The 268,587-nt window shown below is 42.3% G+C and overlaps 6 protein-coding genes across 6 annotated transcripts; 3 read left to right on the plus strand and 3 right to left on the minus strand.

The window, feature by feature from the left end:
• Window positions 1–92,491: 92,491 nt before the first annotated feature.
• On the minus strand, window positions 92,492–97,591 carry dusp6 (dual specificity phosphatase 6). Its single transcript, XM_083973639.1, has 3 exons — window positions 96,498–97,591; window positions 95,725–96,165; window positions 92,492–94,237 (listed from the first exon to the last, which is right to left on the minus strand). The coding sequence occupies exons 1-3, from the start codon at window positions 96,898–96,900 to the stop codon at window positions 93,924–93,926; spliced, it is 1,158 nt and encodes a 385-aa protein (XP_083829765.1). The 5' UTR covers window positions 96,901–97,591; the 3' UTR covers window positions 92,492–93,923.
• A 42,188-nt stretch (window positions 97,592–139,779) lies between these two features.
• On the minus strand, window positions 139,780–201,614 carry poc1b (POC1 centriolar protein B). The gene is given in 14 exon segments (XM_083973720.1): window positions 139,780–139,970; window positions 141,526–141,644; window positions 141,647–141,666; window positions 141,668–141,822; window positions 195,968–196,045; window positions 197,273–197,425; window positions 197,531–197,599; window positions 198,526–198,659; window positions 198,811–198,926; window positions 199,321–199,428; window positions 199,749–199,928; window positions 200,043–200,214; window positions 200,693–200,777; window positions 201,433–201,614. Coding segments are annotated over 14 exon segments (1,584 nt in total). The 5' UTR covers window positions 201,457–201,614; the 3' UTR covers window positions 139,780–139,799.
• A 562-nt stretch (window positions 201,615–202,176) lies between these two features.
• On the plus strand, window positions 202,177–208,450 carry cep41 (centrosomal protein 41). The gene is made up of 11 exons (XM_083973287.1): window positions 202,177–202,230; window positions 202,589–202,652; window positions 202,757–202,804; window positions 203,972–204,033; window positions 204,204–204,261; window positions 204,429–204,546; window positions 206,014–206,177; window positions 206,279–206,346; window positions 206,455–206,569; window positions 206,801–207,013; window positions 208,307–208,450. The coding sequence occupies exons 1-11, from the start codon at window positions 202,198–202,200 to the stop codon at window positions 208,435–208,437; spliced, it is 1,074 nt and encodes a 357-aa protein (XP_083829413.1). The 5' UTR covers window positions 202,177–202,197; the 3' UTR covers window positions 208,438–208,450.
• A 2,100-nt stretch (window positions 208,451–210,550) lies between these two features.
• Window positions 210,551–219,095, minus strand: LOC310986757 (carboxypeptidase A1-like). Its single transcript, XM_083972819.1, has 12 exons — window positions 218,994–219,095; window positions 218,048–218,248; window positions 216,445–216,526; window positions 215,760–215,894; window positions 213,505–213,609; window positions 212,526–212,627; window positions 212,303–212,404; window positions 212,085–212,195; window positions 211,707–211,797; window positions 211,242–211,441; window positions 211,029–211,113; window positions 210,551–210,788 (listed from the first exon to the last, which is right to left on the minus strand). Exons 2-12 carry the CDS (start codon window positions 218,113–218,115, stop codon window positions 210,601–210,603), a joined length of 1,269 nt encoding a protein of 422 aa, XP_083828945.1. The 5' UTR covers window positions 218,116–218,248; window positions 218,994–219,095; the 3' UTR covers window positions 210,551–210,600.
• A 1,091-nt stretch (window positions 219,096–220,186) lies between these two features.
• Window positions 220,187–234,867, plus strand: gtse1 (G-2 and S-phase expressed 1; the record flags this gene model as incomplete). The annotated part of the gene is made up of 12 exons (XM_083974375.1): window positions 220,187–220,223; window positions 220,484–220,543; window positions 220,654–220,711; window positions 222,568–223,273; window positions 225,458–225,619; window positions 227,439–227,574; window positions 228,871–229,287; window positions 231,156–231,201; window positions 231,848–232,069; window positions 232,281–232,410; window positions 233,343–233,459; window positions 234,781–234,867. Exons 2-12 carry the CDS (start codon window positions 220,522–220,524, stop codon window positions 234,865–234,867), a joined length of 2,103 nt encoding a protein of 700 aa, XP_083830501.1. The 5' UTR covers window positions 220,187–220,223; window positions 220,484–220,521.
• Window positions 234,868–254,069: 19,202 nt separating this feature from the next.
• On the plus strand, window positions 254,070–259,214 carry LOC310988005 (uncharacterized protein). Its single transcript, XM_083974485.1, has 3 exons — window positions 254,070–254,424; window positions 255,906–256,043; window positions 258,142–259,214. Exons 1-3 carry the CDS (start codon window positions 254,083–254,085, stop codon window positions 258,403–258,405), a joined length of 744 nt encoding a protein of 247 aa, XP_083830611.1. The 5' UTR covers window positions 254,070–254,082; the 3' UTR covers window positions 258,406–259,214.
• Window positions 259,215–268,587: the final 9,373 nt, after the last annotated feature.

The following is a 268,587-nucleotide window of genomic DNA, read 5'->3' on the forward strand; positions in this document are numbered from 1 at the left end:
GCAGGAGGTGAGAAACTGAAAAACAACCACAAATATGGGAGGCCCGGAAACAGAGTAGCCAAGAGGCTGGGACCAGCCTGTGCACCAATGATGGGAGAGCTAAGTCTAAACCACAGCTCCTCCCCACCTGTTTAGCCAATAGAATTAATTACACACACATAGAGCAAAAATATATCATGCGTTTGTAATGTAATTGTTTTATCATTTTTGGGCGGATGGTTACAGACTAACAGCGACGAGGACCAATAGATCCATGACGAGGGCGGAGGCTGCTAACTCCATCGGCTGACAAGAAGTTAGCCAAAACGACCGGATCGCTTACTTCTACTTTAACCGGAACATTGTTGTTTGTCCTCTCTCAAATAAACCAACACGCCTGACAGGAATTTGAACAGAATTTGCAAAAATTATGAGGCTAAATGTTATAAAGTGATGCTAAATGTGCAAGTTGATATAAAGTTCTGGTTAGAAATCAGTGAGACTTACAAATGTAGCCTGGCTAAATTGAACCAGCACAGGACACAAAAATATCTTCTGGGGTCTTTAATTCTGAACAGAAGAATATGGTGTACAAATAAAATAAATGATGCAAGTTTAAAACTCAACTGGCTGATAGTCTTCAGCTATATCTACAGTACTAGTAGAAACAAAAATCAGCGACACCACACTGTGCCTGGCACACGGGACGCTTACTGTAACTCTGTCTAGTCTGCTATAATCACTGGACAATGTCCTTAACCCTTAAGTAATTATCCTATTACAAAAGAGTACAAAAGTAAACAATGTAGACTCGCTCCAAAGAGTACAAAACGTGTCTTAAGGTTCGGTACAAAAGAATAAAAAGAATAAATCTACAGACTGCTATCAGAGTGTACAAAAATGTCCCTATAAGCAACAATAGAGTGCAAAGAATTAACTACAGTGGCTCGACCCTATAACACAAAGAGCCCACAAATTCACATTAAACACTCATACATTCACAGGTCAAAACATCACAACGAATGTGCAGTATTGTAATACATAACGTTACTGACTTGTGCATTTTTTCCGTAGGCCTAGCACCAACAGCACTGACGACGGCCTGCTACACGACAACCGTTGGGTCTCTCTCGTCGTCCGTTTGCCTGCCAACCACTAACACATACGCCCACATAAATAATAAACATTTCAGCCTGCAAACACGCATTACTCTTAAACATATCCCTTAGATACTTCATGCAAACAGACACATTTATATCATATTTACCCTCATTAACCTCGGAAAACCGTAGTGTGGTCGCACCGCTGCGGGCAAGATGGCGACCTCCGGTATCTCTTTTCCTGCTCTACAACCAGTTCACCAAACTGAGAAAGCGCCCTCTGGTGGCGTTAGTAAGCAGTTGCACTACATTTTCCCACCCGGCTACATTCTCCCCTGCTATAAAGGCAACGTCCTCGGTGACTTACTTAACACACTTAACTTTTAACATTTACAGCTTCTCTAAAGAACACAGCACCCATACTGGTTAACAACTGAGACAGTACATCAGGACTCAAAGTAATAGTATTACATGTTGACATAGGAACGTGATGCGGATTTGAATGCAACCCAGCATTTGCTCTCTGGGTCCGGCGAGGCGCTGGAATGGGTGCAGCCACCCCACTGTCCTTTGCAGATCTGCTGCGGGGAACAGGAACAGTCTGTTCAGGCTCCATCACCTGTTCAATGACAGACGGTGCAGCAACAATAGTCTCAACATTGTCCACAGGTTCTGAAACCTCACTGTCCATTTCCTGTCTTTGGTCCGAATTTGAGTACATGGTTTCCTCCAGTACCACATACTCTGGGTCTGGATCTGAGTCCTCTTCTCTCACGTCAATGGGGATTGTTGTTACAGTGGTCGGGACACCACTTTTCCTTGCCCTGGGTGGAGGAACTGGACCGACGCATGGTCTGAGGTTGGCTCTGTGGACCCTTTTAACTGGCCCACCCTCTACTGGCTCCACCGTGTGTGTACTGCCCTGAATCTCCACCACCCTGTAAAAAATAGGGCTCCAGGCATCTTGGATTTTGTTTCTACCCTGAGGCCAGTGCCGCAGGTAGACGAGCTGACCCACGTTCACAGGGGGACAGTACACTCTGTCCTTCTCCAGTTCAAGCCTCGCTGCTGCTTTTTGTTCAGCATACTGTCTTGCTCTGCTGTGTGCCTCATTTAAGCGCTCCTGATGGACCACTAACCAGTCATGTTTCTTATCCAGTACTTGTTCCTGACCCAACAAAGCATCTACAGGAAGGTGTGGATGCACCCCAAACATGAGGTAGTATGGTGAGTGACCTGTTGTGGCATGGGGAGTCACATTATATGCATAGACCAGCTCTGGTAAAAACTCAGGCCATCTGCGTTTCTTCTCTGGCGGGAGAGTGCGTAAGAGGTCATGAAGCGTACGGTTAAAACGCTCACATTGAGCATTGCCCTGGGGGTGATGTGGTGTAGTACGCGTCTTCTTAACCCCATATAACTTGCACAGTTCCTGAATGACCTCACTTTCAAAGTTTCTGCCCTGATCCGCATGTAACCTTTCAGGCACACCATACTTCATAAACCATTCCCGCAGGATGACCTTGGCAGTTGTATCCGCTTTCTGGTCTCGTGTTGGGAATGCCTGTGTGAATTTGGTGAACACGTCTGTAACTACCAACACATTTTCTCGACCATCAGAAGCGGGTTCTAACAAAGTAAAGTCGACTGCCACAACTTCAAGAGGCCTGGTGGCTAGAAAGGGTTTCATAGGAGCACGTATCTTGGGCTGTGGCAACTTGGTAAGTACACATCTCTGACACTGTTTAACCCACTGTTCCACATCTTCATACATCCCCACCCAAAAACACCTCTGTCTTAATAGGTTCTGTGTGCGCTCTATCCCCTGATGCCCCATGTGATCATGCACACTCTGAAGGACAGCCTCTTTTAAACAAGTTGGCAAAATGAGCTGCTTGCATTCAGCGACATGTCCATCATCAATGACCCGGTACAGCAATCCATCAATCTCCCTAACTCTGGGCCACTGTCTGAGTAGAGAGATGACAAGTTTGGACAAACCTCTTCTCTGCTGAGAGGTGGGTTTTTTCTTCTGGTCCCAAAAGTGTCGGAAAGACTTAAGTGTGGGGTCGTTGTCCTGAAACTGCCGTAACTCATCTTTAGAATAACCTGGCAGAGTTGGACTGTTTCCCTGAGAAACGACATCATCAGCATCTTGCTCAAGTGCTGTGACACGAGCCTGTCTGACCTGACAACACTTGACACCTGCACTGACTAAGTCTGGCTCTAAAGCTGTCCCTTTTCTGACCACATTGCAGATGGATACGCAACCATCAAACTCCTCATCTCCGTTTGGCTCAGGCTCCCCTGCTAATGGCTGCCTAGAGAGTGTGTCTGCAGCTGTGTTACACCGGCCCGGACGGTACTGGACTTCAAAGTCAAATGGAGCCAGCTGGGCTACCCAGCGCTGCTCAATAGCTCCTAGCTTTGCTGAGTTTAGGTGACACAGAGGGTTGTTGTCTGTTATTATAGTGAACTTGGACCCTAACAAAAAACCCCTATATTTTTCTGACACAGCCCATTTAAGAGCAAGTAGCTCCAGTTTCATGCTACTGTAGTTTCTGTCGTTTCTCTCTGCACCTCTCAACCTCCTACTGGCGTATGCAATGACACGTTTCTTCCCTTCCTGTAACTGATACAGAACTGCCCCTAGTCCTAAGTTACTGGCGTCAGTCTCTACGATAAAGGGAAGGGAGAAGTCTGCGTAACCAAGTAGAGGAGCACTGACAAGCTTCTCCTTCAGCTGTTCAAAAGACTCTTGACATGCCGGTGACCATATACTGTTCAACAGGTTTTTGGACCTAGCAGGGCTGTTTTCTGTGATGCACCTATTCACTACATCATGTAAGGGACCTGCCAGCTGGGAAAACCCCTGCAGAAACCTCCTGTAGTAGCTGCAGAATCCTAAGAATGATCGCAGGTCTTTAACTGTGGTGGGAACTGGCCACTGTTTCACTGCAGCCACTTTGTCTGGATCTGTACCAACGCCCTCAGCTGAGATCTGATGACCAAGAAAACGTACGCTGGACTGGAGGAAGTGACATTTTTCTACTTTGACCTTTAACCCTGTCTCCCTGAGTCTCTGTAACACAGTCTGAAGTCGTCCCAGGTGGTCTTCAAAAGTCGGTGAGTACACTAAAATGTCATCCAGGTACACAAGCATGATCTGAAACACTAAGTCACTCATGGTTGCCTGCATGAGTCTTTGGAACGTCGCTGGTCCATTACAAACACCGAAGGGAAGTCTAATGTACTCAAACAACCCAAAAGGAGTTGTAAACAAGGGGGTGGATCTGACTACACGCAGGCGTGGCTCACAGTCGGCCATATGAGGACGGGCAACTTGCTCTGACTCTGGCTGCAGTTACAGTGCAGTAGATATGTGATCCAGTCATCTGCACTAAAAAAACGATTCATAACTCTGTGTAAAATAAATCAATATGTAGCTATTACTTTAACTATTTGCATAATGTCACTAAAATGTTACTTTTACAAAAAAATATATATTATTAAAATTATCCGTGATTCTAAATATGCTGCATCATAACTGCATAAACGTTCATAAAAATCAAACCGTTTTGAAATCGGACAAAAACTGAGTACGTTGTGGTCATTATAGCAGAAGATGCACCATAGGCTTAATGCTCTGAGGGAGAGAGTTGCCCGTTCCAAGATGGCCGCCGTACTGGCTACGCCGTGTCTTTGGGAAACAGCTGGGGGTGAGTCATCTAGTTCTTATATATATCTATGGTTGTAAAGGCCGTCTTGTGTCTGTCTGTCTCTTGTACCGCCACCTGGTGGTAACCACTAGCAAGGTCAATGGTTGAGAAGAACTTGGCACCATGCAGTGCATCGAAACACTCATCAATGCGAGGTAAAGGAAATGCGTCTCGTCTGGTCTTGGAATTTAGTCGCCTATAATCTACACAGAGCCTCAAACTGTTGTCTGCCTTCCTAACAAGTACAATAGGAGACGCATAGGCACTAGTGCTCTCTGTGATGACGCCTTTTTTTAGAAGTTGAGTTATGTGATCTCTAACCTCTTTGTACTGTGTTGGAGGTATACGTCTGTAAGGCTGAGTGACCGGTACATCATCAACTAAGTGTATCTCATGTCGGACCTTATCTGTGTAGCCTAGATCCTCATCCTTGAAAGCGAACACATCTGCATACTGAGCCAAAAGTACAGCTACCTTAGCCTGCTCTTCATGTGAGCCGCCCATTTTTAAGCGCTGCAACATGAACTGCACTTCCTCATCTGATGCCCCCGCCCCTTCCCTGTCCACTGACACTTCTTCATGGTCAGCAGAGATGCGATTAAAGTGCACTTCTGCTGCCTCCCCAGCACACTCTACTGGGCTGAGCACACCAAGCCTGATTCTGGGTGGCAACCACAGATCTTCCTGTGAGAAGTTCACCACTTGGACGGGAAACACATGTTTGCCAGCCTCTACCAGAGTAGGCATGACAACGAGACCATTAGGTAAAGGAGTGCTGGTAGGCTCTAAGAGCATCAATGTCGAATCAGTGGAGAGCTTCTTGAGTCCTTTTGCATACACTGTGGCCACTGAAGCTGCTGGCACATGCACTGTTTCGCTCCCTGCTACCCTGGCTGTAGATGTTTCTTTCAAAACGTCACATGCTTGCGCTCTCTGAAAAGCTTCTCTCCAAGCTGAGTTGAGCTCTCCTCCGAGAGCTGAGTCAAAACTGGCAATAGCTAATTCCCTGCATCTTTTAATTACATTCATGCCGATGAGCACAGGGGGGGACTCTTTGGGCCTGTGGTCTTCCTCTTTGTCTTGCTGTTCTGTAACTTTCTTCCCTGCTTGATGTCTATCTGAAACTAGCTCGTTTGACCCTGTCAGCTCTGTCACTGGGTCCCTGACTACCAAAAACCCGCACTCCGGCACAGTTAATCCCAAAACCTGCACATCTAGCTCAATGTAACCTATGTAAGGGATGGGCAGTGAGTTAGCTGCGGTTAACTTGAGCCATTTAGCTGTAGGAATTACGTCTTCATTCTCGCCTAGTAAGTGCTGTCGGAAGAATGCCTCAGAGATGGTGCTAACCTGGCTCCCAGTATCCAACAGGGCCTTAGCCGTAACTCCACCCACCTCTACTTCAACTTCAGGACACACACCTACGGCTCGCTCGAAAAATCTTTCACGGGTGAGGGTCTGGGAGCCTTGAGTCTCGCCTCGGATTGCCCGGCTCTTGGCAACCGAGGAAGCTAGTTTCCCTGAGCAGACGAACCCCGGGAAGTGGACTGACTCTCCTGTGGTCGTGATCTGCACTCCCTAGCAATGTGTCCCACCCCCCTGCATTTCAAACAGATTGGCTTCCCATCCTCTGTGAACTGGAACTTTGGTCTTGGTCTTCCACTTTTGTATGACTTTTCTCTGACCGTGGCTCCTTCCTTCATCACATTGACTAATTCCACAATAGCCTTGCCTTGTTCAGAAACCACTCTAAGGATATCATCTAGGGTAGCAGAAGACTTCTCTGGCGTACTACCTGTAGCCTGACCTCCCTCACCCACGCTATCGCATAGTATCTTCTTGCTCTTTGCAACTTTAGTGTTAGTGGGTCTGTCTTCTAGAGACCAAGAGATAGCTTCCTGACGCACCTCGAAAAGTGTGGACCGTGGCCTCTCCCTTATCATCTTGCGAAGTTCCCTTCTGAGGCAGGAATCTTTGACGCCCTCTACAAATTGGTCTCTGACTGCCATTTTTACATCAGCTACGGCATCTGGGCTTTGCTTAAAGACAGAACGGAGGATCTGGGACAGGGTGTGTGAGTACTCAAAGAAATCTTCACCCTCCTGCTGGTGACGACTGTAGAAGGTCTGTAACAGTTGGGCTACACTGCGCTTTTCTCTATAAGCCTCCCTGAGGAAATGGAAAATTTCATCAGGGTCCTCTATTTCACCATCTGTGCGTAACCTGATCTCTTCCAGTGCTGAACCTCTGAGGAGCGAGAGAATGAAGTGAACCTGATCATCTTCGCCTAGGCCTCTGGCCTTTACTGCCCGCTGCACTTCATCAATAAACTCATCAATGGAGCGGCCATCAACGGTAGGGTCTCCACTAAAAGGCTGGATGGGGCGTTCGCGGGGTAAATACACATATGATCGGTTAGCCCCACTATTCAGAGCAGTTATTTTGGCCATAGCTTGGTCATGTTTATCACTCAGTTCAGCTAATTTGGCCTGAAGTTCAGCAACAGGGTTCCCCTCTTCTTCCTCTGAATTTTGTTCATTATCACTGCCTTGGTGTGACATTGTGGAGGGTCTGTGTGTAGCTTTCAGTGTAAGTTCAGTGTTTGGATACAAATGTCAGTCGCCTCCGGCCCAGCTGGGTTGTGTTGTCCCCCTCTGCGAAGAGTCTACAGCACCGTCGTCGGCTGATTTCCCGTGGTCTGGTCTCTGGTCCCGGCCCACGCCTGCACCTCCAGGAAAGCCTCACCGTCGCAGGTCTCTCTCACACCAGGCGCCGGGGATTGTTGCCACTATAGTCAATTCTGTGCACTCTAACACTCTGATGCAGCTTACTCAAAAAAACAAAATCTACTGAAACACCAATTCTGCAGAACCCCACTCCTGGTACCAAAATGTGTAGCCTGGCTAAATTGAACCAGCACAGGACACAAAAATATCTTCTGGGGTCTTTAATTCTGAACAGAAGAATATGGTGTACAAATAAAATAAATGATGCAAGTTTAAAACTCAACTGGCTGATAGTCTTCAGCTATATCTACAGTACTAGTAGAAACAAAAATCAGCGACACCACACTGTGCCTGGCACACGGGACGCTTACTGTAACTCTGTCTAGTCTGCTATAATCACTGGACAATGTCCTTAACCCTTAAGTAATTATCCTATTACAAAAGAGTACAAAAGTAAACAATGTAGACTCGCTCCAAAGAGTACAAAACATGTCTTAAGATTCGGTACAAAAGAATAAAAAGAATAAATCTACAGACTGCTATCAGAGTGTACAAAAATGTCCCTATAAGCAACAATAGAGTGCAAAGAATTAACTACAGTGGCTCGACCCTATAACACAAAGAGCCCACAAATTCACATTAAACACTCATACATTCACAGGTCAAAACATCACAACGAATGTGCAGTATTGTAATACATAACGTTACTGACTTGTGCATTTTTTCCGTAGGCCTAGCACCAACAGCACTGACGACGGCCTGCTACACGACAACCGTTGGGTCTCTCTCGTCGTCCGTTTGCCTGCCAACCACTAACACATACGCCCACATAAATAATAAACATTTCAGCCTGCAAACACGCATTACTCTTAAACATATCCCTTAGATACTTCATGCAAACAGACACATTTATATCATATTTACCCTCATTAACCTCGGAAAACCGTAGTGTGGTCGCACCGCTGCGGGCAAGATGGCGACCTCCGGTATCTCTTTTCCTGCTCTACAACCAGTTCACCAAACTGAGAAAGCGCCCTCTGGTGGCGTTAGTAAGCAGTTGCACTACATTTTCCCACCCGGCTACACAAATAAAAACAATTGGTTCCCAAAATGTTTGAGTCTCAGCATTCCCATTTGATAAACAGACTTAGCTACAGTGCAAAAATTCATAGCTTTGTATTTGTTTTCCAAGACCTTCATCCCCAGTGTTTTGCTAGCTAGCAAAATGTTTTCAGCAAGCACTTTTGAAGCAGGTTTACAGAAAACATGAGGGTCTGACTGAATCAAAAGTTTTACATCAGAAAACTGGAAAATACATTTCAGAAACTTAAACTTATAGGTTCTATCATCAAGCTATGAAGACATTGCCAGAGGTATCCATTTATTTAAATGACAAACGACTGTGACACATGTGTCTAGTCAACTGATAGAGACCCAATAGCCAATCAAAATGAAGAATACCTGCAAATTTTCATTGCAAGTATTTACCTTGTCATACTTTTATGTTGTGCTAGCTCATATTTGTATGTTTACCCTCATATTTCAAAAGTTTTATTTTGCAGTTGCACTTTTTAAAACTATAGTACACAGTAAGTATTAATATTTACCCATAAAAATATGTATTTAATTTTAATTGTGAAACATATCACAGCTCATGGTAAAAGGGGAAAAATGCAGGTTTGTGTGGATGTCATGGTTTTGTCACCAATAATAGGAGCTGAAGTAACCCGTGACTTACTGCAGGAGTCATTTGACCTAAAGCTGATTGTTCACACTGCCAACAAGAAGCCTCATGTTTTATCTACTGTAAATGGTGAATTCATCACTGCACGGCAAGAACGATAGATTTGCACAAATACAGGTAAAAATTGTATTCATCAGCCTTTTTTTTATATATATACTGTATATATAAGACATTCACACCTATGGGCAATTTAGAGTCACCAGTCGACCCATTGCACATACTATGTGTTTGGATTGTGGGACGAGGCTGGAGAACCCAGAGAGAACACATGCCGGCACAGGGAGCACAAAGAAACAGCGCTGGTCATTTACTAGAAACAAAACTCATTGAGAAGTCTTAGCACAACTGTGTAAATGTGCAGGGCTGCACCATGTAGCGTGGACTCAAAGAGGATACCGTTTGTGATTGTTCAGTATCAAGTTTCTGAGCCAACTCGGTTGAAGTTTGATTCTTCACCCTTTAACAGCCGCCCTTTGGTTTTCTAATTTATCACACTCTTTGGGTACCTTCGTCATGACTACAAAGAGGTCCCTCGGTCATGGCCCGTTTCCCAGCGTTTGTTTAACTGCAGTGTCTTTACATGACGCGATTCTGTTCACATGCATAACTGTCATGTCCAATTGGAGATATACGTCAGCAGCCACAGATTTTGTAAGAATTAAAATACCTAACTCCCTGATGAGTTTCACACCGCGGTAATTTCTCTTCCCCTGCTGACTGCTTCAAAACTTGCCTCTTTAAAGTGCAGCTAGCAAATTTTTTTTCCACAAAGTTGCTATTGAGTATCTGTAAAGCAGGTGTCTGAAAGGATTGGACATGGTACTCCTCTCGCTGAAAAGGTTCTTTGTACCTTCAGCCTCTCACAGTTCCCAGAAATGTTTCATGTGATGGAAGCAAAGAGGAAGGAACGCTGCTGTCCTGAGAAAGTTCACCTGTGTCGTTGTGTAGTTTTCATTAGCAGTGAATAAAAGAATATCATTAGGGCTAGCAATACATAAACAAACTATAATAAATCACATATTGTTGAGTCAGTTCCTGCTGAGCATGATATAAAAAGATCTTTTTGTAAACTCAACTGGTAACAAAAGTGTGTGTGCAGATGTTTCAGCATGAAACCTAACAGTGTAATATGTTAGCAACCATTCCTAACAATCAAACAGATCTGGTAGACGGTGACTAATGAAAAATGTGAGTAGATTAGCGTTGAAAAGAATTGATCAGTGCTTCATTTCCAGGCTCTGATGAACCATGGACCCTTGTGACGGTGTGACATTCAGAACAAAAATGGAGTTCACACAGTGGCTGATGAGTCATGGGCAAACAAGTGATCAGCACAGTGCTACTGTTATCTGCAGAGATGGCATACAGTAAATCAATCGAGGAAGTCAGGGTGGGCGATGTTGTGTGCACAAAGCTGACTCTGAATCTGACTTCACAATTACAGACTGGAGATGTGTTTTGTCTTCTTCCAAAAAGTTTATGTGAGGACAATGTTTCCCAAATTTTAGCAAGTAGCCTATTCATCTAAAGTCCCATATTTCATACTTTTTATTTGCGGAGTTGATTCCATCAGCAGATAGTATGCATTTGTAGCCTGACAAGCCAGACTATATCATTGAAATGTATAGTCTGGCAATGAAGGCTGTCTTTCAAACTGCCTCTGCACACAATAGGTTAGCGCTATGACTAATCAGAGCATAGAGCAGGATGACGTTAGCCTGACAAGCCAATTAAAATGTATGTCGTCATCGCGTTAAGCCCGCCCAACGACTCTCTAAACAGATAGAGCGCTGTGATTGGTGAACACAATCGTTGCTCGAGACTCAAAAAGTTCCTATGGCTCGTTTCTAGACCCACCTACGGAGCAAATATATTTGCTGCCGCTAGGGTGCGTCTAGATTTCTAGGCTAATGCATTTGTAGTTTTACAAACCAAAAACCATCTCAGTGTAGTTTTTCATCTCCTCTTTCATCTTTTCTGTGGAACTCTTACAACAGCTTGGTGCTAGCCAATCAGATAAGAGGAGGTCCTGTGCCTCTCTTCTGATTGGCTGACTGTTTTCTGAATGATCCAATAAAATAGAGCAGATTTCAGGTAAAACACAAACAAAAAATTGAATCCAGGTGGATTGGGGCATTGCTGACAGCGGTGATTAATTTGTTGTGACATGACAAAGTTACAGAAGTTCCACTGTGTCATAATTTTTATTCATTTATTATTATTATTCATTTATTTTTTTTACCAATTTTTGTTTGACTGTAGTTTTCCTCCAGAATCTTTTACGCACTTGCTGTCATGGGATCTTGCATCATAGGAACTACTGGCGTGTACTGGTTTTACAGTCGGTACAGAAACTCATATAAACGTTGGTTATTGCCTGACTTGCATATGAACCCCAGGATACAACAATATCATTGTCCAACAATGACAAACAAGCGGCAGCCATTTTCCTGCCGCTGACAGTTCACACTGTCCATCTCAGCAGAATTACAACACATGACGGAAGCCTTATCATTTGCCGACTCAGATCCACTCAGATATTTGACGTATGGAGACACTGGCCTACAGCGACGAGGGGAAGACTCATCTGACCTGTCTCATACAACGATACAAAACACACAGCTCTGGGTCACACTTGTGCACAACAGGGTCGTCCCATGACAAAAACAGTTAACACAGGATGTGAAAATGAAGTTTATGACATGACATACATACAGACATGTGCCTGTCATTGTTCATTTCTAACATCTTACCCATGTGATGCTTCCCTCTTTCTTCACAAGCCCATGAAATAAATCCATTACAATAGTTTGACCCCACAATCACTTGTAATCAAACTTCTTTTTTAACTTCTTTCTCAGCATTTTTATGGAAAATATGATGATGATACAGCATCTATAGGCAGAGAAGGGATGCAGGCCTTGGCTCAGAATAAAGAGTGTATTGTGCACTGGTCATGGTCAGGGTCAGGTGTAATGACCATCAATCACCAATGACAACCAGAGTCGACTGTCGCTCATCAGTTATTCAGGTTGATGGCCTGAGGTGTTTCCCGGCCTGTTTTTCTCTGATTCACAGCTGATTAAGATCATTTCCCCTGAGCATTGTTGAGGCATTTCAGATTAGTTAGGGGTAATGTGATCTATTACCACAGGGGTCCTCAGTCTTTACTACAGATGTAAAAGTGGAAAACAGCTAGATGAAAAGTATGTGCTCCTTGAAATTTCAGAATATCACAGTTGTCTAAATTATGAATAATATAAAACCTTTTTAAAAAAAATTTGAATTCCAATTCTTTTCTCCCCATCAATTTTGACGCCTTCCTTATCAAAGGGATAGTTCAACATTTTGGCAAATTGGCCCATTGCCATAATACCTATAGTTTTAGGAGTAGGTTCGTTACCTTTAATTGTGGATGCAAGCTCATTTTAGAACGGCGGAGCAGAGCCGTGAGCTGCTCAGAGCTACGCTTTGGAGGCTCATGGGATTTCTTCGTTTCCCTCATCAAACTCATCAAATACACAATTCAACAACTCCAAAACGCTCTGGTGGACAAGTTGTGACCTGCACATTCAACACGCTATGAAATAACGGAACGGAACGAGACGGAGTTGTTTTCAAGGTAAATTGATGTAAAACCGCTGAAAAACCGCTCTGTGGCAGTTTTTCGGCAGCCTCGTAAACCAGCCTCTCGCGGAACTGCATTTAATTTCATTCCGAGGGAGAGTCTGGCCTCATCCCCATTCTAAGCGTTTGGACTGAAACCCTCAGAAGGCCGAGCCAATCAGCGTTGCCGCTGTGACTGACACAGCACGTTGGCCAATCAGGGACCGACTGGTGCAAAGCCCCGTCACTACACCAACTTGGTGATTGGCTGAATGGGGTTGTCTGTCAACGCTACTACCAAAGATATTAAACCGTCTTTGCTACTACTCCCGCCCAGCTCCCGCCCACCCCAAACGCTTGCAGGGGGGATGAGGCCAGACTCTCCCGAGAAATTAAATGAAATGCATTTCCGCGAGCAGCTGGTTTACGAGGCTATAGTTTTTCGGCAGCAGTCTCTGAATTTACCTCTAAAACAACTCTGTCAGACAGAGCAGGTTATGACCTAGGTGAACACGTTGGCTAGTGTTAACGGAGGTGCATCCTTTGTCTTCAATGAATTCGTTTGAATTTACACTTCATCTGATTGGTACATTAAAAAAAAAAAAAATAGTTAGACCCTGTTCTACATAATCTACACTGATGGGACATCCCCCACTGTCCAATCAAAACACAACAGAGTGGAAAATCACATGCTGTCCATTATATATGAGTTTGAACAAAGACATTTGTTCTTCAACAAAGAACTGATGAATCCAACTGTATCTCCTGCCCTGACACACGATCTCTGCTTTAAACGGCCAATCAGAGCCTTTAAGATTCAACATAAATACATGAATGGGGCTGATGTAAAGTCTTAATTTAATCCACTAGGTGGCAGCATACCACAACCCAGGATATGACAAGTAAAGTTGTCCCAGAGAAGCTGAACCATATTGTCCTCCTCTCAGGCAGCACTGAGCCCCTCGACTTAGATCACCATCAGCTGTGTGACCTGTGATACTGTAGCTCCAGGTTTTCATTTCCACCTTTGGAGATAGATAACCTGATTGTTTTTTTGGTTTTTTAAACATTGTTGTGTAAGTCCTTCACTAAAGAAATCAAATATGAAGTCATACCATCATGAAACACAAAACTTGACTGAATGCTTGCAGTGGGGACGTGAAAGTTTTATTGTCAGCCCCATTTATATTTCTTTAATGATTTCAAACTTCTACTACTCTCTATTTTTTAAAGTTTTTTTTATTCAAGCAAAATTGCTAACATTGCAGACTTTGTTTGGCTGCACCTTATGATTTCTTTTACAGCCCCTCACTCTATCAAATCATAATTCCCATAACTTTGTAGTCTGACAGTACTTTGTTGTATTGGTTGTGAGAGTGAATATTTCAACTGAATTCATCTGAATTTCTCTGGACTGTTTTTCAAGGCCATAGAGAGAGATGGTAGAAATGGGAAAAGTCTCAGTTTTGGAACTTTTATCGTCTCATGTCCTCAAGGCAGCTCATGGTGTTTGTGTGTGTGTGCGGTTACAAAAGTCAGCTGTGTAAGGGTTCAAATGAGGACATTCTTGAATTTGGATTTAGGAAACCTGAAGATTCATGTTGTGCAGCACTTCTCTGTCATAATCGATGTAATGCATAATATGCATCAGTGCATTATAGCCAATGTCCTATAGTATATTATACTATATATACTATCAACGTATATTATACTATAGGACACTGGCTATAATGCTGGCTATAATGCAGTTTCACTGTAGGCCCATAGATGTCACACAGACTGATGCATTCAATGTCAATTCAACCTTATAAAGCAAAACTTACAAATGTATTATCTTTTTGGTTTGCTTTTCAAACATGTTAGTTCCTGTTCCTTTTTAATGTTGAATCTTAAAGTTGCACTTATTTGGAAATATTTTTTTGTCGTACATTGATGAAACAACTCACTGCAGTCTAATCATGAACCAGAGTCCTGGTTAGTCAGAATAACTTAAAACACCTGTGTGGGTGTATCAGCCTTTATTACCTACAACACACACACTCATACACACACACACACACACACACACACACACACACGGATGAAATCCATGCCACGTCAGCAAAAAATCATTTACTTGCCGACTTACCAACAAATTCCCTGTTTGTCTAGGTCCCTTTAATCCCCTTCATTGAGCACCATTCATTCATTCATTCATTCATTCATGCACAGGTCAAGATTTACAAAGGTGCATTCACTGCACAAACATGGTAATTCCTGATTTCCTAAAGCCATAACCCCTCAAGGTCATTACACCTCAGCGCAGTGGAAGATTATCGATGGTAATCCCGCTGTGAGACACCAGGATTTACACCACGGTGATCCACAGAGAAGTGAGCCATTCATAAAGTGTGAGAGTGTCGCTCTCTGCAGAGACACAGAGACACACGGAGAGGACAGAGGAACAACTTTTTGACAGTTTTTTAATTCATAACCGATGGATCAACAGCTTTTACCAGCAATTTTCTTTTATGAGTGAGTTGATGGGGAAATGTGATGATTGTAGACTTGGTGGTGCAACACAAACCTCCATGCAGATGGAAAATAAAGGTTTCTTTTCTTTTCTTTTCTTTTCTTTTCTTTTCAATATCACTTCCACCAAACTGGTTCTGGTTGTTTGCATCAAACTTGGTGCAGAGATGGGCCATGGGTGAACACGTTCAATTTTGATTTGGATCAAGGTTATTTTTTTCATTGACAATATATATATTTTTTTTTTTAACTTTTTTTTTTTACCTAATGTAGAAAATCTAACATTCGTGCTACTGAGTATTTATATAGTTTAGACAGTGTTGAGATGAATCTTGCAGATCACTGGATCAAAATACGACACATGGCACCTGGGGTCAACTGCTCCAGATCTGAACAGGAGATGGACAGTCAGTGTATTAACTTTCACTTCCTGCTGTGATGAGACGCTGCTAATTAATATTTCAAGTGAGACTCGTCCTCTAACGACTCAGCTGCTCTGTGAGCTCACAGGAAATGACCAGACCCCCCCACACCCCCCACCTCCACTTCCCAGAGGCCGGAGGCTGCAGCTAATTAACGCCTTGCAGCTAACGCAGGTTTGTCGGCCTGTGTGAATGTAACAAGTGTGTCTGCACTTAAATGTGACATGAAGCACGGGGATATACTGTACATGCATGTGTTGTCACTGACTTCCATCGGTCCACAGTTTATTCTCTTTCTCTCTCATTCACACACACGCACACACACACACACACACACACACACACACACAATTATGTCATGGTATTCTCAGTGTTAACAAAGTCCCCCATTAGGGGACAGAACAACTGCAGAGCCATACAGCACTAATTATGAAAGAATATAGTCATATTTTACATCAAATTAAACAACAGGAGCTGGTCTACAACGTGTAAAAACCATGTTTATATGACCCAAACACGGCCCAAACACTACTCAAATATACAACTAAACATCAAACTTCATGAAGCACCTCTGTGTGGACCCAGTCGCCATATTTCTGGCTCGTATACTACTGTACATTATGCAAAACACATCAGCTACCGCTCATATGAAAGAGCCGGCTACAAACATTGGGACGTTACCTCTTTTAGTCTATGGACGTTAGGCTACATAGCAACCGCGGCTACACAGAAGCACGGCAGAGAGAAAGGACAAAAACGAGCAAAGTTGAGCAAACACAGACACTGCTTGGCCAAAACATGGTTGTAAATTTCCTCTTACCTTTGCTGTTTTGCCGTGAAAAGTTTGTTTTATGGGTAAATTCACAATATTTCCAGTTTGAACTTTGACCGGTGTTACATCTAAATCGGTCCGGACGGGCTTTAGGAGCCGGGGGAACCTACGAGCGCCGCACACAACAGCCTGCACGTCACACATTTCAGGATTTGGCTGATTCTGATTGGCTGCCAGTACTGTCAATCACATCAAAGTGGGTTGAGCCTCATTCTATTGGCTCTAACGGCCGCTGCAGAGATAGAGCCAGGCCAGGGCAGCTTTAGGGACACAGAGGGCCTAAAGCAGTTGTTATTTACCCCCGGTTGAGTTAGTTAGTTAGTTAGTTAGTTAGTTTATGCAAATTGTGTGAAAATAAAGATTAAACAATGGTTTATGGTGGCAGGTGGTTCCAAGCTGTGCAAAAAATGGACATTTTGGAAAGCTCGCCTGAATATTTTGTAGTCCTAAAATCTCAATAATTTTGTATTGCTTCACTTTATCAGAATCAACCACTGCAGAGATAATGTTCATACATTGTACAATCATTTCATAGAGGTTTTGAGCTTTATTAGCATCATTCTGAAGGACACTCATCTCAAATATAATTTTTGGGGGGGCGAATATTAATTCTATTTACATTTTTCTGTGTGCCATCTTCATTTACTCTTCACCGGTAACACATATACTGAAATTTACACATCTCAGCAATTTCTAATTTTTTTTCCCCCTTTACTATGACACCAAAAGTATTCAAATAGACCTTGTGGTTGCAGAGATATACTCATTTTATTATGGATATGCAATTTTCGAGAAAATAGGCTTGGTTTTTAACATGTTTTAATGGGGGCAGGTCACTAGCAGACAAAGGAGAACTGTCACAAATACTCACAAAACAGACTCACTCAACAGCCCATCTAGAAAAATTCACTTTGCCCCGCTTCCTGTAATTTCTCGCTGCTTTTTTATTTGTTTTGTTTTGGGATATAGCTATATCTTCCTATATAAGCACTACTCTCCTCCCTCCATCCCTCCATCCATCACAAACACACAACTCAGCACTGATGCAAACAAACAACATGAACTGTGAGGAAAAATCAATTTGACCCCGATACTGACACACACATGGACTTCCTGACTCCTGCCCTGACCTACAGCTCCACAATGGAGATAACTGTGTGTGTGAGAGAGAGAGAAAGAGAGAGACTACTGGTCAAAACAAACGGCCTCTGGCCTCAATGCGTTTGACTGACCCAATTTACATTGATGTTTGAAGCATTTAACAAACATTAGCTTCCTCTGTGTTTAATGAATCAAGCAGGTTGGACCAAAGTTCAGCTCTTTAGACCTGATGCCATTTGAACGACGAGCACAATCAATCATTTATTGATCTGACTGATTGATACTGAGCAATTTATTTTGTCAGATCAACAATGATCTCATGAGCTTAGTTTAACAAAAAGAAGAAAAAAAACCTATACACACTACAATGTAAAGTACAGAAACAGCTGTGTCTGAACATCTGTACAGCTAATTTTATATTGAATGTTGCTGATTTACTAATATTGGCTCAATATCGGTAAATAAATAAATAAATAGATAGCTAAATAAATCAGCAGGTCTGTCCATCAGGAAGGGAAACTGTCCAAAATGCAAACCTTAGGACATCAGAGCTATAGCTGACAGCAAGGAATGAAGCTTCCTTCCTTCCTTCCTGCACCCTCCAGCCTACTTTTCATATTTACATTTGCACAGGGGTGGAAAGAGTACCAAAAAAATCTACTCAAGTAAAAGTACAGTTACCTTGATGAAATTTTACTCAAGTAAAAGTAAAAGTACTGGTGTAAAAATCTACTCAAGTAAAAGTAAAAAGTAGTTCATTTAAAATTTACTCAGAGTACAAGTTACTTAGTTACTTTTTTTTTTTTGGGGGGGGGGGGGGGTATAATGGCCAGAGATTGGCCAGAGATTGGCCTAACATTCTCTGTGCATGTCTCTGTGTTCCAAATTTGTCCCTTCTCCATCGATACACTGTCTCCATCATCTTTGACTTGATTCTGACCTTCTGACACTGCAGTTGTCCAGAGCCAATCAGATGGACAGTTACAGTTACTGGCACTAAGGTTGTCACGATCATGATCATGATACTAACATTTTCAACTCAATATCGATATTAAGGAAAATATTCGATACTCAATACCATTTTCAATACGAATAAAAAAAGAAAAGAAAAATCTCTCTCTCCCTCTTTCACTCACACACACCTGTTTTTTTTACTGTCTTTCCTGTCTGCTCTCAAGGAGGAGGAGGAGGAGGAGGGGGGGGGGGGGTTACTGTAGGTTCTCTCTCTCTTGCCTCTTTACTGTAACTGCTCTGAAGCAGGGGGCTGCTTGTCTGTTCCTTTGAGCATGGCCATGGATCTGACTGGGCTCCTACATTTAACTCAACGGACCGCCGGTCCGGCCTTCAGCCCCGGTGTGTCTGGCACGGTCACCATAAACGTAGCCGAATAGATGGACATGCCTGATAACGTTGTCTTTAATCATTAACGTCAGCTTTTAACCGCTAGCTGTGGCTAATGGCTAATATTAAGACGACAACATAGCGACGAGCCCTGTTATGCACTAACTCAGGTAGCAGGGAGGGGGAAAGAGGTGTGTAGCTACCTGCTGCTGCTGTGTGCGTCTGTGAAGGGAGAGAGAGAGAGAGAGGCGGCAGCAGCGTAGCTACTTTTGACAGCCCACACAGAGTTATATATTTTTTACTTTGTAACTTAAGCTATTTAAAATGTAACTAAGTAAATTTCTTCCAACAATATGTACTCAAGTAAAAGTAAAAGTACTGATTTTAAAAATTACTCAAAAAAGTACAAGTACACAAAAAAGCTACTTAATTACAGTAACTTGAGTAAATGTAACTCGTTACTTTCCACCCCTGCATTTGCATGCTAACCAGCTAACCAGGTTGGACTGACTGAGACTTATCAGTCTCTGTTATCACTCCGCCCTGAAGTTGTAGCTGCTCAGGATGTCTGAACCTTTTATCTTGTAAATGCAACAAAGGCTGAAGGCCACACTGATAATTAAACAGCTGTTTAATGCTAACGCTAAGCTACTGAGGAACAATAGCTGCACATACAAATAGGATATAGGATCTAGGGTAGAAACAAGTGGGATATCTACAGACTGATTACAGATTAGATTTTTCAGAGTTACTAGAACAGCAGTGTTTTTCTTCAACAAGATACGATGGAATCAGACTATCTTTGGAGGAAGGATCCTCATCTAGTCTGGCCATTACAGATGTTAATGTGTTTCTTTCCCTCAGGGCAGAAACCAGTCATTTCAGATATTTTATAAAAGACACATCTTTTATTTGGCTGATATCTGAAAATCTTTATTTTCAAGACATGTGACACTTTGAACTGAACAAACTGGCACCAATGTTTTGTCTCTATGTAAATATGTATACCTTTTCCTCTTCACTCTTCACACACTTGTCGAGTGTTTGTGGCCTGCAGCTGGAGCAGCACAACATCGCCCCTTCAACTCACCATCAGTACCGTCTCCTGTCACTTGTCATGTTCTGCCTGTTTTTTGTTTTATTTTTCATAACAAAACCAGTTTGTGAGGAGACTAACCTGTCAGCTCCCCCTGTCCCGTGTCATCGCAGCACATGTTCAGTGCAGGTGAGCTGCAGTTTTTTTTTTTTTTTTTTAGTCTCCTGCTTCACTTCACTGCGTCGAGGTGGATGTGCACTACAGTATTCCCAAAGCACAGTGGGTATAAATTCACCATATATTCGCCCAGTGTGTCGGCTGCACCCTGCAACCTTTTCATCATCTGCTACACATCTGCTGATGAAGACTCTGGGTGTTACTGTTGCAGCAGGGCTCGGGAGAAAATTGCTTTGTTTCCTCTCTTGCACCCACTCTCCTTTTTATCTTTTATCTATTCTCTCTGTTTTTTTTTAGATTGAAATCCCTCTGTCTGTCAGTTTCTCCTTTTACTCCATTTCCATCCATTGCATTCCTGAGCCTCTTCTATTACACTGCTGCTATAAACCCGTCTTTATATCCCTCTCTTCTCCTCTTCTCCCCCTGTTGAAGCCAGTTTTTTCTCAATGAGCACGTGGGTTTATGTCCTCTGATGACGGCATGCCCCTCCCCCTCCCGCTCTTTTATCTCCTCTCTCCCTCCCTCCATCTTTCATTCAGCTGCTGTTTTTCCTGAATGGACACCGAAACCATCCCATGACCTCATCTCTGGCTCAGCTGTGCCCCCCCCCCCCCCCCAAAAAAAAAAAAAAAAGAAAAAAAAAAACACAAAAGATGGAGCAGTGATGATAATGATGGCAGCGCTGATGATGATGGAGCGGCGGTGTGGGGATGGAGGGAGCGGTGGTCATAAACCGCTGCTGTTGCCATGATGTAAGGCAAACAGAAACATCCGGTCCTCTGCAGACAAACTGTGCATGTGCACACACACACAAAAAAAATGCTGGCATGCACGCGCACTGCATCCCTGCGCTTCAGGATTACAGCGCTTAATCTGCACAGCAACAGCCCCCGTGCTGCTGTAATGCCGAGCTGACGGGTGAGAGAAAGAAGGAGAGGATGGAGAAAGCAATAAAGGAGGAAAAAAAGGAGGAAATGCCAGAGGAGGTAGCACAAAACAAAAGAAAAACAAAACGTGTTACATGAATACATAAAGAGAGACGAAGGGACGGTGAAGGCATCACACACACACACAGAGGGAGAGGCAAGATTAAGAATGGCTGCATGTTCATTCATAATTTCCTCTTCATTCAGATTGTCCACCGGCTCAGCGCACAGCCGTGATCACCCTCTTACATAAGCCAGGGAGAAGGGATGAAGAAAGAGGAAGAGGGAGGGGGGAGTGGAAGGGAGGGGGGGAGGGGCAGCAGGAGGTGAGGTCAGGTGAAGGAGGAAAAAGAGAGAAAGAAAAAAGAGGCGAATGAGCTTCACAGCACTGATCCTATTCTCTCACCACCGGACCATGCAGTCACCTTAGCATCTCTGCCAGGACATGATTTATGGAGCTGGATGATGGCGGCGGCATTTTGGTGATGTCACAGTGGTTAGGGGAGTTGCATCGTGGGGGTGGGGTGAGGGGGTTTATGAGTACAGCACATTGTAATGGTGGTGCATTGCGCTTCAGTTTGAAAAAAGAAAAGAAAAGAAAAGAAAAGAAAAGGGGGAAACTGCATCTATTTCACTGAAACAACGAGCCACAGGCTGCACGTGGCTGAGCAGCTGTACGGATTCACATTAATCTGAATTGTTGTGTTTCCCTGGAACAAAACGCTCAAAAGGAATCGACCTTATCCACCGCGGCAGCAAAAAGGTGTGAAGGCATGAAAAACTTCACCTCGTGACCTGGTGAAAATGAAAACAACAGCAAAAGGTGCAAAAGGTCATGAGCCTTCATGTCAAGTGTTGTGTACAGTGCGAGTGCAGCTGCGGGAGGTGTGAAGTCGGTGGACCAGAGAACCATGTGCAAAGTGTCCATTGGACCGGTTAGCAGAGAAGGGGCCGAAACACAAGTGTATGATCTGGATCATTTTTAAAAAGTCTAATGTTTACTACAGTACTGGAAAACTTCATTGGGTCAACAAGATTTACAGATGAAGGGCTTGTTTTCTTATAATGAATAGATGTGAAAATATATTTGCTGTAATCGAAAGGAGAAAGTTTCAGATATAGGACTGTCATTATTAGTAAGTACAATCAGGAGGTGTAATGTAATATAATAGTACGGTGGACTCAACACAACCAACACAACCAGCTGGGGTAGCTCAGTTAGTAATGACTTAGGATCGGGAGGCTTGAGGTTTGAATCCCATTTGGGGCAAGTATGTTACTGTTTGGTCAAAAAGATCAGTTGTGTGTGTGTCCCCTAATTGCACCTGCAAGAACAAAATAATCCTATTGAGATTTCTGTTGCAATGGTTCGTAGCTTATGAGTGTTATTTTGTATGTCACTTACTTTACAATACAGTCAGTGAAGGTTTTATAAGGGCTGGGAGTTATTTGTACATCTTACACACTATTAAGCATTAGTTAAAGCAGAAGTGAGTGATCCGGTCGTTTTCGCTAATGCTGCGTTCCAGGCAGGCTTTTGAAATCGTAAATTACAGCTTCAAGTCACAACTTACGACTTTGTAGCGTTCCAGGCAACCCACTCGTGTTTTTCCGACCTGTTTTACCTGTGAAAGTCACTATAACGGCCACTCGTAACTTCCGACCCGTGAACTCGTACCAGATCAAACCGATACAACTTCACAGGACGGAAAAACACGAGTCTACGAGTTTCCTTGAACGCACCATAACAGTCCTCGTCCCTACGTCACCACATTCACGGCGTTCCTTGGCTGCACACACAGCCCTGCATGCCGTTCTCTCTCCTCATTGGATAAAAACTGTAGGATACGATAAATGTTTTCTCCTCGGCTCAGAGCAGAGCAGAGGGACTGACAGACCCGTGTTTCGGTCCAAACACTCTATGTAAGTGATTGCTGTCGGAAGATATAACTATTTAAGACTTATATTAACACAAATATATCACTCACTTCTGCTTTAAGCATTAAATACTGAATTCATAATTTATAACAGATGAATACTCATTAGTATTATAAACAGTTAAAAATGTTTTACTCATCATTGATAAGCACAGTATCTGTATCCATAAACCACATACAGTACTAATGAGTATTCATGCTTTATAAATGAAACATTCAGTATTTATTTATTCTTAACTAATGCTTAATAGTCTGTACTTATCATAAAGTGTTACCATAGTGGAGACACACATTTTAAAATATTCTGAAGATGATGTTTCTCTGGTTTCCAACAGCAATGATATTGCAAAGAATTGTTGGTCCAGAAACAGAATAGATTTCCATAATTTCCAATGCATAGGCTACGCATCAGCTGGATGAAAAACAAGAAAAAACATCAGTGAAATAGTGATTTTATGTGTTTTTTATTTTTTTATTTTGTTCATGTAGTGAAGACTTCATAAAATACTTCTACTGCGCCTCTCCTCCCACTGCAGATCACAGTAACTTGGTGAGACACCAGACCAGCTGAGGAAATGATCCCAGTGTCGACAAGAAAACAGAGCCAGAGACAAGAATCTGCAAAAACAACAGACCGACAGCTTTCAGATGAGCCGTCACACACAGATCCAATCATTTAGCATTAGGGACACCATGCTGGGCCTGACATGACTGCATCACATCATTTCCAGATGTTTTCTGCTGCCGACATCCAACATGATCCTTCGGAGAGTGGTTACCTGAGTTACCTGAGCCTTTGTCATCTCTCCATCATCTCCCGTCATCATCCAGAGAAATGTTGCTCATTGGATGCTTTTTTATTTTTGGCACTCCCAACCCGCACTCCCACGTGGGCTCTGATTGGCTGCGTTTTTATATTTTCTTTCTTCCAACCATGGAAAACAACCATTCATGAGAGTGAAACCTTCTTGAATCACCAGCAGAATTAGAGATGTGGGTGGTTATTCAGAGGTCTGGGAATCAGGCAACTGGCAAGATCATAGCAATTGAGAATTATGTAAGAGGAGAAATGTAACACTCTTTTTATTTAGCATTATCAAATAACACATATTCACTTGGTTAACATTCAAATTTGCTTGACCTCTGACAGTGAACAGACCCCAATGCAACTTGGGTATAACTTCTAAATGAACTCTTGGTTGACCCAGAACATTTTTTTTTCGTCTTCCACCTACAGTAAAAGGTAAAAGGGGCCAGTGTCTCATTCGGTGTCACCTCCCGCGCCCCCGCTGTTAAAAAAAAAGAGAGATTTGAGACAGAAAGGGAGCTAAAGAGTGGGGTGAGGAACGAGAGAATAAAAGAGAGAGACAAGAGAGTCGACGGAGAGATGAATCATGCCGTGGTGATGACTAATGTCTTGCATAACCCAGTCTGAGAATCCTTCCTATCGCTTGTCAGTGAGCGCCCACCACAAAAAAAAAAAAAGCGTTTTGTAAGCCTCCCACTGCGCCCTCCTCTAAAACCCAGTTCTGCTGCAGACACACTAACACCATTTGTTACCTCATGGGTAAATATTGGCCAAAACAACGGCTCAGAGTGTTGGAATCCGTTAGGTGTAGGTGACAGGAGTTTTGTTTTCTGTTTTTTTTTTTCTTCTTAACGCCAGGATCTGCAGCAGCCGAGAGGTTTGACATGTTTGGGTTGGTTCAGGGCCACGTAAACTCAAGAGTGGTCGCTGACAGGTTTGAACTCTTGTTGTGTAATGTTAAGAATAGAGTGTCCCCCGCAATGGTTTAGGTCTTTAACAGGAAATAAAAATGTTATTCTAGACATGAGAGTCTGGTTTTAAAGGTCGTGGACAGCAGCTGTTTATTTGACAAAGGTATGTGTTGGATTTGAAGTCTGAAAATATGAAGCTAGAAAGAAGCGAGCTGTATCTACTTATCTGAAACTCTGAGGGCCCTAGTTTCGTCGACCAGGTGAAGTCTAACGTCAGCGCAGCTTCGCCACGCCAACGGGGTGTGGCCCAGGTCCATTTCGCAAGTTTGGTGGGCCGCGCAGTCAGACTTACGCCAGCGCAATCCCTCCCCTCGTCCCTCCCACCGGCGCAAACGGCAAAGAGGGAGGAGAGAGGGCGGAAGGGAGACAGGAGGAGGAGAGAAAGGCGTGGAGTGGGTTTGACACAGCCGAGTCAGATCTTCACCAATCAAAGGAGCTCCTCTCCTCACCTTTAACTGCGCGGCGGGTGATGCGCGCTGCAAGTTTGTCATTTTATACTTTGACATGGACGGAGGAAACAGCGACGCCAGAGGCCGAACCTCTCCCAGGAGGAAACAGCTGTTTCCCCGGAGGTCCGAGCTCAGAGTGACCAACAATGAGTTTACTAATAATAATACAAATATCCTTAATCAGGTTTGATCTGATACACTGAGAACCCCTGCCCAATGTAAGAAACAACAACTAATAAACTAATAAAGAAACTCACATTTATTCAAACCCTGTGCAAGATGATGAGACAAAGATAAACAAACACCATGCGTAACGGATGAAATCCGCGTAAAGGACGCTCTCTCTCTCTCTCTCTCTCTCTCTCTCTCTCTGTCCGTCTCTTTTTTTCTCTTTTTTTTCTGTGATAGAGAGTATACTGTAGTAGGCTATATACTGACTATCTGATACCGAGGCAGTGGTGGTGGACTAAGAGAGATGAAGATTTGTGTTTTGTTTTTCATTACGGCTGCCTGATGCGGTCGCTGGCGTTAATGAATTAATAAGTAAATAAATAAATAAAGGATCATCACAAGGGCAGAGTGGTATCTCAACACGGCAGCGACATGCAGTCATCCACCCTCAGTCCTGCTTGGGACATCCACAGCTGCTTTTCAGTGCCAGTTCGTCCCTGCTGTGTTAATTCAGGTGGAGTTTCCATTACGCGTGCCACAGCCTTTGATCTCTGCTTTGATCTGACGTCAGATGTGACGGGACAATCTATATAGATATAAATTTACGTGTTGATTCCGTTAGTTGCATTAAATAGTGGTTATTGTGGATATTTATTGCATTGAAATGTGTCTGGAACTGTGGAGATCTGCCTGTGAGGTCTTGGTGACGTGTGTGCACTGCAGGTCAGTCAGCCAAACTTCCACTGCACCTGCTGCGCTCCGCGCTGCGCTGAGACTAGACCTGGTTGGAGGTGGCGAGCTTTCAGCGCAACTTCGGCGGGACATTTTCGGACGAAACTTCCACTGCACCAAGCTGAATCTGTGACGCCTCCCCCTGCTGCGCGGCCACGCCTATCTCAGCGCAGCGCGATCTGCCAATCTTCCAATCTGACTTTGCGCTAGGCTGCGCTGGTCGAAACTTGCATTAGACCGGCTGCGCTACCTTGCGCCACCTGCGCTGCGCCAGCAAACTAGGGCCCTGAGTGTCAGTGGTCAAGTTGCATCATGGGTGATCTTGACTGAGAGATAAGAGATTAGACTTTTTATTGATCCCACTTCCTGGGAAATTAACCAATTTATTACCCATAACCCAATTATTTAAAGGGGAACTGCAAGCCTGGTCCTTTTTCACTGTTTTAATCACTTTTTCCTCTACAGAGGTACCCCTAAGTTCTGGAGTGTAATTTACATTGTCGTAAAAACTGAAAAGCTAACCCTCCTGGCCATGTGCATTTGTTTACAACGAAGTTGGCGAGAAGTTGTAAACCATTGAATGATATAAACACGGAAGAACATCTCGCTGCAAATCTCACCCGACTACAACAAGGCTAAAAACAGAGATCACGTTCATTTTTTCTGAAAAACTTGGTGAATTATTGATTTTGGGTGAAGTATCCCTTTAACCATCTCAATTACTCTGAACCTGCAATGAGCCTTTATGATGACCCAGTTGTTCAGTTTTTCAGATGCTCTGACCCAGTCGTCCTTGTCAAACTCACTCAAAGCCCGACGCTTGAACCATTTTTCCTGCTTCTAACACATCAACTCTGAGGACAAAATGTTCACCTGCTGCCTAATATATCCCACCCACTAACAGCAGCCAACATGAAGAGTTATTCAGTGTTATTCACTTCACCTGTCAGTGCTCACAGTGTTAGGCCTGATCAGTGTTACACAGTATTGAAGAGAAATGTGTCTGTCTGCAAGTTAAGTAGCCTATGTTTTTCGTGATGTCTTTCATACAAAGGTGTTAAGAAATGGCCGTTTGTCCTGCTGCACAAGTTTACCCGAGTAAGTAAAACTAATTTCATTGGTCGTGATCGAGCGGGCGGGATATTCAATGTTTGGGGTGGGATAGAGCTCAGTGTGTGTGTGTATGTGTGCGAGTGTGTTTAGCTAACGTAGCTAACTGTTAGCTAGTAGACTTGCTACGTTATAGCTTGCTAACTTAGCTAGCGAGGCTACTGTAAGTGATGGAGCGCAGGGATCTGGAGGAGGAGAGTGGAGTAGGGACGGAGGAGAGTTTGTGTCGGTGGTGGTGGACGAGTCTCCTCGTTTTTCTCAGATGTTTTATTAACGGATGACGGATCCAATAGCATTGGCTGATGAATCGTGAGCAATGTGACGCATAGCCTAATTCGTGCGCCTGTATTATCCAATGCGGAAAAAAAACTACCCCACTTTCACCCCCAGATTTACTCAAAAATAGAATTTTGCACAAAGTTTGGGCTACATAGTGTTGAGACTGAATTACTACATTACAGAGGATAAGTGTGTGCATGTGTGCTGAAACTCTATGTCCCTAATTCCAGCCGCCCTGTCCTGCCCCACATTCACAGGATGTACAGTGTAAAGACCCATTTAGATCACACGGGAACACATGATTGCCCGGGTGGGTGGGCGTGTATGTGTGTATGTGTGCATATATGGAAACATGTTGGTGTCCTCCTGTGCGAGTACACATAACTCAACATATGACCTCATTTTTGTCCAGAAATGAAGGGGACAAGAAGTTTTCTTTTTTTTTTCTTTTTTTTTTTAAATCATTCATCTCTGCTGGTTGGATGAAAATGAGTATCCGCTGTCCGTTACAGTAAAAGCTTTAAACGTAGTTGCAGCTGCAGCACTTCCAGTAGAATAAGCAGATCTGAGGTGACGTGGTGTGTGGGCTGTGGGGTAATTCTTGGAGTTTTCTTCTGCGTAGTAATATCTTTTTTAGATTTTCAGGGAGATGCCCTACTTGTGAGAGCGACTCCACCCCCCCACCCCCACACCACCATCATCACCATCACCCCTCCTCCCACAGACATCCCCATTTACGTCATCCTGCAGAGATCATCCAAACTTCCCTCATGTCATGGATTTTCTTTTTTCTTCTTTAATGTTGCTCTATCTATCCGACTAAAATAAATAGCCTGGGAGTGGATGATTCAGACCTCACCCCTCCCCTGCCACCACTACCACCAAACTAACCCCCTTCCCCTCTCCTCCTTTCCTCCCCCATTCCCTTACATCGCTTGTGCATTATGATGCTTTCTGATGGGTGTCTCCTCCTGTTTCTCTTGTCTTCCACTTCCTGTTCTCCTTTTTGATCCTGGGCTTTTCTTCTTCCACCCATGCATTTTGTTCTGTTCCCCTCCCTCCTCATTGTTCTCTGTCACTCGCTTCACTCATGGTTTAGTACTCATAGGAAAAAAAAAAAACACATCATACAACCCGTGTGGACTTTTGTTTTGTATTGTTGTTGACGATTCTGGAAATTCCCTTAAAGATAAAGGACTTTATTCTCTAGACAATCACCATGGAGGCCATAAAAGGCGAGTGACATTAGTTTTCATTTTTGCATATCCTCAAGAGAAAAGTGATTTTTTGTGGGAAAAAAAGACAGATATATATATTTATATTAATCTATAAATAAAAAAAGTTTAACTTTTCTTTTGTAATGCTCATTCCGACCACAAGAGGATGACATGCACAATTACCCCGGTCAAAAAAGGATAATAAACTTGTAGGTTTGTCTCCTGATCTCCAGCAAAAAAATAAATAAAAAGTCTTTCCAACTGTGAAAAAGAGCCTGAGAGGCAGCTGAACAAATATTTTGCACTTTCTCAGTTTGATAAAAACACCCAAACCCACATCCAGTTTGAAGTATTTGTTCGACAGCTCTAAAAGCCGTGAAGCTGAAGACAGTGTGTCAGTCATGTGCGCCGACACGCAGCCAGGTGAAAAATCACGCGTCGACTCGACACAGTCGCTCTGATCAGTTTTCACACTGAACGTTCTCCATCATGGGAAACAGCCTCAGCTGCACTGAACCGTGCTGAATCTGAATCTGAATCTGCTCGTGGTCGTAACCTGACCGTCACCTGACCGCCGCCGTGTTGTTGCAGCCCAGTCTACGTGTTGACTGCGAGGTAAACATGGCAGCCAGGTGTGGGTAGTGTACACTTCGTGACGGCCCGGACAGGCCCTGTTTACCAGCATCAGGAAGCCGAGCTGGCAGCGCCGAGCTTTTTGATGTGGTGCGTCTCCGACCTGACGGGACGAAGTGTTTGTCTTTGGCCTTCGTGTGCTGCTGGCACAAACAGCAGGCTTTCCTGTAAATCTAAAGGAAAGATCTGCACATTTCTCCTCTTCACGACTTTCATCAGATTCACAGACGTCTCTGCAGCTTCCTGCACATTCAGTATATTCATAACCCGCTCTGAATGTATCAAGGACAGATAGATGCAGCTTTAAATGTTCATCATCTCCCTCCCTCATGTTTATGGTGGGCTGTGTTCTCCTGCTGCTCACTTTGTTGCCATGTAAGAGTTGGTTTGTTTGGAGGTCAAAAGACATTTAATCAGAATTTGCACCAGACTTGATTGAAAAGTGCAAGATTTGCAGAAGCATATAGGAAGCATCTCAGGTTGGAGCATGGTCACAATGATGGTAGCCTATTTAGCAGGCAACATGCTCACCACTTTAACTTAGTAATGCTAAGATAGCTCTTGTATCTCATACCAGGGGATGATGAAAGTTCTGAGGATTAATCCTCTGAAGAGCCTGAATGTCTGTGTTAAAGGGATAATTCAAGATTCTGTCATAGCAGTAGGTTATCTTTAATTATCGGTGCATGTTGTTTTGAGATCAGCGGGGCAGAGACGTGAGCTGCTCAGTGAACACAATGGAGGTGAACGGTACAGGTCCCCTATCCCTCATCAAATACACAATCCAACAACTCCAAAACGCTCTGGTGGACAAGTTGTGACCTGCACATTCACCACGCTATGAGATAATAACAGAACGTTATGAAACATAGTTGTTTTCAAAGGCAAATGCAGCCGGAACTACATTCAAGACACGGCTGCTGGGCGGAGTGATTTAAAAAATGAAAGTAGTCCCGTGTATTTGCTTCCTGTGTTGTAATGTTACATAATGTTGCATGATTATTTCATAGTGTGGTGAATGTGCAGGTCACAACTTGTCCACCAGAGCGTTTGGAGTTGTTTGATTGTGTATTTGATGAGTTTGATGAGGGACAGGGGACTTGGGACTTATTATTCAAAACAAAATGCACCAATAATTAAAGGTAATGGTAATGGCAGTGGGCGCATTTGCCAAAATGTTTAACTATCGCTTTAAACATCATAGGAATACATCTAAAATATTGTTAAAAAATAATCAAAAAGTCAAAAAAAAATCCTAAGAAATTTAATTTTAAACATCCATGGTTTTTGATACTACCTTCCCATAGCAACCAGAGGTTACACCACGTCTTGCCATGTGTAATACAGTCAAACAGCATGTAAACAGAGCGTTGCTATGCCCCCATCTCCATTGTGCTAATCTCTGCCATCATCAAGGACCCCCACCCACCCACCCACTCCACACCCAGCAAATGGACTGTTTGCCCCCCTCCCCCACTCCCCTCAGGTACAAGGCTGCAGAGAGTCAAAGCCAGGTTATCATGGCTGAAGTCCAGCTTCTTTCCAGAGGCCGTGGGATTGATTAACTCACTGCTTCATTAACTTAACCCTTTGATGATGCTGTGAAACTTAAGTTTTTTTTTGTTATTTTCACTTTATTGCATAACAAATTCGTTCTCTAGTACATGTGAAAGCAGGTTTAGAGTGACAATAAATGAACCTTGAGCCTTGAAATAGATGTTGAGATATTTCAGCGAGGGATCTGAACTCAATACATCCTGAGAACCATGTTTCCAGTCACTAAAGAAAAGTAACTGATTACAGACTGTTTTTTGGACCCACACTGAGCTGTCAGATCGAACCCACAGAGCTCAGAGCCTGTTGAGCAAAGCACATGAGATTATTATTCCCAAATGCAGAATATAAAGGAATAACAATCTTCAGCCAGTACATTCCCATATTTCAGTTTTGCACTTCCCTTGACACAACCAAACAACCTCAAATTTACGGTGCACAGCTGACCACAGAACACACAGTTAAGAGGCAGCACTTACACCTTTAGCCGCCTCCTCAATTTCATGACCTCTCACTAGAAATCACATATACGGGCGAAGTGACAGGCGGGCGGGCGATATCTCCGTTTCAGAGCCCTCGCCAAAAGAAAAAGTGCGACAGGAACGCTGACAAGGGAAGGGCTAAGAATAACGCATCACACCTCCAGCACCATCTCACACTTCCCCGAAGCTGTGAAAGAAGAAAGAAAATGAGAAAGAGAGACAAAGAGAGAGGGAGAGGAGCTTGGCTCTCTCCCACACACATACTGTACATACTGTGCATGTTGGATGGATGTGTGCCTCCTTCATCCACACTTTATGAGTTTTTTTTCACACATAGTCAAACTGTAATTATTATTTTCCTCCTGTTTCTGTGTCATTGTCTTCAAATGTGCAAATAAATTAACGTCTGGAACTGAATTCAGCCAAGGAAAGGTTTTCATGTAGAAATGTAACTTCAGCAACATGTTAAACTCAGTCATCCAGAGACAACACAGACTCATCCCACACTGCCACAGTTTACTCTGAGATTTGGGATTTAGAGGAAGAAGAAGACTTTATTTCAAACATGTGAAAACAATACAACAAAAGATGAGGAAAAACGGTTAAAGAAAAACTTTTTAAACTTCTGAACTGAACATGTGGTCTGAGTAATGAATCTTAAACTTTGGGAATGAGATGTGAAGCAGCAGTGACTGGGCTGTGCATCAGAGGAGAGTCAGACCTCCTGGGGACGACTGAACCACTGAGTCACTTCCATCTCCACCAAAACACTCAGGACTCATTTACAGATAATACACACTTATTACACTGAGACACACACAGACAACACGTCTCCATTTGTCAGATCATAAATCTGTCTGTATCTAGGTTGTTATGTTTGTTGGTTGCATCAGATAGCTTAATATCTGAGCTGAGTGAGTCCACGGCTACATGGGGTCAACTTAGTATGTGTAAGGCCTTGTAGACAGATATGTTTTGTATGTAATATGAATTTTTTTGTCATTAATTCACTCCATTATTCCTGAAATCGTGGAGATTTGGTTGAACTCCAGTTTCGTGTAGGTTCCTGAACATCACCATATGGTTTGTATACGACCTTTGTTTACTGTGAAATCCACTGTGTTTTTATCCAGGTTTGTGTAATAATTAATATCTTTATGAAAACAAGCTGGTGTGTACAAAATCATTATATAAAACCGACAGGAAAATGTGTTTTTATAAATACCTGGCTCTGTGCACAAGCCTTCAGCAAAGCACAATGTGTCAGTATCCATGTGAAGAAAGACTTTTGCAAATACACAGTGCAGTTCAACAGTTCTGCACAATCATGCACAGTCAATTTCTACAAGAAAATGTCAACCGCTTCCTACAGAGTTTCAAAATGCTTCATTTTCAAGCCTCATTAACTCGTCTCAAGCAGCAAATTTGGAAAAAAAAAAGTTTATAAAAAGACAGATGAAGTTTCTCACTGGACTGGAGAAAAAAAAAACTCCTAGGGAAGATTTATCTTGAGCCGGTGAATAAGAGCATATTATGCTGCCCTTCATAACAGACCTTGACAGATTAGTCTAATTAAAAAAACAATTATGACATTTAATTCTGAGAAAATTATTGAGCCACACTGAATAAATTATCAAGTGTTTGACATAACGATTCTTGGTCTGTTCATGAATCTGCCTGGTCCTGCTGTTACTCTGTGTAACTGTGACAACTGTGTGTTGCTCGGTGCCAAAACTAGACTGAGCTGCACAGTTTTGCAGAGCTAAAATCTACTCTAACTTCACAGTAGATGATCAGCTTAAAAGCCAAGAGATGCTTCAGTTCTGTACCTTCCTCTAAACATCAACAACACCACGTTGTGTGACGTTTTGTCGACTTACATTATCCAGCTTTCTTTTGTGTAACCAATGCCACAGTAAACTCGGGCAGTTACAGTCGAAACAGAAACACAATCCACCTAATAAATAAACTAACTTTCCACTTTCTGCTTTAATGAGAAATACAATGAGGCCAAATGAGACAGTGGCCCCTACACATACGCACTGAAGCCATTTAAAATATTAATGCAAAAATGAGTAATAAATAAATAAATAAATGAAACACAGTCTGCAGTGGCCGAGACAAAGTCATGTATAATTTGCACACCTTGTTTGCTCATTCTTCAATCTTACCCGTACTTTCATGAAGTCATTAGTGCAGATTTAGAGCCATGACACACTCGCTCAGCCTGAGCTCACAGCTTGGGCCGGATAGACGACACACAATATGAATTCTTCATCAGCATCCTGGCAGCAGAGGTTAAGTGACGGTAACAAGGATCACTGTCGTGGAAATCTATGTTTGACGGTATGTCAGTGGTTTTAAAGTTTTCTGTAGTTCTTTGAAAAAAGGTACTTTTTTTACTTTTTCTTTTGCACTCTCTCCTCAGCATCTAGTCTATTTGCAGCACAAAGTATTTGGTTTCAATTGGTTTAAATTCAGCCTATAAATATGGCATCAGATAAAATCCTGGTGATAACAGCAACAGATACAACACAACAGCCTGTTAGGAAGCTCCACAAGAAGTTTGAAGTATTAGTGTCTTTGGTTTTACTTTGAAACTCTGAAGAATCTGAAACCTCCAAATTAAATGTATGCAGATGATGTGATAGTAATACTCTATGATGTAGTGATTTTAACTCTATTCATCCTCCACACAAATTGTCAAATTTTCTCATGTGACCCTGAACAACCACACTGTTTGGCTGCACAACTGCAATCAGAGCGCTGAGTCGACACCAGACTGATCATCACACACATGCAGGCGTTTTCTCATAGGCTTCACTTTCTTGGCGATGAACTTTAATGTGGTACAGAGAAGGTGTTTTCCCAAAAGAAACAAACTCCGCCCGCTCCCATGCCACAGCAAAGGCCAAAGACATCTGACCTGCAGGTTCCCATCAGCAAACAGCTTCCAAACTGACAATATTTATGATTTGCACTGACGAAAAAAGATAAACACTGTTTTTGATGGGAATTTTAGTGATGGTGACAAACTATTACGTGTTTGACAGTGTAAATGTAAAAATAATAATATCATAACTGTCTCAATAACCTTTCCCATAATCTCTACCCCTTTTCATTCCTTCTTCCTTCATCCACTGCTCCGGTTTCTCTCGTCTTCTAACCATGATGCATTACTCGTTTTGGGATTCTATAGTCTCATTATATCCCAAGGAGCTAAAGAAATGAAAAATGAAAATTTTAATATTGTAAAGTACAACGTCACCTCAGGTAACAGTAACAGGTGTGACAGCTGCAGGTGAATGAACCGTCCCGCCCTGAGGGTTTTTACCTGCCACTGTCCAACTGTGAGGTTGTGTCAAAGCAGGACGAACCATGCAGCTACATGTTTTCTTAGTGACCAGAAAACTATACTAAATCCTTTAGGCTAGTAATCCTTTTGAATTTCAGTAAACACACATACGCTCACCAATTTTCCCACAAGTCTCTCGTTTGTCTTTTTATGACTAAGGCAGGGAGGGATTATGTGAAAGACGAGACGTTTGGATAATTACAGGCGTTCGCGGAGCGTTTGCTCAAATGATCTGACAAAGAAGAACAGGTAGCAGGAAGTTAGAGACCACTAATTGTCCTGGAGTTAATCCCTAAGGAAGGACGGCATGATGTCAGCGGGACACACCCAGAGTCTGAGAGTGAGCACATCACTGAGTCTGACCAGAGATTAGTCAACATCTTCATTTCCTAGTGTTACTGTCGACTTTAGGTGAATCAAAGCAGCTGGAGATGTTTCAGCCTCCGCTCTCTCTCTCCCTCTTGCTCTTGTCCTCTCTGTGTGTGTTTATGTCTCGTTTAAAGAGACACAGCATCACTTCATTTATGAATGATTTTTATGCAGTGGCCCTGACATCTCAACACGCTGCAGCAACGATGGAAATCAACAGCAAATTCAGAAAACACCTTCAAAAATGGTTTGATTTGTTGTGTGTTTCTTTATTAGCATGTATTGTGATTGTTTTTGCAGATCATATGTGGTTACATTTGCAGTAGTCTTTGCGTGCTTTCTTGTCATGCAGAGAGTTTTCAGAGTCACTGTATTTTTAAGAACAAAATAGGGGGAAAAAATAAATATATCTAATGTTTGCAGATTAGTATGTGTAGAGGTTCTGACATAACTTAGTCATGTTTGAACAAGAGTTATAATTTTTCAGACTAAATCCAGCATCATAAATATTAACTTTATCATCATGTCTGTAAAAGTGTCAGTGCTGCAGTCAAACCCTGACCCTGTGTTCCCAGTATTTGAGGTTCTGGTCTTTTCAAACAGCTGAACATCAACACTACAGGACTGTTTTTCAGGATATTTAACAATGCAAAATATGAAATTCCAATTAAAAAAAGACTTTATTTGTCATCAGAGGACAATTCAAAGGCACACACTGCATGACAAGAGAGAAAATCAACATAAGATGACATTAAAAGACAAATATTATAAATAAATGTACAGTCAAGATGAGTCTGATAATACATTTATATATTTATATGCTATATATATATGATGACAGGACTGGGTTGCAGCCACCTGAAAAATAATGTAGCATATATATACAGCAGATGGAATAATGGATGAATAAATATGTAACAGCAATATATAACTCTGAGATGCAGATAAAAATTAGACAGTTAATACGAGTGCTGATAAAAAATGTATATATATTCACAGGAACAGAATAATTATTGGGCAAATACTAAATAAATATATGTGCACCTAATACGTGGCTACAGAATATGGAGATTCCCTCTTTCATTGGACGTTGGCTCTTTATAACTTTTAAAAGAAAATTACTAAAGGTTTAGACTGACATCACAGCTACCACACACACACACACACACACACACACACACTGCAGCACTGAAGTGAAAAGCCAGCCCAGCAGGTTACCTCAGCACCTTGGCTTTCACCAAAGCACCAGATCATTAAAAACCCATGAGCTATATATTTTTTCTTTCTTTTTCTTACAAATGGTTGTTCGACCTGACCTCACTGGGGTTAAATAATGTATGGGCACCTTCAGATGACATCATCTAAAAGAGTGGTCTGGAGGGAGATCCACGTCACTGGTGTTTCCTGCTCCGCGCTGACGCTGGTTGTCGGTAATAGCAGCTTCATCTCGTACAAATTATGTTGCAGGTTTGATTAATTTAGAAAAAAAAAGCTTTGGGTTCAGAGTTTCTTATTTTCAAAGGTGATTAAACTAAAGCTGATTAAATTTGTCTTCTGCTCTCTGACAGAGCCAATCATCTGCATCTACATCCGTCATATCCAGGGCCGTAGCATAGGGGAGAAGGGTGATCATTATTCTGGGGGACCACAGCCCAGTATGACTGACAAACACTCCCAGTGGCCTAATCTTCTTCTATGACTAAATTATTCTGCGGTGCGGTGCTAACAAGTTAGCCTTGCTAGCTCACTGAAGACAATGGGCCAAGCTTGATAGATGAAACTTTTGCTGTAGCCGGTCGGCAAACAAGCCAGAACGTCCTTCTTGGATAACAAATGGCGTAAATATACGCTTTGAATCTCTCTACAGTCATATTGAAATATCCATGGTTCCTGTTGATGTTTCCTCTCTCCGAGTAGTTTAGTGTGAAAACTGCAGCAGTAAGGCGGGCTACTGATAATAATACTAAATAGCTACTGATAATAATACTGGATCATCAAAATCATCCTGGATTGAAAGATAAAAAGCTATTCTAATTCTGAAACTGACGTGCCTTTTGGAGCCAGACTCTAGTGGTGATTGGAGGAACTGCTGGTTTTGGCACGTCAGCGTTGGCTTCATGACTTTAGACCTGAAAGTTGGTGCTAGTGACCATACATGGCATGGCATGTGTGCATCTGTCTTGGAATTTGGTTTTGGAAACATTTGCAACAATCATGTGCTTAAAACTAATTGCTTGTGAATGTATAACAGTCTTGTTTATTGATTCAGCTATAATTTCGGAGGGAATAGTAAATCTCTCACGTCTAGTCCTTCACTGCTCCAAGTTGGTATTTGATTCTGAGTGAAAGCATATTATTTTAATGTTTTTATTTAATAAAACAATCCATTGTAGCTGTGTTGGAAGCATTTCAAATTGATCTTACTCTGTTTTTATTCTCAGCATTCAGAGTCTGCGTCTGATGTTATACCAGCAAACGGGTCCAGAAAAGCTTCATCCATCCATCGCTAATGGTTTAAATACTGTTTTTTATTACAGATAAATCTTATGCATTGTGTTTCGTTTCTTGGTGTTGCCAGTGTTTTGTATCAAAAGTGACTCACAAAGATTGAGTTTTTCTAGTGACTCACCCTCATTGAGCAACGTTACGACCAGGAGGTCACAGAAGGTGTTTGCACGCCATAACTTTATAATGATGGTGATTACAGGCACGTTATTAAAGGAAATGACTCACCTGACATGTTTACAGCTGTGTGCACGCAGTGATTCAGTATTTCCATCTATAAATTGTTGTTTTTTCCATCATGCTTCTCCAAAAAAAAAAAAAAAAAACCTCTTGATATGATTCATTGTTCCAAAGTCAAATCCTCATTTACATACACTATAATTAACTGAGTGCAGGAGACGGCCGGGTGCAGTGGGTGGACCCTTGATATGAAGCCTTCACAGCCATAGCAGCCTGCTGCGGGTGTGGGTTTGTTGTTGTCATGTGCAACAACACTTCATCTGCTGTAAAAAAAAAAAAAAAAAAAAAAAGAAATAGTGACATTTCTGTGTGTGTGCTACTCACTCAAGATGTTTCAATTTACTGTCGCCACGACATCACAACTTTAAAAAAGAGAAAGAAACACGACTGATATGATAGAAAAGATACTGCAGTCCTTCAAGGCCAAAACTGAAAGATAAAATAGACATGATGAGTCAGTCCTCAAAGCTGCAGTGCACCATCATGTACACGACTCCAACACAAGACAGGTGCACAGGATCAGGAGCCACAGGCCGAAGGAAATGAATCCAGAGCAAGAGGTCGGGGACAAAAAATAAAAGATCAAATAGGACAAAGACGAAAACTGGAAAAACAAATAATGGATTTGTTCAATTCTTTTCCATATAACAAAAAAAAAATAGGGCAAGAGGCTGGAAAATGTATGCAACTAAGATAACAGTCATCTGTTCCTTCCCATATAATGTCATCACAGATAACCAAATACACAGATACATAAACCAAAACAGACAAGCACAACAGCAAACAAACAGTGTTGTCTTGGCCAATAACACAAGAACAACAACAACAATAGCAACAAGAACAACAACAGAGGATGGGTCCATGCCATTCACACATAAGAATCATAAAAAAGACACAATATACATAGATATAGGAATCTGAACTGAGACTGCTTATTCTTTAAAGGGATAGTTCAACATTTTTGCAAAATTCGCCCACTGCCATATTCCCTATAGTCATAGCTGTAGGTTCATTACTTTTAATTGCCGGTGCATGTTGTTTTGAGATCTGCGGGGCAGAGACGCGAGCTGCTCAGGTAACGGTAGATACAGTAGCCCGCTGTCCCTCATCAAACTCATAAAATACACAATCCAACAACTCCAAAACACTCTGGTGGAGAAGTTGTGACCTGCACATTCACCACGCTATGAATTAAGCATTAAAACATATGACATTAACTGGGACACAGTTTGGTGACACCCCTAAAGACAGCACCTAGCTGTATATTCATCATCATGAAATACATATAAGCTCATGTAACCCCCCATATGCTGATCCATACTATATTTCCTTGGTCGCGGTTTCACCAGACCCTTCAACATAAAGGCTGCTACAGTCTTGTACTGATATGATCAAGGAATAGGGAACCAATTATAGAGATTTTTTTTTTTTTAAAGCAGCAAAAGATGTACATACCACATCTATACCCAACCCTATACCGGGTTTATTGGCTGCAGCCTGAACAAGTTGTTGTGGATAATCCACTTCTCTCTGTGCAGTTCTTTCATATGTTTAATGATATATACATATGCTGCGGAGTGGGAGCCACATGGTGTCATGTACTATATGTAACATGGAGAAGTCACCAAGTAGGGACTGGTGATTGGCACAACTCTCCGCGAGCCAATCAGATCCTTTGGCTTCATCTACCTGTTGCATAATGTGAAGATATCTGCAGCCGTGCACACACACACGGACACACACGGGGACACGGGAACAGACGGGCGGACAGCAGCAACATGTGTGGCAGCTGCAGGAGTCGGGGCATTGCATTACTTATGAGTCATGATGTAACCTGTGAGTGAGGCGGTGCACGGACTCTCAACATGAAACCTGCAGCCTGACATGAGTTGTTTTCCGTGCACTGACCAACCTCACATGCACAAAAGGCCTCTACTCCCATCACACACACACAAAAGAAAACTAGTTTTACTTTTAGTCTTTACGCTCTCTTTCACACTGTTTCCACAACACACTCCAGCAACGTACGCACACACATCGAACTAAAGGGAGAGAAAGGCACACACTGTTTTGATTAACTCTTTCTCTGAAGCTGCTCTGACTCACTCAGCGCGTTACGCAACTTCCCATAAGCGCATGATCTTCTAGAAAGCATTAAATATAATCTTATTCCCTCTGCGCCGTGTGAATGAAGCCGTTTGTTTCATTGATACGTGCATATTCCTTTTCAAAAAAATACATCTCAAACAGAGAATATTATTCAGTGAGGAGTGAAGAAGTGCAGGGACGTGGATCTGTGTTGTGTTTTCTGAATGAGAAACACCTGTGAAACAGTTGCACCCTGCAGCCACATGGTGTCAGAAGTCGAGTGGCCAAGTGCTCAGCTCCAGCCTGTTGCCCCACTGAGGCTTTAAACACAAGCTGAACCATTAAACAGGTCGCCTACTGCAGATTCCTCCTGAAATCAGCTCCGAGATGATTATATATTTCTGTCTGTAACTCATCAAACACCATCAATGTTCCTCAGCCTCTAGATAATCCCCCTCTATTTTCCCAGGCAGGTCTGAAAGGTTTGCATGATGTGCAGCAGTTACATCACCACCCTCGCTTACCAAAGTGTCATTTTATAAAAGGTCATGTTAAATGAAAAAGATAACCTTCAAGCAGATCCAAAACTATATATAAACTCCTGCCCACTGTCGAACTTGAAACCAAGTTATTTAATTGCAGCGTCTAGGTGCTAGGCCTTCATCAGGCAAACAGTTTTCACAAACTGTCGTTATAGCTGATGGACTATGGAGTGTAGACAACATTAGTTGTGTTTTCATTACCACTAGAAATGCGCAAAACATAAATATAAAAAACCCCACATTTCAAAAAACCTCTCTTTTTACGCTCTCATGTTAAGGTGGTTTTTCAGACGTGTCGATATCAAAATGTATCGCAAAGGTGTAATAGAAACACTTTTTTTGCATTTAGACGTCACTGCAGGTCTGATAAGACCTTTGCTCTCCCTCTCTACCATCTGTTTTAAGTCCTCCCGTCACGTCGCCACAGTTGTTAAGCAGCTACAGTTGCTAAATCACTAAATGAAAAAATGTTTTGAACGTCCATCTTCTTTAAAATTGAGTCTCACCGGAATTTCGCTGTTAAAAGTCTGTTCTTCATTCAAAAGAAGAGTACACACTTTGTAGCCTATTGTTTCCACCCAAACGGGTTATTTTAATAAAACTTAGTCATGTGGGGCAGGCCTTCAATAACATGTCCATGTGCATAACCAACCAATCGCAAAACACCTTTCAATGGAAAGACCTGCAAATAGCAATTGTGCTTTTACGAATTTTTTGGAAATATCGCTTTTATTTTGTGAAAACCTGTAATGGAAACTGAGCAGGGCCGGTTTTAGCTATGGGCAATATGGGCGACCGCCCAGGGCGCAATCTTTGTGAGGGCGCACGAGCGCTCTCCAAAAAAAAAAAAAAAGACAAAACAAAACTCGCCGTCAAGTTAGTGGAGTGGTCGCTGGGGCGCCCCTATGTCACGTCAACTTGCTGCTGAGAGTCATAGGCCTACTACAGGTTGTGTGTGTGTCAGGAGAGGCGAGGGGGGAGGGGGGTCAACTTGCGACTGCTGAGGTCTCACGTCGGATGCTCCGCCGGCCCAGAGGGCTCTCATGCGGGGAAAAAAAAGGAGGGTTAAGCACTAAACTCCTCGCCCTGAAGTTGGCTTCATTTTGGTAATGTTGCTATGGGATGCCCAGCAACATTCCTCTTCCTCTTCAATGTCCGGTCTCTGGTAAACAACATGAATGAACTACGACAGGATCACGTTGTTAAAAGGATCCTAGACTGTCATGATGTTTCTAATGAGCTGGTTTAACAGCAACATCATGCTGTTTCCAAAACCACACCGACTTCAGCAGAGAAGTGAGTTTAAGCACATTTTTAGTTTAGCCTACAGATGGAACAGTGGTTCTTGTCATTACTTTATATTCAAAATATCATCATGTTGCTGGCCCTACACTCACAAACAAAAACTATTTTAAATTGTGTATTTTTTTTAGAGGTTCAGAGGCTGTAGTCAAGCTGCTCAGTTTTAATATAGCCTAAGCCTATAATTTTATGTGATTGGCTATTTTAAAAAATCATTTAAATATGGCTGGATGATCAATAACAAATTAAACTGTGGTTTGACAACACATTTATTGATGATTTAATTTAAAGGAACCACGGTAGCCTATAAGATCATGTAAGATCAAATTCAGTGTTAAAGGCGCTCAGGCAGGTGATTTTGAAATACGTTAAAAGTAGTAATCCAGAAAGTACTATTAGTATTACTTCACTTGAATAATCGAAATGCATTACAGATTACAGATTTTGGGACATGTAATCTGTAATCTGTAGGGGAATACATTTTAAAAGAAACCCCCCCCCCAATATATTCGTGTGTTTGTTCGTTGGTGAGTTTTTTTTTTTTTTTTTTTGGGGGGGGGGGGGGGGGGGCACCAAGGGATGGTTTCGCCCAGGGCGTAAAACTAGCCAGGACCGCCTCTGAAACTGAGCTATAGATATAAAAAAATCTGAATATGCAGACTGAAAACACATGAAAAAGCTAATCACATAAATCACAGCAAACCAGAAAACATGAAATAAGTGTGTGTCTTCAAATCATTAAGTCAGAATTAGCTGAGAAATTACTCACACTTTAGAAAAGCTTATGTCATCTAAACACATAGTTTTGTACTGTTAAGTTGTCCTATAGAGGAATTTAAGAGCATCATCTAATCAGGAATTCAATAAAATCTGCTCTCATGAAAGGAAAACTTTCTGCGTTCTGTGACGGAAACTTATCCCCCCCACCCCAGAAAAAAGGGGGACTTTAATTTTGAAAAGCCAACATGTTACGTAGCTGGATTGTAGAGGAAAAGAAAAAAAGACGCATCATCTCCCTGGTTGGTTGCAGAGCACAAGAGGCAAATCTGGGAACTCACGCCTCCTTTCACAGCATCAATATTTCAGTCCCTCACAAGCCTCTGCTTCCGCTCGGCAGTGATGCCGTGTTGAGTCAGATGTTTGACTCTTGCAGTCTTAGATCATCTTTTCTTTTTCTTTTTTTTTTTGCGAGGGGCTGGGAGAGGGGTTAAAATAGGTCAGTGACGGCAGCACGGAGATCCCTGTACAAAAGACACTGTTCTCTGTATGCATAACCAAAAAAAAGAAGAAAAAAAGAATTAGTCGCCTCAGTGTGGAAACAGTCTTAAATCAATCCTTGTGTTGATTTATGACGGTGCTATTTAAAGGCGGGGAGGAAGCCGGAGTTTAACATTACAGCCTTGAATGACAGTTTTCCACTGTAAGGAGAGGAGTCGCCCCACCAGGTGTTAGAAGTGAGTCAGTTGTGTCAGCCACATTCACACACGAAAGTTGAAAGTCTTGATAATTTGTTGCGAGCAAGAAATAATCATTAGAAATAACTAAACACGACTGAACTGAATGACACAAGAGGAGTGAGTGATTTTCCATCTTCATTATGAAACATCGCTCATTTGTTGCTGGGTGGTCAGCTTTAAAAAAAAAAAAAAAAAAAAAAAAGAGTTCAAAAGGTCAGCGACACCCTCCACCCTGTAATCTGCTGCTTATCAGGTGAGTGTGAGAATAAAAGGCTCCGCCCACCACCAAATCCGCCGTGACCTTTTGAACTTCCTGTTGGATGAGGTCAAACTTTTCAGTGTTTACCAGGATACACAGGATTTTTTTTTTTTTTTTTTTTTTTACAACATGAAAGGTCTGCTGGGAATTCCACAAGTGGCCCACTTCAAATGAGGCCTGTTCTGCCTTAAAAGGAGGAGGGGGTTGGATGGGGTTGGATGGGGTAGGGTGGGGGGGCAAGCATGTGACCCTTGGCTCAGAGGTCAAGTAAATAAAGCTTCTTCTTTTTTTTTTTTTTACGGCAGCTCATGAGGAACAAGAAGGTCGGCTTTTCAAGCACTTTGTGCAGACGGGTTTTACAGACCGCACCTTCCTGTTGTTGTGTTTGTTTTGTTCCGCAGCGGGTCGACTACTGTGAGGTAACGACCACTCTGCCGTCTATCTAGAAACTGCGGTCAATTAAATGAGGGCAAAAAAAATGAACATTATTTTGTTGTGGTTGTTTTTTTTGTTGTGGGTTTCTTTTTTATTTCCTGTTATTGTTTTCAACTCAAACAGGATCAGCTGAGTGGGAGGAGCTGAGACAGTTTGTAGAAACTTGTGTTCCTCCTTTAACTGAGTGTATATAACATATAACACTTATCACTTGAACATGTGACCCGTTATTTATACTAATTTGTGCCTACCCTCAATTTAAATTATGTACATATCTATATAGTATATTTGTTGTTTTTCTATTTGTATTGTGTGTTATTTACCTGCTGCTGCTGTAACATAGTCATTTCTGAGCCTGGGATCAATAAAGTTTATATTACAGGACCTGGATTAACCCTATCTTTGAACCGACCTCAGATCAAAGCGGACTCAGCTTGTTATCTGTTGCAATATGTTTTTGTTTGTGACTGGTTCAGATGAGGTTGTGGTTGTGGTTTGGGCTGATTTGAACAAGTGCCTCCAACCTGAGCAATAGCATGTTTTTGCAGACCTATAGCGCCTATACTGTACCATGGCACATCATATTCTTCATATGGACTGACACTAACTCTACATGGTTCAGTTCAGGCGCTTTGTTAGGCTTGGGAAAACATTGTAATTTAGTTTAAAGAGGAACTATGCAAGATTGTGACCTTAATTAAACAGCTTCAGAGTAATTGTGATGGTTCTATGACTTGTTACAGGTAGAACTGAAGCTCTCTGCCTTCCACCTAGCATCTCTTGGCCAAAAACCAACCTTGTAAGATCAGAGCCTCCGACCCGGTGTCACAGATCTCGTCTCGGCGGCACCACAACACAAACGCGCCCCGTAACCCGTAGTTTCTTTTGGCATATAACAGTTAAGACCACACAAATATACACATTGTACCGCGTATACGATATAAAACTTTATCCACCGCTCCATGGATTGTGGGTTAGCACAACAGCGAAAAAAGTGACCAAACTTGCATAGTTCCCCTTAAACCAGCACTAAGGAACTTTTCAAACTTCATAAAATATTTTCATAACTTTTGTGATGGTACATCGACTTACAACAAGTTGAATGACACCTCTGTCGTGGCCTGAGGGGGTCTGTATCATTATGGTCTGTATCTCTTTCTCTGGCACTAAGCAGCTTTGAGGAGCATGGTAGGAACCCTGCTCTCACTTAAGTTTCACTTTCACTTTTGCGAGTCACAACAAGGAGGGAACAGGCAAAACGGCACTTTAGCAATGGATTATGTTTGTGTTTTCACTTTGAAATGATCCACTGGAAACAGAAACTTAGTTTTGATGTCTTCTGTTAATTTTAATGCAGGATATTTACAGGGCTTCACGCTAGTGTTCATGGGAAATGGAGTCTTCCTTCAGGCAAAACACTACCGCTTTGGTCCACAGGCGCCGCCAAACTCAACCAAAACTGAAAGTTCTTGAGTACTGCTTTAAAGCTTTCATGTAGGAATTGAACACAGCTCTCCCGTGTTAAATCCCTGGAATATATTGATCCATCCATTCACCTCAACTTCCTCCTGATGCAGACGATGTTGTTGTTTATACAGAACTTAGTCAACACACTTTCCCCCATTGGCTCCTGTCATAAGTAACAATATTCTCGTCTTTGATGGCGTTTTGTTTACAAAATCCACCAAACTTTCATTATTCAAAACTCATGTGTGTTTCTTTCCTTCTTTCCTTCTTTCTTTCTTTCTTTCTTTCTTTCTTTCTTTCTTTCTTTCTTTCTTTCCTCCACTTACTGGTGTAAGAATAAACATCCTCTCTGTGGATGGATTATTTTTATAAAATGTGCATGAGACAGTTGTACACGGGAAGCACATGCACAGTGCAACATGCTTTGCTCCAGTGATATCCGTTCCTGAATGGCAGCGTTTGTTGAGCGGTCATGTGAACTGTTGCGGTTAAATTTGGCTTCCTCTCCGCGTCCCATGACATCCTTTGAGGGCAGACGATCCGGGGCTGGGAGGGAGGGAGGGAGGGAGGGAGGGAGAGAGATGGGAGCACAGTGAAGGCGTCTCTGATCCAAAGGACAAACTGACAACAACATCTCATGTCAGTGCAGAAAGAAACAGGAATCAAACATCCGCAGAGGAGATCGCCAACCTCCGAGTCAGTGTGCAAAGTGTTCTCGTAACACCATGGCAGATACAAGAGTTCTGCATGACACGCTCAACACTCACACGCACATATGCTATCACAGTAAACTAACACAGTAAACGCACCCGCTACGTTTTAGCATGCTGATCTTAGCACTTTGCTGCTGAGCTACAACACACAAAACTCACAAAGTAGCACATTGTGACGCGGTACTTTTCATCCTCTGAAGGATGCAACCTCTCCAAGATGGCCGCTGCTCCATGCAGCAACAATTATTATAATTATTGGCACGACTTCAGTGTCATTTGTGCCTCTGTGAATCAGCTGCAAGCGCACACAAGACTGTACATGTTGAACCTTTACCTACCTAAAAGTGCTTGACTTGTTTGCACAGAGCAGCACGTGACGTGTCGTTATCAGATGGTATCGCTAACGATATGATGTCATTTCCAGAAACGACGTCCAAGTTCGGAGGTGAAAACAATGCACATGGATTGGAACAGGTTGCACGCTGCCGCATGAGAAACAACACAGGGACCATTAAAACACAGACAACACAGCAACATTCATATTATCTGAGAGGAGGATTGTTTGATTGTTTTCTTGGGATATAAATCTATCTATATATTTTGGCTATGCAAACACATTATAGAGCATTTTATAATGGCTCATAAGGTCAAGTATTATAATAGAGTTGTAATGCTCTATAATGTGTTATGCTTATTGTTATAAAGTCTTATGATAATGTATGAGTGTTTATAATGATAGTTATACACATTTATAAGCCAATTATAACACATTATACCGTAACTATATTTATAATGCATGCATGATGTGGGCATTGTCAGCGAGTTACTAACAATTATAATGTATTATAATACCTGACCTTATAAGTCATGATAAAATGCTTTATAGTGTGTTATGATTATTGTTATAAAGCATTATGATCATTTATGAGTGTTCATAACTATAGTTATACAGTGCTTTAACTGCATTATAACTCATTATAAGTATGGTTATAATGATTGGTTATAGAGATAGGCGTCAAATAAAGTGTTACCAATGTGTTTCTCAACATGTTTCTAGCCCCTATTTGGGATGCGGTTTTGTAAATATACATGTCCTATAGTGTTTTATCACAAGTCATTGTAAGCTACATTTATAGACTCTATGTATTTCATTGTCTATGTTCATGTTGCTGACTGATAGCGCCATGCAGTGATTTTATGTTTCTCTTCTTAATATCATATTTTTGTGAGATCTGATTGGCCCACGTGGGTCATCCAGCCTATTTATGATGCTCTCTCTAGACTGAGGGCCGAAATGTTGTGTATTCTTAATAAGTCAATAATCTACTGCAAGTACAAGTGTGTTGGAGTATTTTCTGTTTCAGATCAAGATGTTATTTCTCTCACTTTTGTCTGAGGTGTCATTTGTTGTGCATCAGCTTGGGTTAATCGGCTGCTGTCAGGTGATTCGAAAGGTTGTTAAAGATTTGTTTTCATGTGGATCGGGGAACAACAAAGTCAAAGGGAGTAAGAGGGGAAATGTTTAGGATGTAGATGAGTCGATGAGTAGTTTTGTTGTTACACTAGCTCTTCTCCCTTTTGCAGAGAGCATGTAATCCCTCTTCAGTGCTCTGTTCATTCAGTAGTGAACCACTAACGATCCATTCACAAACTCCCTTGAAAAAAAACTAAACCCTATGAACTAAAAACCCCTCCTTTCAGTTTCCTGGTTACTAATCACAGCGGAGAAAATGTTTCAAACGCTCCATTGTTGCCGCCGTCGATGTCGAGTCCCCGGTGGGTTACGCAACCCACTTACACCCGAACTGCTGGGTCCTCCGCCCGGCATGGCGGTCGGATGTGGCGGCTCCTCTCAGCCGAGCTTTGGCATTCTCGGGTTACTGAGTGTGTGTGTGTGTGTGTGCAGGCGGACAGGTCCCGGTGTGTATCCCTTACACTTGCTCAGGCAGGCAGGAAGTTCCTGTTGACATGAATGACCCGGCCTTTCAATAATGCAGGAGGAGCTCAGGGGAGAACGGCTGCATCTCTCCGAGGACCATTACCTCAGCAACTGTCCTGCTTAGACTGGCCCGGAGGCTCTCAGTGTGTGTGTGTGTGTGTGTGTCAGGAAGAGAGAAAAAGAGGAGGAGGAAGCGGAGTGTTTGTTTTATGTTAAGTGGATGTATTAGACTTAGAGTGTGTATGCACTTTTTTCTTTTGTGTGTCCCTGTTTGAACTACATTAACTTAAAAGAGAAATCATACAAAATGTATAGTAATAAAATGTCTAAGACAGTGGTCCCCAACCTTTTTTTGGCTCGTGACCCCATTTCACAAATGGGGTCATGACCCCATTTCACAAATTTCTGGTGATCATGTGACTGCGGCCATCAATGAAGATGCACTTGATTTATATTTTAGAAAGTGAAAGTATAGAAAATAGTTGTTTAAGATTGTGTGTGGTGTTTTCAATCATAACAATAATTCGTTTTTAAAAGATGTTATCAGTAATTAATTTTTATCAATTACTAGACATTCCAGGCGACCCCACATGGGGTCCGGACCCCAAGGTTGAAAAACACTGATCTAAGAGCTTCGACCCACACTTTTTGCCCATCATAAATAATGTTTTTCTATTTTTTGAAGTTCATAAAAACCAATTAGTTCAGTTCATTTTACTTTATTGTCATTCAACGTGTTAAAAATATGAAATATCAAGTCCAAGAAAATAGACCCTGCTATAATAAATAATCAAAATAACCTAAAAGAATGAATAGATAGTTGAACCCAGCAGCAAGTGGCCACCGTAGTGTAAAGAGTAGGGGATAGCTTACATTAAAGAGACTACGAGGACTTTCGGAAAGCGGAAGTGTTTTCACACTACATTTCCCATGAGCCTCTGCGCGCACTGTGAAATTCTTGGACTTGCCAAGAATGTTTTCATTGATCAAGAATGAAAGTCGGAGGTTGGAAGACGATCAGAAACTGTCGTAGTTCCGACCATAAACGATGCCAACTAGCGATCCAGTGGCGTTATTCCCATGACCCGTCAGTCTATAAAGACAAAACAATATCGAAAATGGACCCGTTAACAAGTGGGTAATGTAGATTCATCTACATATGAGACTCTTTTATAACCTGTCCAAACTGTCTCATACCACAGTATACTATGAGCAGCCATTAGAAGATAAATTAAATTTAACTGTGGCCATAAAGGGCTGCACATGGTCAGCCACATCATTTAAAGAGGTTATTGATTAGTATCAAGTGTGCCAAGGAACCATTCTCCGCACCAGTAGCTACACCACCTGCAGCAGCAACAACAGACTCCATCATTAAACCATGGACTGTCAATGGTCCATCCACCTCGATATCTGACCTGTTGCTCGTCCTGAGAGGTTTCTCTGCTCTCCACTGTTGTAAAGAGTGGTTATCTGAGTAACCAGAGCTCCAACGTGCAGAGGCCCAACACAACACATGCACAGCTAATTCAGAAAACAATTCCCCCAATGTGTTTCCGGGGACACCTGACAATCAATGCTTCTTGATTCCAGAAGTTGTGAAGACGGCTGCATGCCTGTTAGTGAGTTTGTTTGGTTTATCATGACGTCAATATGGCATGAGAAGCAAATATGTACTGTTAACTGTCACTGTTTTGTGTCCCTGGGAAACACGTGCATTGTGTTGTGTTGTGTTGTGTTGTCACCACCACCGTACCAACCAGTCCATCCAGTCTGCTCTGAACTTTCTCCTCAACAAGATGTTCTATATGAGATAATTACAGGTACGACAGCTTGAGAAAAACAACTGTTGAAAAAAAACTTCCGCCATCACAACATCATCGAACGACTTCACTTTCCCATTCAGACGCTGGATGTGTGAACGTTAAATGACCCGACCTGCATCTGAGGAATTTTACACATTGTACTACTGCCACATAATGGGGTTGGTTGGATAATTGGATGATTGCATGAACGAGCAGGTGTGCAGCCAGGTGTTTTTGTAATGAAGTGTTGAGTGAGTGAGTGTGTACTGAGAAAAGCATCAGGCGGCAAAACACGGCAAAAATGTGAATGGGGTGTGTGAATTACTTTCTGAATGAGAAGTGTATTGCAGGACAGATGTGCATGAAAACAGAGAGTTTTATGAGTTTGTGAGTGACCAAAAAAAAAAAGAAAACCACGTCTGTTTTATTTTCACTGAACACTGACTGAACCTCCCCTCGTGGTTTCTGTGCCAGACCACACATCAAACAGACCTGGTCCCAACAGAGCCATTGTAAATGTTCCTTGTTATCTGACCAGACTAAACAAGCCCCGATTACACAAACATTCTTGTTTGGCCATAAAAGCCCACAGTGGAGCTGAGCACCACCACCACCTCCTCCTCCTCCTCCTCCTCCTCCTCCTCTCAGCACAGCCTCTACACCTCCACCACCACCACCACATCCACTCTGCAGCTCTTTTGATATCATCCCCCGCAGCTCTCCAGCCATTAGCCGGCCTCCCATCTGCTGCTGCTGCTGCGCCACGGCTACTTCAGCACCAAGCGTGCATTGCTAACCTAGCCTTGATGCTTCCTTCCTGAACACCCACCCTCCTCCTCCTCCTCCTCCTCCTCCTCCTCCTCCTCTTCCCCCCTCTTTTCCCTTTTCTTTTAATTAGCTGTTGGCTTTTATTGACCTGCAACATCCCTAAACCTTATTCCTCCTCCACTCCCCCACCCCCCCTCACTCACCAGCCTCATTAAGCCTAACAACAGGAACAGTAAAAGCACACGCAGTCCCCGGTGAAAACACCTCCCCTTTAACATCAGTATACACAGTTCACACAGAAATGTGATGGAAGCACAAACCACTTCAAAAAAATATTTCATATTCAGATGTTTTTTTGTGTGTTTCTTATCACATAGACTTGTGTCTTTCTTTCTCCCTGACTGTGCACCAGTGGTTTTATTGTTTTGTGTTGCTCTAATTACATCTTTTATGACATAGGTGGGGGGAAAAATACATAAGAATTAAGTGCAAAACATGCTGAGCATCATTTTCGATGTGTCAATTGACCTTTCCTGACCTCTAAACCCCAACCCTCCGCATTTATTTCTTGCATCTGCATCTTTGAAGAACTTTTTAAATCCTGAAAACACCACTGGTCCTGGTTTTCTTTGCAAACTGCAGGGGTTTGTTCTGCAGCTTTTTTTTCTCTCTCTCTGGAGGAGCATTAAAGCAGTCAGACATTTGGAAATGATGATGTTAATGTAGATAGTATAGCAGCCTACCCTGCCCTGTTTGTGTCGTTATTAGTCCTGAGTACCAGTGGTGCAACAAGGGTAACGAATCACAAGCTTTACTGGCCTCGTTGTCTTGGCTAGCAGCTGTTGTGCAGTTAAATTCTGCTGATTAACGCTGCAGCTGTCTGTACATGTTCCTCTTTTGAAGTCCTACTTTCTGCAACTAAACCAGCTGCAGATTAGACAATCTACTTCCTGTTTACACCAGTGCAACCATGCATATGTGATAAGTGTTTTCAAAGCATGGACAGAGATTATTTCTAGGTGTGTCAAGTGAGTGTCAAGGAGTGACAAGTGAGGACGCAGCTTATATGTACATCTACAGTGTATTGTAACTATCTGTCCTCTGCAAACTCATGAGTAGGCTACTGAGACGAATGGATCCTGTGATGCTATAATCCTGACCAGAGTGCAATAGTTTAGTTTTAGATGTTTAATAGGAAATAGAAAAACCACATCAAACAGATTAACCCATGATGCTGGTGCAAATTAAACTAGACAGTATCTACAGTGTGATGAAACAATGTAGTCATTTAGTTCAGTGGATGTGCAGATTGTTGTCCACTGCGGAGCTGCAGCGTTAAATCAAATTCATTATGATTGGTCGCCACCATCCACTCATCAACAAGGAGCTAAGTAAAAAAAAAAAGTAAAAGTCTGCAAAGAGCCTTTATAATCATACAAATTTGTAAGTGAGCCAGAGTTAGCCAACAAGGCTAATTTTCATCTGCTGTCCCTGGCCAGATGTTAAAGGCAACCTAAAAACTGAAAAAAAGTAATGTAACTAATGCATAAAAATACAAATTACATATATAAATTTACATTTAAAAAACTCTAATAACAAGTAGAACATAGAAGCAATGGCAAAACAAAACAATTACACCTTCGCTCATAATGACACATAGCAGCAATGGCATGCAAATACGCTACTTGCACATTGCAAAATTAGCTTCAAGCAGGAGCCAATACTAAGTAAAAGGTATAAATGCTCTAAAATGAAGCAGACACACCCAACCAGACAAGAATACATTAAAAAGCCTGTTAGCCTGGTTAGCAGCGTGCAGCTAAGTGTTAACAGAGAGGAGGAAGTGAATGATACAACAACAAGTCAAATCCCTTGAGTAAAATTTGTGGTTTTGGGGACATTTGAATAAATTTGACTCTGTTGGGAACAAGGCGTGTTGTTACATCTTTAACACGACATTTTTTCAGGTGTTTAGCGCACAAAACACACACAGCAGGGGACATCTGTTTCCAGATCAGAGGGCATTAGTCTACCACTCAGCTATTCTCCATCTAATATACTGCTCCTCTCTTTCTTGTTTTTATATGAGGGGTTGTAAACAGGCAGATAGCCCCTGGCTTTACTGCCCCCTCCACCCTCCACCCCTCCCTCTGCCTCATTTACTGACTTCCTCTCAGGGTGGCAGTAAAAAAAAAAGAAAAAAAAAAAGCTTTATTCCTCATTATCCCTCTGGTTTGTTGTAACTCCAGACAGCAGGATCAAGTTGAGGTCAGCCAGGTTCCTTGTTTGCATGTGAGGGGAGGGAAGTGAAGTGAACGCTGCTCCAGACCTGCAGACCAGACCTCCTCTTCATGTAGATTCTTTTTTTTTTTTTTTAACACAGATATGGGGCTGATTAGAGAGCGATCGCACGCTGAGGCGCTTTGATGTCGGTTTCAAAGGTGAAAAGTACAGCGCACACGTACACACGCAGAAACAAATGGGCGTGACCCAGTTTTTATGAAGCAGCTATAGGCTGAGATGTCAAATAGAGTTTACAGATGTCAACGGGGTCATTGGAGCTGCAGATAAAGCCTGCTGCATTCATACTAATACTGTATATTGCAGTTTTAAAACACATATATTTGTTAAACTTACACCTGTGATCTGCACAACCTCCAAAAAAACTTATTTCAATATGAGGTTTTGCATTGACCTTTGGAAACAGTGACACAAATATTCACATTTTTCTCCTGATTGGGTCTTATCAGCACATTATAATCATATATATGATACTAATCAGCCGTAACATTAAAAGCTGATTGCTGTGTATCTGTGGCCTGTTTTAAGAGTTCATTCTCAACTATCAGGACTTTGATTTCATACTTAATTTGTAGTTTAATAACAGTTTAATAAGAACAGCTTCTAGGTCAGATCTTAACAAACACAGTACAGTGTTGACGTATTCTCATCTGTCACCCTGGTGTGCTTCATCACACCTCTTCGCTGAGCTTGTGGTTTCTTTATGACGCCGTTCGTCACGTGGTCCCCGCTCTTCCTCACTTCCTCCCGGCCCGGGGTCACGGAGGGTCGATGGCATCACAGATGTGCAATAGTTTGAGTACAGATGACACCGTGGCCTGACTCCTCTCTCCAGCCTCCACTCCACAGTGCTGCGCCACTTTAACTTTTTTTCAAGTGCACTTCATGCATTCAGACCCATGCAGGTGCTGCTTCACACACTTAAGTGCACAATCAGTCTGTAAAGTGTGAATTATAACACTTACTGCATGTAATTGAATGATAAATAAATGTTCCATAAACTTTTCAATTTGAATAAGTTCACTTTTAACCATCATAATGTACCAATTGAAGTTTTTATGTATTTATTCTCCCTTTATTTCCCAGTCTGCGGAGGAGGAAGAGACCTCAGCCTCTTTATTGGCCAGGTGTCAACTGCCGTTGTCCTGAAGACTCGCTGCCGACACCTGAGTCACATTCTTGTTTTGTTCCAGAGAGGACAACAGCCTTCAAAAAGAGGCATGAAAAGACCGGAGGACACGGAAGGAGACACCGCGCACGTGACGGCGTGGGAGTCGCTCAGCCGAGCCAGAGACCATTCAGGTCGTTGTGTTTTGGCTGAGATCCAGAGATCTTCAGTATCCTGTTTCACAGTGTGTGAGTAAAGTGTGTGTGTGTGTGTGTCCGTGTGTTTGTTTGTGTACCTGCACGTGTATTTTTTTGGCATGTGTAGGTGTGAGTGTCTGTACTAGCAGTACGATCCAGGTCATTTAATGTTCATTTAATGCTCATGCTTTGTTTCACAGTTTGGCCTTGAGGAGCATGTGTGTGTGTGTGTGTGTGTGTGTGGGCATTTCTTTTTCTTTTTGAAAACGTGAACAAAATGCAGAGATGCCTTCAAAAGAAAGAAAAGGGAAAAAAAAACTTTTTCTGTTTGAGTTTACAGGAACAGGAGGTGTGATTGAGCAGGAAGTGATGTCAATGGCTGTTATTAGAGTTTTAATGGAGAAGAGAGGGTGCGATTTCAGATCTAAGGGACGATATTACAGTCCCAAACATGGATTTGAACCAGAAATCCAGCCAATAATAAACCAGGTTGTGTTAATAAGTCAGTAGGTGTCTCTTACTGATCCAGTAGAAATGAAACAACCCAGTTTGGAGGTTTGGAGCTGGGGTGAGCTTCCAGGAACACCGGGATTAATATTGTGGTTCATGGCCCGTTATGTTTCTTTTCTGGTGTTGTCTGAAGCCCAGAGCTGAATCCCTTTGCCACCTAGCACCATCCACCATTTCCACCACCTGAAAAACACCACTGACAGCTACAGTATAGACAGAAAACAGGTCCTTATTCACATAGAGCTTCCCGGGTACGATTTTTTTCTTTTATGTACCCAAAAAGTGTTCCTTAAACACGGCATCCTTTCAAGAAATGTCAGTTGAGGAAACCGGACTCTAAACCCTGCAGTAGCTACATGCACCAGGCCTGTAGAAATACACCAAAAATGGAGAGGATGACTTGGAGCATGCACATAAAACTTGCACGCTCTATACAAACTCCAAACTATGTCACAAACGTTGCATAGGCCTGTGATTATATACACAAAAATACAAGTCTGGCATTTTGAGATTTGTCCACTCTGGGACCTATTTTCCAAAAATAGCATTTTGGTTGAGCTCAAACAGAACAAGAGCACCGTCCTCACATCTTCATTCTTCCACAATATTCAATATGCAAAGATATCTGAAAACCAATCTCAGTGTCATCACTTTATCGTGCAATCAACAGTTACCTCATTACAGTGATGAGTTCCTGCTCTTTAATGTGGATGTGAGCTTGTCGTAAACTTCACGTCAGCACCTCTCACCTCCGCCGCCCGAGCCGTGAACTCCAGATCTGTGTGATACGGAGGAAGCTGCTGCCAAACCTCTCAGCGGCAACGTCACCGTCACCGTCATCATCCACCTGCACGCCAGCACCCAGAACCCGTCTTTCACCTCCTCCTCGTCCCTGCTCCTGCTCTCCTCCTCCGCCCGGATTCCACAACTTGTTTGTGCAGGAGGAGAAATAATGAACCTACATGTAAAAAAAGAAAAAAAAAAGTACACACATATTTTACTGGGTGTGGTGTGATCACAACAGGAAGCTGCTCTCTATCATTTACTGAAACATCCTGACCTGTGTTTGACTTTTGACCCCAGCAAGAAGCAATAAACTAAGCAACACCTTTAGTCTTATTTATTCAGATTGACTCTGCAGCTATCTAAGCTATCTTACAATATCACAAATTTAAAGTTAATTTTGTATGCATACATATGAATAGATACTATATCATTACATCCTCTACTAAAACAGTGGACATGAATACAAATCAGTAAACATAATAATAAAGTATTTAAGACTTCTTGTTTTGTGTTATATTTATACATATTTTGCATTCAAATCTTGTTTTATTGATTTTTAATCATGTCTCAATGGCTTGTTTAGCTCATGTTTGTTTCTATATATCTATGTACTGTGGCTCTGGTGGTAAACTATTGGGATCAATAAAGTTTACTAATCTTATCTAATCTAGGGCAGCCATCATTTTGCCCCAGCAAAACTGTGTGCAAGTTTATTTTTACAAATCCAAAGTTATTCTACCAGCCAGTAGTTCTTTATCTTAACTTATTTAAAGAAAATACAGTCTATATATTTATTAGATTTTACATGAGCAGTCTAAATGGTTAGATAAGATGATTGGTGGCGTTGTGGAGCCAATTCAAACTCATTTATTGTCCCAGGGGGGGGTTTACATATAGCTGAGCACAATAAACACAATTCACATCAGAGGGTAGAAAATAAACTGCTCTGACAGTTGAAGGTTCAACAACTCTATTTTTGTGTAAATAGCAGAAAGATGAGTTATACAATGTTCTGAGTATAGTGGATAGTGGTTCCCAGTAATGTCACTCATCATTGGTTATTATAATAGTTATCAATTGTTTCGTTCGTTATTGTGTGATTGAGGAGCATGAGCACCACAGTCGTCGTGTTATGTCACAGTGCGCACACACAGCGGAGGATGAAAACTACACTGAGTACAACCTTGCCCTTGCTTTACTGCAGGCCAGCTGTCTGTTTTGACACACTTTCCCATTAATCTTACTCTTCCGTGTGTTACACAATGGGGAGGCTACGGCCTGTGGCTAATCTGGGTAAGAACGCAGACAGATGTATTCACAGCAGGAGGCGATGTACTCGGTGCTAAAGTCTAAACAAGAACAGAGTTCGCTCACGTCACCGCGGCCTTCGACCTTCCGGCGGCTGAACTCAACTTTACTGAGTGACGTAATGTTTTTTTTGTTTTGTTTTTTTATGCTGTTGTTGTTTTGTTAATAGGACTTGGGGTGTGGTGCCACCAGGTGTATGTGAGGCATTCGCATTCAGCACACGCCGTTCATGATCAGACAGAAGTTTCAACCTGCTCAAAAGTTGCTGTCGTCATCCGCCAAGAGGTCATGTTGAAGTCAACCTGCAGTCAACATCCGTTCCTCGCTGTGCAGACATGCTCTTCCACTTTCCCTCAACTTCTTCTTTCAGTTGGCATCTCTTGCACACATACTGTCAATTTAGATTCTTTACATTTTATCACATTAACATGTTTTCAGCACAGTTGACTCAAGGAAATCACTGTGAAGTTTACACTTCCTATATGGCAGACGCTGCAGGCTGCAGGCAGCAACACTATCCTGTCTTTACTCAGTCTCCATGTGAAAAGCTTACATCACAGCCATCTCTCTCTCTCTGCCATCATGTTAAGGTATCTGCAAGACTGAAAGGAGCACAATGCATGTTTAATAGAGTTATATGATCATTGTAATCATAAAATAATTAAACAGTGACTTACTGTTTAAAATCATGGCCAAACAGTGTCATATCCAGGCCGTGTTGGATATTGTGCTGACCCATAACAGCTCTGTTGAAACAAAGTAACTTTATACACTTTAATTAAAAGGTATAATACAGTATATGGCACAACAGTGAAGATGATGGGACACAGAGACAGAGAGCAGCAGAGTGAGATGCAAGCAAACGAGTCCGAAACTTGAAAATGAAGTTTACAAAACCATGTCTTACTAGAAGTTTCTATGAGAAGAAGAATAATGTTGGTTACTCAGATCTGAGTTTTTGTTTGGCTGTTCACATTACCATCTAAAATGTGGCCTATAGTGTGAATGTTTTGCGGTTCTGAACGGACTTGCATGCGCATAAGAACAATAACAACCAGGGGCCTCATTTATCATTGTGGATACACCTTTTTTTACGCCATTTTTCCCCCGTTTTGTGCGTACGCACTTTTCTCCGCCAAATTTGGGATCTATCAAGCCAAAACCTGACGGGGAAAAGTGCGGACATTTACACCCATTTTGACCCTGGCGTACGCCTTTTTTGAGGAACAGGAGGAATTGGCGACACCGTTGCTGAGTCAGAGAACTGCAGTGTGAGAGGGAGAGAGGAGCGGAGTACATTTAGAAGAGCACAGTAGGATTTTATGAAGTAATTGTGATAGTGGTGGACCGTTGATGCTGGCAATCCAACCCGCTCTATAATAACACTAGGCTCTATGTTAATTAATAAACAGAGCGGATTGAGGATTTTGCTTTTTTGAATATGTGATGTCCGACAAGGATCAAACCATCCAAGTTTAAAAACACACCGGCAGCAGCGCACACTGATCTGCAGCTACTGAGACTGTTATTAATCTGTCACCTGAGTTAACGAGGTGCACGTGTGTTTGGAGCTGACGAGAGGAGAGAAGAGCGAGACAACGCGGCTCTGAGGAGGAACTGTGAAGGACTCAGCTGTAATGGAAAATGACCTAAACCAAGTCCAGTAGAGCTGTAACTGTGTAGTGGGAAGGCGTGCAAAGTAATGGTAACTATCGTCCTGCTTCCTACATTGTTTTAACATCTAGGTAAAAAAAAAAAAAAAAAAAAAAAAGATTTTCTGCGATAAACGGGCAGATTACATAAGATTCTTCTTCTTTCTGCTCCCTTTTGTTGAGATTTGGGAGGTTTTTGTTTTTATTGTAGCTTATTAAAATGCAAGATCATTTTTCTGACTGATTTATTGTCCGTGTATCTGCTTTCGGAGAAGCGGAGAAGTTCCGCTTCTTTCCCCCGTCCTCCGCCGGTTGTCTCCATTGTCACTTTGTTGTCACAAAAGTTGCTGCGCCACAGAGAGCACATGGCTAATTAAATATGCACGTGCTGACCATATATAGTTGTATATAGGCGTTCCGGGGGCGGAGTAAGAGGTGTGTTCACGTGTGCACCATTCTTGAGTCCTGTGTGAATTATTGCAGAGAGTTGTGCGTACGCACAGTTTGATTGATCTGAAAAAGGTGTAAATATTTAGGGTGTACGCCATTTTCGTCTTTTCGCCGTACGCAAATATTTAGTAGCAGTTTTACACCCTCTTTGATAAATGAGGCCCCAGGGCCGGCCCCTGGCATAAACACTCTGTGGTTGTTTAGGGCCACAGCCGTTAGGTGGGGGGCCACATGATCAGAAAGGTACCGGGGTTCATCAAGTCATTTAAACATCCTGAGGTGGACACGCACGCTATGATCTTTATATGTAATTTGAAGTCAATATTCAGCTTCTTTTATCTCACATTTGAGACATTTGGTGAAAATAGAACGGCAGAATGACAACATTTGTGCTTAAAAAGTAATCTTACAAAATTTCATTTTAGACTTGTTTTCTACACTTATATATTACTGTATTCATATCCTATTTCAAGCACCAAAAAACAGTTCATTCTCATGACTGAAGGTGGGTTTTCACAAGGGATTTGACATTTTTCAAAAAGCAGACCTCAAATTTCCAGCATTTGGCCTAAATTATTTCTTTATAGGGCAAATTGGCCTCAGTGTGCTTACAGCAGAGGTTCTAATATTTAGACATAAAACACTTGAGTATTGATACATCTGCAAGTATCTTAAAAAGATAAATTTAAGAAAATATGTTAAATTCGAGAAAATGGCCTCAAATCTCAGAGGGCATGTCTGTATTCAGTTTTAACCAGTGATTTGGTGAGAGTGGGCCACAAACAAAAAACTTGTTTAGGGCCACCAAAATCCTAGGGCCGGCCCTGATAACAACGACACCAGGCGCAGCAGCTGTTGTACAGGAAACATAGAGGGAATGAGTATTTTTACTTTTATTTCAAAATGTCTGTGAAATGGAAGCTGGAAAATTTCTGAGCAGCTGCCGAGGAGGAAAAGAGTGAAGAAAAAGAGACAAACTCTGTGTTTTAGTTTCAGTTAGGCTACCATTACGTTATACCTACCCTATAGCAGTGGTTCCCAAACTTTTTTGTCTTGTGCCGTTTTGTACAGAAGCATATTGCATTCACTACTATTTATTTATTTTTGCATAATTTTTTCAGTTTTTCTGACTAATATTTTTCTGTTTTCCGTGGTAATTTTTTCCCTTCCTCTAAATTACTCAGAAAAACAGAAATAATTACCCCGAAAAACAAACCAAAACATCAATTACTTTTTTTTATTCAAGTGAATGCAATACGCTTCCCTAGTTTTGCATCGATACCTTTGACAACTATAAAAAGCTGTGCCACAGGTTGTTGTCTTCTGGGGGAACTAGTTGTGGCGCACATACCACTTCAGTAATGGGTATGACTGGGAATATCTACTTATCATCTTGGAAATTAATTAATAAATGTTTATACGTACCCACTGCAATGTGCTCACGTACCCCTAGGGGTTCGCGTACCTTGGGAACCACTGCTATACAGGAATAAACCTCCTAAAGTGTCTCAACCCGCTGGGCAGCGTTTGGTTTATTAAGAAACAACGTCAACAAGGTTATTACAACCTAAAGTTTTCGCCACTTTTGCCTGCAGTCTGAACGTATCCTCTGTGCATTCAGCAAATTAACTTGTGCTTTCACGTGTTACTGTAAAAAAAAAAAAAAAAAAAAAAAACTTCCTCCAGGTGGCTGATGCACTGGTGGCTGGCAAACAAAACGTGACAAAACATGTAAATGAGTAAATCTTGCAGCTGTTTGAAGGAGATTAACCATCTCCACCTGCGCCCAGTTTTTTGCGCTGAGCTTCACAACAACACCTCCTGAAATCATCTCTGTAATACTCACACAGCTTTAAAAGTGATACTGAACTTTCTGTGTCGGGCGGTTCGTTCACTGAGGAGCTATTTATTTATTTACTCAGATCTCGGTGAGATCATTTATAACCTTGTCACATAAACTCAAATAAACCAGACTCCATTCAGCTCCTCTCAGCCAAGACAGAGCGGCCACCACCCTTTATCCGCCCGTCTCGCCCCTCTAACTCTTTCTTGCTGTCAACTCAAAAGCCGACCTCTTGACCCCCCCGCTGACCCCTGCAGCCCTCGTCAGTGGTCGAGTAAATACACGACAGGAAAAACGCCTCTTCAGAGCCTGCAGGAAGCCCCTGACCCTTAACCTCCACTCACCCTGCACCCTCTCCCCCCCTCCCCTCCCCCTACCTCCCTTTGGTGTTTTTTTTCATACAGGGATGTGATGCTTTTCCACACCATTTGACCTGGTGCTCTCATCAGCACTCCTGTGTTAACTCTCTGCGAACACAAGACCTGTGGCAGGAGTGCAGCTCTCTGAGTAGACCCTTAATTGTGAATAGTTAAAGCACAGATTATCTGACAATGTTTATTTGCTAGTTTATAGCAGGACAAGTGATTACCGTAATTTCCAGACTATAAGCCGCTACTTTTTTCACACGCTTTGAATCCTGCAGCCTATACAACGATGCAGCTAATTCATAGATTTTTAACTACGCACACGCTGTAACATCGTATATGTTATGTTATCCACCGCTCCATTTGCTCTATTGTTGTTGTTGATTTATCTTCTGAATGTATATTTCTTGGGGGGGTGCTTTTTATAAGCCCATATAGGGTTTTTTAACCTCTCCCGCACTTACTATTCTTGTTTCATGTCTGTTTTTTGTAATTGTCTTTTATTATGGTGCAAATCAATAAATACAAATACAAATATTTATTGATTTTTTGCCGGCTTCATTGAAAACAAATGCACATGGGCGAGAGGAGCGTAACCAAAACGGCAGAAAAGCAAGTGGACTTGCATAGTTCCAAAAATCTTCCGTGTACTGTCTTTCAACTTGCAACTTTTAACCTCAGTCATTCCAGGGTTAGGAGTTAGGCTATTAAATGTGAAACAACTACACTTCCTCATTTGTATGGTCAATGAAAAATGAGAAGAGCCTCAAGTCTAAACTGCTTGTTTTTTTCAAACATCCCCAAAGGCCAAAGATATTTCATTTTCTAAGGAGATCTCCTAAAATGAAATAGTTGAGGGTGTTGCTATCGCCACATAGCTAGCTTTAGCTTTAGCAACAGTTTACTTGCAAGTTTTTAAATATATTTAGCCATTGTTGTGTTACAGTACAAGTGTTTCTTCTAGTCTGGTGAGTAAACAGCTGTAATGGCGAATGTACAGTGATGTAGCATTACCTAAACTTCCAAAACGGCTGGCATTTTTATTTAAAAATGTACATTATTAATGATCAGTTATGAAAAATATTTCTCTAAATTTGCTGGCTAGTGGAGATTGTGAATTCATTTTAATTTATTTATATGTTTTCTTCCAAAAAATCAGGTGATCAAGTGAAGAATATATGCACATGCATTGTTTTTAGGAGGTGATGTATCAACACATTTTTCTATTGTGTCTGAATCTACAGACTGAGTTTGATTTTGCTGTCAACATCATTAAGATGCCTTTTGATAACAATACAAATAGTGTGGTAGAAGCAGGACAAACACAATATTCTGCAGCAGCACAAACATGTATGGCCTCAGAAACTCTCCTTGACCTCTGACCTTCTCAATTATCACAAGTTCAGACTGAGATCCCTCGTGCACCTCGAGCAGTTAGTGGCTATAGAGCATTGTTTTGCTTCATGTGTTTTGTTTAAAAGTTGTAGCCTACTTGAAAAACCTACTAACGACCTACAAGCACTTGCATTTGGCGCCTACAAATGTCAATACAATCAAGAAGCTCTGGCACAACAGGGTGGGACTGTGGATTTGGTAGAGTGAACAGCCAGTGTTTCTCCTCCGTCTTTGAAACCGTCTCTGTTGACGATTTGTCTTGGTCAGAGTCTCTAACGGACGGTCACAAGGGTTGAACGGTGCCAGACACATGACAAAAACCGAAGGCGAGAGTCAGTCGGAGATTCGACAGCCTCAACAGTCGGGCTGTCGGCTCTGTAACGGCCCAACATCTTGTTATCTATTCATCTCCAAACTACCCCCCTTCCACCCAATAACCTCCTCCAATCTAAGTCAGTTTCTCCCTTATTGTGATTTAACTTTCTCTCACAGTTGTAAATGCAAACACACCAGCAGCAAAAGAAAAGGGGAGCGAGGAGGAGGAGGAGGAGGAGGAGGATGGAGGGAGAAGGAGGAAGGAATGGAAAAACAGGGATTACTGCCCTGCATTGTGTCGCTGCTAATCCCCCCTCTACTTCACACAAAAACATTTGACACCTTCCAGTGTCGCGGCACCAACACTTCCAGTTACTCCCACACACTCAGGCCTGCACAAAAAAAAAAAAAAAAACACACAACATTTGAAAAAAAAGAGGCACATTCACACACAGATTGCAGATTCAAAAGTGTTTCCTCGCTCCGTCCTCCCCTGCTTTCTCAGACAGCATGAAATCAGCTTTCCATTGGAGGCTTGGGGGGGAGAGTTGGGGGGAGTTGGGGGGTTCATCCATTCTCCATGGCCCCGCCCTCCTCGGGGGGCCCCCATGAGGCCTTTGTGCAGATCGATGGCCTGTGGCTAGCCTGGAAGTAGGGTTACTCAGAGTGCAGCGTTGGTGAAGCTTTTTATCTCTGATATGTTTTTTTTTTCTTTGCAGCTTCATTTGTTTAATGTTTAAACTCTTTTATAAACGACCATATTCTTTTCTTTTTTTTTTTTTTAGTAATGCAGCCTGGAGTAAGATGATTATTTTAAGACGTTTAAGATGTTTTGTTGTTTTTGTTGAAGTGTGAAATGCTTTGACAAAGCCCTGTCAGGTCCCTGCCCACTCTTCACACCTAATTACTGCATGTAATTACTGTTATCTTGCTTTTCTCACGTCTTCCCCCCTTTTTTTTCTCTTTTATTTTGGGTGGGTGGGGCAACTTCGCAGGTGAGGAGCGACCTCGCTGACCTTTTCACTCGCATGCTTCCCCTTCCCTCCCTCCCTCCCTCTCATTTGGAAAGAATTTATTTTCAGTTCCTTATTTCCTCTTTTCATTGCTCCCCTTTTTTCTCCGCGACAGTCCCACCCCCTCGATGCCCCCTCCTGGGGCAGTTAAAGTGCAGCTGTCGCTCTCAGCTCTCTATTATCCGGCCCGAGGGGTTGAGCGGGGCAGAGGAGGAGAGTGAGTGGAAAAAACAGAGGAAAGTATGGGATGATATTTTAGCATTTCTGGGAAGCCGTGGGTGTAGCCCCGGATTACTTGAACAGGTGTTACCCCAGTTCCTTTTCTTCCTGCCCCGTTCTCCTGCACTAAACATGCAAGAAAAGACGGAGGAGGGACGGGGGGGGGGGGGGGGGGGGGGGGCTTTAATATCCCATCCCATACCAGCAATAACTTAAATATAAGTATATTTTCCTTCTTAGAAGAAAAAGAGTTAATAATATTTCCTACCTTTTTATTATAGATTAGGCTGCATATAGAGTTATGCTAGCTGGTGCATTAGCGCTGAATAAAACTTGTACTTTAAGGATAGAAAAGGTTTTTTTGGTTTAGAAAATATCTGACAAACCAAAAGAATCTGTATTTAAGGCCAACTTTTAATTTGTGATTATTTTCTTTTACTAACAACAAATTAAGTTAGGTTTAAAAGCAAACAGGAAGTAAACAGAAAGGTCCATTATGAACATCATACATGCATTTTTATGCATCTCTGCTATATTCATTAGCCTATTACCCTTATTTTTATGATAGAAGTTAAGATAAAGTTTTACCTAATACTTGTGGTCACTTTATTTTAGTAAAAAAAATTATATTCTTTTGCAAAACACAAAGCTGCATACCATATGGATTTTTTTTTCGTGAACTCAAACAATCATGTTTGACAACTTAAAATTACAGTTTTTGAATCGTTGCGATTAAAAATTTCCATCTGTTTGCTTATGTAAACAAAAACTTATCTTATTTTTCAGTGTTTCTCTGTTTATTACAGTGTAAGTTTTGAAACTCTGCAGCGAGGATGTAAAGTACGTTTGTTCTTCCGATCACAGGTTCAACCTCATCTCAGTTTAAAAGCCTCAGTGATGATGATTGATCCACCGTCCTGCAGGACCGACTGTGTGAAGAGGAAGAACCCATGAACTGGACACTTGAACTTCCTGGATGAAGGAGCGGACCGTCGCGCTGCACCGTTTACGCCTACGACTGATCTCTCACCATCCCACTGCGATGACATCACAGCGTCGGGCCGTAAAGATGAAATTTCATGGGATCGTTTTAAGAAGCTCCATGTAAAATGTGACTACACTGCCTCCTTGTCTCGCTGTGAACCTCCGTCCGACTCTGATGGAAGCAGCAATTTTTGACCGGAACATAACAGAACAGACTTTATGAGGAGGTTTTATGACTGTTGTTTCTGCCAGTGGCCTTTTTTTTTTTAGAGAACAGAATAACTTAATTCAAGTTGAAGGGAATGAACTATAAACTTTTTCACAGCCTCTTGTTTGATCCTGAAAACATCAAAGTATCATTTAAAAGACAAACTAGAGCAAAACAGATCATATGTATCCTGGGTCATAGATTATTTTAGGATTATGTCATAATTTCTGTGTGAAGTCTTGAGTAATGAATAAAAAAGTGTTTTCTGACTTCACCGCTGTGAATTAGTTTGTGCTTAAATCCAAGTAAAAAAAATGTTTCAATGAAATTTGTAGAAACTCCCACAAGGTGTTACAGAGATGTTACATTCACAAGACTAAAATAAAAACTATAGTTTGTGACGTCACAACTCCTCGTCAGTTCATCCTCAAGTTCAAGTGAACGTTTGTGTGACAGATGTGAAGAGGACATGTGGAGATATTGGATTCACAAAACCAAAACTGTAGTTTGTGACATCACCATCACCATCACCATGCCCTTGGCCATTGACCTTTGACCTTTGACCCCCCACTTCCTCTAATTCTGATCCATTCATCCTTGAATCCAAGTGAGATCTTTTAATGTGAGTTTTTATGTTGGTGTCTGTATGTTTATGTTTAACTGAGCCCAAACGGATGACAATTTTCTGTCCCTGTGACAGACAATAAAGTTTTTTGAATTGAATTGAATTGAATTGAATGATGTTTTGTGCCACATTTGAAGAGGAGTTGGATTCACAAGGCCAAAATCATGACATTTGAGGTCCGTGTGCCCATGACCTTTGACCTTTGACTGCCAAAAATTAAAGTCCTGTTGAATATTTTACCAAATTTTGAAAAGGTCCCATCAAGGTGTTGGTGCATGCGCCCCATGAGAACAGGAAGTGACATGCGCACATGTGGACGGACGGATGGATGGACGACCTGGAAACGACTCCGGGCCTCCGACTTCAAACAGCCGGTTCACTTTCCACTCTTTTATTTCCTCCTGTTATAAAACACAGGCGGTGACAGCAGGCTAACGCGGCCGCTATTAACTCCGCTAACCAGCTCCTTTACCTTGAACCGGGAGGAAACCGCCATGTAAACTGAACCGTGTCCGTCTGTCGGCTCGCCCGCCATCCTATCCATCTCACTCCTCGGGATCAATTTGGACGGAGTTGAACGAGGGGTCAAGGCAATTTAACACTCCTCCTGCATTGTAAAACAGGAGGAGGAGGAGGAGGAGGAGGAGGAGGAGGAGGAGGTGGGGGGGGGGGGGGGGGGGGTCATGGCCGGGCAGGTGGTGGTCAATTTTGCGAGGGCCATCTGCATTCCTGTGTGTGTGTGCATGTGAGTTTTGACAGGAAGCAGACCACTGCCACTGGTGAATATCATCGTAAAATGGATTATTGTTCTTGGATTTTTATGCTTGTGTGTGTGTGTGTGTGTGTGTGTGTGTGTGTGTGTGTGTGTGTGTGTGTGTGTGTGTGTGTGTGTGTGTGTGTGTGTGTGTGTGTGTGTGTGTGTGTGTGTGTGTGTGTGTGTGTGTGTGTGTGTGTGTGTGTGTTCTCTTGTCCTTCCAACTTTGAGAGGGCTGATTTGAATTTGAGAGGATATTTTGTCTCATGTAAACCTCAATCAAAAAGGCTGAATGATCATGTGTTTGTTTTTTAACTTCGCTCTGCTATAAAGCTTCATTATTTAAAAAAAAAACACACTATGAAGCCCACAGTGTTTCATTGGGCGTCATGTTCCTGCATTAAAATGACCATTAAAATGCATTTTATTTGGGGTTAATCCTTCATACACTGTCTCAACACTCAATAGTGCACTGGATCTATATATATTCATCCTCATCATAAAATAGTCCGTTAGAGATTTAGATAATCCACCACCCCTACAACATTCCCTTCATTTTGCACAATTTTTTTCATTGTTGTACATTAATATTTGCTCTTTTTATTTATTTATTTTTACTGATGTTTTGAATGCTGTTTATTGTATGTTTCTTGTGTTTGGATGTTGTTTATTGATGATTTTATCTGATGCAATCAAGTGTCAAGTGTCCTTGAGTGGCTTTCTAGAGGCACTTTCTAAATAAAATGTATTATTATTATTATGTTATAATTATAAAACTAAACTACAAGAGCGAAGATTTATATGCTGGAAAACCACAGTGATCAGTTGCACTACAATACTATTTTGATTAACCTGTACATATAGTATCTGTGGCCCATTTAAAAGTTTAATATCACCAGTAAGAACCAGTAGGAAGTCAGTTTAAGACTTAGTTTAAGGTTTAAGTTAGAATAAGACTCAGGTTGAGGTTTAGTTCAGTAGAGTGTGAGAAAAGGTCTATGAGTTTTGGTAAATGTGAACTCCTGTATACCTCAGTACGACGTGCATGCCTGTGTCTCTGTGATAATGTGTCCACAGTGTGTTTGTGTGTGTGTTTGTGTGTGTGTGTGTGGTAATTTAGTCAGTAAATGTTAGTCATTAGTGCTGGTCTCCAGGAACAGAGAGGGAAGGAAATAACGCAGCAACCGGCCTTCTAGGGTTTCATGGTAATGACCGGTGCAATTATGATGAGCAAGTATAAACACACACACACACACACACACACACACACACACACACACACACACACACACACACACACACACACACACATTTACACACCGGACCTGCATGAAGTTAAGATTATGGTTTTCTTCAATGTCTGTTGTCATGACAGTGATTTTCCTTCTGTGTTTGCAATTTTCCTCCCACAGTGTCATGAGAGGAGAAGCTGTACTGAAGACAGAACGTACCTGAGGATGGAGGTGGAGGTGGATGAAGGAGGAGGAGGGGGGGCTAGGGGGGGCTGGGGGGGGGGGGGGGGGGGGGGTGTAGATGGCAGAGGGTTCACTTTCACCGTGTTGCAGACAAACACATGATGTCTGTCTGAGCCGTTGCTCTTTCCTGCTATAACAGATGGCTCAGCCCACTCACCTCACTCTTCCTCTTCCTATTTATTATCGTGTCATATGGCTGCTCTCTGCGACCGCGTCTCAGTCGCTCTCCTCGGTTTGCTATTAACCAGCTGTGTTTGTGGATGGATGGATGGATGGTCTGTCTCGTCTAACTGACATAAAATCAGCATGATAATCTAAAGATCCAAGACAAAGTTAAAGGGATAGTTAAACATTTTGGCAAATTGGCCCAAATACACAATCCGACAACTCCAAAACGCTCTGGTGGACAAGTTGTGACCTGCACATTCACCACGCTATGAGATGATAACACAACGTTACCAGACAGAGTTGTTTTAGAGGTAAATTCATGCAAAACCGCTGATGCGTGTTGCCTTCAGGGACAGTTTTTCAGCAAACAGTCTCTGTATTTACCTCTAAAACAACTCTGTCTGGTAACGTTCTGTTATTATCTCATAGCGTGGTGAATGTGCAGGTCACAACTTGTCCACCAGAGCGTTGTGGAGTTGTTGGATTGTGTATTTGATGAGTTTGATGAGGGAAACCAAGAAATCCTATTAGCCTCCGTAGCGTAGCTCTGAGCAGCTCGCGGCTCTGCTCCGCCGTTCTAAAAATAGCTTGCACCGACAATAAAGGTAACAAACCTACTGCTATGACTATAGGGATTATGGCAATGGGCCAATTTGCCAAATGTTAAACTATCCCATACATTTTAAAGGTCCATATTCTAGTGTTCTTCTATGTTTATTTTAGGGATCAGCTCAACATCTGTATCAGCCGATATTCGCCTCATTAACTGCCATCGGCCATTGGAAAATACTGGTGGCAGTGGCCGATGTTTATTTTAATGGCCTCTTTATTTCTCTTTTTTTTTGGGGGGGGGGGCATGACTCTGCCGAGATGCAAGAGTTTAATTTGTTTAAGTCAAGTAAGTGAAAATGTCAATTGTGTAGGAGTAATGAAGGTTTCTTGGTTTCTTTTACACAAAAGAGGAATAAATAACATAAAACATTGGTACCAGCATTGGCCATCGGCTAAATTGTTATTTTAAACACTGGTATCAACGCATACCGAGTTCAATTGTGTCAATGTTTATATTATATGTAGTTAGTATAGTTTTATATCTCCTCACTCAGCTTCTCTCTGGAGCTCCTGTAACAGCAGGTCGGTGTCGGCCAATCAGAAGAGAGGAGGCTCTTAGTCTCTTTTCTGATTGGCTGACTTTTTTTTGGTTAGTGATTGAATAAAGTGACCTCAGATTTCAGGTAAAACGCATTTAGAGAAACCAAATCTTGCAAGTTATCGGATGGTGGGTCCAGCTGGGCGGAGCTTGGTGACTTCTTCGTTGTGACATCACAAAGTTGCAGGAAGTTAGGATGGTTACAGGATGGTTTCTGAATACAGCCTGTGAGCATTTCTCATTGGACTGAGGCTTAGAAACTTTCACATTGTTAATAGAGAACCTAGACCTTGAATTAATTAAAAAAGAAAGGAAAAATAAAACTTATTTTTAATGAATTATCTTTTATTCACTATTATGAAGTTTTGCAGTCTGGGGATTTTTCACAACCTGTCAGCTAATGGGTAATTAATGACCTAAAAATCATTAGTAAAAGTTTCGCACAGTTACTCCAAACTCTTCCTAATTGAAAAATGGTCTCCTCTCTAACACGTGTTGATAAAAATCACCCCCGGCCCTGCAGCAGCAGCAGGAGCCTTGTCTCTTTTCTGCTGATCTCAGGCAAGCAGAAATCCATTGCATTCATTTCTTATAACATGTTTCCTCACGGTGTTTTTTTCTTTCCTTCTTTCTTTCTTTCTTTTTAATATTAATAACGATAACCCCATACAGCAGGAGTTTGCTAAATCTGCTTAAACCCCCTCACCGCTCTGAGGTTTAACATGTCTGGTTTCCGGCAGAAGAGGCCGCGCCGACACAAAGAGGATATTGATTTCAGGGACGTTTCCTCCTCTTACCTTTCACCTGAGTGTCAATCTGACAGGCTGAGGCCCACAGGCTCGGTGTCAGACTTCGTTTCCACACAAAAAAAAGAAAAGAAAAAGGATCAGGTCAGAGGTTGTAGAGTTTCTTCTGTGTTGAAACCGCGGAGCCAGCTTGTCTGGAGTCAGTGCAGGAATTTCTTAAGTAAATGCAGCTCTGACTGAATGTGAATGTCTTTTATCTGATACGGCGTTTCGTGACAGACTGAATCATGTGCGTCCATCGTCACTGATTGAAATTCATCATTCGGTATCAGCCAAGATATTTGTTCTCTGGATCTCAGCTACAATTCGTCTGCAGCAAATCCTGTCTGAGACATGATGCCGGAGAACGTGTATATATACCTTCCTGATGACCACTTCACTTGTCCTCGGTAAATCACATGTTACATTTAATTCAAGGTTTGTTGATGAGGATGTGGTTGTATGGCGAGAAGAAGAGGAAGAAGTTAGGCCTATTCACGTTTTTTTTCTTTTCTCCACTGTTCTAAAGCTCATGTTTTTCTCTCACGTTGCAGAGAAAAGATGAGGCCAAAGCCGAGGAGGAAGTGGAGGCAGGAGGAAGCAGGCTGGAGTATCGAGTACAGAGATCAACCTTCAGCTGAACAACTGGTGATTTAAGTCCAGCTGCAAAGAATATTAGGTGAATTCTCCGGAGACTCGTTTTCTCATTTCTGTTGCTTTCATATTCTGACTTGCTCCAAACATTAAAGGAGCTGTTTGCTATTTAGTTTTGCTTTTGTTACAGAGTCAGAGTTAGCAATTTCAGTAGTTCATAAGGTAGGGAATCACCAGAGGCCCTGCGATACAATATTATCACGATACTTGTGTCTCGACACGATATTAAAAGCATTGCAATATGGTGTGCTATATTGCGATTTATCAGCTTTTATCAACTGTAATTTTATCAACTGTCTCCAAATGAAAACTTTGTAAATATCAGTAAGTAAACTTCTAGTCTTTTCAGATCAATACTTGGTGTCTGCATATCGGTACAATATTGCCATGCAAAATATTCTGCATCAACTCCAATCAGCAGCTCTGCTCAGAGGTCGTATTATAAAATCAAGCTCTTGTCAAGGGACAGTCACCACTACCTACTCCTATTTTATCTCTTAACAAAAGCTAAATTTATTCTATAAATGATGCTACATTTGGCCGGTGAACAAAGTAGCTGCTCAATAAATACATTTCAACAATATTTAAATTCATAAACATGAACACCATACATTAACAAAACTTTATGTCTCTACAAACAGCAGGCTTTCTGGCTCTGCATTATGTTACATGCAGATGAAGTAAGCAAAGCTTATATTAATGTTGTTTTTTGATTCATTACTGACATTTTATTCTTGTGCCTCAAAAGTTTGCATTGGTCAACATCCACTAAATTGTTGATGCAGAGATTCTGATTCACATAAACAAGGATAAAAGCAATTTTTGGTTCTAATCTTAACCTTACCTGTCCTTAATCCTTCCTAATTAGAGTTTCATATGGGCCTTTCATTTAATTGCACTATATAGGCTACTGCAGCTGTTAAAGTTGTTTAAATTAGGAAAAAAGCACTTCTGTGAGCTTCTCTTGAAGATACTAACATGTGTTTCCAGGTTTTCAAAACCTGAGGAGCCGGAAGTTAGGTGCAGATGAGACATTGATAATAATAAAACCAAATGTATGTCAATAAAATAGCTTTCACTTTGAGAAAGTGTCGGGCCTTGTGGCTCTTTTGTGCATTTGACCGTGACCGCTGACCTTTGGTCCATCAGGAATCAATAATCAGACCTTGTGAAATGAAAGGAGGAGTCAAGTTCAGAGTGTTTATGTCTGTGTGTGTAGAGGAGGGGTGGGGTGAAGGTGGTGGGGGTGCAGGCAGGGAAAACATTACATTAGACTCACTAAAATATTTACAAGGCTCTGTCGGCTCCTGAGCCTCCAGCCCTCATCGAGTGCCAGGGCTCTGCCATCCGGTGTGGCCCCCGCTGTTTGTTAATGGACTTCCTCTCCTCCACTCTAACAGGAGGAGGATGGCTGCTGTGTTTACGTGCCCAAGGCCTTTTTCAAGAGTGAGTACAGGAGGGCTACGTTGAAGAATAACACATCTAGAGGTGTTTTATTTGAGGCGCCAGATTAAGGAAACGAGGACAGAAAAGTCTGCTTGATTCATTAGATCAAAATTTCTTCTTTCTCATCGTGTTGGAAATTGTGCAGTTTTCAATAACTGGAGGACAAATCTGTGCAGTAAAGGTATGAATGGACCCCGTGGAAAGAGATAAATACATAAGGGTACATTTATTTGCAGCGTGAGCAAAGTATTTAAACTTGGTTAACACTATGTATGGGATGGATATCCCTTCTTTTCTTTTCTTTTTTTTTACATGAACAGACGTTGAGAAACACAGGGGCCGTTGACACTCGCATGTTTTTCTGCAGGTGTGAAGATCGCAGGAGGAACCATGATTGGGTTGTTTTTTTTTTGTTTTTTTTTTTTTTTTTATTATAAACCCACCACCACCCCCCCTAATGGGGACATTTTTTTTTTTTCTTTCTTTCTTTCTCTCTTTTTTCTTTTTTTTTCTTTTTTTTTCCATTCTAAGAAAGATTGGGTTGTTGCCTAAAACAAAAGTTAGTGAGGAAAATATGTGTACAGTATGTGTATGCAATGATTGTGTGATATACAGTATATTTTTATCCTTTTTCCCTATTAATCCAAATTCCAGTTTTATGTAAATAACACAATCTTATAGGCTATGCACAAAATGTGACATTTTCCTGCAAAATGTGTCATCAATACACAGTACACAGAAAATCTTACAGTTCTGTAAATAAAAGTTATTAGTGTTTTAATGACAGTGGTTTTTTTTGTTATTTATATATTGTTATGTACCTACCTGTTATGTCTGTTTCTCGTGGGTCGACCACAGGAGCAGCTCAGTATCCAGGGATAAAAACCTGCACCTTTGAATACAGCTGACCTACATGCAACTCAAAAACCTTTTTCTGAAAAATCACAAGCTACTAACAGCTTCCATTTACCTCTGTCCTCCCATTCACAGGAAGCAAGCGCGGGTTCATTCAGACCAAGGACGGTCTGTTTGTCTAGTACCATGGTGTTTTTTTTTTCATCTTAAGCCTCGGCTGGCTAATGGTTGAATATAATGTGTGTTTATTTATCTTGCCCACCGTTGACCTGACAACAGTGATGAAAAAAGATTCAGAGGACGGACCAAACAAAAAAAAAGAGAGAGAGCACACAGGAGTGTCTATATTTACCTCTTTTTCTCTGAACGGACAAAATAACAAGCATGTGATATCGATGAGAGGGAAAGATAATCCCTATAATCCAAATCCAGAAGCTAAACAATTCATAAAATGTGTTTATTCTATAGAAAAATCATTTACATTTGGCAGCATCCTCGAGCTTCCCAAAGGCACAGTAGAAGAAACAAAGCCAACATTAGCATTAACATCTGTTTGCATGCTAATCTTGAAAAGAGTTTCCACCATCATTGCGTTTATGGGAAATTTGAACCAAGGCAGCCTGGACACTGCAGCGACTCGGTATCGGAAAATGTGACAATAATGGACTAAATGGGCCGAAGGCTAGCGAGTTAGCATCGGAGCTCTTACAAATAGCAGCAAAACAAGAGGATTGCTTTCTGTTGCTAGAGACAGGAGATTTGATGTTGAACTCAGAGTGTTTCCTCTAGACAGGAATGTAAACAGTTGTTAATGCTAATGTTTACAACGTAGCTATAGCAAAAGTCAAAAATAAGTTAACCTATTTAAAAAACAATGAGCTCCTTTTCCAAACCCAAAGTTTGTTTAAACCCTCTACTCTCTCATTAGTTTGTTTTTTGCCTTGTCTGGCTTGTTTTTTAACAAAGCTGATTATTGAGTTCAAAACTCTCTCTGCTTAGTTATTAGCGGCGAAGGCCAAAACAACCAGAAATGAGACCCAATAGCCGTGAAGTGATACACCAGAAATATCCCATGATCCCGCTCTCTGCAGTGTTTTGACAGCGGCACATGCACAGTATAGCATCATGTGTGAGTTACATATTGAGACTATATTTGGTGGATGTCAACAAGCCTGTGAAGTATTCTGTTTATCAGCCAATAGTTGGTGAAGTGTGCTGGGATGCTGCAGGGATGAAGTGCTGTTTCCTCCCACTGTCTCCCTTATTAGCTCTCTTTCCCCTGCTCTGTCACTGAAGTGGCACAGTTGTGTCAGCAGCATTACTCATAGCTACCTGCCTGGTGCATATATACACACTGGCCAAGCAGTGCCTGGATCTGCCTTTAATCACCCACTTCCACTTCCTGTTCCTCGACGTGCCAGCAACCCCGACGTGGGCGGACACTAATGACGGGAAACAACACAGCCGAACAAGAGGGAGGACTGGACCAGGATATTATTGCTAATAAAAGAGGTAGAAAATCACGCACACAGGCGACATCAAAACAGACAGGGAGGCGAGAGCAGATCCAATAAACTGTCCAAAAGAAACCAAAGGAAAATAAAGCAACGTTTTGATTTAACAAGATTCTGTCTGGCTTGAGAAGAAGTTTGTCATTGTAAATAAATTAACTAATCATGTGCAAAAACCAGAGGGGAATATGATATTATGAGGAGATTGAGCTGGATTATCTCTTGGCTGATTTTTTGTCACTGATCTGAGTTTTCCAAGAAACTACGAGTTTCTCCAAGGAGTCGTTGCTCTCTGCCAAAACACGTAGCCTAGTCGCTGTTGTTCCCCCTGTTTCCAAATGAGCTTCTGGCTGTAGCCGCACTTTCAGCATGAAGATAGCGGTGATCATTTACTTTTATATTCATTACTTTGTCATAATAACTTTATAGATGTTTCTCTGCCACAAGGTCAAACATCATGCCTGTAAATAATAAATAGAAGAACAATTGTGCTGAATAAGATGGTTAACAGGCTCTCAAAAGGTGATTAGCCTAGCTTAGCATAACAACAGAAGAGAAAACAGCAACTTTCATAACAAAAATATAAACTCAAATTCGTCTTGATCTTAAATCTTCGATAAAATTACTCACTATTACTTTCTGTTGATGAAAAAAACAGGCTGTTTACTGGGTACTTTAGCTTATCTCTCATTTATTTAGGCCTACTTACTGTGTAGTTGGTTTACCGTTTAGCTACTACTTAGGCTACTAGAAGTATTATTGCCAAAACTTAAATTTGAAAGAAATTATGGATTTGATATTGATGTATTGTATTAGTTATATTATTAGTTAATGGCAGAGCATTTAAAGGAAGCTGTGCAGTGAGAGTTCAGGTGTAATGTTCCTTTACAATGACGTAACTTCCTGTAAGGCATTCTGGGAAATAAACAATGTCCGAGTGAACTGCAAGCGTCCGAGTCCGTCCGTCCAAGTGTGTCTGAAAGTAACTATTAATCTATAGTGACATAACATGGTGTCAGAAGTGCTCCACAGCGAGTAACACTAACAAGCAAGACGAGCTACTCGACTGAAGAACTCACGGAGCGTCCATTTTTCCAGCCATCTGTCTGCTGGTAAGAGGCTAGGCTAACAAGCTAATCACCGTTGGCGGCAGTTAGAGCCTCGCTCGCTCAGCAAAATGGAGCAGTTCCAAGTCACCCCGCCGCCGAAATTTGATTTTACAAAGCCTGAAGAGTGGCCGAAGTGGATTCGCCGCTTTGAGAGGTACAGAATCGTCTCAGGGCTAGAATTGAAGGCGGATGAAAATCAAGTTAATACGCTGATTTATACGATGGGTGACGAGGCTGAGGATATTCTGACTGCGCTGAATCTGTCGGACGAGGAGACGGGTGATTACGAGTCGCTGAGAGACAGGCTGGATGCACATTTTGTTGTGAGAAGAAATGTGATTTTTGAACGAGCGAAGTTCAATCAAAGACAACAAGAGGTCGGAGAAACCGCAGACTGTTTCATCACAGCTTTGCATAGCTTAGCGGAGCATTGCGGCTATGGGGCGCTCCACAGTGAAATGATAAGAGACAGACTTGTTGTCGGAATAAGAGATAAAAGACTATCAGAACAACTACAACTGGACCCGGAGCTGACGTTAGAAAAAGCTGTCACGAGGATTCGCCAGAGTGAGCTTGTTAAGAAACAGCAAGACTTGCTCAAAAATAATTTCAAGTGTGATAACCATCCGGGCAACGTGGACAGCATCAAGGCTCAGGCAAGACCCTTCAGACCTGCCAAACAGCAAGGAGAAAAACGGACAAAGTGGAAAAAAGACAAAGACACTCGACAATGCAACCGATGTGGCAAAACTCCATCACACAGCAAACTCCAGTGCCCAGCCAGTGAGGTAACCTGCAATAAATGCAAAAAGAAAGGGCACTATGCCAGGGTGTGCAGGTCAGGAGTTGTGGGAGAGGTCCAGATTGCAGGTGAAGAGGAGGGTTATGTAGCATTTTTGGGGTCGGTCACAGTAGATCAGACAGATGAAGCCTGGGTTACTACAGTGCGGGTAAACAATCTGAACTGTGAATTTAAAATAGATTCGGGGGCCGATGTAACTGTGTTGCCAGACAGTGAATATCAAGCCATAGCTCAGAGACCAAAGTTATTGCCCACCCAGATTAAGCTATATGGTGCAGGTATGAGCCCTCTTACAGTTAAAGGGAAGTTTACAGCTAAACTTTGTACAGACAGCAAAGAAGTAGTAAACTCAGTGTATGTGGTTGCAGGTCTGCAAAAGGGGCTACTTAGCCGCCAGGCCAGTGTTGCGCTTGGGCTGATAGCGAGAATAGAGACAGTGTCTTTCAGCTCAGTAGAGGCAGTGAAACAGCAGTTCCCTAAACTCTTCAGTGGGCTAGGTAGAATGGAGGGAGAGTACAGAATAGAGCTAAAAGCAGACGCTACGCCATTCGCCCTGTCAACTCCCCGGCGGGTCCCACTGCCCCTTCTGCCAAAAGTCAAGAGAGAACTCACCCGCATGGAAGAACTTGGAGTAATATCCAGAGTGGAGCAACCCACAGATTGGTGTGCGGGGATGGTCCCGGTACCGAAGCCAGATGACACAGAGGTTCGCATCTGCGTGGACTTGACAAAGTTGAACAACTCTGTCAAAAGAGAGAGACATCTACTCCCTTCAGTGGAACACTCCTTGGGACAGCTAGAAGGCGCCAAAATCTTCTCAAAACTCGACGCAAATTCAGGGTTTTGGCAAATCCCCCTATCCAAAGATTCTGCTCTACTCACCACATTTATCACACCTTACGGGAGGTACTGCTTTAACAGACTTTGCTTCGGCATCTCCTCAGCCCCGGAACACTTCCAAAGACGGATGTCACAGCTGCTGGAAGGCCTGGACGGTGTGGTCTGTCAGATGGATGATATCCTGGTCCATGCGGAGACGCAGGCACAGCACGACACACGGCTGTTGGCGGTACTGAAGCGGCTAGAAGCGGCAGGTGTGACACTGAAAAGAGAGAAATGTGAGTTCGCCAAGACCTCTGTCAAGTTTCTGGGGCAAATAATTGATGGGACCGGAGTAAAAGCAGACCCAGACAAGGTGAGAGCAGTCACCAACATGGAGGAGCCCACAGATGTGAGCGGTGTAAGGAGGTTCCTCGGAATGGTCAACCATTTAGGTAAATACCTTCCTCACCTCGCGGAAAAGACACAGCCACTCAGAGAACTGCTGAAGAGAACAAACATGTGGGCCTGGGGAGACCCTCAGCAAACAGCATTTGAGAGCATCAAGCAGGAGTTAAGTCAACCACCAGGTTTGGCACTGTACAGCCCGAGAGTACAGACAACAGTCTCAGCTGACGCATCGTCTTATGGACTGGGGGCGGTCTTGCTCCAGAGACAGGAGGACGGGATAGTGAAACCAGTTGCATATGCCTCGAGGGCGCTTAATGATACAGAGCGAAGATATGCTCAGATTGAAAAAGAGGCTCTAGCCATCACCTGGGCATGTGAGCGCTTCGCAGACTTCCTGATCGGCATCGAGTTTCACATTGAAACCGACCACAAGCCCCTGGTACCACTTTTGGGCTCAAAGAACCTGGATGAGCTACCCCCACGAGTACAGAGACTGAAAATGCGACTGATGAGGTATGCATACACTATTTCACATGTCCCAGGCAAGAACATAGCAACTGCTGACGTGCTATCCCGGGCACCAGAAAGAACGCCAGGCGACAGAAATCTGGAGACAGAGATCAATCTGTATGCACATCAAGTGATGTCAAGTCTTCCTGCCACAGAGGTGAGACTGCAACAAATCAAAGACCACCAAGATAGAGACGACGTGCTGAAACAGGTGAAACAATACTGTATCAGCGGATGGCCAGACAAAAAGAGCATAGGAGGGCCATGTTATCCTTACCATCAGCATGCTGGGGATCTCACAATAGAAAATGACCTACTGCTGAAAGGTACGCGTCTGGTGATCCCAAAATCATTACAGAAAGACATCTTGGACAGGTTACACACCGGTCACCAGGGCATCGCAAAGTGCAGAGAGCGTGCAAAGCAGTCTGTGTGGTGGCCTGGGCTGAGCACACAACTTCTGCAGATGGTGGAGAAGTGCGAGATATGCGCAAAAGAAAGACTGAACAACAGAGAAACACTCATGCCAACAGAATTTCCAGCCAGACCTTGGGAATTGGTGGGTGCAGATTTATTCGACTGGAATAGCAGCCAGTATCTGGTTGTAATAGATTACTTCTCAAGGTACGTTGAAGTCGCCAAGCTGAAAATCACCACAGCAGCCGCAGTAATTGAACAGTTCAAATCAATATTTGCGCGGCACGGCATTCCTGCTGAAGTCAGGACGGATAATGGGCCTCAGTTTTCGGCAGCCGTGTTTCACCAGTTCGCCTCTGAGTGGGGTTTTGTTCATACTACCTCCAGCCCCAGATATCCTCAGAGCAACGGCGAGGCAGAACGAGCGGTGAGAACGATGAAGAGCCTCTTACAAAAGAGTAAAGACCCTTACCTGGCTCTCATGGCATATCGTGCTACGCCACTGAGCAATGGACATAGCCCGTCAGAGCTACTGATGGGAAGAAAACTCCGTACCACCGTGCCTGTCCTCCCTTCTTGCCTCAACCCGGGATGGACAGATGTCACACAACTGAGAGAGAGAGAACAAGAAGAGAGAGAGAAACAGTGGAGGAGGTTTAACACCAGACACAGAGCTCGTGACCAGGTCATACTGAACCCAGGAGACCATGTCTGGGTAAGAGACATAAAGGAGAAAGGAACAGTGACAGCGAGAGCAGGGACACCACGGTCTTACTTAGTCGAGACCCCCAGAGGGACCCTCCGCCGCAACCGTGGTCATCTTGTTACTCTACCAGAAGCTGGGGCTGAACCCATAGACTCACCAAACCCTGTCCCACCAGAGGACAGTGCACCAGCTCCTGTTCCAGCTCCACAAGGTTCTACACCTCCAAGAAGCCGGTATCCCATTAGAGAGAGACACCTCCCGAGCTACCTTAAAGACTTTGAACTGAAATAGATAGAAGGTGCTTGGGTGTCTGAGTGAACAGCACGGGGCAGAATAAATCCCCTCACTCAGCGGAAGGAATGGGTAGTCCACCCCACCTTCCTAGTTAGAAAAAAAAAAAAGAGAAAAGTTCAACTGAATATGTTAAATGTTAAGTTAAATGTTTTGACAGCGCACAGACAGACAGAGAGCTTATTTCTGTTTCATTTATTGTCTTTATTATTGTTATAGTTACAGACTAGAATAATTTCTAAGACTGAATGAACAAGATGTGATTTAACTAATGGTTACACAGATATGATTAATCCACAGAGTTCAACTGTGATGATGTTAATAATAACATTGGTAATACACTTAGAAAGGGGGATGTGCAGTGAGAGTTCAGGTGTAATGTTCCTTTACAATGACGTAACTTCCTGTAAGGCATTCTGGGAAATAAACAATGTCCGAGTGAACTGCAAGCGTCCGAGTCCGTCCGTCCAAGTGTGTCTGAAAGTAACTATTAATCTATAGTGACATAACAGAAGCCACAAAATTAATGAACTTTGGTTGAGTTATGGAGAAGGGGTGGGACTATATACATTTTCAACTTCAGCCCACTCCTTTTCAGACATGAACAAAAGTCTGCAAAGTGCAGCTACTTTCTTTCATTGTTTTATTTTCTTTGTTTACTTACTCTATTTTACATGTTCGAAATAAAGATTTAATTCATTCATTCAACCAAAGTTTGTCCTGACAACAGTAAAAAACTGCTGTTCATAAGGAAATGACATGTAACTACAAGTAAATCTAATAATAAAGGATAATACAACAAAGGAAATTAGGGCCAAACCCGACTGCAACCGAAAAAATAGATAACTTTATGAATGTTTACAGAGTTTCACGGTCTCATGCGGAAGAAACTGTGGTGTTGTTGACCTTTTACTCTGAGTTACAAAATTTAAAGCTTTCAAGCTGTAAAATGAAAGTAGTGGAGAAAAAAAAATCTTTTCAGCTCATCTCTCCTTCGACTACAAGTGGATTACGTGTTGATATCTTGATGCATCACACAGCAGACAGATGTTGGACACGACCGACATTCTGTTGACAGTGTAAATCAAAAAATAGACGCCAACGATGGAAAGTGAAAAAAAAAAAAAACAGAAGACCGAAAATCAGCATCAGTTAAGTGGGCCTGATAGCAGGTCTGTGTGTGTGGGCGGGATGTGATGTTTGCTCGCTTTGTTTGTCTCACTTTGTCGTTTTTAAAACAGCTTTTAAATGATAATGACTATTTATACTCCTCTTGAGTTGGCTGCGTGGGCTCGATGGAGACAGCGCCGATGATTCACAGCCGTTAGAGATCGCCTTTTGTAAACCACTGCCTCTCTCTGTGTCCTTTAGCGCTCTCTCTCTCTCTGTCTCTGTCTCTGTCTCTCTCTGTCTCTCTTTGTGTTTATCTCACTCTTTTTTTTATCTCACTCCCTCCATCTCTTTTCTTCTGCAGAGCGCTGATAGAAAGATCACTGTGTAGCCACTTCAGGTGGAGGCCGCGTGGGCGGACGGACACGTTGACTCAAGGTTTATGAGAGAGACAGAAATAGTTTTTTGAAGGAAAAAGGTTTCATAAGTCTCCGGTTCTTCTGACTCACGATGATTTTCATCAAAGAAGCAGGTTAAGTTGAAAGCGTTGGCGTTTTCAGCCAGGCAGAAGAACGATAACTACCACCACGACCATGACCCAGCCAATCAGGTCACTGGGATGCCTTCGCTTCACTCAGTGGCAGAAATCAGTATTATTCAGAAAAGTCGCATTTTTAACGTTGTTGTGACGTCTTTAAGTGCTGAACTGAAGGAAACTGGACTTGAAGACGTTTCGCCTTTCATCTGTCGGGGAGTCCTAGGTATTTAACCTTAGTTGGGGACTATGATGACCGAAACAGACATACTCCCAGTGATGTATTTCTTACATAATGCAATACATAAGTGTTATTTTCATTATTCTGTATAAAATGTTGAATCTTAGACTATTACTGCACTATGCATGTGTGTTAGTGTCTCTGAAGTTTCAACGTCCACCCAGTTTCCACGGACTACAGATGAAAAATTTGCTTCCAGCTAAATCTGGCACAATATATGTCTTGAGCTTTGTCCCTGTCAGATAAACTAACAGACTAAATAAATAAATAAATAAATGAGCTGTAAAGTTGTTGTGTTCATGTTTTCTCTGCTTGACTTGCTACCATGCTTCTGATGGTTTGGTCTGTGATGTAACAGGTTGATCGGAAAAAAGGTCTGATACTTCTAACAAGCTAATAAGGAGTGATATCACCTCTTATCATTATTAGAAATTGGTCAATAAATCAATCCCTGTTTGTGTACCTGTGCATATCAATGTACTGAATCAGATCAAAGTGACTGAAATCGTTGTTTACAGCTTTCTATGCTCTGATCTCTTATCATACACTTTGATCTGGGTCTTGAACTTGTATTAGCTGTGGCTACATGTAGCTACAAGCCTGTTAGGGCCATAAAACTAACATTTGATTGGTCAATCCTCTTGCTCCAAATCCCGTACGTCTTTCTGTTTGTTTCCTGAAAAAATAAGTTTTGTGTTTTTGCTGGATCCACAGTTAAAAAGTCAAAACCAACAATCTTTGCTCCTCTAAAAAAAAAAAAAAAAAAAAAAAATCCAAACAAACACCCAGACTGGTTCTACCCGGATGCCTGTAATGGTGAAAGCCTATTATAGTATAAACCATGGAAATCGGATGTTTTTCCCCCCACCATCGCTGCGCCTGTATCTGGGACAGCTCGCAGCAGCAGCGGCACGTGCGGCTCTCGACAGTCAGCGACATCAGCCCCCTGCAAATCCATCTGATTCGCACATGGATCACAGTGGGAGATGGGTGATGATGGGGGTGGAGGAGGGAGGGGAGGAGGGGAGGGAGGTGCTATTCACCAACTTATAAAGAGGCAATTCCACTGAACGTGAACAACGCCGCTCCCAACTATTTTTGTCTCTCCCGGCAGCAGAGCCGGTGTTATTGGGGGAGCGGTGAGGACACATCTGGAATACTGTTAGAATAAAAAAAGAAAAAAGACAAACCTAGCATTTTGAGCAACACTCACAAGATTCACAGCTTGTCAGCAGAAGGGTTTGATTCCACCTATTGTTGATTTTAGATGCAGGTGACAGCTCTTTGCACCTTGAAACTCTCCACCTGAGAAGCCATGTTTTTGTTTTTCTAATTAAAAAGCAAAAGTTAAACACCAACTTCTGACAATGTCAAATTAGCTCTAAAAGTCTCGAGTTCATATTAAAAAAATAAACTTAAAGGTTACATTTTTTTGTTTAAAATGTCACTGCTCCAGTGTGTTATGAACACACCGTGGAAACTGCGTAGGCGGAGAGGCTGAGATGGAGAACACTGTAATACTCCACACACACACACACACACACACACACACACACACACACACACACACACACACACACACACACAGATACATGCACATGCACACACATCATGTCCCACAACAAGGCTCTTCATTCTGGCTTTCTCCCCCCTACTCCAGACATTCTTTCCCAGCATTCCTGAGAGCGTTGGTGGTGGAGGTCAAAAGTCACGACGACACAAGTGATGATTTTAACAGTGGAGAAGTATGTTAATGAAACCCACACACACACACACACACACACACACACACATATGTTTGTACTCCCATACATACATGCTGCAGATCCTCGGTGATGAAAACCCCCCTGAACTTGAGTCTAAACTGATTTCCAGAAGAACACGAACAAACACACACAGATTTAGAAACATATAAAGGGATAGTTCAACATTTTTGGCAAATTGGCCCATTGCCATAATCCCTATAGTCATAGCAGTAGGTTCGTTACCTTTATTTGTCGGTGCAAGCTGTTTTTAGAACCGCCGAGCCGAGCGGCGAGCTGCTCAGAGCTACACTACGGAGGCTCATGGGATTTCTTGGTTTCCCTCATCAAACTCATCAAATAGACAATCCAACAACTCAAAAACGCTCTGGTGGACAAGTTGTGACCTGCACATTCACCACGCTATGAGATAATAACAGAACGTTACCAGACAGAGTTGTGATGCGTGTTGTCTTCAGGGACAGTTTTTCAGCAAGCAGTCTCTGCATTTACCTCTAAAACAACTTCTGTTATTATCTCATAGCGTGGTGAATGTGCAGGTCACAACTTGTCCACCAGAGCGTTTTGGAGTTGTTGGATTGTGTATTTGATGAGTTTGATGAGGGAAACCAAGAAAACCCATGAGCCTCCGTAGCGTAGCTCTGAGCAGCTCACGGCTCTGCTCCGTCATTCTAAAAATAGCTTGCACAGACAATTAAAGGTTACCTTTTGTTTGTTACAAACCTACTGCCATGACTATAGGGATTGTGGCAATGGGCCAATTTGCCAAAATGTTGAACTATCCCTTTAACAAGTAAATATAGATAATGAAACGTTCACACCTGTGGATTTACATCCTGGTAATTTCACCTGTGTTTGTCCTGCTGTGATGAGTCAAATTGTCAGCTGTGAGTGAATGAGCGAAGATGAGATGAGCTAAAATAAATAAATAAATTAAAAATAAAAATAAAGATCCACGGCCAATTAGCTGCTTAAAGCCTCAGCTGTGTTGATGCACAAGAAAAACACCCACTCATGACTGGCTTCCTCGTCAGTGTTGGGCAAATTATTTATGTTCGCCCGTTGGTGTCCTTCCAGACATAGAACTACAAAATTGAAATCTGAAAGACATGAATGGACGCCTCAGATTATGTGAATCTCCTCGCTCCTTTAGACAAGAAGGAAATAATCAGTTTAATCAGAGTCTGAGCTGCCACACACACACACACACACACACATTCTTAACTCTTCATGCAAATAAAGCAAAAATGTGTTTCTCATTCTGTGTGAACACGTGTTTGGCCGTGTGCTGTGAAATCCAACCAGGATCTATTATGTTTAGCTTCCTTTAAAAAAAAAAAAAAACACAAACAAAAACATCTGCTTTTAAGCCGACCAACGCGAGGAAATACTTAATCTGCTGATGAGAAGAAGAAGGAGACAGAAAAACATTTCTATCGCTGTTTAAAAATAAAGGTTTGATGAATTAAATTTAATGGGAGGCGTCTCATTCAAGTCACGAGGACACTTGTGTGCAAGTGCAGCTCTGCGAGACACAAGCTATGTTTCCATCCACATGTCAATCGAATTATCTGAAGATTGCTAAAAATCTAAAAGCTTTAAAGGGAATAAAAGTCTGTGCCTGTTTCGCTATTAGATTGGTGTATCGAATACATTTCTTTCCATTCATTTTTGCACTGAATCGCAAAACTGAATGTGCAACGAGCCAAAAGTGTGACAAGCCGCTGGAGTCATTGCCTTGGAGCGATACGAAAACCAGCCGAGTTAAGTTCGCCAAAACTGATCACATCTACCAAACAAATGGTAAATAATATTACACAAGTTGTAACAGTGCTTATGTGCCAACTAAATGCGACATACCAAAAAGACGGCGGCGTGAAAACACCGTTTTGATGAAGATGCAGATGCGTTAGCTAAATGAATGCTAATTTCCGGAGGCGACCTGTGGTTTGGGAACGGCAGCGCTCCGAATAGTTCTGGAAGATCGTGGTTGAAAGAGGGAGGGGAAGTCTGTCTATCTATCTGTCTATCTTTCCATTTGCCTTTTCTTTATTTACTCGCATTTTGTCTTTGAAAAGCGAGGAATACATTTAAGAATTGATGTATAATGTGATCGCAAAGAACTGTTTCCAACAGCATTTGTTGCATAATAAGCCTTTAATGGATCCAATGAGATCGGCAGCACAAACTTTCGGTCGATATTCAAGACGTTTCATTGAATTTTAACTGTTTCCATAAGGCATTTTTAATTCGATATAACATAATGCACATGATAAAGTGCGGATGGAAACACTATAGAGCAGGACACAGGAAGGGAGGACATCAGCTGTCACAGAGTGGAGTGTGTGTGTGTGTGTGTGTGTGTGTGTGTGTGTGTGTGTGTGTGTGTGTGTGTGTGTGTGTGTGTGTGTGTGTGTGTGTGTGTGTGTGTGTGTGTGTGTGTGTGTGTGTGTGTGTGTGTGTGTGTGTGTGTGTGTGTCTGCAGTATCTGTCCATGTGGGAGGTTTGCAGTGAAGGAGAGGTGATGATAGCCGAGTGTGACAGCCAGTCTGTCCTCTCTCTCTCTGTCTCTCTGAGCTGCAGAGAAGAGAGAGTTCAGCTGATATGATTCAGCTCCGTCTCAGTTTTGGTTTTTAGTTTTTTCTAACAGGCAACTATAGGCTGAACAGCAAATGAAGAACATGTGAGTGAAGGAGGAGGGGGAGGAGGAGGGGGTGAGGCATCAAAGAGCCTGATCTTAATCAAATGAAGTTCATACATTAGATCCTGAGCTTTTTTTAGGCTGCGTTTATCTGGATGTAGTTCAGTTTTACAGCAACAAGAATCTGCTACTGAGTCATTTAAAACAGTCATTCTCAAAGCGAAGAGGTGATTAAACTTATTTCCCAAAAAAATACAAAAGTGAAAAAGTGTGTGGATATTTTGGTCATAGGTTACAACCTGAAAGTAAAAGTCTCAATAGTCGAAGTCTGTGGTTTCATTGATGTTGAATGTTAAAGTTTAAATGACTTATCAAGTGCCTTATATGCTCTATATCACAGCCAATTATGCAAATATGATGTTGTATTTTATAGATATTCAGGTATTAGAAACAACATGAACATTTTGGACACCCCAGTTCTGCCCATTGAACAGTTTTTTCATTTGTATTTTGCACAAAAACTTACAAAAATAACTTTGAAATGTTAAAAACAGCAAAACATTTTAATGATAAATAAATATGCTTCGGTTAAAGTATTAGTATTTTTCATATCTTAACTTTAAAAACTGACTTGACCTCTAATAACATGATCAAAACCCTTTATAGGGGTGTTAAAGGCTGATAGGTGAGTATGTGTGTGTGGTGCAGGTATACAGGTATTGTGGGGACCGTACGCGTGTTTACACAGCAACAATGTGGGGACCGGTCCCCCATTAATTAAGACAAGTCCCCATAATTTAAATCTTTACCTTTTAATGCTGAGACATGTTTTAAAAGAAGGTGTCCAGGAAATTAATCTAAGTCCGTGTGTGTGTGTGTGTGTGTGTGCATGCGTGTGTGCATATGTGTGTGTCTGCCGCCAACAGGAAGTGTTTGGGGTTTTTTCGCTGTTTTGTTTTTTGTTTTTTTGTGAGCTAGTCCATCTGTTGCTTCCGACGAGGTTTTGGTCACAGCCTGTTCCCTGAGCTGGATTAATAATCTGGCGGGAGAGAGAGACAGAGAGAGAGAGACAGTGTGTGTGTGTGTTTGTGTGTCCGTGTGTGTGTGTGTGTGTGTGAAAGAGAGAGAGAGAGTATAGGAAAGTGTGATGGTGTAAGCGATGGGATTGTGAGGATTGGCAGTGGAAATGATAGCATGGCTGGCATGCAGGAGGGAGTGTGTGAGTGTTTGGTTGATTTTATGTCTATGCGTTTTCAGAATGAGCTTGTAGGCAGTGTGTGTGTGTGTGTGTGTGTGTGTGTGTGTGTGTGTGTGTGTGTGTGTGTGTGTGTGTGTGTGTGTGTGTGTGTGTGTGTGTGTGTGTGTGTGTGTGTGTGTGTGTGTAAGAGAGAGGGACAGAGGGAGTGTGTGTGTGTGTGTGTGTGTGTGTGTGTGTGTGTGTGTGTCTGCCTTTGCAATTTTGGAACTTGTAACACGATCTGTGAGGGCAACAGGAAATTACTGGAGTGGATGAGAGGGAAGCAGTGTGACATGAGACAGGTGGGTGGGTGGTGGTGGTGGAGGAGGAGAAGAGGGGGGGGTTGGGGGGTGGATGGATGGATGGATGGATGGAGGGGGTAAAGGGGTGAGGGAGGGAAGAGGGAGAGATGAAGGGGGGGTGGAGGCTGCTGTCAACACGCTGTCGCTGGAGGGTAAGAGGGACAGGAACCGTTAGCAGAGGATTAGCAGGCGCGCCAAGTTTAGCCCCACAACCTCTTGCCTTTATTGTCATGGCCAAGAAGCCAGTGGGAACTGGGGCAGCAGCGCTCCGCATGGAGTTCGCCCGCCGCCGCCGGATGTCGTGTCCATATTCAATCATGGAGCGGACGTGGCGTTCTCAACACTTCGCCGTGTCGTGTTACCTAAAGTGTTGAAGTGAATGTTGGCTAAGTGATAAATTAGCATCGCCGCAAAAAAGTCAACACTGATCGACACCAACTTTCAGATCTGTTCCAGAAACGCAACCGTTTTTCTGTTCCTCTAGGTGCTGATTTCTAAATATGTGAAGTTATTTTTTCTTCCTCTTTTTTTTCTTTTTTTTTGGCCCGTGTTTTTCTTTGGAACAAAAGCGATCCAAGTTAGTGCTGGCAACTGTGCCGCGCTAACTTGAGGATGGCGCTGTTAGCGAGCACCTGGAGTTGTTGTGAGCTATCGCCGCTTTTTGTTATTGTTGTTGCTGATATCAGGATCACACTTGTAATTAGCTATTAAAAGAAAGAAGAAAAAAAAAGGTGTGTGTGGGCGGAAGAAAAGTTGCAACAACGGAGATCAAAGTTGACTTGGAGCTGATTACGCAGCATGGTGTTTATCAGCGTGAGAGAAGTAAAGTAATTCATCACTTATTAATCACTTCAGACATTTATTTATTACCAGCTTTGCATGACTTTTTTAAATCTCCTCTCATCTTTAAAATTCAGAAGAAGACCAACACTCACTGATGATGACATTGAGTTTTTATTTCATTTTAGCTACTCCCTTGACTTCCTGCTGTTGTAGACGACCAAATCTTTCCAACTTCCTGTCAATGTAGTTGACCTCAGTCGGCCCTGTTCATCTATGTCATGATTTCCAAACAATATTCCCTAAAACAACTTCAACAATGTTGGCATTTTTTTTAAATCCTCTTCCTAACCAGCTATTTGTTTTGATTCTCCAGCGTTTTCCAGTGATTCATCTCTTAAATGTACAGATCAGATTGAGTAGCCTATGTATTGGGCTAGAGGCCTTACTATGGGTTAAAAAAAAAAACATGATAGCCGACATAGTTTTAATCTTTAGAATGATTATTTCATTTTAAAACATCTAAGACATAATATATGTTTTTATTACATGTTCATTCATGATTTGTCACAATTTTTTCTTAGTAAATGATGTAGGCCTATTAGGTTGCAGGGTTGTTAAACTTTAGCTACAGCATGCTGCACTGGCCAATGACCTGTATTATGATCTGAATGAGGCTGATATTTCTGTCAACTCTCTACAACCTAACTGCTGTCGTGATTTATAAATCCTGTCTCAAAGAAGTACAACCATCTGACACATGACTTATTACTGGACTTCCTGACTCACATCACCTGTATCTATCGCAACACATGGAACTATAGTTCAGACCCCCTTTTTTTAATGCAGTGTTATTTCTGGTCTGAACGCCTGCTCGCTCTCCTCACTAACTGTACATTTAACTCATCTGTCCACATGCCAGCAGCCCTCACCATGACCCGTGCATACGTGTCTCCCGATCCCTGTATTATGGCCTGCCCTGTGGGCCCCTGTGTGGCCCCGTGGCAGCAGCGGCAGCAGCCGTGCCGTGGTGGGTGATGCAGGTGCTGATGGCGTCTGCCAAGCCCATCTACATACCTGTCTAAAATTAGCCCTGGTAGTTTCCTGTGCCCTTTAATCCTTGGCTTTAAAGCCGCGAAAGGCCAAGCCGCAGACAGGAAGAACAGCCATGAGAGCCCCCCGGGTGCTCGGCGTTCCTCGCATACCCCCCGGTCCCTGTTCGTCAATCACAGCCTTGCCATGACATCACTTATTCTAAGAATAAGAGCTTCCCAGGCTCGGCTATAGTTGGGGTTTGGGGTTTGATGGACGACGGCCGCCGGAGAGTCCTGTCCCCTCACCCGCACCCGCAGGCTCACAGGTTTGATCCCCTGCTGCAGCCGCAGAGTCCATATCCGTCACAGTGACCTTGAGGAAGACATTGAATTTCATGCTCCAACCCCCCGACTGCACACTTGTGCTTTTACCTCTCAAACAGTCTGATCACATGCAGTGAAGAAAATGTTTCTTATCTTTGAGTTGAGAAGTAAAATTTGGAGGCCTCAGATGTCACATTTTTCAATATTTTGGTGGAACGATTCCCTGAAACTGTTGCTTTCCATTGACGAACACCGGTGCAGGTCAACACGGTGTCTGCCAAACAGCTGCTGATCACTGGACCAGAACGAAATCTCATTTGAGCCATCAGTCGTACTAAAACTGTCTGTCAAGTACATGAAATGCATTTGATTTCAAATACACAATGTTGCTATTAGTTTTTAGGATTCCCAACTTCTCTGATTTTAACCTCAGCTAAAATCCTAAAGCTCCTACAACTCATCATCAACCACCAGTGTTTTAAAGGATCACTGTGCAGGGAGTAGGTGGTGGTAATGTTAATATATTATGATGTATTTTATCAGCATATTATCACCTGAAGCTGAAGAACATTGTGTCTTTTGTCAGATTAGAATGAGTCATTTTATTGTTTTATGTGGTTTTATGGAGCCTGGCAGGTTTCCATGTTTTTACACTGGCTTCAGAGGGTTATGCAATATATCTCTAGGAATTACAGTGTTTGTCTAACATTTTGTGAGATATAATAAAGCAAGTGTGCATGTTACTTCTGCAGTTGCACATGCATTAATACTTGAAACCTCACAACACTTGTGTAAATTAGAGATTACAGTTTCCTGTTTTTCGCTCTTGCCCATGCAGATTCTCACGGGGGCGAAATGACACATCAAGAACTTTTCGGAAAACTTGAATTAAGTTGAGTTAGAGAGCAAACATTGCACTTTGCTGTGTTTACTTTGCTGTTACAGTTGGACTGTAGGAGTCGTTGATTACCCAGGAAGTGGAAAAGTATCACCTGAACTGGAAAGTGGGCAAAATGGGGGTTGAGTGAGCGAGTGAGTGAGTGCTGGCACCGAGCGAAACGCAGGAGTCTTTTTATAAATCATTTACGTCAGGACATGAGTGTGCAGGTTTGGCCCTTTGTTACACGGCCAATGATTCACTGGCTTTGTTTAGCTGTTGTATTCCCAGAGTGAGAGAGAAAGAGAGAGTGAGAGACAGAGAGACCACTTTTTCCATTCACTTTGTCCTGTAATTGCTTATCTACCACATATTATCTATAGTTGATTAATCAGTGCTTTGTGCTTTGAGATGTTTTTTCTTTGGCTTCCTGCTTCACATACACTTCTTTTTTAGTTTTTTTCCTGTGATGCAAAACAAGATTCTGCCCACTGATACTTCACCTTGTCAACTTCTGCCTTGAGTGGGACATTGAGTCACTTGTGTCAGTTTGTTTAGACACATAAGTTGTTGTGTCTGTGCTGCCTACACTGCACTCGACTATAGAAGTGACTCTTTTAGCAGCTGGTCCTGCTTTTTGTGTTCATTCATTCATGCACACTCACTAACCTTCAATGCACCAGCACAGCTTACATGATTACTGTACAGACGACCTGCATGTCCGTCAAGCTATGCATGCACATGGGATCAATTGCTCTCCTCTGCACACACTCCAGAGGATTGACACATTTCGGTTACAAGTACTCGGTCTGCTGTTGTTGTGCCAGATCAGCAGCATGTGCGAGACAGTTTGGAGCACATAGCGGTGCATCTCTGTGAAACAAGTCGCTGCTTGTGTGAGAACACAGCGATCCTCCGTCGCCCTCACCTGCACCGTGAGGAGGATCATCGTCTCCTCCTCCTCCTCCTCCTCCTCTTCTTCCTCCAGGTCTTAACAGGTACACGCAGCTATGCGTGTGCTATCAGGTGACAACACATCTAGGTACTTTCTGTTCCCTTTGTTGGAGCCGAACACAACCCCACCTTCAGGAAGTGGCCCCGGGGTGGGTGTTTTTTTGTGTGTGTGTGTGTGTGTGTGTGTGTGTGTGTGTGTGTGTGTGTGTGTGTGTGTGTGTGTGTGTGTGTGTGTGTGTGTGTGTGTGTGTGTGTGTGTGTGTGTGTGTGTGAACCCGAAGCCCTCGCCTCGGAGCGCCGCCGCACACACCTGGAAAAACCGGTCGGGCTGTTTACAGCGTGACTGGAATCACTTTGTACCTGTCGAGTGGCATTTTGCAGTTTGTGAATGACTGCTGTCGCAAGAGGACACAGTGTGCGTGACACTTTGTTACACAAGCGTCATGTGACAGGACACATTTGTGTTGATTGTGAGTGGTCGGTGCAGTGGGAGAAGTGTGGAGCGGTGTGGTTAATTAACAGCCTCATGATTCATGGCTAGTGTGTTTTTTTGTCGTGACTCGCGACAAAAACTGTCGCTCAACTGTACCGAGAGCGAGGAGGAGACGCAGACAAAACACAAAAACAGACAGAGTGTGGCAACGGGAGAAACAGGCATGAGAAGCAGGAAGTTGTAGACAAAATAGCAATTTATTAATAACTTATCTTTTCTTTACATTCGTAAGAGAGGAGTGTGGAGGGGAAGGGGTCAGGGGGGGGTTGGTGGCAGAGGTCACCAGGTTGGCTTCCTCTGGATAGAGGCCTTCTCTCTGGAGGGGCAACATGACTGAACCCTCCGAAGCTCTAGATTTTTTTGTTTTTTTCTCTCATCTTGACAAAAAAAACTGCATTTCACAGAGTTTTCCCTGAAGAGGCGAGGCCGGCGAGGCCTCCTGCTTTGTCCACATGTCAGAGACGTTTAACCCTTGTGCACAGATCAGGATGTTTCGTCACATTAACCTTCAGAGACGACACTTAACGCCGCCGTTCACCTGGTGCCAAATGAAAATACTCAGGGTTTTGGTTTGTAATAATAATAATAATAATAATTTCTGGGATGCTGAAGGCTAATGCATTAAAAACCTTCTGAGCGCAAAAGTAAGGCAAACAACCAAAGTGACTTTGATTTGTGTGAGAGGGTGGGTGCAAAAACAAGGCCGGTCGGCTGAATTCACACGTAAAGCGATTATCAAATATATTACACATGTACACATTTCTCCACAATTCTCTGAAAGCCTATTTGATTTTTGGCATAATCAACTTTTAAAACATTATGAATCAATATGCAGTTGGTTTGTTTCATATTCTACCTTTTTATATAAGCAAAGAGAATCTTCAGTACCCACTTGTTGCAAAGGGTAGATATATATATTTATATATATACTAGAGCAAGGCTTTTACTGTATTGTCTTTTATATTAAGATATATACACAATGTATAAATGTTTGAAAAGACTCCACAAATTGTAAAATCGAGTCCAGTTATATAGTGTGCCATGTAAAGCTGGGGGTGCTTCAGCCCCCACACAGGCAAGTCTTCACAGAAGACGAAGGAGACGACGCTCCCTGTAAGTCTCGGGGGCGAGGGTTGGGGGGAACCAGTGCCCAGACCCCAAAACAAACATAGAAAAAAAACAAAACAAAGGTTTTTTCATTTTTAGATCTGTCCAGTTTGAACAATCATCATCTTTGGCACACCAGCCTATAGCGTACAGCTGTCTGACTAATCACTTTGAAGGTTCCTCAGACACAAAATGACAAAAGAGATAAAAGACTTCAGGAGTCCCAACAGCGATATATAAGATTGTAGAAAGTGTCTGCAAACTCTGGTAAATGACTCGCTCTCCTCTTCCTCTTCCTCTGTCCGTCTCTTTCACCACTGTCTCTCCTCATTTAGTCAACAGCAGCTGCATCGTGGCCGGACAGCTTTTGGCCCTGCAGTGTTTCTGCTGCTCGGCAGCTGTCGCCTCAAACCAGCTGTATCAATAACGTCAAGAGCCCCAGTCGCACGGCAGACGACGGAAAAAAGAGAAACTTTTTTGCAGCTTTTCCGACAGGAGGCACGTTAAACCTCCGGCAAAAAGGAGAAGAAGGGGGGGCAGATTGGCGGCGGCGGCGCGGCAGCAGCAGCCCCCTCCTCACGTGGACTCCAGGGGGTCCAGCTGGAAGACGTTGTGGTTGGTCGGGGTGGTGAAGTAGAGCTGCTGGCTCGGCGGCGCCATGCGGTTGTCGCACGGGCTCTTGAGGCCCAGCGTGCGCTCAAAGTCCAGGAGCTGGCCCATGAAGTTGAAGTTGGGCGAGATGTTGGACTTCTTCATCTTGACGATGTCGTAGGCGTCGTTCATGGACAGGTTGAGCTTCTGCATCAGGTACGCCACCGTCACCGTCACCGAGCGGCTGATGCCGGCCAGGCAGTGGACCAGGACGCCGCACTTCTGACCTCTGGCTTCATCTGGAAGAGGAGGAAGAGGAGGAACACGTTAGATCAACACATCATCATAACATCACCTCAGATGAATTTGTTATTTGCACTTTCAGACATGCAAGTGCAGCTTCCTCCGTCTTAACAGAGACAGAGAACTAAAACCGGCGATAAACATCTGTGACATTTAAGTCAAGCTGTGCTGGAAGTTGGAGCAGGTCCAACTGGAGAGGGAGAGAGAGAGCGGCGGAAGTTATTATCCCCGACTATCTCCCAGGCGTGTCAGTCAACAAACAGGGGGCTGCAGCAGTAGCACACATAAACAGAGCCGACATTCTTTGGTTTTTTTTTTTTTTTGGCCTAGAGTAGCCGGCTGGGAAATTGACTATTACGGTCTATTAAACCATTCTTCCGCTCGCTGGGGTTACTCCGACAATGGTGCCATTTGGGCGTGTAAACGTAGGAGTCATGAGGGCACCCTGTCAAGGCGAACAGGATGTCAACAGGGCCTGTAAATGGCTCCTTTTGTAATGTGGAGAGAGAGGGGTAGGGAGGGAGGGAGAGGGAGGGGAGGGGGGGGGCAGTGCCATGTCCTAGATTACTTTCAATGCCACTTCCTTCCTGTTGCGCTCGAATTACCGCCCCCCCATCCCCCCTCCTCCTTCACTCCTACCCCCTCTCCACCCCCTCCTCCTGTTCTCCTGTTTCAACGTCGCCCTTTGTGCTGCAATTACACAAGCCCCGGGACAAGAGATGGGCCCAGGATGTCTTCCATTGAAGTCAAACCATTTGTACACACACACACACACAAAGTGCATTTTAGCCTGTGCGCCATTAGAGGCAGGCTTGTATTCATCTGCCTCAACACAATGGCCTTAATCTGCCCCACTCCATGTGTGTGTGTGTGACTGTGTGTGAGTGTTCCTCTGCCTGATTGACTGATAAGACCACAGCCAGGGACACCTCATCTAATCTCAATTGCACAATAAGAACCCTATAAGAACTTCCTGGCATTGATAACACATATCAAATTAATGAGATTATGTATTTGACTGTATCTGGTGGTGGTGACAATACTCTGCTGCACAATATTCAAAAACAACCATGATGTTGTTGTGAGGGATTAGAGGGGAAATTATTTGATTTGAGTTGTGCACATGCAGTTGCACAGACAAAAAAATAAATGTGCATGTTTTCTTTTGCTGAGCATGTCAACACCAGATCAAGTCAGTCTCTGCAGAGTTAAAGGAAGAACTATAACACATATCATAATCATAACACATTTAAACAAACAGAGATGACAGCCACCCTCTCATTCATGAACATTCACTGTTGCACTTTCCATTTCTTGCACTTTCTGTATAGATGTTGTTGCTTTTATTTATTGTTTTATTGGTTTTACTATTTTACTATTTATTGATTTTTATACCTATAGTGGAGTAGCAGCATAATTCCGTTGCACTGATGTATAATGACAATAAATAAAGGCTTTAAATTCAATTTTCAATTCAACTCACCGATGAAGCTGATTGCCTCCGGGAAGAACTGCGACAGGTTCTGGCTCCAGTGGTCCGAGATGGGGATCTGCTTGTACTTGAACTCCCCTGCGTTCTCGAAGAGATTGGGCAGGTTGGGGGTGACGTTGAGGATGTACTTGATGCCGTACTCCTCCAGCACGTCCAGGTTGGTGGAGTCCTTGGCGCAGCCCAGGTACAGGTGCGGCAGGATCTCCACGGGGAAGGATGCGGGCTGCGGGTTGGACAGCGGGCTGCCGTCCGAGTCCGTGGCGCTGCTCGGGTCCCGGTCGATGTCCGACTCGATGTCCGAGGAGGAGTCGGAGCTGATCCTCAGGCCGCCGAGGCCCAGCACCTGGGCGGTGGGGGAGCTGCTGTTCTGGGGGCCGTCCAGGTTGGTCTCGCACATAGCGGGATACTCGGCCTGGAATTTACTGAAGCCACCTGGAGAATAATAATAATAATAAAAATATAAATTAACACATGCAATGAAGGCCTGAGCTCGAGCACTGATGCAAAGATATGAAATATTCATCCTAACTTGTGATTTAGCTGCAGATTTACCCCCCCTATTTCATGCAAACAGAGCTAAATCCAATGCAACAACAAAGTATAAATTCCCATTCACAATATTATGGAGACAGAATCAGATTTGTCATTAAACAGCGTCTCCTTCCGTCTATGCGCAAAAAAAAAAAAAAAAAAAAAAAAAAACACGGTGCCAGTGTGGTGTGAATGAACGGGGCCGTGAAATGTGAATGAAGCAGCGCACTCACCCTCCAGATAATAGGCCTTGTAGCCTTCGTCCTTCATCCTCCGGAGCAGCAGCCCCAGCACCGAGCCCCCGTCCACGTTCTCGTTCCACTCGCGGCTGTACTCGTCGTACAACACGATGGTGTCCGTCTTGCAGCGGCGCACGAACCTCTCCCGGTCCTCGCCGTCGGAGAGCAGCGAGCGCACGGGCAGGTTGCCCTTCTTGAGCCGGCGCAGCATGAGGCTCGGTATGGCCACGTTGATGGCCGAGTCGACGTGCGACGACTCGTACAGCTCCTGGGCCCGGCAGTCCATGACCAGCAGCCCGTCCCTGCGCGTCTCCAGCTGCTCCCGGAGCCAGCCCACCGTCTTGCTGATCGCCATTACCGAGTCGAGCTGGACGACGGGCTTGAGCTTGTCAAGCATTTATAAGCAGGAGTAAGAAAAGTGGGGTTTGGAGGAAAAAAGAAAGAAGAAGCGGTGGTGGTTGGAGCTTCCTCGGCTCTGTCTCAGTCCGCTCCGCTGCTTGGAGAGGGGCCTCAGCGGCTCAAGCAGCGAAATAATAATAAAAAAGAAGTGAAAATGCAAAATGTAAAATCAAAACCAACAGACTGGATTCTCCCTCCAGATGTCGGTGTGTGTCCCGGTGCTGCGGATGAACCAAGACGACAACAACAGCAGCAGTAGCAGTAGCGGCGATCCGTTCACAGATTTCCCGACTGCGGGTCTGCTACACTGGCGCTCATTCATGCATCTGGTCGGAGCGCGAGCCTGTGTTATTTATCAATGAGTCACACCACCGGCCCTGTGTTGCTGCTGCTGCGGCGGCGGCGCGAGCGGCTGACGCTTCCTCTCAGCTCTTATATAATAATAATAATCGGTAGGTAATAACTCCACTGGCTCCAGAAGCGCAGCCTCTTCTTTCTCTTTTGGTCTTCTGGACGGAGGTGGAAGTAGAGCTGGTGGTGGTGGTGGTTCAGTCTCTGGATGGATGTGAACCATGCGGGGGTTTATGTCCGAGTCCGACTGTTGCTGCCTGCGGATGCCGTAGTCTCTGTGTGTCTCTGTGTGTGTGTCTCCCTGTGTGTGTCTCTGCTCTGCTCTGCTCTGCAGGCTCTCCAGCTCGTCAATGCGCTGCTCTCTGCGGCGCCAGGCTGCTGAATGGCTACAAACGGAGGGGGGAGGAGGGGAGGGGGAGGGCGTTCCGTTGGATACATTATGCCGAGCGCGGACCAATCAGAGCGAGCCCAGCGGCGGTCGCCTTGGAAACGGGGGCCGGATGGAACGGGCCCGTGTTGATGAATTGTTAATGAGTTTGTCATTCACAAAAACGGTGGAGGAATTTCCGCTCCGGATCAAGTGAGTGCAAACAAACAGAAGAACTGCAGGGAGAAGGAAGGAAGAGAGAGAGAGAGGGAGGGAGGAAGGGAGGGAGGGAGAGGGACAGAGTATAGGCCATGAAATAAGAGCGCGAGGGGTGCAAGGCCATAATAACACAAGCCTATAATAATGTGCTTTAAATTATTAAGGTGCAACTTGAACAGAATTAAAAAAAAACTTCCAACTTTTTTTTCTTTGCAAAACAATAAGAGCTGATTAAAAATAAATTAAATATCAGAGCAAACATGTGTGAAAAAAACAGTTTTTTTAATGAACAACAATCTTTTTAATGACCCAGGTTTTTGTTTTTCATTATGATGGAGAAACTCCTTATCCCCAATCCACAGAGGTCAAAGGTCAGAGAGAAACAACAACAACAACTGTGGCTCAACTTGAAAAACTGGATCTCGACAGGAAACAACTTCCTCCACCTTAATCTCTCTGTAACTTCACTGAGTGTTATGTCATCTTAACATTTGTTTAATAACCCTCCTTCTCTCTCTCTGTCGCTCTCTTTCTGTGTGTGTGTCTCTGTGTGTTTGTGTGTGTGTGTGTGTGTGTGTGTGTGTGTGTGTTCAAAGTAAAGCAGCTGAAATTAACAGCAGAATAACACTGTGACATTCACTCAGCAGCTCTGTTGCTATTTCTGTCTGTGCAGCCTTCACCAGACTGAAGAGGCTGAAGAGGCTGAACTGGTGCATCGGTGTGTCACCATCACTGCACTCACTCTCACTTTCATCTTCCTATAAACGCTTCAATAATAATAATAATATAATAATAATAGCCTAATAATATATATATCATAATAATCCATTATTTCCACCTTAAACCCTCCCAGTCCTGTCCATGCTGGTGTGTTGTTATTCTTTTGCTCCTTCTTTTAACTCTAACTTTTTTATGCTGTTCTTTTTTTTTAATGTTTTGCCTTATGTAAAGCACATTGAGTTGCCTTGGTATGAAATGCGCTATATAAATAAAGATGCCTTGCCTTGCTTTGCCTTACTTACTGTTGCTGCAGGTTTGTCTCGGTATCGTTCACACATTAACACATCCGCCATCAATCAGCCGGATCTCCGGCATCTCCGCGTCCTTCACGCCCTTTTAACGCGTCGCTCCGTGCGCGGTCACGACGATCACATCAGAGGCGCTGATCGGCTCCCATCGGCCCGTTAATGGCCTCCACACTAAGTAAACAAAAGGCGCATTTCCACCGGTTATGTGTGCGAGAGTGACTGTGTTTGCAGGCGCATGTAAACACACACACACACACACACACACACACACACACACACACACACACACACATACAAAGGCTGTTTCTTTTTAATTGATGACCTGTTGATCTAATATCACTATGTGTCCAGACTCCGGAGCTCTAATTAACTTCACACCACAGAGACAATCAAACAGGAGATGGTATCAGTTAGGAGAGAACAGACAAACCTACACAAACAGGTCGTTAATTAGTTTATTGTTGTTTTTATAAGAAAAAATATGAAATATACAGAAACTGCAACCATGAACTTCACATAAAGGCCCAGATTTCTGACTTAGAGTCCTAAATATGAAATAATTTACCTTTATTTTGATGCTTTCCTCTTCTGTTTTGCAGAGATATGAGGAAAAACAACATGCAATTGTAGGATGAGTGAACTTAAGTGACTCATTCACTTCCTGATATCATCTCCTGTGCAGTTTGTGTGTCTGTATCGACAGTATAGAGGTTTCATTTCTTCCTGTAAACAATATTCATACATCCTGTCTCACATGATGCGAGGACACTCTGTGAGCTAGATCTAGATCTGTGTGCAGGAGGAGTTCATCAAAGCAGCCGACAGCATCCTCTCTCTGTGCACATTCATCTCTCTCTGCAGGAGTTTCTATACTCTTCTTAAGCTACAGAAGACAAACAAAAACCAGAGAGAGAGAGAGCGACCACCAGGACTGAATGAGGTGGGGATGTGATTTCATGTTCCATCAGCACCAATTGGATGATGTGGGTTTCAGTCACTATAAAGACGTGTTCACACCGTCTCTTATCACGGGTTTTACAGGTTAAATATGAATAAATAAAGTGTAAAGTGCAATGTTTTCCTCTTATCTGCGCAGGAATCTTTGTAAATATTTTGTTCCAGGTCTGAAAAAGCAGCTTCTTCTTCTTTTCTTCTTCTTTTTTTTTTATATCGAGTGCACAACAATCTCAAACCACATCCTCACTGCTGCTGCCATCATCACATTACAGGTCCAGACCAGAGCACATTCAGATCACGATCATCATCACAAACAAAAACAAAGCACAAGACACATTTCTTTTTCTTTCACTTTTACAGGTTGATTAGTCTCATCTACACAAACTGAAACATTTGCTGTTCAATGATGTGCAGCATCTTAAAACCTTTACTTTGTACATTTCCATGCTCAGGAGAAATCAAGGCGCCTCCATGATAACGGACTCATTTGTGATTAAATTTCTGAGCCAGAAAATCTCTATCAGGGCGATAATGGGCCATAAAACACTTTCAACTCTTTTGTTTCTTCAGTTTACACCGCAAAAACTCAAAATCTTTCCAAGAGTATTTGTCTTATTTCTCATCAAAATGTCATTTCTAGTCAAAACAAATCCCTTTCCACTTCAAATGAGACTCATTGACTTAAAAATGAACTTGTTTTTAATTTCACTTGTTTCAAACTAATCTTCACTTGAAATAAGTAGAAAAATCTGCCAGTGAAAGCAAGTTATAATAAGAAAGAAAAACTTGCCCCTCTATCAAATTTTTCTACTTATTTCAAGTAAAAATATGCTTGAAAGAAGTAAAAACTGTCTAAAAACAAGCTACTTTTTATGTGATGAGTCTTATTTTAAGTATAATGAGATTTGTTTTGACTAGAAATGACATTTTGACTAAAAATAGGATGAATATTCTTGGTAAGATTTTGAGTTTTTGCAGTGTAGCAGCTGATGCTTTCAAATGAAATAAGTACTAATTGAACAAAACGCAGTTATTGGTTAGCAGTCGTCGTGTTTTACAGGAAGCATCAACACACACACAATCTCCTGCATGTGTGCGTGTGTGTTGTTGTATCCTTGCCAGTGTCTCTGCAGCAGCGTGTTAGCATATGAAGTGTGTGTGTGGCGGCCCTGGTGTTAACATTGGCCCTTTGGCCCCTGCGGCACGCCCCCTCCTCCCTCCTCCCTCCTCCTCCCCCCAGCGTGACAGAAGTCTCTCTGAAAGGAGCCAAGCTGTTTCTATTCACCTTCAAATGAATTCTACTCTCTTTCACCAGCAAACGCCCCGTCCTCCTCCTCCTCCTCCTCCTCCTCCTCCTCCTCCTTCTCCCTGCTGCTCACCCCATTCTTCTGCCTCTGCTTCCCCCTTTTTTTTTGCCCTTGGCCTCCTCCATCCCTCCCTCTCTCACCCTCTCTTTGTCCTCATCGTGCAAATTAGCAATAACATCAAATATGTCAGAAAACCGCTGATTTTGGACCCGACTTGCATGTTGGGACATTTTCACAGTAACATGGCCGAGGTGATTCAGCTCTGAGCTCCTCTGCAGAAACCTTCCCTCCTGCAAAGTTGATAATAAAGTGCAAATATGAACCGAATGAGGCTGTGATGATGATGGTGGACCGGTGTGTAGATCTGGTGTTTTTCTGTCGTCTCATTTACATACTTGGCCTAAAAGCAAAAAAAACACACAATTGAGGCATTTTCTATCTTAGAATAAAATCAAATTTAACCAGCAAACAGGAAGTGTTAACATCAATCAATCAATCAATCAGACTTTATTTATGGAGCACTTTTCATACCAATAAAATGTAGCACAAAGTGCTTTACACAAAGCAAAGATAAAACCCAAAGTCACGCAACACACACACACACACACACACACACACACACACATACACACACTCATAGAGCTTGAAAGAAGCGCTATCTTATTACTCTTAACAATTTGCCATGAGGAATCACCAGAGACCGGATAAAACGAAATAAATAAAATTAACTTAAAGTTAGCATAAGTGCAAGGACATGATAGAAATGACTAAAATTATACAATAAATAGGCTAAGACTAAAAAGAAACGATAAAAATCGATAAATAAATGGATAGGAAAATAGGAAAAAAGTAAAACCTATAAGTAAAATCTAATCAAAAGCCAGGCTAAAAAGGTGTGTCTTGAGTTTATTCTTAAAAATGTAAACTAACCTCCATGTTTTCTGACTCATTCCTGCAAAATGACATCAACAGTTTTCAATAGAATAGAATAAAATAGAATATGATGCAACCGGTGCAGCGGTCGGTCCAGACGGGCCTGCACCGTACGGCCTTTGTTTATATCTGGGCTCAGACACCCGATCCTGTTGTTGACGTGTTTACCATTGTATTCAACCCCTGGAAAACCCCCTGACTTCTCTTTCACTGCTCCTTTCATTTCCTCCGTCTCCATCGTGTTGTTGCTGACCTCTGTTTTATTTTGGGTTTTTTTTTTTTTTGTTCGTTTCTCTTCGCTGTATATTCACATGAATCATTTTCCCTTCGCACGGTGCCTCGATCAGTTTCTCTTCATTTTTTAGTTTCTGTCTCTCCCCGCCGGTCGTTTACATCACACTGGATTCACATTTCCACACTGATTGACTTAATGGCTGAAGATGAACGAGGAGAATTTGCTTCAATTACCAACTGAACAAAAGCAGAGAGGTTAAATGTCATTGGCACTTCTCCTCCTCCTTTTAAACCACTGGTCACTACCTGTTGGTTAACAGACTTCAGTCTACAGCCTTGTCTTTGTTTTACCACATCTCAATCCCAGTCCTTGTGGTTTCTCTGTGGAAAAAAACTACATGAATAGTCAATTATCTCTGAATTGTCTGTTGAATTACTTCACTTCTCTGACTCAGAGCCCTGTTATTGAGACACGTCCCGGGTTATCTGTTGCCCTAAGCACATCAGTTCACACCTGGAAATGTGTCTGGACGTGACCACATGAACTCGGTTCTTCTCACCTCGGTGATCTGAATGCAAATCAACACATGCGTTATTTCTGTTTAGCACGAAGAAAGTGGCACGAGACGGCAGTGAGTGAACTTCCTGTGGACGCTCTGCTGAAATTCAAAAGAAGATAAGATGGAAGAAACCAAAACTACAGAGACCGGGTCGATTTCAGGACACGGTCCAGGTAAAGCAGATCGCCCGGCCGAGTCATGACATATTCATACAGACATTTTTAAAGTTTGCAAAGCCAACTTGTGTGACTGTGTGAATGTATAGGAGTACTGCAGAGTGCATCAGGTGAGGTGGTTGGTGCTGCACATACCGTTAAAGGGATAATTCAACATTTTTGGAAAATTGGCCCATTGCCATAATCCCTATAGTCATAGCAGTAGGTTCGTTACCTTTAATTGTCGGTGCAAGCTATTTTTAGACCGGCGGAGCAGAGCCGGGAGCTGCTTAGAGCTACGCTACGGAGGCTAATGGGATTTCTTGGTTTCCCTCATCAAACTCATCAAATACACAATCCAACAACTCCAAAACGACGCAGTTGTTTTGGAGGTAAATGCAGAGACTGCTTGCCGAAAAACTGCCCCCAACGGAAACGCGCATCAGCGGTTTTTCATGAATTAACCTCTAAAACAACTCTGTCTGGTAACGTTCTGTTATTATCTCACAGCGTGGTGAATGTGCAGGTCACAACTTGTCCACCAGAGCGTTTTGGAGTTGTTGGATTGTGTATTTGATGAGTTTGATGAGGGAAACCAAGAAATCCCATTAGCCTCCGTAGCGTAGCTCTGAGCAGCTCGCGGCTCTGCCGTTCTTAAAATAGCTTGCACCGACTATTAAAGGTAACAAACCTACTGCTATGACTATAGGGATTATGGCAATGGGCTGATTTGCCAAAATGTTGAACTATCCCATAAAAGATTGTCACGATAAGAAAAGATTACAGTTCAAAACTATAGCTACTTAGCTAATACTGGCACATTTACAGAAATGTTGATCAATGTGCACTGTCCCTGCAAAAAATAAACAAGTGCAAGTCAAAGCAAAGTAAAGAAAACATGAGATAAGATGAGAGAAGATATTGCTCTATTAGTCCCACGATGGGGAAATGTTCAGTAGCCTATTGCAGCAGCAGCAAACATCAATGAAAAAGAATAAAGGACACAAAATAATAATTAGAGGCAATAAAAGACTATATTTGTAAAACTATAATAAGATAGCTGTGTAATTATGTACAGTAACAGTAAGTGACATTAGATATAATATTGGCGTTAACTCATGAATGTTTTCTGAGGGACGTCAACATGTTCAGGGCCAGACAGAAGCACCTGCTCGCTGAAGGTGAGCAGCGTCCAGAGATTCAGAGATCACAAAGCCGGAGTCGAGTCGACCCCCCCCGACCCCCCCCGACCCCACCCGCTCTTCTCATTCAACAGCTAATCTCGTCCCCCTCCTTGTTTCTTTACCACAGGCTGCTCGTCTCAGACAGGGAAATCCTTTGTCTTCAAACAAAGACTCACCACATGCACTAATCAGGTCTGGAGCTGGACCTGTGTCTGTGTGAGTGTGTGTGTGTGCATGAGTGTGTGTGTGTGTGAAGACATACGCCTATGACACATACTGAGGAAGTGAGTATGGCTTATCATGGAATTTATTGTGTGAGAACGACAGAGAGGCAGACAGACAGCAGCAGACAATGAGAGAGTGTCTATTGCGAAATACTAAAGTTAGCACATGATGCACAGGAAGTGTGTTTGTTTTTGTAACTCGATAGAGGAACGGGGCATTTAATACCACGAGTGGTGATGCATGCAATGACTACGTACTTACACACACACACACACACACAAAAAATGCAAACAATAAGATCTTAAAACCTGGTATTAAACAAAAACACACAGCTGTGGGTGTAGATCTACAGAGTGTGAATAACCACTGCAGCAATAACCTGCTGCAGATGAACCAGCTCTGCTCACAACAGGAGCAGATAACAGAAAACGAGGACTCTTACTGTACGATCACCAGGTTACGTTGCCATCTAGACAACACATACTTACCCAGATCCCCACTGACACATTGGCAGATATTTACCGACCAGTTTTAGCTCATCAAAGACGTAGCTATCTAGAGATCGAACAAGAGATGTTGACGTAGATTGCGTCACTAAAGAAACTGTTGACCTTTATGTGTCAACTATAAAATAACTAAACTGATAGGATGCAACAAAATATCAACCAAAACTCAGTCAGTCTCAAAACATCCGGGTATAGATTGTTCTTTTATCAATGTTGGGCAAAATACTCTGGAAAAGTAATGAAAGGAATAGTTCACCAAAAAATGTAATTCACCCTCATGCTGATGAATACTCCGAAATAGTTTTTTATTCCTCAAAGTGCATCTGGAGACCCAGGAGGCCGGTTCGTAGTCAAACGAAATCCTTATGAGAGTCAACATGACTTTGTTTCGAGTAAACTCTGGACTACATCCCTTTAGGACACTTGGATTGCAGCGGACGAGCAGTAAGGAGGAAGATTACAAGGTTTTTGTGAAGTTTTATGGACATTTTTGTGTTGGGCGCTATTGACTCTCATATAAAGTTTTGGTTGGACTACGAACCAGCCTCCCGGGTCTCCAGATGCACTTTGAGGAATAAAAAACTACTCATTCATCAGCATGAGGGTGAGTCACTAATGACTGAATTTCATTTTTTTGGTGAACTATTCCTTTAAATTACTGATTACTCCTTTCACTGTTCTGATTACTTTATTTCAAAAGTAATTAGTTACTTTTTTAGTAACCTGTAGCAGGTCAGTGGAGTGGAGCGACACGGCAAGTGCTTATGTGTGGGTGAGATCAGCAGAGAGACTGGCAATGAAATTATAACGCATCACATTGCACCATTTCTTAAAAAAGTAATCAAATTACAGTAATGCGTTACTGCCCAACATTGATTTCTATATCAAGTGTAAAGAGTCTACTGTATATCTGGTATGTCCAAAGTCTGGCCCGGGGGTCAATTGCGGCCCGTGTTCAAATTCCCACCGGCCCGTATAGTCTCTGTCATAAAATCAAAAATATGCGGCCCGCCAGCATGTACAAAACAAAAAACAAAAAAACACGCTATTGTATATTTCACCAGAAGACGGCAGCAGACCTGTGGCCGCACTCTAGCTGCGCGACCCTTGACCCTTTCCAACCCATTTATATAATATAATATAATATAATATAATATAATATAATATAATATAATATATGCAATGTTTCAAATGAACCTATATATGTTTAGGCTTCCTGAATTTTTTTCCAGACAGACTTTTTCTCCATTTTATGTGCTCTTCAAATATGAAAATCAGAGTAATTTTGGTTAAAAAAAAAACTTGTTTAGATTTATTTATATTGTATGTGAAGAAATGAAAAGAATTTGCAATTTAAAAAAAAATTATTAAAAATGTATTAAATATTTCATTTGCATTTAATGTTAATGGTTCAAAGGATGTCAGGCTGAATGGTCGGCCCCCACACATGTTCACCTCACCAAATCTGGCCCTCTTTGCAAAAAGTTTGGCCACCCCTGCCCTGGTCTATATCAATCAACATCACAACCATGAGAATGACAGTTTTTCTCCGTACAATCTTTGCTTGTTTTTGTTCCGGTGGTTTCATGTCTGCAAGATGTGAAAAAGTCTGAGAACTTACACTGAACTTGTGATGTGTGTTAATTCAATTTTCTGTCGCTGCATGTTGTTTCGACTGCAGAGGTTTGTTGCTTGAGATGCGTGCAGGTCAAAGCTCGTGACGCAACACGGTGCAGAAGGTGACGCAGGACACGACGTCAAAACAATGCGATGTGAAAGTGGAGGAATGCGGCGAGGAGGACGAGCAGACGCCTGCGATGGAGACGGATTCTTCGGAAGGAGCTCGGCCTCTCGGGCGAAGCTGAGATTAGCAGAGACAAGGACTCAGGTGGAGCTGAACCAGCTCCTGCTCCGAGATAACAACCACATGCTTCCTCCTCTTATCACTCTGATTGTATCTGTGCAGCACGGGGCAGGAACGCTCACCAGACACACACACACACACACACACACACACACACACACACACACACACACACACACACACACACAGAGTTGAACAGCACGCAATGGTGATGACAAATCATCATTCTGAACACACTGTTCTCTTGCAAACTTTACACCCATGTTTTGAGAGCTGCAGCAAAAATGGATGTGGTGGTTTTTTGTTTTTTTTTAGTCTGACATGATCTCAGAAACTTCACAGTGAAGCTTTTTTTTAATCAGTCGCTGAACACACATGTTTTTCTTTTTGTTAAAGCAGAAGTAAGCGAAATATTTGTGTTAATGTAAGTCTTAAATAGTTATATCTTCCGACAGCAATCACTTACATAGAGTGTTTGGACCGAAACACGGGTCTGTCAGTCACTCTGCTCTGCTCTGAGCCGAGGAGAAAACTTTTCTCGTATCCTACAGTTTTTATCCAATGAGGAGAGAGAACGGCATGCAGGGCTGTGTGTGCAGCCAAGGGATGCCGTGAATGTGGTGACTTAGGGACGAGGACTGTTATGGTGCGTTCAAGGCAACTCGTAACTCGTGTTTTTCCGACCTGTGAAGTCGTACCAGTTCGATCTGGTACGAGTTCACGGGTCGGAAGTTACGAGTGGCCATTATAGTGACTTTCACAGGTAAAACAGGTCGGAAAAACACGAGTGGGTTGCCTGGAACGCTACAAAATCGTAAGTTGTGACTTGAAGCTGTAATTTACGGTTTCAAAAGCCTGCCTGGAACGCAGCATTAGCCAAAACGACCGGATCGCTTACTTCTGCTTTAAATCTGAATGTATTGTCACATTAATGAACTCAATTTGAGTTTGTTTTTACATAAGCTGCAGAAATAACCTGGTCCTTAATTAGCATATTAGCACTTTCTGCTCCCTCACTGAGTTGATGAGTGTGTTGTTGAATGGGTTTTTGGTCAGATGTAACAACATAAACAGGAAATACGACTGACTTCATTAAAGCTTGTTTTGGTCTCAGTTGCTAACTAAGCGTCTAAATGAGACCACAGAGGTTGCCGGGGAAACGATAAACGTCATCGCGCTGCTGAACAAGAAAACTGATCTTCTCATCTGTCCAACGATGGAAACGATCATTAACTTTGTAAAAAGAAAAAGCTTTCCAGCTACTAGTTGGAAGTTTAGCAGTGGTGCAGCTGAAGAAAGTGCAGTTTTTACTTGACTTTTAAACGCTAAAAAGGGTGACACTTTATAATAAGTACACACTACACTGCAAAAACTCAAAATCTTACCAAGAATATTTGTCCTATTTCTCGTCAAAATGCAATTTCTAGTCAAAACCAATCTAATTATACCTCAAATGAGACTCGTCACATAAAAAGTAATTGTTTTTAGACACTTTTTACTTCTTTCAAGCATATTTTCACTTGAAATAAGTAGAAAAATCTGATAGTGGAGCAAGTTTTTCTTTCTTATTACAAGCACAAAAACCCTGCTTTCACTGGCAGATTTTTCTACTTATTTCAATTGAAAATTAGTTTGAAACAAGTGAAAATGATCTAAAAACAAGTTAATTTTTAGGTGGTGAGTAGGGAAAGAGATGACTTTTGACTAGAAATTAGACATTTTGATAAGAAATAAAACAAATATTCTTGGAAAGATTTTGAGTTTTTGCAGTATATTAAGCATTAGTTAAGCATTGAATACTGAATTCATCATTTATAACACATGAATACTCATTAGTATGTAGTTTATAAACACAGTTAAAAATGTTTTACTCATCATTGATAAGCACTAACTGTATTCATAAACTATGGTACATACTAATGAGTATTCATGTGTTATAAATGAAGAATTCAGCATTTATTAATGCTTAACTAATGCTTAATAGCTTTGTTATAAAGTGTTACCCTAAAAAGGCTCCAAATGACAGAAATGTGGTGTTTATTTGTGAAGATTATGTGTGATGCTAACTTCAGGGTGAATACATCACTCCTGCAGCAGACTGTGTTGCTCTAAAATTAACTAATGCGTTCATATCTTTGTAATTGTAAAGACTCAGCAGCAGCAGCAGCAGCAGCAACACAACAACACAACAACACAATACACTGTCCTGACGTTCCCTGTAAAGAATCAGGGATCAAAACCGGAAGTTCCTGAGGAATGGATGTAAACTTCCTGAGTTACCAAAAACGGTTCATGCAGAAGTTTCCCATAAACGCCTGGAGGACGACGCCACTAATACCCCCCCTCCCCACAGTTCAAAGACACACACAACCCCTCTCTGTCCAGATTAGTTGGATTAGTCCAAAACTTTGATGCCAGTGAGGAAGAGGAGGAAGAGGGGGGAAAAGGTCATGTTGCTTCTTGTGGGTGTAAATAAAGAAAACCTGCCTCGGTGGTGGTGACACATGAATCAGATGCATTTAACTTTTGTAACTGTGTTTTAACCTATGTCCTATATGTGACTTGTGCTGTGCATTGTGTTTCGCTTTGAATATTGCTGTGATCTCGGCGACATTGCAAATGAGGGTAAAACCTCAATGTCCTTTCGAGAATAAATAAAGATTTGAAATGAAATGAAATGTTGCAAAGAGGTTGGAGTCAGATCTTGTCTCTGCTGCTGCTGCTGCTGCTGCCCGCTCAGCTGCCGTCTCCACCGCCACCTATTCACTCTCTATTCACATTCAAATCAGGGCATCGCATTTACACCTACAGCACCTGGGGGGCCGACAGGACACACACACACACACACTGTGATGCAGACAAGTAGGCGCATGCTTCCTGTATTGTGCAAACCTGTCTAGTTCTTGCACACTTTTTCCTCTGCAGCTCTGTGACCACACAAGAGACGATATCTGTAATCTGTTCAGTCTCCTGAGTGATTCATACGAAATGTACAAACTTTCAAGTTATAATTATCATACTATTGTCACGTTAACTCGCTGTGCATTTGTCTAAAAATCACGTATTTCTGTTTTGGGTTTTTTTTTTTTTGTGAATGGCTTTGTCAGATACACACACACACACACTTTGATTTCCATAGAAGTTCCCCACAGCTGTTTCGTGACAGCCCCAGACACACACCCCGGTCTGAGCTCTGCGAAGACAATGGCGGCTCCAGTGTTATCAACACCTCCATCACTCTGTCTCTGCTCTGCATCGTCTCGCTGCTGCTGCTGCTGTCCTGCCTCAGTGTGTGTGTGTAGGGGTTGGGGATTGTGTAGAGGGCTTGGTCAGCTTCAATAGAGGGTTGTACTCACATACTGCTTGTGTGTGTGTGTGTAGAGAGGGAGAGAGAGACACACAGAGAGGATTTCCCCTTCACTGGGTGTCCACTTCCCTCTGCCTTTGGCCCATTTCTGTCACTCAAACACAAACTAAAACAGCTTCTGGCCCTTTTTTCTTTCTCTGCTCTGCAGCTTCATCACACGTTTAACAACTTGGCACATCATTTACACTTCGCTTCAGATTAGACATGTCGTTGTCTGAATTTACCTTCATGAAGGAAGGTGTGGGGGGGGGGGGGGGGGGGGGGGGGGGGGGGGGGGGGGGGGGGGGGGGGGGGGGGGGGGGGGGGGGGGGGGGCATCAATTTTGCAAACATGCCAGAGCTGGTTGGAGTCCAGTCAGCAACAATGACGCTGCACTTTTCTCTCAGGTTCAACCTTTTCCCATGTTTACTGCTCCTTGTGCCACAGCTAAGACACACAAAACTGAAATGTTGTGAAAGACAAAGTGGGACATGTAAGGAAATAACAACGCCATCTGCATATATAGTATTGGCAGATTAGCAAAAAACACAAACACAGTTGGAGATAGGGGTGATTCTTCAACTATAGAATTGTGTCCCTGGCAAATATAATAAAAACGAAAACACATTTGTTGCTTTTTATTTTTGGCACACTTACTTGATATCAAGAGGAACTTTGAAAAATTAAATTATAGATCTGTGATTATTATTTACTATATAAACAATGGTTTTTATGTATGATTTTGCTGTATTTGTATTTGTGACATTAGATCCCTCTTAACATTGAATTAAATTGTGTGTAACTTTATAGATAAGTGGAACATAAATCCTTATTTTAATTAAATGTATCATGTGTTGTATAAGATATATTAGTGTTTTATGTCTTTTTTTTTTTTAAAGAACACCTGTCCCTTGGGGTCTTAGTCATTTCCACCACACACTTGTAATTACAGTAACAGTCATTGTTAGCAGAGCACATGGCTGGAGAGCAGAATTAACTCCCTGGAAGGAACAGAAAGGACAGAAAATCAAGGTAAATGTTTTCAAAATGAAGAGTAGCTATAGCCTATTTATTGGTCGTCATTTCCAAACAGCTCATATTCCCTTTGAATGTAGCCTACAAATAATGTAAAAAATTATATTTGATATTGTGTATTTTATAATAATAACATCATCTGCATATATATTGCTACATTTTGGGACAAACACACCAAGTCCCACTAAAGTCATTTATCCATTAAAGCACCTACTAGATCCGTTCTTTGAAGAAGCTATTTGCATGTTTTTACTATTGCAGCGTAGCTAACGTTAGCATCAACAGTTGTTTAGCCTACCTTTCAAAGCTTCAGCTATTGTTTGGTTTAACACAAGCAAAGGTTTATAATACATCATCCTCAGGGCAGAGTGGACGCTACAGTGACCAGTGTTGCCAACTTGGCGACAATCGCTTCGCTAAATCTGGCGACTTTCCAAACCCTCTTGGCGACTTTTTTTGTCAAAAGCGACTAGCGACAAATCCAGCGACTTTTTCCAGTGATATAACAAATGTTTCTGGACCTGAAATCACGTTATCACAGCTGTTTTCAACTAGCAACGGCGCTGCCGCGAGCACTCGCCGGTAGTCAGCCTACACACAGTAGTGTCACGGAGCTGCCTCTGCTGCATTCAGAGACAACGCTACAGACGCTACAGACATAAAGAGCGCCGCTGCCCCGCCGGGCACCCCCCCCCCCCCCCCCCCCCCCCCCCGCGCTAAGGTAATGACGTCATTTAGCGACTTGTAGCAACTTTTACGACAGCCAATAGCGACTTTGCTTACTGAGGAGTTGGCAACACTGACAGTGACTCGCTATCAGACAATGTTGAGTTGGGCCGACTATAGGTTAGCTGATTAGCATGATAATTTCAGTAGAAGACAATAAGTGATATAAGGGGCAGATATCTTTCTACATCTAGTGACAGCTCTTGAAGAACCAAGGAATAAAGTTTGATACTGAACTTGTAACATTTAAAGTAAATAGTTGTTGCTAGCATTAGCTAAGTTGCAATAGAAAAAATTAGAAATGTAGCCTATAGCTCCTTTAAAAAGTAGTGAAACGGTCATATTTTAAGATATTGTGCTGTAGGAATTACTCTTTAAACAACTGTAACAGTTGGTTACTCAATGCGTCTGTTAGAGACCATGTTCAGATTACAGCAAAACAGCAAAAGTACTGCTTTTTAAATGTGTTCAGCTTTGTTCAAAACCCAATATACTCCTACCACTCATATTCCAGGTTAATGTCAATTTCATCCCACCGCATTGGCTGCTGTCCAAAAAGCAAACAAATCACCTGGCACCCTGATAGCTACAGCTTATTTTGGAAACACAAGCGTATCTACTCTTGTGGTCACTGAGCTTTATTGTAAGGGATGTTTATGGTGTGAAGAGTGATCTATCTCTCTGATTTACGTAACAACATTATAACCTTTCAAGGAGTGAGATTTCTTTGACATTTCCACTCTGTGTTGGTATAAACTGTGATGGTGCCAGGTAAGAGGCCTATCCTAGAAGTCTTAGTAATTAATCAAAATGGATCAACTTCATCTCGGCTGCAAATGCAGGTGGTGGATTTTCACAATTTTTGATGGTGATGGAAAAGTTTGGGGGGCTTTTCTTTTCTTGTTGCTGGTTCAAGTGGACAGAAAGTCCTGTTTACCTGCACTTTTGACTTCTGTGGTCCAGTGAAAACAGGAAGCGTCCGACCGAAGGGCGTCCTTCGAGAGCTGGGTCCGCAAACAAACAGACCCACTGGAAACAGACGAGTACAAGCATGAGGAAAACAGGAAACAAGGATATGGGGGATGGGTGGTGGAGGGGATAGGGGGGGGGGGGGAGAGTTTCACAATGTCGAAGCTGTAGAAATGTGTGTGTGTGTGTGTGTTGTACTGTATATTTGTGTGTGTGGCAATGATGGTGCTTCTGTTCACTTTTGTGAGTCAGTGTCAAGAGGAAACATGAAGGAGAAAGAGAGAGCGCAGAGAGGGAAAAGAGCGACGCTGCGAGACAATGAGAGGGACACAAGGGTAGAGGAGAGAGACTATTGTATAGCACCGAGTAACAATTTGTCCAAAAAAGGTCATCTCTCCTGACTCCTGCAACCGATCCACGTCGTTTCTCTCGGCAAAAAAACATCGCTGACATTCCTCGTCAGGCCACTGGGAACGGAGAGGGCGTGCTTCAATTTTCTAAACAGCTGTACAGACATGTATAGACGTCAAGCAGTGGGCTCAATATACAGGCAAGCGTCAAAACAAGACCTGCAGGACATATAACAGTCTGTGCAGCTGCTTTCTATTTACCTGTGAAAAGAGAACCAGGGCCAGTTATATCAGAGAGACAGGCTTTTATTTTGAAAAGAAGACCTTAATTTGTTGTTCTTTGAGTTGTTGTCGTTGGGCACATGTTCGTGGTACGTGGATCATTTACATCCCTGCAACTTAATTTACAATAGTACAACAACAGCATTATCATATCCGTTTACTGATTAATTGCTGCTGCTGCTGCTGCTTTTTCTGAGAGGCTTTTAATGTGAAAGATCCTCAGTTTCAGTGAGACTAAAATGTGCAAAATGGGGCTATTATTTGGGCTTGATTTGAAAATATCAGCATTTATCGTCATCGTGTCAAACATGTGGCCTGCGGGCCAAAACCGGGCTGCCAGAGGGTCCAATCCGGCCCGCATGCAGGATGAATTTACCAGATGTAAAAATTACATAAAAGACAGAAGAGACATTATGTTGTTGAAATTGCATGTATTTTTCCCAAGAAATTTCAGGTTGGTCATAATATGTTTTGTAAAAGGATAGTTCATTAATGTAAACATCTTCATAATGCGCTTCTTTGCACTAAAACAAAGAGAAAAGTTTAAAGTTCTTATTATTTATAGGATATTATGCTATTATTTTACCAGTCCGGCCCACTTGATAAAGGCTGTTAGCATTAGCAATGGATGCTGTTAATATAGAAGAAGATTTCACCATGTTTGTTTCTCTCTGGCTTCTGCAAATGTTTATCTAAAGTGTTCTCAGATAGTCAAGAGCCACTGGAGAACAGCTGTGAGTCAAACAACAACAACAGCAACAACAACATCAATCTGACATGTGCAGATTCTGATGCATTACGTCCAGACAGCGAACACAACGGGGTCATTATGTAGCTGCAATCCAAACTGCGGCATAAACAAGGCAAACGGACGGAGCAACACTCAGCATCTCCGTCCCGACCTCAACCCGCAATGTGATGTAATTAAATTTGTCTCATCCCTTCCTGACAAACATCCAGGAAAAATCATAACACAGGAACACGGCAGTTAAATGGCGCGTCGGCGCTCGCCCTCCCACCGACAGATCATCCTGCAAATTCTTTCAATCATTGTCCATGATTGTGTTTTATGACTTCCTGTTTGTGCATTGGGAGCAAACAAAAGGTAGCAATCGGATTACAGACATATCTCTACCAGATTTCCGAGTGTGCTTTTTTTTCTCCCCCCCCACATGTCTTATGGGAGCCGTAGCCGAGGAATGCTAGCAATGTAACTGCTCTTTTATCTTCGTCCAAGTGATGAGGTCTCCAGATCTCACCGTGCAGTCAGTAGGCTACATCTGTAGAAACCACTTCAGCTCTCTGAACATAAACACAAACCTCCTCCACACGCCACCGAGGAACATTTTTCTACCTTCGATGAAGCAATATACTGAGCGAAAAGGTTAATCTGCACCACTTCTACACACCCACTTCTTGTCCCCGACTATATATTAGGACAAATAGGTTCCTGTGTCGAGTCAGGACAAAAGACAACAAGCTCGCTGCGATAACGGACGATGAGGTCTGAACTTGTTGCATTCCTGCGCCACGTGGGCTCCTCTCGAGACTCTGTGCAGCGTCCCAGAGCTAACCGCACGTCAGGAAATGAGTCGAGACGCACAAGTTCAGGCAAGACGTGACCCCCTCTGCTCCTCGACAGCTGTTTCAGTCACACACACACATATACACATATATGCAGGTATCTCTGGAGCTTCCCATGCAACAAGTATAGGACTCAAGTATGGGAGGAATGCGGTAAACAGTGGGAAAGGAAGGAGGCCCTGAAGCAGCGTGTGGGTAATGACCCCCCCAGAGCCGAGGATGATGGGATGGCGAGCAGGATGAGGGCCATTATGTGGTTGTTTGTTGCTGATTTTCTGGTTGTTGTGTGACCTTAAGTGAGGAGGCCCCTTTAATTAGACTGCTGTTAGAGCTATTACCATGAGCATCTGGTCGGTGGCACAAACCAGAGGAGGAAGAAGTGCAGGAGGAGGAGGAGGAGGAGGAGGAGGAGGAGGAGGAGCTGCACCCATGTGGTATCACACTACACCAAGATTTAAAAAGGGAAATCCTACATGGATTTAATGATTTAGTTTTGCAAGTCACTGATAGTAAATAGATGTGAAGAGATAAAAAAAAAAAAAAAAAAACTGGGTTGTCATTTTTAGCAGGTCTGAGATTATGATGATGGTGTTTCTGGTAAAAACAGGAAGCTACAGAGGGATATGATGTCACAGATCTTGATTGAATTCTAAAGGAGCCAATCACATTAAGTGTGTCTCAAATCGCATACTGCACTTCTTTGCAGTACACTATAAGGAAGTGCACTTACTTGCGCAGTGCGCAAATTTTGACAGGGTAGTACTGTCTAAAATCAAACACTGCCGCTGCACACTTACCGGAAATGATTCGACAGATTGCAACCGGCCGTTAGAGCCCTAGCTATCACCGACACTTGACAGCGCTTTTTGCCGATCAAAACAAGCTATTAAGTTGTCTATGGATATTCTCATTCATCCAGGTCATCGTTCTTTTCTGAGCAAACTGAATCATAGGAAACTGGACTTGTATTTTGTCTGGGAAGACATTTTGCCTCTCATCAAAGGGGCTTCATCAGTTCATACGCGGACTAGTGAGGACCCCCCCCCCCCACAGCAATGTGAAGAAAGCCGGTGATGTGCCAAGATATACCTGCACTGCCGATATGCTCGCACTCTGGGCTCTGTTTATAGAGTCTGTTAGGTTAGCATTTTTTGCATTTTCCGTTCCCTCCCTTTTTTGAATGGGATTTTTGTAAAATACCTCAAATAAGGTCTGTGGTTTACAAAAGCGTAAGCGAGTTTAAGGTTTTGTTCTACGACATAAAACACGCCAGTAAATACCCTACTTGTGAATTTTGAAGTTTTATGTCGTAAAAAAGTTGCTCAATACTACAAACCCTGTATACGCGATAGCAACAGGTGAGGTAAAAGTGACAGCAGTGATGAGATTATACTGTAGGCCAACTATGGATTATATTGAACCCAACACACACCTGTGGACCTCTGTGATGAAACAGGGAGTAAACTATGAAAAGTGTTTTGGGCTGAGACCATGCAGACTGTCTGAGCCTGGAGCTGAAGGAAGCAGTTATGTTAGCAGGGGAGGTAGCGTTAGCACGACCTCACACACACACACACACACACACACACACACACACACACACACACAGTGTTGGCAGAAGTAGCTCGTTACAGCTCGGAGGTTGTCAAGGTGACTGGCGGGATTTTATATTTCGGGGAGGGGTGTAAAAATTCAAGAAACAATTTAAATTGGGCGCAAAATAAGGAATACCTTCGAGTGCAGGATGAAAAGAAAAAAATACATTGATTTATGATGTAAGAATACTCAGATAATAACATCTTGGCATGAATTTGGCAAATGAATGAACAATTAAAGATGTGGAAACAGGATTAAAGCTGAGAAAATATAGTTTTCATTTCATGCAGGTTTCATAGCCTCAACCTGAACCAACACCTTTGTGATAAACTGGACCACAGACTGTGTTGCCAGGTCTGATCAACCGACATTAGTGTCAGACCTCACTAATGCTCCTTGCTGCAAATCTGTGCTGCTGCAGCCAAGCTCCGAAATCTGAAAGAGAGCCTGAAAGCACCAGAGCGGTGGCTCCACTTCGATACCAGACTTCTGTTTTGATATGTTCAGAAGAGGCATGTGGATAATATTCAGGTGTCTGCAAGGTTTTTGTGTTATATCCAACCAGGAAAGTGTTGAATGTTGAAATCTAAGTTTATGACGCCGAAGCAGATAATCTAACTGTCTAATTATTATCCAAAACAATAACAGGATATTTTAATTAAATAAAAACATCCTTTGGGAACTTAGCCATGGAATATCTTGTAGGTTTTTGTTTTATTCGACACAGACATTACTGCTTCTTTTAAAGGGACAATGAGGAGTTTTGGAAAAGCGAAGCGTTTTCACACTACATTTATGAGCCTCCGTGCGCACCGTGAAATTCTTTGACCGGCGCAAGACAGACTCATGTTTTCATTCATCAATAATTAAAGTCAGAGGTTGGAAGACGATCACATACCGTCATAGTTCCGACCATAAACAGCGATTCTGCGGCGTTATTCTCATGACTCGCCACAAAACCGAAAGTAAGGAAACGCTGGTCAGCTCGACCAGCGTTTCCGCCACCACTAATAATAACAAAATAACGATAGAGACAAAACGATATATTTATTGAAAATGGGCCCATTAACAAGTGTGGTTAACGTAGATTCATCCACATTAATATGAGACTTTTTTTATTGTCGCAGAATTTTTCGTTCTGCCGATGGAGAAACTCCTCGTTGTCCCTTTAATAACTCTAATCGTTTTACTCCTTCTACTTGAAATAAAAGACATCCCTGAGAATCTCTGGTATGTGTGCGAGTCCGATGTATATTTGGCCGACGTGGGGAGAGCTCCTCGTACTCTGCCTCGGCCTCGGCCTCGCATGCCTTCCACATCTCATGTTCGGCAAAATCTGCGGCCAACACCGCCCCCCTTGCCCCCCCTGCGCCCTTGACACGGCTCTCTGGAGGGTTTTGGGGTGCTCTGCAAATGTTAGCGAAAGGTAGGGGGTCCGGTCCATACAGAAAAAACAAGAAGTGACTTTGCTTGACATGACCCCCACTATATACCATTGAATGCAGCACAGCTCTGGCGGACCACCCAGCCTGTCACTCACACACACACACAGTATATTGTTCAGATGTCTGGAGTAGGTCCAGGAGAACAGGCCTCGCTCCACTCAGTCCCTCCCTGGAACAATTAGCACAAGAGCTGACCTCTGACCCGGTGAGCAGCGGGGAAGAAATGAGTTTTTCGAGGAACTCCGGAGATCACAAAGCCAGGCGGGGAGAGTCTTGCACGCTCCTGAAGGTAAACAATAACTGAGGGGTTTTGAAGAGAGTGGTTAATTTGCTCCGACTAAGAGGATGTGGTCTGTGTTAAACTGCCCCCCCGAGTTGAGATCAAAGACATAAAAAAAAGGTAATCCAACATGTTGAGTCGGAGCAACGGAGCGGAAGTCACACTGGAAGTCAGCTGAGAGCTTTGTTGTTATTAGTCTTGCAGTGTTAGTACTTTTCTATTGATTGATTGAGTCCTTTATTGTCGTTTTAATGTGTCACTACGGAGTTTCACACATCCACCACTGGGTGATTCAGTGCCTGGGAGGATCAAACTAACGCTTTGTTTGAATTTTATTGTTGTAACACACAGTTACTATAGCGGACACAGACGCATTTATTTCCATTAAAACTCAGCTGAATTTGGTTTGCACTCTTTATTATGACAAAAACTTGAATATGAATATTATAACATGGGCTGTTGATACGGGAACACTCATCTGGGTTCATCTCAGTCTTTCAATAACATGACTCAGGGAGCAGATAACACTCATTAGTTCGAAACTTCATGTGAAAAATGACAGAAAATAAGGTTGTGTTTGAATTTGGAATTGAATCAACAATTGGCTTTTTAACTTTGAGCACTAAAATTTCATAAATGATCAACAGTATTTGTTTCAGCCTTCAGATTTTAAGTTACAGACCGGCGTGACTTCGAGGCTTTTAGGCTTGTTCTTTAGTTGCAAAACTGTGTCTACAAAGTTTTGCCACTGGTTTCATGTGACACAGGATGTTCTCATATTTCAGAATAAAGTGCTACGTCCTGTGCTAAATCAATTTAAGACACAACTTCCCCTGTATTTTTGTACACGTCACGCCAGGGAATATGAAAATGAAATCATCACCGTCTGATTCATTCACTATAAGCATCCGGAACCCAGCACTTTTTAACCTTTTACACGCACCTTTTATCCACATATTTATTGTATGTATGTATACATATATTGTGTTTTAATACACTATGTGTTTTTCATGTATTTTACTTCCATGTCTTGTGATCTGTGTTGTTTTCTTTCCATTGTCATGTATTTTCCCATTGCTGCTGCTTCTATCTATCTATCTATCTATCTATCTATCTATCTATCTATCTATCTAGGCCTATCTATCTATTACTGTAAAAACCAAACCAGGTGCTCCAGTGGTTCACCTGGTACAGTGTGTGTGTCATTAAAGCTGCAGGGAACTTGGGTTCGAGTCTGAGTTGGAGGGCCTTTGCTGCATGTTGTCCTGTCTCTCTGGCTGGTTGTTATATTTTGATATTTTTGGGTTATTAGTGAGCTAAAACTGTGTCGTGTTGGGTCAGTTTGATGAAGCACCAGTACTACTGGTAGAGTCTGAAACCACAAAACTTGAAAGGTTTACTTTATTGTGCAAAGTGACAGGTAAAACCAACACCTAACTAACTTCAACCTCAGTGTGTGTCTCATATTATCTCTATATATAATATGACTCTACAAAACCAAATCAAACTGCAATAAAATCAACTGAAGTGAAAGTCATACATTAGGCACTTGACCCTCAGACCTAAATCATCACACCACTTCCTGCACCTGCACCTGCACACCGAAAAGTCACGGTGCGTTTATTACAGTAAATCGGCTAACAGCAGATTTTTTTATTTAGTTTTTCTCTAAGCATTTCAGCTGTGACAGTGACACACAACGACAGCGAGCAGACGGCCGACGGAAGAGTTGACAGCTGTTCGCCAAATGCCCGAGATGCAGCGATTACCACTGTCACTGCTCTGCAACCTGGGCCACCAACTGTCGCCAACACTGAGCCACATTACACACACACACACAAGACAAGGTGGCACGTGGGCATAAACACACGCACATATACAGTCTTATATGTAACAAACTGTCATTATTTAGCTCATAGTGGATTTATAACCATTCATACGTCACATTCATCAATCCACGCACTGCAAAAACTCAAATATCTTACCAAGAATCCTTGTCTTATTTCTAGTCAAAATGTAATTTCTAGTCAAAACAAATCTCATTATACTTAAAATAAGACTCATCTCATTAAAAAGTAGCTTGTTTTTATACAATTTTTATTTCTTTCAAGCATATTTTCACTTGAAATAAGTAGAAAAATCTGAGAGTGGAGCAAGTTTTTCTTTCTTATTACAAGCACAAAAAACTTGCTTTCACTGGCAGATTGTTCTACTTATTTCAAGTGAAAATTTGTTTGAAACAAGTGAAATTATCTAAAAACAAGTTAATTTTTAGGTGATGAGTCTTATTGTAAGTGGGGAAAAAAAATAGTTTTGGCTAGAAATGAGACATCTTGACAAGAAAGAAGACAAATATTCTTGGAAAAGATTTTGAGTTTTTGCAGCGCTTGCGTGGCCCCCTGCTGCAGCTAAAAACCCCAACACCTATAATCCTTTGCAGCACCATGTCCCCTACATATACGATATTGGGGATTTGAACCAGGCCATGCTTGAACACCACTACTTTCCACCAGCAGCTCACTCTCCCCCCTTCCCATGTCCCCGTCTGACCTCACACCCAGCATCGCCAGCAGCAACTCCTTCCAATCCCATCAGCCCCTGCGCCTGCATGCAACGGGGGCCAGGCAGGCCAGCTGCCCACGGGTCTCGTGCGTGGCTGCCCCGACTTAAAGGATCTCCCTCGCCGCTTAATGCCACTTAAAGCACAAAGCGCTTCAGCCGAGGAAGGCTCAGGCGCTGACGGTGCCTCCCTGAAGATCAAACGTCACCATCCCACCACGGCCAGCTGCTCCCCGGCTGGCCCGCTGCCTGCTCAGCATACTGTCGTAAGCTGCCGGGGCAAGGAGCGGTAGGAGAGTAAAGGGGTGGGGTATGAGGGTAAAGGGGGTAAAGGGGGTAACTAGCCAGAGGTGACATTATTGGGGTACAGGAGGCTGCCAAGGGAAGGGAAAGCAAAGCAAAGCTAAAGGTCGATGGGATGTGACGCAGGGATTGGATCGTCCAGCTGCCTCATGTGGTTTTATTTACCTTTTTCTGTTCCACCCTCCGGAGTGGAGGCCAAAAGAAATAACTGTTGATGGATCATGGTTTCAACTTCATGTTTCTCTGAGGAGAGAAAAAAGTGGAGTGTGCGAAGGAGTTCCCTTTTCAATTTAAAAGCAGAGTTAACTGTATGATGTCTCCATCCATATATCTAATCTACTGTCCCTTAACATTTGTAAAAACATGGATAGTCAGAAAACAGCAGTGCAGATTATCAACCCCCTACGCTACGGAGGCTCATGGGATTTCTTGGTTTCCCTCATCAAATACACAATCCAACAACTCCAAAACACTCTAATAATAATAATAACAGAACGTTACCAGACAGAGTTTTTTTAGAGGTAAATGCAGAAACTGCTTGCTGAAAAACTGTCCCTGAAGGCAACACACATCAGCGGTTTTGCACGAATTTACCTCTAAAACAACTCTGTCTGGTAACGTTCTGTTATTATCTCATAGCGTGGTGAATGTGCAGGTCACAACTTGCCCACCAGAGCGTTGTGGAGTTGTTGGATTGTGTATTTGATGAGTTTGATGAGGGAAACCAAGAAATCCCATTAGCCTCAGTAGCGTAGCTCTGAGCAGCTCACGGCTCTGCTCCGCCGTTCTAAAAATAGCTTGCACCGACAATTAAAGGTAACGAACCTACTGCTATGACTATAGGGATTATGGCAATGGGCCAATTTGCCAAAATGTTGAACTATCCCTTTAAGTAAATAAGCTTAATGGCCACAGAGCCTGACCCACACTGTCAGGGACTGGACCTCGGACTCTGATGTAGTGGATGGGTGCTTTATTACTTTATCATGAATTTCATTCAATACATTTTCAACCTTTTCCTTATTTTCATCTTAATTTTTCATTCATTTAAACTCATTTAAGATATTTTTATGTATATTACATGCCTGCATGTTGTGTGTGTTTGTCTGAAATTGTGATATTTGTCCCACGCTGTGCATGAATACCGTTTAATCTCGTTATGATGCACTGCAGTACAATGACAATAAAGTTTGTTCAATTGTTCAATTACATTCACAACAGGGGGTGAGCGCCTCCACCCATGGTTTTATGGTTAAACTGGGCACAACACTGTTCAATAAATAAATGCTAGAGAAATTGTGGACCACACATAGCATCACAACCAGATCCACATATTTTGGTCTGCCCGAAATTGAAAATATTCTGGGACGATGTGTTTAAAGAAGGATTTGGTGGGTCTTTTACTGCTGGCAACAGCAATTAAATGCATCACAATGAGATGGTTCAAGCTTGATCCTCTAACTTATAACATGTGGACTGAGAAGATATAGGAAATATATCAGATGGCACAAATAACATACTCACTGTGACTCCAAAAGCATATATATATATATATTTTCTTTTTAAAAGGTTGAGTGGAGCCCACCATGGGTATACTATTACAATGAGAACACATGTATCACTGCAACCTCCTCTTCTTTCTCTCATCCCAATCATTTGCTTTTGTTCTTTCTGTTTCTTGTGATTTGTTATCACGTCCTTGTTAGTATCGCTTTCTGTTGCAAAATCTTTGGTTTATTCATGTGACTTATTTCTCTTTCTTTTTTCTCTTTCCCTTTCTTTCAGATGACATTTGTAACTGATGCAGTAGGTGTAGTAGATTGAAATGATGAGAGAGTCCTTATGTGTTGTGTTGTTGTTTGTTTTTTCCTTTTGATGTGTGTGTGTCGTTTTCACGTATTCATTTATTTCAATCTTGTCTGTTTTGTGCTTGAAAACAAGATCCCAAGGGGTTTATCCTCTGATTTGATTTTCAAGTACATAAATAACATGATGGCGATTGTATATGTTGAAACTGGACGTTTGGTATGAACCTTTACCATTAAGGATCAAAGGTTTACACATCTGCACATCTGGTTTCCTGTTATCCACAATCCAACAGATAAGAAGTGACATGAATAATAACCTTTATTATTATTTACAGCCTGTTCAGGTTTGTTGATCGACTGCATGTGTTTCTGCTTGAGAGCGAGTGATGTAACTTTTGAGATAACGTTTTCGGGACTTGCCGGGCACTCACAGTGCCTACAGCCCCCGGGGCCGTCCCAGCTGCTGTTGTGTGGTCACACCGCTCAGTGCTTATCATTATTATTTTGTCTGTTTATGCTCCACATCCGAACAAACAGTTCTGCGACTCGCTTCAAAAGTGCTGAATCTTTAGTGTTTATGTGTAAAAAAATTCACTTCCTGCCTTCCTGGCGCCTGATCATTGACTTAGCCACAACACAGGCCTCTTTCCTATTTCCCTCCTCTGTTCAGGAAGACGGGCCGCGAGGTCACGGGGTCAACGGCTGTTTAGAAAAGAGGAACTGTTGGTAGGTAGAACAAAATAAAAAAAAAAGTTTTAAAACTAGGTTTATAGACTTTGTTCACCAAACTAATCAATGGCTTTGTACCTGGAGACACACAACAACAATCTTCAACTTGTATGTGTTGTGATTGTGATGACTCATTGGGGATTGGTATTGTTTTGCATGATGACACTGAATGGAGAAAACCTCATTATATAAATGAAAATTGTTCCCTCCTGTTGTCTCATTAACAATAGAGACAGATGGTTGGTGTTATGAAACAAAGTTACCGAAGAGAAGAGTGTTTCTAGAAAAATCTGGAAACATCAGCGAGAGTCAGCGAAGGGATGAAAGAGCCCGATGAAAGAAAGAAGAAGTAAGACATCCTGGTAATGAAAACCTCCATGTGGAATACCTGTAAAAAAGTTAAAGGGTAGAACATGGCCGTCTTGGGAATCACGGAGGAAGAGACCTAATCAAATCAATCAATTCACCAAAGAGGGATTCCTTCTCCTCCTCCTCCTCCTCCTCCTCCTCCTCCTCCTCCTCCTTTAGTCACGGTATTGATGGTTTTTCCCAATGAGTGGAATCCGCTTTGCGGTATCAGTCGCTGATTGATCTTTGGTCCTTTGGGAAAACTCTTTGATGCAAAGAACAAAGGGTTCCTATTGGGTTACACAGGTCAGGATTGATGATGCGTGAAATCAAGGCCCTTGAGAGGAAGGGGAAAGCACAGGGAAGAAGACACTCATCTTCCCATGAGTAGATCAACATTTCTCCTATAAAAAACACACCTCTTTGGAAAATTTATAAAATAAAACATCTACAAGGTCTGGCGGACCTTCACATGAAAGTGAACTTCAAAGCAGGACTCAAGGACCAAGGTCTGCTGCTGCTGCTGCTGCTGCTGCTGCTGCTGCTGCTGTTGGACTGGACCCGTCGCTTCTGGCCCCGAAGTCACCTGACATGAGGGCGTTCACATGTTGGAGTTGAATAAAAATTCCCGTTGATCTAATACAGGAAGTGGATAGGAGACAGGAGGAGATCTCGTGTGAGGCCTTTGGGCTGCTCCTCTCGCTTTCTCTTGTCTGTCATCTCCTTCCTCTCGTCCTCCTCACCCTCCCTTTTCTACAGTCTGCGGTGGAAAGACGCGCTGACAGATGGACTTAGTACATCCGGACACAGTTGTGTGTGAGTTGAGTTGAGTTGAGTTGTGGAGAGGGGTGGAGGGGTAGGAGGGGTGGGGAAGCACAGAAAAAGGAGGGTGGAACCTAGAGAGGCAGGAAGCCAAAAAAAAAGAAGAAGAAGACAGGGAACAACAACAGCAGTTGCCAAATACAAAGTGTTTCTCCTCGCGGGCGAAGAAGAAGAGATGTCCGATACCAGAATGGAGGGATGATTAAGGGGTGGAAGAAGGAGGGTGAGGAGGAGAGAGGAGGAGAGGAGGGGGGGCTGGAGTTCACCAACACCTGGTGGGGATTATAGGGAAGGAGGGAGGATGGGTGGTAGCTGGGGGACTGTTTTGTTCAGGAGGAAAGAGTTTTTTCCCCCCCCTCTTCTCTTCTCTTCTCTTCTTGGCATGTTGCTAGATTAGAGGCTCAGGGAGCGGATGATTAGTGAGCGGGGCTTTTCCAAAACAGTCGCTTGTTAAACCTTATTGTTTTATTTAATTTGTTTGGTTGTCATTAAAGGGTATATACACAGCTCATATTATCCTAGATTTTCCCCTCTCAACAAAACAAGATGTAGCTACTTCCTGACTTCCCTATAGCTACTCTGCCCACCACCACCACCACCACCATTGATGTGTAAACCTCTAAAAAACAACTTACAAACCTCTACGCTGTCGCACGACACTTTAGTTTTCCCCACACAAACAGTGGAGTAAACAGTGGATTTGTTGGGGGACTTTCTTCAGTGGCCGTCGCTCTAATGGTTGTTGTCTGCAATCGCTCAACACCATGGAGCCGGTGATCCACCAGGACCACCCAGAGTGCATCTGGGTCTCATTTTTATTTGCAAAACGAGGGATGTGAGGAAGAGATGAAGTTATTTAGACTCAAACTGGGAGGATGTCTGTTGTTTTTTTGACATTCATTGGAAAGGACAAAAGAACCAGAGGCAACTTGTGGCCATGACTTGTGGCGGTGTATTGTTATGTTAGAGACGTGCAGCTTTGTTTTTGTGAGGACGGCTGCAGTGGGAGGAAAAGGCCCAGTGGTGGAGCATCACCGACGCTCCAGCTGCACCGAACGAGCCCGGTCGGACCAGAGGTCGACAGCACGTTACACATTCTGCAGCCACCGAGGATTCATGTGTTAATGACACAGGGGAAACGACAGCTGTATTCTTGTTGATGACAATGATGTGCAGTTGGGCTAAACACACAAAATGACTTCACCTTCTGTTTTAGAGTGACCAAAGGTTGTGTCAGTGAGACCATCAAACACAACCAAATGTTTTCTCAATTTTCTTAACAGTTTCTTAAAGGGATAGTTCAACATTTTGGCAAATTGGCCCATTGCCATAATCCCTATAGTCATAGCAGTAGGTTTGTTACCCTTTAATTGTCGGTGCAAGCTATTTTTAGAACGGCGGAGCAGAGCGGCGAGCTGCTCAGAGCTACGCTACGGAGGCTAATGGGATTTCTTGGTTTCCCTCATCAAACTCATCAAATACACAATCCAACAACTCCAAAACGCTCTGGTGGACAAGTACAAGTTGTGGCCTGCACATTCACCACGCTATGAGATAATAACAGAACGTTACCAGACAGAGTTGTTTTAGAGGGAAATTCATGCAAAACCGCTGATGCGTGTTCCCATCAGGGGCAGTTTTTCAGCAAGCAGTCTCTGCATTTACCTCTAAAACAACTAACGACGTTATATTATTACCTCATAGCGTGGTGAATGTGCAGGTCACAACTTGTCCACCAGAGCGTTTTGGAGTTGTTGGATTGTGTATTTGATGAGTTTGATGAAGGAAACCAAGAAATCCTATTAGCTCCTTCTGTGTTTTATTGACGTTGATCCATAAAAAGATATTTGTGGTTTTAAGAACTGAAACCAAACCTCCTCCATCAGAGGCTCTGCGTGTCTCCTCTGATTGGCTGTTTTCTGAGTGATCAATTAAAAACATAGCCTTAGACTTTAGGTAAACACTCCCGAGAAACTCCTGCAGGGCTGGGGGGTAGGTCTAAATACTGTAGGCCAGGTTGGGAGCAGGGCTGAGAGTGGAGAGAAGCCCTTACAGCACATTTAAAGCTTCTGAATGCGTGCATTTCTCTATGGGCCGATGCTTTGATGCTTTCACATTATTAACCTAAACCTAAAACTGTCAACCACCTGGAAAAACCTTCAGCTAACTGGATCCAGACAAGTATCATGACTGGCAATCAGATAATAACAAGGAAGTGGAAAGATGCTGTAGGCATGTTGTTTTAGGAATGGGTTTCAGGACTTACAGTCTGTTAAAGCTCATTTATGAACGTGTTGGGGGCCACTGCTTTGTTTTGTTGTGTTGTGTTTCTGTCAAGTCAATATATCCACTACCTCTCTGTTTACTGAATTGTAAAAGGCTTTACAAACAAAAGATACAGGGAAATCTATCAGTATCTTTTGAGTCCCAGAATTCCCTGAAACTCTGTTATACAACATGATGGGACCTTTAAAGAGAAGGAATATATCAGGCAGACATCGAGTTAAAGAGAGTGGAAACAGCAGAAGAGGGAACAGTAATGAAGGACAGTCCAGTAGTTAAAGCAGTTTACAAACAGAGTGAAAGCAGCAGGGTGGCGGAGCGTCCTGCTAATCCAATCAGTGGAGGTAAAGACGGAAGGATGGAGGGATAAGAAGGGGTGAAAAAGACAAGGGATCAGGGCGGTCTGATGGAAACGAGACTCTACCGTCACGTTACTGGGGATGTGGGCTATACAGCAAAGGTGCATTGTGGGAGCTGACCTAGAGGCCCGACGGTGCAGAATAAAGGACTTAGTGTGGTGCTGAAAGAACCAGAATAGGAAGAGTGAACTGCAACATTCATTCAGAATTATCACCAACTGCAGACAGATGTGCTTCATTTTTTATGTATGAAAAGTGCTCTATAAATAAAGTTTATTATTTTTATTATTATTATATATTGATTGTTTCACAATAAAAGCCCATAAATCGATGCATATTATCACACATTTCAACATAAAAGGCGGTTTAATCTGAATCTGATTTACCTGCTTGTTAAAGTTGTTTTATGCAGATACAGTATAGCATTAGCATCAGATGTAGTCTGCATTATCAACATGAACATTTATCAATGTTATTTGGTTTCTTAAGTCATTAAAAATATCATGTTCAATATTTTAATGGGTAACCCTTTAATTTACAGGTTGTTAATTATAATGTCAAGAAATAGCTAAGAAAGAGCAATTTATTGTGTCATAATGTCTAGAAATAGCCTAGAAATCAGAAAACAGCCAATTTCACACTAATGTCGAGAAATATCGCAAAGAAATAACGATTGATTGTGTATAGAAATAGCCCAGAAATAATTGATTGTAAATGACAATTGCAAGGACTTGATGGAGAAAAATTATGTCCTTTCCCAAATAATTAAAAGCATAAAAGCATGTTTAATCTTTTCCCTTTATGAAAAACATGACATTAGCCTACTATGAAATTGACCATAACGGCATGCACTGCTGCTTTCTTGGCCAGGTCACCATTGTAAGAAGAGATTTCAATCTCGGTGTGTTTCACTTGGCAAGATCAAGATTGAAAAAAATTAAATAATGTCTCTATTCTGACACCAATAGTCTAATACGCCAGCCTGTCTTTCATACTACAGGGCTGGAGAAGGAAGCAAAAAGCTGCAAACACGTCTCACTGTCTGCACGTGTGGATTCAAACTCCTCATCTTGCAGCTGAGGCCAAGGAGGGCGGAGACAAGAGTGGGGGAAGAAAAAAAACCAACCTGACGTGACTGGGGAGGTTTGATCTCCTCCTGCCATCCTCCTCACCTCTGAGCAGGGACCACTTAGGGACACAGGCTGTGAGAGCAGGCTTAGAGGAGAAAAACCATTAACCAGGAGAGGATCCTCGAGTCTGGAGCCAAACACATGACTGGACAGACACATGGAGGTCTGGTGAGAGAGAGAGGGAGAGGAAGCAAAGGAGTGGCAGAGGGACGAAGATGATCCAAGTGACACAGATACAGTCACTCACATGAGGAGGGAGAGAGTATTGTGCTCTCAGGATGTGTCAGACCGTCTGTCAATCACATAAGATACAAGCTGAGACCTGCTGCCCTGCTGCTCGGGTGAACAGTTTTAAATCAAGGTTAGAAATCTGCATCCTCCCTCATGTGCCATGTTGTTTAGATGGAAAGTGTTTAAGATTATCAACGGCAAGCTGGTGAGCATGATTAACTGGGTATAAGCTTCTTTATACATCTGTTAAATGAAAGAAAGCATTCTTGGAACTGTGTCAATCACTAGTTCGGAGCTGCAGCTACTGTAATCATTGGGATCATCTCATCATTACCTCATTTGTTCAACTGGTTAATTAATTATCATATCTGTTGCAGGATCTAGAGGCCACAAGGCCATATAGAGCCCAAAGTGACATCTAAGACATCTACGTTCAGTCCCAAACCCCAAGATGCTTATGGGTCTAATACAGTATAAAGGTAGATGTTTGTATTAAAGCTCCATACAGTATAAAGGTAGATGTTTGTGTTAAAGCTCCATACAGTATAAAGGTAGATGTTTGTGTTAAAGCTCCATACAGTATAAAGGTAGATGTTTGTGTTAAAGCTCCATACGGTATAAAGGTAGATGTTTGTATTAAAGCTCCATACAGTATAAAGGTAGATGTTTGTGTTAAAGCTCCATACAGTATAAAGGTAGATGTTTGTGTTAAAGCTCCATACGGTATAAAGGTAGATGTTTGTATTAAAGCTCCATACAGTATAAAGGTAGATGTCCATGTGTAGTGTGATTATAAAGCAGCTCTAGTATTCTATATTAATACTGTGAAAGTATCAAAGCCTCAGTCCACAGAGAAATGCACACAGCCTGTATTCAGAAACTGAGCCTTAAAACCAGCCGTCAGGACTTCCTGTCACTTTGTGATGTCACAACAAAGCTCCGCCCACCACCTAGGCCCAAACATCCATCCAACACTTGCAGGATTTGGTTTCTCTGAGTGTTTTATTCTGAAATCTGCTCTATTTTTTCTTGGATCTACTCAGAAAACAGTCAGCCAATCAGAAGAGAGGCTCAGAGCCCCCTCCTCTCTTTTGATTGGCTGGCACTGACTTGTTGTTACTAGAGCTCCAGAATGAAGCTGAGATGTAAAACACGGTGATGGTTCAACATAGAAGTGTAACATATAAGACATCTAAACTACAATAACAGAAAGAGAAAAACAGATTCACTTGTTAGAGGAGAGAAGAAAGAAAGAATTCATCCCGCCGTTCCTCTGCCATCCACTTACGTCAGAGGAATACATCATGGTGGAAGAACAGGGAGCTACAGAAAACACTGGCACATATTATAAACATGCCTTCCCAGTGACTAACTCAGAGAAACAACTCTGAAAAATAACAAAGTTTCCATTTATGGTAAATGCTACTTCTTTTACATCATAGTTTGACGCACTATATGTGCAGCACTGGGCCAGCTCCTAATGAAGCAAATGAGTTTTTAACAGACTCCAGACATTAGAATTAAAACAGTAATGAGTTGTACAGACTCTAAACTAAAGGAGTGTTTTCCTAACAAAGTGGATAACCAGAGAGGAGAAGGATTTAGGGCATAAATCAGTGTGTATGTGTGTGTATATGTGTGTGTGCATGTGTGTGTGTGTGTGTGTGTGTGTGTGTGTGTGTGTGTGTGTGTGTGTGTGTGTGTGTGTGTGTGTGTGTGTGTGTGTGTGTGTGTGTGTGTGTGTGTGTGTGTGTGTGTGTCTGTGTATCTGTGCATGTATGTGTGTGTAAGTGAAGAGTAAATAGGATATGCCAGTCAGAGCTGCCACCCACAACCCAGATGGCACTTCCCCGGAAAGCTGTGTTCCTCAGAATCCACTGGGGCTAAAACACACACACACACACACACACACACACACAGAGAGAGAGTTTTAGGGCAGCAGGTTGATGATGTGAGTTTATCCAAAGTCACAGCTGAAGTTGTTTGAGCTGCAGTTCTTCTAACGGCCACTAGGGGGTTTCCTGCGAGGAAACAAGTGTTTTTACTGACATGATTGAAACATAATATTCTACAAAATATATTAATAATAATCACCTATAAGTCATTTATTTTAATAATGACTGGAGCACAGTGGTTTTAAAATGTGATTGAGCCTTTAAAAAAACAATGAAGTCTTCTATTCTGTGTCCTAAACTAAGTTCTCACTGGAGTCCAACTCTGTGAACAGGTTGCGGACGGCCCCGGCCACGGCAGGAAGGATGTGTGATCCACTACGGCGACCTTCGACCCACATGGCCCTGGACCAATAACACGCCAGGATGTCAGGAAGTCCACTGCTTCCTTATCTGAGGAACGGAGACAGGCTGTTCCCACGTTTTGTTCCTTATTCCAGTAAAAAAGGAACCAGATAAAACAACTGAAAACCCGAGCCATGTCGGAAACCCGCCGCCGGCGTTTATGGGAAAGGCGGCTGGAGAGATTTGTCAGGGTTAAAATTTCAGGTCGCTCGCATGTCGACCACCAACACAACATTTTTTTGTTCCAAAAGCTGCGTAAAATATTGTCATTTAAAGCACAATGCAAAGACCAAGTCCTTCAAAAGCCTTATAAATATTCTAAGTGTGCAGCTGGTCAAGTCCCAACTGGCTCTGATTGAATACATTTTTTTATTATTGCAGTAATCTGCAGGTCACAGCGTGAGTATGTGATATGATGTGATATGTTTGCCTCAGTTCAGTCTCATGTCAGGTCTCAATTTCTTTAAAGCTTCAGTTGGTAACAATTATTGAGTCATATTTGCTGGAACCGTCACTATATTCTGATACTCGGACATTAAATGGGTAATTTAGGACAAAATCCAACTTCTCTGGCTCCACCTACAGCCTGTAATCGTATTTGCCAAAAATCCAGCGCGACTGACGATTCTCCACCATTTTGGAGTTGCTATGGATACGGTACGTCTTGGCACAGGTTCATAAAGGGACCTGACGGTGTATTGTCTTGAAATTTCTGACCACTTTCACTTTCGTCAACTTACCAACTGTAGCTTTAATCGATCACTTTTGCTCCCCGCAGCTTTCTTAATTTATGTATTAATGTCTTTTTCAAAAGATGAGTTTGGGCCTTTTCTCCACTGGTGCATTGTCAAGGCTTCAAATATATATCCTACATTATTCAAATGTACCTAGCTCTTCACAAAAATTGGTAAAGTGGCAAAAATCATTGGGTTCTGGGCTCTAATAACATTATATTCATGTTTTGATTCCACCATAATGTGCATCTAGAACCACCTGTTTTCTTACACTTGTTCCCAGGGTGCAGAACATTTCTCAGATTACCGGACGACATCAATCCAGGTTCATTCTGACAGTTTTTGACACATCTAATTGAAACAGTTGTCATTTCCAACCAAATCTAACCACAACATGTAAACGACACACCTTCAGTGTTCCTCTCTTCTGATGCAAAGCGAGCCTTCTCATGTGGTGAACATTGCTCTTTTGCGTTATGTAGTTGCACAAACGGTTTGCTGACAGAGCAGCAGAAAGCTCATGGTCAGTGTGGATGTGTTATGTAAATATCTTTAGCCAAAAGTATGCGAGTCGGAAAAGACGCCCACGGCTTAACACAGTTAATTAGTTTTTCCTGGAAAACGGTGGGCTGTAGGTAAAAAGCGCTCCATTGTTGCCTTTCCCTTTTTTTTGTGACTTATATAGGTCTGTGAGATGGTTGTGAACATTAGCGTAGTTATATGTCATGCAAAGTGAAACTATTTAGGGTTCAGCAGCGCACTGTGTGTCCAGGATACAGGAAGTCAGAGGAGAAGCAAATAACATTTTATTGGCCCACAAAGGAAGGGAAAGGGGTGAACCTGCTGTCAGAGGCCTTGTGTACATGCATCCCTCTGTTTCCTGCGAGTGAAAGAGAGGAACAGGAAGGGCCGAAAGAGTGAGATAGAAAATCAACTCGGGGATCAAATGACAACAAACAGATCACGCAGGAGCGGAGGTCCCTTTGAACCGTCCCCCGTGCGGAAGTCAGCTTTTTTTTCCTGTGCTCGCTCTTTCTTTTCCCCTCACTTTTTCTTTTTTTTTCATCCACCGCTTCCCCCCTTTCCACCGGAGATAAGCTTTCAACACACTAAGCCCTGTAAAAACAGGCCACGAGTGGTTAAGCCGAGACCAGTCTGCAAAGATGTCCCAGCATGCCATGTTGCATCAGAGTGCTGCTGCTCAGTCCTCCACGTCGGTCGGCCCTCACTTTGTAATTTGGGGGAGGGGTCGTGGGAGGGGGGGGGGGGCTAACACAGAGCCCCACATGATGGGTAAGTCCAAAAGATCACAAGTTGTTGAGGTTTTGGAATAACACCACATCAGATCAAGTGATCGTAAGGTTGAAGCACCAGAGAGGTCACAGTGATCAGAAGAATGTGTTTCGGCTTGTTGGCTTCACATCACAAAACACATCGCAAAGAACATGCAAATATAGAACGAAAGAATACGAATCAACCAATCCTGCACAAGAACTATGCAAGTCTGGTCATTTTTCTGCTGTTTTTCAAACCCTCCTCTCGGCCATGTGCATTTGTTTTTGTGTGGTCTTAACTGTCATGAACAAAAGATTGCGGGTTACAGAGCGTATTTGTGTCACGGTGCTGCAGAGACGAGAACTGGGACACCGGGGCGGCAGCCAAGTACTACACTAATGTTGCAAGGTTGGTTTTCAACCGTGAGACGCCAGGTGGAAGGCTTAGTTCCTCTTTAAAGGTGGGTTGGAAAAGTCCCTAGAACTAAAAGTTGCAGTACCAGATAGTTTTCTGTTTCCACTGTGGAGTAAAAGTTTCCATAAATGACTAACATCTCCAGTCCAGTAGGAGGCAGCAGGGAGACAACAAACTGTTAATCGTGCTTTAATGCATCGCAAATGGCCCGTACCTCGCCGTCCGGCCATGTGTCATATGGTTTCTTCTGAAACTTCAACTCAAATCACGATGATAAAAAAAATAACCCCCAATCAAAACAACAGAGTCAGCCTGCAGATGCAGCTTGCAAACATGGCGTGTGAAATAAAACACAGCGAGTACTCAACCAATTTAGAAAAGTTCGGCACAATTCTCAAAAGTTCCTGAACCTTTGGAGAATGCGACATCGACCAAGGACTTTTTTTGGGGGGGGTAAATCATTTCTATTGAAGTAAACTCAAACCCTGGTTCCTGTGGTCGAGTGTTGTCCGTTTCCTCCGTGGCCTAAAGTTTCAGAAAGATTTCCATGACTGTGTAACACCTCCAGTCCAGTAGGAGGCAGTGAGGAGACGATAAACTGTTGATCATTGCTTTAGTTTACTGCATCGCAATCCACATCCACATGTCATCTACGCTTTCTTCTGGGTCTCCAACTCAAACCACAATGAAAAAAAGTCTCCAATCAAAACAAAACATGCAAATAACCCCTTATTAGTTCCTGAACCTTTGGAGAATATTACCCCCATTGACCGACAACTTTCAAACCCTGGCTCCTGGGGTTGAAAGGCACACACTTCCTCAAAAGGTTGCTGGGTAAAATTCCCACAATGGAAACACATCTAACTGAATAACTGTATAACACCCCAAAAACTGTAAAACTGGAGGACATAAACCAAATGTTCAGACCTGTAGTTTCTATGACATCACTGTACATTTCAAGACCAGTCATGATGCCACTTTTTGTGTGTGTGTGTGTGTGTGTGTGTGTGTTGACAGCCCCCAAAGCTTCCAAAAGCCAAAACAATGTCAACTGATGCGACAGCCTCCAGGTGTGAAACGGATCATGTATGAGATCATCCTGAAGAAAAACAAAGAAAGAAGCGTGAACAACAGTTTCTCTAAGATATCTGAACGGTTCAAATGTCTCTCCGCTGCAGGAACACTTAAGCGCTTTAATTCCTCCTTTAAAAGGTGAAATCTTTCCGGCATGTTCTTCTCCTGCATCATTTTGTCCTTTTCCGAAGTCAGTTCCTCCAGATGCATGTTTATTTATTTTATTTTGAGGTGGATTTTTACCAGTAAAATGTGAAAAGCAAATTTTAATTGACTTGTGGTCGTGTGCTTGGATGCTGCACACAGGTTCACAGAGGGAAACGTCAGTCTCACATTTGTTCACAGTTTCCCTTCGTACAGTTCATTAAAAGGCCGTTTCAACCATCCTGCACGACGTCCTGTCCTGTCCTGTGCTTTTAAAACACTTAAAACAAAAAACTTGAACTGCCAATCATGTAAAAAAAAAAAAAAAAATTAAAACCTTTATTTCTGTATGTGTGTGTGTGTCTGTGTGTGAGTTTGTTTGTTTTTTATGAGCGAGGGAACGGAAGCAGGTTGTTAAACCCCTCTGGCAAACAGACGGCATTTTTCCGGCCAAGGAAAAGTCAAACAGAGACATAAAAAACAAACAGAGGAGCCAGTGGATGAACAGTGTGCAGTTCTCTCTGTTTGCCCGTCCTCCTTCTGCACCTATTTGAACAGGCATCACAGTGTGTGTTCATATACTATGTGTGTGTGTGTGTGAATAGGTGTGCACATTAGATAAACTACAATCAATTATTGTCGAAGCCGCAGTGAGACTCTCTGTAACTCAATAGGCGTGGGTGCAGAGTGCTCCTCTCATCCTGCCTCTGATTATTCTTTCTCTTTCACACTCTATCCTCCTCTATCTTCTATCCTTTGTCCCCTTGCGCTCCGTTTATCGCCTCGGCCCCTGAAGGGAGAGGGGGGGGGGGGGAGGTTGAAATGGGGAATTCCCCCCCAAAAAAAGATAATCCTCCTGTTTTCCAGAGATAGGCGAGAAGCAGCAGGAAACAGAAGGAGAGGAAGAGGAGAAGTCGGGAGCTAAAGATGACGCCGCCTCGTGCTCGTGTCGGCTCTGACTTTGTAAAATGATTAAATACACCAGAGAGGTTATTATGGAGGTAGCCAAGATGGCGGCTGGGTTACATAATAAATTTTTAAATTAACCAATTATTTGTTTTAGTTTGTTTGCATCTCAGCAGCGAAAACAGAAACCTGACGTGTCATAAAAGGTGGATATGAGCCTGATGAATCAATACAACACTAATAGGAATCAGGATATTACTTCCACAGCTAATCAACACACACATACACACTTAGACACATACACACTCCTGCACTAAACTGTGACCATGCGTTTGCCCGGTGGCAAGTCAACAGAGCTCCTTCCTCAATATCAACAGGAAACTCCTCCTCCAGGAAGCTATTAACAGGTTATAGGATCATGTTCACAGTGCACTAAAGACACACACACACATTTGAGGGTTTACACTGTGTGTGCACTGTAAAACAAGCTCTGCGTGCACTTAATGAGATCGAATTGGAAGAGAAGGTGGAAATTGGTCGTTAACTGTTTGCATCTGACTCTCTCTCTCTCTGCAGCTTTTGTTCACTTAAAGTTTCATGACTGAGTGTGTTTGTGTGTTTCCACTCAAGTCGTTGAAACGTTTCTGCAGGGGTGAGGTCATCCTGAACCAACTCTCACTTCTTCTCCCCGGGTTTAAAAAAAAACAAAAAACTCTTCAGGGTCACAAAACCAAAGCTTATAGCTCAAGATCCACTCACTTGCTTGTTCCAGAGCTCTCCATCGCATCACAAAGTCTTCATCAGTGGAAACTTCAGCACTTTAAGATCTTCTCCAACCAGTTCTTCCAGGACAAAGATTAAAAAACATCTCACTTTTCTTCCTATGAAGTATGAGGGGGGAAAAATAACAGCGTCAATGAAATGTGTTATTCAGAGGAAAATAGAAAAGAAAGACTAGAAGATGCAGAATAAATCATCAATAGTTGCCTTTTTATTTAGTGCAAAAAGTCCAATCAGAGTCATCATCATCGGAAACAGCCTACCGGAGGATCTGAGAGGAGTCAAACGTAGGCTAAAAACCATCTCTTTAATCTGGCTTTTATGTTATAGTCTCATACTTTTAATTTGATAATAATTTTATTCTATTTTACAGTTTTACATTCTTTTATTTTATGACTTCCTTCTCTCTCATTGTTATCTTTCTTTTGAGTATTTTTATATTTTGTCCTATATTTCTATCCTGCATTTTATTCTATTTAACTGTTTTGTTTTTTATAAATATTTTATCATATTTTATTGTGTTTTTATTCTATTTTATTTTTTACTATTGCTATATTTTATTGTTTTTAATCTTTGTGCATTAATCTCCATGTCATTCTTCGTGTTTCACTTCTTATATATACTACTTTTTCAGTCAAAATGTAAATCACTTTGAATGGCATTTATTTGCTTTGAAAGGTGCTATATAAATAAAATTTGATTGATTTGATCAGTTGATTGATTGATCTTTTTCTTGTCTGTTTTATAAAAGCTTAAAATGTCCAGATACAAAACATTTAAATTACATACATTAGGAGCAGATTAAAAAAAAGATATCAAAAGATTATGAACAGTTCCCAAAAGTCAATCAGGTCAATGTGAAGACGTAACTAGTAAAAAAAAAAAAAAAAAAAAAAAGAGCAATGAGGTGGAAAACAAGTGGAGGATGAGGTGAAATTATGTTTTTGTTTTTGTGCCTCAGCCATGTTCACATTTAGTCCGTCTGATCCTTCCTGAAACCTCAGGTCAGGACCGAGTTGGGATGAACTGGGTTTGATCCGCCTCTGGAGAACAAACCACTTTATGTAACTGGAAGGAAGAGATCTGGAGAAAGATGCAGGAGGAGGAAAACCAGTAAAACCATGATGGGAGGGAGGGGGGAGAAGAAGAAGAAGGAGGATGTGGTGCGGTGAGAGCAAACAGCAGCCGGCCAAGCAGCTCCCTCTTCTTTGTGTGGCTTCTTCTTTTTTTTACTGCTTCCTCCCGCATCGCATCGCTCACCACATCTCCACCGCTGGGAACAACATCCGACAGCTAAAGTCTCCACACCGGGAGAGAGAGACGGAGTGAGACAAAACATCTCAGAGCCCGATGGAGACCAGAGGCACCGTGACACGTATCATATCATATCATATCATATATATGTATAAACATGACTCAGCAGATAACAAGGAACAAGTGTCACGACAACGAACAACATTATGGACGATAAAACTTTAAATACTAAACAGAAACCAGTCAATATTATGATAAGTTAACATGAAGACTGAGATAAATCAGTCTTGTTGATACTGAGTTATAATTTTTGAGTTCTAATATTCTTACCATCATAGTATCATATAATAATAACAATAATGATAGTTATGATTAAATATACTCACATTTTTAAAGCACTGTTTTGTTTTAAGTTCAGTATGACTCCATATCCAGATTTAATCATCGTCTATCAGATCGTTCAGAATAAAGTGATGGTTTTTCAGTGCAAAAATAACAAAACAATTTCTAAAACATATTTTAAAAAAGCTGCAGACTTGAAGAATGGTCAAAACTTTAAAAAAAACTTTTAGTCAAAGTTCAGATCTGTTAGCATTACAAAATAAAAGCACTTGCCCGGGCAGAGTAACACACTGTGCTAATAACATTAAAGCAACATAGCATATTATTTATTCATATAAATTATATATATTTACATTTATATATACTTCTATGTGGGGGTGTTGAGGTGATAAACACAACCTTGTATGTTTTAAAAAACACATGGCAGAGATGGAAACAGTACAATGAACAATGATGCTGCAGAAGCAATCAACAGCTTAAACACACACCCATGTAAACACACACACACACACACACTGAGAGGTCACACAGCAGACAAGCACCGTCTGTTTTCATAGCTGCAGCTGTCCGGATTGGATTCAATATCCATATCGACACACACACACACACACACACACACACACACACTGAAAAGGAATGAGTGCTTGGCTGTACAGCTGGATATTCCTAAGAGGTGAAGACAGACGTAGAGAAAATATGTTGCAATTACACACACACACACACACATACAAATAAGTTACTTCCCCCAAATCCTGATTAACCCACTGACCCCTGAGAGAGACCACCATGGTGGACATATGATCACACACACACAGACACACATACACATGTCCAGCAGTGGTTAAAGGGATAGTTGAACATTTTGGCAAATTGGTCCATTGCCATAATCCCCACAGTCATAGCAGTAGGTTCGTTACCTTTAATTGTCGGTGCAAGCTATTTTTAGAACGGCGGAGCAGAGCCGCGAGCTGCTCAGAGCTACGGTACGGAGGCTAATGGGATTTCTTGGTTTTCCTCATCAAACTCATCAAATACACAATCCAACAACTCCAAAACGCTCTGGTGGACAAGTTGTGACCTGCACATTCACCACGCTATGAGATAATAACACAACGTTACCAGACAGAGTTGTTTTAGAGGGAAATACATGCAAAACAGCTGATGCACGTTGCCTTCAGGGACAGTCTTTCAACAAGCAGTCTCTGCATTTCCCTCTAAAACAACTCTGTCTGGTAACGTTCTGTTATTATCTCATAGCGTGGTGAATGTGCAGGTCACAACTTGTCCACCAGAGCGTTGTGGAGTTGTTGGATTGTGTATTTGATGAGTTTGATGAGGGAAACCAAGAAATCCCATGAGCCTCCGTAGCGTAGCTCTGAGCAGCTCGCGGCTCTGCTCCGCCGTTCTAAAAACAGCTTGCACCGACAATTAAAGGTAACGAACCTACTGCTATGACTCTAGGGATTATGACAATGGGCCAATTTGCCAAAATGTTCAACCATCCCTTTAAACTGTATTTTCAGTCTTTTTATTGCAGTCAGAGGGACAGAAAGCGGGGACGGTGCCGTTGGTGTAGGGACAACAGGGTTCGTCTTCTCTTCGTCACCGAGTGAAGCGGACAGGCGATCCGTCCGTCTCCTCGCTCTCCGTCCGCCGCCGCCGCTGCCTCGCTCTGGACTCGTGCACGTCCTTGAGGATCCTGGACTGGCCGGCGAGACACTCCTTGAGCTTGTCCTCGGTCAGGCTGAGACGCTCCTCCAGCACTGACACGGTCTGTGTACAGTATGTGTGTGAAGCGAGGACATCGGAGGGGCGGGGGGTGGGGGGGGACAGTGTAATAATTATAAAGCTGTCATAGATTAATTACACAGACTAGAAAAACAAGAGCTAAACAGAGACAGAAGAGGCTTTTTAGCTCCGGTTGTCACGCCACCGTGTTGTTCTAGGACACACAGAGCATGCTGGGAAAAGCTCTGTGCTCGCCGTATGTATGTATGTATGACTCTGATTGTACTGAGGGGAGATTAAAGCGTTTTTAAATACAGTATTTAAACTGTCTAGACTGTTTTATAGTTTGTTTTCATGAATAATTCCCTTTGATAAAATAAAAAAATAAAAAAGGAACCAAATAGTTGTACTGAATAGACACTTTGTCTCGTCTCACATACAACATACACGCAGCAGCAGCTGTGTTTCCTGGAGCGGATTTCCTACTAAAGATGAACAGTGAACTCGCAGTTTTCATTTCTGTGGATGCTTTTTTATGCTTAAATATAATGTTTTATTGCAAATTCAGTGTCACAGCAGCTGCTCTGCACTGTGCATCAGCAAAATACTTCATTTAATAATTAATTCAAAGAGCATAGGGCTGGGTATCAATCAAAAGTTTTCAATACCGATACCTTCACTTACCGATACCGGTTCCTGAACGATACTTCTTTCGATACCAATTTTATAATATAAATTCTAACAAAAAGAACATTACATTACACGTTACGGTACAAATCTTGAGTTGTATTTTTCTTTTCCAACCAGCGACTTTTCTAAGGGTCAACAGGTAGATCACCCAAAATAGCAATAAAGATAAAATGATATATTTATCGAAATGGACCCATTAACAAGTGGGTAATGTAGATTCATCCACATTAATATGAGACTCTTTTATAACCAAAAGCAAACTCCTCGGGGTCTCTTTAACTACCACTTTAATACATTATTTTTGTAATTCACACATTACGATTTTTAAATATATTAAATTGGATATTCTTTCAGATTTGTTGAGAAAAATGCAAAAAGTGTTACAACTGTCCCCGGTCTCCTCTAAACATGGCTGTCAGGTAGGCCTATTTAAAAAAAAAAAAAAAAAGGTCACAACTTGGTGGCCAAGCATTTCGGTTCGGTACCCAGCCCTACATAAATGATAATAGTCTTTAAAAAATAGCCATTGAATAACAAAGCGGAGGAACCGTGAGTCTGATTTTATTATTAAATTAAACACATAAATGATCAGTTGCACTCATAAATCTTAAATCCTTATAGGTTGAGCTCCTGGTGCCACCTGTTTAAACAGGTGGAGGGGGGGCAGGTAAAATATAAAATCTACCTCTGGTGGCTTCTGTGTTTGCTTTTATTATCTTTGTTTAACTTGACCTTGGGAACCTGCAGCATGTTCAACAGAGGGATCAGTGACCTGCTTCCTCGTATGTGGAGCGTGTGAGGATGAAACGATGTTGTGCTGCTTCTCACACGTTGCAACTTTGGATTTCACAACTTTGTGTGTCAAGTCGAGTTTTTGGAGCTTTGTTAAAAAAAAAAAAAAAAAACTGACCTGCGTGAGAATATCCAGCTGTTGAACAATGTGTCCCAGGGTCGAATCCAGACTGGATGGATGACCGGAGAGAACTTCCAGTGGGTGCGTCTCCCCTCTCTCCTCTTCCTCTCTCCTCCTTCCTCCTCCTCCTCCTCCTCCTCCTCCCCCAGCGGCCCCGGTCTGGCTACCGGCCGTGGATCCTCCCCTCCCGCCGCTTCTCCCCGTCCTCGATGCTTCCACTCTTGAACCGGTGGCGGCATGACTGTTGTTGGCGGCGGGCCACGTGGGCGTCAAGTGCATCTGACCGTTTAAGGCCTGCAGAAAGAACAAGAAAGAAAGAAAGAAAGATTTATGTCCTGTGCCAGTGTTTTCTTTAACGTAAGTGCTGGACTCAGGTCTGCACCATCAATTGCGCTGCATCCAAAGTGAAACCGGCATTAAATCAAATCACCTTTGTGATACCGTGACAGTTAATTGAGGTCGTGCCACTGAAAACAATGGGCTCTGTTTAATGATGACGTTCAGAGGGGAACCATTCAGAGGCGCCTTCAAGTGTCTGGCCCGCGCCAACATTTGGAGTTGGAAACGAACAGGAAGAGGGCACTAGAAAAATTAAAGTGTGTTTAACTTCAAGTGTAAAACTGCAGTTGAAACATTGGAAAGAGATTAATTGCTGTAATATTGTGGTTTTTACGAGACAAAAACCATCTCGGTGTAGTTTTCCATCTACTCTTTCAGCTTCTCTCTGGAGCTCTGGTAACAACAGGTCGGTGTCAGCCAGTTTTCTGAATGTTCCAGATAAAAATAGAGCAGATTTCAGAATAAAACATTCAAAGAAACCAAATCCTACAAGTGTTGGATGGATGGTGGGTCCAGGTCAGGGGGCGGGGCTTGTTTGAACTGCTTTGTTGTGACATCACAAAGTGACAGGAAGTCCTGACGGCTGGTTTTAAGGCTCAGTTTCTGAATACAGGCTGTGTGCATTTCTCTGTGGACTGAGGCTTTGATACTTTCACAGTATTAATATAGAACCTAGAGCTGCTTTATAATCACACTACACATGGACATCTACCTTTATACCGTATGGAGCTTTAACACAAACATCTACCTTTATACCGTATGGAGCTTTAACACAAACATCTACCTTTATACTGTATGGAGCTTTAACACAAACATCTACCTTTATACTGTATGGAGCTTTAATACAAACATCTACCTTTATACTGTATGGAGCTTTAACACAAACATCTACCTTTATACTGTATGGAGCTTTAATACAAACATCTACCTTTATACTGTATGGAGCTTTAACACAAACATCTACCTTTATACTGTATGGAGCTTTAATATAAACATCTACCTTTATACTGTATGGAGCTTTAACACAAACATCTACCTTTATACTGTATGGAGCTTTAACACAAACATCTACCTTTATACTGTATGGAGCTTTAATACAAACATCTACCTTTATACTGTATGGAGCTTTAACACAAACATCTACCTTTATACTGTATGGAGCTTTAATATAAACATCTACCTTTATACTGTATGGAGCTTTAACACAAACATCTACCTTTATACTGTATGGAGCTTTAACACAAACATCTACCTTTATACCGTATGGAGCTTTAATACTTACATCTACCTTTATACTGTATGGAGCTTTAATAAAAACATCTACCTTTATACTGTATGGAGCTTTAACACAAACATCTACCTTTATACCGTATGGAGCTTTAATACTTACATCTACCTTTATACTGTATGGAGCTTTAATAAAAACATCTGCCTTGGATTTTTAAAATGTTGATTCTTTCACCAGTAAAACGCCACAAATCAGCAGTGAATATAAAGGAGGAGTATTAATGAGAATGACTAACTTCCAGCTCTGATACACAGAGCTGGTCCGGGTCGACCAACATCCTCCCTGTGTCATTGTTGTGTCAGGGCCAGGCCTTGAGTCTGTTGTAACTTGGCAGAGTGAAGGAGCTGGATGACTCACGCTGCTGGATGAATGACAGACTCACTGACTGAATGACTGACTGACTTTCTGGCTAAAAAGACAAGTTCACAAGGTCATGTGCACTCAGAGGCGGTGGGAGCAAAACAAGAAAGATTTTATTCGTTTTATACCATTTTTATTCAACTTGATCGTTTTCCACCAAATTGATATCCTCTTTCTTCACGAGTCAAGAAAAAAACACACAAAAAAAACACATGGAACAGAGAGGAGGGAACATTATGTTCAGTTTCAGCGGGGGGACACATTTCCCTTGTTCATCATTCATCCAGACAGAGACGACAGAGCATGACTTCACATTTAAACCGTTTCACACATGCGCTGCAGTTGCTTTTACATTCACCGCAGGCCGCAAGTGTTTTAGTGTTTTAGCGGCGGCTGCTTGGAAGAAACTCTGAGTGTTAGAGTGTCTTCTTCCTCAAGGACACGTCTGAACTCTGGTATTCAAACGACCAACTTTGTGGTCACATGCTTTTGCCCTTTAACTCAGTAAAAAAAAAAGAGTCAAATCAAAAGAAACCAACCTTTTCATGAGCTGAATTACAGTATTCATTTGATACTAGTATTCATTGATTCATTGATAAAGTGAATATCAGATAAAAAAGATCCTTATAAATTCTTTAGCTGACTTGTCCTTTCACTATGAATACAGTCAAAGCAGATCAATGTATCGCTCATTATGGAACAAGAAGATCAATGTCTAGACTTGAATGGCATTGATCCATCAATCAGGACGACAATGATTCCTTCAGACTTATTGATTTTTCTGACCGACAGCACCAAAAATCCCAAATTTATTGAATTTCAAAGGAGGAGGGCAACAAATCCTTAACATTAGAGAAGCAGCACGGAGCGGATGTTTTATTAATTTTCATTTAAAATGACTTCCGGACTTGTCGTCTTTGACTTCACACACGCTCTCTCTGGCAAAACAAGCGATGACACTTTGAAAAACTGCTCTCAGATCAGCGCCTGGACTCTTCTCATAATCTGCAGCTAGTGAAATAAAAAAAATAAAAAAATAAAAAAGTCTGAAGGCTCTGGGCCAAAGTAACAGCAGTGTCTTCAGTGTGTTAAGAAGGTACAGGAACAGAAAGAAGGGGCGAAATAAATGAGGGATTTGTCAGGAGGATGGAGGAGGAGGAGGAGGAGGAAGGAAGAGAGAGAAGGGTGAAGAGGAGGAGGAGGAGGAGGGTGTCACACATTCCTGGCCTAATGCATGGAGCAATCGATTCCAGCTCGCTTCCTGAGCACTGTCCTCACTTCAAAGAGAGGATGGAGGGAGGGATGTAGGGAGGAGAGGAGGAGTGTGTGAAGACAGGAGGAGGAGGAGGGAGAGAGGGAGAGAGGGAGGAGTTAAGAGGAACTCCTGAGTGGAGGTGAACAAAGCTGTCAGTGTGTGGACGGCGAGTCTCTCCACATCTCCTCTCCTTTTCTCCTTTACTCCTTTACCCCTCCTCCTCCTCCTCTTCTTCCTCCTCCTCCTCCATGGCCACATCTGGCCAACATCTGCTCAGCTCATTTACACTCAGCAGATCCAGACCTCTCCCCTCCTCCTGCACCCCCCACCCCCACCCCACCTCCCTCCATCACCATCCCACCACCTCACGGCCAGGAAGTCAGGGTGCAATCAAACGTTTAACAGGCAGGATCCCCCCGCTGGCCTGACTGTCAATCAATCATGCACACACACACACACACACACATATACACACACACACACACACACACACACACACACACACATATACACACTTAAACACACACAAACACACAGCATCCATTATATGAAACTAATGATCCTAGCAACGGAGAACGCAGCAACTAAAGTGCAAAGTATTTGGGAGTTATGCAACAAAATACATAAAAACAAACCTATAAAAATCAGCAGCTCTCAGGTGAACAGGAGGACGAGGACGGTGAGATGAGATGAGATGAGAACATGCACTAATGATGAATCACTTCATGAAACCTACAACGCTAAACCTTGGCAGCGGCTCTGCCAGGACGCCGCCGTGCCAGTAATCGAAGTGTAATAGATTCATTATTATACTTTAAGAGCCGACACGGAGCCGAAGCGTATAACGTCTTCCTGCAAAAAAAGATCCTTTATATAATAATTACCGAGGGTGGTTTTCATCTCTGTGTGGCGTGTCAGAGGTCACGGCTCGCTGTGTGACTGCCACTCACTCAAGTGGCAGGAATGCAGCGGCAGCAGAGGCGGTGGCGCTCTGCCAGCCGGTAGGCCGGTGGGAGATGAGTGGGTGGTGTGTGTGGGCCGAGGAGAGCGGGAACCAGTGGCTGTGATAATAAGAGGGGGGCGGAGGGGGGGGGGGGGGCAGTGTTGATAGTGGGGCCACAATGTCCACTCTGTCCCCCGACGGTGGACGGTGGGGTGGATAATCACATTCAGGTGCTGGTGGGGGGCGTAAAGGATGGAGGTTTAGTGATTTGGAGTCATTATTATGGTCAGAAATATTGACACCAATGCATTTTTTTGTTTCAGATTTGTTTTTTGTGATGTTGTGGGCAAAAATCGTGTATTACGCAGCAGGTTTTCCTAAAAAATGCGATGGAATATGCGATTATTTACGCAATTTTATGTAATGAAATTGCAGGAGCTTGAAAAACAATGTGATTTAATGAAAAATAAAAATAAAAACGATTTCCCCAACACACTGTCCACAGGGTTTCATTCATCTTATATAACATTTAACATGCGTAATTACCTCACTTCTTAAAGGGATAGTTCAACATTTTGGCAAATTGGCCTATGCCATAATCCCTATAGTCATAGGTTCGTTACCTTTAATTGTAGGTGCAAGCTATTTTTAGAACGGCGGAGCAGAGCCGTGAGCTGCTCAGAGCTACGCTACGGAGGCTCATGGGATTTCTTGGTTTCCCTCATCAAACTCATCAAATACACAATCCAACAACTCCACAACGCTCTGGTGGACAAGTTGTGACCTGCACATTCACCACGCTATGAGATAATAACAGAACGTTACAAGACAGAGTTGTCCTTTAACGTTCCCAAGGAAACAGGGGGAAAATGGCTGCTCTCCTCCGTGTGAAGTAAAAATGCAACATTTTTCAACTTTCTGCGAAGATATATGCAACTTTTTTGCGAAGGAAATGCAGTAGATTATAAATTCATGCAAGGCCACACACACATACTTTGCTAATTTTGCACGGAAATCGGCGATTTATGCAGCGAAAGTGCAGCGTCTTTGAAAAAAATGCACATAACCCCATGCATAATATGCAGACTTATGCGACCACGTTTTTCAGTAGGGACTGATTTTACACCCCAAAAGTGAACAAGACAATAATTATATATATATATATAATAATTATTATTGGTTGCAAGTGTGATTCCTACACTGCCGGCACCTGTCAGTTTAAAAATATAAATTCAAGAAGCATCACATGTTGAAATCAGTTTCTGATAAGGTGCCAGTCATTTTCTCTGGTCCATTTTGGAGCTCTGCATAAAATGTCACATTTAACTTTTTTTACTTCCTCAGTTTTTTTAGTGTTGCCGATATTTTTGGCCATGAATCTATGTTTTTGTGTAGTAAAGCAAATAAACACAGCTGATAATAAGATGTAAAGAGAGCGATGACCCCCCGACACTAATCGGCGATTATTCCTCCGCTAACGCCACTGATAGCCTGTTACCCGCAAGAAGATTTAGTTCCACAACAACTACGTAGCAACGTTATTATCAGAAGAGCGGTGCCGTGTTAAAATGTTAACAGCATCTGTGATGTTTCCGATCAAACGGCGTCCTCGAGGGAGGGAGGGGCGGGGGGAGATCAGAAAATAGCCTCCTCTCTCCGTTTCTAAATCAAATCACAGATGTCTGATCAAAAACATGATTAGCATGAGCACCAGGATTAGTTACGCTCGCTCTCTTTTGGCAGGAAGCCTCAGACACTGTGACCCTTGCACGGAGGAAAAAAAAGAAAAAGCTGTTTGATCTTAATTGAAAGGCCTCTCTGATGTTGCGCCTCCCCCTCTCCAGCTCCTGCTCTACCTGAAAACTAAAAAAAAAAGGACTGATGTTTATTAGCTTCACACTCTTGATCCTCCAAAGCCACTGATTTCAAGTCCACTTCATTTTCTGTCGCTCATTCACTCACATGTCACCTGGAGATGGATGCATTTTAAAGGGATAGTTCAACATTTTGGCAAATTGGCCCATTGCCATAATCCCTATAGTCATAGCAACAGGTTCGTTACCTTTAATTATCAGTGCAAGCTATTTTTAGAACGGCGGAGCAGAGCCACGAGCTGCTCAGAGCTACGCTACGGAGGCTCATGGGATTTGTTGGTTTCCCTCATCAAACTCATCAAATACACAATCCAACAACTCCAAAACGCTCTGGTGGACAAGTTGTGACCTGCACATTCACCACGCTATGAGATAATAACACAACGTTACCAGACAGAGTTGTTTTAGAGGTAAATTCATGCAAAACCGCTGATGCGCGTTGCCTTCAGGGACAGCAAGCAGTCTCTGCATTTACCTCTAAAACAACTCTGTCTGGTAACGTTCTGTTATTATCTCATAGCGTGGTGAATGTGCAGGTCACAACTTGTCCACCAGAGCGTTTTGGAGTTGTTGGATTGTGTATTTGATGAGTTTGATGAGGGAAACCAAGAAATCCCATGAGCCTCCGTAGCGTAGCTCTGAGCAGCTCACGGCTCTGCTCCGCCGTTCTAAAAATAGCTTGCACCGACAATCAAAGGTAACGAACCTACTGCTATGACTATAGGGATTATGGCAATGGGCCAATTTGCCAAAATGTTGAACTATCCCTTTAAAGTGGTGCACATTTTATTTTGAAAGTCCATTCAACTTTATTCTGCAAATTCGCTGCTGCGACTTTATGACACACGACTAAACGTGTGTGATTTACATTGCTAATACAAGTCTGTCATGTTGATCAGAGAACACACACATGTGGGCTCTGGAGCCTCGTGATGTTTTAGTATTCGGACCAAGTTGCCGCCCGCCACCGCCGCCCGCCCTTCTGATGCCGAGGCCCTGGCTGTGTTTACATGTTTGACCACAGCACGACTAATGTTATAAGTGCTGCTTAAGACCAGAGCGTGACTGCACAGTGTATTCTAATGAAGTGCACAAGGACGACTAACACACACGTGCATGCAGAGAGAAGAGAGCCAGACTGTAACAATGGCGGTAAGTCTCAGGTGTTTGTTGTTGGCGTTGCTTTATTATCATCCTGCAGGAAGCGCTCGGGGGAGGATCGGTCGTGCTCAACAGCAAAACAGGAAGCATCTTGACGATGGAGGACGAAGGACAACACTCAAAGCAGGTTTTGCACCGAGACATTAAGAAGTTTAGCTCAGGGTGAAGTGATACTAGACGCAGAGAGAAAAGGCTTTGGCGCTCTCAATGGGATAAGTGAGAAGTCTTCAGAGGAATAAATCACCGGCGCTCTGTGTTTTTATAGGATGAACACGTGAAGTTCATTGGTAGAAACCAAATATAGCAAAGGGTTCTCCATGATAACGGCCACTCAGGTGTATTTACCATCGCGGTTTGACGTTTTAATCTGAAAGCGATCGATTGTGACTATTCTTGCTGTACTTGGTGCTTTTTTTTTTTTTACCATTTCAAAAAACACGAGGAGGAGAACGATGGCCTTGAACATGCTGCAAACTCAGAAAATCTCATCATGTACGCTGCAGAAACTCACGACACAACAGTAGCCTATGTAGTATGTAATATGTTATGATCTGACATTGACATACGTCTTTATCCCCTTTTTCCTCCATTTTTACTGTTATTGTTTTGTCTTTCTGTTTTGTTTTTGTGTGTTTTTTCTCCATACACAATGAATATCTTACTTTCTATCTACAGGTTTCAGCATTAAAGGGGACATTCATTCATTCATGTTATGGAAATATCACTTTTGAAGGCTCTTTGGGTGTTTGTCTTGCCTTACAGCCACCCAAAATGTGAGAATTGACAAAAAAATCTGTAATTTTCAGGCTCCCTAGATTGAAATCCATGTGGTTTTACGAGCTGTTCCCTCAGTTGTCTTCCAGTGATGTAACTAGGTCTCGAATTTGCATAACCCCACCCATACCTGGGACTGGTAGAAGGGGCGGGCCAAGCAGTGGTTCATTTGCATTAAAGGGACAGGCACTGAAACCAGCCGTTCTGAACAGGGCTGTTTTGAGAGGATGAAAAGAGCTGTGATGTTTGATCCTTTGGGTATTTTGACCAAAGCATGTCACAGATATGTCTTTAAGACACCTGGGAACTTTTTTAATTTGTGGAAAGGGGGCAGAATATGTCTCCTTTAATACTGGTGGTTGTTATGTACCATGACATGTACACAGTGACGAACCCGGCTAAAGGCTAATGCTAAGCGTTGCAACGCGTTCTAATAAACCAAACAAACTCAGCTTATTGTCAAACCCACTAACAGGAAGCTGTCTGTACAACTTCTAAAGTCAATAAGAACTTATGTTTTTGCAGCGTGTGTTGTCAAACTGATAAAGATAAAGTAGTTTTTTTGAATTGATAGTGCATTTATGTCTTTGCATATAAGTTGCAGTGTGTTGACCTCTGAGGGCCACCGTGGAAGACGGACAGGGTGGAGAAGACGCATGTTAATACATTAGAAGATGCAAATGAGTCAATTGTCAGTTCCAGTCGTTGGTCAGTGAAGCTCGGGGAGCGGCAACGGAGTCCCACTGGGGTCGGAGCAACATGCTGCTGCATCTGTGTAACTCAGGAATATTAAATAAATGCAAATGAGTTCACGCTGTTGTTCACATGCATTTGTTGTCGGTCACACAGCGTCAGTGTATGACCTTCACAACGGAGAAACATCTCATTTTAACAAAGGAAAATCAATAATTCTAGGATTAGTTTGTCATTTGCTTTAATATCTAAATAAACAACACGCAATAATGCAAACACGCATACACACACACAGAGTCCCATTAGTAATATTATGAGGCAGAGTGGCATGAGTGCTTCACACTATCAGCCAATCAAAGGGGTCTGCGGGTGGTTCACTTTGTCGCTCGCTGTGGTGCACACACACACACACACACACACACACACACACACACACACACACACACACACACACACACACACACACACACACACACACACACACACACACACACACACACACACACACACACACACAGGAAATGGACGATTAGCAACTGTCAAGCCCCATCTGTTAAGAGTGTGGTAAATAAACCGCCGCTTCACTTCCTCCGGAGCCTTTTATCCTGCGTGTCGTCGTGTCGCCGTCACTTTGTCTGGGAGGCCGACGGTGAAATAAAAAATCATCCTGTATGTGTGAGAGTGGGTCAGTGTACGGCAAGCGGATTTAACATTTAAAAGCTAAGTTTGACTATCCGGAATTAACATTGTAGATATCAACAACGTCTTTCTGACTAGTCGTAATTAAATTTTGAATAGTTGGATTTTTTATTCAAGATATCTGTAATTCAGTTTTGCCGAGTCAAAAAGAACATTTCAGATATCCGCAACTACATTCTTCCTATCCACAATTGTCATTTCATATATCCACAACTACGTTCTTCCTAGGACAAATGACGTCACCTTTGCCATTCATGTGTATGGGGTTTGTCATTACAGATATCTACAATTCAGTTGCGGATATCCACTATGTGAATTACGGATATCTGTAACTGAATTACGACTAGTATGAAATCCAGTTTGCGATATCTACAACGTCAGTTCGCCTAGTCAAAACTTAATGCATACCCATATTTCGATGCATATCCGAAATATCCGAAAAGGGACATGTAGATATCTTTAATTGAGGTGAATTAGAGATATCTTGAACTGGAATTATGACTAGTCAGAATCAAATTGTTGATATCTCAAACTGTAATTCGTACTAGTCGTAATTCAGTTACAGATATCCATAATTCACATTGCGGATATCTGCAACTGAATTGTAGATATCTGTAATGACAAACCCAATACACATGAATGGCAAAGGTGACGTCATTTGTCCTAGGAAGAACGTAGTTGTGGATACCTGAAATGACAATTGTGGATAGGAAGAATGTAGTTGCAGATATCTGAAATGTTCTTTTTGACTAGGCAAAACTGAATTACAGATATCTACAACACATATCCAGTCTGGCTTTTAAATGTTAAAATGGCTTGCCATAGTCAGTGGATGTAAAAACTGGGTTCTAATGACTCAGCATTTTTGTTATATACAGTCTATAATGTGAGTAAATCTGATATTGGCCACTTGTTTTTTACCTCTAACATGATGGATATGATTCATTTTGAGATTTTAAAAGACATAAGTGAGTCTAAACAAAGCCTCCAGTGTGCGCCCGTCTCCTGGATTAGACGGTTGGTGCAGCGGCGGTGCGGCGCTGAAATTGGTCCTGTGATGGGAAGGGAACGTTCGCCGGTCACAGGACGCCGCCGCCATGTAATGCCATTAATAAAGCGCCGGGCTCCGTGGAGAGAGAGAGAGAGAGGGAGGAAATCCTTGTCAAAAAATCAAAGCAGGCATTAGCCCCGACCCGCCGCCTTGCAGGTTTCACTTTTCCTTGCAAGGAGCAGCGACACACCGGTTGCAAATTCGTTGCCCTCTGGACACAGAAACACACACACACACATGCATGTATGTGCTTTGTGCACACATGTACTATTGACTGTAAAATGCACTCTAAAAGACACACACACAAACAATTATCCACTCAACAACTACCACCACAAACACACACAGCTGGAGTCGCTCTCAAGAATTCCTCCCTAGATTATTAACAGCAGTCTCCTCGGCACAGTCACACTGAGGCCACACACTCCTGAACCCAGTGAACTTCTTCAGGCTACGTTTACGTTACTTACGCACCAAAGTGGCACAATTATGACTTTTTTTCTGTCTCTAAGTGACTCAAATCAAATTTTTTGAATTTAAAAACATGCCCAGACACTAACCAGGGACAAACACACCAACACAACCTCACTGTGTTGTTGATGCCGCCGAAACATTTGCACATTTGAACATCTTGACACAAACTTTTTTAACCTTGTAACACAGGCCAAGTGTGAACTTCAGTGTTTTTTGTATTTTTAGAGAGAGAGTTGACTAGTGTGTGTGGGTGTGGGTGTGTGTGTGTGGAAGAGATTGGGAATGATTAATAAACTGTTCAGGTCACGTTATCTACACGAACAGAGCCGAAGGTGGTGGTGGATGCCACATGCTATAAGACAAGAAGAAGAAGAAGAGTCTCACTGTCTCAATTTTTTTTTTTTTTTTAAAGTTGACATGATGTGTAATGAAAGTTGCTTACTGACATTTATCTCGTGTTTACACTTAAACCCTAAAATAAAGCAGCACATTGTAATGTAATGTTGTATAGGTTGTCTATTTACAGTAATTACAGGGGTCGACAATATAAATGGCCCGGTGGCCTTGGATGTACTTTTAAAACCGTCAGAGCCACCAGAACGCTCCAAGCACTGGTCCGGTGGGGCCAGCAAAAAAATTATGCCTTGAAAAAAACAAAAACGAATAAAAAATGCAATAAATAAATCTAATTTCACATTAATTCCCTGTGAAATTGTCTCGGTAATTGCCGCTAACACATAGTGTTATGTGATCCCGATCAAAGACAGACATCTGCTGTGTGCTGTGCAGCGAGCATGAGCCTCTGTAGCGTAGCTCTGAGCAGATCACGGCTCTGCTCCACCGTTCTAAAAATAGCTTGCACCGACAATTAAAGGTAACGAACCTACTGCTATGACTATAGGGATTATGGCAATGGGCTAATTTGCCAAAATGTTGAACTATCCCTTTAATAAACATAAACATAATCACTTAATCAAAGCAGCAGTACTGTTAGTATTAGTATCAGAATCAGTGGCAGCATTAGTTTCCAATGTCAACTCATTTTTAACCATCTCCAAAACCTGGGAAAGCTTCCTGTGCTGTAATCAGCAGTTCAACGTCCCCACAATACCCTCCTTTCCCACCCCCCCTCCCCCTCCCCTCCAGCACTGACCTTTCACCCCTAACAGGAAGTCAGGTGGCGGGCCGGAGCTGGCGAGCGATCTGAGGCCTGTGTTTTCTGTCGGCGCTGCCAAGACACCACTTCAGAGGATACAGTTTCCATTCATCTCTGTCGCACCTATAATGTCATGTACCCAGGTGCAGACTCCACACACCCGCAGCCTGGCATTGTGTCTCTTCAAACAAAACACACACACACAGTCAAGGATGTTCACACCCAGATATGAACACACACACACACACACACACACAGATAATACACACTGATACAAGTTGTGTGTAGCTATAATTTATCTGGAAACACTGATTTGATCCAACAGGATCTTTGTCAGACGAGCGACGACGTTAATGTTTTTTAAAAAGCCGGAGCTGAAAGAAGAGCAGGAAGTGGTGGGGTGGGGGGGTTGGCGAGGTGGGGGATGGGGTGGGGGGGTTGATGGTGGTGCTGGGGATTCATGTGGTTTTGAGGAAGTGGATACATCCTCTGTATTTCTCACCCTTCCTTCTTCTCTCTCCTCTCTATCTGTCTGACTCTGACATCCACCCAGCAGCAGCAGCAGCAGCAGCAGCAGCAGCAGCAGCAGCAGCAGCAGCAGCAGCAGCAGCAGCAGCCACCCACACACTCAGACCAAAATATCCTCCTTGGCGGCGGATTGCCATTAAATACAGTGTGTTTTCTGACCGCATAACACACACACACACACACACACACACACACACACACACACACACACACACACACACACACACACACACACACACACACACACACACACACACACACACACACACACACACACACACACACACACACAGAGACAGACACACACACAGAGACAGACACATGAATGGGGACAGTAAACACCTCGACTGGTGGCTAATAAAGAATAATAAAGAAGAAAAAAACTGCACTGTCCTGCCTTGGTTCAAAGCCAGCTGAGCCGGATATCTCTAGTATACACACACACAAACACACACACACACACACACACAAAAAGCAAATAAAAAAAAGCAATTGTAAACAATACAAACAGCAACACACACACAGAAGTACATTGCTGTGATTTCTCCACACTCATAACAACACACTGAAGCAACGTAATCAGGCATTTTCTGATCCACTGATAAATATAATACAACCCTGCAACTGCAAAGAAACAATTAAACACGCATAAGCCTGGAATTGCATTTAAGCACAAACACACACACAGGTGACAGATCGATCCATAAATACTACACGCACACACTCTACATATCACGAGACAAACACACACACAACATGAGCTTCATAAATACAGACTCTACTGAATGAACGCAGCTTCTCACTGAGGTTTTTTTAAAACGTACTGTATAACCAGAAAAGTGTCAGCAGCATTTACTGGATAATTTATGCATTAAAAAAAGCCACTGACTGGACAGAAGGTGTGGATTCTGTCCTGATGGCAGATAAGATGTATTCCTGAAAATGTGTGAACATTGGCAGATGGCGACAGATAGAATTCAGTGGGTCGCAGATAGAAAGAAGTGAGAGCGAGGGAGGTAGACAGAGTTTTAGTGAATGGAGGATTACGTAAAAACTTGGGTTTTAGTTCATATTAATTACGTATTATTTTATGATGTTACTGTATGTAGCACCTGTGACTCATGACAATCCCTGAGGAGTTGTTTATTTCAGTCTGGATTTAAAGGGGAATTGCCGTTATTTCTAGCATAAAATACGATCATTTACTCACCCAGATAACTTTGGTGTCATTACAAGTCGTTCCGACAAAATTAGCTCCATCTGAGAGCCGCGTATATCCGTATAATGCAAGTCTACTGGGCAGCGCAATGCAGCCTCTAAATAACACATTATCTGCCGCGAAACTCGTTAATTTCACCAATATTTTGTTATGATACGCTAGTGCTATTCCCTTCTGAGCCCGGGGTTAGCTGTTATCAACATCCGGGCTCCGAGCGCTGCACGGCTCATTCTGATAATAATCATTCCGCTTCGGCATTCGGGTCCATTTTTAGCGCAACTAGCCAGAGCTTAAGTAAGTCCAGGCTGCGGAGAGGAAGCCTGTGGAAGCTGAACTTCATCCAGCTGCTCATTTTGTTCTGACAAGTCGGAAACACGCAGAAACGAACCATAGCGGTAGCAATAGGCAGCGCCGCGCCGTGCTCAGACATGACATCATCCAGGTCAGAGGTTAGTAGGTCAACCTACAGACCCCGGATGTTGATAACAGATAACCCCGGACTCAGAGGGGAATAGCACTAGCGTATCATAACAAAATATTGGTGAAATGAACGAGTTTCTCTGCAGATAATGTGTTATTTAGAGGCTGCATTCCGCTGCCCCGTGTTCTCACATTATACGGATATACGCGGCTCTCTGCTGGATCTAATTTCGTCACAACGACTTGTAATGACACCAAAGTTATCTGGGTGAGTAAATGATTGTATTTTATGCTAGAAATAAGGTCCAGACTGTAAAAAACAGCAATTACCCTTTAAGTGCTGGGCAAACCATGTGACTAATAGCAATCCAGTGGATGATTACGGATAAATAAATGTGCAGCTGATCAATACGTGGAGCCCAGTCACTGTCACTGTCACTGTGCAGATTGTAGGACTTGAACCGAACTGTAATCTCTCTGTCTGTTTGTCTGTCTAGTTTTTTTTTTTTATTGGTCGTCTGATGGGGTATATCAGATCCTGGGTCCATATGAAGTGAGAGGACAGAAGTGAGACGGCGTGAGAGGACGGAGGAATAAGACACCTCAAAGGGAGAGAGGAGGAACGCTGTATATTAGTGTGAAGATGAACCCGGCGCTCTGACCCACTTCTGCAGGATGAATGAGTGAGCATCTGTCGCCGAATCCCACTAAGAACGAAGAAGATGAGTCATCGGCCGGCTCCACTTGGCTCTTGGAGAGAGAGAGAGGGAGAGAGGTAATAAAGACAGAGAGAGAGAGAGTGGGGTGCAACATCACACTCTCAATCAATCTTATTGCTCATACCCCAGAGCAAGATATTCATAATTTCCTCTTTTTTTTCAGAGGAAATGAAGAATGCGTGGAGAGGCCCGGAAACTGGGAAAACATTTGAGAACACAAATGAGTAAAGAGTTTTCCTGCCTCTGTCTCAACAACACACAGCAAACACAGTCAATCAAAACCGGACCCGATACAGAGGCGGATTTCCCTCAGGTGGAGACCAAAACAGAGCCATGACACCTACAGCATCATTCATCCATTAGTCAGGTAGCCAGAGACATGATTCCCAATTAATGCAAGCATTTACATATTCTCAGTAAAAGAGGAACTATGCAAGTCGTCGCTTTTTCGCTGTTCTGATTGCTTCTTTCTCTCTGGAGCTCTACGTACAGTTCTGGAGTGCGTATTTTCACAGTTCTAAAAACTGAGGTGGGTAACGTTAACGAGAGATTGCAGATTAGCAGGCGTGTTTGTGTTGTAGTGCTGTAAAGCAGTTCTTCTTTCTCTCAAGACGAAATCTGGGACACCAGATTGGAAGCGCTGATCTTGCAAGGTTTGTTTTCAAAGCCCCTAGTCACCAGGAATACATATAGTCAAAGTCTTTAAAAACAACTAAAACAGCATATAATACCAATTAAAAAACAGGGTACCATTGAAAGACAAGGCTGTTTTAAGTAAGAGGATCAAACTTAACAGGACAGGGTTTATGTGGACATGTTAAGACCACAGGATCGCAGTTTTACCACTGGCTGACAAAATCCAGTGGAAAAACAAGTATTTGCTTATTTAAACTTTTTGATGTGTTTTTCTAGTCGCTAGATGTCCAAAAGGAGCTGTAGACAACTGCAAATTGCCATTAAATCATAAAAACATCACAAAAAACCCCATCACTAATCCAATTTCAGTAACTGTGGATGTCAGACAATGTTTCAGAACTTATGAATAATGTATTAATGTGAAATATGTAGGTGTTTTCAATCCTGTGAAGCTTAATGGGTAGAGTGCAGCGTTAACTTTGAGAGGGTTACAGGTCCCCACTCGTGCTAAAAATGGATGTGGTGTTAACAATAGAGGGCTTTAGATGAAAGCAACCGGCAAAAAAAAAAAAAAAAGAGGTTGCCCAGTGTTTGTTAAATATGATCAAGTACTTGCAGCGTTGGTGTGGAAACGGGCATTGGTCTGTATGAGGAGGATTATTTTGGGACGGCGACACAGCAACAGCTCCTCCAACCCTCTCTTCATCTCTAGCTTTTGGTCTGAAGATGCCTTCAATGAAGCCCCCTCCTTTTTTTAAAGAGGAATGAATCACACTGGAGCACAGAGAAGTCGTGATCTGGACCAGAGCCAGCTGAAAAACCCTCATTATCACCAGTTGTCTGGTTTAAAAACAACAGAACAATGCCCACAATGAAGAGACTACAAACCCTCTATTAGATCGATTCAAACTCAGTCTAAAGGAAAGGTTTGCTGCAGAGTTACATAACGACTGAAAACATCCAAATAAGGAGAAGACACTCATGAATTTGTGCTTTAATGGCAGTGTCATAAAATGAAAGTTAATGATTAATGAAACTACAGTAATCATATGCAGCACAGAGAGTTATTGGAATAAGATTAGAACTGACAGGCCAGAGAGTGAATCTATATAATCAGATCTGTGTTACAGCCACCCAGGTGTAAATGCAATTAGTACTTAATACTGTTTGAAGAGGACACTCCACCTGCTTATGTAATGACATCATGTCAAAGATGAGTCATCTCGATAGGACACGGAGGCTAAAGCTTCCTGCAGCGCCCGTGAAACTTCCCAGAGTTGCCACGGTAGGGATGAACGAGAAAACAGACAGATACAAGGACACAGGATGACACAACACATCCAAAACACAACAAATACGCCACACCAACCACTTAACCACACACGAAAGACCGATGGTGTTTATCACGAAAAGGAAGACGATGAGACTTGTGTAGGCGTTTCTGGCAACAACAACTAGTTGCAGGAAAGTCTTTGTCTCTCAAGGGTCAAAGTCTTTAAGGGAAAACAAAGAAGACGATTATAGAGCTTAACAAGGCAAGTTGCGAAATAAAGTTTAAAAAATTGGTTTGTAAATGTTTTATGAGGAGGAAAATATATTCATCTTATTTATTAGGCCTCGAGCAAACACAGACTGCTTCGTGGTCAGAAAAGTCCAAGAGATACCTTATGTAAGTTCAATAGAAAAGCCTCAGTTTGATGCAAGAAGTTTCCCACAAACATTTTGAGGAACTATGTGCATTTCATCACAGGAACCAGGGTTTAGATGGAGTTCCAGGGTGGTTCGTATACCCTAAAAAAAGTCCCTGATTGGGGGGTAGTACTTTCCAACTTTTAGGGTGACATTTCTGATTGGTTGCCACAGCTGCCAACCGACTGTTTTGTTTTGATTGAATACAGATTAGTTTAGTTTTTACCGGGTTTCAAGATGGATGCCCAAAAGAAGGCCTACCACAGATGGACGACAACAAGGTACAGGCCTTGCTCAGCATTTCCACGAAAGATAATTTCGAACTCGAATTGGCAAAGCACGACTGGCCTATATCGTCTTCTTAGCACCTCCTACTGGACTGAAGGTGTAGTGCATTTACCTCTGCTACTCTTCCAGATGTTTTCCGACTTGGTAAAGTAATCCTCACATGGCTTTAGACCACAATAGAAAACGTAGACAACAAAGACCGGCAGAAACCCTTTTGTTCCAGAAGAAATGTACTAAAACTTTCAGTCCTTTCTTGTACAAACGTAGCCTGGGTTTACCCATGCTGCCTTGCGCAATTTTATTTGCTCTGCAAGTCAGTCTGGAAACCATGGACCCGATTTTTCCCTCAACAAGGGAGCCAATCACAGAACGGAGAAGGGGGCAGCAAGACGATGACGACACTCCGAAGCGACTTGGTTGATAGCTTGTCGATCCAACATGGCGGCAGACGCTTTACCTTTTGATGCAGCGTTAGAAAGTGTTTTAGTAACATTGAGCGAGCGGATTTCTGTCGCTCTACATACGTCATCGGGTATGATTGATACGATTGGCTATAAGCTACGTACAGACGCATTTGATAGACATTGGCAGCGCCCAATAAACAGCTTTGGGCTTCCATAAACCACACCTCAAATACGAAAAAATGAACAGGTGGTTCCCAGACTGAATCTCAATCTACATTGAGATGAGGTCTGGTGTAAGCCAGGCTAGTACAAACGCATCCTGCTCAGGGAGGAATTAGTTCCTAATCCATTTACATGTGGGCCATTTTTTGGGATGCAACCATAAGATGAAGATACCAACATTACTGTAATCACTGCAACAACACAACTACAATAGGTACACAGGGGGATACTTGGGAAAAGTTTAGTGCAATCTTGACAACAGTTATCAAGAGAATCATATAAAACACTGCGTCTGCATCTGTGTGTGTTTGTTATAGAGTAGGTCAGCCATGTAACAGTGTGGTTACGCAGACAGGCTGTGGCGGAAACAAACAAGCATGTGTGGCAGTGTGGTTATAATGCATGAGAGCAGGAAGCTATTAACATGGCATTACCAGACCAACAAGGGGCAGGAAATTAAATCTGGCCGCCTCTGAGAAGGTTGTGTCCCGGGCCTCCCTCGTGGTGGGTAATTGATTATTACGGCTTTCCACAGCTCCCGTCCAAAATATACTTTTCACAGTATATTTTCTACTTTTGGCATTTCATGTTTACTATATCTTTTAAGGAGGCGCACTCCCACCAGTCAGATTTGACCATGGGCCAGGTATTTGTTCTCTAATTATGGAAATAATCAAACTTTATTTTTAGGTTTTAGTGTACTGAGCTGAAGAGAACAAGCCCTTGGCAAATGAGACAAATGGGATCAATGTGGAACTTTTGGTGTTTACTCTGGGCACGCCAGGGAAAAGACTGATTTTAATACAGGCATTGAGGCTACCAGTAGATTAACCTGTGTCTAAAAACAACTTGATATGTAACTGAGGAATACAACTCATTAAATTTCAAATAAGTATAATATTCTTTTGGAAGTGATTCCGCTTACATCAGCCATAATGTAATTGGTAAAATATTTAGGTCTAATATTGATTAAATCCAGTTTTATACCACATTAACATTTAAATGAGACTATCTGTTTATAAAAGGCGACTGGTCCAGAAATTCAATGGGATTAATGGTGATAAAGCCAAAAGTATTTAGCTCCTGCAAAGGTCAGACATGGTACTTACAGCAGTTCTCCCTAAGTGACAGTAAACACCACCTGACACAAACCTTGTTGATCATTAACGCCACACACCCCTCAGGTCCTGTCACGACTTTCTTTACACACAGATAAGAGGAACAAAGCAAACCCACCTGGATTAGAACGAAGACGACGGCAGCAAAAGGGCACTGAGTTTACCCCAAACAAGGTGTTGATAGTAGGAGAGATTAAATGTACCGAGTCGTGGCTATTACGAGATAAACGCAGCGGGTCAGCTTGTGGTTTTGCCAGGTCTTTGAAATCTGTGGGTAGAAAAGAAAAAAAAACCTACCTCCATCCACCTGCAGTTCTTACTTTGATCTGTCAATCAGACAGTAAGTGTGCCGTAACAACACCTTAGTTAGTGTCTCATCATCATCATGAGGGAGAGATGAAGAGATTAAAACAAAAAGGCAAGACAAAGTGAGAGCATTTTCCCGACTGGGCTTAAAACACCCACATGGCAAACACAGTCAGTATGAAGGGAACGTGTGCTTTTAGAGGCATTGACCCCATCGGATGCACACACACCTGCGACATCAGTGTACACACTGAGACGTGATCACACCCATGCAAATACACCTACGCACACATTTGTATCCCTCGTCCTGATGTCGTTAATTGTGTTTACAATGAGCTACAGAGCCACTGTTTTAATGTGTTGAACCTGAGCCTCTGTTGTTTTATTTGCATATTTCCTCTCACCTGTTACACTGAGCTGTTACCATGATTGAGATGAATTACCTCTGGATCTGATATCACTTTACTGTCAGAGTCTATAGTCACGTTTAGCCTCTGCTGTTTTGTTAGCTGTAAATTCAGTTCCAGGTAACGATCACCCATATAGTCCTATAGTAGAGCCCTGACACACTCTCAATGGCCACAAACACTTTGATTTCATACATTGATATGCTGTACACTGCAGGCTACAGGGTGCAAGTACATACAAGATGTTTTATGTCTAAAAGGTTCTCCTCTACTTTCATGATGTATGGAGTACAGATGGCATAGTTCACTGTGAGGCCTTGCTATGCTTGGTTTCATTGTTATCTAGTGGTGAAAAACATAGTTGGGAGATCTGAGGAGGGAGGGCAGCAATTGTGAAAGACAAACCAGATTCTCTCTCACAGATTCCTGCAATAGAAACGCAGGCAAGTTTCTGGACAACACCTTAAAGGGGTCTTCAGTTTCTGGAGACACCTGTGGTGGAAATGGGGCATAAGTGGGTAAACAGCCAATCAGGCATCCACTTAGCAAACAAAAAGCCACCAGTAAAGTCCCACCAGTGCTGACAGTGCTTGACCCAACACAAAATCTGCAGCAGGTGGTCAACCACGTCTGTCCCCGGCCTTGATGTGTCAGAGCCTCATGTCCCTCGCTGATTCTCTTACAAAAGGACATGACTGTAACACAAAAAAAGGAAGCACTCCTACTTCTCTTTAACTCTGACACTGTTGTAGTATTCTGCATGTAGTGATTTTGAAAGGGGAAATCCACTTTTTTTAACCGCTCCCCAGAGAAGTCAGAGGTCAGGGTGAGTACCCTGAGATTAATTAGTGTTTTTTTGATCAAGGACACTTCTCCAGGATGTTTACTGTCATGGGGACTTGACCATGAAACACAGCTCTCCGAGTTTCACTTGTTAACGGATTGAATTCATTAATACGGCACATGTGGAGCAGATTTAACTGCGTCCTTTCTGCCAAAAGTGTGAGCTAATAGCCTTGTACAGAGCAAAACAGGAGGCACGCACATTTAACAAAACTAAATGAAGACCAATGGTTTCGATTGTCGAGCCAGACGCTGGACATCATTTTCCTTTTTCCCCTACTTTGCTTTAACTTTCGGTTCCTTTGGCTCTTGTACAACCAATGAGTCAGTCAGCAACTCTGGTTCCTCTTGTTTCATCGCTCCCTCTCTCTTCTCCTATACTTCCCCTTTATACTTCCTCTTTTCTCTCTGTTCCGTGCCAAATGGCAGTGGCTCTGAGGTTATCTAATACCCTGTGTTGTTTTTTTGGGTACGCCCGACAATAACCGTTTGTTAATCATCCATGTGCGATGCCTCTGAACTAAAACTAGCTCAGACACACACACAAAAAATAGGGAAGACAATGGCTGTGGACAATGTTTGGTCACTGCCATCGCAACAAAGTGAGACAATATTTAGAAAGTTGCAACATCAGTGTGTTGTGATTCACGTTCCACTTGAAGTGTTGCATTTCATGGTAAGCGTCTTCTTGTTCTTGTTAACCCAACTCAAGAGATGGAAAGTCTGAGTAGTTAGGTAAGTAGCATACAAAAGGCCTCTCACTGGTTTCAATGGAACATCACAGCACTCCAATCTTGCTTACAATGAATCCCAGTTAGTTTTAGAAGTGATCTTTACTGATCACATTTAACGCTTGCAATGGTCTGGCTCCTCCAAGCTATATATATCTGAACTTTGGACATCCTATGAGCCATTCTGCAGCCTTATGGCCTTACCAAAATGGAAATGGATTCCTTAAACAATGTTTTGCTTGTTTGTCCTTAAAAAGTTGTCCGTAAAAACACGGCGCTGTTTCAAGAATTGTCTGTGCGCACAGGAAACCACTGAAAATGACTCCAAATGCTGTAGTGCACATGTTAGGCCTGTATGTGGCGCTGCAGATCATGTGCATAAAGCTTGTGTGCTGTGTAGCCTACACCCCCAAACACTATACTGTAAGTTGTCGAAACAACACGACAATGTTGACTGGGAGTCATGCCAGTCCAAATATGACATCATCGATTTAGATGTTTTGGTTGTCTACACAAAAACACTGGGGTGGCTTTTTGACATTTATTCGCCCTGGGACCCATTTTCAAAACATAGCGTTTTATGGCTCCCAGAACGGTTTCCATGTGGATGCTTTGTTACGACCTGCCCAAGGAGTGGTGTGTAGACTAGTCACTTCTTAAAACCAACGTTTACAGACTAGCTTTTTATGTGAGGTCATCTTCTTCTTAATTTGTTTAGTCCCCCATTCTGTTTTTATTAGTGTCAGTGTTTTAGTTTGTTTCAGATGCTCTTATCTATTCTTAAAGATTTCCTTGTATACCTTTCTTTGTACAACTCCCCTTTTATCATGTATACCCCTTTTATTTATTTTTTATCTAATTAACTGCATATTACATTTTAATTAGGCTCCTTCTGGTCTTAGGTTGTTGTTGGGTTCTCGTATTGCCATAAACCATATGAACCTATTAGATTAATCCAATGCTAAACAAGGCACTAGCTTAAAGCAAAAGGACAAACATAAGAAAACCATGTTGTATTAAACCAACCTGAACAGCGTCCCACGTTGACGATTTGCGCCTATAGCTTTAGCATAGCATTCTTTTAATTGAGCTTTGAATGGATTGACTGAGGTTCCCAAGAAAAGTCTCTTGTTAGAGAGGAAATTAGGCTTTTGCTGAGAAGTTCAGCGACTCATATCCCAACGAGAGGTTTTTCCTCTTTAGTTGCTTTCCCACCAAAGTCTCAAGTGGAGGCGAATCCTTTCACAGCGAGGAAGTGAATGAGCGTCATTGTGGCTTTGCATGGGATTAGCCCATTTTAAAGCCCCTTAGTAAGATTTACCCACATTATTCACATTTTAATGGACATTCCCACCCACACATACACATGCTGACTAAAATCAAAATCCGTGGCAATGAAATAAGGCAGCGGGAGGTTTAATGCAAGGGAAGAAATTTCAAGGTTCATTGACCTCAATCAAGTGTAAGAGTTGTGCGCATTAAATTGGAGTAATGAAATCGTTTAAACAGGGTAATATACATACAGGCAGAGTATCTGGATGAGTGAGCATGAACATTAAAGTTCAGTTTAAGCAAAATGTTATATCATTTAGGAGAGAAGATATATGTTAGCTAGGTGTGCTTGAAGAGCTCTGCGTGGCGATACTGTTAGCCTTCAACAATAATATCTCCCTCTGAACACATTTACTAATAAAGCTGGAGTCATCCTCTTTACCTAAGGGAAATAAGGGGTTTTTATCCTAGTGTGTGCAATTTAGTTTTATATTGCTTTTACTATTTGTTTACTAATTGTTATTTCTTAAGTGAGGTCTTTGATTTTAATTGCTTTTAAATAATTGTATCCTTATGGCCGTATTTATTTTTCTGTGACTACAATTGTGCAATATCTGCTGTTACAGAGGTTGGTGCAATAATATATCCTTTGTCAGTGAATGTTGTGATAAGTGGCAAGACAAATTTCCCTCAGGGGACAGTAAAGTTATTGATTTATTGATTGATTGAATGTAAAGGAAGTAAATCATGACAGTGGGAAACAAGTCCTAACTAAATGGCACAATGCAGTTTACTAAGTGAAACAGTGACTGTGTATTTCAATTTTTCAGTTTAACCTCAGACATCCAGATGCCTTTGGACAAGGACATCACAGAATATGTGTGTGCTGTCTGGATATGGGCATAAAAATCATAATGTCCTCAAGTGTGAAGCTCAAAAACATCCAGTCTGGTCTGGAGAAGTTTATTTCTGTGCTATTAAACATTTGGTTGCTGCATATTTGTGCTGAAAAACTGCACGACAACACGTGCTCGCCGCACATGTTTGTGTTTGCACTTGTAGCTTTTGTGCTCACTTTTGCCAAGGTCTGTTTGTCCACATCAGATGGAGGACGACACATCATCATCATCATCATCAATGGTCACAGCAGGAGCAAACATGATTTCAGAATTCTCCAAAGCAATGGATGCACAATCAATCAATCAATCAATCAATCAATCAACATTTATAACACAGAGAGAAACACATGTATGTATAAGTTTTGAGTTTAGATTGAAAAAGTGCTAAAATCTTGACCTTGGGACTTCTAGACGATGTTGGCCAGAGATGATCATGATGCCCTACTGTGGTTAGGATTACATTAAAACCTTAAAATCAATTCTAAAATTGACTGGAGGCCAATGGAGTGAGTAGAGTATGGGGCTTTTATGTTGCATAGTGAGCAGAAATCATCCAGTCCACAATGAATCACATGACACTGATGACCAATTACAGGTGGTGTACAAAATACATGTCGACAAATTAGGGATGCTACTGCGACCGCACAAGCTGAGGAAGTGTCCTGATTTAATTAATTAGCAGCCTGCTCCACTTCCGCTGTATGAGAGTGCAACAGTTAATGTTGCCGTGGTAATTAAGTGGAGGGTATCTTCATCCATCAACGGCTGAAAATGACACATCGGGCTCACAAACTGAAATGTCAACAACGATCCGCATGCTGCTCTAACGCTCTCCACCTCCCCCCACCCCCACCACCACCACCACTCCAAAATGCCAATAGTGATAGCAGGTGGCTAAATGAATGCACTGTAAAAACTCAAAATCTTCCCAAGAATATTTGTCTTATTTCTTGTCAAAATGTCCAATTTCTACTCAAAACTAATCTCTTTCCACTTAAAATAAGACTCATCACCTAAAAATGTGCTTGTTTTTAGAAGATTTTCAGTCAAGTTCAAGTTTTTTGAGCTTGTAATAAGAAAGAAAAACTTGCTCCACTATCAGATGTTTCTTCTGATTTCAAATATGCTTATTTATTTTTTTTATCTAATTAACTGCATCTTACATTTTAATTAGGTTCCTCCTGGTTTTAGGTTGTTGTTGGGTTTTCGTATTGACATAAACCATATGAACTCAAAACTAATCTCTTTCCACTTAAAATAAGACTCATCACCTAAAAATGTACTTGTTTTTAGAACATTTTAACTTGTTTCAAACTAATTTTCACTTGAAATAAGTAGAAAAATCTGCCAGTGAAAGCAAGTTCACTTGCTCCACTATCAGATGTTTCTTCTGATTTCAAATATGCTTGAAAGAAGTAAGAAGTGTCTAAAAATAAGCTACTATTTACTGTATGTGATGAGTCTTATTTTAAGTATAATGAGATTTGTTTTGACTAGAAATAAGACAAATATTCTTGGTAAGAGTTTGAGTTTTTGCAGTGTGACAAGAGAGGCCGGCTGATTGGGCTAGAGAGGCCCCTCCAAGAGGAAGCAGCTCACAGCGCCACCACTGAGCAGCATCGACGGGGAGGGAGCGATGGAAGGGCCACGGCTGCTTGATTGGCAGCCGGGGCGGCGGGGGGGCTGGAGGTCCTGCTGGGCCCCTGCCCTTCACGGTGCAGGCAGGAGGCAGCAGAGAGTGCCGGCCCCCAGGCCCCCGGGCCCCGGCAGGCGGGCGGCAGCCACAGGTGAGCTTTGTGGTCTGTCCTCATGGGTCCTGTGTGCGACCGAGATATCTCAGCCCTCGATCAGAGACGCTAACAACAAGCGGGCCTTTCTGTCTGTGTCCATAATGTTGGTGAGGATGTGGTGAGTGCATCCTCACAGCTGGGCCCCCGTTAATACTACAGAGGCAGGGAGAGAAAATATAAATAAACCCTTTGGGATGACCTAGTTTACAGTATCGATTGGTTATAGACTGGGATGTGATCTTCACAAATGTCATCAAACGCGGTGTCTCTACACTAAGGATATCACACAAACTATTTTATTTAACACTTACAGTGTTTCAGCTAGGACTTTTTTTCTTTTTTTTTAAAAACCTTGTCAACGTTGTTTATTGAGAAACCCAGCAGATTGAGACACTTTAGGGGGGTTATTATTTATGGCCCTTTTCCACTAGCGTGACTCGGCTCAACACTTCTCTAATCGTTTTTTTTTTTTTTTTTGCTTTTCTACTAGCACTTGAACACAATCAAACCCGCTAAGTTTAAAAACACAGCGGCAGCAGCGACCACTGATCTGTAGGCTACTGAGACTGTTGTTATTCTTTCACCTGAGTTCACTGACTACTGATGTAGTCGAGACGTAGACGAGTTTGTTTGGAGCTGACGAGAAAATTGGAAAAAAAGAGAGCGAAATGACACAACCGTAGCTGCTGTGATATGACGACCCCGCCCCCGCTGAGGAGTAACCAAAGAGTAGACACTGAGCAAGATAGTTAGTTTACCTACGTAGTCGCGAGTACCCGACCCAGGGGTGAAGGTGGAGACATGCGGCGGTGGTGTATTTGCAACAATAAAAAAATTAATTTGAAGGAGCGGCGGCTAGGATTTAGGAACGCCACTCCTAAATGAATGTAGAGGAAACACTGACTTAGCTGTCTTTATTTCTCATTTGTGGTAAGTTAATTTCAGTATTTGACAAACATTCAGCCATATTTTATAGGAGTAGTCTTATCTTATACAGTTTCTTCGCGGTCAAATCAGCATTCAAAATGATTGAAGTGATCACTACGGCATCGACAGCTCATCTATCAAGACTTGGTTGTAAGTAGCAATTCTGTAAATAACAAATTGGGGATCCTTTTTCAGAAATCCCTCTGAGGTATCAGCACATTGAGGTCAGATCAGACCCGACTGGAGCAGCTAAATCAGGCGGACACCCACTGCTAAAACCGTGCACATCAAACAATGGGATGCACAAGGAGTGTGATAGATTTTAGCGACCACATAGAGTGTGTGTGTGCAAACCTGGCCTTTACAGAGACAGCCACACCAAACCAAACGTGCATAAGTTTTGAGTGTGTAAATAGTTTTTTAAAGGAGTTCTATAAAGATGCAAATACGTTAGACAGACACAATGTGACCCGCAGTGATTTCCTGGAAACCATTAAGCTGCAATAATATTTGAATAAAGCTCCTCCTCTGAGATGTTTAACAAAAAGAACAACAAGATTTGCTCCTGATTTATTTGTCTGTAGTTTTTTTTTTTTAAATGAAGTTCTGTCTGCAAATGCGTAAGCCTGCATACTATGTGCTTTAAAGACTGCCAAAAACAAAGAGATTAGCAATTTAGTGTTGTGCCCAAAGCTGACTAATCCAAATGGCAAAAGCCACATCCGGCCCATTTTCTCATAGCAGAGCCATTGCTGCCGTCCAGACAGGGACAACACGCTGAAATATCACTGTGTATCACTTATGTACGAATCAGTCAAAAGTAGAGGCAGTGTCAGAGTTGTGTATGTAGACGACTGCATGCGTATACGCGGGCTCAGAGCCGAGCAGACCTGGAGGTGGGCGGTGGACTTGGGTGAGTCTGAGGAAGATGAAGAATTCAGTTTTTTGAATTTCTGGAGATGTGATGAGATTATCTGGCAGAAGGGGGGGGGCTTCGTATTTGGTAACCTCGGTGACACGCCTCTGCCGTCCGCCTCCTCTAATATCAAAGACAGGTTTTGATGGTAGGCGTTTGGTCCAAATAGCCAAAGCGATGGTTACATCAGATTCTGAGTGTATTTCAAGAAAAATAAAAAAAATTATCTATTTTGTTTCACTTGTAGCCTGGAGGCCCAAACACAAAGAATGCACAGGCTCTCAGGGTTCACCTGGTCCTATGCAAATATCAGCACTGTCAAAATTAAACTATATGGGAGTCTGAATTATACATTTGAGGTGTACTTTTTTTCTTTCTTTTTTTAACCAACAAACATTATTTTTGGCTAGAAAATGAGTATATTATTGAACTGGATTAATGAGAAACCTTCCATGTAACTCATGTAACATTTTTAGAGTTTTTCCTATGGAAAGACAAAGTGACAAGAGAAAGGGAAATGACAATACTTTTCTGGACATATGGTGGCCTCTGATGGATTACCTGTCTAGAGATGTACGTGAAATCATCCAGAGGGGAAAGGGCACACATGGATTAGATGGTTCAGGTCCTGACCGAGTTGACAGATGCTACGCAATGCTATTTAATGTGCAAGGACACATATATTTATTGATCTGTTGATATGTTCTGGCTTTCTTTCATTCTTTCTTTCTGTTTAATTCTTGGCTTTTGATTTTGTCTCATTTTATTTTTTTCATATCAGTTTTTCTACTCCATCTAATTTTTACTTATTTGTCTCTTTCCCCTATAGCCCAGACCACTACTTATTGGTGTATGTTGTTTACATGCATTATTGTAATGTAAGTCCTGAGAATGAAATAAAATCTAAAAATCAAACAGATACAGATGAAAACCTATCACTGATCATTAAGGCTTTGTTTCAAATAATTCAACAACTAAAAAGCGCATAGCCGTAAATGCAAAGTAGTTAGTTTTCTTTATGATTATACTGGCTTCATGTTCAGTAGGTCTGGACTGATGTTTCCATAGTGTGAGCTAAAACAACATGAATACACATATTGGAGAAAGTATTAATCAACAGAACTGAATACAAACTAGCAGTTAGTGTGGTTAGAGGTGTGTTCATCTACATATACTACAAATACATTACTCTGGTTTTACATCTTGTCCCTCATGAAGGTAAAAAAAAGAAGAAGCCTGGAAAAGTTTAGAAAGCGAAAGACAGAAGAAGATCGTGTTCACCGGAACACAAGCTGAACAAACAATGTCACACACAGATGCAGGCACATAGGCTCAACTATGATATATTGAATTCATTTGTTATTTCAAGGAGGGAGGAATGCACAGAGGACTTTGCAGAGGAGGGAGAAGAGAAGACTGCAGAGGTAGGAGAGCTCCTTCTGGGCAAAAAATGTCTGAGACCCAGCGGAAACGTTTTAGAGGCAAGGAAAACATTTCAGACTGTGGAGCTCTTCTTGTCATTTCCATTGTACCACCTCCGCAAAGGGCCGAGGGGTTAACGTCAAACAAGCCAAACCTTCAAGCCCACTCTGTCCCGAAGCAGGTGGATCAACAGACCGCGCAAGTGTTTCCTCCTGGGCACTTCCACATTCACAAGGCCATTGTGCTCTACAGTGAACGGGCAGGAACAGAAGAAGAAATGTGGTCTATTATCGAGTCCTACCGCTTCGAACCATCAGACGGTAAAAGGGAGGACAGAGGAGAACAAAGAGAAAGATGAAGAGGGAAGAAAAAAAGAATAAAAGACAGAATGTACCCATGGGAGATTATAGGTTTGGGAAGCCACAATGTACCCGGAAATTCATGAAATTCAATGTTCAGGTGTTTTCACGTAAAAACGTTGAATTTCCTCCTCGCCAATTTCATTCTAGGTGCAAATTTTAAATAAAGGCCCGCAATCAAAACACTGTCGGTGTGTGACAGGAAGAAGAAAGATGAAGTCCCACAGCTTCGCCCACATGTTTTGAACATTTAAACAGTTGAATGTTTTTTCAAATGATTTGGGCCAGGAGACAACTCACATCTGTTGATGGATGGACACTTTTATGCAAATGATTAAACACAATTGTCCTAGGCATCTTAAAGGGATAGTTCAACATTTTGGCAAATTGGCCCATTGCCATAATCCCTATAGTCATTAGCAGTAGGTTCGTTCGTTACCTTTATTTGTTGGTGCAAGCTATTTTTAGAACGGCGGAGCAGAGCCGCGAGCTGCTCAGAGCTACGCTACGGAGGCTAATGGGATTTCTTGGTTTCCCTCATCAAACTCATCAAATACACAATCCAACAACTCCAAAACGCTGAACCTCCAAAACCTGCACATTCAACACGCTATGAGATAATAACAGAACGTTACTAGACAGAGTTGTTTTAGAGGTAAATGGAGAGACTGCTTGCTGAAAAACTGTCCCTGTAGGCAACGCACATCAGCGGTTTTGCATGAATTTACCTCTAAAACAACTCTGTCTGGTAACGTTCTGTTATTATCTCATAGCGTGCTCCATCAGAGCATTTTGAAGTTGTTGGATTGTGTATTTGATGAGTTTGATGAGGGAAACCTTAGCCTCCGTAGCGTAGCTCTGAGCAGCTCACGTCTCTGCTCCGCCGTTCTAAAAATAGATTGCACCAACAATTAAAGGTAACAAACCTACGGCTATGACTATAGGGATTATGGCAATAGGCCAATTTGCCAAAATGTTGAACTTTCCCTTTAAAAACGTGCAAAATCTTCAATCAGCACGCCACTGCCACCATCTGCTTGACTTTTTATCGAGTAGGAGATAAATGTCGAGCAGATGCTGCTCTTCACGGGACAATCTGCTGAAGCAGTCAACACGCCGTCGCAATTTCAGCGTATAAGATCATACGTATAATGTGACTATTTCAAGCTACTGGATTCCTGACACCTAATCCAATTGATCCGTGCCAAATTCAGGGACATCACTGTCACTTGTTGACCAGACGTCTTGTCAATTGCCCTCACATGAGCCGTCCCAAAGATAGCCCCTGTTGCGCGTCACAAGATTCGACAAGCTCCATAGTTGTCAGCTCCGACCGGTGCCTTTAATGTGGATTCATCCAATGGATTCATCAGAGCAGCAAAAGGGGCTGCCTAAGAATAACTGACTGTGGAGAGGGAAATAAATGGGTGACTTCCTTTCATTACGCTCACTTAAGTGTCCAAATATAGCTGGTCACAAGGGGACTCGCAGCACAAAGGTGGCATGTGGACACATTCTCGTAGAGAAACATAGTGGGTCAGAGTCAGGACGTTTATGCTGATTTCACTTGATTTTATACAGTTTATTTCTGTAGAACATGCTTCATTTTATGTACGGCTCTTTGTCGTGGTTCATCCATAGTTCAGTGTTACTGATGTGAACCTGAAAGACTGAATCTGGGTACATTGCAGCACTTTGAGAGGCAAACTGAACCTTTAATTTTTGTGTATATTATATATAGCTGATGCAAATGCCAATAAATGTGATTTTGGTTGAGTTTATCTGGTCAGTATAGGGGGTGTAAAGTTTGGTAAAACTTTGGTAAAACAAGACATTGAAAACACAACATGTCTTTTTATTCATTATGAAATGAACCTGCAATCTAACATGACTAAAGCTGCTTCAAAGGGTTACCACAATGCATCAATGAGAAATAAATTATATAGATCAGGTGGGGAGAAGGGGGGTATACATCAAAGGACACTGGGTCAGACTTGAACCCGGGCCATTGACAGGACTGTGCGCTCTTAGCACACCAACCACATTCAATTTTATTATAACTGAAAAACATATTCAGTTGAGGGTGATTTTATTTCCAATGCAAATTATTTCTAATAAGTCCTGGTTCTTATGCTTTTATTATTGATATATTGATACCTTGACAGCCACCTCCCAGCAGAGGGACTGTTCTCTCCCTGGTGAATTAAACAACAGCCACATGGAACAAGACTAAAGTGTATTGAGTTTACAATGTCTGCAATCGTTCTGTAATGTATCACGTTCTTTCCCGGCAACATCCCATTCATGTGGGAACAGTCGAGCAGCCAACTGTAACACTGACCATTCACAAGTTGTACTTGTTCCTATGAATGGCGGTTATATAATGCTGAGCGGCTAGTCAGAGTTAATACTTAAACAACCGTGTGCAACCAGGGATGATAAACACAGGTGGCGTTTACAGAGATACCGGGAAGTGGAGGTAATATGCCACAAAGACGTAGATGCTCTTTTTCTCTTTTACAACCTGTGGTATTTCTGCTGCATCTCTAAAACTAATCCAATATTTTAATCTAATCCTTGAATTAGCTTGACTGTGCCAGTTTAAAGTAAAAAGCGATGAACAGGAGTTTGTAATCAAAGAAGAAATATGTCGCCATATGGAGGTCTTACACGTATGTAGGCCAGGAGGAGGTTAAGCTTTCCATGTAATCTTGACACATATCCAAGCATAAGTATGACTCATATCCTTTTACCTCTGAGAAAGCCAACCTGGAGATTACTGGACATGTAAACAACTCATAGAGAGAGACAAAGGAAAGACTGAATGAAAGGATGGACTGCAGACATTCTCAGTGTTGCAGCAAATCTAAGACTCTGAAATTCAGTCAATTCAGTAAGTAACCAAATGAAAGGTAAAGCCTAAGTGTAACAGGAGGAATGCACATAAGAAAAACGTAAAAAGTAAAGAAACTATTGCGCTCTAAATGCAATAAAGTCAGCAGCATCTTCACGTAAAAATATTAAACCCATTTCTGAGGCCGTGGTTCTCACAGGAAACTGCCAAAACAGGCGGCTGCCCATGAGAGAGATTGGATTTAGCTGCATTGCCACACAAATGCCTGCTAATCAGCTTTAGCACTTACGCTAATACCAAAAGGACTGCAAAGCACCTGTGGGAAACTCATTTGCCATTCAGAATAACCCCGCTGCTAATTGCTAATTGTCTCGTTGTGAGACAATGCGAGCTCCAGGCGAGCTCTGATCCCCCCACCCCACCTCTAAGACTCTGCTAGTGACCTAACCTTTCCCATGTTCCCACACATACCGGGCCCGCGGCCACCACAAAACACTTAAGCGTCTTTAACCAAGAACCTTACATTTGATTTGAACCTTGACAAACAATCAAACAAAAGACAAATAATCACGCGACAAAAAGCTTTAGTTCTCTGGATCTAATGATATAAAATAGTTTTTTATGGATTATCGTACGTTTTGGCGCAAAAAGAAAAACATGCATTTCTTGGCCGTTTAAGTCTATACCGGATTAAGACAAGACCTTCTCAAAAGATCAAAAAGGTATCACCGAAATCCGCAAACAAAGAGCCAAACAATCGTAAACGGGGCGATTCATAAGCCGACCTACGTGCTGGGAAAGGTTTAGAGCAGGGATGTCAAACGTGCGGTTTGTGGGCCAAAACCGGTCCAATAGAGGATCCAATCCGGCCCTCAGGATGAATTTGCCAAGTGTGAAAATTTGAAATTGCACATAGTTTTGTCAAGAAATTTCAGATTGTTCATAATATCATTGGTAAAAGGATAGTTCATTAACTGTAAACATCTTAATAATGCACTAAAACAAAGGGAGAAATTCAAAGTTCTTTTTATTTATAGGTTATCATGCTATTATTTTACTGGTCCGGCCCACTTGAGATCAAATTGCGCCGTTTGTGGCCCCTGAACTAAAATGAGTTTGACACCCATGGTTTAGAGGGTCAAAACACTTTTTGATGGGTAAACAGATTTCTACAACGGATATCCAATCGTCAACCATTTGGTCAGATCTGGCTTCCTGAGGCACGATACGACAAAACAGTGTTCATCTACTGTAGGGAATAAGGATTTAGCACAGTTGTACTTTACTATAAGGGACGTGGGGATAAAATGCCAGATCTTAGAACAACTGGAGTCCTGGAGGTTTTCCTTTAAAACCTGCTCCTTAAAATCAAATCTTCCCCACTAAAGGACACTACTTGCCCAAATAGGTATGTCAGAAAACAATTTAACAGCTGCAACAGAGCCATGTTTAACACTGCAATGTTAAACATGGAAAATAAACAGACAAGAGAAGAAAAAAAAGGTCATGGGCAGACAGAGTAGGAGAGATTAGATTTGGAAAAGAAAGAGGAAGTGAGTGGATACATCAAACAATAAAAGCCCATTAAAGGCATCCATCAGCGAGTCTGTGGTCAGAGGTGGGGGATCCAGTTATCCCTCTCTGGGGGGGAACAGAGAGATGAATGACTTCCTAACAGGTGGACTATGAGCTTAACAGGCAGGGGGGTGGGTGTGGGGGTGTGGGGGGTTGCAGTGAGGGGAGGTGAGCTTTAACCTGGGACCGAGGCAGCGTCGGGTTACAGCTGCTCCTCCGGAAAACAAACCGTGACCCTGTGGCTTTCTCAACTCGCAGGAAAATGGATTTGTTTTCCCAGTAATCCTCCTTCCACAGATATACTATGTGATGAGATTCACACAGACGGTGCAAAGAAGACGAATGTTCAGACTCTTTTAGAGGCTCAAAGAGACTGAAATGCTCAAGCAGCACATGTGCACAGAGTCTGAACTTGGGGGGGGGGGGGGGTTAGTATAACTGGTCCTGGCAGTTCACGAGAAAATCTGTACAGCCCAAAATCCATTCCTATACTTAACCCTCCTGTTGTCCTCCTGGGTCAAGGAAGGAAGGAAGGAAGGAAGGAAGGGAAAGAACGAAGGAAGAAAGGAAGGAAGGATGAAGGGAAAGAAGGAAGGAAGGAAGGAAGGAAGGAAGGAAGGAAGGAAGGAAGGAAGGAAGGAAGGAAGGAAGGAAGGAAGGATGGACAAAGGAAAAGATGAGGGGAAAGAAGGGAGGGAAAATTAAGGAAAGATAGATGGAGGGAGGGAACAGATTGGGTCAAAAAGGAAGGAAGAAGTAAGGACAAAGGGAAAGAAGAAGGAAGGAAGGAAGGAAGGAAGGAAGGAAGGAAGGAAGGAAGGAAGGAAGGAAGGAAGGAAGGAAGGAAGGAAGGAAGGAAGGAAGGAAGGAAGGAAGGAAGGAAGGAAGGAAGGAAAAGTGAAGGGAAAAAGGAAGGAAGGAAAGAAAGATGGAGGGAGGGAACAGATTAGGTCAAGGAAGGAAGCAGAAGGATGGACGATGGGAAAGAAGGGAGGAAGGAAAGAAGGAAGGGGAAAAGGATTGTGGAAAGAAGGAAGGGTGAAAGGAAGGAAGGAAGGATGAAGGGAAAGAAGGAAGGAAGGATGGACAAAGGGAAAGATGGGAGAAAAGAAGGGAGGGAATAATTAAGGAAAGATCGATGGAAGGAGGGAACAGATTGGGTCAAAAAGGAAGGAAGAAGTAAGGACAAAGGGAAAGAAGGAGGGAAGGAAGGAAGGTAGGAAAAGTGAAGGTAAAAAGGAAGGAAGGAAAGAAAGATGGAGGGAGGGAGGGAGGGAGGGAGGGAGGGAGGGAGGGAGGGAGGGAGGGAGGGAGGGAGGGAGGGAGGGAGGGAGGGAACATATTAGGTCAAGGAAGGAAGCAGAAGGATGGACGATGGGAAAGAAGGGAGGAAGGAAAGAAGGAAGGGGAAAAGGATTGTGGAAAGAAGGAAGGGAGAAAGGAAGGAAAGAAAGACGGAGGGGGGAACAGATTGGTTCAAGGAAGGAAGGAAGGAAGGTGAGAAGAATTGTGGAAAAAAGGAAGGGGGAAAGGAAGGAAAGTGGGAAGGATGGAGGAAGGGAACAGATTGGGTCAATTTAACCCTGAAGGACAAAAGGAGGGTTTTAACTGAGTGGACAGTCCCGTCTCAGGTAACCTTCGCTCCTTCCCTTCTGTCCACAGGTATAAGATGCCTCTCAATGAGGTAGAAAGAAAGAAAGAAAGAAAGAAAGAAAGAAAGAAAGAAAGAAAGAAAGAAAGAAAGAAAGAAAAAACTGAAACTGAAACTGTTTGGATAAGAAGAAAAAAAGAAAATCAATAATTTGTTTTTCTGCAAACCCAGATGAGCTGTACAGAAATAAGCCGGGCCGGCAGCGGAGCCATGAGGCGTCTGATCTTCCCACGCGGTTCATCGGGCCACATCCTCTCTGCCTCCACTCAGGAAGAAAATAGCATCAGCGAGCAAAACACAGCCAGATATTAAAGGTAGCCTGTTATTTTCACACACATGCACAGCGGCGGCTGCTCCTCTACATTGGTTTTCGCCGCTTGTTGTTGTTGTGTCCACCAAACCTCGACTTAATTATTTGGCCTTATACCACACCTCCGCAAGTTGCAGCAGCAGCAGCAGACGATCTATAAACGTCTATTAGTCTCGATATCACTACCCCCAAAGAAAGATCTTCATTAAATAGAGCAATATATTCTTTAATAAACGAGTTCCTTAATGAAGCAAGCTGTTTTCTATCTTTTTTGTTCTCAGTTGCATGTGGAGGAGACGGATTCAACGCGTGAGCTGAGAGTCATTAAAAAACATGAGCCGATCACAAGGGGTAGATATAGTCAGGGCACCGAAAATGTTTTTTTTTTGGTCGTCTTCCTCTCTCCCTCTCCTTGCCAGGATCTTGCCGGCGCGATGACGACAACATAATCAAATCTGGTGTCTGCTCTTCTTTAGCTCATCCAAGTTCTATTTTCATCCCTCAACCTCAGCTTCCCCCCCTGCCATTTCTCCAGGCAGGAATAACGTGCACGCAGAGAGAGGAAAACACAACACATTTGCCTTTCAGGTGTCCCTGGTATACCTGTAATAGACCTGCCTGGTTATTTTTAGCCCCCCCCCCCCCCGCATGGACCGAATGTCAGCACGTTCCCAGCAGAAGCCCCTGTGGATGCAAGCTGTACCCTTGAGACAGCACATTCTGAGAGCCGGGGGTAGGTCAGATGTGGAGGGACGGCCTTCCTGAGGGAAGTCCTGAGACTTTGCCAGGCATGCAAGTAAACAGCTCAGAAAAACGGAAAAGGCATGAAGGGCTGGAGAGGGAAAGACTAAAGTAAAGATATAACTAGAGAATGTTTTTCTTGAAGGAAATACGGGTGAATGCTGAAAGCTGGAAGCTGAATGAGCTGAATAAATTGTTGAAACTATGCTGAATTAAGTGAAGATATTGTTGAATCAATGTTGAAAAGATGAAACAACATCTGAAGAGTAAAACTAAAACATGTAAGAAGGAGGCTGTATGAAATGCTTGGAAATTACTTGAATTGATGAAGATTAGTATGAAGAAATTGAAAGGCTGAAGTCTACTCAAATATATATAAAACTGACAGCTTGAAAACATTGTTGAACCATGACTAATATTGATGAAACAATATCTGAAGAGTAAAAGTAGAATAATATAGAAGTAGTTACAATCCGTTAAAGGGAGGAATTAGTAAGAATAACTACATTGTATCTGAAGGAAAGTTAGAATTAAGTCATGGAGCAATGCACATCGCATTAATTCAACAACTAAATCTCTAGGATAGGATATTAACCAAACATTTACTGGATGCGTCTGGAGAAGAAGCCGTTGAGGCAGACTTCTGACTTCCCGAAAACTGAGGAACCAATCACAATCAATGTTTTGTTTTTTATTAACGCAATGGGGACAAAGAAGCAACGTCTAGCAACATGGCGGCCACCAAAGTGCAGCTATCGTTCAATTCAGCAGAAATCTTAAAGGAGAAAAAAGCATCAATATGAATGTAACTGTATGTCCAATAATGTAACCATTATGGACATAGAGTCTGTAAAATAAAGCTATCTATAACTGCTTAAATCCATGTTTTCCTCACGCTTAGATGCAGTCTGGCATTAGGTGGCCAAACATTAGTCATCTGCAGCCTGAATTTATTCTCCTTATACCTTCAAATACTGTACATCAGCTGTATGTTGCTGCATCATTTTATGAAATGTAAAAAAATGTAAAAAAAAGTTTAAAATTAGTCTATGCAATGCAACAGTCAAAACAGTAAAAAAAAACTAAAGATATTACATAAAATTACAATTAAAAAAGAGATGGTTGAGGTCATACTTATTACACAATTAAGGGATTGATAATCAACCAAGTAGCCTCTAACCCAACATTTTTCATTTATTTGTGCTTTTCTAGAGATTAATAGGTACTTGTATATTGTCAACAGTGGTTTTGCTCTTTATTTAACGTGCAAACAAGACAAAAGAGTCCAAGAAGTAATAATAATCAGTCTCCTAATGAGCAGAGAGTGCGTTCGTATGACCTTCAAGTAACCACCTGCTTCCTCTGAGTGAAGCGTTGCGTAAGGTCGAGGTAAAGAGACAAGAGTTACAAGTGGAGAGAGAGAGGAGAGGAGAGGAAGGGTTAGAGGATGAGTGGGAATCCGAAGAGAGAATCCTCCTGAATTAGTGATAAGGTTTGCCCTCCTCTTGTATTTTTGATGAGGAAGATCAAGTTTTTTTGGACACCTGCATGCATGCATGCCGGCGTCGGGAGTCTCTCGCAGCAAAAACACGGCGGTCCGGGACATGTGTGGTGTCTGCGAGACGGTCTTCCGCTTTCGACTGTCACCCGGGTCATCGGATAGTCAGGTGGCGTCGTGTAATATTTCAGTAACGCGAGGAGCTATCAAACGCTTGGAGCTGCAGCAACTCAAGCTTCTCACTTACTCCATGCTTCTTCTTTTTTTTTTTTTTTTACGGCCGTTTCCTAGCGGTGAGGAAATGACACGCGGAAACATGAACTTCCCACTTTTAGCTCGGGTTTTGGCCTCCACCGCTCCTCAGAGACATATATCTGTCTAGTTAAACGTTTCACCTTTTACACCCCTGTCACAGAGTATGAGGCTATGGACACTCGCCCCCCCCACACACACCCACCACGTCTTGTATCTCAGCATCTGTGTCAGAAATGCGAGGTCGTCTGGTAACAAGATTTGTCACAACTTTTATTGACGGCTCAACTTTCGCCACAACGCCAACGCAATGTCATCTGGCAACATCCTTCCAACAGCCACTCAAATGCCTCCAAGTGCACCCTGCAGTAGAATATAAATACATTTACCTCTTTTTAAGCTATATACTGTTTTTATATGTTATTGTTCTATAGGTTGAAAACAAATCAATGTTTTTTTGTTTTGTTTTTAAGTGTAAAATTCTGCAACTGTGCAGGTTTTTATCTTTATGAACCCGGACATGCTTCTTCTTTTTTAATTGAATGAAATGAGTTCATATTATCCAACTAATTTAATAACTTATAGCAACTTTAAGCACATTATTATTGCCATATCACTTACATGCATGTGCTTAAGACTGTATGTATATGACTTTGGTAGAATATAAATATATGTATTGCTTTTTAAGCCATATACTGTTTTTATATATAGGTTGAAAGCAAATGTATGTACTTTTTAAAAATTATTTACATTTTAAAGTGTAAAATCCTGCAAGTGTGCAGTTTTTTATCTTTATGAACCCGGACATGCCTCTTCTTTTTTATTTTTTTTTATAGAATGTTATCAAATGAATTAGCTACTTATAGCAACTTCAAGCACATTATTATTGCCATACCACTTACTTAGCATGTACCGTATATGATTTTGATGGAATATTAATATATTTACCCTTTTTAGACCATATACTATTTTTAGATGTTATTGTTCTCTAGGTTGAAAGCAAATCAATGTATTTTTTTTATTTTAAAGTGTAAAATCCTGCAACTGTGCAGTTTTTTATCTTTATGAAACCAGAGAGGCCTTTTCTTTTTTAATTTTTGATTTAATGTTATCAAATTAGCTACTTATAGTGACTTTAAGCTCATTATTATTGCCATATCACTTACATGCACATGTGCTTAAGACTGCATGTTTATCAGAATAGTATTTTAGAGTATGCAAGTAAAAGTCATTGTGACTCCAGTGGTGCATGAAAGAACAGAGTATGAATGAATGTGCCCAATTGTGCTTCGGACTGTGTGTTGCATGAGTGCATTTGCCCGACTGTACCAGTGTGTGTGTGTGTGTGTGTGTGCGTGTTGAGTGTGAGGGTGTTATGCAGCCTCTGGGAGCCCGTGTCCTGATGGAAAGTGAACCCCTCCTCCCCCCTCCCGGAGCTGTTACTATGTTTAGCTCGTTTCCGTCGTGTCTTGTCACTCATGTTCTCCTCTACAGCACTTAAATCTGGTATCAAAACCTCCAGGCCATCCAATATCCTGTACTTCCCCGGCACAGGAAGCTAGAGGGGGGTGGGGGGGGGGTTGGCAGCAGGGGCCATCAGAGTAAAAGTAGACACGTACACACTGTGTGCAAACACACAAACACACACACACATAAACACACACACACAGGCATGCATGGCTTTACATATTCCCAGATGATGGATGCACCTGAATAAAGACATAAAAAATTACGGCACGAGAAATTTACTGCACAGACTCTCATATGATGTGAATTATAAAGTCATCTACATGCAAGGACATGAAGAAACACACACACACACACACACACACACACACACACAGAGATACGTGTGACAGGAGGCTTAGAGGACACCTTGTCTGGTCAAACTGGCGTCACAGCTAACGTCTGCAGGGACACGAGAGATGGCGCAAGTAACCAAACCTAACCTTCTGCTACCTAATCGCCTCCTAAACACACACAAATACACACACACATTTTCACTGCCGAAGCTCTGAGGACGGTTTATCAGCAGGTTTATTTAAAAAAAATGTTGCTTTAACCTTTATAGCCCACGCACTTTAATCCGGACCATTTAAATGGAAACTTCACTTCAAGTTACGACCTGCGTCCCTCATCTCACGTCCGACCGACAGACACGTCGTCTCCCCTCGGCCTCGTTTCACGCCTGCCGTTCTTCATGTGTTTCACCACAGCTCACTTGATATTTGTTCAGTGCACTGGGTTTGACATTGTGTGTATGTGTGTGTGTGTGTGTACGTGTGGCCTGCTCTCTGCTGCCACTCAGCTGAGTCGAGTGGAGCAGGCGACAGACTGAAAGACAACCAGTCGCTTCATTCACACTCAAGTAAATGTCACTGTCTCTGGCTTTGAGTTGTGAAGGAAGTGACTGAAAAACTGTGTTTCTGTTTGGGCTCAGGTTTTCCCCTCAGACTGGAATATTCTACCAATAAATATCCAATGTTTAAGAGTGCACTGTGTTTTTATTATAGGATCTGCTGCACGTGTCCTTTATGATATGCCTTAACTAGTGCTTTTATTGTTTTAATCATGTATTTATAATAGTATAAGATCCTTTGTCATGATGAAATCCTCACTTTGTGTTTTGTCCACTTGTTGTGTAATTATTCTGTTATTCTATGCCTTTGTTGTTGTGTTAATGTTGTTCAGGGCACCTCTTAAAAACAAGATGTCACATCTCAAGAGGTTATCCCTAATGAAGAATGTGTGTTTAACCCTTTATAAGGCAAGTGACCATATTCAGTACCTTGCTTGTGACGACTAAAATAAGGTAGAAGTATATAAGTTTAAGCATTAAGTACTTAAGTTTAGAATGACTAACTTAATTTGTGTGTTTTTTTAAATATTTTTATATACAGTATATAAACCTTTTGGGAAACATTATCACCTTTGACCTTTATTAACTTTGTTGACCTTGATTTGCAGATTTGCTACGAAAAAAGAAAAAGAAAAAACTCCTCTAATTTCCTCCAATAATGGTCCAGGGTTGAAATTTAAATGAGTGCCATGACTCTGAATTTATGTGTAGAAGACGAGTAATGCTGCTACATAACCTGAAGTTTCTCAGTTAAATCAAAGGAAATAAATGCCAATAAATCAACACCACTTTCTGACACTGAAAGCATCTTGCCAGACTTTCTTAAAAGCAGAAGTAAGCGGAGTGTTTGTGTTAATAATCTTAAAATTAAAATTAATCTTAAATAGTTATATCTTCAGACAGCAATCACTTATATAGAGTGTTTGGTCCGAAACACGGGTCTGTCAGTCCCTCTGCTCTGCTCTGAGCCGAAGAGAAAACTTTCCTTGTATCCTACAACCTTTATCCAATGAGGAGAGAGAACGGCATAAAGGGGCGGTCCTCTCTGTGTGTGCAGCCAAGGGATGCGCGTGAATGTGGTGACGTAGGGACGAGGGCAGGGGCTGCTAACTCCATCGGCTGACAGAAAGTTAGCCAAAACGACCGGATCGCTTTAACATCCATTCATTTAGTGACTTTTAGTTGAGACCAAAAGCTGTTTGATTAAAAACAAACCTCATTCTGCATACAAAATGTAAATAAATACAGTTCACACTTGTGCATGTTGTGAACCGCTGTGTTGTTCAGACTGAAGTCCAAGGACGAAGATACAAACAGCAGCTGATGGACACGGAGGCTGTTGCCGTGGAGCGAGATACGTCACTTTGTGGTTTGTCTGTCAAAGCTCTGTCATGTCAACGGAGGGAGAGGAGAGGACGCCTCCGTGGGCCTCTCTCTCTCTCTCCCTCTCTCTCTCTCTCTCTCTCTCTCTCTCTCTCTCTCTGCTCTGGGATGACGTCGTGTTTGATGATAACGCTCCATTCAGCAGCGCTGAGCTGAGCCCGGCCGGTGCCGCCGGCTCTCCGCCGAAGCTTAATGGCAAACGCAAAGAGAGAGGGACAGAGAGAGAGAGAGAGACACACACAGAGTGGGAGAGAGAGGACAAAAGCCACAGCTGATGTGACATCAGTGCCATCATGTCATCACTGACATCACCCCTCGCTGTCCACACACACACACACACACACTGAACAGGGGATGAAGTCATGCAGAGCTGTAATGTTATGCACTGTGGGGTTGTGTAATATATTATCATTTTTATTCTTTATTTCATTTTATTATTATTATTGAAATATTCTACAAACCTGTTTGTTTGTTCTGTTGTTGTCATTTACATGTTTTGCCCTATCTCAGGAGCTTGTAACAACAACGTTTCACTCTGGGGATCAATAAGGTCATTCTGAATCTGATTGGTCACAAGATTTGACCATTTATTTTGTTTTGTTGATTGTTTGCTGTTTTTTCTTCTTGCATTTAATGTATTTTATACTATTTTATCCGTGCAAGCCCCTAATTTGTTAAGAGAGGTGCTGCTGTGCAATACATTTTTATTTTGATTATTATTATTGACAACTTTGCCAGTGGAATAACATATGAGTACATCTTTGATCACTGGGCTTTAGTGTATGCAGTGTTTGTTTTGTTATCTCGTGCACATACTTCAAAATTTGATTACTTATCTTATCTTTACTTATTATTATTATTGATATTTCCTTTCAAGGATATAAAAACATTAGTTTAAAAACATGAGACCAGACCTATGGGCATTAATACGCTGCTGTAACACTTCACTGTCCCTGAAAAAAAAGTAAAGACTGTGTACACTGAGGTCAGAAACTGAGTCCACTTTTCTCATTCAGTTGAGTGCAAAGTGAATGAGGAGGAGGAGGAGGAGGAGGAGGAGGAGGAGGAAGAGGAGGAGGAAGAGGAGGAGGAGCAGCCCTACATTAAGGACGCAGAGGTCACTGATGTCAGCAGGAACTCTGAGTGCAGGAACCTCCCTATCAAACCTCCCACGTACGCACCTCGGGCTATTTGCATCTTCCATCCCTTCATCTCCCTCTCTTTCTCCCCTCTATCTTCCTCTCTCTCTCTTTCTCCATTTGTCTGTCAGGCTCTCTCGCCCCGTCTCTCTCCCTGTTTCCGCCGACACTCACACTCGGGCCCATTAGGGCGATGGAGGGGAAACACAGGCGCCGGGCGGAAGGGGAAGCACTCTGAGGACATCAACAACTGGAAGGAGGAGGAAAGAGGAGGAGGAGGAGGGGGGAGGAGGGGGAGGAGGAGGAAGAAAGGAAATGACCAGGAGGGAGGAAAAAGAGGAGGAGAGGACACGGGGGAGAGGAGGAGGAGGAGGAGAGGAGGAGAGTCTCCCAGTGATGGAGATCAGGTGATGAGAGCTGACAGGAGGAGTAGCACTGGGGGCTTCCTGCCTTCAACCCATCTAGACAGGAATGACCCTTACACACACACACACACACACACACACACACTCTTTCACACTCCAGTACCCTGTGACTCATGTGCACACACTAACTCCCCAAGTACACACAAACACAAACACACACACACACTGTCATGCATTTAACTCGACAAATCCACATATCTGCTGACACATGTACACACGATGTAAACACAGGGTCACCCACTCACTCACATGTGCAACGAAGCTGAAGTTACACTTCTGTGCTGCAGTGAAGCAAAATGTACACACACACACACACACACACACACACACACACACACACACACACACACACACACACACACACACACACACACACACACACACACACACACACACACACACACACACACACACACACACACACACACACACACACACACACACACACACACACACACACACACAGCAGCTGTTCTGTGACATTTCTTTCATACTTTACTTTATAGTTTCCATTTTGAATCCAACCTCCATACAGAAAGTTGGATCAATATATAAACTGCACTCGGTCGGTGAACAACTTGTTCACCAGAGCGTTGTGGAGTTGTTGCATTGTGTATTTGATGAGTTTGATGAGGGAAACCAAGAAATCCCATTAGCCTCCATAGTGTAACTCTGAGCAGCTCACGGCTCTGCTCCGCCGTTCTAAAAAATAGCTTGCACTGACAATTAAAGGTAACAAACCTACTGCTATGACTATAGGGATTATGGCAATGGGCCAATTTTCCAAAATGTTGAACTAATCCTTTAAAGACGGATGCTCAAATAGGACCTTAAAATAAATGAACAAGTCTGCACACACATTGATTTTGACAAAATAAAAATAAACTATACACAAAAGTACAATTGCAAAACACCGGCTGGTTGCAGGTCTCCATGGAGAGCTGGGTAGTGGGTACGATGGCCCTTTGCACGGCTAGTCCGGCACCTTCCTCTATTTTTTGTCCTGGACCTCTGTCCTCCTTTTGTCTCATTAACTTCAGTTGTTTACGTTGGTGTTTAGAGTAAACACACTTCTGATCATCATGTGGCATCTTTGTCCATATGCTACGATTTGAGCCTTGATTTTAGGTTTAATGAAGCTGCTACAGGAGAAGAGATGGATGTTTATGAATGAGTCAGGAGCTGTGTGTGTGTGTGTGTGTGTGTGTTTCATTTTAACACATTAGCAGATGCAACGTTCATTTTGCCATTTGTGACAAGGATGGAGCCACTGATGTTTATGTATGAAGCGTGTGACACCACGGAGCAGAGAGTCAGTCTGAGAGTTAAACAGGCAGCACAACTCCAGCGGGTCTATTATTAGAGCTGCTGCTGCTGCTGCTGCTGCTGCTGCTGCTGCTGCTCCCTGGCTGGGGGCCCCCAGGGGGCCCGGGCACCGGCACGTGGATTCCTGCTATCTCCCCCATCTCTCTGATCTCTATTCCTCCTCATCTCTCTCTTTCTCTCTCTCTCTCTCTCTGATATATCCTTCAGCGATACAGCGAGGGAAGAGGAGGAAGAGCAGAAAGCAGCAGCAGTAGCAGAGAGGACGAGGAGCCAAATCTGAGAAAGAAAACAGCTGCGAGCTACACAACAGTCTGAGGCCAAAAGACGAAAAAGAAAATTTGAATTTCTAATACGCTGAAAGAAGAGGTTGAACATGCACGAGACTGAAACACATAGATTCTGTGATAATCTGCAACTACAACCGCCTCCATCTCTGCAGCCAACAGGTTTTCACTTGTCCATCACTCACTCATCTTATACCTGGCGTCTCGTATCCAGATTGTATCCGGATACAATCTGACCGAATTGCATTTACACCGACCTGGCATTAATATGCGTCTCCAGTGTCCACATTGATATCCGATTGAGATCCTATCACATATTTGCATGGGTAAATAAAAAAAATAAGAAAGAAAATAAATAAAATTCCATACTTTTCCAGACTTCTCTGTAAAAGAAAAAAATTCAAATAATTTGTGACATTTGAGTAATTAGATGTGTATCGTGTAAATAAATCATGCAATTAATCATTTGTTTTCATTATTCTGTATGCCATTATGTCACCACATCATTTCCAGGAGATTGTAGCTAGGTTTAAATAGCGCATACAAAATAATTAACCCAAATAACTTCAGATAAGACCAAACCTAGATAAGTATTAAGATAAATATACAGTATTCCCATAGTTTCCATTTTCCACACTTGCGTAGGAACCCTGAACCGATTACAATCCAGGTCAATGAAAACATGTTAATGCCAGGTGTAAACGGGGCGACTGTGTCTCTCCTCTAACGACTTATTCTCCTTTTTCAGCAGCTCCAACCTCCAAGACGTGTAAAATGTGTAACTTCCTGCGTGCCAGATGGCTCACACACACACACACACACACACACACACACACACACACACACACACACACACACACACACACACACACACACACACACACACACACACACACACATTTACATTTACTATTTAGTCTGGCGTTCAAATATAAGAAGCTTCCACGAGCCGTCGTGTATGAAAAGTACTTTATTTAACAGATATTTACTTTACTTTTTACGGCTTTCCTACGTCTGACGATTTACCAGAAATAACCCCCCGACCATGTGATACAAGTGTTTAAAAACCAAAACCCATTCATCCTGCTCGGCTCCACGTTAACGTCAGGGACATTTGTGGAGTCATGAATGGGCCCGTTTCTGTCGTCCTGTGTTTACTGGACTCTTGAACCAAAACCACTTATCTGACTTGGCCATCCTCTCTGTAAATGACTTCCACTCGGCTTGGTCCATTCATGGCTTTCCTCCTCCCACACACACACACACACACACACACACACACACACACACACACACACACACACACACACACACACACACACATACATACACACAGCAGCAGCAACAGCCAACGGCAAAAAAAGGGGGGAAGGAGAGGAGACACTGAGAGAAAGTAGGGTGCCACGCTACAGAGGAATTACTGCTGCTGCTCCATGAGCTGTAATTCATATAGACTCCGTTTTTGACATGTTTCTTTAGCAGAGATGTTAAAGGGATAGTTCAACATTTTTGGCAAATTGGCCCATTGCCACAATCGCTATAGTCATAGCAGTAGGTTTGTTACCTTTAATTGTCGGTGCAAGCTGTTTTTAGAACGGCGGAGCAGAGCCGCAAGCTGCTCAGAGCTACGCTACGGAGGCTCATGGGATTTCTTGGTTTCCCTCATCAAACTCATCAAATACACAATCCAACAACTCCAAAACGCTCTGGTGGACAAGTTGTGACCTGCACATTCACCACGCTATGAGATAATAACAGAACGTTACCAGACAGAGTTGTTTTAGAGGGAAATTCGTGCTAAACCGCTGATGCACGTTGCGTTCAGGGACAGTTTTTCATCAAGCAGTCTCTGCATTTACCTGCATTTAGCTCTGAGCAGCTCACGGCTCTGCTCCGCCGTTCTAAAAATAGCTTGCACCGACAATTAAAGGTAACAAACCTACTGCTATGACTATAGGGATTATGGCAATGGGCCAATTTGCCAAAATGTTGAACTATTCCTTTAAAAAATAAGTGTGTATCCACTTATCAATGAGTGTGCATGTGTAGGAATATGTAAATGTTGTTATTAGGGTGTAAGTACATCTGTTTATGTGTGAGTGTATGTATGTGTGGATTGTTGTTTTGCACCTGCACTTTTGATGTCCTTCCGCAACGAAGTTCCTAACGGAATAATAAAGTACTTTTGAGTTTGAGTTGAGTTGAGTTGAGTGTGCATCTACATACACATTGTTTTTCTATTTTTATTATTTTTGCTTTTTTTTTTTTCCTCCCGGCCTTGTTGTGATGATGTGTGGGCAGGGTTGATTTGTTATTAAATGTTCATTGTTCTGTAACCTGAAAGGCTATAAATAAAGTTTTTGTTACCTAATCCGAATAAAAAGCATTTTTCTTTTATATAACATCTTCAATCTGTTGACTTTTAAGCCTTAAAAGGAAAAAATCGCTAGAAATAATATCCACATCATGATAGCAAAGATTCCTCACATTCATCTGTTTATATAAATACACACACACGCACACAAACGCGCGTGTGTGCGTATAAACGGACTGTTTGGGCCTGAAATATAAATAACACTCATGAGTCATTAAATGCTACCTTCACTATTCAAATTCACAATAACACGCTGATTACAGAGCGCAGTGATCATCTTTGCCCACGTCTGACTAAACTCCTCTTTTTATCACTTTGTCATCTGCTCTGTGATTCGTTTGTTATGACGGCCTCATGGTCGCCTCTATCGCTGCGTAGAGGGCTAGAGCTATTTCCGGAGTAACAACTGGATAAGTTAGAGCTATATTAAGTCTAAATATTAAAATATAGGCTACTCCACATTATTATTGGATACAGGCCATACGTCCAGGTGTACGGTGGCCGAGACGGCTCACACAAAAACAAAAGCCACAACACAACAACAAAAGCCGCAACACAACAACAAAGGCCACAACACAACAACAAAAGCCGCAACACAACAACAAAGGCCACAACACAACGACAAAAGCCGCAACACAAAAACAAAAGCCACAACACAACAACAAAAGCCACAACACAAAAACAAAAGCCGCAACACAAAAACAAAAGCCACAACACAACGACAAAAGCCGCAACACAACGACAAAAGCCACAACACAACGACATTAAGACACAACGGAAGTGATCGAAGACGGCGAGTGACCATATGAGACGCATGTGACGTTATCCTAACGTCTCTGAATCTTCTTCTCTGGAGGAGGGTCTTCCGAAATTATATAGCCTATAGCAGGGCTATTCAATTGGCGGCCCGCGGGCGTCATCCGGCCCCGACCCGATGTCCGAGTGACCCGGCTCGTGCCCCCCCCTGCCCTCTCAAAAAAAAAAAAAAAAAAAAAAAAGACACAGAGGGAAACACGTTTTGCGAGAACTCAAAATCCCTACTGCAGTTCAGACAGTGAATGCACCACTCAACGTAGCCTAGCAACACGCAACCCAACCACCCGGTCAGTGCGTTGTTTTGAAAGTTACCGGTAGAACCGAGGCTTGGTCGGTCAGCTGCTCCCCAGAAACGCCGTGTCGGGCCACAGCCGCTCGTCACGGAGCGGGAGGCTTCACCGCGGCGGACGTCCGGACGGCCGAGGCCGAGGCTGCCCTCCGTGGTCCTGTGGTGCTACAGGTCAGCGAGAGACAAGTCTCCCCGTCCGTCCGGGACCGATGGACCTCACACTCCCCAGCGGGCCGCTGTGGCACGACACGGTGTTTGTGGAGAGCACGCTGACCGATCCTCAGCCCTCCCATCAGCCAACAATAAACCGTGGTGGCTGGTTAATACTCCACCAGTCTCTCCACTCCTTTCAGCCACACATGAGCACCGTCCACGCAGTGACAGCACGCCATGCTCCGCTGTCCTTTTTTTTCTTTTTGAGGGAATGAAGTAACCGATAATTTAATTTTAACGCAACTAAATACTTGCAATGGAATCATAACAGTAACTTGATTAGGATAGCTACTTTTCAAAGAAATAATCCGTAATCAAATACTTTCCCAGAGTAATTTGCCCCAAATGGCTTTTTGCTCCTTGTTTTTCACCAATCAAAATATGTTAGAAAATAAATCTTTGTTCATTTAGGCCTAATTTTAAGACTAGGCTACATTTAGTGATTTACATAACCCCCTGCTGTAAACCTTAGTGGAAACTCAGACAGCCTCAGGAAACTTTTAGTTCCTAAAAAAAACCTCCAATTCAAAGCATTAACACCTTTACTACTACTATCACTATAGGTACTACTTTTATTGACTTATTCTCTTTTTTCTGGCTGTGTAGATTTGTTTTTAATAGCTAATGCTGGGTTTTAAAAATGCCCCTCATTTGTCATAACCTTCTTGACTGCTGAAAATGTCCGGCCCAGCTTAAGGTCTCGGTTTTAAAATCTGGCCCCACTGAATTTGTAATTGAATAGCCCTGGCGGAGGGAGAGATCAGCTGATTCGCTGCTGTTGACTTTCTCATGAGCGTCTCCGCCTGCAGATGTTCCTCACCCGTTGATCTGAGCGTCAGGAGCTCATTATATATCAGGCTATAGGGCTATAGCTAGCCTATATTTTATTTTATATACAGACAGTAACCACTGAAAGAAGTTGTCCACTCACAGCAGGACAGATGGATAATCGGTAAAGTTAATAATTTCACTTAATGTGGCCATGAATAAATTAATTTTGCCTCAGTGTTGCCCTAACGCAAATCTTGAATAGGCCTCCGCTGTTTTCACATTTAAAAAGGTCTTTGTTGTCTTTGTACAGAGACATGAGATTTGCTTGCGCAGCACCTAAAAAAACCCTCAATGTAGCCTATTCAGCCTCGCTTCCAATAAAACACACACTCGCGCTATAATTGCAATCAGTGAAATATATAACAATATAAAACACAATAGGCTAGGCTTTACCAAAACGGCTCCATAATATGCACAAAAATTCAAAAGAAACGAAAATTAATTTTAAAATTAACTAAACAGCTATAGGTGGTCAAAATCGGTGTTTTACGCATGCCTCTGTGCGCCTGGCACACGCGTCCTGGAGCTCTCCCACGTTGGTTTGTGAATGAAAGCTGCAGGCTATGTTCAGTTCACGTTACATGTGAAATTTATTACGAAATCCACTGACAAGACGGCTGCAATAACACATGCGGACGCGGAGTGTGATGGTCTCTGGGCCACAGCGGCTCGGGAAGACCGGTCCCACCGGTGGTCGCGGTCCTTCTGTGGTACGGGTCGGTGATGCCGGTCTGCTTTGGCCCAGAGACCATCAGATTTTACCGCGGGAGGACTTTGGGGAGGACATGGTGTTGCTCCGGGTGGGACAGTCGGCTGAGAGCTTCCTGTTTCTGCTCCGAGCTGCTGCAGCCTCGCGGGTGAGAGCAGAGCAGCTGCTGCATCCACATGCAGAACTCCGTTTGCAGAAGCTGAGTTATGATAAAAACTTCTAGATCATGAGCTGTCATGAGTACGTTATTGGAACTCAACGCATGGGAACGAAAAACGTAAAATTACGTGGTTGGCATTGAATGAGTTATAGTGCTGAAATAGGCATATGACCAAGCGCCCTGTCCGCTGTCTCAGTGCTGAAATGAATGACAGTGTGAGAGAGAGAGAGAGAGAGAGAGAGAGAGAGAGAGAGAGAGAGAGAGAGAGAGAGGCGCTAATAAACGTTTGCTTAGGCTGTGATACAAGGCGTGCATTTGTGCAAGCGACAGAAAAGATGATAATATTATTTTAGTTGTGGATTTAGACATTATTTCAATCTATTGAGATTTGTTGCACACGTTATTCATCATAAATAAACATATAGCCTATCCCCCAATATAGTTGAGCGGATCGAAGCTCGTCCTCTGAGGCAAAGCTGCTGCTTTTATCTCTCCAAAATATTTTCTCCCTCACTTGTTGACGGTCGCATCACGTTTCCGCTATCTTTCTTTTTCTCCACTGACAGAGTGAAATTAGCGGTCAGCGCTTCATCCACTTTTTATATTCCCCCCAAAACGGGACAACGGGGCTTGCTTCCTCTACATTCAGTAGCGGAGTATTTACTATGGGTTATAACCATGGATGTATTGGTTATAACAGCTGCGTGTGGATAACGATTTGCCATGAATAAGCCTTACTACCGTGATATCTTGAAACACCGGAACCAATGTTACGGTCATCTTCATTCATTCATCATGCTAAAGGAGCTAGCGTTAATGCTAACGTTACTGCACAAAGCATGACAGTGACAGCTACCCACAAAACGAAACAGATAGGGTTATGCTATTATACGTTAGTGAATAGTGAATATATATATCATTCAATTTCAATTTATATTATATTGTTAAATTTCGGAAGACCTTCCTCCAGAGAAGAAGGTTCAGAGACGTTAGGATAACGTCACAATATGGTCACTCGCCGTCTTCGATCACTTCCGTTGTGGCTTAATGTCGTTGTGTTGCGGCTTTTGTTTTTGTGTTGTGGCCTTTGTTGTTGTGTTGCGGCTTTTGTCGTTGTGTTGTGGCCTTTGTTGTTGTGTTGCGGCTTTTGTCGTTGTGTTGTGGCCTTTGTTGTTGTGTTGCGGTTTTTGTTGTTGTGTTGTGGCTTTTGTTTTTGTGTGAGCCGTCTCGGCCACCGTACAGGTGAGTCTTCATACAGTAAGGCCCAATCCCAAACCAGCCCCTATCCCCTAACCCTATCCACTACCCCTCCGTTTGCGCGTTCACGCGGAGATCCGCCATATTAAGGGCCGTCCCAAACCAATTCCCACTGAGTGGAAGTGGCTTGTCAAGCCCTTAAATAGCGAGTCTGCACCGGTGCAGGCTCGCTGGTGGTTGCAGCAGAAATTACGTCCGGACAATGGAGGAAACGTCATTCAAGTGTAGTTCCGTCTACTTCTTCCAAGTATTTTAGATCAAACACACACCATTATCCGTGGACGTCGGAACTCGGCTATTTTCTGAGAGGGAGGGGGGATTTTTGTTGGGAGAGTTGGGGGAGAGACGCACACTTATCAATGATTTAAGATCTGATTTTAAGTTATTTTATAATAGCATACGGGATTCCCTCAAATAATAGCCAGTATTCACTTGTTTACACAGACAAATAAAGGCCGTCCCTAAATACAAGCTGGGTAAAAAAAAAAAAAAACTCAGTCGCCTGGAACAAACTGACAACGATCAGAAACTCTTTAAACTTTGTGGACTGTTTGCATGTGAAGACTGACTGGAGTAAAGCTGGCCTCATCCTCTGCTTTAGAGAGGGACAAGTTGCACTATCGGACCTGGGTCTCTGCTCCGTCTCCGGTCCCGAACGGGCTCGGACACGGAGCGGTGGGGGGGGGGGGGGGGGGGGTAGTGAGCGCAACAGTGACAGAGCTGCAGGTCCGACAGCGCAGCGAGGAGAACAGTACGTGAGGATGAAGATGAACTAATGAACAATGAGCTTGGTCACTAATGTGTAAAAAATAAACTGAGGGATTTAGAAATTGAAGGCTGAGCTGTCACGCTGATGCAGGCTGCTGATGCAGGCTGCTGTATAGAGCCAGGCACCAGCAGGCTGCAAAAGCATAGATCTATGCATTAGATGAAATAAATGTTAGTCAGACAAATTGAGTTTAAATTCAGATTATTTTTCTTTTCTTTTTTTTAAGCGTAATGCTGTGGGTATAGGCAGGCTGATTTTAGGTTTTAGGCTATGTTATTATGTTATTCTTGAGTTAACCCATTCCAATTCCTATGTAAATATTTTGTCCTTCATATTGCATTGTTTTGCTTCTACCCTCTGTCCTCATGTCTGTTCTTAATTTATATAAAGCACTTTGAATTGTCTTGAGTTTAAACTGGTAAACGGCATGACGGCTGCAGCACAGGCAACGCGTCTCCATGATAACGGTTCCTTCCTGTTTCCTTTAAGGTAGCGAGGGCGTCCCACTTGTTTGGCTTTACGTTTATACCCTCCCCCTTAGTCAGGAGTGCCCTCCGCAGCTGGGAGTGGAACTCCATTTGGAGTGACACTCGGTAGTGAAGTGGTAGTGAGTAGGGACTAGTTTGGGATTGGGCCCCCATCTCAGTTTAAAGATCATGTGTCCTGTTATTCTTGTCTTCAACAGTAGAGGGAAGTATTTACCTACTGAGAAACCACACTGGGGAGCTTTAGCTTGATGTTGTAATACATTTTTCATGATTCAGATGATTCATTTTTTTCTCAGAAGCAAAACCACTGGTCCAGAGATCTTTAACCTGGCAGCGGATTGATATTGTATACATTAAATCGTTGCTGCAGCATCTTAAGCCTCATGTTTCCACCTCTTTATCCAGAACCAGCGTACAGTACAGTATGTGGAGTAAGCGGATAGCACCACACTAATTCACATCAGGATTTCACCTTGCTTGCAACATAAGGGTGGACTGGACTTGCAACTCGAGTTCAAGACCAGGTCACTGCCACGCTGACCTCAGCAAGAGCACACACACACAAAAAAAAAAAAAAAGAAAACACTACACAAGGAAAGAACATGGAAACACAAAGAGGTATCACACAGGGGTGAGAAAATACAAGGAGAGAAGTTGGAGAACGAGTCCTGGAGCACAACATGTGTTCCCTTGTTCCTCAGATTTTGTAGTTGGTAATAATGATAAAACAGAAAATTAAAAAGTAGATTAAAATCTAAGCAAATTTAACTATTCATACAGTTGAATGTGACGACAGTTTGAGATGAATGTGGTATGTGGACATGACCTGGAGATTTCAGACATGCTGAGCTGTGAACCCTCTGGATATATATTCACATTAAATGTTAACAAAACCAATGCAACTAAACCACCAAGATGTTGCTCTCCAATTAGAGTGGTACTGTGTTTTTGAACAACACAGGACTGAAGCAAAGTATTTTCAGGATAAAAAAGAAGAAAGAAAAAAAAAAGACCAGAACGTGGACATTGTGTTCTTCTTTCTGGCTTTGCAGCATCATTAGCGACTCGAGTGCAGGTTTCATCACTGCAGCAGGATGAACTAACTTTACACTGGTCAACACTGCCACCTGGTGGATTGTATACACTCATCATGTGTCTTGTACACACAGGAATGAGAGTTGTTTTTTGAGGACACAAACTACACATTTTGGTTTAAAAAAAAGTTATTTTGTTATGTTTTATATTAATATTCTCCACAGTCATAAACCTCCCAAACTCCCCCAGTTTGTTTATTTGCTGTGAGCTTATTAACTTCTCTATAATGTTGGATCAAGATGGAGCAGCTTCTGTGTAACCTGTCCACTGTCCTCTGAGCTGGTCCCAGTGGATTCCCAGTGAGTCCAGTTACCTTCATACTGGTTTATGTCACCATACAGTACACACACTACATGAATGTTGTTGTATCCTCGCAGGTTTTACCCTCTGATTTTCTTTTTTCCCCGTTCAGTTGCTGTAACCAAAAGCTTTGACGGATTGATGAGAGCGTGGACTCACCATGGTGCTGTGAACAGCTTGTCCCAGCTCTATGACATGCGGGTCAGCTGACTGAGTGTCTGCCACTGTCGGACTGATCTGTGCAGATAAAAACACACAAAGTTAGAACCGTCACAACACAACTCAACTCTCTTCTGAACAATTTAATGATGTAACAAATGAACAGTGGTGGTTAAATTGATTAGAACAGCTTTTTTTTACCTCCAAAAACATGATTTCATTTCATAATGATCATGAAATGTGCAGACAAATCGAGTCCTATACTGTTTTTAACTTTAATGTTTGGTATGTTCACCTTTTGCAGCAGTGACAGCAGCACATTTCTCTGGCACAGTGTCAATATATTTCCTGAGAACTTCAACGCTCATGTTTTCCCATCATGCCTTCTGCTACTCAAGCCAAAAGTTTTCCTTTGAATGTAAAACAGATCTTTCCAGTTCATTTTCCAACTTGCCCCAAATTTGCTCGATTGGGGTTGAGGCCCTGACTTTGTAAATAATTTGGCTGTGACTGTGACAGTGAAACAGGTCTAGCTTGTTTTTTGTAAGGAAAATGACCTAAATCTTCTTATGATGGCTGTAATCTATGGTTTATTATACTAAGCATAATGATGATCAATGGACAAATCAAAAAAAACAATTGAAACCTCTTAAATATCCCCATGTGTTTGTGTGTATGTAGCATAAAAGAGGAATATCAAAATAACAATATTTCATATTTTAATATTTAATAACAAAAAAAAACAACAGGACTCATAGAAATAATTTTCATATATCTTCCTTCCTTGGCAGGGTTGAAGGGGGTCCCCAACCTTTTCTTGAAATTGTACCACTTTTTTCTCCAATTTTTCAACTTTTTTTTTTGGAGGGAGAATTTTAAAAAAAAAACTTTTATTTATTTATTTATTGTTATTTACTTTTTTATTATTATTAAAATTCTTCTGTACCACTTTTTCCAAGAATTTTTTTTTTTTTTTTTTTTTTTTAATCTTACCACTTTTTTCTAAAAAAAAAATTCTAGAAATGTTTAAACGTTTTTATGGAAATTGTACCACTTTTTTCCAGAAATCTTCTCTACAATATTTCCACAAATTCATGCCATTGGCCCTAATTTGAACATATACATTGACTAAAAAAGTAATGTTCTTCAGTCTCAGAACAAATATTTGTGTAGTTCTGGTGTTTGCTTCAAAATGTTGTCCAATGGGGGTCTGTGGTCTAATTTGTGTCAATTTAGGGGCCCTCGATGTAAAAAGATTTGAGAAATAAATGAAATAATTTGAATATAAAGTAAAAGTGAACTGACCTGAATGGCGGAGGGCTGTGAGCGATGAAGGTGGGGGGACTTCGGGTGGATGTCTAAGAGGTGGGGAGGGGGATCAGGGGTGGACCTCCGGCTGTGCTGCTGCAGGACGTCCTGGTAGGACTTGGTGTCGAAGTTTGTCCTCCACATCAGAACCTACAGCACAGGGAAACCAAGGAGCCGATACGACATCGATGATCCAAGTTCGTCATTTTATTCCATAGAGAATAAGAGTAAAGTGCTGAGAGTACGAGCACCGACCTGACAATCGGCCCCCCCTGAAGCAAACAGATCTCCAGCCCTGGAGAAGGTCACTGTGTTGACAGCGCCCTGGAAAACACAGTGAACCATGTTAGTGGATGACAAAACTCATGATAATAATCACTATCGAATAGGGCTGGGTTTTTTCTGATTCATATCAATCTGTATTTGAAAGATCTGATATTAGGTACGTTCGAGATGAACTGCTGCCGTCAATACAAATAGGAAGTCACTGATTTCTTATGCTGTACTGCAATTGTCCAATAAATAACCAATATTTTTCTCAGAACAGAAGTTTGACTCTGTGTGAAATATCTTTTTAGCAGTACAACATGAGATTCATATATTCTAGCATTATACAACAACACATAGTGTTTGCAGTCCTAACTTAATAGCCAATCAGCTCATGATCCGGCGCGTTTCCCATCATGCCCTGAGGCTTGCAGTCGGTTGCAGTCGATGGAGAGCAACTGCGGCGCCTGGCTCTAAAAGCTGCGGCCGCCTTGACCTCGTGAGGTTATCGTTGCCGGCGCGTGCATGACGTCAGCTGGTCACCGGCGATCGATTCTGCGCAGGCCTGGCTCATCTCGCCTACAGTATTGATTCATACAATAGATTGATCTTTTTGACTACGGCATTTCCTGTTTCCTGTACTGAGGAGTTGCACTGTAAACTTCTGGAGTGGGTCATGTTCAATAAATGTGCATTAGCGTAACTGCTTTTGGGTCATGTAAACATTAATATTTTCAATAATGCACCAGGTTAGACAGTTTGCAGTATTAGTTCTGTGAAAATCCACTTAATAAACAAGCAAAATTGATATTAAAACTAAAATATTTCTGAATGAATCAATATTTAAGAGAATCGGGACGCTGTGAACTGGAATCTAACCCACTATCAAGAGCTGATTCATGGCAAATATGAGAACTGAAACTATGAGGCTGTCTGTGGTGTTTGATCAGGTTGTGAGTGTGGAGTCGGTGCTGCAGCGCCACCTTGTGGCCATGGAGGGTGTAGATGAGGCGTCCCTCCAGCAGGTCCAGGATCTTCACGGTGCCGTCGCTTGAGCCACTGATCAGGTAGTTGTTGGACGGGTGGAAGGAAAAGCTGTTGATTCCTGAACTGTGGACTGAACAGGAAACAAGATAGGGTCGAGAAATTAGACACTTGTACATTCACAAAAAGCATTTAAAAACAGGGAATTAAATTAAATCAAACAGAATTACAGTCGGCATTTTCTTCATGTAAGAGATATTATTATATAACTCATGTTTTCACACCCTGATAATGTTGAATCAGCTTATTGGTCCGTAGGTCCCAGATCTTCAGTGAACTGTCGGCTCCTGCAGATGCGATGCAGGTGCCGCTGGAGTTAAAATCAACAAACATGGCTGATCTATAAAAAATAAAAACACTGGAGTCAGTGACTGTAATGATCTACTGTGTACAGGAAATACAGAAATGACATCTGTAAGAGAAAATTAGTCATACAATCACAAGACTGAATCAATTGTTGTAGCTTTTACAGCCATTTAGTGACACATTTCTATACATTTTAATGTTTTTCAGTGATGTTTTTATCTTTTGTAAGAAATCAGAATCCATATTGTGAACTTCTAATAATTCTGCTGCTAAATGAATAAAATAATGGGAAAAAAGTATTGTTTATACAGCAAAATACAATTACATTAAATGTATGTGTCCAAACAAAGCAAGCTGTTGTCACAAACCTATAATTAGACTAAAATCTAAACTCAGAATAGTCAAGCAGGTGTTTTTTGGGGACTCACCCCCCATAGTCAGTGAAACTGTTGATGCAGTTTTTGGTGGATGTGTCCCAGAGTCGGATTGAACGGTCATCGCCACAGGAAGCTATGAGCCGCCCGTCTGGAGAAAACCTGCAGCAAAGGAAAAGACAAAAATGAGGAGATGTCCCTTCACTCAGTTATTCACAGCTACTCTTGATGAGTCAGTATTTTACACCTGCTAATCATAGATATTTAATAAATACAGCTCTGAAAACAAACGCCCTAACTTAGAAAAGTGCATTTCGGTTGCCTATGTAAGAAAAATTGTGTGAGTGTTTTCAGCAGGCAAGACAAAAGATAATACCACAATGTAAATAGATAAAAAATTCTGCCTTTTTACATTTTGATTCCATATTGTAATATATAATACATACACACACTCTAATGCTGCAGGTAGAGAGGGCACTGACCTGGCACAGCGCACCCAGTTGGTGTGCAGGTTGAGGGAATAGACGAAGCTCTGGCGGTGAACGCTCCACACTTTGACCGACTTGTCATCAGACGCCGTCACCAGCCTCTGGCCGTCATGGGAGAAAGCGACGCTACGGACCGGGGCCGTGTGAGCTTTGAACACTGTCGACTCTCCTTTCCTGTGACACACACACAAATACAATTAAATAAATTAGGACCTAATGTAGTCAGTGTTTAGAGAACAAAAAGAGTCCTGATTAAAGCAGTTTAAAGGAAGAATTTAAAAGCCTCACATGGAGGGTGTCCACAGTCGGACTGTCCTGTCCTTGGAGGACGTTGCCACCAGGTTGCCGAGTGGAGAGAAGTGGACGCCAGTGATGAGATCCTGGTGGCCGACGTAGCGGAAGGCCCTCCCCTTGGGACCCAGATTCCAGATCATCAGGCATTTATCCACTGAACCCGAGGCTGCAGGGAAACAAAGGTAGAAAATAAATGTTGGTCACTAGAGACACTATGGTGAGCTTAGTAGTCTTGATGGTCCTAAATGTACATATCAATCAGAACTCATACAAATGTCTTATTATTTATTTTCATGGCACTACCTCATTGTGTTTTCGCACTATGTGTGACTGTACAGTACAATCTGACCACTTCACTTTATTTATCTTTTTTTGAATTATTCTCATTCTTATCATTCCTAATTTATTGTTTAGTTGTTGTAGGTAAATTTCTTGTATGTATGCAACGTACTTGGCCAGTAAATCCAATTCTCAATTCTGATTTCTAGCTGTACAGTTGTGATGATCGTGCAACTGTGTAACTTAACTGTAGCGTTGCATGATGGTTACCAAAGATCTGATTACCGTACTCTTCTGTTACTTTTTACAATCAACATCTGTAACTGGTTAATGCCTATAGCGGCAGCAGCAGAAGCAGTTGTTACCTAGCTGTTTGCGGTTTGGATTGAAGTCTGCACAGGTGACAGCATCTTTATGGCCCTTGAAGTGTCTCTCTAGTGTGGGATCCTCCTGCAATGACACAAACACACAAAGTCACTCATTTTGCAAGAGAGTCTAAAGTGTGTGCTACTGTAAATGCAAATGGTTTGGCATGTATTGCTATAGTTGCTCCAGGCCTTGAATGGACTGGCATGTTAGCTTGACCCTTTCTTGCTGCCTGCTGTCTCAAATGTGCTTTATTTACATGTTTGGTTTGTGTATATTAAATGTATTTTTAATGGCAGTGGTAAGGCAGTGCACAATGTACTTCTTCCCATTCTTTGTCTGTCTTTTAATTATCTTTATTGTGTCTGAAATAAAGAATTACTGCATATATAGTGCAGGGTTGGGCTGCTACTTCTTTTGGTGGACATGTCCCACCTGACAGAGAGAGACCAGACCAAGTGTGGCGGTGTGGTGTCCAGGTAACGAGTACAGCAGCATTACACAGATAATATAAACAGCTATCTGATCAATAAGCAGGGCTACTATACTGTAATGACCCAACAAGGAAGAGCCAGAGTGTTTTGACAGCTCCAATCAGAAAATCCTCTTAGCAGAGATGGCAGCTAGTAAAACTCGCCGACTCAGCTCCCATTAGCAAGTTAGCAAAGCCAACTTAAACACGCATAGCTACAACACTCATTAGCCTTTATAACAGTATTATTAAAACAAATACACTTACCAAAACGGATGCCATTGTGGGCATTTGCTGTTTGTTTTTCCTTACAGAGAGAAAGTAGCACCGCCTCCTCCCATTACTATCAAACTGTGCGCCTTCAACCACTGTGTGTCTCAGACCCGACCTGTCGAACACAGATAACTCTTCGGTTCTGTTCGTCAGTCCTTCGGGAATCTTCGGTGACACTTAATTCTGTGTGAATTCGAGATGAAAACTGATCTTTGTTGTTTCCATAAGAGCTGCCAATACACATACAATTGTACCGTTAAACAAACAACTAGTAGTCGCCACCTGTAGCTTGATCTTATGGGAGCGGAGAGAGAGTGGTGTTGCATTCAAGAAGCATATTAAAACTCGGTAGACGTGACAACTCAATATTCAGACCGCCACTGCCAAATATGACAAATATCTACAAAACTCGATTCAAATAAAAACAAAGAATCAAAACAAAAATATATACTAGTCAGGTGTTGTTTGACGATTTAGTGATGATTAGATGTTTTATTATATGAGCACCGATGGCTGCCAACAACCCAGGACGTTGTAGTTACGGTTATTTTTTTATGTAGCGTGAATGCAACATAGCATGAAGGTGGAGCGTCATCTGCTGCTGCTAAGCAACTAGCCAGTCGTATTATCATTTGCTGTGGCGGGGAAGGGGCCGCAGTATCGGCCTCTCTGATTGGCCCGTGAAAATGAACTGACGAATCAGCAGCGAGACTGTTAAAACTTTGGGGAAATTGATGTTTGGCATTTCGGTTTGAAGGGATGTCGGTCAACAGAGGCATCGGCAGTGTGAAGGTAACGCCTTATAAATTACATTAGTCTGTTAGTTTGATGTACCTGCCTTCAGACATCGCTTCATTATCGATTAAAACATGTACTGTGGATAAAGCGAGAGGCAACAAAGGCAGACTTATTAGCTTCCCCAGCTAACTAGCTAGCTGGTTAGCTGTCATCAGTTCGTAGTTACCATATCAACAGTGCAACAGCGAGTATGGTGACGTCAGTTAATTTGTTTTTTATAAGGTTTTATTTACTCTTTCTGAAAGCCGTGGGCAGCCTAAATGAAATAACGTCAAGCTGTTATTACCAGTTTGTATTTTACTGTTTTTATAGCTAACGAACATCTACGTTGTCTCTCTCTCTTTCCCTCTAGTATCTGACAAAAAGAATACCGAAAAACGCAAAGTATCAACATGTCAAAACACGGTTGGACACAGGTACCTTGTCTACATGTACTATCATTACCTGCAGTAATATATAAGCAAGTGTCATCTCTAAATTATTACCTCTAAATGTCTTTTTGCCTCTCTTCTCTTGCTAGGATGCAGCCTCACGAAGTATATGGAAAGAATGGAGGAGATGAAAATAAGTGAGTGACTTTGGGTTGGAGGTGGCAAAGGATCTATAATGTGCACATTTTAATGTACAAAAGCAAACTGAAGTTAAATAATATAGCCTAAAGGGTTTTCACCCTGTGCAGGGGTGAACAGGTGTAACACTCACACATGATTCAGTCCAAGCCAAATAAACCTACATATAGAGCTCCAGACTCACATACATACTCTTTTACTAAGAGCACAGTGGCCCCAACTTAAAATTTAGGGAGCACAAGCAGAGAATTTAGGGGTGTAAATCGACTTGCAGAGCTAATATACACATTTTCTTTTTAATGCATGATCCTCACACACATTGGTCTGCCGCCTTCAATAACAGATTCCAGATTCTCTGAGTCGCCCAATCCACGTTTCACAATTGATAAATAAAAATGCCAAATTTACTGGTTGCACATGCACAAGTAGATTAAAATTTTGCTTGCACTGTCTCCAAATTTAGGGGCAAATGCCCCCTTTAGGGTCAGTCTGGAGCCCTTTTAAAGGTTTTTTTGTATGATGTATTGTACACAAATGGTGGGATTTATCGACTCGGCAGCTACTTTTCCCATCCTTGGGTTTCTCTTTGCTGTTTGTCCATGAGCCTCCTGAAGAAGTTCTGACCCACTGATATTTCCCAGTTAAATAAGTCCTTTGTGGACACTGGTTATTTGCTGTGGACCTGTCCTTTGATTTCTCAGCGATAAGTGATACTGATTCCCCCTCTCTTCAATGGAGGATTGTCCTGCTGTCCACAATTGTCCCTCTGTGGACACAGGACACAGGATCTGGGGATGTGCTGTTCAGGTGCCAGCAAGACTCTTTGAGAAAGTGTGAGCTTGTTGTGAGGTCAGCCTGTGGGTAATAAAAACCAGTGTTAGTGGCTCTGATAAAACTGAGTCTGAGCTGCATCTGAGCTGAATCTGGTAAAGTAGCGGCAGCTTCGGCTGGACGGGATCATGGGAACAGAGAGAGTAGAGCTGAGGTTTAGCGAAGCATTAGAGGTGGATCAGCAGCAGGAGGACCCAGGTGAGATCATTAGACCATTAGTTAGACTTTTTGATTCATTCTGCAACGTTATTATCTTCAGCTTCAGCGATCATCAGGGCGGTGAGCCTCTTTCTTCCTCTGCAACAATTCTTTCTTTCTTTTTTGCTTTTTCTCAGATTACAAATATCGTAAAGATGAAATCTTCAAGCGGTTAAAGGTCTCAACATTTGCACAACTGGTAAGCGTAAATGTTTTTTTATTTTCTTTACTCTGGACAAAACAATTAGCTTGGTTTGTTATTTGCAGATTTCAAGGTGCTATTGTTATGGTACTTTTGCTTCCAATTTCTGAGCAGTTTTTCCTCTTTCTTCAAGTGTTTTTGATTTTCAAACATGTTCCTCTCCCCAGATCCTTCACGTAGCCTCTGTGTCTGATCTGAATGAAAGCGACAATGACGACCTAGAAGGTAACACAACTAGCAAATTTATTAGGTTTATTATGAAACGTTGTGAATCTCCATCTTCATAAACAAATTTAATTTCCATCACCCACATGACTTGTACTGTAGCAGAGATACTAGTTAAGTCGGTGACGGTCTGTTCCACTCTTTCCTGTCCACGATGCCTAACCCAGACCTGGACTGTCGGTCTGAACTCAGCAACGGCTCCACAAGGATGACCGTTCTTTCAGATCGGCAGGATGCAGGCGACCCCGGAGATCTCTGCTACACGGCCAGGTCAACACTGCTGAGGTACGGTCCAGCACAGAAACCACTGAAGAGCATCTCAGTCTCAGTCTCTATCTGAGGCACTTTATTTGTCCCCAGTGGGGCAGTTGGCTGTGCAGCAATGGGGAGCTAAAAGAACATACAGTGTAACAGACACAACACAAAAATATATACAACAATATTACGCAACAACCAATGTTATAAATGCTTTTTTTTTTTTTCCTAAATTCTGTTTGGTGGACGAGTTTTATCCAAAATTGTGATTAGCACATCAGCCTGTAATGTATCGACAAATCAAGGCCAGGCAAATGTATTTGTGTAGCGCATTATCCTACAAAGTGTGCTTAACAGAAATTTAAAAAGGACATAGCATAAAAATAGATAATATCTCATCTAAGTGCAAGATTAAAAAATAGACAAAGGCAGAGGAACCTGGTGTTAAAGGGACCTCCACTATTATCTAGCCGTGTTCAGTCACACCCACAACATCTGTGGCTGTGGCCAACATGTACAGCACAACTACTACTTGTCCCTTAAGATGTCTGCTTGTCCTACACGCCCCCGTCCTCCTGTAACCTGCATAATAACCTTCCTCAGTCTGTTAGAAGTGTCACCTCACCTGCGCCCCCCCCCCCCCGCTTCAGCTTAAACAGGAACCCCAGGAGTGTAACTCTATCTGGGCGCCTTCCCTCTGCGGGGGGCCCTGACTGTAATGGTAGAGCTTTTAGGTCATGTTCACCTTGTGGGGAGGGCAGATGGAGGCAGAATTTAAGTAGGGCAGCACCAGGGGGGAACCTGCCCAAACAGAGGGAGAGTGGTTGTGTAGCTCTGACATCCACAGGCTGATTAGCTGTGGTTAAGTGTTGAATGTATAGACTCTAGTTTCAGAAATGAACCTCATGAAAGACAATCATGCTCTGCACTGACCCGTCATAATGAAGATAAATGTTGAACTATCCCTTTAATATGGAAATCTAGTGATTGTGAAGCTTCTAATTATACAATACATTAACATATATTTATGTTAGTAGTACATTTAACAAAACAAAAGACACTGGCGTGCTCGACTCACAGTCTGAAAATACCGACCCAAAAATCACAAAATGGAAAAAATCTAAGTGTCAACACTCACAAATCACTATTCTTTCAGTCTGTTATTGACGCACAACAATAAACGGTCGCGTTTCAGCTCTTGGCTTTCTTCAGTGTTAACATTAAGAAAGCTAAGAGCTGAAACGCGCCTGTTTTGAAAGTGCTGTGCGTCAATAAAAGACTGAATTAATAGTGATTTGTGAGTGTTGACACTTCGATGTTTTCCATTTCGTACATTTTAACAAGACATTTCTCAGCTATTCAAGTGTTTTATGTTGAAAAGCACAATGAAACGTTTGTTGATGTGAAAATGTAGCAGAATAAGAGCAAAAGCAACTCTCACGCAAACAAGAAAAAGGGAATAACCCAGGCCTCCGTCTGTCCTTTGACCCCTCGCAGTGTTATCAACGGCGTGGGGGAGCTGAACCTGGACAAGAACAATCAGAAGGAGCAGATCGAGGTGCCCGGCCTGGAGCTGGCCGACCGGCCGTACCCCGACTGCCCCTACCTGCTGCTGGACGTACGGGAGCGCGACCAGTACAACAGCTGTCACATCATCAGCGGTAGGTGGAGGTGTGAAAGTGAAGCTGCTGGGGGTTTTTCTGCGCTTCTCGATTTACCGTACTCATCAGTGTTTTCTTGTCATCATCTGTCTTCCGTGCAGCACACAGTTTCCCCATTGCAACGCTGTCTCGGACAATGAACCCCTACACCAGAGAAGTGCTGGAATATGTATCCTTCAGAAACCGCCCCAAAACATTCACCAGTCCTCCTCTTCTTCAGATATTTTATTAATTCAACTGAATTTTGTCGTTTATGACCTTAACCTCCCTGATGTAGAAAAACACATCAGGGAAGATCATCATTGTGTACGATGAAGACGAGAGATTAGCCATCCAGGCTGCCACCACCATGTGTGAGCGAGGGTTTGAAAATCTCTTTATGCTGTCTGGAGGTAAGACACTCAGGATGTTCACTCTGTAAAATGGGTCATAACCGCTGTGTGGTTGTAGCTGAGAGCTGAGCTAGAGCTAACATCTTAATGATGACTATTGATTGCCAAAACTCTTCTATAATGCCGCATCTATACAGTTAAACTTGAATATAAATAGATATTTAAAGATATCGCTGTAGCAGGTTCAGTGACTTGAAGAAGTTCTCATCCCGCTCTGTCGTCCTCTCCCAGGTCTCAAGGTCATAGCTCAGAAGTTTCCAGAGGGGCTGACGACAGGCGCCATCCCGTCCTCGTGTCTGTCCTCCCCCACGTCCATGAAGAGGAAGAAGAGCTCCGTCCAGCAGACGCAGCAGCAGCCGGCGGCAGAGAAGAGGTGGAGGTTTTCATCAGACGAGCTCAACAAGATCCAGGAGCAGATGGACGAGATGCACGTCCCCAGTAACAGTAAGACCAAACTGTTTTCTCCTATTGAAACTGAATGCAGTGTTAAAGGGATAGTTCAACATTTTTGGCAAATTGGCCCATTGCCACAATCCCTATGGTCATAGCAGTTGGTTCGTTACCTTTAATTGTCGGTGCAAGCTGTTTTTAGAACGGTGGAGCAGAGCCGCGAGCTGCTCAGAGCTACGCTACGGAGGCTATTGGTATTTCTAGGTCTCCCTCATTAAACTCATCAAATACATAATCCAACAACTCCAAAACGCTCTGGTGGACAAGTTGTGACCTGCACATTCACCACGCTATGAGATAATAACAGAACGTTACGAGACTGAGTTGTTTTAGAGGCAAATGCAGAGACTGCTTGCTGAAAAACTGCCCCCGATGGAAACGCGCATCAGCTGTTTTGCATGAATTTACCTCTAATGGCGCGTTTCCACTAGCGCGCTTCGGCTCGGCGCGCTATTTGCGTGTTTCCACTAGCACGCAGTACCTGCAACCAGGTACACTTTTGGTATCACCTCAGCCCTGGTTCCAAGCGAGCCGAAGCGTTACTAAAACGTGACGTCAGCCGACTGCCTTCCACTGATTGGCCGATGAGTGTCGTCACTGGAAGCGTCATAACCACGCGACGACCGATTAGAATGTAAATAAAAACTAGACTCAAGACAAGACACCACTTTTTACTGCTTCAGTTTGTACTGCTGTTTGACTTCGAACACGAGATGGCTTCTCAGAAGAAATCCACTCCTTGGTCGGTCGAGGAGGTCCAGACGTTCCTGACTCTGGTTGCCGAAGAAAGGATTCAGATTCGCGCAGCCGTGTTATGACGACCCCGCCCACGTCGAGGAGGCACCAAGTGATACTCAGTTGTAATGGAAACACAACCAAACCGAGCCGAGCCGTGCTAGTGGAAATGCGCCATAAATCAACTCTGTCTGGTAACGTTCTGTTATTATCTCATAGCGTGGTGAATGTGCAGGTCACAACTTCTCCACCAGAGCGTTTTGGAGTTGTTGGATTATGTATTTGAGGAGTTTGATGAGGGAAACCAAGAAATCCCATGAGCCTCCGTAGCCCAGCTCTGAGCAGCTCACGGCTCTGCTCCACCGTTCTAAAAATAGCTTGCACCAACAATTAAAGGAAACGAACCTACTGCTATGACTATAGGGATTATGGACATGGGCCAATTTGCCGATTATTAAGTAATCTGTATCATTTGAATGTGTTCTCATGTAAGCTGCTATTGTTCGCCCCTCCCATTGCTTCACTGTTTGCGTGTGCTTTGTTTCTCTGCAGGTCGTATGTCGAGCCGTATGTCCAGTGTCAGCTCTCAGTCTAAGACGTCCAGCGCTCGACTGAGTCGGCTGAGTTCCTCTTCCAGTGCGAGGGACGGCAGCAGGGTCCAAAGCAGCAGACCCTGGAAATAACCCCCCACCCCCCACCCCCCGAAACCACACAGATATATAAAAGTAAACTTACCTCCAACTCAAAGTCCGTTTATTTCAGTTTATACCCTGCTGCAGCAACCATGGAGATTTTCTGTTTCTCACATGTTTCTGCTGCTGTCAAACATCTTTCCTCCAACACAGATGCTGAATATTCTTCCTTTTTTTTGTGTGTTTTTATGTTTTGGAGCTGACTGAGCACAACAGCTTGTGAAAGTAATAAACACTACACAACAACAAAGACCAAAATATTTGAATCCAGAACATAACTCAGTATGAAATACTCCATCTTCTCTTCTGGAGGTCTATGTCGGACTGTAGTATTTCCCCCCATAACTACAGTTTTCCTTTTTAATATTTAATAAATTGTGTATATTTGAATGTTTGCACAGTGCCTCATCTGTGAGCCTGAAAACTGACGGATCTGATTGCACTCAAATTTACTTCTGACCATGATCTGAATCGGTACAAGTTAATTTCTGCTCATGTTTTGTTTTTTTTTTTGTTTTTTTGTCTATTTTAACATTATTACCGTATTTCCAGAGAAGGTCACATTTCCACATTTCTTTGATCCATTGGTAACACATTCCTGTAACACTTAGAAGAATTGAATGTTGATGACATGAAGGGGATGCCGGGAAGTTCTGATGTTTGTCCAAATAATGTTACAGAGCCTGATGCGTTTTGTAAAAACAGGCGGAGCTGTGCTGTATTTTTGTAATTTGCTTCGTACTGACGGTGCACCGGTGGCTTTACAGTATGTGCAACTTCTATACAGTTACTGTGACTTTTTTTTTTGTTTGTGTGTGTGTGTGTGTGAGGATCAGTGAACTTGATGTCACATTGACTGAATATTTGAGGCCTTGGCACGGACGGCAGTGTCACTAAAGGAAGGAAACAGACTTTTATCTCACGCAGCACTTCACTTCCTACATCCAGACATTTGGAAAAAGAAAAAAAAAAGCAGTATTTGTTGCCTTTTTTGTTTTGTTGGTTTCTCAGTGGCCTGTTCCTTTGATTCACTCACACAGTCACCTATGAAGTGCTTGTAATGAATTGATTAGTGCTATGTGTGCTCTCATCGTCTGTCTTAACTGACTTTAATGAGCTGATATCATGGTTCTGTTGCTGGATTAATGAGTGTTAATAAAGTGGATGATTGTTGTGAAATGATGCAGTTAACCTACTCTGTGCTGAATGTTTCTGCTTTGGGAAAAACATGACAATGTGGATGGGGAAAAAAGGAAAAATAAAAGATGAAACCCTCCTAGAACTGGGTTGTAACTTAAGGAGATGTAGCTGCGTCAACCCACAGTGACTCAAGTTTGCAATATTGTTAAAGGGATAGTTCACCCAAAATTCAAATTGCACTCATTATCTACTCACCCTCATGTGGACTAAGGGCTGGGAGAAGTTTCAGAGTCCTCCTTCTCTGAGTTACAGGGGGACTCGGCGTAGCAGTGCATGTCCATATAACGGTTGCAAATGGATACCAACTGTCTTCGTAACAAAAAGACACACCAAAAAACATCCAAATACCTCCACGCTGCTCGTATGTAATGTCCGTCTTGTATTGACCGGTGCGAAAGAGGAGCTTCCGCTACAAACAAGCTTGAAATATCGACTTATTAAATTTTTTTCTGAACAATTTGCATTTCGGGGCTTCAGTACAAGACGGACATTACATACGAGCAGCATGGAGGTATTTGGATGTTTTTTGGTGTGTCTTTATGTTATGAAGAAAAGTGGTATCTATTTGCAACCGTTATATGGACATGCACTGCTACGCCGAGACCCCCTGTAACTCAGAGAAGCCACGGATAACTCTGAAACTTCTCCCAGCCCTTAGTCGACATAAGTGTGAGTAGATAATGAGTGCAATTTGAATTTTGGGTGAACTATCCCTTTAATTTCTTCCACTATATTTAGTTAAAAAAGATTAAGACTAGCATGTGTTACACCCAAATTTATCCCACACCATTAAGACAAACAATGGTTCCAAAGGTGCTTTTTTATTTGTCTGTTTGTGCTTGCCACAGTACACAGGGAGTCATGTCAATAGTTCAGATGATGATGATGGTGGTGGTGGTGGTGATACTGGGCTGGAGAGGAAGGCAACAGCAACAGGTGACATTGTATCCCAGTTTAGTATGGGTTCTTGAGGGTGTGGTCCATGATGGCCATCAGAGCCAGCCAGGTCTCCGTGGCGGTGGGGATGATCTGATTGGCTGGCAGCAGGAAGCCGTAGCGACCGGTGTCCCTCAGCTCGAAGGTGTAGGAGTACTTGATGCCCTGGTTGTAGGTCCAGTCCACGGTGCTGCCACTGGCTTGGTCTATCATTGAAATGCGAGTGGGTTGTTATTATTATATGTATCACTTTGGTGCTGCACAATGCACAAGATGTTTGGTAATTAAAATAAAACTGAATCTCTATTGGTCCAAATGTTGTTGACAGCATTTTTGCAGATTTGTGACTATTTTTGAAGTTTTTTACGAATAGCACGAGTAAAAAGTTTTGATTACTGTTGAAAACTTAATTATCTTATATGAACAGTGTTGTGTGTGACACTTACAGATGGTGTTGATGATGCTGCCGTATCTGTACCTAGTTCCGTACAGGGTGGCCAGGTCAGTGATGGCCTTCTTAGCCAGATTGTGCTGCAAAGAGAGACATTACAATGATCATGTCATATTAGCACTTTTTGATAGTTTCTGCAGCAGAGCCCGTACAGGTGGTTTAAACCAGAACAATGTAGTGAATAAAGTTAAGTAGTGGTGGTTTTTACCAGTTCGCGCTGATCCTTGGCTGGAGTCCTGGTGTAGCCGTAAGGATACAGGAGCATCTGGGAGTAGGCGTGGATGGAGATGTAGGCCTTGATGTTGCCGTGGGACTTCACAAAGTCCACGATGGACTTAACCTCGGACTCGGAGTGAGCGCTGGGTCCACGGTAGGTCTCAGAGCAGGGGTTGTTGCTGGCACCAGGTGCTAAAGGTGACGACAGGGTTAGTAATGTTATCTGCTCATTTCGTGGCAAATCTTATATGATATCATCCTGTTTTGTGCAGGATGTGAAGATTTGTTGCTTTAGTGCCACCTGCTGGTAGCATCTGGGATGACACATGCACAAGACAGATACACAAAGGCATCACAAAAAACTATAAAGGCTTATGAGACGATTACCCCAAAATACATTTAATTTCTTAAAATCTGAAAAACAGTGTGTTTTGTTTAAAGCTTTTAAGAAGGTTACCTCCAAAACCAGCGTCCCAGTTCCTGTTGGGGTCGACTCCGACACAGTTGGAGCCACGGTTGGGCTTCCTGGTCTTACGCCACATGCGGTTCTACGTAGAAACATTTCGAGTTAGTTAGATTTCTTGATTGTTCAAGTTCTGCTTCTTGATATCTTATCTCTGTTTGAAGCCGATTGTGACATCAGGGCTTCATCTTTACTTTGCCTCACTGTGTGTGTACCAGTCTGTGTGTGTGGTTGACCCACCTACCACTAAAGCATTTTGACTTCTGTTGAACATAAAAAGGTTTCCGGTACTCAAAGTAACACTACGACTCTCGTTGCTATAATGTCATTTAAAATCTAATGAACCACTAAACAAATTTTTAGGAATCTTACGTTGTTGTGGGTGAAGTAGTAGCCGTCGGGGTTGGTCACCATCTCCAGGTAGATGTCCATCTTGTCGAGGATGGCAGTCAGAGCGGGGTCACGTCCGTAGTCAGTCACAATCTGATGACAGACAGAGACGTAGAGGACACGATATTCAGTGCAGCAGGTGAACGGTCGAAAGCTGCAGCAGATTTACAGAGAGGAAGACATTTGATAGCTGTTGTCACCTTCTTGGCGAACCAGGTGCCGCTGGCCTGAGTGACCCACTCTCTGGAGTGGATTCCAGTGTCCATCCAGATGGCGGGACGGTTGCTTCCTCCAGTGCTGAACTGAGACGTGGAAAGGTAACACTCAGAACTGTACATGTAAGCTTTTTTCTACTCCCAGCCTCTGTTTTATTTACCGTTTTTTCCTTTATACATTCATCTGTTTCATTTAATAAGTCCTTACCTTGAGCACGTTCAGGGGACGACCCTCGTAGCTGCGACCAATCACGATCTTGCTCACCATGTTGGGGTTCTCAGACACCAGCATGTCCTGGAAACTGTAGAGCTAAACCAGATACAAAAATCTTGGTTTTAATACATGAGCATCTTGCAATGTCTTTTCATTTTGTCTGTGTTTAGTTAAAAATAGTTTAGTTTAGTTTAGTTTAGTTTTTTATTTGCACATTATAAAACCTGTATAAACAATGAAAATAGTAAAAATTTAACAGCAGGAGAGGTAGAAGCCAAAAAAGGCTTATAAAAATACCTCCCCTATGAAAAAACAACAACAACAACAGTGGTGGTCTTCAGAGTAGGAAGACAACACAGAAATTCACAACATAAAAAACAGAAAAGAAAGAAAAACAAGGAAAAAAGAAAGACAAGTTAACATAGAAAAATGAAAGATACTGAATTAATAATTTTAAAAAAACAGTTTACATAATGAAAAAGGAAAAAAAAATTAATTTCAAATTGACAGATCCAGAAATGCTACAAATCTTAACTAAAAAATGTTTTTTTCAGTTGTTTTTTGAACAAAGCCAGAGTGGATATTGATTTCAGTGATGTAGGTAGATTGTTCCATAAGGATGGTCCTCTGTATTTTAAAGTGCGTTGATTGTATGAAGTCCGACAAAAAGGAAGGTGGAAGTCCTTTGAGTGTCTTGTCTGATATAAATGAATGTCTGAAGAAAACTTTAAAAGGAAACTAAATGGCAGATCATGAGATAAATATAGGCTACATACTTATACATAAACACACATGTTTGGAAGATGTTCACATTGAAAACAGATAACAGATTACATTTCCTAAAAAGAAGAACAGAAGATTCGTTTTTTTTAGCAAAACTAACCATTCTCAAAAAATTATTTTGAATTAAGAGAATCTTGTTAAGATAGGTAGACACAGTACAACAGTAGCCAGAGTGAGTGCATGTACGTACCTCATCGACGGTGTGGTACCTGGCGTAGTCGAAGCTGTCTGTGTTTCTGGGCTCAGCGACGCGAGCAGCAGAGTCCATCTCCTCCTGCTCCTCATCCAGCATCACCTGAAAATCAACGATGTCGTTTAGATTTCAGTCGGACATCGGGAAACATCCAGTGTTGGGAACGTTACTTTTAAAAAGTAATTAGTTATTAGTTATTACTAATTACTTCTCCCAAAAAGTAACTGAGTTAGTAACTCCACTACTTCACTATAATAGTAACTAGTTACCAGGGAAAGTAACTATTGCGTTACTTTTTCTTTCTTTTTTTTAAGTTTAAATATGTCGAAGAATTTGGATTTTTTTTCTCTCATTTTTAAATTGTATTTTATTGTTTTTATATATTTCACTGATCGCAATTATGGAATGCGAGTGTGTGTTTTATTGAAAGCGAGGCTGCCTATGAAAATAGGTTACAGTGGGTTTTTTAAGTGCTGTGGCTACAAGCAAATCTCATATTGTCTCTGTACAAAGACAACAAAGACCTTTTTAAATGTGAAAACAGCGGAGACCTATTCAAGATTTGCGTTTAATAACAGGCGAAACATCGAAATTAATTTATTCATGGCCACATTAAGTGAAATTATTAACTTTACCGATTATCCATCTGATTATCTGTCCTGCTGCGAGCGCACAACAGGGTATCTGCGGATCCTTAAAAAGTCTTAAATTCATGTATCTAAAATTAAGGCCTTAAAAAGTATTAAATTTATTAGAAAATTCTAAGATGGTCTTAAATATATAATACACAGCATCATAAAATATGTATGCACTTAAACTTTTATATGAAATAACAGGGTATGCGCGCGGGGTCTTAAAAAGTCTAAACTGTGAAAATCTAAATTTTAGGTCTTAAAATGTCTTAAATTTGTTGAATTATTGTGTTCAAGTCTTAAATAATTTTAGACAGGTCTTACATTTTCTTATGCCCACCATGGGCGAGCATTTCACTCGCATTTGCCCCTAAAAAAAAACAAACATGTGTGAACCGGAAAAATCACAAAAAGAAAGAGCACACGATTGGTCAAAAACTACAAATCCCACAATTATCTGGCCTCAACAATAACAGTAGTTAGTGTAAGTAAGGGAGAGTGGGGCTGTAGGTGAATAGAGGAAACAACGCCACGTCTGGTCCTGTTCTATGTTGTTCGTTCACACCGTCACCGTTTATTCGTTACGTCCGCGGTGTAAAAGGCCGTGACGCAAAGACGCGATTAGGCGCGAGACGCGGTAGACGCGACTTTTTTTTTTTTGCGACGCTACACCCGATTCTTTTATGGCGACGGGACCTTCGCGTCTTCGTCCTTTTCATCGTGTTTGGCGGGAAGACCCGCAAGGGGCTTCCCGCCAAACACGAGGAACGCTTTTTTTTCGCTCGAGTTTATACGCGCGACCAAACGCGAGATACGCGAGAAATGCGATTTATCGCTCGTTTTGACTTTGTGTAAATTCGCGTCTTCACGAGCCCGCCCATTTTCACTACAACAACAACATTTCTGCTCTCACCAACCATGGTTGAGGTCACAACGCTGCTGTAGCTGCCCTGGAAGAGTTCCAGCTGATGAGCTACAGAGACTTTAGAGTCTAAAGGAGCAGTGCGTCGCTGTGTCGGACTGTTTGGATTTAATGAAGAAGCTGCACAGAGTCAGGTGAGCAGAAGCTCAGGACAAACACTTCGCTCCGGGACATAATGTAGCTACACCTCACATGTTCTTGTCTTTTACCTCAGGGAGATTAAAGTAGTGTCTGTTTCCACTTTCCCTCCGATCTCGGCAGCTTCCCTCTGCTAGTTTGTGTGTGTGAGGCTAAACTGCGTGCGTGTGTGGTTTGTGTACAAACTGAACACTGCCTCTGATTGGCTTAGCATGAAACCTTACTCTGCCTCAACCAATCATCATCACTTATGCGGTTGTCTCGTCCCTCCCTCCTCCCCCCTCCCCTCACCAAAGGAGAGGAGGAAAAAAAACAACAGTTTAGCAGCTTCTGTGTCTGAGATGAGCCAAGTCGGAGGACAACGGCTTCAAAGTAGTTTGTAACGCGCCTCATTAAATTGTCGGTAACGGTAACGGCGTTGTAACGGTGGAAATAGTAGTTAGTTAGATTACTCGTTACTGAAAAAGATAACGCCGTTAGTAACGCCGTTTATTTTAACGCCGTTATTCCCATCACTGGAAACATCCAAGTCGAACTCAGGCTGTTTGAGGATCTCGTACCTGCAGGTCTTCAATCATGATGGAGTACTCCAGCTCCTGAGTGTCCAAGTAAATCTTGGTGGACTCAAGGGTGTGGGAGGGAACTCTGACATCCACGGGGGTGGAAACATCAGTCACACCCCTCCAGAAGTCCAGCTGAGAGAGGAAAGAGATGTCATGTCAATGGAGCAATTGCATTAGAGAAAAGGCTTCTCTTATAAGGGCTGGGATTCTCCTTCTGGCAATAGAAGTTGGTAGGTTTAACTCAGTACCTGAGGATGAAAGACTATGCACATTATGTAATTTAAATGTAATTGAGGATGAACTGCATTTTGTGTTTCATTGTCCGTTATATGATGAAGCCAGGCAGTTTTTGTTTCGGAAAATGCAAAATGTGAAACCTGAGTTGTTTTGTGTTGATGATGAGGTAAAGTTGGAATGATTCTTCAGAAAAGAAGTCTTTACTATAGCTACTTTCATAAAAAGGGCCTGGTCAAAAAGTGAATTATTATTATTTATGTGAATTCCATGTGGTTTTTGTTTTTGTTTTGTTTTGTCTGTGCTCTGATGATTTTGTTTGGTGTCGAAATATGAAATGTGTCTTATAAGCCCTTATAGGCTGGGCGCCTTAATTGGTGCACGGCATGTAAATAAATATAAATTCATTCATTCATTCATATAAATAATGACAAGGATGATAGATAACCTCGAACTCGATGATGTCCTCCAGGTCCTTGATGAGGGCCAGCTGGGCCTCATTCTTAGGGACGATGCGAAGCACCTGATGTCTGCAAAAAGAGAACCGCAGTGTTTTACAACGTTTTACTCAACCCAGGTTTTCAAAAGAAAAGTTGGCACACAGGGGCTGAGATTTCTCAACGGACAGAGTGATGGTTTACATGCAATGTTACAGTTGGTAAACAAAATATTTCCCAGGCTTGGCTTGACCTCAATACCATTTTAGAAGAAGACTTGTATTTGTCCCTATAAGGTAATTGGTAATCCCAAGGCATTTCAAAAACACCAAATAAGCAAAACAGCGACACCATCACATTACCCCAATTCTCCGCACTTTACACTGGCTTCCTGTCTCTTTTAGAATTAATTTTAAAATTTTACTTATTGTTTTTAAGTGCCTGAATGGCCTGGCACCTCCCTACCTGTCTGACCTTCTTGTTCTTCACCATGCTCCCCGAGCACTGAGGTCTGCTAATCAGCTGCTCTTAACCATACCGAGAGCAAAACTAAAAACGAGAGGAGACAGAGCATTCTCTGTGGTGGCCCCGACATTGTGGAACAGCCTACCTCTGCGTATTAAGACTGCACAAACACTCGAGCACTTTAAATCTCTTTTAAAAACTCATCTCTTTTCCTTGGCATTTTAGTTTTATATATCTTCACTCTTGTTTTATTGCATGTTTTATTGCAGCTACATTACCTGTATCCCATCTAGTTTTGCTTGTGTGTTTTATTGTACAGCACTTTGGACAACCTGGGTTGTATTTTTAAATGTGCTAGATAAATAAATATGTATTGTATTGTATTGTATTGTACACAATATGCACCGTCTTCACACCTTGGATTGGGTGTTGATAGGGTTAGGGTTAGCCGTTAGAGAGAGCAGTAATACCAACTGCAAAGCTAATTATCACAGTCACCATCCTCCCTCCAGCCCAAACCAGCTGGACATCACACATAACGGGGAAGGAATGGGTGAAGTGCAAGTGCATCAGCTGTTCAGGAGCTTAATGGCTTGTGGGACAATTTAAAATTTTTATCTGTTTTGTGAAAAATGATGTGGGCGGTATCTCCACCTAGACCGCAGCGGTTAGAATGAGGTTGCCCCAATTGCAAAAAATATCATACGGCTATTTATACAAAATGATTCCAGATAAGCAATGTTAAAGTGACATTTCCTAGGTGTTTTTTTTTACACTTTATAAAACATTTGCATATGCAACAGAATAAGACCTTGGGGGGCAGGTGTAGAAAGATGTAGGTTATGTTCATTGTGATAATGCTGCACATTCAAATATTGTTCAAACAAACAAAGCTGTACATCTTAGTTTCTGCAGATGCCAAATGTGTAAAACTTTTAGAAGTTTTCCAGAAGCTCTAGTTCAGTCACAGAGTCTGAAGTAAGACGATTAACAACCTTAACACCACCTCGGGGAAAGTGAAGAGATAAAACTGTCTGTTAAAGAGTTAAAGAGTCTGGATAGGTGTATGAAAATGATTACAGTTTACATTAGGATTTAATTAAAATGGGACCATGAACAGCAAAAGTCCTTTGCAGGTCCACTACTTACCCATCAAACAAGTCTTTGCCGAGAACGGCCACGAACAGCGCGGCGAATGCGAGCAGCCCCCTCATCATGACCAGCAGTGTGAGGCTGGCCGGACCCAAAACAGGCTTTTATGGCCAAAAGTCTCAGGTCACGTGTCCAAAACCACGACCTTGCTCAAGGTGACGGAGGTGTGGCAGCAGCTGGTTCCTTTCCCACGCCACTCTGGAGACATCAAACCAATGTTTTTGACACTGAAGCATTGCTCAACTTTTTAAGGTCATCTGTCCCTCTGGCTCTCTCAGTCAGTTATGTTACTGTATACTGCATGCATTAAACTCAATTTTATCCAAGTTAGTATTGTTTTAATGATCTTTTTTTTATACCCCAACATTTATGAGAAAGGTCCTTTGATCCTTATACATTTTATCTTTCTTCCGACAGAACTGAGGAGTCTACATCCTGTTTACAGCTCAAAAACAACATGGCTGTCCTCTTAGTTCTTGTTGGTGCAACACTGCAATCAGGCTGCAGATTTACATCTGTCGATTTAGCTGTGTTTCATTAAGAGATTAGACATCCACCTTAAGATGTGATGCCAAACAGAAGGAACCTCCTAAAATGTGGAGCTCATTTAAACAGCTGCATTACAGAGGGAATAATCATAGGGAAAACATTGAACACAAGTTTTTTTTAACAAAATTACTTCCTCGTACAGTCACCTTCTCATGTGTTGATTTTATATTTCAGCCTGTAATCATTTAAAGCCAGTCCACATGACAGTAAAAGGAATGATGCTCGACATTACACACTAATATGATCTTTCTCCGGTATAGCCTACATGACCCAGAATCTGCCAGTTTGTCTTATGCAACACAGCTGATAAGGAGACTGCATAGGAAAAGCAAAGAGACAGAGTGAGGTGTGTGAAAAACACCTGCTGTATGGTTTCCCATTCACTGATACTCACAGTAAAGCAGAGTGTTTTGGTCCACCTATGTCCTGCTGAAGTGTCCTCAACAAGACCTTGCTCTCCTATCTGCTCAGTTTAGCCATCTCTGAGGGAGCCGACTGAATGACTACTGACTAATTCTGTTTATGTCACTGTTAAACCGCATTTTGTGAATATATATAACTTCCTCATTTTGATGCTTTTTTTTCTGATGAAACACGGTCACAGATAGAGAGCACTTATAAATATACACTGTGACCTGTGAAACTAGGGTGATTAGATTCTGTTTTTCATAATGTAACATAATGTAACAGTATAGGCCTATATATATATATAATATATATATAACTTCCTCATTTTGATGCTTTTTTTCTGATGAAACACGGTCACAGATAGAGAGCACTTATAAATATACACTGTGACCTCTGAAACTAGGGTGATTAGATTCTGTTTTTCATAATGTAACATAATGTAGGCTATACTATACTATATAATATATATAACTTCCTCATTTTGATGCTTTTTTTCTGATGAAACACGGTCACAGATAGAGAGCACTTATAAATATGCACTGTGACCTGTGAAACTAGGGTGATTAATTTCTGTTTTTCATAATGTAACAGTACTATTTTTTGACAGTAGCCTAATACAAGAACTATTTGTCCACTAAGCAGACAGACGTAAGGCTACATGGAGGTCTGAGGCATAGTTTGGTTGTTAATAGACCAACAAACTTTTAAGTGGATTACATAGACACATAGTAAAGCATTTGTCTTTGGTAGTATGTTTTTTTTTTTAATTATTATTATTATATGGTCTGTTTGTTTTGCAAATTGGATGAAGAAGGCCATGCCCAGCCTGCTAGCAAGCTGTAAAATTAGTTTTTGTATGAATTAAGTCGTTTTGCTTTATTATTATCTCTTTTTTTAATATAATATAATATAATATTTAATTAATATGGAAGTTCTTTAAAATGGCATTTTGTTATTTTATCGGAATCAGACTTGTAAGTCACATTTAAAAGGTTTTAAAACTCAGAAATCGACTTTTACTTTATAGACTACAATACCCACAATGCCACTCGCTCGTACGTCGTAAACCTCGAACCAATGGCTGAGCGCGTATCGGTCACATGACCATGGGCGCAGCAGATTTGAATTGTTTGTGTACTTGTGCTGCTTTTCTGGGTTTTTGAATGCGGAGCCAAGAAAAAAAAAGCAGATTTGCGAGTTTGAAGCGGGACCTGAGGTTTGTAACTTTTACTTTAATTAAACCCAAACTCGTTACAAATCATGTAAACCGCTAAAATAACCAAATTTAGCGTTAAAATCACTCGTTTAAAGCTCATGTCAGTAGCCGTTTGATCTGGGGTGGAGAGCTAACTTAACGGGCTAGCAAGCTAACGTTAAAGTTAGCACGACGGTTGAAGTCCAAAATGACATCTATGTTATGTTTTTTGTTAAATATTATTCTTGCAGTCTAACGAGAGCGTTTATGTGTCGTTGTAGAGCTGGTATCGATCAGTCTGTGAAGAATTGACGACGGGATGGACGGTGGAGCAAACAGCGGTAAGTTAGGTTTACATTCACCGACCCTGACCCAGCTTCTACAAACTGGGAACACCATGTCAGCCTGACTCGTTAACTTCCTAATGATCCATGTTTGTGTCTCTGGACAGATCTGTTCCTCCTGATCGACGAGAAGTTTGACTTCGATGTTTCTCTGTCACCTGCCAGGTAGGAAGCACATGTTACACTCGGTCTCTGGTTTGCAGGGAATATACTAAACATGGTTAGGAGGATCACAAGCAAATACGTCCTGCAGTTTGACCCTGAGCAAGTGCAATATCCAAATCAGCGAGGTAAAATGTGTATCAACATTGCTGTGTTGTGTTGTGTTGGCACAGAAACACAGTGGCCATCAAATCATATTCTCAACATATGAAGAGAAATGTTTCATACAAAACCCCTAAAAAAAGTGAAGTCGTCAATTTAATATTTTTAAAGTGTAAAAGAGAAGCAAAAAAACGAGCGTTCAGACTGAAATCACATTTTTACACATCATGTGGCCGTACTTGTTCTTCAGCAACATACAGGTTATGCACTCACAGTGCACTTTAATAGGAACTCCTTTCGTACCACACCCCAACAGTATTTTACTGGATTCAACTCAGGTCACTGAACTGAATGTCATGTTCATGAAACTAGTTTGCATGTAGAGTATTTTCCTACTGCAAGTAGCCCTGTGGTGGTTTAACAGTGGCTCTACCTGGTCATACAGGAAGTCCATGGATTTCTGACTCCAGCAGTTATCATAGCTGGCTGGTTCAAAAAATTGTTTATTTATAGTATTTATTTGCATTTGCACTAGGGGTGCACCGATTGTGAAATTCTGGGCCGATACAGATGTTTAAAATAACAATTTGGCCGATCCTGGTACAGATGTTTTTTCTGTTGTTTATTCCTCTTTTGTGTAAATTACTACTACTATTACTCACGCAAAAAACAACATTCTCGCTCACTTAACTTTAACAAATTGAACGTGCACTACACACAGCCTCTGACGTTTCCGCAGAGTCGCTCCCTCCCAAAAAGAGCAAACAAACAGGCTTCTCCTCTGTGTCAGAAACATCAACCTCTGTCATCAGTATATACCGATGGCCGCTGTCAGTGCACATATGTTCCTAATACAGCACATCTACAAATATTATTCTTGAGATCTCACAGATAACTATTGTCCTTGGTCAGTAATGTGAGCTAGTTAAAGGGATATTTCAACATTTTTGGCAAATTTGCCTATTGCCAAAATCCCTATAGTCATAGCAGTAGGTTCGTTATCTTTAATTGTCGTTGCAAGCTGTTTTAGATTGGCGGGGCAGAGACATGAGCTGCTCAGGTAATGCAATGGAGGCGCATGGTATTTTCGTTTCCCCTCATCAAATTTGATACACAATCCAACAACGCCAAAACAGTTTTGTGGACAAGTTGTGACCTGCACATTCACCACGCTATGAAATAATAACGTAACATTACAACACATGAAGCAAATACTCAGAACTACTTGCGCTTTTGAAATCATTTCGCCCAGCAGCCGTGTCTGGGATGTAGTTCTGGCAACGCATTTGCCTCTAAAACAACTCTGTCTCGTAACGTTCTGTTATTATCTCACAGCGTGGTGAATGTGCAGGTCACAACTTGTCCACCAGAGCGTTTTGGAGTTGTTGGATTGTGTATTTTATTTGATGAGTTTGATGAGTGAAAAGAAAAAGAAATCCCATGAGCCTCCATAGCGTAGCTCTGAGCAGCTTGCGGCTCTGCTCCGCCGATCTCAAAACAGCTTGCACCGAGAATTAAAGGTAATGAACCTACTGCTATGACTATAGGGATTACGGTGATAGGCGAATTTGACAATGTTGAATTATCCCTTTAAATTAAAACAATCAAAAAAGATTATATTAAAGCATTGCAGCTGAGAAATCAATAAGACCCGCTCCTCTCAGCCTTTTCTTTGGTTGAACTGATTTAATTGATATTTTATATTGTTAGTTCTTGTGCTTCATCTTCACTCTTCACTCTCGTTTCTTTCTCTGCAGCTCTAAAGGTGACGAAGATGAGGACGAAGTGTTCGTAGGTCCGGTCGGCCACAAGGAGAGGTGCGTCTCCGTCAACGTGGCGTCTCGTCTGGAGGACAGAGGAGGCGGCGGTGGCGGCGTTCGGACGAGCTGGAGCCCGCTGACCGGGGATCAGCTGGAGGCCGTGCGTCAGGAAGCGCACAGAGTCGCCACGCAGCTCCAGAGCAGCAAGCAGCCGAGTCAGGGGAACGGCGAGCGCGAGGACGCCGCCGCCGTCACCACCGCGGGTACAGGAAGCAGCAGCAGCAGGGAGGAGTTCGTCCAGGACGCGGAGGCCAAGCTGGGCGTGTTCGGTCAAACCGCCAGCCTGCTCAGCCCCATCAAACGCGAGACCTTCTGCGTACAGGACAGTCCCATGAAGCAGCTGCCGCCCGCCATCCAGCAGCGCCTGCTGAGAGGAAGCAGCGCCGCTGCAGCTTCATCCACTCGCCCCGCCGCCGCCGCCAACAACAGACCGACATCCACACGGCCCATGACCCGACGCAGCACCTCCAGCCCCGTCGCCGCCGCCGCCGCCGTCAGGGCTCAGCCCAGAACGGCGCTGCGGGGGAAAGCGGCGCTGGGCGTAGGCGGCGTCGTGCTGCCGAGCAAACCGGCCGCTCCGCCCACTTCCTGTTCAGCCAGCAAGAGCAAAGTGGAGAGAACCAGACTGCAGCTGCCGAGCAAAGTAGGAGAGAAGTTTAGTTTGTTTTTTTTACTTTCCAGTTCAGTGTGAAACACCTCAAATAATCACAGGGTCAGTGGCGCCATCTGGTGTCAGCAGGTTGCACCAACATCGTGTAGAGACTCACCAACATGTGTCACGTCTCCAGATCCTGAAGAGTCCTCTGCAGTTTACAGACCTGGATTCTTGAAATCTGCATCTTATTTTACACTTTGCAGTTTTTGGTAACACTTTACTTGAAGGTCTCATCCTAAGAGTGACAAGACACTGTCACAAGAGTGACATAAGATTGACATGATGTCACAGTCATGAGCATGTCATAAACATTATGTCAATCTCATGACGTTGTTATTAAGTGTCATTCAGTTAAAGCAGAAGTAAGTGATCCGGTCGTTTTCGCTAATGCTGCGTTCCAGGCAGGCTTTTGAAATCGTAAATTACAGCTTCAAGTCACAACTTACAACTTTGTAGCGTTCCAGGCAACCCACTCGTGTTTTTCCGACCTGTTTTACCGGTGAAAGTCACTATAACGGCCACTCGTAACTTCAGACCCGTGAACTCGTACCAGATCGAACTGGTACCACTTCACGGTCGGAAAAATACGAGTTTCCTTGAACGCACCATAACAGTCCTCGTCCCTACGTCGCCACATTCACGGCGTCCCTTGGCTGCACACACAGCCCTGCATGCCGTTCTCTCTCCTCATTGGATAAAACCTGTAGGATACGATAAATGTTTTCTCCTCGACTCAGAGCAGAGCAGAGGGACTGAGAGACCCGTGTTTCAGTCCAAACACTCTATGTAAGTGATTGCTGTCGGAAGATATAACTATTTAAGACTTATATTAACACAAATATATCACTTACTTCTGCTTTAACCCTAACCCTACAAACCTGGGTGTTATGACATGGACATAATGTTTATGACATGTTCATCATGACAGTGTCATGTCACTCTTATGATGAGACCTTCAAGTAAAGTGTTACCCAGTTTTTTATAGCAGTTTTGAGGCAAGGCAGTTCATACACCAGGTATTTCAAAGTGCTTTTTTGTTTTAAGGTGAAGCAAATTTATTTGTACAGCACAATTCATACACCAGGCAATCAAAGTCAGGGCTCCAGACTAACTTTTTTTTCTAGGAGCACAGTGGCCCCCTAACTTTAAATTTTAGGAGTGGAAGCAGAAAATTTAGGAAGGCACACTGTAAATGAAATATTTACATTTACATTTCATTCATGATCCTCACACACATCAGCCCCGACACCTGCAATGACTGACTCCAGATTCTTTTAGTCACCACTTCCACGTTTCACCAAAAAAATAGCAAATTTACTGGTTGCACCTGTGCAAGTACATGAAAAATGTCCTTGCACTGTCTCAAATGTTAGGGGCAAAATGCCTCCATTTAGGGGCAGTCTGGAGCCCTGAAAGTGCTTTACAGAGGCATAGAAATACATTAAAATCAAAAACTGAAAAATACATTAAAAAGGAAAAGAAAGAAATAAGACAGTAGAAGAAAACAACATTAAAATCAGTAAAATGATACATTTAAAAAAAGCTGTAGGAAATACTAACGTTTTCAACCCCGATTTAAATGAATTGAGAGTTTGTGCAGACCTCTGGTGTGCAGGGAGATTGTAACTGAATGCTGTTTCACTTTCTGGTTCTGGGAACACACAGTAGACTCAGTAGTCCCAGTTGATCTGAGAGGTCTGGAGGCTTCATATAAATCTAGAATATATTTTGGTCCAAGACCATTTAGTGCTTTGTAGACCAACAGTGAGATTTGGGTTAAAGTCCTCTGAGTTAATGCAAGACACAACAATGATAACAGGAGTGAAGTTAACACAATTTTTCTTCCATATTTAACACAAATAGGCTCTAAAACATCAGAATTAGTTCATAAAAAGCTCTGACTTCAGTACAAGGTGGTCTGACTCTTGTGGATTGAGACCAGTAATCTCAGATTTCTTAACTCAGAATTATCACTGGGATATTCATATATATAGTTCATGCACTGGCTAAACAAATATCCTGCTTTCTAATGTTGTATATGCACAAACTAATAGTTGGCAAATGGTAAATTTCCACCAACGTGTTCTTGGATGTCCAGCTGCTGCAGCAGTTTTCAAACCAACTGTGTTAACAACAGATGAATAAACATGTTTATTTTTTTCTTTTTCCAAGGCGGTGGGGGGTTGGAGGCGGAGCCCGACCTCTCGTCTCTCCAGCAGGGCGGAGTCTTCTGAGGACCTGCTCTCCGATTCGGCGAGCGTGGCCTCCGACATCAGCGACTCGTCCCTCAACTCGAGTCAGCTGGGGAGACGCAGCCTGGCTCCGCCCACCAAGGTAACGCAACATGTGGCTCCACCTGTTGGACACAGTCAGACCCTGCAGCCAAACTTCACATTTTATGAATAGTTTTTAGATAGATAGTGTTTACTTCCACCAAAGATATTCAATAAATGGAAAGATACTCCATGAGAGGCTGCTCCAATGATAGAAATGGTTACACTTCCTGTCTCTCTAAATGGGCGTGGTCAACCGTCACCCCACCTCGTCTGTGAACGTGTGTGTGGATTTATACAATTTGTAGGTAGATGAAAGTGAGATATTTATATTTTCTTATGATAACATTAAATATTTACACTACTAACAGTCATATTTAGCATGACAAAAATAATTTAAATCATTTTCACGGTAGTTTGCGGCCGTTTGTTTGACGTTGCCTAGGAGATCTGTGCCAAATCTCGCGAGAGTGTGTCGTAGAGACAGAGACAGCTCTTGAACAAAGTGGATTTTCTCCTGATGTGTCCGTCTGAAAATTGCCATTTTTGTGTCAAACTGTTCAGAAGAGATGTGGCTTGTGAAAAATGAGTCCAAAATTGACTTCAGTGGCTGTGGGGAGAAAGACTCGACCATAATCGGTGTTCACGTTAAATAGTCCCATTGGAGTCAATAGGCTCGTTCGAGATGAACTGCGCCTCGCCTGGACGGCCAGCGAGAGCAGGCGGCAGCAGCAGGGGGTGGTGACAGAAAGCTGCAGTCAAGTCGGACAGTTTCCAGCCGCCGTCAATACAAACAGGAAGTCACCAAAGTATACATTTCTTATGCTGTACTGCAATTGTCCAATAAATAACCAATATATTTCTCAGGATATAAGTTCAGTGTGAATATTTTTTAAGCATTATAGGCCTACAACATGAGATTCATATAATCCAGCATTATACAACAACACGTAGTGTTTGCAGTCCTAACTAAGAGCCAATCAGCTCATGATCCGGCGGGTTTCCCATCATGCCCTGAGGCTGCAGGCGGTTGCAGTCGGTGGAGAGCAACTGCGGCGCCTGGCTCTAAAAACTGCGGCCGCCTTGATCTCGTGAGGTTATCGTTGCAGGCGCGTGCATGACGTCAGAGCAAGTCGGGATCAAGTCGGACACAAATCTAACCGGCATGCATTGTGCGCTGGTCACCGGCGATCGATTCTGCGCACGCCTGGCTCATCTCGAACGAGCCTAAAACATTCTATGCTGCCTCTGGTCTCCCTAAAGGGGCGTGGCCGTGCAGAAGCCCACGTGACATCATACAGGAAGCTGACTCGTCATGCAGGGTTCTTACGGATCCTTAAAAAGTCTTAAAAGGCATTGAATTCATTAATCTAAAAACAAGGCCTTAATTGACATTAAAATGTCTTAAATCAATTTTTCAAAGGTCTTAAAAATGTTAACACCTGGTAAGTGGGATTTTATGATTGTAATTAGTCTCAAATCTCAAAATAATTGGTAACATTCTGACATAGAGAAGTTTTAGTGGCGGCCGTCAACGCTAAGTTTCTCACCGCCTCCAGCTCCCGAGTTTTTTCCGGACTTTTTATGCATTTATTTTGAAAGGACAGCTGGAAAGAGACACAATCCAATGTTCATGTAGCAGTCACTTTACCTTGGAAGTGGGTAAAATTGTCCCTAACCCTATGTAATTGATGTGGTGTTTTTTTTTTTTTTTTTCTGCATTTGTGTTTATTGTGAAGTCGGTCTTAAATTTCATTTCAAGTGGCTTTAAAAAAGTCTTAAAAAGTCTTCAATTTAACTTGGCATAAGCTGTAGGAACCCTGTCATGGAAGGTCTTGGTTTATAAACCGTCTTTGTTTCCACTCCCTCTCTGTGAACAGGCTGTCATGAGGAACCTGTCTGGTGTTAAAGCTCCAGCACTTCAGAGCAGGAGGGCGACGGACAGAAGGAAAACGTCCTCGTCTTCGTCCTCGGTGTCGAGCTTCAACTCCAGCATGTCCCTGTCCCCTGCTAAAGGTATTGTTTTTAATTTTCCGAATATAGACCTACTATGCTCATTTCAGGGACTTTTAATGTGATATTGGACCCCAATGGGACATTATTGATCATAAATCGATCAATAAAAAAACTCCATACTTACTGCATACAAGATGTCTGTGTACTCCTCCATACTGGCTTCCTCTAAAATGCTCGGATTCACAGGAAATTGTCTCGCTCTGTAACTGAAAAGTACAGGAATTGGCTTGTTTACTATTTTAGCAAATTAAAAATGTCGACTTCATTCATACAACTGTACGTCTTGGACCTGGAATCCGACCCCAGACAACAACATCACAAACACACACAGCCTGAACCTCCTTTTGCAAGACGTCTCTGAATAGTAAACAATAAATTCCACCACATCTCATATTATTGTCATCGTACGGTTAGAAATAGCACCAACCTCCTACTTAAAGTCTGCAAATTATTTACCACTGGGCCCTGTCAAAGTGAGACTTTAGAAGAAACTCTCCAAACTTTTGAGCGTTTGCAGAGGTTACCTCATGATACGGCATTTCCACATCCTCTAAAACAAGTATCTAGGGATGTCACAATTACTTGTTTTCACAATTAATCGCGGTATTAAAAGCCACAATTAATTGATCGTAAAAGATTCCTAAATACCGTCACTTCCCAAAAAAGATTATGTCGGAACCGTATCGGCTTACGGTTATTGGCGGCGCCTGTGGACCAAAGCGGTAGTGTTTTGCCTGAAGGAAGACTCCATTTCCCATGAACACTAGCGTGAAGCCCTGTAAATATCCTGCATTAAAATTAACAAAAGACATCAAAACTAAGTATCTGTTTCCAGTGGATCATTTCAAAGTGAAAACACAAACATAATCCATTGCTAAAGTGCCGTCTTGCCTGTTCCCTCCTTGTTGTGACTCGCAAAAGTGAAAGTGAAACTTAAGTGAGAGCAGGGTTCCTACCATGCTCCTCAAAGTTGCTTAGTGCCAGAGAAAGAGATACAGACCCCCTCAGACCACGACAGAGGTGTCATTCAACTTGTTGTAAGTTGATGTATCATCACAAAAGTTATGAAAATATTTTATGAAGGTTGAAAAGTTCCTTAGTGTTGGTTTAATAGTGTTGTGAAATTGATAAATGCATAATAATCGTGATAATCGTAATAGTGTGATTATTTATCTGACAATAATCGCACCAAGAAAATGTATAATCGTGACATCCCTACAAGTATCCAACATTTTAAACAGGTTTAAAAGCAAAAATAAAAATAACATGAAATCTGACTGTGTTGCGTCTCCTCAGGTAAACTGAACTCTTCTCTGAACCGGAGTCTGAGCGGCTCCACAGGCCCCGCCCCCAGCAGCGTCAACAGACCGGCCAATCACAGCAGACCACGTCGCTCCACGGCCTACAACGCTGCAGAGCAGACGTCCTCATCCTCCTCTACCACTGCCGCCGCCGGGCGCCGCTCGATATCGGCCCAGGCCAGGAATCTGTCTGAGGCGGAGAGACTGAAACCCAACAGGTCCACGCCGCTGAAGAGGGCCATGGCCACGCCGCTCCAGACGCCGCCCGCCAAGAGGGTTCTGGAGAGGAGCATCTCCGTCCCCTCCACGGCCTCGGTCCGGGCTCAGAGCGGACTGAAGGCCAAACCCAAACCTGAGGCCGTGGTCGCACCGACGCCCAGCGGAGGAGTGAGAGGAGTCCTGGACAGAGACGGTGAGAGACGCTGGTGTGACTTTAAAGGGATAGTTCAAGATTTTGGCAAATTGGCCCATTGCCATAATCCCTATAGTCATAGCAGTAGGTTCGTTATAGAGGTCGACCGATAGTGGATTTTTAAAGGCCGATATAATAACGATAGTTTGGAGCAGGAAAAAGCCGATAGCCGATTAATCGGCCGATACCGCCCCCCCCCGAAAAAATTCAACACTGTTGGAAATTCACAATCTCTGACTTTATTAGCAGCAACTGCTTTACTGAACAGCTAATAAATATCCAAATGTATAAAATCGCAAAGTGAACATCAAACTCAAAGTAATAAATACCAAAATAAATATGTAAATCTTGAACTGGATATAAAAGTAATAAATACCGAAATAAATAAATCTGCATAACTGAACATCAGTCTCAATGTAATAAACACCTAAATGGATATACTGAACATCAGTCTCAATGTAATAAACACCTAAATGGATATACTGAACATCAGTCTCAATGTAATAAACAAGCTGGTTTGTCTCAGCCAGCGGCTAAAGTTTACAAGAAATTGCCAAATTTTAAGATTCATGGCAAACTAAGATGAACAGACTACACAGAGACAGCTTTCTTTTAGCGTGTTTTTAACGAGCTGTTAATTGTTAGCTTAACAAGCACGTGTGGTTGCGTAAAACTTGCAGTGGAAATGTCGCTGTTTATGCTGAAATATGATGCACGTTTATGCTTGTTGAACAGGTGGTACTTATTGCCTCCACCAAGGAGGTTATGTCTGTTCACTTTCAACTTGTGAAGGTTTAAATACACTTACAGTGACGCGTGTCGTCGTCTCCACCTCCTTCTCCTCTCTCTGCTGCCGCTGCGCTGCTCACGCTCCGTCTCTCTCTCTCTCCCCCCCCCCCCTCCCTCCCTCCCCCATGCGCGTCCCCCCCCCCTCCCTCCCCCATGCGCGCTGTGTGTGCAGAGCAGCAGGCCATGGAAGGAGCAGTTCACGGCGCTGCGGGAAAAAAACAAAACAGCCATCGGCCACTATCGGGGCCATTTTCCGTTAATTACGATAGTTTGTAAAACGTCCTATCGGGGCCGATTAATCCGCCAAACCGATGAATCGGTCGACCTCTAGTTCGTTACCTTTAATTGTTGGTGCAAGCTATTTTTAGAACGGCGGAGCAGAGCCGTGAGCTGCTCAGAGCTACGCTACGGAGGCTCATGGGATTTCTTGGTTTCCCTCATCAAACTAAATTCACAATCCAACAACTCCATAACGCTCTGGTGGACAAGTTGTGACCTGCACATTCACCACGCTATGAGATAATTATGTAACATTAAGACACATGAAGCAAATAAATTATGCATTTACCTCTAAAACAACTCTGTGTGGTAACGTTCTGTTATTATCTCATAGCGTGGTGAATGTGCAGGTCACAACTTGTCCACCAGAGCCTTTTGGAGTTGTTGGATTGTGTATTTGATGAGTTTGATGAAGGAAAGGCGAAAGTACTGCACGCCGTGCAGAGCTCACGTCTCTGCCCCGCTGATCTAAAGTAGCTTGCACTGACAGTTAAAGGTAACAAAGCTACTCTGAAAACTATAGGGATTATGGCAATGGGAGAATTTGCCAAAATATTGACTCATGACTCATTCTGAAACTAAAATCAGATCAGACTCGGAGACATTATTCTCATTCTGAAACCGAAACTGAGCTGAGCTGTTTACAGAGGATGTTATCATGCAGGGTTGGTTTCTGTTCAGCAGAGTAACAACAGTTTTCACTGTCGACATTTTGGCGTCTTTAGGTCTGTTTATAGTTTTCAGTTTGTGTGTTTGATTACCTGAACATCTGTCCCTCTGTCTCTGTTTCTCATCTCCAGATGTGTCTAAGAATCTGAGGTCAAAGAGGTTGATGTCAGTGGACAGGTAGATGACATCACATCACACTACCACACCACAACACCGTCACCGTGTCATCACATTTACATTTCACCTGTATGAATAAGGACAACAGATTTCCCAGCTTGCTTCAGTATAACCTGTAACATCAAATCTTACAAAAGCCATTTACAACAGATGTGTGTGAAGATTGGCTAAAAACAACAACACACACACACACACACACACACACACAAAGACATGTTAATTTGCCAATACATCATCATCTCCATTACGATGCATTAATATGAGATGAGTTAAAGTTATTTTGATTGGTTGCTATCAGTCTTAGCTTAAATTTCAGATCATATGCTGCATGAAAACATATTTATATGTAAAAAAAAAAAACAAAAAAAAAAACACAAGACTGACTGTAACACAAAATGGTTGTAATTTTAAATTCCTTATAAATGGCAAAAATATTTCCACATGTCTCTGTTGCTTGTGCAGCCGTCTTTATGGTTTGTATTCTGGGAAGTTTGTCAAACCCCTTCAGTTTGTTTCTGCTGTCCCCAAGTGGCCAAAACATCCCACTGGGCCACTGCAGGTTTAATTATTGATTGTATTATTATGGATGGTAAAGATGTTGTTCGGGTAGAGAAAGCTGTTTTATCGTCACCTTCCTCTCCTGTAGTCTTCCTCAGAAGCCCACCGCTGCCCCTCTGACGCCCTCTGCTGGCGGCGGCTGTAAGTCGCTGCAGATGAAGGCCCGCCGCCCCTCCGCCCTCCCCACCCCGGTGCGACGCAGGATGTCCGCCATCCCCACGCCCACCAAACAGCATCAGCCCACCCGGCCGCCGCCCGCCTTCGACGCCGACCCCGCCCCGGAACCAGCGAGGAAAGAGAGCGGCTGCAGGTGAGATTTCCCAAACTGCTGTCGACCAATAGGAGAGCTGCTCTGCTGCTCGGTCATTTACCGCCACATTGTTGTTGTTGTTTCTGCGTAGCCCCGCTCCCGCAGCGCCACAGGAGACGGAGCCAGAAGATGCCCCCGACATCCAGCCCTTCTGTCTGGAGGAGGAGGAGCAGCAGCAGAAACCCCCAGCACCCCCCCTCCCCACACCCAGCCCCCCCGAGCTGTCAGAGGACACGGACCCCGAGGTCTCAGCCAATCAGAGCCCAACAGAGCCAACAGACCCAATCAGAAACCTGATCGAACTGGAAACGACAGAGGAGAACAGCAGCAAGCCATCAGAGGTCAGAGGTCACACTCAGGAAGACATGAAGGCAGATTTACTAATGATAGTTAGTGATGATAGATGGATAGTTCTAGATAGATAATGATAGTGATAGATAGTTCTAAAATTAAAACACTCCACAATTTTCTTAATAAATCAGCTCCTCTACATGTTTAGCAGCCGTTTGTATCAACAGAAGCGTCACTCTGCTTAATCAGGCACTGATCAGGTGACCAACTGAACCAAATCATATTTTAAGAGGAAGATAATAAAAAACTTGATGTTATTCCTCCAGTGTTGATTTCTGAACTCTTCCTGAGTTTTCTTGTTTAAAAATTAATATGAACTTGTTTTCTTTGCATTATTATTATTTCAGGTCTGAAATCACTGCATCTTTCTTGTTATTTTGACCAGTTGCCATTTTCTACAGATAAAGGTTCTAAATGACAATATTTTAATTTCAAATTTGAGAGAAATGTTGTCCGTAGTTTATAGAATAAAACAAAATAAAACAAAAGTGTTAATTTTACTCAAACAAGTGCCTATAAATAGTAAAACCAGAAAAACTGATCATTTTGAAGCACACTCCATTCCAGAGCTGTATATAAATATCATAATTTGTAAGGCACACCTGTATTTTGAAATTTGTCCGGCCCCATCTGAGAGATGAGTATCTGCTGCAATTTCCTATTTTTCATTTTCGTAGAGGTGTGTAGCTAATTACGAAGTTCTCCGGCTTTAAATAGGAAAGTATTTGATGTTTGAGTGATAAACCGGATCGGGCACTTCATTACGAACAGGTAGCTGATTTTTATTTTTAAAAATTAGTGATTTGATAGCTACTGAAGTGATCAGCAGGTTTTAGTCGCGGTGTTGGAGCTCTGTCCTGTGATCCGTTGGATCTCTCAGCAGAGCGTCACAGCTGAGCTCCTCTGCCTCTTCTCTCCTCAGGTTCTCCTGCTGGATCTTCCGGCTCCGGCTCTTCGTCCTCAGGAGAAGCTGCTGATCGACCTGACCAACACCCCCGACCTCATCCGCACAAGCACCAAGAGCTGCACTACAACTCAGGTAACTCCCCCTCTTCCTCACACCTAGTCTGACTGCATTACATCACAGCTTTGAAATGCGAAATGTCCAAAAGTCTGTGGACGGCTCTGTCTCTGTGTCCACTGTTTCCGTTATTATAGCATGTTTATTCATCAATGGTGTCAGTGATTTTAGATATTTTAGTAGAATAAGTGATCAAATGTATTTTTTAGGATTAAATGCACAGACTTGAAGGGGTCAAACGCCCTTTAAAACTGAACAAATATATGAAATTCTTCCATTAACTTACTTTTAAAAATATGATTTTGTCCCTTTTAATTGTAGTAATCGTTAAAAATGACTTGAACTCATTAATTTCATTATTAAATCATTAAATCAAATTAGTTGTAGAGTTTTTGTGACATGACATCATCCAGTTTTAGTGTATCTGCAGCCAATGAGAGTTTATTGATTGTCACATTTTAAATCGATGAGCAGATACATTTTGTATAATTCTTAATTTATGCTTTATTAAAGCAGAAGTGAGTGATATATTTGTGTTAATATAAGTCTTAAATAGTTATATCTTCCGACAGCAATCACTTACATAGAGTGTTTGGACTGAAACACGGGTCTCTCAGTCCCTCTGCTCTGCTCTGAGCCGAGGAGAAAACATTTATCGTATCCTACAGTTTTTATCCAATGAGGAGAGAGAACGGCATGCAGGGCTGTGTGTGCAGCCAAGGAACGCCGTGAATGTGGCGACGTAGGGACGAGGACTGTTATGGTGCGTTCAAGGAAACTCGTATTTTTCCGACCGTGAAGTGGTACCAGTTCGATCTGGTACGAGTTCACCGGTCGGAAGTTACGAGTGGCCGTTATAGTGACTTTCACCGGTAAAACAGGTCGGAAAAACACGAGTGGGTTGCCTGGAACGCTACAAAGTCGTAAGTTGTGACTTGAAGCTGTAATTTACGATTTCAAAAGCCTGCCTGGAACGCAGCATTAGCGAAAACGACCGGATCACTCACTTCTGCTTTAAGGACTTTTAATTAGCTTTTGGAAATTTTTTCCATTTTTCTTTTTTAATTTGCTGATCATTTTGACTGTGTTACAGCTAAAGGTATGGATTTCTGCAAGAAAGTTTCTTTATTAATGAACATTTGGTAGTTTTGAGCAGAGCTGAGGTGGTTTAAGAGATTTATCCCAAAAAAATACTGATGATATGATTTTATAGCTGTTCTTTTGTGTGTCCATTTTCGGACACGAGGGTCCCGAAATGATGAAAATTTGAAAAGTTTTAAAGGAGTAAAGTGAATGAAAATCCCATTGAACCCAAGTGGCTGTTGTTTTGTTTGTGCAGCTGATCGACCTCAGCTCTCCGCTCATCAAGTGGAGCCCTGAAGACAAGAGGGAGAACGGCGCTCCGCTCATCAACCTGTCCTTCTGATCCACATCCGGGATCTCATGGTCTCTCTCTGCGCTGAACTGGACTGAACAGGTTTCTGTGTTCAGGAACTGTTGGTGAGAGTCCAGTTAACGACCAAGTTTTAACCAGTGAAGTCTTTACTGAATCAGAGTGTTATGTTTTAAATTATGAAAATATTCAGATGTTCTTCTGCACCTGATTGTACGTTTCATCGTCTCCGTCTCTCGCTGCTCTTATTAATGTCTGAATAAAAGTTGTTCATGTCACTACTGTAAACACTGACGCTCCTGTGTGACCTCATTGTTCCCAATATTTCCGAGCCACATGAGGAGCAGAGTCGTTGAACTGTATCAGTGGGTGGAGACAGTTTTGTTTATTTATGTCCATGAATCTTAAAGGGATAGTAGCATTTTTTAAAAGTGGGGTTGTATGATCTACAAATAGCCCCTAAGTACTTTAATTGCAGTAGAAGACTCTCTGCACTCTTCCCGTTAGCAACGCCAGCCCATAGCCCTGCCCAGAGATTTACAACATACAGTGTTGTGAATGGACCCAAAGAAACGGCCTATTTTCGCGACCTAAAAGAGGTTTTACGTGAAAGAAAATACACAGTTCCATTGTTCGCTGTAATATAATTTTTTCCAGCCCTTCAAAGTGCAGGAAAAACACAGTTTTTATTTGGACCAAACCAACTCACGTATCCCTCTGGCCAGGGTTAGCGCCCGCCGATCAGCAGTTGGTTAGGTCCAAATAAAAACTGCGTTTTTCCTGCACTTTGAAGGGCTGGAAAAAATTATATTATAGCGAACAATGGAACTGTGTTTTTTTTTCAGGTAAAACCTCTTTTAGTCTGTGAAAATAGGCCGTTTCTTTGGGTCCATTCACAACAATGTATGTTGTAAATCTCTGGGCAGGGCTATGGGCTGGCGTTGCTAATGGGAGGAGTGCAGAGAGTCTTCTACTGCAATTAAAGTATTTAGGGGCTATTTGTAGATCATACAACCCCACTTTTAAAAAAAATGCTACTATCCCTTTAATGTGATTTCCCAGAAGGCAGGTGAATTCTTGGAAGAGAAGGATGGCATCGAAAGTGAAACTATTTCAGTGTGACAAATTAGCATTTATTATTAGATATGAGTAACACAAAGCAGGTTTCACAAAGCAGGTTTACATGCAGCTGAAAACAAACACTGAAACTGAAATTAAAAATGTCACTAATATGATTTAGTGGATGTTTGTCATTAGTGTTTTTAAACTTATTTCTAACTCCTAAACCTGACTTTAAAGTAGAGTGGGGCACCAGAGATTTTGAGGATGTTGTTTTTTTTTCATGCGATATGATAAAACATGATCTTGTAACACAAAGGCTGCGATTATGCTCGATTGATGTGTCAGCGGTGGAACTATTCTGGTTAGAAAAGAAGAGCGTCCGGTATAACTTCATATAAACGCAGCTCAAAGCGACCCGGTGCCTCTCACGGTGACCAAGCTCAGATAAATACATTGGATCAGCTGTAGCACCGCGTGTCCTCCCACATAAAGCCGCAATATACCGGAGCTCCTCAAAAAAAAAAAAAAAAAAAGCTGCACGTCGCGGCGGAGCTGAAAACAGCTGAGTTCTCTACTACAGCTGAACAGCTGACATGTGGTCAAGACAGTGGAGACCTTTCACTTTCATCATTGATATAAACTTCAACCTCAGACTGTCTGCTACAGGGAGAGCATGTAGGCAGCTGCTTGTGTGATGAGTCGGTGTGCGACAGAGATCTATGTTTAGGCTTATAGTCAGTGCCTTATATTGTCATGATAATTATTAATATGATGCTGAAAAACAAGCTTGTAAATCAAAGAAAGTCCTACAGTAAAGACCTATTCGTTTATTCCTTCGTACAGCTGTTTATTTTTCTTTAAGGGGGGCTCACCCTTTCACACTTTGAAACCCCCACATAAAACCGCAACAAACGAACAAACAGAAGACAAAATATAACTGAGTTGTTATTAATTCAATAAAACATCAAAACAATATTTCATTTTGTTATGAGAAGTGAATAAGTGCAACTGAGGAACAACTGGGTTTCGTTTTCATTCAGGAAATCCCCCGAGTTATCCACTCCCATTGATCATGTGAAAGTTAGTGAGAGGATCATACAAAACACATGCATCTGTGTTAGAGACAAGACACAAAGCACCTTTACAACTACAACAACAACAACACGATGATAGACAGAGAAATTGTACGTGAAGCTCTGGCTGTGCTCTGCAATGCCGAAGTTAGTGTTATCAACGGGGGTTATGGATCCTCTTGGCCTTTTTCCATGAAGCGCCACTCTTTGTTTGACCGCGACGATGATTTTGAATCATTGGATTTGGTTGATGGTGGATCTGGAGGATCAGAGCTGTTTTCCATCGATCATCTCATCCCGAGGGTGCTGCAGGCTGACCGAAGAAGGTAACTAGTAACGTTACAGCGACTGTGAAGGTGGTTTTCTGAAGTGGTGCAACTGTAAATCAACTTAATCAACGGCCTTATTGTATCTTGTGATGGACCTACCTGTTATGTTCTAATAATCACATGGTCACACCGTGATACATGGGGTTTGCATATGGGGGTTAAGTAAGGTACCTTTAAGAGACTGTGTGATCATGGGATGATGTTACGCGTGGAGCGCGCGCAGTAAATAAGGAAGTGTTGATCACATGTATGTTCTGAAGTAAAAAGTGTGTGAGTGTCAGTCTTTCACACAACACTACCCTCTCTGCAACCATCAATATCCCTGCATCTGTCCAGTTCCAGGCAGCTATTTCATTTTATACGAATGCAGGCAGCCACCTCCTCCAAGTTCATCCTCCTGCAACTTTCCGACACAGTCTCTTAAACGTCCTTATACAAAGATACTCTATTTATTTATAAACCGTCTTTGCTTATTATTTGTATTTCGTATTTGCTTATATTATGACCACACCATGTTTATGTGTTTAGAATTTCTACTGAAGCCGATGATGAAGAAAAGAATCCGGCACAAGGATTTTTTTTTTTTGCCTGGCTGTCTTTTTTTTTTTGTGTTGTGCCGGATTTGTTTTGTTTTTTTGGGCTGTTTCTTCTTTTTTTTAGGGCTAGCCCTCATAATCTTTCTAATCCTTAGTAGTAGGCTAATTGTGGACATTTTGCAGATGGGTTTATACATCTGCTAAAAAAAACTAATTGCATTGATGTCAGATATGTAGAAAAGTGCTTTCCTGCTGTGTGCCTCTTGCTATAGTGTTATTAATAATTGTTGAACATTTTTACTCATTTAGACATGGCACTTGGTATGAAGAGAATGTAAGAAGTACAGTACATGCACATTGGATCATTAGAGCCTGAAGTTTCACAACTGTGTCTTTCAAATGTGCATGATGACATGAAGACACCAATAACAGGGTTTTTTCTTTGCTTTCATACAGCCTGTTTGAAGATGAAATCTACTCTGAAAGAAACAAACGTGTGCGTCGCCCAGGTGTTTGTCAAGGTGTAAGTACGGATGAAACAACAGGAGAGATCAAGCTTAAAATCTCCATCGATCAGCAGCGGTTCTTTCACCCTCAACATGACTATGATTTCACCAACCGGAAGGACACTGTGACTTTCTGGAGAGGTGGAGAGAAGTATAAACGCCCATGTGGGTACAAACGCTTTGGCCTCAAGGTGAGTGTACTTTTATTGTGTCTTTGAATCAGTATAGTGTGCAGATTTTTGATATCCATATCTCGGTATATATAGATAAGCATGATATACTGCAGTTAGTGGGTCATTCTTGAAAAGTTAGTAAATCTGTGTGTAGATTTGCACATGCCCACGGCACGAAAAACCTATTCCAGATTCATGATCACTGTGGGAAACTCAGATTTGATTGTAAGCATGTGTGTAAGATCATGAATGCCAATCAATCATGTAAGGAGGCGTGTCACGGGGTCCTTAAACCAGGTTCAAATGACATATAAATGATGGCGTAGTCGACAAGTATTTCCTTTGGTGGATTTATTTGCTTCACCCAGTGCAAAACATAAACCATACAGGACATACAAGGAGCTCTGCAACAGCTCAAAGCAGCAGCCCAACACTAACTGACCGGGCCGGGCCAAAGCAGCCCTCTTTTAAAGGTAAGGCTCCTCCCACTGAGCCGGATATTCTTATGAAAACAATTATCAATCACACATACTCATATCAGAGAAACCATTTCACCATTCAGGGTTATTCATTATTTTACCAAATATATTTCCATGATTTACCAGATGCAATGTCAACTCCATATGCCTCATATAAACATGAAAAATGAAACAAACAATAACGGCACAATCACCGGTCACATGACCACAAACCCCGCCCAGTGACGTATATAACACCGGGAAATCCTTTGTCCCAGTTTGACTGAGGACACACCCACCCCGGTGAGTTACGATGTAGGTAAGTGTATGCATAATAGTTACAACAGAGACCAAGTGTGCACCCATGGTCTCCTTACAGAGCTGGGAGGAAAAAAGGATCGTTAACATGATCATTTACTGAACTGAGATGAACAGAGGGAAGAAACGAGTGTGGCGTGTGTGTGTGTGCGTGTGCGAGCATCAGCGTCTCTCAGCGCCACGCGCTGCTCCCCGTGCGCCATGCGCTGGGCACGGACCGTGACGGCGCTCCGTCACATCATCCCTCTCCTCCCAGAGGCTGAGAATGTGTCAGCCTGGAAAGGTAATCGGCAACCACGTTGGTCTTGCCCGACCGGTGTCGGATCATGAACCTAAATGGTTGGAGCGAGAGGTACCACCTGGTCAGGCGACTGTTGTGATCCCTCATGGAGTTGATCCATGTGAGAGCTCGATGATCAGTCTCGAGGTCGAACTCCCGCCCCAGCAAGTAATACCGCAGGCTCTCCAGAGCCCACTTAATGGCTAACCCCTCTTTCTCCACCGTCGAATACCTGGTTTCACGGGGCTGCAGTTTTCGGCTCAGGTACAGAATTGGTTGTTCTTCTCCAGGATTTCCTTGTGCCAGAACTGCTCCAAGGCCCACTCCAGAGGCATCCACCTGGACCAGAAACCTTTGGGTGAAGCAAATAAATCCACCAAAGGAAATACTTGTCGACTACGCCATCATTTATATGTCATTTGAACCTGGTTTAAGGACCCCGTGACATATGGTGTCAGAACTGGGATACGATAGGGCCGTTGACGGATGGGTTGTCTATCTTTGAGGCGGATGACATGCTCAATGAAGTCGGTTCTCCCTGGAGATGCACCGAATAAAGAAGGAACCCCCTGGAAGACTTTAAGGAGCTGCCTGGCTTGTTCTGGTGCTAGATGTGTCAGCACAGGAGTAGCAGCTTCGGTTAGCATCTCTGGCCCGGCCTCCATTTCCTCTTCCAGGTCCACCTGCCTCACCAACAGGACCTTTGGTGCACTGCTTCCAGGAACTTCAGGTGGACGCTCCTTCCATGCCTTCAGCAAGTTCACATGGTAAGTCTGTTTTGGTTTCTTCTTTTCAGGGTGATGGATCTCATAGGTGACGGGCCCCATTTTGCAAAGAACAAGGTAGGGTCCTTGCCTAGGAGTTTGCTGCTGGAGGAAGGAAGTAACAGCAGCACTTTCTGTCCGGGCAGAAACTCACGGTGCCGTGCCTGGTGGTCATACCAGGTCTTCTGTTTCCTCTGTGCCTCCCGCAGGTTGACTTCTGCTTCTTCCTGGTACCCCGCCAGCCGGTTCCTCATCTCCAGCACATACTGTACCACACTTCTGTCACTCTGAGAGGTGGAAGGAACCTCCCAGCCCTTCCTCAGCAAATCCAATGGGCCCTGGACATCCCACCCATAGAGTAGCTCGAAGGGAGAGAAACCGGTGGAGGCCTGTGGAACCTCCCGGTAGGCGAAGAGCAGAAATGGCAACCAACGGTCCCAGTCCTTTCCAGTGTCATCCACAAACTTTTGCAGCATCCTCTTCAACGTCTGGTTGAACCTTTCCACAAGACCGTCAGTCTGTGGATGGTACGGCGTGGTCTTGATTGCCGAGATGCCCAGTTGTTTCTGGAAGAGCTGCATCAGCCGAGATGTGAAGTTGGTTCCCTGGTCCGTGAGGATTTCATCAGGTATGCCAACTCGGGAAAACAGCTGCACCAGGGCCCGCAGAACAGCAGGAGCGGTAATGGTCCGGAGGGGGAACGCTTCTGGGAAACGGGTTGCATAGTCACACACAACCAGAATATACTGGTGACCACCACTGCTTTTCACCAGAGGGCCCACAATGTCCATGGCAATTCTGCGGAAAGGGATAGAAATAATAGGCAGTGGTTGCAGGAAAGCTCTGTCAGACTTCTGAGCAGTGCCGGTTTTCTGACAGGTTGGACATGCACTGCAATATTTCTGAATGTCTGTGTACATTGAGGGCCAATAAAACCTTGCACTGACCCGCAGATATGTTTTGTGACGGCCGAGGTGCCCAGCCCAGGGAAGTGTGTGTGCTAAATGCATTACAAGAGGCCTACAGCTAGCAGGTACCACAAGACGTCTGTTTTCCTCATCAACAGCATACAACACACTGTTATCTACCACAAATCTTTCCTTCCCCAGACATTTCCCCTCTGGTCCCTCTAACACCTTGGCAAACAATGGTTTCAAAGTTTCACCCCCCCTTTTGTTGCAACTGAGATGAACAGAGGGAAGAAACGAGTGTGGCGTGTGTGCGAGCATCAGCGTCTCTCAGCGCCACGCGCTGCTCCCCGTGCGCCATGCGCTGGGCACGGACCGTGACGGCGCTCCGTCACAAGGCGCAAAAACAAGGAAGAGGTAGAAAAAAAATTTCGGAGGTGGAGATTAAGGTCATTTTGGGTGAAGTGGAGTTATGAAAAAATATTTTATTTTCCTCTGTTAGTAGCAAGACAGTTTGCATCGCTTATGTCACCTACACATTTATGGAATCAAAGTTTTTCTGGTTAAGCAAATGCAACATTAGATGGAGCCTTGATGCCTAGTCACACAATTGATCAGGTTCTCACTGGTCTTCTGACCTTTGATGTACCTTAATGGTTTTGTCACAGAAGATATATTTTTCCTCAAGAACCCTTGAGCTGGTTGGTATAGCACATGCTGCTTTGGCTGAACTCGTTTCAGCTTGCATAGTCTATTGAACACCCTCTGCTATATAGAGTTAAGTTGAGGAAAAACCAAGAGGCTGTATGTCCTGGGGGCCCGCCTCTTTGAGGACCTCCCATCCCATGATGCAGAATGGGTACAGAGTCAGACTGCACTGATGCCCTATTTGCATGCATTCAATGCAATCCTGAAACAATCCCTCTAGCCAATATCTTCCACAATCGGCCTGCAATGTGTAGCAATCCACTTTGTTATGGCAGCTGTTAGCTTGACACTCTTCTGTTTATCCATACATCTCTAGATGAACCAAGGAAGTTGCAAAAAAAAAAAAAGGAAAATTGCAATTAACATGCAATAAAATAATCATCAGCCAATAAATAAATAATGTGTCAATGCGATAAAAACACTTTGACAGGTCTAGAATTTTTAGAATATGGAAAACAAAGAAGAAAATAGTTTCTGTTTTGCCACAGGTCCTGGGTGAGTACGAGGACGATACCTGGCTGGGACGCCGTGGCCGAGGCACCAGATCAGTGGATGGGGAGTGGCCTGTGTCCTACCATGGGACAAAAGCGAAGCTTGTTGATGGCATTATCACAGGAACCTACAAGGTTTGATTTTATACTCCTTTTTCATTGAAAAATTGTGTAGAAATATACAGAAGATGGAGTGAGTGTGTGAACGCTTTTAGGTCGGAACTCAGAGTTTTCAACTGGGAAAGATCCGAGTTCCGACTTGTCTCGAATGCAGCATACGAAGTCTTGCATCTTTCAAAGACTGACTGACTCCTGCGGTAGAGTGATGAAAGTTGTTAAAGGGATAGTTCACCCAAAATTCAAATTTCACTCTATCTACTCACCCTCATGTCGACTAAGGGCTGGGAGAAGTTTCAGAGTCCTCCATGCCTTGAGCTCACTTTTCTTCGCCCAAAAAGACACACCAAAAAACATCCAAATACCTCCATAGTGCTCGTCTGTGATGTACCTCTTGTATTGAAGCCCCAACACGAGAAATCGTTCCGAAAAAAAAAAAAAAGTATGTGTTTTAAGTAGGGCCGGGACTTTAACGCATTAATTACGATTAATTAATTACACAAAAATTAACGCGTTAAAAAAAATTAACGCGTTAAAAAAAATTAACGCATTTTAATCGCACTTATTTTTTATTTTTTCTCATGTGTATCTACGTGCGGTGTGCCCGCACGCGAGAGAGGCAGCAGTTTGAGAGGCTGACTGGCAGAGATGAGAGCTGGTGAAACGCTAGCATGGTTATTTAAAACACCATCTCTGATCTCTGCCTGCACAAAGATACACAGACACGGGCGCACGCTAAATGCGCTATATAGCGCTAATTGCTCAGCTGCAGCGCTATATCTATGACCTGTCACTGTCACAGGTGCAGCTCATCTCATTATGATAGGACTTCACCCTCAGAGCTCTGCCTTCAGACTGTCCTGACCTGTCCCTGAACATCACACAGAGACAACATGGAGCTGCCTGTGTGATTGGTTACTGAGTTTTATTAATGTTTACATCAGGCTGAGTTCAACAAATCAGTTTATGCTAGGCTACTGTGATTTAAGTAGCCTAGTTAAATACTACAGTAATCACCATAGTGTATTGGAAGGAAAGACCATTCTGTGTCTGTGAGTCTGTGAAAGTTCCCTATAACGGCCACTCGTAACTTCCGACCCGTGAACTCGTACCAGATCGAACTGGTATGACTTCACAGGAAGGAAAAACACAAAGTACGAGTTTCTTTGAACGCACCATGAGTTAGCAGCCCCCGCCCTTGTCAGGCATCAATTGGTCCTCGTGCTACGTCACCACATTCACGCGCATCCCTTGGCTGCACACACAGCCCTTCATGCCGTTCTCTCTCCTCATTGGATAACACTTGTATCCCACAAGGAAAATTTTCTCCTCGGGTTACAGCAGAGCAGAGTGACGGAGAGACTCGTGTTTAGGCTGAAATACTTCATGTAAGTGATTGCTGACGGAAAATAGGACTATTTAGGACTTATATTAACAAAAACATTCCACTGATATCTGCTTTAAGTACCACCTTGAATGCTTAAGATTATGTATTCAGTCATTCAATGGTATACTAAAATCCATGTGAAAAAAAAATGCTTCTCACTGTTCTCAGGTCAAATATTTATATGCGATTAAAATGTGATTAATTGCGATTAATTAATTACAAAGCCTCTAATTAATTCGATTAATTTTTTTAATCGAGTCCCAGCCCTAGTTTTAAGCTTGTTTGTAGCGGAAGCTCCCAGCACTGCTCTTCCTGGTCCGTCCAAATCTCGTGCGATTTGCATTGACACCCAGTTCACGGGAGAGCAACACTGGGAGCTTCGGCTACAAACAAGCTTAAAACATAATTATTTTATTTTTTTCGGAACTTTTTCTCGTGTTGGGGCTTCAATACAAGAGGGACATTACAGACGAGCACTATGGAGGTATTTGGATGTTTTTGTGTGTGTCTTTTTGGACGAAGAAAAGTGAGCTCCGTTCGCAACCGTCATATGGACATGCAGTGCTGCGCCGAGCCCCGCTGCAACTCTGAGGAGGCACGGAGGACTCTGAAACTTCTCCCAGCCCTCAGAGTCGACATAAGGGTGAGTAGATAATGAGTTTGAATTTGAATTTATCCCTTTAAATTCTATTTCATGCTTGTATTCAACAGGCAGGCCGAAGACAGAGGTGTGGTAGGGGGGTTTACTCTACTCCTCACATCTCTGTGGCAGAGAGAGAGAGATACGCCAAAACATTCACCTCCAAGAAGGACGGCAAGGATTACAAAGTCATACTGCAGAATCGGATCAACCCCAAGTACAGAGAGATATGTGAGAAGGAGCCCAAGTACTGGCTGATCAGAATCCCTGAAGGAACATCAGAGGAAGATGAGAAGGAACTGGTGAAGAGAGCCATCCGCCCTTATGGACTCCTGATTAAAGAGGTCAAAGAAATACCTTAAAACAGGGGTCTCCAACCTTTTTTCCTCTGAGAGATATTTTTATAAAATGAAAATGGCAGAGATGTTTTGTCACATTAATTCTTTCATTCCTTAAATTTGTAAAACTGTGTTTCCCACTCTTCGTGAAAATAGTTTTTAGCCTCTATCATCCTGATAGCTAAAATGTTATTGTCAGGTATCATTCCCCTCTATTCAATATGAAAGGAGACTGAAAATCACAGGACATTATTTTGAAGAACGAATGAACGAATGATACACGGATTATGTCTGTTCTGAAGATGCAAGTCAGCAGTCCACCAGGGAAATCAAGTTTTCAAATTAATGTATAACTCTGTATAACTGTGCTATACTGGTAACTCACAAGTGACATGTTGGAGATCCCTGCCTTACAAAATATTCTAATGCTGTTAAATTTAATTTGGACACGAAGGAAAGATGGAATTAACAGACTTCAATTCAATGCTGCTTCTGTGACATGATCTTATGCTTGCAAAACTTTCTGTTCAGTAAAATTACATTTGAAATACAGACAATAAAACAATAAAATTATTTTTAAATTATTCAAAACTTTTCTTTTGTTTGAATCCAGTCCAAAATGTTAAAGTGTCACACACAGTCAGATTGTTGCTCCAGTTGCAGTTTCACCCCCATTCCTCAGGAACAGCATGGGTCAGTTTCATCCAGGGCTTGTTTTTCGTGCTTTTCACATGTTCCTGTGGCATTTTTCTTGTGTTAGAGGACATATCAGCAGAAAAGGAAGTGCAAAATTGCATTTCTGAGTTTTTCTGCCTTCAAATCGCTGTGAACCAATGGCAGACGCAAACTGGCAGTTTCAGGGAGACTGGAGCTGACGTGTCACAGCTCCAGGGGAGGGCACTAGTGCTGCAAGCTCCTGCCCCGCTCTGCATCTGGCTCAGAGGTGAAAGGCTTGACAGCTCGGTGTAGCTGTCAAGGTATAACAGGTATAGCTCACCTGGTAGAGCAGCTTGCACTGTGAGCAAGGACTATGTTCCAGTCTGGGATCAAATCCCAGTGTGGAGTTTTACGCTAAACGCGCTGAATCTGTAATTGTACAATGTCCAGCTGTCAGCGAGCGGGGGGTGGGGTGCCAGGAGGTGGCTGGGCGGGTGCAGAGCAGCGCAGTCTCCGCCCACCCTCCAGAGGTGCATTGCTAATGTGCATTGCTAATGAGCTGGTTTAAAAATGACCGAAAAGGGTCGCAGGAGTGGGACTTTAATTACCCAAAAGTGTCGGAAACCAAAAAATCCTATTAAACACTGTTTATTTATCTTTATTAATTCAATTTGAATCTATATTAAGTGCAATTGTGTTCTTTACCTCTCACAGATCATGGTTCAATGTGGATGGTTCACTCGGTTTTCTTTCTTTTTTTTAAATGCATGTTTACACTTTTTTTTTAATGTTTACACTTTTTACTGTACATTTGAAAGAACTACATATAGAATACAGTAGTCTTACAAGATATAGATTTTTTTTTAATTTTTAATTTTTTTCTTTTTATGGGGTGATGTTGATAAATCAACATGAGACGCCTCTTCTGTTCAGGGTCAAATTGAAAATCAAGACAAATGAGTCATGAGGATTTGTATTGAAAGTAAACTTTAAACGCTGTGTCACATTCCATGCTCAAGGAACAGGACAAAAGATTGAGAACACACACGGCATTACTGAATTTATTACAGTTTTTCTCCAGTGGTTTGGCTCATTTCTTGAAACAGAAATTCGTTCTCAAACGACAAACCACTTGGCAACTGTTCAGAACTGAAATGAATTTCTCATTCATTTCATCACATTGCAAATGCCTCATTATATCTTTGCAGATGATTAAGTACAGGTAGCCTACATTTGATTTAGCACAATGTCCAAGTGAATAGATCTTGTTGATCTGAACTGATTAGATTCTCAGTCTAATGGTTCTCTCCAAAACATGTCAGCATCATTTCATTGTATAAGTCATCACATGCACAATAGCATCCCCAAATTAGTCAAGAACACAATACCATGAATACCATATATTTATTTACAGCACTGTAGGCTACATATCATTTTCCTTGTTTTTTTTTTTACATGTGGAAGGGACGACTCAAAGAATCTGGAATCTGTCATTACAGATGGCAGGCCAATTTGTGTGACGATCATGAATGAAAAGGAAATGTGAATATTTGCCTAGCAAGTCGGTTTGCCCTTACATTTTCTGCTTACGCTCCTAAAATTTTACTACTGTAAGTTAGGGCCACTGTGCTCCTAAAAAAATAAGTTAGTCTGGAGCTCTGGAATAAAAATGGTTACCTCTCCTTGACAGTATGAGTGCAATGTGTGATGTCAAACTTCGGAGGCTATACTCTTACCGTAAAATCCTTTTCTTTTTTTTCAGTTTTATACACAATTGTATTCTGTTAGCGAGACAAAAAATAAAAAACATTATCAATGTAGATTAAGCTATGGAGGCTCATGGGATTTCTTGGTTTCCCTCAGCAAACTCATCAAATACACAATCCAACAACTCCAAAACGCTCTGGTGGACAAGTTGTGAGCTGCACATTCACCACGCTATGAGATAATAACAGAACGTTACCGGACAGAGTTGTTTTGGAGGTAAATTCATGCAAAACCGCTAATGTGCGTTCCCCTCTGGTGCAGTTTTTCAGCAAGCAGTCTCTGTATTTACCTCTAAAACAACTCTTGTCTGGTAACGTTCTGTTATTATCTCATAGCGTGGTGAATGTGCAGGTCACAACTTGTCCACCAGAGCGTTGTGGAGTTGTTGGATTGTGTATTTGATGAGTTTGATGAGGGAAACCAAGAAATCCCATTAGCCTCCGTAGCGTAGCTCTGAGCAGCTCACGGCTCAGCTCCGCCGTTCTAAAAATAGCTTGCACCGACAATTAAAGGTAACAAACCTACTGCTATGACTATAGGGATTATGGCAATGGGCCAATTTGCCAAAATGTTGAACTATCCCTTTAAGTGTAACCAGCAGCTGAATTCCTGGAAGAGACTGATGGCATCAGAAGTGAAACTACTGCAGTGTGATGCTGCAGTTTAGTAAGGTCATAATGGACACCATTTACTGCTGTGTGACAAGAAGCTAAATGTGCAAGTTCAGTAATATAACCTCATTTTATGTTAATACAGTTACAAAACGTGTGGTTGTTAATGGAAAATCAAACTGACTAGACTATAGTAGATATGAAGCATTTATTAGAAAGACATGAGTAACAAAAGCAGGATTATGTGCAGCTACAAAACCCCAAATCTTCTGTGAGCTGAAATTGTGTGACAGATGTGTAACTGTTAATATGTATCTGTTTTACTATTTTATCAATAGGACAATCTCTTCAGGATTGAGGAGTAGAAAAGAGAAAACAAACAATAAAAAAAGTGTGTTCTATCCCTGACTTTAAAGGTAGAGTCTGTATAGGATTTCGCAAATAAAATATAGTCTTATAGACAAATCCTGCATTATCATCACCTATGGGCCTAAGCAACACCCAGGACTTGCTGGAGTGTTTACAACCTGCGATGAACAAATCTACTGACACATTCAAATATGTAGTAAAGTTATCTGGATTTTAAACAATTATCAAACCTTATATTAACTGAATAATTTAATTTTTCCTGACTGCACGTCACTGACTAAACTGCCCTTCTGTTCCCTATATTAAGATCTTAAAGATGTTTCAATGAGAATTTCTTGAACATTGCAGTTCTGATAACTTGAGCATTAACAGGAGAACAAGTTTCACTTTCACTTAAAAAATCCCCAGAGTCCTCCCCCTCCCAGCTTTTTGAATGTGATGATGTAATACTGGAGTGTGTGGAGGTCCTATAAATACAAGCCAGGCTCATTTGTATCAGAGCCGAGGAAAGCACCAGACCTCTACAACTACAACATCAACATCAAGATGATCGGCAGAGAGATTGCACTTGAAGCTTTGGGTGCGCTCTGCAATGCCAAAGTAACTGTTGTCAACCGGGGAGATGAATCCAGAGGATCGGTTGGTGATGGATCTGGAGGAGCAGAGCTGCTTTCCATCGATGGGTTCATCCCTAGGGTGTTGGAAGTTGGTCAAAACCGGTAACTATTCGCATCTATAACTGCTATATGTATGCAAATAGGTATAAAATATAAAGACATGTAGCTATGTAAATGTAATATGTAGCCTATTGGAAATTGAATGATTGTCATGTATTTGTGTCATTAGATTAATAGGACGCCTGCAGGGGACTGATGTAAGGGTGTTAGAAGAACCTGCTGGGTATGTACTGTTATAATCCTGTCAATAGATTCTGTGGTTGTTTAAGATGAGGACGAGGAAACATTTCCTGCTTCTAGATGTTGTAGAAGATGACATAAGAGTCAATGCATTGTGTAGGGCAGTTCAGTAGGCTATGTCCAGTATGCTCATTGCATAGAAATGTTTGCTAATGAAGTTACATCCGTATTTCTTGCACACACAAATTTTATGTATGACACAGTGTGAAGATTTTTCCTTTGCTTTCATACAGCCTGGAGTCAGAAGGGCATCGAGATGTAGTAGTAGACGAGGTGGCCTACGGTCTCCTTTCATGTGGCCTGTTCTCAGAAGGACTACGAGAAAACAAACCTACCGGTATCCTCTCATATCCACCAGCTGTTGGTTTCCTGGATTTGACAAATGATGTTAGAACGGAGGAAAAACCAAGTGCAAAAAAACAGATCAAGCTTGAAATCCAGATAGACGAGGAGGAGTTCTTTGACCCTGGATACGACTATGACTTCACCAACCTGAAGGACACTGAGACTTACTACAGAGGTGATGAGGAGTATAAACGCCCATGTGGGTACAAACGCTTTGCCCTCAAGGTGAGTAGTGCACTTTTATTGTGTCTTTGAATCAGCATCAGGTTTCTCACTGCAGATTTCCAATACCCAAATCTCAATATTAATATCAAAAATCTGAGTCAGCATAAAATAATTAGTCTTTTTTTTTTTTTTTAACAATAGAACACTTTGACCTTTAGCAGTAAAAATCTACATAGCTGCTAACACTATTAGCCTCAGGTGTTACAGGTGTTACCATATCATCAAATTGACTGAAAAGAAAACAAAGAAGAAAATAGTTTGTGTTTTGTCACAGGTCCTGGGTAAGTATGAGGACAATACCTGGCTGGGACACAACTGCCGTACCACTGAATCAGTGAAGGGGGAGTGGCCTGTGTCCTACCATGGGACTAAAGAGAACTATGTTGATCTCATTATCAAAGGACACCTCAAGGTTTGCTTTTATTCTCTGTTTTTGTTTAATACATGTGTAGCCTTTGTAGGTGTGCGTGAGTTTTAGTGGTTTAAAACTAACAAAAGTGAATTAATGTAGCTGACAAAGGTCAAAATCAAGAAGAAACTGTAAATCCCACTAATATCAATAAGAGTCAACAAGACAACCTGTCCCTTTCATACAACACAGCTACAAACTGCATGAAATTATTTTCAAGTTGAAGACAGCATGTCCACACACTAGAGTGAAAGTTGTAAGATCCAACTGTTTGAGGTTGATAAGTTGTTGACAAGTTGTTAAAGCAGAAGTAAGTGATATATTTGTGTTAATATAAGTCTTAAATAGTTATATCTTCCGACAGCAATCACTTACATAGAGTGTTTGGACTGAAACACGGGTCTGTCAGTCCCTCTGCTCTGCTCTGAGCCGAGGAGAAAACATTTATCGTATCCTACAGTTTTTATCCAATGAGGAGAGAGAACGGCATGCAGGGCTGTGTGTGCAGCCAAGGAACGCCGTGAATGTGGTGACGTAGCGACGAGGACTGTTATGGTGCGTTCAAGGAAACTCGTATTTTTCCGACCGTGAAGTGGTACCAGTTCGATCTGGTACGAGTTCACCGGTCAGAAGTTACGAGTGGCCGTTATAGTGACTTTCACCGGTAAAACAGGTCGGAAAAACACAAGTGGGTTGCCTGAAACGCTACAAAGTCGTAAGTTGTGACTTGAAGCTGTAATTTACGATTTCAAAAGCCTGCCAGGAACGCAGCATTAGCGAAAATGACCGGATCACTCACTTCTGCTTTAAATTCTAATTCATGCTTGTATCAAACAGGCAGGACCCAGACATAAGCATGGTTGGGGGATTTACTCTACTCCTCACATCTCTGAGGCAGAGGTATATGCCAAAACATTCCGCTCTGAGAAGGATGGAAAAAAGTACAGAGTGATACTGCAGAACAGAATCAACCCCAAGCACAGAGAGATATGTAAGGATAACCCTAAGTACTGGCTGATTGAAATCGCTGAAGGAACATCAGAGAAAGAAGAAGAGGAACTGTCAAAGAGAGCCATCCGTCCTTATGGCCTCCTGATTAAAGAGGACAAATGAAGAAATAAAACAAAAAATGAAAAAGACACATCTTACCAGTTTTATCTTGTCAGTGGGTGTGTTGTATTTAAAACGTGAAGTGTGTCTTTAGCAGTTCTTACAAAATATTCTGATGTTAAAGCAGATATCAGCTTCACGGCCGTTTCGGCTAATGCTGCGTTCAAGGCAGGCTTTTGAAACCGTAAGTTACAGCTTCAAGTCACAACTACGACTTGGTAGCGTTCCAGGTAACCCGTAGCTCGTGTTTTTACCATCCTGTTGTCTGTGAAAGTTCCCTATAACGGCCACTCGTAACTTCCGACCCGTGAACTCGTACCAGATCGAACTGGTATGACTTCACAGGAAGGAAAAACACAAAGTACGAGTTTCTTTGAACGCACCATGAGTTAGCAGCCCCCGCCCTTGTCAGGCATCAATTGGTCCTCGTGCTACGTCACCACATTCACGCGCATCCCTTGGCTGCACACACAGCCCTTCATGCCGTTCTCTCTCCTCATTGGATAACACTTGTATCCCACAAGGAAAATTTTCTCCTCGGGTTACAGCAGAGCAGAGTGACGGAGAGACTCGTGTTTAGGCTGAAATACTTCATGTAAGTGATTGCTGACGGAAAATAGGACTATTTAGGACTTATATTAACAAAAACATTCCACTGATATCTGCTTTAATTCAGACATGAAGTTCATAGTCAACCATGTAAGACAAAATAAACTAACTATAACTAATCTATCACTTTAAATATGCAATGTCGTATAAATGCTCATATTGATCCATCACCTTCCTGCAGATTCATCTAGCATTTATTATTAATTTAATTATGCATTTATTTTGTTGCTTGTATTATGGAAAGACAGAATAAACCAACTATAACTCATCTGCTGCCTCTATGACTTTACTGCTCTGAAGACAAAACAGTGGCTGAATGTTTGGATGTGATCTCGTGCTTGTGTAATTTTCTATTCAGTATATATTTGAATTTTAAGCATAGATGAAACAAACACAGTCAGATTTTGTTGCTCAGTGTGAAACGCTGCACTTTATAACAAGTTTTTGTTTTTTTTATATACTGTATGTTTTTCTGTTTCACTATTAATTTCTTGATATTTGTTATCAGTTGTCAGATGTATCCCTGACAGACCAGAGGATACTCCCCACATGAAACGACAAAAAAAAAATCAGAAGGTAAAATATAACTGAGCTGTCACTAATTCGATTAAACATCATGACCTTAGTTCATTTGTGGTGGCTTATTGATTTCAGATTTCAGGTTTATTTTTTTATGACTATAGTGGAGAAGATTATGGCAAGAACCGTTCAATTGGTGATTCAAGCATAACATTTGGCACAAATACTCTCAGGACATTCACTCTGTTACGTAACATAAGCTTTCCTCCACCTACTAAGTTCTGCTCTGAAAAAAAAACTATTGAAATCCCACAAAACAAAAAAAACAGTGTTTCTGTGTTTCATAACTTCTGTTCAAAGTGGCAAAACAAATAAAAAAGTGCCTGTTGTTTTGTTTTAGCAGCTGATCTTAGTTCTCCACTCATCAACCTCTCCATCTGATCCACATCCTTCTGAAGACTAACATGTTAGAGTTTATTATGATTCAATTTATTAAGTTCAATATGGATACAGTTTACAGCTGTATAAATGTGCAAGTCCAATAATATTACCCCATTTTATGTTAATAGCTACGATTAGCTACAAAACCTGTGGTTGTAAATGTAAAATCAAACCGACAAAAAAAACCCTGTGAGCTGAAATTAAAATAAGAAAAAATAAGCTCGGGGATGATTCAATGACTAATTCCTGAGCAAAGCACTGCTGATAACTTCAGCATTAACCGGGGAGCAGGTTTTGGTTTCACTTAGAAAATCTCCTGAGTCACCAAATTATGAGGTTTTTCTGCACCTGATTGTACGTTTCATCGTCTCCGTCTCTCGCTGCTCTTATTAACGTCTGAATAAATGTTGTTCATGTCACTACTGTAAACACTGACGCTCCTGTGTGACCTCATTGTTCCCAATATTTCTGAGCTCTGTCAAAGCCGTGTGAAGAACAGAGTCATCTAGAACAAACACAATTATGTTTTTTTTTAAATATTTTTTTTGGCTTTTTGCCTTTATTTGACAGTGCAGTAGAGATAGACAAGATGAAAGGATTAGAGATGCAGGCTGTGAGAGGAAGAGACTAAGGGCATCAGAAGTGAAACCACCGCAGTGTGATGCTGCAGACTAACTGCTGTGTAACAAGAAGCTGAATGTGCAAGTTCAGTAATATAACCCCATTTTATGTTAATACAGTTGCAAAATGTGTGGTTGTTAATGGAAAATCAAACTGACAAGACTATATAGTAGATATGAAGCATTTATTAGAAAGACATGAGTAACAAACGCAGGATTATGTGCAGCTCCAGATGTGTAACTGTTAATATGTAGCCTATCTGTGAATCTGTCAGATGTGCGGTCACTGTCCAATGGGGAGCGAGATAGAGAACACGCCCATTTAGGAGACAGGAAGTTTAACCATTTCATACCATTGGAGCAGCCTCTAATGGGATATCTTGGTAAATAGAGTATCTTTGCTTTCACTTAAAGAATCCCCAGAGTCCTCCCCCTCCCAGCTTTTTGAATGTGATGATGTAATACTGGAGTGTGTGCAGGTCCTATAAATACAAGCCAGGCTCATTTGTATCAGAGACGAGCAAAGCACCAGACCTCTACAGCTACAACATCAACATCAAGATGATCGACAGAGAAATTGCACTTGAAGCTTTGGATGTGCTCTGCAATGCCAAAGTAACTGCCATCAACCGGAGTGATGAGTCCAGGGAATCGGTTGGTGATGGATCTGGAGGAGCAGAGCTGCTTTTGCGTTCGTTTGGGTTTGGCAATGTCCCTACGAATGAAACAACAGGACAAACCGAGCCTAAAGAACAGATCAAGCTTGAAATCCAGATCGACGAGGAGGAGTTCTTTGACCCTGGATACGACTATGACTTCACCAACCTGAAAGACACTGAGACTTACTACAGAGGTGATGAGGAGTATAAACGCCCATGTGGGTACAAACGCTTTGCCCTCAAGGTGAGTGCCCTTTTATTGTGTCTTTGAATGAGCATCAGGTTTCTCACTGCAGTTTTTCAATACCCAAATCTCAATATTACAATATCAAAAATCTGAGTCAGCATAAAATGTTTACAGTTTGAATCCCCTGGTCTGTTTGTGTATCTTTTTTTTATAATAAGCCGCATTTCCACTGCAGGAGTTCCTGGAAAAAGGAGGGGGTAGGAACTTCTACAGGAACCGTCCTCTCACTCGGCCTCTCGGTGGCCGTGTCTCCACTGCAGACAGGAACCCACAGGGCTCTGATGGCGACGTGCAATAGTTTCGATCATTGCGTGGTCGTTGTGCAGCGTTTTTTTTTTTTTTACTGCTCTTGTTGTTGTTGTTTTTTCTGTCAGTATAGACGCTTTCTTAAAAAAAAAAAAAGCCGTCTCGATCGTCACGTAGCCTAATCCCGCGATCGCCAATTTACCACTCTTTTTTTTTTTTTTTTTTTTTACCAGGCATACTGCTACTCTCGTCTTTTACTGAGTTATTCTCTCTTTTTTCCGGCCGTTTTTCCGTTTTTAGTAACGTTGGGTTATAAAAAAATTAGGGCTGTCAAACGATTAATTTTTCTAATCGCGATTAATCGCATTTTTCCCATAGTTAACTCGCGATTAATCTCTATTAAAAATTATTATATATAGCACTTTGTACATTCAACACTCCAAAGTGTTGAAAGTCCAAGCCAAAGTGTTATAATCTCTAGACAAGCAACTTTTAGACCAGACCTGTAGGCCTACCTAATCATAACACATGATGCATGAAACTCACACAGAGAATTGCATCCAGTGGAAATTGCCCTTTACTTTGCTACACCTCTGCCTGGCCATGTGCATTTGTTGACAACAGAAGCCGTCAAAAAATCAATGGATGGAGCTGTGGATATATGTTAGACTGTGTATATTTGTGTAGCAACCAACTTGAAGGTGCCTTACCGCCACCTACTGGACTGGAGGTCCCACACTCCAGTCCTCCAGTCCAGCAGACAGAGGACAAAATGGGCCGCGATTAACAGCGATTAAAAAAATGTAACCGCTATTTTTTTTATTAATCGCATCGCAATTAACGCATTAACTCTGACAGCCCTAAAAAAAATGCATCTTATTTTGGGGCTTTCTCTTAGCGTCACTTGATCCTGCTTTGAGTCTGACCAATCAGCACAGAGTAAAATCTCAAGCCCCACCAGGACTTCTTCAGGGCCGATCCGAGTACCGGCCCCGTAAAGGTTCCTGTAAGCGGCCCTGTGGGGGAGGTTCCTGCAGTGGATACACGCACCAACTGGGCTGGCCCCGTAAAATGACCCCGAAGTTCCTGCAGTGGAAACGCGCCTATAGAACTCTTTGACCTTTAGCAGTAAAATCTACATAGCTGCTAACACCATTAGCCTCAGGTAATATCATATCATCAAATTGACAGAAAAGAAAACAAAGGAGAGAATAGTTTGTGTTTTACCACAGGTCCTGGGTGAGTATGAGGACGATACCTGGCTGGGACACGCCGGCCGTACCACTGAATCGGTGAAGGGGGAGTGGCCTGTGTCGTACCATGGGTCTGCAGAGGACAGTGTTGATCACATTATCAAAGAATACCTCAAGGTTTGTTTTTATCCTCCGTTTTCAGTGTGGAAATTGTGGTATACTGATGTGTTGATGAAAAGAAGGGATCACCGCTGACACGTCTTCGCTTGTATTCAAAAAAGAAGTTTATTAACAAGAAGAAGAACAGTGTACAAAAATATCGAATCCTGGAGCATCTCTGGTCCAAAATGAGATCTCTCTCTCTCAACTCAAAAACCTTCCTTTTTATATGTTGGCTTATCTCCAACACTCCACCTTCTCCAGACAGAGAGAAACCTCCCGTCCAGATGACCAATGACCTCTAACTTGACCTTTTAACTTTTAGGCTAGCAAAAACCCATATCCTGTATCCCATGTCTCTTACCTATTAGAGAAGACAACAGGATCATTCAGTCATATTGAACCATGCATATCCCATTAGGTCGGATGACTTCTAAGCAAATTATGGAACCCATGAAGTAGAGCATCTGTCCAGAAAAGGCCTACATACGTACAAAGAAGAACATACAATAGTTTAAGATATTTAAGTAAAAGAGTTAAAGGGACAACGAGGAGTTTCTATTCGGTTATAAAAAAGTCTCACGTTAATGTGGATGAATCTCCGCTACCCACACTTGTTAATGGGCCCATTTTCGATAAATATATCGTTCTGTCTCTATCGTTATTTTGTTATTATTAGTGGTGGCGGAAGTGCTGGTCGAGCCGACCAGCGTTTCCTTCGTTGCGAATCATGAGAATAACGCAGCCGCATCGCTGTTTATGGTCGGAACTACGGTGGTATGTGAACCTCTTTGAACCTCTGACTTTAATTATTGATGAATGAAAACATGAGTCCGTCTTGCGCCCGGTCAAAGAAATGTACGGTGCGCGCGGAGGCTCATAAATGTAGTGTGAAAACGCTTCGCTTTTCCAAAACTCCTCGTTGTCCCTTTAAGGAGTATAATATACTACAAAATATAAATGGTGTGTGAGTGTGTGTTCTGATGAACTCATCACTTCACAGTTAGTGAAGTAAGAAACTACGGAAGAACCTAAAGGGTCATACATCCATACTTTTTATTCCATCCATTTTCCCGTGATAACGAGAGAATTCCTCCGTTTTCTCGTGATCACAAGATAATTTTCCTTTTTTCTCCTGCTCCTCTGACATTGCTACACTGAATGATGTTTCCTGCAATGATTTAATAGACTGCGGAGTGGTTCCCAAACCGCCGCGCACCCGCTTCAAATTTCTAACAGAGCTGAATGATATTCTATGTGTGTTTCTCTTCGACAATCATCACGGAGGCAACGTCTTTCCACATACAGTACGGGCTGCCTTCACCTTTCAAACGGGCAGATCATTGTGCAAAATACCGGTCAATATTGGGGGGTCCTCCATCTCCCGATTGTTGCGCAAGGCAGCTCAATAACTCCTTGTGAGTGACCACAGCAACCACAAAATTGAAATACTGTAACTACAGTTTGCGTCTGTAAGCCTATTTCTTCTAAAATGAGGCAGTTGAAGAGAGGAAAAACACAGAATACAGAGGTGTATGCCTTTATATAAGAGACATCACAACGTGAACGAGGGAGGATCGGATGGTGGCTCAGGTTTAGTGAAACTGTCAGCTGCACATCTGTCAGCAGCTGCTTCAATCACACACGTCACAAACTTTAATTTGAAGGGACAAACCGTGACTTTGTTGCCCATAGACATTACCATATACGTTTTTTTTCTCGAAATCTCGAATTAATTATCTCGTTATCACGGGAAAACGGATGGAATAAAATGTATGTATGTATGTATGTATGTGGGCCTATGACCCTTTAGGGCTTCCGTAGGAAACAGAGTGGGAAACAGCAACTTTAACATCCAGGTCATTTTAAAGCTAACAAAAGTGAAATAATGTTGCTGACAAAGCTCAAAATCAAGAACCAGTGTGAGGAAACTGTAAATCCCACTAAGAGTCAGCTCCATAACAAGAAAATGTATCCATAATACAACAAAGCTCAGCAGCTACAGACTGCATGAAATGATTTTAAAGCATGTCCACACACTAGAGTAAAAGCTGTAAGATCCAAGTGTTTGAGGTTGATAAGTTGTTGAATTCTAATTCATGCTTGCATCAAACAGGCAGCAGACGGAGCTGTGTGGGGGATTTACTCTACTCCTGACTTCCTTGAGGCAGATATAAATGTCCCAACAATCCACTCCAAGAAGGATGGAAAGTACTACACAGCATTTCTGCAGAATCGAATCAACCCCAAGTACATTGAGAAATTTTACAATGATACGTACTGGATGATCAAAATCCCTGAAGGAACATCAGAGGAAGAACAGAAGGAACTGGTAAAGAGAGCCATCCGTCCTTATGGCCTCTTGATGAAAAGAGTCTAATGTAGAAATAAAACAAGAAATGAAAGAAAAAACATCTTTCCAGTTGTATCTTGTAAGTGGGTGTGTAGTCTATACAATGTGAAGTGTGTCTTTAGCAGTTCTTACAAAATATTCTGATGTTAATTCAGACATGAAGTTCATAGTCAACCATGTAAGACCAAATAAACTAACTATAACTAATCTTATCACTTTAAATATGCAATGTAGCAGAAAATGCTCATATTGATCCATCACCTGCCTGCAGATTCATCTAGTATTTATTATTAATTAATTCATGTATTTATTTTGTTACCTGTTTTATGGAAAGACGAAATGAACCAACTATAACCTATAACCTGCTGCCTCTGTGACATTGTTCCCAATATTTCTGAGCCAGGTGAGGAGCAGAGTCGTTGAAATCCCTCAGGTGGAGACAGTTTTGTTTATTTATGTCCATAAATCTTAATGTGATTTCCCAGAAGGCAGGTGAATTCTTGGAAGAGAAGGATGGCATCGAAAGTGAAACTATTTCAGTGTGACAAATTCACAAAATGATAGTATCATATAGTCTGTAATATGATATGAAGCATTTATTATTAGATATGAGTGACACAAAGCAGGTTTACATGCAGCTAAAAACAAACACTGAATCTTCTGAAACTGAAATTAAAAATGTCACTATGACTTCTTCGTGGATATTTGTCATTAGTGTGTTTAAACTCATTTCTTACTCCTAAACTCAAACATTAATCCCTGACTTTAAAGCTTCAGTTGGTAACAATTATTCAGTCTTATCAGAGAAATAATCACGGTAAAATATTTACACAAAATTTAAGTTGGACTTTATTAATCCCCAAGGGGATGAGTATTAAATATTCAAGTCATTGATTGTCTTTTATACCAAATGTTTAACTTTATTGTATCGGTTTTTATTATTATTAGGCAGAGGTTCATAAAGAGACCTGATGGAGTATTGTATTGAAATTTCCGACCAAGTTGCGGAGTTTATTTTCACTTTCATCAACTTACCAACTGGAGCTTTAACTCCAAATTTTGTCTGCATTCTGGTTCCCATCTTCTCGCCAGCGGATCAGGAAATCACCATATTCACCAAAGTAATGTTCACCAACATAAAACGTATAAAAATAAGCATTAACTTGATAAAAATAAAAGCAAAAGGTTAACTGAAAGGGACATTGTGTAAGTTCTCCTGTTATCTATTCACAAAAATGTATTATTTCGTTCAAAAGTACGTTTTTCATTCATCAACAAACTGAAGTGTTCCTTTCAGCTCTGAATTGCCGTTCATATCATAGCTCGGTGCTGGCTGCCATGTGGTGTCGCCATGTTTTTTACGTTCAGTGGCAGCGTGACGGTAGGAAACCACGGAAACTCAGCGGAGACACCGGAGCTGTCGGCTCAGGTCGAGGTGGCGTCTGTGAAAAGTCACCGTGGTAACGCAGTGAGGAGGAATGGAGCGTTACACTGATGCTGCATTCACCTGCAGTCGGGCAGACGGCCGTCGGTAACAAACCAGATGTCATTTTAGTCACAGAAGTCGAGAGAAAGCCGGTAAAACATGGGTCGGGTAAACAATACGACATCGCCATGACAACATATTGTCACGTGTATTGTTTTGCCTCGTGCTGACGGACCACTTGTTCACATAGAGGCTTGTTTACGCCGCTATGTGCAGTGGCTATCGTCCGTCTGCAGTCCGCCCAATTTCACGTGAATGCAGCATGAAAAATACGACTGAGTTGCTTGTGATCTACAGTAGTACAACCGCAATGCTAGATGGGAGTAATTCTTACACAATATACCTTTAATGGCTCGGGGACTTTCTTGTAAATTATATTTCTTATATTAAAAAGTTTCATCGCATTTTATTAGCTTGGTGTTTTTGTTTTGACGGAAAGGCCTGTCTCTCTCGCCCTGGATCCGGCTGCTCACCAAACGGCGAGTCAACGGCCCCAGACTAGAGTTCTCCTCTATGACAGCTGACATGTGGTCAAGACGCTCGGTGGAGAGCAGCTGCACAGTGTCATTGGTGCATTTCATCAAAATAAACTTCAACCTCAGACTGTAGGGAGAGCATGAGTCAGTGTCTTACAGCCTGTAACTCTGACTCATCACACAAGCAGCTGCAAACCAAGTGATATAGATCTCTGTAACTTACAGAGATCTACATCACTATGTTGTCATAATTAATATATGCTGAAAAACAAACTTGTAAATCAAACAAATCCTACAGGAAAGACCAATTTATGTTTATTAATTCATTCATTCATTCGTTCATTCATTCAGTAAATAGCCTAGGCTATGTTTAGTTCTCTCTAACCCTAACCCTTAAGGAGGACTCTCTCACACTTTGAAAACCCCACATAAAAACTGCAACAAACAAAAAAAAACAGAAGATAAAATATAACAGAGTTGTTACTAATTCAACACAACATCATTGGTTTGGTTTATTTATTTAGCACACACAAATTTTCGATGGTGCAAGCAAGGAGGGAACGAAGCCGATTGGCTTGTACACATAAGTTCCACCCCTGTCAACGACAAATAAACATATCGAGAAAAAAAGGAGATAAATACATAATCGTTATATGAGCAAAAATGAGGAGATGACAGATATATACAGTGGAAATACAAATACAAAAAATTCATAAATTGAAATCATAAAAAAGGACAGAGTAAGGATGTGGGATACTGTATGGGGAGGGCGGGCAATTCAAGAAAAGTTAAGATGTATTTTAGCTGCTTTTTAAAGAGTGAATAGGAAGATATAGATCTTAGCGATTTGTGGTGACTCATTAAAAGTGATTACGTTGGAGGAAACTGGAACTCTACTATGTTTCGTTTTCATTTTGGAAACCCCCCTGTGTTATCCACTCCCATTCATGACGTGGAAGTTAGCGAGAGGATCATATATAACACACGCATTGCATTTTGGTTTCGAGACAAGAGGCGAAGCACCAGACCTTTACAACTACTACAACATCATCATCAACAACAAGATGATCGACAGAGAAGTTGCACTTGAAGCTTTGAGTGCGCTCTGCAATGCCGAAGTCAGTGTTATCAACGGGGATTATGGATCCCGCCCGTTTTCCACAAAGGGCCGCTTTTTGTTGGACCTTGACGCTGATTTTAAACCATGGGATTCGTCTGATGGTGGATCTGGAGGAGCAGAGCTGTTTTCCATCGATCACCTCGTCCCAAGGGTGCTGTCTCTGCTGGCTGCCCGAAGAAGGTACGGTAACCGCCGCGGAACAACTAACCAACCACAACCAGCTTAGTAGGTACAGCGACTGACAGCTCGATGACGGCGGCCGGAGTGTGAAGGTGATTTTCCGAAGTGGTAAATCAACTTGATCAATTGCCTTATTGTATCTTGTGAAATGCAACCATCGATATCCCCGCATCTGTCCAGTTCCAGTCAGCTATATTTAATTTTGTACGAATGCAGCCATCTCCTCCAAGTTTGTGTAAATTTATCCTCCTGAACAAACCAATCCGACACAGTCTCTTCAACGTCCTTATGACCATGTGTTTAGAATTCCTACTGAAGCCGATTCTGAAGTACAGCTTAATCAAGGCATCTGTAGAGGCAGCCATGGCCACCGACTATTTAGTAGTTTGATATTTTATCAATTTATTTTTTTTCTTAATCCGGCTCAAGGATTTTTTTTGTTTTTGTTTGCCTGGCTGTTTTATTTTTTATATTTTGCTTGACCTTTTTTTTCTTTTGCCTTGCTTTTTTTGTCTTGCGCCGGCCCTCATAATCTCATTAGTAGTATTTGTGGACATTTTTGCAGGGTTTAAAAATCTGCTAAAAAAAAACAACTAATTGTATTGATGACATGCATTTGATGTCAAATATGTAGAAAAGTCTGCTGTGTGCCTCTTGCTATAGTGTTATTAATAATTGTTGAACATTTTGACTCATTTAGACATCACACTTAGTATGAAGATGTAACAAGTACGTGCACATTGGATCATTAGAGCCTGAAGTTTAACAACAGGATGTAGTTGGTGTCTTTCAAATGTGCATGATGACATGAAGACACCAATAATATGTTTTTTTTTCCTTTGCTTTCATACGAAAGAAACCACCGTGTTCGTTGCCCAGGTGTTTGTCAATGTGTAAGAACGGACGAAAAAACAGGAGAGATCAAGCTTAAAATCGCCATCGATCAGCAGCGGTTCTTTCACCCTCAACATGACTATGATTTCACCAACCGGAAGGACACTGTGACTTTCTGGAGAGGTAGAGAGGAGTATGAACGCCCATGTGGGTACAAACGCTTTGGCCTCAAGGTGAGTGTACTTTTATTGTATCTTTGAGTCAGCATCAGGTTGCTATAGATAAGCATGCATATATCCATACGTCTATTGAACACCCTCCAAGCTATATGGAGTCAAGTTGAGGCAAAACCAAGAGGCTGTCCTGGGGGATACATGCATTCAATGCAATCCTAAAACAATCCCTCAAGCCAATATCTTCCACAATCGTCCTGCAATGTGTAGCAATCCACTTTGGTATGGCAGCTGTTAACTTGACACTTTCACTAAGTTTATCCATACATCTCTAAATGAACCACGGAAGTTGCAAAAAAAAAAGGAAAATTGCAATTAACATGCAGTAAAATAATCATCAGCATTAAATAAATAATGTGTTAATGCGATAAAAACACATTGACTTTGACAGCTCTAGAATTTCAGAATATGTAAAACAAAGAAGAAAATAGTTTCTGTTTTGCCACAGGTCCTGGGTGAGTATGAGGACGATACCTGGCTGGGACGCCGTGGCCGAGGCACCAGATCAGTGAAGGGGGAGTGGCCTGTGTCCTACCATGGGACAAAAGTAGAGCTTGTTGGTGGCATTATCACAGGAACCTACAAGGTTTGATTTCATGCTCCTTTTTCATTGAAAAAATAAGTAAAAATATACAGAACATGGAGTGAGTGTGTGTGAGTGTAGATGATGTGTTTGCTGCTGAACTCACTACTTTACAGTCCCGACAGTGACTCCCGACACTTAAACCCGAATTGCTTCCATACTGAAAAACTCTGACGAGTCAAACTTTAGGATGTGTTAGAGGACTAATTAATCTCACTAACCATCACAACTATAACACCTGAAACGGTAAACACAGCCAATTGATCGAAAAAAAATTACCACCCGAGTGAATTCACTTTTCGTCATTGAAAAGTTCGCAGTTCTGTTAGGTCATGCATGCTGACAAAGTTAGATGCTGCATTTCGAACGCGACCTGAAGTTGGAGCTCCAACTTGGCAAAGTCGGAGAAAAAAATCGACCCCAACTTCGCCGGGAATCAGTTGTCTGATGACACACAATCTGCACCTGTGCAGAGGCACACCGTCAACGGTAAAACATCAATTAAAATGCATTTAAATGCCAAAATACATAAAAAAACTTTATTTTTTAATTGTTTTTGTGCCCTTTGTGATGTATTTATGCCTCACGTGAAGCCAGTTTGTCCCGGTCCGCCATTTTTTTTCTGACTTAGTGCATCTCGAACGCTTTTAGGTCAGAACTCTGAGTTTTCAACTAGGAAAGATCCAAGTTCCGACTTGTCTCAAATGCAGCATACAAAGTCTTGCATCTTTCAATGACTGTCTGACTGCGGTTGAATGATGAAAGCTGTTAAATTCTGTTTCATGCTTGTATTCAACAGGCAGGGCCAGGACAGTGGTGTGCATGGACGAAATTTTGATTTTAGAAGTGGGGGGGACATATTTTTAATAAAACCCAAACTCTTTCAGTTTCTTACAGTTTTCTAGCAGTTCTTTTAGTTTTCTACTAGGGATGCACAGATACCATAAAACAATGACTGAACAATGACTATGGCTGTGACTATGAACACTAGAACCGCCAACTGCCGTTCATTGGACGACTTTGATTTTCATTTGTGCATAACTTTATTTAAAAAATACATTGAAGTCCACCAGTCTGTGACTTTTCCTAAAATGATGTTGGGCAGCACCCCGTTTTGTTAAATACAATCAATATTACTCACACAAAAAAATATCGATCATGTTTTCTCATTTTTACCTATAACCGCCACGTTCGTTCATTGGACGACCAGAGAATTCACCAATTTGCGCCGGCATTATTGGGCTTATGCGCTCTCTCTCCCCCTCTCTCTCTCTCTCTCTGTGTGTGTGTGTGTGTGTGTGTGTGTGTGTGTGTGTGTGTGTGTGTGTGTGTGATTGTGTGTGTGTGTGCGTGCGTGCGTGTTAATGTGTATCTCTGTGTGTACACGTGCGCAGGCTGCGCAGATGCACACTCACGTCCACACTTCACACACGCACGGTGCAGAAATTATTTTCCAGACTGGACAGACTAGTTGTAGAAGAGGTGTCGCCTACATTCAGGGGGGAAATATCAATATGATATCAAAAGAAAACGAAATTCGTTTTATAAAGCCAGTATTTAGGAGCAAACTAGTGTAAAAACAGAGTCGCTGTGCTCTTCATGTAAAGCGCCGACGTGAGCGCACGCGGGGGGGGGGGGGGGGGGGGGGGGCAATCCTGCGTCGGTATGATGGGCAGCTCCACCTGACATATCAAACAAAGATCACTAAGGACTATGGATGTTGCCGTAAAAGAGAGAGAGAGAAAAAAAAGGTCGTTTATATGGTGGAAACCTGGCTTTACAGGCGGGGGCGGGGTTCCTACGGTATGCCCCCCCCCCGCCCCCCCCTGCCTCGCGGAGGCTGCGGGGTGCAGCCTACTTCATGGCCCAGAGTAGCTGTTAAAAGACTACGACAAATGTAACACCTATACAGCTCTAATTAACGCTTTATTACAGTTCGTCCAATGAACGACTCATGGCGGTTATAGGTATATAGTGTGCAATAGTGTAACATTGTTTGTGGACGGTAAAAACAGCGGGGGACAAAAACGGCGTTTTGAAAAAGTGGGGGGGACATGTCCCCTGCGTCCCCCCCTAAAATTACGTCCGTGGTGGTGTGGTAGGGGGGTTTACTCTACTCCTCACATCTCTGTGGCAGAGAAATACGCCAAAACATTCACCTCCAAGAAGGACGGCAAGGATTACAAAGTGATACTGCAGAATCGGATCAACCCCAAGTACAGAGAGATATGTGAGAAGCAGCCCGAGTACTGGCTGATCAGAATACCTGAAGGAACACCAGAGGAAGATGAGAAGGAACTGGTAAAGAGAGCCATCCGCCCTTATGGACTCCTGATTAAAGAGGTCAAATAAATGCCTTAAAACAACCTTTTTTTTCCTTCTAAGAGCTATGTACTGAATACATATTTAGCACTAGGATAAAGTAAGTTAATTATTATTATCTAAACGATGTGATCATGTTTTGTTTTGATATTATTTACTTTGATAACTCTACTTTTCGGTTTCAGTTGAAGCTTTACTTCTGCCTACACCCTATCGCCCATATTGATGATGAATTACTAACTTGTTTGTGTTTATGTTTTATGTTTTGTCAAATGGATGAATAAATCAATCAACCAATCAATCAATCAAATCAAGTTCCCAGCACAACGAACCATGCCCAGCCCTACATGCACTTTGGAAAAATTGAGTCTAAAGTTTCCCGACAGAATGTAACCTGTGTCTTTCAGATGTGAAGGATGACGTGAAGTCACCAATAACATGGTTTTACATAAGATGTTGCCTTTGCTTTGATACAGCCTGTTCCCAGTGGCCTCCTTCCCTGGGGAAGGAGGACAACGAGGAACATCGTAGTATCCTCTCACGTCCACCGTCTGTCGGTTTCCTGGATTTGACTAAAAAGATTACAACGGAGGAAAAACCAAGTACGAATGAAACGACAGGACAAACCGAGTCTCAGGCGGGATACAGTATGTAGGAGAATGACAGCATGCATATCACATCATCATGTCCCTGGTAGGGCGCCAATAGGAGTGCGAAAGCCAGGTCACCAAGATTTGAGCCACATCACCATGACTTGCACTGGCACCAAACAAGTTGAGAACAACAACAGGAAAGCCAGGAGATATAAGGAAGTAGTGAGCTACACCACACACACACACACACACACATAGTGATAGCAGCCAACTTACATGGCCAAAGTACTAGATAAGTGAAACTGAGCTGTCCTCCCATTTTCCCGTTTGGGTTAGGTTGGCCAAAACATCTGGTAAACAGGGTGAAACCTGCATAGTCTGGTTTTGATATAAAAAGGCAGGTCATTCTCTGTAATATATATGGGAAGATGTCTTGGGCCTTTGTTGGTTACGGGGTCATGTTGGAATAAAGAGATCCCCATCTGACACCTGTGTCTCGATCTGATTCCTCCTTTGATCCACCTCTTTCTTTCTACCACAACAATACATGCCATTAAACTGGATCGGACGGTGTGCAGCTATTCTTGCAGGTCTCGGGTGCATAGGCTATATAAAGATGCTGCAGGTGGATGTGAGCAGCAGAGAATCCAAGGACAGAGGTGAGTTCTGGGCCTCATGGCTTCAGCCCCGGTGCTCCTGCTTTCGCTGCTCCTGGTCTCACTGGTGTCGGCAACACATTACTTTGGTGGGACTGTGACATTCACCTACAAAGGGAGAAACTCAGATGGATCACACAAGGTGAGTGAATTGATTATGTTCTGTGATGAGAACAGAGATTGTTTTTTGGGGGGGGGGTTTCGGTCATATTCAAGAAATTTGTACAGTAATTGTGATTTTAGCCATTGCTTTTTGTTATCGTGATTAGGTGTAATTTAACAATATGTACATTTAAGTTTAAAATGTTACTGCTTCTTAAGTTTTTAGATTTCCTTCTATTTGTTTCCAAAGAAAAAAAAAAAGTGTCATAAACATTATGTCAATGTCATAACGTTGTTATGAAGTGTCATTCACTTTACCCTAACCCTAATCCTACAAATCCGAATGACATAGCAATGTAACCCGATGAAGTTGTCATGGATGTATTATGAACACCTTATAAACAGTTTTATGATTGAGTTATGCACTAGACCGTTAAGTAAAGTGTTACCAAAAAACCTTTTTAAGATTTTTTTAGTGCAAACACAGTATTTGTCCTGAATTGCTACATTGTCTTTACAAGATATTTCATCAAGCACCTTAAGAATGAAGGATTAAGAATGACGCACTGTATTACTCAGCCTCTTACACATGCCACTGAGTGAGTTGGTTCCAGCTTTTTCCAACCAGTTGATGAGCTGACAATACAAGCAGGGGTATTATTTTCTGATGCGACTTCTTGAGTCAAGTAATGACGCATGTTATTGTCTGTTTTTTTGTTGTTGTTTTTTTTAATTTACATTTTAATTTTACAACATATAACAGAAACATTACGTACACACACACAACACAAAGACATTCACCAGGAATTACAGACTATTATATATTTATGTACTTAGAAAACCACTGTGCCAACATTTCCCCAGTGGGGTTAAATTTCTGTCTATACACAAGGAGTCATATACATACTGGCTATTACAGTCTCTCTTGAGGTGCATTCCTCTCACTTAAGTATTTTTTAATAAGTGTCCAGGGTCCATCTAGACCCTCTTTATACATTTCATGTAGTACTGAGGCTGCACGTTCCATCATTATTAATTCGACAAATTCTTAAAGCCAGTTATTCAAACAAAACAATTGAGTTTCTGTACCTTCCAATTCATTAATATGATCCTCTTTACGGAGAGAAAAGCAAGTGTTACTAGTCGCTGCTTTGTATCAGATCCTGCACCGTCCACCTTAGCGCCCAACAAACATGTTATTGTCAGTAACGGCAACGGCATTGAAACAGTAACTTTTTTGATTACTCATCACTGAAAAAAGTAGCGCTGTAGGTAACGCCGTTATTCCCATGGTGATCAATAGCTATTTGCAAGAAGCATTATAGTGATTTAACTGGGGAGTCTATGTTTTATCCACACAAATGCTTAATTTATTCATTTTCCACAGGTGATTATTCGAAACAGGAGCACGTTCGATGGGTGTCAGCACCGCCACTCCTGGAGCTGTTCCCCCCTCCACAACTGTGGCCAAAACACAAGAATTCAGACGGGTGTGCTTGACAGGAGCACCAATGCTCCACAAGACACCTCGGAGTGGTGTGAAACTGAAACAGTTGTTACAAAAAAACTCTGGAGTGACAAACCTTTTCAAGAGAGGTGGGTATTTTTTCCTCTCACTTTTTTT

This window comes from Trachurus trachurus, assembly GCF_905171665.1.
Source record: "Trachurus trachurus genome assembly, chromosome: 6".
Classification (NCBI taxonomy): domain Eukaryota; kingdom Metazoa; phylum Chordata; class Actinopteri; order Carangiformes; family Carangidae; genus Trachurus; species Trachurus trachurus.

Excerpts from the sequence above, each read along its gene's own strand:
- LOC310988005 (XM_083974485.1), top strand. The coding sequence starts at position 254,083 with ATGATCGACAGAGAAATTGCACTTGAAGCTTTGGATGTGCTCTGCAAT. Across the intron at positions 254,425-255,905 it reads ACAAACGCTTTGCCCTCAAG|GTCCTGGGTGAGTATGAGGA; the intron begins GTGAGTGCCCTT and ends GTTTTACCACAG. Across the intron at positions 256,044-258,141 it reads TTATCAAAGAATACCTCAAG|GCAGCAGACGGAGCTGTGTG; the intron begins GTTTGTTTTTAT and ends TGCATCAAACAG.
- dusp6 (XM_083973639.1), bottom strand. The coding sequence starts at position 96,900 with ATGCTTGACAAGCTCAAGCCCGTCGTCCAGCTCGACTCGGTAATGGCG. Across the intron at positions 96,166-96,497 it reads CAAGGCCTATTATCTGGAGG|GTGGCTTCAGTAAATTCCAG; the intron begins GTGAGTGCGCTG and ends ATTATTCTCCAG. Across the intron at positions 94,238-95,724 it reads GGAGGCAATCAGCTTCATCG|ATGAAGCCAGAGGTCAGAAG; the intron begins GTGAGTTGAATT and ends CTCCTCTTCCAG.
- LOC310986757 (XM_083972819.1), bottom strand. The coding sequence starts at position 218,115 with ATGATGAGGGGGCTGCTCGCATTCGCCGCGCTGTTCGTGGCCGTTCTC. Across the intron at positions 211,798-212,084 it reads ACTACTTCACCCACAACAAC|AACCGCATGTGGCGTAAGAC; the intron begins GTAAGATTCCTA and ends GTTTCTACGTAG. Across the intron at positions 211,114-211,241 it reads CCAAGGATCAGCGCGAACTG|CACAATCTGGCTAAGAAGGC; the intron begins GTAAAAACCACC and ends CTCTCTTTGCAG.
- cep41 (XM_083973287.1), top strand. The coding sequence starts at position 202,198 with ATGTCGGTCAACAGAGGCATCGGCAGTGTGAAG. Across the intron at positions 202,231-202,588 it reads GAGGCATCGGCAGTGTGAAG|TATCTGACAAAAAGAATACC; the intron begins GTAACGCCTTAT and ends CTTTCCCTCTAG. Across the intron at positions 202,653-202,756 it reads CAAAACACGGTTGGACACAG|GATGCAGCCTCACGAAGTAT; the intron begins GTACCTTGTCTA and ends TTCTCTTGCTAG.